Source organism: Onychostoma macrolepis, chromosome 23, assembly GCF_012432095.1.
Source record: "Onychostoma macrolepis isolate SWU-2019 chromosome 23, ASM1243209v1, whole genome shotgun sequence".
Taxonomy (NCBI): Eukaryota; Metazoa; Chordata; class Actinopteri; order Cypriniformes; family Cyprinidae; genus Onychostoma; species Onychostoma macrolepis.
In genome coordinates this window covers 10,303,807-10,583,637 of record NC_081177.1, presented here as the reverse complement: position 1 = coordinate 10,583,637, position 279,831 = coordinate 10,303,807, and the positions used below count along the sequence as shown (strand labels likewise).

Genomic DNA, 279,831 nt, shown 5'->3' with positions numbered 1-279,831 from the left:
CTCTTAAAAGAGCCGTTAAAAGCCATGGCTTATGCCACAGGTTGCCAGGAGACAGCTCCCTCTGTGGAGAAATAGGTCATAAATTTCTCCCAGGCACGGATGGCCTCCCGTGTGGCGTTGTTGCTGCCCACTCAGGTGACCTCCTGTAGGCCAGCAGCTTCTCTGTCTCCAGCTGATGGTATGGGCGTCCTGGTCATTTTTGTGGACCTCCTCAGGATGTTGTGGAGGACACAGGTAGCCTTCACACAGGCATCTACATTGGCAGGGCTGATCTCAATGACTCCTCTGTACATACGCCACTGAGATGTGGCGTATGTACAATCAGCCTTGCCCGTGACAGCCTGTAATTGAAGACCCTTTGCCTGCTGGAGAGATTGTGTCCTGGGAAAGGCCGCATGAGGTCTCGGCGGAGTGGAAAGGCCTCATCAGCCACAAACACGTGTGGCTGTGGTCCCAAATGCTCTGCACCTGGCAGCAGAGCATCCTGTGGCAGGCCAAGGGTCCCATCTCGGAGTGCTTGGCCGAAGGTGGAGTTAGCCAGCGCACCGCCATCGCTCGTCCTCCCGTAGCTGCCCACATCCACTTACAAAACAAAATTTCAACTCCAATTCAAACATAAAGAAAAAAAAAAAATCATGAACTCACCGAAGACAAATTGGGAGGCGTTCAGCCGCATTAATAGCGCGCCGATAGTTGGTGTCCTGCCTCGCAATTCGCAGCCCCACTTTTGACAGCAGGTTGTCAAACTGGTCCCTATCCAGCCTGAAGTATCGCTGGAACCTGCCATCATCCAGACGCAGCTCCTGCACCAGCCGGTGATATTCCCCAAGCTGCTGACGGGCTTGGAGAATGTCATGCACCCACACCGATCTCCGACGTCTTCTCCGCAGGTAGAGCAATGCCACACCAAACGCAACAACTTGATCATCCATCGTGATGTGAATTTGATAAGAAGGCGCGCAACACTATTTATAGGGGACATTTTCCCGCTAGAACGTTTGTTTTTCAGCGGGAATGCAGTTCATTTGCTTAGAACAACACCGATTTGACCAATTGCATTAAGGCTACACTTCAATCTGGACAGTTTGTTATGTAGGCTGCACACAAATTAATGTTAATTAAAGACCAAGGCTAGTAAATGTCTCCTAGAATGTTGAAATTAGACATGCACTTAACCATGAACACAAATCCACACCACACAAAAGGCTTTTAATTGGTTAATTTCGTTAGCAAACATGTAACTACAATAAAGTTCTTTCCATAGATCAATTTCTCAACTTATACCCTACTTGTGGTCAGTCTGCACAAGATCAGCAAGCTTGTTTGCTTTGCGGCCCCTTTAAATACAAGACAAACATACGATCTACGTCAGAGCGTCCACAAATCTTTCTACAGCGTCGTTGGCAGGGCGGCCAGGGCGAATTTTGACGCTCTCGCCGGCGGCGGTGTGAACGCCAGACTTTTAACCTTAGACCGAAAATCATAAAAAAAATCATAAAATATCAATAATATTATGTTGAAAGCTATGATCTGATCAAAGAAATAAAATAACTGTTGCAATGTTTATTGTGTGAAAAGGGTTTGAATACATTTGTATACAGAAATGAACTTTTCCCTCAGTTGTGGTGTCAATATTACTACTAACTTTTTTTTTCAAAAGTAATGTTACATGCTAAAACAAGAGACGTGATGTTATTTGTGTAATTTCCAATCACACAGTAATTTTCTCAAGTTGTGTATATTATTTAACTGTGTGTATATATACCCAGCCGCTGGGTAACTATGGGACAGAACACGTGCTGGGTTGTTTTGACCCAAGTGCTGGGTTGAGCCATTTGACCCAGAATGCTGGGTTGTTTATTTAACCCAACCAGTGGGTCAGGTTAACTATGTTGCTGGGTTAAACATTACCCAAACATGGGGTTATTTGTTGTCTCATTGCCTTGCTACGTTTATATTGACCAATATTACTACTAATAATAATAAATAACAATCACAAAGAAATGTAAAATTATTATTTTTCTGTAATACAATTACACAACACAAAAAAAATGCAACTGTAAATATCAATTTAATGAGTTTTCACATTTCTTTTAAAAAATTTTTTTGAATGGGTGCTATACTGTTACACATTACACCCAGTCCCTACAGACACAAATAAAATGTTTTTTTATGGATCAGTTTCTTTAAAAAACAAAACTTTGTAAACTAGGTACTGTAGATTCCTATTCTTTGTCAACATTGCAGCATCATAACACTATGAAATTGATTATTGCCACATGAGAATCAGTCCAAACATTGTGCCATTAAACCTAAGCCAAACAAAGAGACCTACAACAGACAATACATGTGACAAAAAATTAAAACGTTACAAGTGGCCAGAAAAAACTGGTGCCCTCAAATACTTCACACATGAAGACTCATGTCCATCAATAAGATATACTGCATGCTGGAGAAATTCCCAGGAAGGAAGATGTTAGTGTAGCTAACATCAAGCACAAAAAAAGGACTTGAAAAAGATAAACAACCTCAAGCAACAAGTCCGTTTCAACGGCATGGCCCGAAACAATGGCGAAGGTGTGGGATGTCGCTGTCTCGTCACCAAGGCACAAAATGTACAGGAATGCATCACCGTGTTGGTCCCCACCTGTTAATTACACGACACTTAGTCTTGCAACATAACTTACATTTTTACAAGTTGTAACATTTAAGTTGACTTAAAATAATGTTTAAGTGTATTTTATGGAAATCAGCCAAACCATCTGAGTTTTCCTGTGAACTGGGTCTGGTAAAGGTTGCTCAAACTAAATATTTATTGTGTTACTGATTTAGGTTTCTTTCTGCTTACTGGCACTTCTTGGTTGTCTACCTAAATTTCATCCAACCAACATGGCATAAATTATGGGGTATTTAAAGCCCCAGTATATATATATATATATATATATATATATATGTATGTGTGTGTGTGTGTATATATATATATATGTGTGTGTATATATATATATATATATATATATATGTGTGTGTGTATATATATATATATGTGTGTGTGTGTGTGTGTGTGTATATATATCTATATATATATATATATATGTGTGTGTGTGTGTGTGTGTGTGTGTATATATATATATATGTGTGTGTGTGTGTGTGTATATATATATATAGTACTGTGCAAAAGTTTTAGGCCACTAGTATTTTAGCCAGCTAAATAAAAAAATGGTTTTAAGTCAGTTATTTCTATATTTTGCTGTAATGTGTCTGTAGGAAATATCAGCTTACATTTCCAAACATTCATTTTGCAATTAATTGTAATAATCCAGTGACATTTTTGTTTGATCTGATCTGGTCATCATCCAGTCTGTCTGGATTGGAATGACATGAAGAAACAGAATAAACTGAGACAGACTAAATCCAGAACAACTGTGGCAACATCTCCAAAATGCTTCAAGAAACCTCCTGCAAAGCTCATGAGAAACTGCTCAAGTGCACCGAGGGCAAAAGCTGCTTTAAATTTAAAGGATGATCACACCAAATGTTGATTTAATTTAGTTAATAGAAGTTAATTGATAAAGAAAATATATTTATGACATTATTTTTGACAGCATCCTCATTTTACAGCATTTTTTCACAAGTGTCTAAAACTCTTAACAGTACTGTAGGTTTGCAGGTAGGTTCTTGAAGCGTATTGGAGATGTTGCCACAGTTCTTTTGGATTTAGTTTGTCTCAGTTTCTTCATGTCATTCCAGACAGACTGGATGATGATCAGATCAGATCTGTGTGGAGCACTGGCTGTTGTCAGACATTCACTGGATTATTACAATTAATGACAAAATGAATGTTTGGAAATGTAAACTGATATTTCCTACTGACACACTACAGCAAAAGATAGAAATAACTGACTTAAAACCATTTTTAACTGTTGAAAATACTAGTGGCCTAAAACTTTTGCACAGTAGGGTACAACGGGGCTAAAGGCGCCCCGGGGTAAAAGGCACCTTTGATATTATTTTCATCTAAACCACTAGATGGCAAAAAACCGTGGCGTAGCACTTTGCAAAACATTTGCTTTTCAACATGCACGATTTTATTTGTCTGATCTTTGACGCGATCGTGCACAGCAGTGCAAAGTTGATTCTGTGCTTACTTGATCTTATATTTTATGTTTTTTAAAATGTTGTAGATTTAAGTAGCAAATGAGAATCGCTAAAAATAATGCATATATTTTGAGACAAAGGCTTTCAGTTTTGCTTAAGATAATTAAAGCAACAGTTTTTAAATAAAGAAAGAATATGTAAAAGTATGTATTTGGGGTAAAAAGCGCCCTTGCTGTTGGGGCTAAAGGTGCACAGTAATTAACATGATAATTAATAGATGGCTGACTTTTCCATTTGTTCACACGACATGGTTAGATTTAGATGGTAAATATCATATATTATGTTGTTATAAATATCATATATATTATGTATGTGTCCATATTAAAGATAATCACAATGTTTAAAATTAAACCATCATATTTAAAAACATGATATTTATCATATAATAAAATATCATTTGTTGTTAGCCTACTACTGTAAATATATTTTCAATTATTATTGAATCTCCTTCAATACTTTCAGAATCTTTACTTATTAAAATGACTTTTTTTCTGTATTTTAAAATATATTTTTTATATTAACATATTTTAATGACAGTAGGCCTATATTTATTGAACACCTTTTTTTTTCTTTTTTAAATTAAGCAGAAAACAGAAAAAACTTTGCTAAAGTGATTGTTTTTAACAAGTATTAACTTAGACATTATATATATAAAAAAAAACATTATTTTAGCTGAAGTATTTGTATCAATACTGTGTGCCCGTGTGTGGGGTAAAAGGCACCCTTTGTCACCTCATACATTTATACGATTTTTAAACAAAATAAACAACTTGAATGATTTATTTTCAACAACAAAATCTGTTGCTCCATTAATGTTCAATACAACGTATATATTTTTTTGGCAATTATACATTTTAATTGCGCAGCGCAGTGAATACCACATTTTTTCTTAAGGTGGGAAGAGTAGAAAAAGTAAAAGAAACTTACAGGTTGTACATCAAATGAATTACTTCCAGGATTCTGGTTGTGGGTCTGAAGACCTTTCCTCCATTCTTGAATATTGATTGGGGAAGCAGAGTGGGCAGGACTTTGAAAGCACTCTCCCTTTTAGCATCTAAACCATAAGAATAATACAGTGCAAGCTGTGAAACTGATCTCACAATCAAAGATGTTAGTGATGTTAGTGACGTTCTGGCAGAGGTGCTGCTGCTGTGTACACTCACAGAAAACAATGTGCTCAAATTTTAAAGATGTGGGGCAGTTCCTGTAATATCGCCTTGACTATCGACATCAGCTCTCAGCGATATCTCTGACTATCGTCAATACACTGTATATCGTCTATCTGCACAACCCCACTAACAATTTAACCATTTCAAATTTCTGTAAACTAAACCATAAAATCTAAATTATTTCTTACCATGCCAAGTTTTTCTAGAAGCCTGGGGAACTCCAAGATTTCTAGGATGCTTGTAGACCCATTGCTGCGAATCCACCATTTCTCAAATTATTTTGGGAGGCAAAACAAATTCTGTAAAATAAGGATGAAAAACTGGGTTAAAAGCTAGCAAAACCATACAGTATGCCAGCCTGGAAATCCAGTGATCTGCCTATTATTCATCAATCTCAAATACAAATTGTTATTTCTAACAGTAACATATAAAGAACACATTACATGCCCTACGTCCCAATGTGCATGCTATCCACCCTATCTGCCCTAAATAGTATTGAAAATTACTACTATCACATAGAATTTCGGATGGATAGTATGCACATTGGGACGCAGGCATAGCCTCTCTAACTTACTGTTAACCTGGATAAACTTGTGTTCTGATTAAAGCAACAAAAGCATTCACTAAAACAGAGGAAGAAGGACCTCAAACACCATGAGAGATTGGTGTCTAACTTTAGACAACATTTTAAGTAAAATATTTAAGAATATTACATAGCCTACCATTTAAGAATAATATTACATACCTGCAATATTGTGGTTTAACGTTAAGGGTAGCTAATGCAGCTATCCTTAGCTGAGGAAAAAAGAGCACGAAAATAAGTTATTGTTGGATTCGGTACGTCGCAGACATTTACTTGGGAAAAAAAAGACCTTAAAAGATAAATTTTAGTACAAAAAGATCTAATTATGACAAAACATTACAAAGCCACACAGAAAAGTTACACAACCAGTAAGTTAACTGAACTTACCCCTGTATTTCTGACCTAACGATAGTTCATACCTTTTCCATGAGGCGTTAAAATATAAAACTTTGCGCACGCTCGCAGACTCACACTCTCACACACTCTCTCTCTCTCACACACACACACACACACACACACACAACTAATATATAGCCTATATTTATAACTTTTATATAACGATAAAGAGATTGCTGAGGCCTTTTTTGTCAACAAAAAATGTAACGTTAGGCGGCTACTGCATTCACAGAATAATGCTAACTTTAACCCGCACAGCGACAGATCAAATACCACATTAACCGTGAAATCAGTGTGCTCTCACCACAGCTTATAAAAATAGAGGTAAATAATCATATTATCATATTAATTTACCTTATAATCCTGCTTGCTGCGAGTTGCTTGACCGTCTGACGACGAGACGAGTGAAGAACCCAGAAAATTCGATGAAGAGGAAAAATAAACAGGTAACACTTTATTTTGATGGTCCCTTTTGAACATTCTGTTGACACTAAGTAATGTTGCAACTACATGTCAATAAACTCTCATAAGAGTATTAGTAGACTGTCTGCTTCATATAACTCGTGTTGGTCTCCCAACAGCTATTCTACTGACTATAAGTAACTTTGCAAGAACGTGTCTATTTAATCTAACCCTAACCCTACCAGTCAACACCCTACACTTAACACTCTAATGAGAGTTAGTAGAAATGTAGGTGCAACATTATACTTATAGTCAGTAGAATGTGTTAAAGGGACCATCAAAATAAAGTGAAACCAACAGGCCCGGCTCCAGATACGAGTTGAAGGGTGGCCCAAGTGATGGGGGTGGGGTGGGGTGGGGGGGTAGCCTAATATATAGGCTACTATTTTTATGCCCCCATTTTTTTTAAAGTGAAAGGATGAATGCCTTATAAACAGTGACATTTAAGACTTGCATTTAATTCACCCCAAAATGGGCCATTTGCACATTTTCACGTAACTTCTGCTACTTCACGGAGTAAGGATAATTATGAAATTAATATTAGCCACAACAGAGGTGCAAATTTTGCAATACATATTACATAATACAAATTTTAAAAATTAAATAGACCGCAGCAATTAACATTTTGTCAGAACCTCTAGTAAATTACAAGCTATTTGTTTAGTACTGAGAATCATAGGAGAATATGATCTCTATTTGAAAAAAACAAACAAAAGAGATACATTTTTCCAGAATTGCACATATTCCTATGTTTGACTGACTGTTTCTCCCATGGCAGTGACGGGCAAATGTAATCCCTCCTCCCCTCCCCATACCATTTACAATTTTTATATATAGTGAAAAAGCCTAATATATAGGCTACTATTTTTATGCCCCCATTTTTTTTAAAGTGAAAGGATGAATGCCTTATAAACAGTGACATTTAAGACTTGCATTTAATTCACCCCAAAATGGGCCATTTGCACATTTTCACGTAACTTCTGCTACTTCACGGAGTAAGGATAATTATGAAATTAATATTAGCCACAACAGAGGTGCAAATTTTGCAATACATAATTCAAATTTTAAAAATTAAATAGACCGCAGCAATTAACATTTTGTCAGAACCTCTAGTAAATTACAAGCTATTTGTTTAGTACTGAGAATCATAGGAGAATATGATCTCTATTTGAAAAAAACAAACAAAAGAGATAAATTTTTCCAGAATTGCACATATTCCTATGTTTGACTGACTGTTTCTCCCATGGCAGTGACGGGCAAATGTAATCCCTCCCTCCCCCCTCCCCCATACCATTTACAATTTTTATATATAGTGAAAAAAATCCATTATAAAACACTTGTGCTTTTAAGCCAAATACAAGCTGAAACGACTCTCCGCAATCTCTGCAATCTCCGCAATCTCTGATCTCGGGTTTTCTCTGTATTAGAGCTGTTTTAAACTTGCTGCTTGAACACGTTCGTTTACTGGATCCTTGGACTGAAAAGTTTACAGGAGTTTACCGGTTTAAAAATATCTGATCGCAAAAACCTGGTCCTTTTGATTTTTCTTTTCATATTATAATGTACTGATTCAAATTAGAAATCAATAATTAATTATTATTTTGCCATCTTGTCTGGGGACAAAGCAGGCGCGGCGCAATCATCAATCATATTTAAAGGGAAGCCGGCGTCCTGACCGCATCACTGTCTTTACTGGGTGTTTTAGGAATATTTGCATTTATTCACAGACGATTTGATTAGCAAATCATGTGGTGGACTGTCATTATTTTGGCTAATGCGAGACACCACTGAATGCGCATCAGAGGGTATTTAGAAGTAGGTATAGGCTACGCAAAGCCGACTGATAAGCCTTATACCTGAATATACCCTGCACTACACCACTGAGACTGACGAAACCATAAATCAACAGATTCTTAGCTTATTGACAAATATCTGATCTTGTAAGATGTTCTCCCTTTACACAGAGCACTGTCCCACTAAACATTAGACGTCTGACGGACGTGCAGATTATGTCTATATTGTGTCCGTCGGTCCAAGACCAATTCTGCACGTCTACATGAAGTGCAAACTAGGTCCGCTATTTGGACGTCTAACCAAGACCCCATTTGGACGTCAATATGCAGTTCTACATTTGAACGTCGGACTAGGTAACTTTTTTTGGACGTCGAAGACATGTGCAGAAAATTGACATTATTAATGAATGTAATATTTATTTTATTTAAGACAAATATCAACATTGTTCTTATCAGCATGGTTAATGAATATCAATATAGGTTACTTGTGATGAAACATTATTTGTTATTTAAATATTTATTTATTGAGTACATGATGTCTAAAATGAGTTTAAGTTTGATGTAGAAAAGACGTCCACAAAGACCACATTTGGCCTACAATTAGCCCTTATACAGAGGTCCTGTGGACGTCAATACTGGACGTTCATTAGACGTTGGAAAAAAGACGTCATCTGGCGTCACAGTCTGCACCTTCAGGGGACCAAAATTGGACGTTCAAAAACGAAGTACAAAAGACGTTGTTTGGACGTGTCCAGGCCCACCCTGACCCCCCACCCGTGGAGCCGGGCCTGGGTCAAAATAACCCAACCCAGGTGTTCAGTGGTGAAAGAACCCCTTGCAGTCATTTGACCCAGCACTAACAACCCAACTATGTGTTTACAGTACCGCAAACAACCCAGAATTATGACCCAGCACAATTAACCCAACAATGTGTTTACAGAAATAACCCAGCACTTTTAAGAGTGTAGGCTACTTAGAACAACAAGAAATATTTATGTTTATTAATGACACTGTGGTGGAAATGTCCATGACTTTAAGATTATTGAGAAAAATGTTGGAATTCTCCTGTGGTGCATGTTTATTATACCCTGTTGGACATTGTTAGAGGACAAATTAAACAATTGAGAGTGTTAAATGTGTGTTTTTTTAGGAGAGTTAAAGTGCCCACACCCTTATTTTATGACTCTTTAGCTGATATAGTGACCAATCTGATTGGAATTGTATTCGGCTTTATTGTCTGAATGCCTCTGGCACACACTGAACAACCTACAAACCAGGTTAATCACCGGATAGATTCGATGAAAGCAGTTTATTTTATTGTATTTAAAGTGAAAAAGTGATGTTGAAATCAATTTTGACTGTTTTTTGTTTTTTTTGTGCATACAATTGTGTGATTTTTTGTGTAGCAGAGACAAAGTACCAGCCAAAGATACTGCTATAGGATTTGGTCCCCTTAAAAAGGGGCAAGCTGTCCATTCGATACACTTCCTGCCCAGATCTAGGGACCAGATGTTTTCCTACCTTGCGAGATAAGGACCATGTCACCATACAGCAGTGCTTGCAAAGAAGCAGGAAGTTGGTAAACATTCTTAAGCTCACTTCTTCCTAATAGAAACCTCCTGAGGGTTCAGCTTCCATAATGGGGACATAATGGTCACATGAAATGACTTTCTGTAGATAAGAGCATGTGATCACACAGGACATTTAGCCATGTTTACTTTCAATGGAATGCATTAACTTCTACTTTACCTGCAAACGCTTCTATTAGATGATTGAGATTAACGGATCATTAACCATGGAATGGTATTATGAACCAAACATCTCAAAATATAATATCGTGCATAGTAGTAGAATTAATGCAATTAAATCACCATGCAATGCAAAGTTTGTATATATTATAATCAAAACTATGTAATAAAATAATAAAATAATTTAATATATAAATAATTAATATAAGACTTAAAATTAAAACACTGTGCAATGAAAAATGCGAGGTGGTACAGGAAGTTGTACATTATAAGTAACATGAAGCTGGGATCCCTTGTGTGATATTTATGTTCATTTCAAGTGTTCTAGCCTAAACATATGAGGTAAAAGTGCACTTTGCACCCTTCATTCGACCTCTATCTTTCTCTCCCTTCATCTGCCTTTCTCTCTCGGTGACGGCACCAGACTCTTCTGGGATTCTCCAGCCTCCCCTCCCTTGGCTGGTGTGGTCTGAACCTTGACACAAAACATAGTTGTTCTTCTCTGACTCTATCCCTCAGCAAGGCTATCTAACCATAGGAGTGAGGCGAGGGAAAACTCGACAAACCTCACAGCTGCGACAACACACGCCTGACAAGAGAAAACACCCTGCTGCTTTGGGTGGGAGTGTGGATATATGTGTGTGTGTGTTTAATCTCTGACTCTTCATGTCACACACTCTAACACAAAGAAAAAAACTATATTTTCTACTAGAAAAACAGATAAGCAGAGGATTTCTCTTCTTGGCCAAACACATATTTTGATCAGTGAACAGAGGTCTGGTCAACAAAAAAAAAAAAATAAAATAAAAAATTAAACATTGTATTACCATTTGGTCAACTACTGTATGTTATTGTTGGAAGAAATGCCATCGTATATAACTATGGATGATGGATGCGTGTGCATTCTTCTGATTGAAAACAAGCGCAGATCATTCGGGTTCTACATGCAGAACGCCAGCTTCTGCATACACAGCATCACACACATGAGTCACGTGAACGCATGGCGAAGATTGACATGGAAGAGAAGAAATTGTTGAATAAAGTGGAAAATGTGATAAATCACCATTCAGTCTGGAGTAAGATTAAAAAAAATAAATAAATTCTTTTATTCAACAAGGTTGCATTAAATTTATTTAACTGACTGTAAAGATATACTTATTACAAATTATTTATATATAAAAATACTGTTCTTTAACTTTGTATTCAACAAGTAATCCTGAAAAAGTTAGTCACAGTTTCCACAAAAATATTAAGAGACAAAAACAGTTTTTAGTATTGACTAATCATGTGACACTGAAGACTGGAGTAGGCCTAATGATACTGCAAATTCAGCTTTGATCACAGAAAAAAAATTATATTTAAACTTTAAACCATTAAAACATGTACATTAAAATATCTTATTAAGAACTTTCCTAAGTTTTCCTTTACACTTTCCCTTTCCTTTACAATGTTCTACAGTACTGAGAATTACATTTTCACAGTTTTTTAAAACATTTTCTTAGACACTTGAAATTACAGAAGAAATATAATGATATACAAACATTCACTGTTATCTTATGTCTGCTGAAATCGGCTACATTAATGTTTCCATGTAGGCTACACTGTGGCCAATAATGTAAATGGCATTAAAATCTGATAAATTAGAAAAGGCCAGTAGTTTGCCTGAAAATGAATGTCTGTCGTTTAACATTTTTTGAAAACAGCTGGCAAATATTGCTAAATTTTCTCATCATGTTTTGCTGTTTAGCCTACATCTTACTTCAGCTCGCATTCAAATGCCGCAGCCGCGCAGCGAACGGTAAATCCCAACTTTTTTGATTGATTTGATTTGATTGCCTAAACCATTTTGACATTGATAAGCACTTTTGAGCCGCTGCGGCTGACTCAAGTGAGCAGCGTGGGCCATTTGTCTGGGCTGATGGACAGATATAGGCTAAGTAAATGTACTATAATCCATTCCTTATATTTACACGACGGGCCGGTTCACATTGTACAGCGGCACTCTGGGAAAACTCCCGGTGCTCCATATGGCCAGTTCGTCATAGATTCATAACATTATGGTTGAACCACTGATGTCACATGGACTATTTAAACAATGTCCTTACTACCTTTCTAGGCCTTGAATGTGATAGTTACCTTGCTGTCTATGCAGGATCAGAGAGCTCTCAGATTTAATCAAAAATATCTTAATTTGAGTTCTGAAGATGAAAAAAAGGTCTTACGGGTTTGAAACGACATGAGGGTGAGTAGCCCTACTTAATGACGGAATTTTCATTTTTGGGTGAACTATCCCTTTAATGATGCCCTTTATAAAGTAGGAGTCAGATTTTTGAAGCCCTGTCACTGACACAAACATTTCTTTATTGAAGTCTAGCGAGACTAAGTCTCAGTTAGAGACTATATTCCTGTCTGTAAATACTTTTGCATCACACGTGGTAATCAATACGCCAAAAAAAAACATGGTTACTATACTTTTACTACAATAAAACCATGGTTAATGTACTTGTATTTTTATGTGTCGAACAAACTGTTCCTCGTTCGGTAATGCTGAGTCTCAGTAAAATTTTACTGAAAAATCCTCTGACGAGATTACCATAAACCTTTTTGAAAAACATTTTCTTCTTGACAATTTTTAAAATAAATCAAGTTGTATGTTCATATTTCCTATATGCTGTTTGGAATACTCGATTCGCAAATGAATAACTCATTTGAGTTGGTTCTTTCCAATGAATCGGTCAAAACCGCTTGAATCGGTTCGTGATTCAGTTTGAATCATTCGAACAGCTCACTCACTGAATAGTTTTCAGCGGGTTTCTCGCTTACTGTTGCAAAACAGAAACTGGAGAACAAAACAATTTAGAATACTAAGAACGAAAATACTTTACTTCATAAACTGGACTAAACCTACAAATCCATCCAATCGCCAAAGATGAAGATGGTGTTTGTGAAGATCAACACCTGCACTCGCAGCTTGTGAACAGCTATTGCAGGTAAAAACATTTAATTAATGAAAACTTTCATATAACAAAAAAGTACAATGGCATTACCATGGTTTTTAGATGTATCATGGTGTACACTTGGAGTAGGCCTACCATGTCTATTTTATGGAACTGTAAATGCAGTGGAATGATGTTACATGAAGGGCTATTTTAAGAAACTGTCCTAGTCGTTCTTGTCAGATAAGCCATGATATAAATGGATTTACTTTTGCCTTTAAGGAATGCTGTTCTTCAGTCTGTTGTTTGTTTGTGTCAGACTCATTTGTCCTTGTTCTGTTTATGTTTTGGGTTGTACTGTGAGGTTAGTGGGTGATTCCTGATTTGTAGAACATATTTATCTTGGTTTATGAAGAACAAGAGCATCCTGAGAATATTAAGTGTGACATCATAAGGCTCGCCATTCAAAATATGTGAGATGATATGAATTCGCTCCAGGCAGGAAAATGTCAGTAATGATCTTTTTCATGTTTTCTTACATGTTGGTATGACATAGTGATGTTTTTATCTATATTTGCTAAATATTGATAAAAATATGTTGTGGTGTTTGTCTTGAGACCTTTTAAGACTGCATAAAGACAGATTTGGTCTGGATCTGGGTCTGGTTTATGGTTTCAAACGAGACCGCAGTCTGACTTCCAGCAGAGTGAGGTGATAATTACCTCAACAAATAGTCTGTGTGGTATCTTTTGATGACCCCACAGTTTTTTTCTGTCACCATTTACCCTGTTTAATGCGATATTATTGGCAATGGCAGTTAACACATTGTGGAATGGAGAATGCTGTAAATTTGTTGTTATTTTTAGGAACATTGACAACCATTGACAGAATGGAAAAAAAAACAAAAAACTTAATACATGCCATAAAATGTAATGTAGTATATGTTCTTTCTAAAAATGCATTTCTAGTATATTAAGCTTTTTTTTCAGGGAATGTCTTGAGGCGTTTTTCTTACCCACAGTGTTTTTCTGTTTCTGCAGGTAAGCAGAAATCTTGCAAAAATAGAAACATTTCTTGTCATAAATTATATAGCTGTGTTTTTTATCATTATTTAGAAATATTATATGTAATATATTATTTTGTAGAAATATTGTATTAGAGGTAAAATATTAATAATACTAATTATTATGAATAATAATATTAGTAATAGTAGCAGCCTATAATACATATGCATAATACATATATATACTGTAATAATATAGTATATTATATTATAATATTTCCATGAGATTATATTTGTAATATCATCATTAACCGCTTTGCGTTTTAGGGTGATTAGTGGCAGGACTCAGAGGGCGTGAGACAGCAGTTAGTAACACACAAACGCTGACTTGCTTTCTCTTAAAGTGATGAGGGTCCACTGAACCCCACCCGAATCCCTGCTCTCTGATGTCATCACCCTCTCTTATGCAAACCAGCTGTTTGCTTAAATGGCCTTTAGATGCCAGCCAAATTTCTGCACATGTGTTGAGGAATGAGATGGAGAGAGAACATATGTGTGCATTTCATATCAAACAAAAAATTCTTGAGTAAACAGCCTAGCGGTCAAATAAGTGAAAAATTGGATCATATAGATCCAAGGCACACAAAGACGAGGTCTCACTGGGGTAAAGTAGAAATGAATAGTTTCACATATCAATTTATTTTTCAAAACTTTATTCCTATCACAAACATACATCAGTTTAACACAATGCTAGTACACCGATCCAAAATATGACGGAACATCGGAATGTTAAAACAAAATGTCATAGTTGAAATAAAGGACATGGTATTCATATGTATGTACATAATTTTCTATTGGTTTATTTTAAGAGATACAGTCACTCTAGCACCAAATTTTGACCCCAAGTTTAGTCAGTCTTGTGTCAGAAATTTTGTGAAGAAGTGTAAAGCATTTGAACAAGATATGGGTTTAAAAGTAATGTAGAAATATTTTTTTTGTCTGCACTGTTTTTCACTGTATTGGAGTGAATTGACTAAAACTAAAAACGATGCTCCAGGGTTTCATGGCTGCACCCAATTACATCATTTCTTTGCCTAATGACTTTTGTACAGTGTAGTAGCAAATGCATATACAAAATAAACGCACCCACCCAAGAAACTTCTAGTAATTAAGGCAGGTCATTCAAACGATTAAGTCAGTCACTCAATCCATAAACACTACATCTAAATGTCTAGAATAAAAATATTACAAAAAGAGCATAATACTGGTTTACAAAGTACGGTAAAGCTGTAACACAATCCAGAAATGTCAGATAATAATTAGCTGTCACCCTGAGCACTAACGGGCTTTGCAGCATATCTAATTGGTTGGATTTTACTGTACGTTAAGGGTTGTTTGCAGCAATGAAATGGAGTTGACAGATTGACGCTTGAACTGATTTCTCATGCTCAGCAACTCCAGAAATCATTACGTTGTCATGCAGTGATATTAACAAAATTATACAAGACTATTAACTAGTCAAATCATACTGTACACAAAGACGGACATATAGAACATTTCATACAGTCTAGAATCACACAAACAACCCGTCGCAAACAAAAACACAACTCACGTCCATTGGATTCTGAATGTTTCTCTGTGGTGTGATGTGATTTACTCTCAGCTGGCAGCTGTAGAGCGCTGGGACAGGAGCAAGGATCCTCCCGGCGTTCAGTTCCAGCCCTGGCTGCTCTTATGGAAGCCAGCAATGACTCATGGGAAAGGTCCCCCACCCCACAGCAGTACTGTATTATACTCAAAGGGTGAACCTCTTGGACTAAAATGTTTTTTTTTTTTGCATCATATTTTGATTGAATTTATATAATGTTCTTTGTATAAATCATCACTGTCATAACTGGCACTTACAACTGCTTTCTGAACGGACAACAATCTTTCATATAGCACTGAAACGTGTACATTTATTTCGATAGATCGGGAGGAGGATTACTTGACAAATTTGCCTCAAAAGTTGTTCTGTATGAACTTAAATTGAACATTTAACATTTTGCAGTGGGAATTTGACTCTCAGTGTCTTTGTCTCCCTTGTGCCTTATGGCCAAGGTCAATGCAGTAGATTGAGCTGGGTTTAAGAAGCAGGGACTGAGCGTTACGCCCAGACCCTTGGTGGCAGATCGGCTTGTTCACAACTCGGTGTCTGCTGTTTTGGTGGTAGAGTGGCCGTTGGTGGCAGCAGGAGGAGTTTGGGCCTTAACTGCCTCTTGTGACTCTCCGTTAAGACTGGGCTTCTCCTGGGGCTCGGGTTGGTTTAGAGGGGCCACAGACACCAGAGTGTTACCCTGGTTCTCCTCGTCAGCCATGTAAGACTCCTCAGCCTATGGAAAACAAAATACAAACAAAAATTTTACTTTTTATTTTGCTTTTATTATTATTATTAATTTTTTTTATTATTTTTTATTATATTATTATTATTATTATATTTTTACTATAAATTATGGAGTTCATATCAATATTTTATATCAGACTTTTATCAAATTTGATGCATTGAATGCATTAAACTATTAAAGTTAAGATTTTCATTTTTAGTCAGTATTTTTGTAAATCAGCATTGATGAGCAAGACCCTTGAACTAAAAGGGGAGGATGTTCTTTAAATGGAACATGTAAACTTCCATAAAATCATTTTTGTTTGATGGAATATTTTTCCTGACGCATCTTCAAAGCTAAAGCATTTATTGTGCAGCATATGGCTTATGAAATGCTGCCCTATGAATGTAAGTATTTTTTCATTGTAAGACTCTTTCTGAGGTCTGCCCGAGAGTGCACTTTTTCACTTTCACCATTTCTCATCATTTAACAGAGAAGGAAAACAGCTTAGAACTATTGGCAAGGAGATGAAACAGTTAGTGTTTCACTAGCATGTGTTGTGGTTCTGAACATTCGATGGGGCATGTGCTGGAGGAACTGCACTGCACTGATATGCTGCCAATTGTTTCCCTCTTAATTACAAACTTGGCAACATTTCCCTATCAAATACGCTGAACTTTGCAATTAAAATGCGTGCACAACACATTCAAAATGGGAATTTGATTGGGAACACTTGGTGGTGGAGATACTGTTGGTGAAGTCATCAATTTGAGCGTTTAGACAGCAGGAAGTAAATGAATGTGTACATTTACTTCAAAGATTTGTTTAGTGTTGAGTTAGAACATGCAATCGCATCCTCAAGAGAGGATATTTCAATTAATGGGATGTTTTTCTGGGGTTCAGTAAGTCTGACACTTACCAGTTTCATGCCTTTGCCGTTGGTTCGGCGATGACACTTGAAGTAGTATATGCCGACTATTATGGCAGCAAGCAGTAAGCCGGCCACCAGCACAGACACGAAAACAGCAGGAGAAGACCCTTTCTCTTCTTGCTTTTGATTTGGCTAGAGAAACACATAAACAACAAGTTGAACAAAAACAGGGATTAAATATTGGAGAGCTTCAACAGCAATTTGAGACATATTTTACAGATATCTAATGAAGTAATGTTGATTTAGTTTGGGTGTCCCTTAATAGCATGCAGGAATGTTTTGTCATTGGTCTGTTTTGATAAAAATCAAAATGACAGATTAATCTACCAATATTGGTAGATATTGTATATTTAATTGTGCATGCTCATTTCTCCTATTTTTAATTTTACCTTTCCATCTAATACTCACTTGACGTTAATCTTTAAAAGACTAACAATTTAATGACACTGTGAAATGTAACCTTTATTAAATCTCAAAATGAAAAATCTCCTTTATTATTTTGTTGTGATGCCTAAATTCACTTGTAGCATTTAAAGCCATTGATTTTAGTTTTTACTGTTTTATTTTATAATAAATTATTTTGTTAAAGTCAGTTATTGTTTCGTTAATGTATATAGCATCCCTAAGCTTTCCTAATTTAGACTTTTTCCACTCTTCCTGACACTTATCAATTTGTACAAAGCTTCATATAGCAAACAAAAAGGGGAAGTGAACAGGAAGGAGTCTTTGTAGTTTAGCACCTCTCCCTGCTTTTCACAAAGCATGTGTGGGCACCGTTTCATCCCATGGTGTCATGCCAGAATAACCAACGCCTATCATGATGAAAAAAAAATACAGATCCTGCGTCAGACTGGCCTATCGCTGCCATCACTTTCACCGGTCGCAGATCTGTTCTTGCCAACAATGGACGCTCATCATCTCCCCCCAGTTCTTCTGTCTAACCTCTTTCCTGGGTTCATAACCGCATGGCAGCAGTGAGAGGAAGCCCCTCTTCTCCCACTCATTCATCTTTTGTGTGGAGGGATTATTTATAGCGAATGGCAAAACAGGATCTCCCTAATCTGAGCTCACAGGCATCAACAGCTCAAACTGCCCTGCTAAACTTTATCCTCTCAGACACAAAGCTTCCTTCCTTTCTAATGTACACGGACGCAGATGACAGCAACTGAAAACATCTGAAGTCACTCTGTCCATTGGTTTGTGTTGGCAAAGTAGAGATACTTGAAAAGTCTCGTAGATTGTTTTTCGCTCTTCTGATGACCTTTTGGGGTAAATATGGGATGTGTGCATTGGTATGATGCTGATATGGCCTCACTGTAACATATGGACATGTAAACGAAAATATAAATTCAGTTACACAATGTTACTTTGCCAAAAATGTATTTTATAGGTACAGTGGTACATTGATAGTATCAAATGGTAATATTATGGTACTTTGATTTATACAGATCTACTAAATGATTGGCATATACAGTTGTATTTATATAGTACTTTCCTTACAAAAAAGTACTATGGCATTACCATGGTACAATGATGTTAGTATAATAGTATTATTATGGTACTTTGAAATATACTGTGGTTGTAAATTTCATGTACTTTTCTTTAAAAATATTATTGTACTGATACTGGTTCTTCAGCGGTTCTTTCCCAGCAGGCACCAGACGCCTATGTAATGTCAGGTTGACGTTGGACATGACGTCGGACAGATGTTGCATTTTGGTTAAAAATTAAATTTTCGGTCGCAACTGAAATTTAATCAAATATCAACATCTTATGACGTTGTGTGCCTGTTTTGTGCCTGCTGGGTTGTGTTATTTGAGGTGCTATATAGCACCGCTAAGTGGTTCTTTGGCTCATAATCATAGGGGAACCAATTTAAGTGCTATATAGCACCTATAAAGAACCTGTAACAGTTCTTCAGGTGTTCTTTGGGATGGTTAATTTGCTATATAGCACCATCTCCAAAGATATAGGTGCTATGTAGCACTTAAACTGGTTCCCCTATGATTACGAGCCAAAGAACCACTTTTAGTGCCATTTTTTTTTTAGAGTGTATGGAAAATGTTCACAAATAAAGTACCATGGAATTTTTTCTAAGTAAAGTACCAAAAATACTAAATTGGTCTAAATTGGTCAAATTAACTAAAATGAAAAAATAAAAATCACATTTCTTCTGCATGTTCTTCATTAAAGCTGTTGACCAATGAAATCCATTGATTAATAATAAATTAAAAGACAAGTCTGATAGTTCTTAACTGAACTGTCAAATGTACATTGAATTTGAACCATTGTTTTTTTTCCTCCCAGAATTCTAATCCATGATATTAGTGACCCAAAATGACTTACTGTAATTTGGGAACCTTGATTTGAGAGTGGATTCATCATCAACTTTACATCAGAGTTGATTGTGTCTGTGGTTTCTGATGGTCCTGGTACAGATGTAAGCTGGCTGGCATCAGCAGTGTTGGCAGCTAATCGAGGTGCGAAAACCAAAGAATCAAGGATTAGTAGTATCACCAACTAAAATCAATTAAGAAATTCATTTAGGGACAGTCTTGAGGCCTCATACCCTTGCCAGTAGTGTCAAAAGAACCTAGTTTTCTTGTGTCAGTTGTTTCTAGAATAGCAGGCCCAGAAGTTGGGTCTGCTGCAGGACCTGGTGTTGAATCTGCAGCTGCTGAATTTGCTGTCGTGGCTGCTGTCGGGGCTGCTGTGGGGGTTCCTGTCGGGTTTGTAGCCCCAATTTTTTCCGGGTTTGTTGACGGACCTGTTGACGGACCTGTTGACGGATTTGCTGACTGATCTGCTGGGTCCTGTCCCTGACAACCTGCACGGTTAACACAGAAAATGTTAAAGATGTCAAATACTTTAAGACCACAAGCTTTAGGTTGCACTTCCACCACACCTTGGTGAATTATGTAGTGTCATGTTACATAAATAATGAAGGACATGATACAATTTGCACAAAATTGCCATTAATGTGCCACCCATAACAGCAATTACATTTTGATCTCATTGATTTTGCTTAAAAATAGCTCATTATGTGGTAGATCACTTCCAGATGCAGAACATTCGTCTATTTGCAAACCAGTCAATTTTTGTTGTATTTCCTAGTGAAACAGGAAGTTACGGTTCAAAAGGCCCAATTGCTGGTTTTAGAGAGCAACATCAGTATACTTAATTCTTACTCACAAGCTCTTGATTTGTTTAGTTTTAATTAGATTCTGATTCAATTCCAGTGTTCATTTAGGTTTTATGTCCATTTTGCTGACACATGAAATTCTCACTGATTCAAACTGGTAACTTGTCTTTTTGAACACTTCATTAAAAGAACTGACACATAAGACTATTTGTTTCAGGAATCAGGCTACACTAGTTGTGTCATAAGTTTCTAATTGACTAAAAAGAATCTGCTTATAGGAGTCATTTGTTTATAATGGTTTATAATTGCTTATACTGGTTGTTGTATGTTTTTCATTAACTAAAAATAATTTGTTTATTAGAGACATTTGTATGTGAATCAGACTACACTAGTTGCCCTGTGTTTTTTGATTAACTAAAAAGAATGTATTCATAAAAGCAATTTGTTCATGACTGGGATTGCTCTGGTTGCATTGTATGTTTGTTTTTCTGTATGTTTGCTTTTCTTTTTTCTAAAAAATATATTAATTTAAAACGTTTTGCAAAACGGTACAGTATGGATTTTAGCAAAGATTTCCATGCCACCTGTTCACTTTGTATATCATGCAGTCAATAAGTGTTTGCAGTGTTTGACCAGGCTGTCAGATCCTCCTTATCCAGAGCCTGCCGCTCAGTGTTTGCTAGCATGTGGGTGGTAGGTTGAGAAGAGGTTAAAAAAGCCTTGCCCTTTCTGACCGTTATTTAATGCCCTTCTGTCTCCACCCTCTCCAAAAATGTGCTTTGTTTGCACAGCCACTCTGCATTATTAATAACTTAAGCAGGAGGGTAATGCTCCTGACACCGACTGAGCAAATAAACATCACCCTCGAAAAGTCAAGACCTTTGTCTTTGCTGTACATTACCACACTCCTTAGTAAAGAGTTATGTCTAGAGATCTGGAATGCAGGAAGCGAGTGGTCGGGTGTAAATTACAAATGAATTAATTTGCCCGATTGTTTTAGGTGTTGCATCCTCAACTAACTACGCCATATACGAAAGTCACTGAACTTGAGTTCTTGCTAAAAGTAATTTTATAAGAGAAACCACTATTACTAGTTTTCACTTTTGGCTGACACATTCAAGGTAAATCATTCTAGGTAAATTATTACACATGATAGATAATGATTAATTTTACACTAAAGTCATGTTAACATTTAGGTTCAGTTGAACCTGGAATAGTCTTTTAAATGGTTTTCAGCAAAGAGTTGACAAGGTTTTTTGGCAATGGGGATTGGAGCAGCTGAGCGCTAAATCTAGAACAATTTCTGGTGTCACTTAGGACACCACACGTTTTGCCGTCAAACTTGTCACGGAGGCTTCAGAATGCCATCTGGAGCTCATACTGGGTGGTCTTGAGTTTTCCTAACTAGAAATACTAAGATATCTGCCACAGTCTGATCATAAAGTGATTCATAAAGATGAAGTCTGATTCTACATTTGTCTCAACAGGTGTGACTGTATCGTGCAGAAACAACAATCCTTGATGAATCTTTTTAGTTAAACCACCAAGAAATGACAATCTGTGCTTGGTCAAGTTCAAATCTCCTAGTGATAGCTCATTTTCTGTTTGTGACTCTTAGCGTTTTGTGATTTTAAAGGATGCATGGCCACCGTGATAGCACTCACCCGCACTCACAGCTTGAAGCACCCCTCCCTCGTTACAGAAACATCCTGAGTATCTTGTAAGCATGTCTATCGGGCTAGATACTGTGCGTGGCTAGCCATATATTTTAATTGGCTGAACTGGGCATGCATCCTACAGCTCTTAAAAATGTTAATAAAACTAAGCGCTGACTTACACAAGCCAAAACCTGACATGTTTATTGATATAATAATTGTTAGGAAGAATGTTCCCTCTTCTCCTAACATCATATAAACAAGACCAGTGTACATGAACGCCCTTGTACACTTCTGTATTTGTGCGTTTTCTACAAATGAGAAGCACCACATTCTTTTTCAATGCTCATGAAAATGAACGTCTTTAATTGTGTACAAAACAAAATTCCCCTCCCAGCAGCACGATCACGCACATACTTTCTGTCCCAAGTGTTATGCGAAATTAGAATTAGTGCATCTAAGTTGTGTAATTTTGGATTTTAAGGGAAATTAGGTAAATGTTAATTGCTAAAATACAAATCCAAACAGTACACAAAAGGTGTGTTTTCTTGGTATCTTACAGTACAAGGAAGGAAGGTGTATTATGGTACGATGTCACCATCTATATACCAGGGAACACTGATATTTGTGGTGAATGAGGTCACTCTAGACAATCTGGGAGTAAGTCTTGACTAACCAACGAATTTCTGTGTAAATGTTGTCCCTCATAGTCAGACCTCTGATTAAATATTGTGAACACAATTTTGTTTTCTGGAGGACTGATAAAAACCTTGTGCAGTCAAATTTTGAGTTTGCCAAATCGAGAAAGTACTTTCCAGTTCTTATGTGGGCAGTCGGGAAGTGTGCTGTCTGTTTATGCATACATTTTATCCATAAATGTTATGTAGATTTTATGCATAAAGTTTCTACATACTCTCACAATATGCATTTACCTATGCATAAAATCCATAAGTAGTCATGTAAAACTGCATAAATTGTTTCTTGATATTTTTTTTACAGTTTTAAACAGTTACCAAATGCATTGTGAAATGCCTGGTGTGCTAACATCTGTCTTTATGTCTTACTTCAAAGCTACAAAACTAACTATGATCTTCAGTCATGCCACTTTATAGCTACATTCATCAAACATGTACTTGCATGTACTTTCAAATATGTACACAATCTAAAGCACTATGCGGAAGATGAAAGATCGAAATTATTAATGATGATTTTTAAGGCAGTCACCATGATACAGATTAAAAATGAAAAAGATTTGGGTTCTACTTTGATGAAGTAGGTCAGTTGTCTTGCTGCAGTCTAAACAAGCATAAAACTCAATCCATCAAATTTTCTTCCCAAATGAGATAACCATCTTGACGTATCTGATATTTCACAACTCTGATGTAAAATTTGATATTTTTCATTTGTGCAGTGAAATCTGGTCATCAGGCTGACATCTGGATGCTCCAACAGCAAGCACAAACAGAGTTCTGGAAGAGTGAGAGTACGTGACTCCACCTAACCGCTTCGATGCATGTTTTTCATCTACCAATACAACAGAAATATGACCGGAATCATTGTTTTCCTAAGGAAAGTGACACAACCAGGACCAAATGTGCTCTCCAGATTTCTGAATCACTCTAATCCTTTCCATGGTGTTCTGGCACGTCTGGTCTGATGTAATGAGACAATCTCAGGCAGAGACTCTCAAAATCCCTCATGTTCTCAGCTGTGTCTGAATGGATGTACGGCAGTAAGCTTAGCCAGACACGTCCTAACAGCTCTGATATAAACCTGAGAGCTAAAACCCCCACCTTCTTCCAGAATCCCTGGAAACATGAGAAATGCCCGTAAAATGCTTAGGGTTATTTTAAAGTAAGTACCTCATTAAATGGATAGTTCACCCATGAAATGAAAATTTTGCCATCATTTACCTTTGTCAGACATGTAGATGATGGAATTTTCATTTTCTGGTCAACTGTTCCTTTAAGTCTTGGTTGTAGGATTCAAATTTCAGGAATTGAGCTAGATTTTTTGAGCTTTAGATTGTTTTTATCTGCGTGAACTAGAAATATGGTAGAAGAACTCCAGATAACCTTTTTAAAATAGACTTTAAAGCATTCTAGATCATTTTTTGATCATTTCCTCTATAAATGTCCCATGGGCCTACTCATATGACTAAAAACGATATCACTGTAATTTTCCCAGAGTCATTTATTTCTGGGAATCTAAAGGCATGTCTGCTTTTATTCTGACTCTGGAGGATTTCTGGATGGTATCCTCGACTCAATCCCCAGTGGGAATGCAGTGATAAGCGATCTGCCTTTTCACGGCTCATAAGGGTGTGTCTTTAATCTCTACCCGCATTAATGTTTAAATTACAAGCTTGTTGAACTCTGGGATAGTCTCTGTCTTCCTAACAGAGCCCTCCTCTTGTTCTTCTGTCCTCACACAGATCTGTGGCGTGATTATCTAGCGGGACGGAAGGCCATCTCGAGATCACCTATCTCTGGGTCTGCTTGAAACAGGAGAAACCTAAATAAACAGCTTAGTGAAAGAGTGTGATGATGGATGCAGGCGACTCAAAAGGGTCAGTAATCACTCTAATCAGTCCATCTCTCTCAATCTCCAGATGCTCAGATCTCAAGGGAAGCACTCTCCTCCCAGTGTACTTTGTGCTTTAACATGTGGCTCTGATGTCTGCAGCCAGCTAGGCTGGACAGCAGCCTGGGACTCATTGCTTCTCCACCCAGGCTGTAGAGAGCATGTCTTGGTGATGACAGTCAGCTGCAGCCCAATCCCCTCACTTAAGCAGGCCTGAGCACTATACGTTTACTTACATTGTCCTATCGTTCTATGTGTCTACCATCCATCCATCCATTCATCATTGTATCCATTTCTCTGTTGTTAAGTTTTAAAGCTTTCAAATAAGACGTTGTCAGGCCAACATAGAAAACTTGGCTTTTCTAATTTCACATTTGACTTTTTTGATAGTATTTGTTGTCTTTTTCGTTGGTTTATTTTAAAAATCTTCCTGCGGAAGCCCCTGTGATGCACTGTTGGTGCAATCTCAAAATGTTATTTCTCAAAAGGTCAAAGAACTTTATGGGCACTTTTAACTGACGCACTACAAATCCAGTGGTCACTCTATCCACCCCAACTATGGGAGAACTATTTCCATTTGTGAGCATGCTGATCCTGAGAGTTTACTTAGCAATGAGCCCATGGCCCAGTTGTTTTCTGACAAAACAAAAACGGGGTGAAGGAATTAATCAAATTAGTGTCAGGCGTGGAATGTTCCCCAAGCCAGACAGGATGTAGGTATCTCAGATAGAAACTATAGACGGTGCGTTAACCATTCACATAGTAATTCCATTCTTGAGCCCTTTGGACTCAATTCGAGACGTATATTTAATACACAGACCACCTACTAAGGGGTGTCTTTAGTATTCTTAGACAACAGTCTCATTCACTGTTTTTGCAGTGTTCATTTCCATAAGAACCCTCCAGAATAATACAGTACAGATACTATAAGAGTTTGATTTATGGTTTGCTTAACGAATGTTGCAGATTTTTGTGTTTTTAATGCTTCAAACCTTGTTTTTTTTAAAGAGCACCCCCTACTGTCCAAAATGGGCATCTTCTTGTCACCCCCCTCTAACTGCCAGCTGCCGCCTCCTTTTGCAGCTTACTGTCAGCACCACAAGCATTGCGTGGCTGCAGATGTCCATGGACTATTTCCAAGCTCTTGTTCTTTGACATCATCATGCAGATTGATTCAGACAATGTAATTGGATATCTAAATGTTTGATCCGCTGCCATGCTCAGCTTATACAATGCTTGGAGAAAAGGCCACAACCGAAAGACGAGTGTGGGGGTGTTGGTGCAACTAACTTTTTTCTTTCTGATTTTTTTCTTCTCTTCACACAAAAGAAAAACTGGGGTTGGGTTTTGCCCCCTCTCTCACTTTCTGGCTAACCGTAACAAATCCCCTGGGCTCTGTAACATTGTGGTTAAGGAGGAAAGACTGCCATGAGAAAGTCCTCGTGCTTTTGATGGCAAGCAAAGGATACAATCTTATGTTTTCAATTAGGGAACATTAGGTAGAATTGCCCCAGTGTTGTGCTGCTTGCTGAACATTAATTACCCCGGCAATTACCCCACCGGTTAAAGAGGCTCAGCCAAGCCACATTAACTCTGTTTATTCCTCTGGCAAAATGGCAGAAACCGCCATAGAAGTGCAAACTTCTCTATAAAGTTACATGCATGTAACGAGTATTACAAAAACACAACAATAGTTTAACTCAATCTGTGTATGTATGTAAAAAGCAATTAATGAAAAGGCTCTGTCCACAAATAGGGTGCAGTTTTCTAATAATATATATTTCATCCAATAGTAAATAATGTACATTTTTATATAAAATAATATTTTGTGTGTATATAAAATTAACATTACTTATTTTGATATATTGATATATTTTTATATTTGTTGTACCATTTGATAAGAGTTTATTCTTTTTGTTAAATCTTGTATGTACTTTAAAGGATTAGTTCACTTCCAGAATAAAACATTTCCTGATAATTTACTCGACCGTCATCCAAGATGCATAGGTCTTTCTTTCTTCAGTTGAAAAAAATGTACGTTTTTGAAGAAAACATTCCTGGATTTTTCTCCATATTGTGAACTTCAACAGGGACCAACGGGTTGAAGGTCCAAACTGGAGTTTCAGTGGAGCTTCAAAGGGCTCTACACGATCCCAGCCGAGGAATAAGGGTCTTATTTAGTGGAATAATCTGTCATTTTCCAAAAAAAAAATTCACTAAACAAGACACTTATTCCTAGGCTGGGATTGTGTATCTCGTTAAAGCTGAAAACTGAAGCATTGAAACTGCAATTTGGACCTTCAACCCATTGGCCACCATTGAAGTCCACTATATGGAGAAAAATCCTGGAATGTTTTCCCCAAAAACCTTAATTTCTTTTCGACTGAAGAAAGAAAGATATGAACATCTTGGATGACATGGGGGTGAGTAAATTATCAGGACATTTTTTATTCTGGAACTGAACTAATCCTTTAATCATGGAAAATACACAAATTTATGACTACGTACAGGAAGTTGCACAAGTTCATTATCAATGTGAACACATTAAAACTCAAAGGATACAATTAAAGTTTCAGAGGAACTGAAACTTTGCCATCATTTTCTAAGTTGCTGTTTGACTAATATGATGATTCAACCAGCAGACTGGTCCAAAATGGTGTCTTAAAGTTTCCGCTCGTTACAAATTTTGTTGAACCACAGGCTAATTACACACTAATGTTTGGACTCTGGTTTTTGGATAGTCATATTACCAGAGCGCAGTGTCAAGAGTGAGAGCGGTTGGAAGCTGGATGCCAGCTGTGAGAGACGCAATAACAGTAAAACTACATTGGAGTGCCAGGGGAACTTCAGAATAACAGACTTACAAGAGCGACAACAACAAACCCTGATCTGCATCCAGATTGTCTTGTTTTTCTCATTTAAGATGATGTACTAATTAAACAGGACTGTTAGTTGTTATTTCACATTTGTTCATAATATGATACGTAATAGTTGTTTTGTCCTATTCTTAATTATAAGTGAAGTGATGGACATAAACGTCTAAACATGCAACTTGCCATAATTTCTGTTTCCTCAGATGATCTTTTCACATAATCACAGAATGAACGGCTTATTTTTCCACCCTTTCAGTTTCAATCAATATGCATCTCTGAAAAGCCCAGTGAGACTGAGCACACCCAAATCGGAGTGATGTAAGATATCCTACAGCATTTGTGTATAGGCTGGGTACATTAACCTGGGTACGTTAACCTCACCGGAGTGGCCTGGGACTGCAGGAATGCCAGGCAATAGCTTAAAGCCATGAGAAACTGCCAGCTGCTTGTTTTTGTTGGCCAAAGAGTGCATCATCAACCAAGGAGAATGTTCCAGAACCAAGGTATGCAGATATGAGGTCCACGAGCTTATCATTTCTCTCATTGCCACATAGTGACCCCTGCCATCCATCTTGTTTTTATCACGCGTGATGCACTGGCATGCATGAACTTCCTCTTTCTTTTGTGCCTTGACTATGTCTTTGTGTAGCTAAACCCATGAAAATATGCATCTGCTGTCCACTAAATAGCTTTGCTTGTCCTATCCAATATGATAAAAATACTTTACGCATTTGATAATAGTGCCTTTAAACATTATCTGCTTTGTGCAGTTTGGGAATTCCCATGTGTTGGTTCAGATCAGGGTGGATGAATTGGCTTCTGTTGGTACAGTTGATCTAGGCCTTGGATTTTATCCAGATATCTAACTGTAATAGACCACAGTAGTGGTTTTAGGACCGGGAAAAGACCTGCTCGAGGGACGCAAGGTCTGCCAGGGAACTAAAGACGCGTGAAGGTGTTTTCTCACTCGCCGTTGATCTCAAATCGCAGCCAGATTCAAAAATATTCCATGATGCCTGGGAAGCACCAACCGTCATCCTGGCACCTGTCCACTGAATTGCCACATTGCTACCAGGGTGTATAATGGGTGAACTCACAACATGGGAAAAGGTGGTAACTGAAATTCAGGGTGTTGTTCGAGTGGCTAACCTAACTATGAGGAGAATGTGAGCTCAGCTAAACACATTTGCCAACAGGCTGTCATAGCGAATCATTCTTTCTTGCCCTTTCCATCCATCAGTTGAGGAAGGTTGCACCTCTGAAAGAGCAATACTTACGTTGGGAGGTCACTGTCACATTTGAACCGTGGGTGGCCGGTTGGAATGCAGTTCTTCTGAGTCTTTCCTTGGAGTCCTCATTCAAATAGCATGTAATTTGACCCTTTTTAGCCACTTAGCTTTGGTTAATTTAATTCTGCAGCAACTGTGTGTGGTTGCCTGTCCACATGCTGAAACCACTGATCCGGTTATCATAATCTGAAGGTTTTTCAGTTCACTCTTTCCCATTTTGTAAATTTAAATGTATGTATTTAGCAGATGCTTTTTAGGTATACTGTAAGTTTGATCAGTTCATGTATTTTCTGGGAATTGAACCCATGACCTTATTAGTGTCACATGCTTTTGAACAAGAACAAACTCTGACAACACAAATATGTTATTTAAAACATATAAACAACAATTTTAGCTTCGAGTGAAGTCATAATCCTGTGAAATGAGTTGAATATGGTGCCAAAGTGGTGTTGAAATGAATGTTTCGGTGCTGATGTGTCAGTCACTAGAGTGATGTTTGAATTTGCAGCCAATTAACATGGTCTTAGAGACAGTAGACATTAATTTTATGATCTAAAAACTCTCCATGCTCACATATTTCCATGGTTGTCTGAAAAGTGTTGCTACGCTTTTACCGTCCATTGGCGAAGTCTCACAGGAGTGCCAATTGCACTGAAGTGTCAAGCATTTAACAGACTGGTGGGAATGGAAATGAATAGTGCTTTGCGGTCTCTAAGTGGCTTCATTTGAACAATGTCTTCTTGCAAGTCTTAACAGCAGCATGGCTGTTGCAACCTGATGAATTCAGCTGGTTTACAGTTTCACATTACTCTTATTAAAATCTCTGAGCTGAACATTTGAGGATAACTATAGGAATGTATGGCACATTAACTTCAGATTTCATATTACACACTAGCTTTGGCTAACTACGCAGGGTTCTGTTCGGCTTAGCTTGAAAACTGATTATGTGCTGTTTGAGGGTTTGCATGGTATAGAAGTCTGTTCTTTTGTAGTACTTTTATTATACAAAATCATTGTTTTTTTTGTTTTTTTAAATAATGTTGTTTTTTTTCTATTTTAACAGCACTAGTTTCCTGGTAAAAGTTTGTTCGGTTCAACCACCATACTCTTGACAAGCTGCTCCGTGTTCAAACTTTCCCACCGTTAAACCTACAGCATTACTCTCACCTCTTGGGAAAAGGGATTGGGGCGTACAGCTCTGCCCTGCCCACAAGGGCGTCACTTACAAACCAGCTTTTTTACTCCTTTTTGAAATAACGGACATCCCTGGAAGGCGAGTGCCTTTTACACACAACTGTCTTCAGCCCTGTGGCTGATCATGTAAACATCCATATATTTTCAGAAGAACATGAACCAAACGCTGTGGTCCTACAATGAATCCACACGTACGACTGCTTTTCAAAAAGACAATTTCACCGCTTGTATTCTCAGAAAACAGGATGAAGATGCTTAACAGACTCCTCAGACAGTTTCCAGGCTTTTCCAACCTCTTCAGTCTCTAAACACACACATATACGCCCATGTTTCAGCCAGCTCCACCCAGAAGGAGAGCAGGATATAGCCCGCAATTACAATCAACGGCATGTTTCCACTCCAAACCAGAGCCCTTTGTTTGAGTATTCCCGCTAACTTTAACTCTGTCTCTTCTGAGTAAACACTACAAACTGCCGGCTGTCACATCAATCAAGGTGAGACTTTTTTAGTGTAAAATTGAAAAAAAGCCCCTTAAACCCTAAATATTAGCACTCAAATGCAGCGATGCTTTTATACAACTTTTATCCACAATGTCTCCACTTAATGAATGATTTCCTAACAAATTATGAGGAAAAAAGATATTCGTATAAATCCATACAACAAAGAAGCTTGAAAATGTATGATACAGAATATAAACTAAGAACATAAATAGAGTGTGTAATCATAAAATGCTGCATGTAAGGCACAACACTTAAAGTACAGTTTACAAAAGACTTCAAATAAACTTACTGTGAAGCAAAAGAAAGCCGAACATTAAAGCCAGACCCATTGTTTTCCAGAACTCATTCATTCTTCGTACAGCCATTCTCGTCTCTGAGCACACTGAGGTGTGTGAGAGAGTGTGTGCAGGCTCTGGGGCAAGGCTGAGAGAGTTTAGGGGTTTCCTGTGCCTGAGACAGAAATGAGCGGGTCACAGGATAAAGCATGGCTTGTGCTCCAGGGGTTTTATATGGCCCCTCTCCACTCCCCCCACGTCTTTTTCTCTCTCTCTCTCTTTTTCTCCGTCGCCCTTATCTTCTTGCAGGGAAGGCCACCTCCTTCATGTTGTGTTCATTTGATGGTATAAGAGATATGTGTGGCTGTGGATTTATTTTATTTTTATTTTATTTTAAAAAAATCTTAAGAACTTTTCACTGGTAGTTTTCTGAATATACCAGGTGTGAATTATGTGATTTAATTTAATTTTGTTATTTTTATTAGGCTACTGAAATATAAAAATGGTGTTATTCCAAACTTTATTCCAACTTTATTTTCATCCATTGGTCCACAGAGGGTTTAACAGGGGCTTCACGGCAGATATATAAATCATTTAGGAATTCCTTTTAAAATATTCCATTTCTAATTTTTTTTTAAATTTGTATTATTAGTATGTAAAATTAGTATTTGCTCTTTATATCTCATGATTTGACTTTTTATGTCACAATGTGACCTTCTGATTACAGTCTCACAATAACATTATTTTTTTATGTGGAAATGATCTTCAATAGTTAAAAATGTTTGTTGAAGTGTTACAGAGGAAATCTAGATTTTTCTTTATATTAGGGGTCCCAGGGCTGACTGAGTGTCTGTACCTGGGTCTGAAAAGTTTAAAACCCTGATTAAATGAATTTTGCATGTCTGATTTGCATTTCATAGTTCCCTTTTATTATTTTAACTATGCCAAATGTGTAATGTATTAACCAAACTGTTCTTTCTTCTCTGCAGACTTTATACTGTGTTCATAGCTGATCAGCTTGTGAAAGCACATCACGTCACACACGCTGGATTTGTGTGTCCCTGGACCAATGAGTAATACAGTGAGTCATCTTTAACCCTCAATCGCCCAAAAATGCCAACACACAAGGGAAGTGAAGAACGGAAGGCAAGCTGAACAAGTCAACACGCACATGCACCAGTGTATCTAAACATGCGCACAACCTCATGCAAACCCATTTCCCCAGAACAAACTTTCATTTCTCCTCAGTGTGACTGGGCGGGAATCGTTCACATGTATCTGTGTGTTGGCGCTGCACAGAGAACATCTGGAAACAGTGCTGTGTGAGCAGCTTTGTGTGTTCTTGGGGACTGCTCGCAAAATTACTTGTCAAACATTTCGGCCAGATGGGGGAGAGAGCAGAGAACATGTGTCCCCCTCCCACAAGCCTGATTTTTTTTCCGTTTCCCTCCCTTTTTGAGGTGAGGGGAGTATGGGTGAACCCCACGCTGTAGCCCCTTCCTGACCTCTTAGGGAAGAAACACGCACACCACAACACTGATTTCCTTCTTTCTGTTCTGTCTTTTTGAAAGTGAAACGTTCGATAGGCCCAGGCATACAACATCCACCTGGACTGTTCGGTCTCTGGCCAGCAGCAGTGGGTGGAGTGGGACCTCTTAACACCACGGTGTGAGGAGAGTCCGACGGCATGGCCAAGACTCCACATATGGAGCCACACGTAACCTGAGCTGTTCTGCCTTATGCAAAGAAGCCACTCCAGTTACAAACGGCCAGTATGTCTCTTGAATATATCATTGATGCACTAAATGAAAAGAACAAATCTGGAAATTAATTCCTTTGGCTGTGGTTTAGTAACACAAGACTCTCCAGTCACTTAGCGTGACCATAACTCACAGTTAAACTCATCTTTTTTCTGCTTCATAGTGGGTGACATTTTTTATTATTCTTAAGTGGATAGACAAATGAAAAATGAACAAGCTTGTGCGTTTAATGGCTGTTTACTACGTAAGTAGCCATTTAGTGTGTGCATTTATCAAAAGCAACTTAAAGTACTCATTACAATCCCAAAGAAAAAGTAAAAACACAAATATCTCAATTAAATGAAGGGCAAAGACACTTTTGATGGTTTTTTTCTTCTGTCATCCAAGGCCAAATTAAAATATAGCCACCTTATTTTATGGCTCTATACTTAACAATTTCCTTATTTGTGTCGATTTTTTTCACTACCGGTCAAAAGTTTGGAATAATTATTTTCTTTAAACATTTTTGAAAGTGTAACCAAGGCTGCATTTATTTAATTAAAATGACTGTAAAAACATAATATTGTGAAATATTATTACAATTTCTATTTTAATATATTTGGCTTAGTCTTCAGTGTCACATGATCCTTCAGACATCATTATAATATACTGATTTAGTGCTCAGTTATTATTGGCACTAAATTATTAATAACGGCTCTTATTGATGTGTTCTGAACTGTTTTTCTGTTTGCTGTTTTTTTGTAGAGACTGAGATTTCTTTCAGGATTATTTGAGTAGAAAGAAGAGCATTTATTTGAAAAAGAAATCCTTTATAATTATAAATGTCCTTATTGTCACTTTTGATCATTTTAATGCATTCTTAAGTAAAAAATATATAAACACACACACACACACACACACACACACACACATATATATATATATATATATATATATATATATATATATATAATACTGTATATATAATTTTTTAAATTAATTAATTTACTTAATTTACTTAATTAATTTATTTACCTCACACTTTTGGATGGTTGTATATAATGGTTTCCACAAACAATTTTCAACATTGTTAATAAGGAGAAAAAAGACTGCATATATACAAGGCTGTTTTCCGTGCAGAAACTGTGCCGCATGCCGGAATTTGGTGAAGTGTAAAGAGTTTATGAGTCCAGTAACGCAGAAATGTTTTCAAATTATATCATGTATTACTTGTTCAACTCGTAATGTGATCTAAATGTTAAAATGTCCCTGTCAAAAGGTATACATAGGAAAATCATCGCGTCAGTTGAAATTACGAATAAACGAACATAAATCGAGTATACGACGACAAGATATAACCTCTTCAGTAGCGAGACATTTTAATGAAATGGGACACGACATCAAGCAATTGGAATATATAAGAATAGAAGAGGTTTAGGTCACGTCGAGGAGGTAATATAAATAAAGGACTATTGAACATTTTGGATTCATAAACTTAAATCACTGACGCCAAATGGCATGAATGAAGAACTAGAACTTTCTTGTTTTTCTTTAATGTACTATAATTGGTCGAATTCATCTTTAGATGTTATATAATAAATCTTGAATATTTACAGTGTGAAAACCATAATTGCTTATGACGATGTATTTCTGATGTTTTTAATTATTGAATTTTCCACTGTTATACTATTTAAAGTCAATTGATGGAGTTGTTGATTGATTATTTAAACTGTAGGCTAGAATAATAGTGATAAATGAATAATCCTAGATAATTCTTGCCTTAGTCACGGATGTATAGTGTGATGTACTAGTGAATATGATGTTTTGTGTTGTGAAAATTGTCTAGTAGTTAAAAAGGAAATGTTTTAATGATTGTGGTGATTCAGCATTGGCTGATGAGTGATGACGTTGATATGGTTGGTGATTTGAAATGTGGGTGGAGGGACGTAATTGCTTTACACACTGAGGAAGGCTTGGTAGCCGAAACGTTTGTGTCTATTCCCCAATGGTAATGATTGTAAAATAAAACGAAAAAGAAGATTGTTCTCGTGAGTGCGGATCATAAATTCTTTTACAACATTGTTAATAAAAAATGTTGTTGTTTAAGCAGCAAATCAGCATATTAAAATATTTTTAAAGGATCATGTGACTGGAGTAATATTGAAAATGTAGGTTTGTCAGCACAAAAATAAATTTTAAAATGTATTAAAATAGAAAGGAGTTCTTTTAAACATATTTCACAATGTTACTGCATTTACTGTATTTTTGATCAAATAAATGCAGCTTCGGTGACCTTGAGAGACCCTTTTCAAACACACACACACACACAAATTATTCCAGACTTTTGACCGGTAGTGTATTGTTCATCTGAGAAGAAACATCTGAGACAAAGTTGATAATATAATAAAATATTACTGAGCTATGAAAGGGAAACGTCTGAGCACTAAGTTTGTCCTCTCCTTCATCCTGGAGTAACTTGAGGTTAAGCATCTTAATCAGAGGTACAGTATTTCATAACTCATTCCTGATGGGGCTTGAACCAGCGACCTTATATTCACCAGTCCCTAGCATTCACCACTATGGCGCACCACCCTTACATAAAGCGAGATAAAACTTACAAGTGCGCACATTTCCTGTTTGTGATATTTTCTGCTTCCTGTTATTTCCTGTTTGTGGAATGTCATTTTGGTTTACATAACATGAAACACTAAAACATACAGCATTCGTGCACATTCGCACCACACAAAAGCACACTCAGGCACCTGTTTTGAATTACCATCGAGAAGGCTAATCATCTTTTTCTTCCTCCTTTTCTCTTTCTTTCAGAGTCTCGGGGGTTTTGAGAAGGGATTGCCTCATAGCCTGTATGTTCTGCCTCCTTTCTCAGCCACGCCTGTGAGAGCACAGAAGACAACATGTGAATGTTCCTTCACTCACCATGCTCAATTATTATCAAGAATCATTTCTTGTTATTATCAATGTTGAAAACAGTTGTGCTGCTCTGATCATTTTTTTCACAATTCTTTGATGCAAAGAAAATTCAAAAGAATGTATGTTGTTAATTTACGAATGTTAAGTATTTATATATTTGACCAAACAATCTTTAAATTCAAAAGCATTTAAAGCAGGAAGTAAAATAATGTAAAAATATGATTAAAAATAATAAAAAATGGCATGTTTTGACAAATAAAATTTCACCAAACGAATACAAGGAAAAAAGTTTAATAATTACTTTTATTTTATTTTTATTTTGTTTCCACAAACACGTTTTGGGAAAAATTTTAAGCAATTGATGCAGCCAGATCTTTGAACCAGATTCATCAAAATGAGCAGTTAGAAAATTTGAACTGATTAATGTAAACACAGGGCTGCTGGAAAGTTTGTGAACCCTTTAGAATTTTCCATATTTCTGCATAAATATGACCCAAAACATAATCAGATTTTTACACAAGTCCTGAAAGTAGACAAAGAGAACCCAATCAAACAAATGAGACAAAAATATTTTCTTTATCATTTATTTATTCTGGAAAATGATCCAATATTGCATTTCTGTGAGTGGCAAAAGTATGTGAATCTCTTGGATTAGCAGTTAATTTAAAGGTGAAATTAGAGTCCATCTGTGCAGAGTTGTTTTCAGTCAGTGCAATGACTATCAAATGTCAGTACGTGACCTGTTTTATTCAAAGAACAGGGATCTATCAAAGTCTGATCATGTTTGTGGAAGTGAATCATGTCACGAACAAAGGAGATTACTGAGGACCTTGGAAAAAGAGTTGATGTTGCTCATCAGGCTAGAAAAGGTTACAAAGCTATTTCTAAAGAGTTTGGACTCCACAAATCCACAGGCAGACAGATTGTGTACAAATGGAGGAAATTCAAGACCACTGTTAGCTTCCCAAGAAGTGGTCGACCAACAAAGATCACTCCAAAGCATCATGTGGACAAGCCAGAGGACTATTGGAGAAAGTTTTAATGGATGGATGAAACCAAAATAGAACTTATTGGTTTAAATGAGAAGCTATTATGTTCGGAGAAAAGAACACACTGTATTCCAGCTTAAGAATCTTATCCCATCTGTGAAACATGGTGGTGGTAGTATCATGGCTTGGGCCTGTTTTGCAGCATCTTGGCCAGGACAGCCTGCCATCATTGATGGATCAATGAATTCTGAATTATACCTGCAAATTCTAAAGGAAAACGTCAGGACATCTGTTTAAGAAAAGCGTCTCAAGAGAACGTGGGTCGTGCAGCAAGACAACAACCCCAAGCACACAAGTCATTCTACCAAAGAATGGTTAAAGAAGAACAAAGTTAATGTTTTGGAATGGCTGAGTCAAAGTCCAGACCTCAATCCAATTAAAATGTTGTGGAAGGACCTAAGCAAGCAGTTCATAGGAGGAAACACACCAACAAACAGAGTTTAAGTGGTTCTGCACTAAGGAATGGGCTAAAACTCCTACATGTTATTGTGCAGGACTGATCAGCATTTACAAGAAACTTTACCTTCAGTTACCGCAGCAAAAGGGGGTCACACCAGATACTGAAAGCAAAGATTCACATACTTTTGCAATGCACAGATATCATTTTTCTCAATAAATAAATGACAAAGAAAATATTTTTCTCTCACTTGTTTTATTCGGTTCTCTTTGTCTACTTTCAGGATTTATATGAAAATCTGATGATGATTCGGGTCATATTTATGCAGAAATATAGAAAATTCTAAAGGGTTCACAAACTTTCAAGCAGCACTGTATCAATACTGTTATATCACTGTATGCATTCAATACATCACTCAGTCCTAGTAGCAAATTCTACCATACTGTCAAAAGCCAAAGTATGAACTCAATTAATGAAGCATCTGCATTCTGGACATGTTTTTAGCTTTGTGTGGATGTTTTTCACCTCTAGTTGAAGAGAGTGTTGAGCTTCCCCTGACTCCAGTAAGGAAGTGGGGAAGGGCGGAGAAATTTGCGGCTGTGAGACTGTGGTTTGCATGCAGTGATGCTTCTGTTAAGCTGTTGTGCATCTGTCCAGTGTTCATAATTCACAATTACTTTGTTAGGTGGGGATGAGCGATCTGGTGCAGCGAATAGAACAGGGGCATCCAAACCTGCTTCTGTAAGGCCACTGTTTTGCATTGCTTTTTGACCCGTAATTAAACACACCTGAACCACTTAAGGTCTTCAGACTCACTCGAAAACTTCCAGGAAAGTGTGCTGTTGCTGGATGGAGATAAACTCTGCAAGATGTTGGCCCTCCAGAAGCAGGACTGGACACCCTGCTCAATTTGCGATATCTTTCCTGTTCATAGCACAGATGTTGTGGGATGACTTACATACCGTGGTTTAATACTTTGGATTAAAGGGTTATACAAACTGAAGCATCAATAACAAATAGTGAATGTGAAAGAATAAGACCCTTTAATCTTTAAATGGCTGCAAAATAATTTGTGAAGCTAAATTGCAGATTAATGAGTACAGCTAAGCCCAAAACTCCCGAATTGTTTTTAAATGGCAACATAACTTACACTGGCTCATCTTCTCGACAACTGTCATGACAAAAGCTTCTGAAATCTATAAATACACTAAAACGACACATGCATAATGGCCTCTAAATTCCTTCCTTGTCTGTCCAAACAAAAACGAAGGGCCTGTTCAAACAAGCAGCGAGCGGACTGACCAAGACCAGGCCTATGCTCCCGCCTGATGCCAAATGTGACATTGATATCATCAATGGGTACTTAAAAAAAGAAGAAAACAAACAAATGGCAAGCCAAAAAGATACACAGCGACAAGCAGCTGTTGAGTAATACATGGAATTATGGGAGATTACTGGAGCCGCTGAATGCGTATATCAAGCACATTTAAGAGGTGAGAATTGAGTTCTCATCTGAAAATAGACAGATGCAGAGGAGCTTACAGGAATCTGGATTGCATTCCTGTAGAACGAATGAGACTGGAGTCACTTTGGCCAGGAAAAGCAGGAAACAATACAAGGAGCCCCTGTTCTGCACAGTGTGATGGCCAACACTCCCTACTTCCTTTCCAACTATTGCCTGCTTCCTGTCTTTCATTGACATGTGTGTATTTGTCAGTGTGAGTGTGAGTGTGTGTGGATATCTGACCCCGTCATTGAACTAAATGTGGACATCACTGTGGGAGATGACCCTCAAGATCCTGGTCCAGGTCAGAGAAACTGTCCCACGCTCATTCTGTTGCACTGATGCCGTTATTCTTTTGTCTGGTATTAAAAGGATTGTTCACCCAAAAATTATAATTCTGTCATCACCATCGTTCTAAATAACTTTCTTCTGTGGAACAAATATACACTGAACAAAATTATAAAAGTTAATTTTTTTTTTGCCCCATTTTTCATGAGCTGAACTCAAAGATCTAAGACTTTTTCTAAGTACACAAAAGGCCTATTTCTCTCAAATATTGTTCACAAATCTGTCTAAATCTGTGTTAGTGAGCACTTCTCCTTTGCCAAGATAATCCATCCACCTCACAGGTGTGGCATATCAAGATGCTGATTAGACAGCATGATTATTGCACAGGTGTGCCTTAGGCTGGCCACAATAAAAGGCCACTCTAAAATGTGCAGTTTTATCACACAGTACTACACAGATACTACAGTAATATTTGAGTTTTTAATGCTTCCTTCAGGTTCCCGTTACAGACTACCAAAGATGAAAAGTAACCGATATAAATACTCGTTTGTTCCCTGTGCAATTCGGCTGTTAAATGGTCTTTAAGGAATCTGTTAGGTGAAATTTATTGTACTTACTGTATTTTATTTATATATTTTTATGTATTTATGTTTTGGAATGTATTGTTTGGGTCTGCTGTGCTTCTGATTCTTGCTGCATCTAAATTGCCCGTAAGGATCTTAATAAAGTTTGACTTGACAAAAAAAAAGTACAATGCCACAGATGTCGCAAGTTTTGAGGGAGCGAGCAATTGGCATGCTGACTGCAGGAATGTCCACCAGAGCTGTTGCCCGTGAATTGAATGTTCATTTCTCTACCATAAGCTGTCTCCAAAGGCGAATCAGAGAATTTGGCAGTACATCCAACCGGCCTCACAACCGCAGACCACGTGTAACCACACCAGCCAAGGACCTCCACATCCAGCATCTTCACCTCCAAGATCATCTGAGACCAGCCACCCGAACAGCTGCTGCAACAATCGTTTTGCATAACCAAAGAATTTCTGCATAAACTGTCAGAAACCATCTCAGGGAAGCTCATCTGCATGCTCGTCGTCCTCATCGGGGTCTCGACCTGACTGCAATTCGTCGTCGTAACCGACCTGAGTGGTCAAATGCTCACATTCGATGGTGTCTGGCACTTTGGAGAGGTGTTCTCTTCGAGAATGAATCCTGGTTTTCACTGTACAGGGCAGATGGCAGACAGAGTGTATGGCGTCATGTGGGTGAGCGGTTTGCTGATGTCAACGCTGTGGATCGAGTGGCCCATGGTGGCGGTGGGGTTATGGTATGGGCAGGCGTATGTTATGGACTATGAACACAGGTGCATTTTATTGATGGTATTCTGAATGCACAGAGATACCGTGATGAAATCCTGAGGCCCATTGTTGTGCCATTCATCTACGACCATCACCTCATGTTGCAGCATGATAATGCATGGCCCCATGTTGCAAGGATCTGTACACAATTCCTGGAAGCTGAAAAATTCCCAGTTCTTGCATGGCCAACATACTCACCGGACATGTCACCCATTGAGCATGTTTGGGATGCTCTGGTTCGGCGTATACGACAGCGTGTTCCAGTTCCTGCCAATATCCAGCAACGTTGCACAGCCATTGAAGAGGAGTGACCACAGGAAATGGTGGTCACACCAGATACTGACTGGTTTTCGGACCCCCCCAATACAGTAAAACTGCACATTTTAGAGTGGCCTTTTATTGTGGCCAGCCTAAGGCACACCTGTGCAATAATCATGCTGTCTAATCAGCATCTTGATATGCCACACCTGTGAGGTGGATGGAGTATCTCGGCAAAGGAGAAGTGCTCACTAACACAGATTTAGACAGATTTGTGAACCATATTTGAGAGAAATAGGCCTTTTGTGTACATAGAAAAAGTCTTAGATCTTTGAGTTCAGCTCATGAAAAATGGGGGCAAAAACAAAAGTGTTGTGTTTATAATTTAGTTTAGTGTATATATTTAGTGCTGTCAAACGATTAATCGCGATTAATCATATCCAAAATAAAAGTTTTGTTTATATAGGCTATGTGTGTGCACTGTGTATATTTATTATGTATATATAAATACACACACATGCATGTATATATTTAAGAAAAATATGTTATGTTTATATATTAAATGTATTTATATATGATATAATTTATATGAATATAAATATATACATGTAAATATTTTCAAAATATATGCTTTATGTGTCTTTATATAGATATATATATATAAATATACATGCATGTGTGTGTATTTATAAATACATAATAAATATACACAGTACACACACATATATGCGATTAATCGTGATATAATATAATATTATATATATATTATACCTTTAAAGGGATAGTTCACCCAAAAATGAAAATTCTGTCATTAATCACCCTCATGTTGTTCCAAACCCATAAGACTTTTGTTCATCTTCGGAACACAAATGAAGATATTTTTGATAAAATCTGAGAGCTTCAGAAAGTCGGTTCCTGCATCAGATGCTGAAAACTGTCATAGAAGAGGAGATTTGTTGAATAAAGTTGTTATTTTTGTTTTCTTTGCACACAAAAATATTCTCGTAGCTTCATAAAATTACAGTTCAACCACTGATGTCACATGGGCTATTTTAATGATGTCCTTACTACCTTTCTAGACCTTGAACGTGGTAGTTCCCTTGCTATGTATGGAGGGTCAGAAAGCTCTTGGATTTCATAAAAAATATCTTAATTTGTGTTGCGAAGATGAATGAAGGGTGGGTTTCTTATGGGTTTGCAACAGCATGAGGGTGAGTAATTAATCACAGAATTTTCTTTTTTGTTGAACTATCCCTTTAAGTGAGAATTCTATTAGTGTAACATGTTTTATTAGTGTGTTTTTTTCCTATGGCTAACTTCAAGACACACGGAAAAGGAGGCAGACCCTGAAACAACATATTGCAAACCAGAGATGGACAGACAGAGGGCACTTTTCCAGGTGGAAAAAAATCAGACTGGGAATCATAGAGGAAGCTGATTTTAGTGGAAAGTGCTGTGGCGAATTGAGATACGGTTGTTTTATTTGAACTGCGTTTGTGACGCATCTGTACTGGTTTTATTTCTGGAGTCTGTTAAGATCAATCCAGTGAGATGGCATCCAGATGGAATCCATTATTACTTCCTGCCAGATCCATCCCTGAATTGATTGTATCGTATATTTTGGGAAAGTGGGGCTTTTCATTTGTAGATCATTTACAATGATCTAACCAGTCTGGATTAAACAAACTCTTAAAGGTGAAATATGTTTTTCTTTTTTTTCTCTTTTTTTTTTATCCCTGTCCCAGTGTAAAGTGCAGAGACTATATTCGTAGGCTGATTCCTCAAAAAGTGTATATATTTTGGCTCTGTAGTGCTATCAAATTTTGCTTGAGCACAGCAATGTTGCCTTAACCAATCATGAGTTTGGGGCGGGACTGTTTGTTTAACTGACCAGTGGTAAACGTGGAGCGGGGTTCTAATGTCAGTCATCTTTAATATAAATAATAGTTACATGCTGAAATTTTGAAGCAGTTGAGTTTTGTCTCCCACAATGACCCTATGTTTTTTATATGCTTGTTGATAATAATAATACCTTTATGATGCATGTTGCGTTAACCACGCCACCACAAAACTTGGTGTTAGTAAGAATTTTTTTCAAAGAAAGTAATATTTTTATTTAGAAAGGGTGCTTTAATTTGATCAAAAGTGACAGTAAATGCATTTATAATGCTGTTCATTTAAACTTTCTATTCATCAAAAAATATCAAAAATGTATCACGGTTTCCACAAAACAATTATCATCATATTAACATAATTTCTGGAGGATCACGTGACACCGAAGATTGGAGTAATGGCTGCTGAAAATTCAGTATTGCCATTACAGGATAATAAAGATTGCAATCAAAATGGATATTACAGGATAATACAAAACATATTCAAATAGAAAACATGTATTTCCCAATATTACTGTTTTTACTGTATCTTTAATTATTAATGCAGCATTTGTTAGCAAAATAGACTTTAAGGCAACACAAACATTTTGTCTGCCAGTTAAATCACTTCAGGTCACAGCTGCTCGATGACGAAATGGACAAATGTGCGAAAGCAGAGAGACATGTGCCTTTGCGTAACAACTCATGTACCTTTTCAATCTGATTGTGGTTGAAACTGATAACGTGCTGGTAATTGTCACCAGCAACCAATAGATAACGCAGACCACTTACAGCCGGTTGGTTTGTCTCTAATCACTTTAAAGTTATCAGGCTAAATTGTTCATGAAATGCAGTAAAAACACAAAGCTCTTGTGTTTCTTGCTCTCTTTCCAAATTCCCCTTCATTTGTTCTAAACTCCTCCCTCATTTCTTCTCCTATTTTCTTTCTTTATAGCCTCTTGTCCAAGCTGAGCATGTGCAGATGTTTGACTTTAGCAGTTGTCTCAAGAGGAAAGACTCTCCATGTGCTAATAAAACATCCTCACCACACCCAACAGAAAGTGTAACCTCAACAGTATGGGAAACAAAACATACAACTGACATTCAATAGAGTAAAGAAACAAGAATGTGAAAAAAAACCCTCCCGCACAATTCGCATCTTACAGATGTGTTTGTATATCTGCTTTTGCACTCACACAGAGGTCTACAGTGGCTGTAAACAGCATGAACACTTACACCTAAAAATGCATATAACCAAATATCAGCAAAGTTTTTATTTTGAAGCAAATGAAAAAGGTTAGTTAAAGAACCTAAGATTCGTTTTAAAGAAGAACCATTTGCAACAAACTGTATTTGTTGAAAAAAAAGAAAGAGAGAAAAAAAACAAAAAAACAATTGCCAATTTAACCAATTTAAATAAACAATTTAAAAGTACAATTTGTTAATAAAAATATTAGTTAAAAAAGGATCTGGTGCAAAACAATGATCTAGCCAAAAAAAAAAGCAGTACAAGAGAGTGATTTGTATAGAACTGATCTGATTCAAAATAATGATTTGTTAAGAATAAACAGGAACTATACCAGGAATTAAGGAAAAAAAGAGGTTCAGATGAGTTTTGTTTGATACTGATTCATGTGATGGCATTTTAGTGCCATGTAAAAAAAAAAAAAAGATTACGCGAATAAAGTTGTAATATTTTAAGAATAAAGTCAAAATTATGAGAATTAAGTCGTGACAGATCACTGTATTCACCTCAATTAAAGTGGCATGTGAATCAATCATCTTTTCAATTACAATAAGACATTCGTTTCATTAAAATATAGTTTTTCATGCCTTCTGATGTTCCTTCATGTTTATATTGTGCTATAAGTGGAAAACATTTATAATTTGTATTTTGTGATAAAACTGACAGAATTTGGAAGCTGAGCTGTGTTATATTAAAAGCAACAAAGCACAAAGCTTATTGTGCTACAAATAATGAATGGTTTTGAAGACGTGAAATATTATTTCCAATCATTTATTATACTGTGAATAAAACAGCTTGTGAATAGTCACTTCATGTTATTTACCTCAGAAAAGACAACAATATAACTTAATGAGTTGGAGCCCACTTCAACCTTTAGAATGTTTTATTGCTGTTTTAATTAAATACATGTGAAGAATGAAAGGTTGGACGCCACACGTTTTTTTGTGAAGTATAGGTGGTGAAATTTTCACATTAATTAACATTATTCATGCAATTTGCTGGCCTTGCTATGACTTTATTCTTAAAATATAATGACTTTAATCTCGTATGACTGTGACATTATTCTCAACATATTATGACTTTAATCTCATATCGCTACGACTTTATTCTCAAAAGATTGCAACTTTAATCTCATATTGCCAATTATATACAAAAAAATATTTTTTTCAAAAATGAACAGGTTCAAAAGGACAGTTTGTTAAAATAAAGATGCAATTTAAAATAGCAATTTTAAAAAAGGACCAGATTTGATTGTTAAAAAAATAACCTATTCAAAAGAATGATTTGTTCAAAAATTGGACTGGTTTGGTTTTTAATTTCAACTCACTGATGCGATCCGGTCGTAGCTCAGCAGCTAGTAAATACATAACTATGGCTTCAGAAGACTTTTAATATAGTGCACAAGTCGTATGAACTACTTGTATGATACATTTACACATGAGAGATGGAAAGAAACAAATAAAAATACAAACGCATATTACAAAAGTCTGCAAATTCTCTCATCATCGATGCCAGTTCTCTCTGTACTAATGTGGTTCTGGGAGCCAAAGCAGTCCATTTATCTGTTATGTTCTGGCTCTGATGTGGGTTTAACCACATCCTTCATTTCATCATCTTCTCATCTCTCTCTCTCACTCACTTGCTCTAAGCTCGTTCTGACTTGATTGAAGAGGACAGAACACACCACATGACCAGTCCTAATTGGTGCTGATTGGGCGGCTTGGCAGCTCTTGAAGTGATTTATTGTGGACTTTAATCCTTGTGAAATTCTCAAATCTCCTTCAGACATCAATATAACCCTTAAAGTGAGACCTAGGGGAGATATCAAGAAGAATAAAGCATTTTCCTAACCCTTTAAATGTAGTCATTTCGTAGCTACTTCTCGCCCAAACCCACTTCCCACAATGGCGTTCTCACACATACGGATGTTATTCTTGGTTTTCAGTTCGATCTCTGCCGTTCTCTCTCTCCCCATATGGTCTGATACCATAAATCAGACTGAGGCCTGTCTGCAAAATGAGCAAGAGACAATACTTGGAAGAGAACTGAGAAAAAGCAAACAGGGAGTTTGCATTGTAAATTCGATCATTTTGTGTGAGCCTGAAATGACATGCAGTTGTAAAGCATGTCTGGGTTATGGAGTCTATTTTTACTGTAAATCTTTTGAAGCGTGTTTATGTGTAGTGTTAGTGTTGGAGAAAGCTGGAACAGAGTGAAATGGGTTTTGCCAGCAAAAGCTTGTGAGATCGATCCATAAAGGAGGGCATGCACATGCTTCTCATTATATCTGCTTTCAGAATCATATCTAAACTGAGGTCATGGAGTTGGACTGTCATGTTTTCGTTTGACGGATTTCTCACACAAGCAATTCGCTTGTGATATATACCTTAGAAAGGTTATTCAACACAGCAATCTGATAAATAATAGAGTTCACTATATGTATGAACTCATGAAAATGACTTGTGTTTAGCCTTCTATCTAACATTTTAATCACAGTGTTTGCAAGGCAAGGTAATCCTCAAGCATTATAATTTTCATCTTCTCTACAATTTTCTGCAATTAATTCAGCTTAAACAAACAGACTTTTTGTTTTGCAACTTTACTTTCAAAGAAATAAAGAAATCTCTTGAGTTCACCATTCACCATAAGTATAATCAACAGCAATGAGGTCACTGAAATATTTGCATACTGGATTTGTGATCAGTGTTTCTTCTTGCATTTATTTATATATTAAATTGTGTCTGTTCTTTTTTACTCATATCTATGTGGCAGCGTGCAAAGATGGTGTCAGATTAGTGGGTGTTTTTGCATTCCAAAAAACTTAAACTTTAACATCAGGTGGGTGTGAGTACTGTTTGCCTCTGATGTATTTGCTCTGGGCTTGAGCACAGACTTGCAGGTTCTATGCATCATATTTGTATTATTATTATTATTATTATTATTATTATTATTTTTGTCCAGCCCAGTTATCCTGCTGGTATACAGTATGCTGTAAGTACACCATTTGGGCCTAAAACCATCTGTCTCTATTCAAATGTAGTAGTTGTGTATATCCAAGTTTTTTTTTTGTTGTTTTTTTGCCCAAAAAATAAAAAAGGGAATTATCTTTATTTCTCTTATAGAATCTACTATTTGAAACATGTGAGTTAATTTGGTCATATTTTGAGTATACTTTCTACTTGAGAGTATGGTTTTTACTGTATAAAGTTACATTTTTGGAACAATTTTTTTTCTCAAGCATCTAATTTTGGTATCTAATATATTCATATATAATATATAATAAATATTTTTTAAATTTAGTCTAAAGGTCTAGTGATGGTAAACAGCTTACATTCACTAACATTTTGAGACAATATCATAAAAATATGAGACCATTTCTCTAATCAAAGTCAAACTTTGTGTTGTTCCCAACACAACAGATCCTATTCAGTGAAGAAAAATGGTACAAAAATAATTATTTTTTTATTATTGTCTCATTTATATAACTACTGTATATAACTATGTGTGTGTGTGTATCTGAGGGTGAAAAAATAAAATGAGAAAATTAGTAAATCTCCCATTGACTTATGCACACTGTTCAGAGCATTTATATTTTTCATATGAATTATGATTGATCTTCTTTTTTAGATTTATTTGCATGCTAAGAATTGTGACACTTTAACCATCTATATTGACTTTACAAGCTTTAGAAGCTTCTAATTAACTAAACTTGTCAACTTACTAACTTACTATTGTTTTCCTTGCGAGCCTTGATTTTCCCTTCAGGAAATGCAAATCTGGTTACAGTTTTGTATGATGTGAGTATGGTTTATGTTAGTCTTGTACTAATTCATCTTCTGCCTCTTGATGGCAACATAAGACCAGTTAAATCTACTGTTACAGCAGACAGTAAAGCTGTACCATGTTGCAATGCTGCCCTCTAATGGTCAAACATACAATCTTCTGTGGACATACCAATTATCATGCACCTCGTATTTCATAAAACAGCATAGTCTAGTAAAAGCAAAGGCTGCTGGGAAAACATTAAACAGATTGTTTCTTTGATCCCTCAAACATTCGTCATCTTCAAATGCATCTGCCAATGTGATACGTTCAGTAAAATACAAAAACTTACTCCAAACTATTGTATTCATCTCTATCTCTGTTTCTCACAGTACACAATAGGTGGTCACTTTAAATGTGCTTTAGAAATGCATGAGACCCGTTTGAAAGTGTTGAGCAACACCGAGACACTAAAATCTCGATAGCTAGTGAAATTATGTCTGTCTATATAGGCTACTAAAAGTTTATTTTAGTAGAAATGTACAAAGAGTTTATAGTCTTGTTTCAGGGGTGTGTGTGTGTGAGTATTGTTTGCCTCTGATGTATTTGCTCTGGGCTTGAGCACAGACTCGCAGGTTCTGCATCAAATATTTATCCCACAGTAACTCTTATGCCTTAAATAATTCTCAAAGAACTGCGGCAAAAGCAAGCCCTTACAACCCCAGACACGCTTCAACCTGGACAATGGATTCAAGGGAACACAGAGAGAGAGAAAGAGAGAAAAACTAGGGGAAAACCTAGAACTGACATAAAGCGAGAGACGTATAGGCATTGTTTAGCTAAACTTTAGCATCATGTCTTTAGCTAAACTAAACTGTCCAGGCAGTACAAGCTTTGGCTTCAGCACGTAATGTTTAATGGATTGATCTGAATGATTTTCTGTGGAACACAAAAACAGATTTTGCAAAATGTTCACATTGTGCTTTGAGATAAAGGCAATCACATAATAACAAAGGACTGTTAAACTCCAAAAATGACAAAAAACACTACAAAAGTGCTCCATATAATGTATGTATTATATTCCATGTGTTCTAAATCTAGGCCTATATGATTGCTTTGTGTGAATAAGGTTAAATCATTCCTCTCTCTGCTGTAGATTTCAAATCTCAATTCAGATTTCCAAGGCATGTTACAAATAGCATATTCAAACTTGAAAGTGACACATTTTTATTTTTCGGTGAACTAAACCTTTAACACTTTATTTCCCCCCACAGAACCATATGACCAACAAAAATCATAGTTCTAAAGTTTCTCCATGCCTAAAGAAGGCCTAATTACTTTTGTAATGCAGATTCATTATCAATGAAATTATAGTTTAACAAGACTTTTGCGAAATTTAATTCACTTGATATACGAATACATATCCATCTGTTTGCACGTGACAGCTGAACTAAAGGGCTCGCGCAGTGAACACGTGCTGCTGAGTATATGGCGGCAATGCTTGTGGCAGCAACGGACCAAAGAGAATAACAAACAATATTTTGAATTCGCTGAGGAGGAAAACAAAAGACCGGTTTTTCCGGGGGTGCTAAGCACACTCAAATAAAAGACAGAGCACCCTTAGGTGAAGCTCAATGGTCCGTTCTTCGTACGTAGCTAACTCAGTTAGCTAGATTTGATTGTTGAGATTTCGCTTGATCTTGGATCATTTGGTTCTTCAAAGCTCATCCTAGACTTGCTGTCATAGCAACGGGTCCGTAAATTTAAACCTGCTCTGGAGCAGGTTTATTTCATGTAAACCGGATTAGATTGCATATTTTTAAGCAGAATTGATACTTAAAAGCTGTCCTAGCCACCGCTACTTTATTACAAGAGTACTGGTCCAGGGACAATAATTTAAAATAATAATAATTTAAAAATTAATTTGAAAATAATATAACAATATAATATAACGATGTTGTGTAGTCTATAATACTATAGACACAGCCAGTTTTACTCATTGAAAGATTTATTAGTGATGAAATAATAAATTCTGAATCGTTAATTTGATTGATGACAGGGAGTGGCTTGGTGGAGCGCAGGAGATCTCTAAGAAACTTTAACTAATGCTGTCACATAAGAAATTAGCTTCAAAGATAAAATTAAATGAATTGCTAATTACAACATTGACATAAAAATGTAAAGCCTGTACAAATAGCCTACTAGAAATCATGAATTGGGAATCATGTAAAAAAAAAATACAAATAAATTAAAAACAGTGCACATTTCATTTATCAATGTAGTTGACATTTCATTTAACATGTAGTTTTGTTCGCTTGGCTGTTTCCTTATAAAGGTCCAGAAATTTGTCAAGTTTTTCGTCAGGTGTCTTTTTTTAATGATATGATGTCATTACGTTGCTGTTTTGCCGCCCTTTTCGGGGAATGCAAGAACGCGCAGTAATCTTAGACAATTTAATCCAGATATTTTAATCTAATACGCAAATTCGTTTGAAGAACCAAATTAGCCAGAGATCAGTTATCAGGATTAGAAGATCTGGAATCTTTCAAATCATCTCTGATGCTTAAGCGACGTGCGAAGAACGGGCTTTAAAGGCTTCTATTTACAACGTATTTCCAGCATCGAACAATGTGGCCAATCACAGGCATATCTGTTTTCAAGTTAAAGTAACGTTAGTCAGAATCGATTCAGTTCCGAGTTTTTGTTTAGTGTTGAATATGCATGCTCGCGAGTCATTTCATTATAACAAAATGTAGACGCAATGTAAATAATATTAAACATTCTGCAGAGATAGCTTCATTAATTATTTGAGCTGGGTGAGATCACGATTAACTGAAATGGGTGGCTTTTGACTGATTATTACAAATTCTGAATTTCTAATTGGAGCTTTAAGGACAGCAAAACTAGATTGTCTCGCTTATTATGTTTTTTTTTTTTTTGATGTCTATTAAATTAAAATTGTGCAGGCATATATGTTTGACTTGTGTCTCACTTTTACTGCCATATAAAAGCAACAGTAGGTTAATGAAGAAATCACGTTTTAACTGAACCTTTGTCGTGTCAAATGTTATAAGAGATTTGGACGTCGCCATTTTTGATATTTACTTTAGTCACTGTCACTATGGTTACAGGTTAAATAGAATCCTGACCTGCTTTTAGTTGTGCGTTGTTACGGCTGCTTTTATGATGTCGTGTGTTTGAGGCGAACAAGATGTCTTTTTATGAAGGCAAGTCTCTATAAAAATACATGAATAAATACAGCGAACATTATCGACTTGTTCAAGTTAATACCACAAAAAGATATTTCTGAAAATAATCTCTTTTTCATGTTGTTTGTTTTTTTTTCATCTTCGTGTCACTACCATGGTAAGAGTGGCAAGAAAAGACAGCAATAAAAGGTTAGCTAATTTTGAATTTACAAAAAATCTGAATGTGTTGAATATGGATACATTAAAAACTGTATTAACTTGCGTTAAAGTGCAGCATGAATCTTGGAAAATGTCAGTATTTCTGAACACGTTCTTTGCTGTTTTTTTGTTCACATGATTCTTTCCATCATGTCACGGTTTGAGTCTATGGCAAACTTGCTGAAATGCCATATGACAACATTAAAAGGTAGCCTAACTTAAATCTCAAAGTTTTATATGAATACATAAAAAACAACAACAACAACAACAACAAAAAAAAAAACACTGTATTAGCTTATGTCAAATTCCAGCATGTAGTTTAAATTTTGGAAAATCACCATATTTCTGAAACTTAATCTTTGTTTCTTTCTTTGCATGACTCTTTCCATCTACATGCCTCTTTTTGATTTGCCATGATGGTAAACATAAAGGTAATGTGACAGCAAAAGACAAGTGAAATCTGAATGTCTTGTATATGAATACATCAACAAACTGTATTAACTTGTGCCGCATGAATCTTATGATATAAAAACATAACTGAACATGCTATTCTCTTTTCTTTACTCTTTCTGTCTGTATATGGTTTGAGCTGCCACAATTGTGAATATGGTAAGAAAGGTCATGTGTCAACATGAAAAAAAACCTGTATAAACTTGTGTTAAACTTATTCTTTCTTTGCATGACTCCTTCCAACTACATGCCAAGGTTTGAGCCATCACAATGGCAAACATGGTAATACATAAAAAAACTTAACTTTTGTTAAAGTGCAGCATGAATGTCTAATTCTGGATAATCACTGTGTTTCTGAACATATTCTTCTGTTTTGTACCTTGCATGACTCTTTCCAACTACATGACATGGTTTGAGCCATCAATGGCAAACGTGGTAAGAATATCATGTGTCAATATCAAAAACCTATATTAGCTTGTGTTAAAGTGCAGCAAGAATTACTGTATTTCTGAACATGTTCTTCTCTGCTTCATTCTTTACATAACTTTTTCCAACTACACGCAATGGTTTGATCTGCCACAATGACGTGGTAAGGTAGATCATTTGACAGCAATATAAGGCAAGTCCAGTCTGGACGTTTTGTATATGAATACATCAAAAACTCTATTAACTGAAAACTGTCTTATAGTGCAAATTCACTGTATTTCTGAACATGTTCTTCTGTCTCTTTGCATGACTCTTTCCAACTAACGGTTCGAGCCGTCACGATGGCAAACATGGTAATACATCAAAAAGCTGTTAATTTGTGTTAAAAGTGCAGCATGATTTTTTTTCTATTCTGAAAAATCAATGTATTTCTGAACATGTTCTTCGCTGTTTCTTTCTTTGCATGATTCTTTCCATCTATGTGTTGTGGTTTGAGCCGTCACAATGGCAAACCTATCACAGCAATAAAAGTCACATCTCAAAGTTTTATATGAATGCATTAAAAACTTCATTAACTGATGTTAATTTCCAGCATGAACGTTTAATTCTGGAAAATCACTGTATTTCTGAACTTGTTCTTCTCTGTTCCTATTTTTGCTTGACTTTCAAACTGCATGCCATAGTTTTGACCATCACAATGACAAATGTGGTAAGGAATGTTGTGTAATTTTCAAAAATCTGTATTAGTTTGTGTTAGAATGCAGCAAGAATCACTGTATTTCTGAACATGTTCTTCTCTACTTCTATCTTTGCACGACATTTTCCAACTACATGCCATGGTTTGATCTGCCACAATGATGTGGTAAAGTAGATCATTTGACAGCAATATAAGGCAAGTCCAGTCTGAAGGTTTGTTTATGAATACAGCAAAAACTCTATTAACTTGTTTTATAGTGCAAATTCACTGTATTTCTGAACATATTCTTCTGTTTCTTTGCATGACTCTTTCCAACTACGTGCCTCTGTTTGAGCCGTCACAATGGCAAACATGGTAATACCTTTACATCTCCATGCCTCTGTTCTGAAATAATGGTACACATGATGAGAAAGATCATGTGACAGCAATAAAAGGCAAGTACAATCTGAATGTTTTCTATAGGAATACATTAAAAAAAAACTGTTAACCATGAATCTTATATTCTAGAAAAATCACTATTTCTGAACATGTTCTTCTCTTTTCCTTCTTGACAATGGTGAATATGGTAAGAAATCATGTGACGATATCAAAAAAATCCCCTCTAAATTTTATTTATTTAATTTAATTTTTTTAATTCTGGAAAATCAATGTATTTCTGAACTTGTTTTTCTCTCTTTCTGTTTTCCTGTTTTTGTATGACTTTTCAACTACAAGACTTGGCTTGAGCCGTCACGATGGCAAAAATGGTAAGAAATGTCATGTGACAACATCAAAAATACTTTGAAAATCAGTCTATTTCAGGACATATTCTTTTGTTTCTTTCTTTGCATGACTATTTCCAACTACATGGCATGGTTCGAGTCGTCACATACTGGAATACAGTGGTGAATAATTTAATAAAGATCATGTGATAACATTATAAAAAAAGTGTTAATGTGTTAAACTGCAACATAAATCATTTTTTTTTAATTAATATTCTGGAAATTTACTGTATTTCTGGAAATGTTCCTCTTTTTCTTTTTTTTTTTTTGGTTAGCCCATATAGTTACTATAGTACTTTATTTATTCATAAATCTATTTTTTGTGTTCCATGGAAAAAATATTAGGGTGAGCAAATAATGACGGACTTAGGAGCCAAGCACTGATGAATTATCTAGAAGTTTTAGGGTTGTGCAGAGTTTTAATTAGCAACTGACCCTCTGAGATTCATAAGTAGCAAACATCTGCATATGCTAATAAAACTTCTGCATATGCCAGAAGGACACTCTTGGTATGCATGCCCAGGTGAAAAACAACTGCACTTCCATAATGTACTTAAAAGTGCTCTATTTTCGCGCATTAATTTTGTTCTTAATATACTAAAAATGATTCTTTAGTACTTCTTAAGATAAACTTAAGATCATCTAAGTGTACTCAACTGTGCTATTTTGAGACACCATGAATATGAACTAAAATGCACTTTTAACATATACTATCTCTGTTTAAAACATGTATTTAGTTAACAAGCTCTCAAATTAATGCAACAGCTAGATATGTCCATCAACAATATATATTGACATGAACTATATATGAGAATGAGCACTAATGGACCCATAAGCACATGATCTTACCACATTCAAAGCTTCCATCACTGCCTCTACAGCTCAACCCAGATGGTGTGGGAGCATGAGGGGCCACTGAGGGCCATTGAAGTGCTCTGCATTTGTTTACCCACTCTTCTTGCTGCTGTCAGGGAAAAAAAATGAGACACTCGTAACAGAATGTCAGAACATTTGTGCCTATTGAGTCATGTAGTTCAGTGATACTGGATGAATTACAAGTTTAATGAGACAGGGAGAACATTGGAGGAATGTAGAACCAAGAAAAACTCCTCTGCTTTATTGTGACGCTCAACAGTTCTGACAGAAAACAAGTGTATTCTATGTCGACATTCTGAATAGTGACTCACAAAGTAGCATGATGCCAAGACTAGTGCTTGTACAGAGCCCTATGAAGTCGGTTTAATTTTTTCTCAAATTCCCTGTTTTAATTTTTCCCATTTTCCATAGTTTCGATGGGTTATTTCGATTTAAAAAAAAAAGAAAAAAAAGTCTAATCACTTGAATTCATAAAACTTTAATAATGTAATAATTTATAAAATATGAACACTTATTCCCATATGAAATATAATTTTCATCGAAACTTTTTCAATTTTTGTGGATTTTTGAAAAAATTGGTACTAATAAAATTCAAGCAAACTTCAGCAATGTAATTAATTGTTAAAATTTAAACAATTCCTTTCATTTTTGGCAAAGTGCTGCAGAGGTTTACTATTTAATTAAAACATGGTTGTAAATTTGTGTGATTTTCCTTAAAAATAAAAAAGTTATTGCTATTATTATTATTATTATTACTACTACTACTTCTTTGGGAAATGCATTCTACTGTGCAATAGTACTATAGATAGTGTAAATTTATTTTTATTAATATTTTTGCTATTACATTTGGTGGTGATAGTGGCACTGAAATTACAGCTCCTCTCAACTTACATTGAAGCTTATTTCTTAAACCTGCAAATTTGGCATAGAGAGAGAAAGAGATAGAAAGAGAGGAAAGTGACAGATAGATCAGGTGAACAGGCCATCACTCTATAAATAACTCTACTTTGACGCGCGGAGGGTTTTTTTCTCCCCCACCAATTTTCCTTTAAATCAGTCTTTAGACATGCCACTCTTCCTGCACACCTCTCTCCTCCAATAACACACGGCCGTGCTGCCCTCTGTCTCTTTCTCCTCTTGCTCTGTCATTCAGAACCTCACCTCTGTTTTCACAAAGTCTGATTATTGTGCTCTTTTCTTCCATCCTCTTCCTCTCTCTCGTGTGACATCCCTTCTCAAGTTATTATTTCATCATTAGTTCATTAATCCCTGATTGCCCTCCCGTTCTCATCTGTATTAGCCACACTGCTCGTTCTGCTTTTGTCTCTCCAGCCTTCACACGTTCAGCTCTCACATCCCCTCATCATTTCCTCCCACTCTCTCTCTGACAGGTACCCTGTGTGGACAGCTCTTTGAGGCTTTAGTTCTGTAACTAGCCTCGGGGGATGCGGTGACTAGCCACTGTCAAGAGTAGCCAGGATTAGGCCGTTTGCTAGAGGCCTGTGGATGACAGCGGTGCCCATATCTTCACCCTTGGCATTGCTGGAGGACCGCCATAGAGGTGAAGTGTAGATAAAACCTAATTATTGATCAAAGCTTCTGTATTTTGTTATTGTTACATTACAGCTACTTTAATATAAATGTCATTTTAATGCATATTCTATGCCACGTCTTCTCTGGTGGTCTGTAAAGTCCTCCAAATGGTCTGTACACTGATTTAAAAAAGGTAAATGATTATTAGAGTTAATATAATAATAATAATAAAAAAAAAAGAACCTTTTGAATTAACATTAAAATATTTTTTTTTTTTATATTAATATTATTTACATCATCAAAGCAACTGTAATACACTAATTAGTGTTTTACGTTTTTGTCTTAAATTTATATCTTATTTTATTTCAGCTTTATTTAAAAAAACAAACAAACAAACAAACAAAAAAATTGTTTGAAGTTAACAATACCGGTTTGGCATGAAAGTGATGTAAATAATGACAGAATTGGGTGATATATACAGTACATGTCTCTTTATTTTAAAATGCTAAAAGTATGCCTAAAGTATTTTCTGTTGTATCGCTTTAATAACTGATGTTGCATCAGTATACATGCCGTGAGGGGAAAAAAATGATTTGATCCCCTGCTGATTTTGTACGTTTTCCCACTGACAAAGAAATGATCAGTCTATAAGTTTAATGGTTGGTTTATTTGAACAGTGAGAGACAGAATAGCAACACAAAAATCCAGAAAAACGCATTTCAAAAAAGTTATGAATTGATTTGCATTTTAATGAGTAAAATAAGTATTTGACCCCTTCGCAAAACATGACTTAGTACTTGGTGGCAAAACCCTTGTTGGCAATCACAGAGGTCAGACGTTTCTTGTAGTTGGCCACCAGGTTTGCACACATCTCAGGAGGGATTTTGTCCCACTCCTCTTTGAAGATCCTCTCCATGTCATTAAAGTTTTGAGGCTGACGTTTGGCAACTCGAACCTTCAGCTCCCTCCACAAATTTTCTATGGGATTAAGGTCTGGAGACTGGCTAGGCCATTCCAGGACCTTAATGTGCTTCTTCTTGAGCCACTCCTTGGTTGCCTTGGCTGTGTGTTTTGGGTCATTGTCATGCTGGAATACCCATCCACGACCCATTTTCAGTGCCCTGGCTGGCTTCAATGCCCTGGTCCTGACGGTACATGGCCCCGTCCATCGTCCCTTTGATGCGGTGCAGTTGTCCTGTCTCCTTAGCAGAAAAACACCCCCAAAGCATAATGTTTCCACCTCCATGTCTGACGGTGGGGATGGTGTTCTTGGGGTCATAGGCAGCATTCCTCCTCCTCCAAACACGGCGAGCTGAGTTGATGCCAAAGAGCTTGATTTTGGTCTCATCTGACCACAACACTTTCAGTTCTTCTCTGAATCATTCAGATGTTCATTGGCAAACTTCAGTCGGGTCTGTACATGTGCTTTCTTGAGCAGGGGGACCTTTGAGGCGCTGCAGGATTTCAGTCCTTCACGGCGTAGTGTGTTATCAATTGTTTTCTTGGTGACTATGGTCCTAGCTGCCTTGAGATCATTGACAAGATCCTCCCGTGTAGTTCTGGGCTGATTCCTCACCGTTCTCATGATCATTGAAACTCCACGAGATGAGATCTTGCATGGAGCCCCAGACCGAGGGAGATTGACAGTTATTTTGTGTTTCTTCCATTTGCACCAACTGTTGTCATCTTCTCACCAAGCTGCTTGGCGATGGTCTTGTAGCCCATTCCAGCCTTGTGTAGGTCTACAATCTTGTCCCTGACATCCCTGGACAGCTCTTTGGTCTTGGCCACGGTGGAGAGTTGGGAATCTGATTGATTGATTCATTGTTTCTGTGGACAGGTGTCTTTTATACAGGTAACAAACTGAGATTAGGAGCACTGCCTTTAAGAGAGTGCTCCTAATCTCAGCTCCTTATCTGTATAAAAGACACCTGGGAGCCAGAAATCTTGCTGATTGATAGGGGATCAAATACTTATTTCACTCATTAAAATGCAATTTATGTCAATTAAAATTAATTCATTATCATTAAAATTCATTATATCATTAAAATCAATTTATAACTTTTTTAAAATGCGTTTTTCTGGATATTTTTGTTGTTATTCTGTCTCTCACTGTTAAAATAAACCTACCATTAAAATTATAGACTAATCATTTCTTTGTCAGTGGGCAAACGTACAAAATCAGCAGGGGATCAAATAATTTAATAAAGTATTAGGTTCAACTTGCCCATAGTAAATTCACACTTGCCTAAGTTTTAGTCAGCTAGCTGTGAATAAACGGTCAACTTCACAGTTTCTTTTATCAGCATGAAAAACAACTGTTAATCAAATTGTATTTAAATTACATACAATAGGTATGCAAAGAACACTATCTTTACAATCACTGAAGCTGTCAATCACTTCTGTTCAGTTCATAAGCACTGAGTTCTGCACGCTTGTGAAAAACATGCATTATAATTGGTGAATCTTCAAGTGAGCACAAAATGTTTGAAATGCTTGCAGCGGTACTATACAGTGTGCTGCAGGCATAACATCAGTTTATAGGCCTGGTTCTGTTGACAAAAAACAAACAAACAAACAAAAAAAAAAGTAGAATTTTGGATTACTGTGGAAAATAAGCTCTGTGACCAACAAACGTTTATGATTCTTTCATGTTTTTGTTCAAGATAACATAACAAATTAACATAACTTTTATGAATTTTGAAGCCAAATACAATCACTGCAAATTACCCTGCAAAAATAAAAAAGCTTGATAATGTGATAATGTGAAGATGGTTTATTGACTTTCCAGGCCTAGTCAAACTGGTGTTTCACTGGTCGGGCAGCTGGTCTCCCTGACTGACCTGCTGAAAAATGCCTAAATCCTTCTAAAATCATCAAAGCAGACCAACCTAACTAGCTTGGCCAGACTGGCAGACTACCTGGATAAATATTATGTATGCTCTGAGTGAAATCTATAAACTGCATGGTCATGCACAAAAAAAGTCCTGTAGGCAAGAGTTTGGTAATTTTAGTGAATGAAAGCACACACTGTGCTAAGCTGGTGTAGTTAGCATATAAAAACTCATGTAGTGTGAATTTAGTCCTCCTGATTAGAATTGTATATTTGTGTATATGTTTTATAATAAATCAAGATTAGACAATAACACCGCTGGTCAAAAATCCGTTATTTACATGTACATTAGTCTGCTATAGAATAGCCATTTCAAATTGACATCATTGCCAATTAAGCTTAAACAAGCACCTCTTTTAATGAACATTCTTAACTTGGTATTGAAAGCTTCTCACATTCCCATCAAAACACATCGACAAGCCATCAGCATTCATGGTGAAGCATCACGGCTAATGAAGTTGCACTAAAACCCACTCCACTGCCTTGGGCAGCACCTCAATGGCGATCAGAGGTCTCGGCAGAGCACGCGCTAAAATATTTATAACCAGCTATTACACGCAGCCTCTTTCATTATTGATGGCCGTGGTTGATGGCAGCCCTTTGAGCCGCTCAGACTGTACGGGACCTCTATCTATTTGACCAGCTAATTAGCGACAGGCCTCACCACGCTAGCTAATATTGACTAGGTGCATAAGCGTCAATGACGGATGGTGGTTGAAAAACTAAATCGACCAGCAGCTCTTTTCTCACAGGTCATTTAGCTAGCTGCTGCAGCTGTTGTGGCGATCGTTCCTGCATCCCTGCAGGTAATAAGAAACAGAGCCAAACCACACATCCCCATGTTCTTCAGCAACCCCAGTGAAATCCCCGCTGAAAAACACTGCATAGCTGCTAACCAGCATATGTGGTGTTGTGGTTGCTGGTTTTCTTCTAGCATGGACTGCTGCTATGCTGGGGTGCCCACCAGGCGTCTTAAAGAGACAGTTCACCCAATTCTGTCATCATTTACATCATTTACAACACTTCGATTAGAAAAATAATTTTTCATTTTAATAATTTTTAAATAAAAATGCAATTTTATTATTTCTGCAATTAGCATATTATGGGTTCTTTAGTGATGCAAGTAATATTAACTTAAAACAGGAGTATGTTGCAGCACAAATTTCTTTGTTGCTGAGCCAGAGTTACGCACTTGTTTTTTGTAATTTTTGGAGCTTCAACATCCTGGTTGAGCTAAACCAGCACTAATGCTGGTCTTGTCAGTACTCTGACAGCACACATACATTTCCTAGACATGTATTTGATGTTTTCATCTGAGTGAATTTTGAATGTTTACTCAACCACAGCATGCCACTAAATCACTACCTGTCAGATGTTACGACAACATTCAGCTGTTAATGATGCATCTTATGGGACAGGGTCACCTTAGTGGTCAACAACGTACGTACTGTGTGTTTAAAAACAGTGAATCAAGGTTGCAGTGAATAAAGTTACAAAACACATTGCCTTAGGCTGTATTTGGTGATCTTCTTGCCTGAACCAGACATCTATATTGATTAAAAACCGGCACATCCACCTCAGCCCCTCTGGGGGCATTTTACACGGTCATCCAATCAGAAACCACCGGCCCATTACCATTGTAATGTAATTTGTCTGAGTGTGGTGTGAGAGAAATGTCCAGCTAGGGATAATGGCCACGTGAGAAGACAAACTGCAGCGCTGGGCTGTTTAAGCTCCATTGGTTACCTTGTTACGCAGCGAGTCTGAGTCTGAGTGTGAGTGTTCATTGATGGCAGGGTTTAAATTGCATCCCTAGATTAACCCCAACTAAGTGGGATGAATGTGTGGCCATTTTTCCCCTCGGGCTGACAGAAGTCATTTGGTTTTTCGAGTAATGACAAGGCAGCGTATACCACAGGGACATTTCTGAATGAGTTGAGCAGAACCACCATTTTTAACCAGTAAATTTTATTTATATATAACAACAGTACAAAGTGAATCCTTGGCTTGCAAAATAGGTGTGCTTCATATTTACAATAGGTACACAGTAATATAATATAACAAAACAAAAGCAATTAAAAAAACAAGACCGATTTTTTTCTTTTTAAATACTTTAACTCTCTTACAATTTTCACAACACTTAAAAAACAACAAGAACAGACAACCATAAGTGTTATTATTATCATCATCATCATCATCATCATCATCGAGGTCATTATTATTTCTATGTACTATGTTACAGAACTCCAGTGTCTACAAAGAGAGATTCGTTTAATAATTTTGCGTGATTGAAAATGGAAGGATATTCACCTCTGAGGTGATCAAACCGACTACAAAAGTCTTTCTCGCTCTCATTTTTGTTTCCTACGATCAGTAATATGAAGAGAATATGAACATTTCACTTGTTCGTTGCATGCTATTCCATCACAGAGCAAAACATGAGCTAAAAACAAAAAAAGTGCACAAAATTGATTCCAAGACTGTCGATTCGTGCCAAATATATAAAATTAGCAGCAGTTGTGACCGCCACAGATGACTGCTGATATTTCAGAAAGCTGCCCAGTGCTGTCAAATTTTATTCTGCTCTGCAGAATAGCGCAATAAAAATTATAATTAACTTTCTCTTTTTTTCGAGGGATCAAATGTCTTCTAATAAACATTAATAAGCGTTGAGCTACTGAAATCTCTCTCAACAAAGTGCAATTTCCTGTGCCACATCATTTCAAACAAAATGTTAGGACCAGAATACATTTTGTTCTCTTTTTTTATTATTTTTATTTTTTGCAGAAGCAAGAGAGTAGTCTCTCCTCGACTAATGTGGCAGCAAACAAGGTTCACATTAGAACTGAGCCGCATCCTGGGAAAAGCTCAAGTGCAGCGGGGTCGACGGAAGGTCTCTTGCCCTTATAGAGCTGGGATGAGCTCTGATGAATGGAAAACAGGGAAGACTGTGGATAACCAAAAGTAGGAAGCTTTTTCATGTACCCTAATGTCACTAACATGCGACATGGCTTGTAAATTCACATATGTTGACTATACAGTGTGTGTTTCTTAGAGGAATGTGTAGTTGTTCAGGAAGAGTAGAATTACTATAGGTTGTCCTATAATAGTTCATCCCCCCCCAAAAAATCTGTCGTATTGTAATGGCTTACTTTCTTCCAGTGAACACAACAGGAGAACATCTAAACATTCTTAAATCAATATATAGCCTAATTTATGTAATGTAATAGCTCTGAATCTTTGTTTTCATTCAGGGCTGTGTTTTCCAAAAGCATAGTAAGCCTAAATTGATCGTAGCTCCATTGGTTTCAATGGGTGTATGATGTACTTAAGCTTACAATGCTTTTGGGAAACGCAGCCTGGATCTTTTCAATTGCTATTCATTGCAATTGTATGTGAAAGATCGACCAAAATATCTTGCAAAATTTCTCCCTTTGTGTTTCATGAAAGAAAGTTAGTCAAACAAGGTTTGAATGAGGACGAGTAAACGCTGACAGAATTTTCTGGGTGAACTATTCCTTTAACAGATTAATTCATTCAACTCTATTCTTTCATGCAACTCTTCATTTGTAATCTCCTGCACTGGATCCTATTTTTGATGTGTTTTTTTTTTTTCTCCTGATCACACTGTGCACACGACTAGTTGAGATCAAAGGCGAGCTTCAAAGCAGCAGGAGGAATCTGAAGCTAAAGGGGTCTGTCTCTCTCTCCATCTCATTCCTATGCTTCTCAAACACTCCAGCAGACACCACCCAGCACCCGTCTGGGCGAGGGTATGCCTCTTCCACCCTTCTCCATCATCACGTTGGCTAAATTTATCTGATTAGTCTCAAACACAGCTAACAAAGACAGGGAGAAAAACGACACGTCGCTGATTAAATGAACTAGAAACAACAGATTCAATGTTCTAAGGCCACAGGGGGAAAAAAACAACAAGCGCCATTTGAGCCGTTTCAATCCATTTCTTCACATCCGATACTGCATTTTTACCATATAAACTGAGCTGAGGAGAAGTTGTCTCTCCCTGATACCTCTGTGAACCTAAGATTACTCTGACCTGAACGACCTTGTCTATTTTGGCTCGGACGATCTTCAAAAACAGCTCTACCTGCCATCATGCATTATAAATGAAAGCTATGTTGTCTTTTGTTCATGCGTTCTGTTGACATACTTCATGTCAGGCGGTGGAATAAAAGAGATTGGAAAGAACCCAGTCAAGCTATCAAGATCCCAGACACCTAAAGTATTTTACAAATACTTTATATTTACAAATACCGTTCCAAGCTCATGGTCTTCTCGTACCTGAATTTGCAAGTGAACCTTCTAAACCAGAGATTTTTTTTTTTACAGTATACAGGGTCCATTCCCTTAATAAAGCATCAACCGACAAGTGCGTAAATAAGTGATCTTTTGGCACTTAATCCCGACGGGTGTGTACAGAAAGGAAGTGACATGGTATATTACATCATCGGCATTCCTGTGAGTCATCCACAACTCATGTGACCTCTTGGCACTTGAACATAGGAGTAAATGGGAAAGGAGACTATTTTTTTTCCTTTATATGAGGTACTGTATAATGCATGCAGACTACACACATATTGGACCATACATAATAATTAATACTCTCTGGTAAGATGATCTCAAGCGAGTCCGTTTGTTTGAAAGGGAAGGTGGGGTTTCTCCACGCGTGATTTGAGCTGAAGGTGCTACTCGTCGCCGCTTGCGTATCTGAATCTCAGCAGCGCTATTATGGAGAGGGATTTTCAGTTCTTTAGGACGTCGTGCCGTGGAGATCAGCTCAACTGACTCCTGTTTTAGAAAAGCAACAAAAATGCAAAGACAAAATAGAGTAACGTTTGTACATTCACATACGCTTACATGTAGAAAACAGGACATATGCACATAGAGAGACCGTAGAGCGGAGTTCATCCAGTTTGATACTGGCTTCTGGTCAGTCCAAGAGAATTAGGGACATGCTGGTTGAACTTTGGTCCCCTTTTTGTTGGAGTTTCATTATTTCCCAAACAATGTCGATGCCTTATGGTCGCTCAGGCCAGTTGGACTCAAAAGTCTAAGTATGTACTAGCGTGTCGACATGCACGTGTGTTGGTAGCAGCCACTGCTTTCCAAGGAAAGAAAGAGACTTGGAACTTTTGCCACACCAACAATGAGGAATTATACTAGCTGACTCAACGAAACAAACTCAAAAAGCACTCATGTATAAAAATAAAATTTGGAAGTAAAAGCCATCAACTGGACGGTAATGGCGAGGCAGTAGATGTCCGTTTCCTTCAGTCTAATCCTCCTGAAATGGTTTTAGCAAGCACATTGTTGAGGAAGTATCGGTGTCTTGCATTCATCACGTAAATCAGTGCTAGGCACATTGAACCAGATGAACTAAAGAAAAACAAACAAAAAATAAAACCAGGTAAACAAAAAATGTTCCAGGAAGCTGCTTGTCCCACAGTTTTTTTTCCTTAAAAAAAAGAAAGACAACTAAAAACAGAACTCCTTAGTTTCCACTCCTGATCAGAAAGTCTTGTGACTTGCTTTCATCAAATAGTTGTCTATTGGTCTTAAAGGTGACCTCTTCACAAAATTGTAGAAAAAAAGCACAAGCTATTGTTGGTTTCGAGTCTCTAGCCAGTGTTTCTCTCTTTTGTGTGGAGAGGCTTTGGATGATGGTTTGACTGATTGAAGGTCTTCGTTCCAGCTTTGTGTTTCTCTCAGCTCTCCAGTGACATGGAGGCGATGAGTTGCTCCACTTTGTAGGCCAGTCGCTGTTTCTTCGCCGTTTCGTCCTGTTCTAGTGCAGCAGTGATCTAGGAAAAGAACACAGGAAGGCATTAATCACTGTACGGCATTACGACAGATCTCAGGCGAGGGGGCAGATTTTGTATGCTCTGAAGAACACATTATAACAAACGAAGGATGGAAAAATCTAAAATTTGATAAAGCATTTAATATGATCCCAGGACAGAATGGGAGCAGGGTCACACAATTTAATGCAGCATTTAATGAAATGATTTTATAGCAAAGGGTAAATATATATATATATATAAAATAGAACATTAAAATATATCTTAAATTTGATCTTATTTAAAGGAATCTTAAGGATGCTTAGATGTAATAGATAGAAGAATGTTTGAAATTGACTTCAAATATATAATAAATCAAATAAATATAAAGTAATACAATGTTTAGATTTTTCTAGAACACAAGAGTGACAAATCAGAATTGGGTTCAACGTGAACAAAGCTGATGTTTCAACTAAAACTTAAAACTGTTTCAGGCAACCATTAAACACCAGACACGTTTTTCAGACGGCATACTCCATATCTAATTATTACCGACCAGTTACTGCTCACTGTGATAGGAGACTTGGACTAATTTTCAGTCTCTGAGAGAAAAATGGCTAGAGACTTCATTTCATGAATATTTCATTAAAAAGGAAAGTATAACTTGAGTCTGACCCAAGCTGCAGAGTGCCATCTCTCATTTCCATCTGTGTGTGTTTTTCTGAAAACAGAGCAGTCAAAAATGTCGAGTCATGTTGAGAGGGGACAGGCAGACGGGATCGACCCCTCTCTGTGCTCATGTCATAATCTCTGACTGCGGTGTCAGAGGAACACAGCAGGAAGTGGCATCGTGGCTTCTGTCTGCCATTCATTTGCACATCAAACAGTGAAATAATGGGAAACTAGATCAATATGGGCACATCTAGCGAGCCAAGATGGGGCTTCATTAATGATAGCTTTCAAAGCCTAAAATGGTGGACATGAGAGTGCTGAAGGGTGGGTGTATGTGGAAATCTCCTCTTGTAACTGCGAAAGAACGATTGATTGTAAACAAAGACAATCGGGTTCACTGCTCTAAAACACAGCGATCTAATACTTCCAACTTTCTAAATACTATGTTGCTCAACTGACATGTTTATCCAAACTATAGAGGTACTGTTATGGAGCAACTGAAAGTTAAAATTCTGCGCTTCTGTTAATCCAAACTTCTCCTTCAATGGAACACACAACTGGGGACACTTAATTTCTAGCGATTATCGCCGATTTGATTGCACAGATACTATTTAAACTAAACTGAGCTAGACAATGACATCTCTGAATTCAATAATGAAATGCCTAAATGAAAATTGAGTGTTTAATCTTATCATTATACATTACTGACACTCTATCCTCCAATTTGATACTGTTAAGTGCTTTGACACAATCTGTATTGTAAAAGCGCTATATAAATAAAGGTGACTTGACTTGACAAGGAGATGTTTTGCAGAATGTTCACTTTGCACTAATGTTTAACACATCAAAAGCATAAAAAAGTGACTGCACAAGGACTGTCAAGTAGTATCATTTTAGTATTATATTGATATACTATTGTAGTTTTTATTAATACATTGAATTTTATTTTATTTTTTATTTGAAGCTTTTATTTTATAATTTCAGATTTCATTTTAATTTGGTTTGTTTCCTTTCTTTACTTTCTTTATTTTTATTTCAGTTTTAGTTAAGGTTTAGTGTTTCTTTCCAGTTAGTAATTTTATTAATTCAACTTTAAAATATCTAAAAGTTTAATTAGTTTTAAGTTGTAATAGTTTTAGTTAACGAGAAAAGAGAGAGAAAAAAAAAGTGCATAAAATGGTCAAATACCATGCAAGTCTGTGTAACTATTTGAGGAACAGACCAAAATCTTACTTGTAATTTGTTGTAATATATTAAATAAAATGATCATAAATTATATTTAGTAATATGTAGTTAAGCTCATTTGGATGCCATCTATGCATATTTACAGTAAAATAATAATAATAATAAAAAAACAATAAATGTATAATTATAAACATATAATGTCCTCTGACTCCCATACTAAGGAAACCCCAGTGAATCTTGGCTATTTCCACCACATGTTCTTGTGTGTATCATAACTGATTGTGTTACTCCTAGTACTGTATGTTGTATTTAAAAAAAGCAGTGAGAACATTCTGCAAAATATCTTTTGTGTTTCACAGATTCATGTAGTCATACAGGTTTGGAATGACATGAGTGTGATTTATTTATTTATGTATTTATTTTTAGGTGAACTGGCCCTTTAAATGCCTTGCTCAAGGGCACAATCTCATGAATCTTAAACAAATCTGCAATCTTTTGGGTAAACCTTAGGATCTTTAATACATGCTATATCGCCCCAGACAAAATCCAAACCAAGTTAGGCCCACCCTTGCTCAGCTTCAAGTTTCATCCCACCGACAATAAGGAATTACATTAGTGTCACTTCACCATCAAACTGAGACGCATTCATGCATAAAAGTCAAATTTGGAAGCCATCAACTGGATTGTGAGGCACTAGATGTATTTTTCATCTTCTACCAGCATCCCAGTATTCCCAGTACGCCTGCCATCGGAGCCAAGTTGGGCCCACACCTGCTGGGTTCATCTTGGCGGCTGTAGCTACGGGGCAGGTCAACACTCCTACAGCCGCTGCGAGCTTGCGTTCCAGGTTCACAGCGTGAGCATGTATTCGACGATGAGCGCGTGCACTGAATTTTTCATGCATTTCAGCACAGCTGCAGGAGCACTCTCCACATCATTGTGTCTGATTCAGTCGCCTTCATTTTAAGAAGAGCGCATATTCTCTCTCTCTAGCTCTCTCTCATCAGGTTAAGTGCTCCAGAGTTCTGACAGAGGTAATTATTTTCAGTTGTCCTATTCGCATTGTATAATGAATCTGAATTACTGCATGCAGGTACAGAGTGTCCCGCCACACACATTTGGCTGGGTGAACAAAAGAATGTTCTCCTCTTAGCATTGCCCTTGCTTATTCTTTTTTTTTTTTTGGAGTTCAGGAAAATAAACACAAGCAGGTGGCTTGACAGTCTACACCAGCACTTCCAAACATTGTTTGTCTCCCACACGGCTCAATTCACTGACAGCAAACCAGACATTCTTTCCTTTTCTTTTCATTTCATTTTAACTACTATTATATTGGTTACAGAATACAGTATTTCTGCCTGTGTACATTAGAAAAGTTCATTGGCGGCATCTTGAGCGGTTACTGTTTTAAAAACGGCCTCTGATGACTTCGGTATTGATTTGATGTCTGATGGATGGCTGGACACTCAGGAGTCATCAGTTAAAGCAAGAAGGAAAAAAAGTGGAAAGATGCAAAGAGCTGTATCAGAGGAAACTTAAAATATAAGACAACTTGAATTCCAGTACCGAACAATACAGTATTTATTTATTTTATTATATTTTTTTTCAGGAAATTCAAATAATAAATGGTGTTTTGACAGTCTTTGATGTGGCATGACAGATCTCTGTATAAACGCTTTGGAGAGCCGCTTCTGGGATGGTTCAGAAACGTGCTGGTATAAACCCAACACAAGCATTGACTCGAGGGGCCGCGATCAGCTCTGGTTCCCGTGTCTGAGCCGTGACGCACCGCAGACTTGTGCAGAGCAGAGCGCGAGTGAACACGATCATTCCTTCCTCTGTACTACTAGTTTTAATGCAAATAAACATGACTGAACATCTCATGCCTCATGTAATTGCTCAGTGTTTCAACCGCGGAAAGACATCAACAAAAAAAAGTCTAAAGAGGAGCATTTCGCGAACCATATATTTTACTAAACCTGTTAATGTATGTTTAAATTAATCTGTTATGAAACATGCTATGACAGCCAGTGTGTAATTGAATATATTTTAACAAATAGCCTAGAAATTGTATTATTTATAAGTTAATTTAAAAACTGCATTATGTGCAATTTACATGTTTGCATACATTTTTTAAATAAAAATAAATAGTAATTAAATTTAATTAAAATTTAATTAAAGTTTGGGTAAAGTTGTTAGGCCTAATTGTAACCTTATAATGTTTTAAGCATAAGCTAAGGTAGATTTTTATCACTAAGAAAATGTAAACTATAACTGAATGCATTTAAAGAAAGAGCAACTTGTTCAGTAAACCGCCATTTAAAAAAAAAAAAAAGTGTAGTTTTTCCCCCTGCTGTACCGAAATCATACCGAACCGTGACGTTAAAACTGAGGTACGTACCGAACCGTCATATTTGTGTACCGTTACACCCCTAGCATATATATATATATATATATATATATATATATATGAAGAGTTTATTTGCAAAAACAGATAACTCAGATAACGTTTTTTTAAATTTTCAAAAATCATGTTTTTATTGTGTTAATTAGCTGTTTTTAAAGTAATTTTTTAACATAGTCAAAATAGCCCAACTGCAGTTTGATTGAGATTAATTGGAATGCACAATGAAAAAACATGATTTCTGAGAATTGTTAAAAACGGAGATATCTGTTTTTGCAAATGAACTCTTCATATATATATATGAAACTCGCAAAACTCACATATGATATTTTCTGTCCTTAAAGCAAAAATAAAAATTTCCTCTAAAACTGGTTAAAATTATTAAATGTAAATTTACTGATTTAATCTACAAAGCCCAAGTACCCTCTGGAATCTGAAGTACCCCTGGTATAAACATACTCCTGCATTGGTAATCACTGCTCTATTTGTAGAAAGACAGACCCTGTGTACAAAAGAATAAAAAGGACACACAAAAAAAAGAGAGACTGAGAGTATGCGGGAATGTGAGGACAAGCGAAAACAGACCAGCAACCAAAGAAACGATATTTACATGAGAGCAAGAGAAGAGGCTGCAGGCGGAGCTGTATCTCCGGGCTCTCTGCACTGTCCTAAATGCTGTGTAAAGTAAAGGTCAGACTAATGGGTCCCCTGAGTGGAGCTGCCATTACGGTTGGAACATCTCCATCGTGGGCCCTACTCTAGCGCTCTTTGTGTCGGAGTGGCTGTCAGTGATCTAGCTGTGTGTAATCTTCCTCATCAGAAGCCTATTCATTCTCGCTCTCTGTCTGTCCCCACACCGTGCATAAGTGTGTGTGTGTGTGACTCTGAAGCATGCTGCTGCTGGCTTTAGAGACTGGTTAAAGATGACATCATTCTGTGAAACTCTATTTCACGAGTACCTCTTGTTTCAAAGTGCTAGTTATTCCACAAATATGGCTGTATTGATTTTGGACAAAGTGTTTATGATTGAGTAATTACACCAGTACAATATATATATAAGTACAGACATCAACTTTTGGCAACTTAATTGTGGTTTACTAACCAATCATCTGTCAGCCAGACTTCAGTAAAACAATATAGTACTCTAGATACAAGAAACATTGTCTGGCTTTGACGTAACGTTCTAGTGTATTTTTATCGTGACACGCTTAGCCTAGAACCATCAATAAACAAAATAAATGTTTTACAATTTACTTTTTGTGGCTATATTCAGGCATTTTAGACAGTGGAGCCAGTCGATTTCAGTACAGAGCAGATAAACTGAGTCAAGAAGTCAGTCTGCATTGATATAATGCAAGAAATCAATAAGGATGTTTTGAAAATTAGGGTTGACGGCTTGTTTTGATATTTCACCTCACCTCTTCGCTGTACTTGCTAATGTAGGAGTAAATCTCGTTGAGGGCACTGAGCATGTTAAACTCATTGGAGTGCAGTCGTGCCTGTTCCGCCAAATACGCATTCATGTCCTGATCGGAGATGGCTGGAAGCCTGCTGATGTCAGCATAGTACCTGTGGAGACCACCAGGGGGCGACAGTCAATACTTAAAATCAACGTTGTGTGAGAGCTTGTTTGTAATACTGAATTAACATTGTATGTAGGAAAAGAGAACTATGGGGTTTAGTTTACCTTTCTACCCAGTTCTTGTAGTTGGGGATATCTTTAGCATAAAGCAGCTTGTTAGAGGGCGAGTCTTTGCCCAATCTGTGTTCAGATGTGGAACACGAGTCCATGAAGGTTTGAGCCACCACAGACAGACACGCATCTGTGATGCTGCTCTTATGGATGTCAAAAACAAACTGGGGATTCTTGATCACATTCACCCAGAAACGCAGAGGAAGGCTGCGGGGGATAGACAGACACAAACACAGAAACAGAAAAGTTACATTGGTTTGAATTGCAGATACCGGGTAAAAATCATTTTTTTTGTTCTTGAGGTTGGGTATTGTGTAGAAGTGTGTTCTCTCACCAGTTGCTTTTCCAGGTGTGGCGGACATCAGTGTCATGGATGCTGTGCTTGTCCGCTTGTTCATCCAGGAAGTCAAACATGTATTTAATAGCTAGCGGCAGCGCGCTACCTCTGTGCACCGTACTGAATAGAGTCTCGAACAGGTCATCCACGAATTTCTGCAGTGTACCCTAATTAACAAAAGAAAGACCGACTGTTAAACATGCGTAACATTAGGAACAAATACAAAGGAACCAAACTATACACTTTTCTAGAATTTCATTTGTTTTGCACTTGATGTCCACCCATAATGTCAGTCAAGTTTTTTTTGTACAGTTGTAATTTAGTTCTCCATGATCATTTTCATTGTGAACATTAGAGAATGTCAGTCAAGTAGATCAGACTCTTCAAAATATCAATGACAAGTTTTCTAATCCTAAATCCTCAAAGTTACTTACATAATCAGAAAAATAAAAAAATAAAAAAATATATTTTATATTTTTACGTCAACAATGTAATCAATATTCTATTGATAAACCCAAGTATGAAATTTCATGTTAGTGTTTTTAAGCATTTTACATTTATTCCAAAACAATAACTCAAGGCAGTAACAATTGAAACAATATATTTTATTTGTGAACTTAACTTTTAACTATTTTTTAATTTTTGGATCATCAGTCATCAAAGCTCGGTAAATACTGTCACAGACAGAGATTTAAAATTTCACCAAGCTGATCACTAAAACTCCCACAGATCCTGTTTTCATGCCATTTTAAGTCTTATTTTGATGCAGCAAAGTGGTTATCTAAGTGTTTGAGTTGTTTACTTGCTTTTTTAAATTAATCTTCCCATTAAAGCTATTACACTGTTCATTCAGACTGATTTGCGAACACGCACAAACACAAGAAGTGGGATTGATGATGTGAACCAATCACAACCAGACATAACCAGTCATATCCAATCATATCACAATGGAGACATTGCCTCCTCTCACGTGGCTTTGCCCCATTCATTCTCAATTACCCCACACCAAACTCACCGCACGCTTTAGGGGAACTGTTAAAACTTTATAACTTTACCTCACTGTTGGACAATGTTTCTTTAGAAAAATTTGTGATTTATACACTTTTTAATTTTTTATATTTTGTAATACTGGCGTTGTTTTATTTTTGTACTACAAATTTCTATCTCATCCAATATTTTGAGGCCGCACCACCTCAGAGGAAACGCCCCTGCACCACACACATAATTTGTAGACTGATTTTGTTGAAAACTTTCAAATATAAATACATAAAAAAATGGCAAGTCAAAATTTGAAAATTAAATTTAGTTTAAAATTAACCTCTAAAAGCAGAGGTGTTACCTTAGTAGCTAGCAGGCGGGTGAGGTAGATCTCAGACACCATCTTGCTGCCACGGTCGCCCTCCTTTTGGTCTCCGTGCTCATGGTTCTTCACCAGGTGCCAGACTTTGACTCCGCTCTCCAGGTCCGGGGTGATCATAGGAGCACGGGAGCGCAGGCTGTCTGGACTGCCTGTGTACCGGAATGTCGAGTCTGTGGGAACAGAGAGAGAGACAAAGAAAGAGGATTATGATCTTCTTACACCTCCATTCTTCCACGTTGCCATTCTTTGGGATGAACAGAAAGAGCGTGGCCCTCTCACATTTCATTTACTCTGTCTAACCCTCTATATCTCTTTCCTCCTCTCTCTCTCTCTCTGTAGAGGATTCGTCTCTGTATTGTTCGAGACCGAGCGAGATGAGTCGACGCTCTCTGGCCTCTTCTTCAAAGGCTTCATAATTGGCTCGTCCTGATTCATTGTGCTGCAGACATGCTTTAAACGTCTGCATCACAGGACCTAATCAATGCATCTAAAGATTTCTAATGAGTTAAGCTCCCCGCTCATCCATCTCATCTCCTTTTCCCCTCCATCTTCGCGTGTTAAGTAATCAGGCTCTTGCTCACTTCTCCAATTAGATGTGTGGCTTTTTTCACAGTGGTTGAGTGCTCTCTTGGGAGGTCGGATTGGCTTCTCACAATGGTGCGATATATTCTTTCACGTCCTTTCAAAGTCTCTCTCTCTCCGTTTCTGTCCTCATCACCTGGCTTCAAAGGGCATGTAAAACGGCAAAGCGAGGCAAGTATCCCTGGCTATTTCAAGACAGAAGTGGAATTTTGAGCAGATCAGCATCACAAGGGAGAACCCCAAGAGAAATGGTGGTGTTAGCAGAGTGGGGTACAGGAAGAAGTGGATTGCAGTTTCAATCCAGCTTAATCTACTGCCAATTTACAGCCCTTTTGGCCGTTGCCACAGTATTGGCATTGAGGGATTACTGCTAGTGTATATGTGTGTTCAAATGTGAAGTACTTTTGTAGTGTTTTTCCTAAATTGTCGAATATAAAAAGTCAGGACAAATATGATTTGCGATTTTGCAGTTTGAATTGAATGTGATGAGAGAGAAAGATGCTAAAAAAATGTTTTCTTTTGTTTTTTTTTTTTTTCTTGCTGTCGCATGCAATAATAATCCAGCACATCCAGTTTAGTCTAATTCACAAACACATTATTCTTGTGATTTTGTTCTTTGGTCAAAAAGTATTGTATTCCAGTATAGTAAAGTATTTCAGTACATAAGAAAATAATGCTGGGGTAAATCATAAAAAGTCATAATTATAGCATAAAATGTTGAAATTAAGAGATATCAAGTCATACTTAGCAGATAAAGAGTCAAACATATGACAAGTACTAATTATGAGATAAAAAGTCAAAATTGTCATACTAAGTCACAATTATTAGATACATTGAAATTATGAGGTAAACTGTTGATTTTTGTTATCTCATAAAAAGTTCTCATATTATCTCAATTGTTTTAATCAATAACAGTATGGTATTTTAAAATACCATTAAAGAATCATAATCTAGCAAAACAGAATTCAGAACGGTTAGTGGACTGGATGCTTATACAATTATGTGTAAATACATTGTACATACTTATAAGTTCAATCAAATATTTAAATATAAAAATAAAATAAAAAAATAGTAGGGTGTTTTTTTGTTTAAATATGCAGTAAAAACCAATTATCACATAAGCGCTTGATCACATACCAACATAATCTGGAGTGTACATTTCAACGTGCGTTTTCAATGTTGCTTGCTTTAGCCAGTCAGAGGTGTGTGAGCAGTGTGTTATTTTGGGCTGGGGGTGCTGGCATGCTAAATTGAGCCGAGCTGCTAAGTGTTGAGCATTAAATTGATATGAATCAATCAGCGGGTGCCTGTGCACAGCTGTGCCCGCTGTGCCATGGCGTGATTGATGGGCACCAGGGCTCTGGCAGATGAGATAGCTCCTTTTTATGCACCACACACAAGAGCAGGTTGTAAAAACAGCCAAAAACAGTGCTGTGTTGTGCCATCTCATTCCTATTTGATGAGTTTCCTAAAATATACAACAAGCCTTTTGCAATAAAATAGATCAAAGTGCCAAGCGTGACCCTAAAAACTCTTAACTACCAAATTCAGGGGGAGGATACAAAACGATTGAGGTTTGTTGGTTAACGAGAGCACGGCTGAGAAATAAAGATAGCTTTATAGAGTATTTCTCAGGTTGCTTGTTGTGTCTTTGGCCGTTTGAAGTGTTCCCTGAACTTTAAATGTCATTATGTTTACAAATGATAAGAGACGATAATTACACTCTTTCATTATACCACATATACGTGAGACACATCCTCAAGCTTTGATTAACAGAATCGTGTAATATGCCGATGCGGGCCGCATTTCATGTGGATCTAGTGAATTGAAGCCAGGTGAGATGTTTCTGTGCGTCGTTTGGCAGGGTTGCTAGGTGACAACGCACAAGGGGCTCCATTTCATTGCTGGCCGTGGAATTTGGCTGCGTGTCATTCCGAGTTTTTTCGCCTGTGTGAAGTATCATCGGTGGTGCATAATTAGCAATCAGAGAGTGGCCTGCAGCTCAGTGTGATGGAAAATGAGAACGGGCCAGATGGGGAGCCCTGTGGCACTCCCTCAAAGCAACGCTATGGGGAAGGAGCTAATGTGTCCATTACGGGTGGCATATCCAAACTCAGCGGAGAAATCAGCATTACTGTGCTTCACACTAACTGCTAACACCTCTCTCTCTTCGTCTTACCCTTCCTGACATGGTCTCTCGCTTTTTCTCTCATTCTCTGGTGCCCAGAAGGCTCCCTTGGGCATCCTATGGGCAGCAAAGCAAAACTGCAGCACGTGGCTTGTGCACAAAGTCATCATTTAAAGCCAATCTTCAGCTGTGTATTTACCTCAAAGAACTTTGTACTGTAAAACAATGAACAAACTTCAAACTTCTAATTAGCTAAACAGATAATGCCACCAAATATACTCACCATATCTACTGATAGAAGTTCGAGAGATGCTAGTTGTGGGTGGAATGTTGTAGGAGGACGTCTGCTTGGGCACCAAAGCAACCACACAGCGGTCTGATACCTGTACAAGAAATACAAAGTTCAAGTCAAGCTTCTTTCCTTTCCCTGTAATCCTTATTTCACAGTTTTTGGTTTCACAGCCTCTTATTATCAAGAAACGTTCAAGATAGTGGAGCACAACTAATGCCGTTTTATTCTGCTTTTGAGGAGTTGTTATTATTTCGGAATTAAATATATTTTTGCAGAACAGATTCTCAGTACATATCTATTGCTTTTCAAAAACGGTGTGAAATTGTTCGGTTTCTCTCCAGTGCCGAAATAAAGCTACGTTAAAGTGCTTCAAAAAGATCTGTTCTAGTTATATATGTATAAGGGGTGTTCACGCTGTGTTCTCGGATCAAATGCGCATTAAAGCCTTTTCTCGGGTAAAAGCAGAGTTTCGCCTCTCATGTTTCGCACAGAAGAAGGATTGTGATTAGACAAGAAACCCATATTTACATATGACAGCACATAAGATCTCCTTCACTGGGACACACGTCACTCTACAGCACTCAAAGATGACTGATGGAGTAAAAGAGAGAGAGGGAGGCTCATTGAAATGTAATGGCGTCATTCACTGCCTGTTGTGCCTTGTACATTCAGGAAAGATGAGTACCGAGGTTAAATAGTACAAAATATAGCTGTAAGCTGCAATATGTATGCCCCAAGAAGAAGAGAAAGGAAAAAGGAAATTAAATACACATGTAACACCAAGGTTTGGACATCATGAATGCAATTTTGCGGTAACTCAAACTGACAAAACAGCGCTGAGCTTGCATATTTTTTATATCCCTGTTGCTAAGCAACTACTGATAACCCATCCCATAAATTAGATTATTAAATCAGAGGAGAAAAAAGTGTTGCACAATTTTGCTGCTTTTCACCATAGAGAAAATATGCTAAAAATAATAATAATTCTAAATAAAATATTGTTTTTAATAATAATAAATAAAAATAAATAAAAAGAGTAACCTGAACATAAGCGTTTAAAAAATAAGAAGAAACTGTTATATTAAAAAATTACCTGCACTATAAACTTTTTAATAATATGAATTAGCATAAATAAATAATCCACACTATAATCAACAACAGCTCCAGCTGGATTCATGTACACAGATTGAAAGAACGTATCTAACACATAGAATGGAGGGTAATGGTGAAAATACAAACACAAAGGCAGGTCAACAGGAAAAGTTTGGCAGGCGAGGGAATGTAGTGATTGAGTCATTTAGAGATGAGAAAGCAGAAAGGGATTAGGAAAGATGAGGTTATGGAGTCCAGGACTTTTATACATTGGGGTGAAACTCTCCATTTTTCTCTGTCTGCTCTGTGAGTGCTCGCGCTCCATCTGATCTTCTGTATTAATCTGAACTGTCAAGGGCTGCAGAGGAAATGAGTTCTACCCTCACAAAGACAACTGACTCAACCTTGATTCAGCACAAGAAAGCAACTTCCTGAAAGCAAACTGGCAAATCCTGGCCAATTCTCATACTATCTGGTTTGGAGGTGTTAGCTGTGTAACACAGAGAATATAATAAATGTGTTTCAGAGATTCAGTGAAATGATTCTAATATCCTGATTTGCCGCTCAAGAAATATTTCGTATTATTACTAAAAGATTTTATTCATTTAACAAAAGCTACTGAAAATAGGTCAGCATCCTCATTTATAAGCCAAAGGTCTCTCAGATACTAGTGAACTAGGTCAAGTGTCACAGTCTTGAGATCTCCCGCCAACATAAAACATCACATTTCAAGTCCATTTAATTTCAGAAAACCTCTCTTGTCCACCATAATGGAGACGATAAGCACCTCCTGAGCTCCTGTGAAGGCTGAGGGTAGTTAGGAGTCTTCACTCACCTCCCTACACTCTCACGGCTGATGATGGTGTTACTTTAGCCCCTGTAGGCCCCATAAACTCCAACCCTATTAGTGCAGGTTTCTCCTCCGCCGACCCTCACTGCAGAGCGGCCTAATAGCCTGACTGGAGAGACACTTTAAAGAGTCCAGAACTGTGGACGAATCACCTCAGAGAGGTGGCCGAGTGGGATGACACTCACAAACATCTTTTTTTTATAGCTCACTTTCTCCCTCCAAGGGTTGTGGAACTGGTATGGCTGGTAAGCATCAAATATTAGTCACTGGAGATTATTTTGGGTAATGGGGTTTGTAACTTATATTTTTGGCTCCACAACACCTACAGTAGCCACCCGTGCCGCCACATGTACAATCTACTCTTCTTCTCTCACAGCGGGCCTCTGTGGTGGAGGAGGCGGCCGTACAGAGCCTAAATGATGGAGGGGAGATGCATTCGCCCTTGAGGGATAATCCTCAGCCAGGCAGGCGGGCTGCCGGTGGGTGTGAGAGTGATAAGGGGTGAGCTTTCCTCATGATAACGTTTGCATCAAGCAGACAGCTGACCCCTTTTCCCCATGTATCTCTGATCCTCCTGCCTGTGCTCTATCTGATGGCGATCTGCAAGCTAACGCGCCTTTAACTCAGACGCCGCATCCAGGCGGTGGGGAAGGATGAGGCGATGTGTCCGCCATTCTGCCTCTTCTTTGAAATACGGCAGGCTCGGTCACGCTAGCACAAAGAGCATGAAACGCCTTTGCCACATGATAAACACAGCAAAATGATGGGCGTTTAATAGCTGAAATGGATGAAAGCATCATAATACAGATGGTTAATGTGTTGAGATGTAAAATGTAAGATGCCTAAAAGGGAAATCCAAGGGAATTTAACTCTTAACAGTTAAAATATATAACGTACGTCTGCAATGTATGTCTAGTATAAGTGATGAGTAGTTGACAAACAGGCTTGTTTGTCAGACTGTAAGTCCTTGAGCTTTGTCAGCACTCGAAAAGACAGCTTAACCCCTGGCAGTGATCTATGCCAAGCGTCTTACACAATGATATACAACAGAGGTGTTTATCTATTTTCTTTTGGAGCCAACAATGCTTACTTACACTTATGAGCATCAAGGGCTTGTGCTAAACGCACACACACACGACTGCTTCTGTAAAAGTGCACTGTGAAAGACTCGGTTATCTAGATTTTTTAAATGATCAATTAGAAATAAATTTAAATCCAAAACAAATTCATTCAGAAACAAAAAATGTGACTGTCTTTATGATTGAGTCCAAAGAGGAAACGTTAAATTGATTAAAAGTGACAGTAAAGACATTTATAATATTACGGAAGGTTTCTGTTTCGAATAAATGCTCTTCTTTTGAAATATTCATCAAAGAATCCTGAAAAACAAACATATTAAGCAGCACAACTTTTTATTAATAATAAATATTTCTTGATCGGTGTTACAAAAGATTTGTTTCAAATATATGCTTTGTATATCATCAAAAACAATCTTGAACAAAAAAATACTTAAGAGACTTAAGAGACAAACAAAAGAAAAAGTTTTTTCTATGTTTACAATTTAACTATGTAGTTGGTCTTAAGAAACCTTGGTAAAAACAACTAATATCAGTCAAAACAGGACTGCTGGTGTATCTAACCTTGTCTGTTTTGGTGGGGTTTAGTTAGACCAGCTAAACTCCATCTTAAACCAGTTAAGACAAGGTTAGGTTTAGGTAACTAGTGGAGTTTGGAAATACATCGTTTTGCATCCTAGTTAAAGCACCTTATAGAAAGTAATGTGCTATACAACTACTGCTGCAACATTCCCTGTGAGGAATAATAACGCACACATTAACAGGGGCCTGTTTATTTGAATTGTTAATGCCAGTGTCTCTCATGCTGCTCCAACTATTTAAATTGGAAATTTGAGGAGTACAGTGGCCCCTCAGGGACACGCTGCCAGTCCTCTGTAATGTCACTCAGCCTACGCAAGGTCAAGAGTCTCACTGATTTCAAGTAAGAGTGGAAGAGTAAGAAAGAAGAAAGAGAGCGAGCGAGTGGGAGAAGCAGCAGAGCCTAGAGAAAAATGTTAAAGCTTGCATTCAGACTTTTTTTTTTTACACTAGTGCTCTAATCAGCCCTGTGCAATCAAAATGAGCAATCAGCGAAGAACATGGTGACCACAGGTTTATGAAGCCACAGCACAAAATGTTAGAGACACAGCTGCTGATTATACTGTCTGCTCTCTTAAAATATGCCCTTACTCTATTGAGGAACTCGATGAACGGCGGAGATTAGCATACCCGTAGTATTTCAGGAGAGGTGAGGGTGCTTGCGTGGAGGGCTCAGGAGTCATGCATTTTAATGCAGTGTTCTGTACAGCTCTGCCTTCTGTTTTCTCTTTTCTTTCCCTAAACTCTCTATTTCACCACTCTCTGTGGAAGCAGCAAGAGTTAATATAATACTGCTCTCTAAGCAAGATACCTTGTGATTTACTTTGAATGTGTCACACACTTGACGTACAGTATGCAGAGGAAAACAACAACAGCCATCATAAAAGTTGCTAGGCCTTCAGTCAAAAGTACAAAGGCAGTGCTCTGATATACAGTATTAATGTTACATAAAATATAACGTGATGAGATTTTGCTAAAAAAAAAAAAAAAAAACTCATAAAACTACATTCTATTCTTTGGATTACAGTCATTCTCAATCAATGCTCTGATAGCCAGTAACCATGTTTTTTCTCCCTCTCAGTTGGACAATGTTTTTTTTTAATCTAGTTGTGGCATTAATACATTCCACGATTTATATATTGATGGCACGTTTGCTTCTTTTCAACAGCTTAAAGATAAATTTTCTCTTCCAAAGCAGCATTTTGTCAGATACTTACAAGTGCGTAGTTTTACTTGTTACATTTTCAAATTTTCCTCTCCTACCTAATGATACTCCTTTGAATAGTTTTTTTAAAATCCGATTTGTACATTAAAATGCCTAATCTCACAAATCTACTTTCAAATCCAAAGCCTATGTCCAGAGTCTATAGACTACATTAGGGTTCTTTGGCAAGATGATCTAGAAGAGGAAATATCAGGTGAACTATGGGAAAAGATCCTCAATAGAGTACACAGTTCATCTATATGTGCCAGACATTCACTTATTCAGTGTTAAGTTATGCATCGTGTCTATTTTACAAAAGCTAGATTGGCTAAGATTTATGAAGGTGCTTCTCCAGCTTGTGACAAACACCGTCAAATTCCAGCAAACCTGATCCATATGTTCTGGCTTTACACCTCATTGTATAACTATTGGGCAAACATTTTTGAAACTTTATCGCTTATTATAGGGGGAAGAATTGAACCGAATGCTCTCACTGCTTTGTTTGGAATTTGCCCTTCTGTACCATCCTTGTTAACTTTTAAACAGGATGCTATCGCCTTTGTCACTCTGTTGGCTAGGAGACTAATATTGCTGAACTGGAAATCTAAAATGCCCCCTTCACATTCTCATTGGTTATCAGATGTTCTTTATTTTATTAAGTTAGAAAATATACGATTTTCCCTCAAGAAGTGTTTGAATAAGTTTTGGAAGTTGTGGGGTCCCCTCTTTCAGTATATTAAAGAGAGGGTTTCTGAAGGATGTATTATACACATCTCATAAACAGCTTGGATAACTGATTAATATTTATTTATATATTCATATTTTATTATTATTATTTACTATTCTGAGTCTGACTGTGGTTTGTCTGTTCAAGGGTGTATTGGTACACATTGTGTTTATCATTGCTTTCTGTTTCTGTGTACACTCTTTATTGTGTTTAAAATAAACACAATAAGACATAAGGCAAGCCCAATATCAAATCTTCCTTTCATAGGTAAGTTTATTGAAAAGGTAGTTTTTAATCAGCTGAACAACTACTTAAACTCAAATGGATACCTGGACAATTTTCAATCTGGTTTCCGAGCGCATCACAGCACAGAGACAGCACTCATTAACATAATAAATGATATTCGCTTTAATTCTGATTCTGGCAAAATATCAGTGCTGGTACTACTAGATCTTAGTGCTGCGTTTGACACTGTCAATCATAACATACTTCTAGAGAGACTGGAAAACTGGGTCGGGCTTTCTGGGATGGTACTCGAATGGTTCAGGTCATACTTAGAAGGGAGAGGTTATTATGCGAGTATAGGAGAGCATAAGTCTAAGTGGACGTCCATGACATGCGGAGTCCCACAAGGCTCAATTCTTGCACCGCTCTTGTTTAGCCTGTATATGCTCCCATTAAGTCAAATAATGAGAAAGAACCAAATTGCCTATCTCCAAATGACTACAGCCCCATTGACTCCCTCTGCCAATGCATTGATGAAATTAACAGTTGGATGTGCCAGAACTTTCTTCAGTTAAACAAGGAGAAAACTGAAGTCATTGCATTTGGAAACAAAGATGAATTTCTCAAGGTGAATGCATACCTTGATTCTAGGGGTCAAACAACTAAAAATCAAGTCAAAAATCTTGGGGTGATTCTGGAGACAGACCTTAGTTTCAGTAGTCATATCAAAGCAGTAACTAAATCAGCATACTATCATCTCAAAAACATTGCAAGAATTAGATGTTTTGTGTCCAGTCAAGACTAGAACAACAAGAAACTTGTTCATGACTTTATCACAAGCAGAGTGGATTATTGTAATGGTCTCCTCACCGGCCTTCCAAAGAAGACCATTAGACAGCTGCAGCTCATCCAGAACACTGCTGCCAGGATTCTGACTAGAACCAGAATATCTGAGCATATCACACCAGTCCTCAGGTCCTTACACTGGCTTCCGGTTACATTTAGGATTGATTTTAAAGTACTTTTACTCGTTTATAAATCACTCAATGACCTAGGACCTAAATACATTGCAGATATGCTCACTGAATATAAACCTAACAAACCACTCAGATCATTAGGATCGAGTCAGTTAGAAATACCAAGGGTTCACACAAAACAAGGGGAGTCCGCTTTTAGCTATTATGCCGCCCACAGTTGGAACCAGCTTTCAGAAGAGATCAGATGTGCTAAAACATTAGCCACATTTAAATCCAGACTCAAAACTCATCTGTTTAGCTGTGCATTTGTTTAATGAGCACTGTGCGAACTATTTGCACTGTATTTTATGTATAATCATTTTCTATTCTTAACTGTTTTAAATTAATTTTAAATACATTTTTATATAATTTCCTTGTTTTTACTATTTTTTTAATTCCTTGTTTTTATTGTTGTGATAATTTTTTTTAATGACTATTTCACTTCCTTTTATGTAAAGCACTTTGAATTACCACTGTGTATGAAATGTGCTATATAAATAAACGTGCCTTGCCTAAAATTAATAAAAAAACATGTGGGAAAAAGACTACATTCCATGACACAAAAACAGTATTATTTTTTAAAACTATAGTGGATTTGGGTGTCTGCCATGACACTCATTGTGAGAAATACCGCAAACGGAGTGATATAAACGGTGAAACGGTTGGAGTTCTGTTATCACTATCATACTCTTATCAGCTAATCAGGTTTGAGAACCTGATATTTTCATTATATATATATATATATATATATATATATATATATATATATATATATATAGAAAATAATAAAATCATATAATAATAATAATAATTTATATATAGAAATAAAATTATATAATAAAAATATAATATAATTTAACAATTTGGAATATACACGATGTATGTTTATCTATTTTATATAATATATTATACATATATATTACTATATTATATAACAATATAATATATTTTCTATAAGAATAATAAGAAAGATGAAGCTACTACTAATAAAGGCAGTTTGTGAATGGGATGGCTAATATACAGTTATCACAGTTCCACAGTAGTAACAGCAACTAAGAATGGTATTTTGTGGCAAATGTTTACCATGATAAATTTTTGCAAAGGTAGTTCTCTATGACATGAAAATGATGTTTCCTTTTTTTTTTGTATGATCTCTTTGTATGATCTCATGTCTGTCTCTTCCTCAGATCACATATTATGACAGCACATATGATGAGCTCTTTCAAGAGCTGGACTCTCCTCTGGACACAAAAAGAGGCAAAATGTGCACATACTCTCTCTCTCTCTCTCTCTCTCTCTCTCTCTCTCAATAAGTGCTGTTATCAGAAAGCTGCTCTGACGTGAGCTGTCTCTGTGGTGTCTGAAGTAAAGACAAGGTAAAGGCTGTAATTAATCCACTGAAGGTAAAGGACAAATTCTCTCTCTCTCAGACACACACACACACAAGCACTTTTCCAGCAGCACATTTAAAATTTTCAGTGGCCAAGCTCAGTAATTGTCCTCTATTATATTGTCCTGTGTAGTGAGATCTGCTGTCTGTCTCCCTGGAGCCAAACACTCACAGCGAGACATTTTGGAGCACTGTGAGAGATAATTTTTTTTTTTAACCTAATTATTGTTTCATGTCTGAGGAGTTAAATGGATATACAGAGGCTTTCTTTTTGTAGCGTGTTGTCCTTGTTTTTTTTTTTTGTTTTTATGATTCCTGATGTTTTTAAGATGCTATAATTACAGTTTTATAGTATTATAATTTTTTCATTCCATTTTAAGCTTTAAGGATATTACTATATGTTCACTAGGAAAAATTCTGATTAAGAACATTTTTTTTTTTTTCAAATTTTTTGCACTGGGGAGAGAGCTTTGCATTGAAAATGTATGTCTACACAGTACATGGGATTCTTTTTTCTATCAATAGAGCAAAGAAAATCCATGATACGTCCCCTTTAATGTCTACCCGGTTAGACAGAAGAGGGCACCATGAGATTATGTATGAGCGTGTCTGTCCTCCTTTGTACCTGATAGTGCATGAGAGTGTTGAGCCTCTTCCAATCATTTTCAATCTTAGTGGTGATGTCTTCATCCTGCAGGACCACTCGAGCCATTCGTCCCTGACGCCACTCTGAAAAATCAAACATTTGCCATTAAAACAGACACAGTGAACCTCCCCCAGCTCAAAGCAGATTGATTTGATCCAAAGCTCTGAATGTGTCTTTTCACATGGGTTAGGAATGTGTGTGTGTATGCGCGGTAGGGTATAATTAAATGCTAAAGAGAGAGCTGATAGGATATAGACAGGCTCAGAGTGAGAGTGATCATTGATTTTCTCCTCTGTTGAATGGGGTTTATTAGTTTACGTGGTTGCCAAATGCACAGATGATGCCTGCAGAAACCTACCCCCAACACACGCACACAAGCAATGCCAGTTCTGCAGCTACAGAGACAGAACATCATCATGGAGGAGATTGCTCTGGCCAAGGTGCTGGAAGGATGATTTGCACCGCTGACAGGGGGCTTTTGTGTGGCGTGTGTGTGTGAGATGGGCGTTTGTGTGCCAAAAATGAAATGTGGAGTCAGTATGTCAGTGCCGTCTGTCAGCTTTTACCTGGGTCACACACTCACACACACACCTGCTTGTGTTTGTGCAAAAAGTGTACATTTCTATCACTGTTTATGCATTACAGACATTGTGGAATCAAATCAAAATAAGTTTACATTTCTTTCAAAAAATGTGAGGTCATTATATATTGAAATGTATCAATAAAAAAGCTTTTCTGTGACCCTTTCTGCAGGTTACATTGCCACGGCAATAGGTGGTGATATGACTTTTTTGTTATTAGTGTATCATTGAAAAAAACCACAATCAGAAATTAAACAAGTTACTCTTTTCTGAGCAAATAAATCATTCATCCAACTGATTATTTTAAAACACTGATTTATTAAGGAACTAAACGTGGTTGTTTTTATACTGGGAGTCACTAAATCATTCAATTCATTCAAAATCACTGTTCAATCATTTAGAAATTCAACCATTTTTCTTTATGAGTGAGTAATTGAATCATTCAATTTAACTGATTTGTTCAAAAGAACCAATGTAATCAAGAATATATCACATGACTATCTTTGTGAGTGAGTCAAAGAAATAATTCGCTCAAATGATATGTTCACGAAAAATGATTAATTCAGGAATGAAACAAACAAATATATGACTGAGTAACTGAATCATTCAGTCAACTGATTCCTTCAAAACATTGAACAAAAATCACAATATCACATTCGTGTGCACATGTTAAACTCACCCAGGTCCATGTCCACAGCTTTGGGTCTCTGTGAATACGGCATGTTCTTATACACGGCATCCAGAATCTTTTCTTTGACCTGCGTGATGGTGTCGCAGTTCAGAACCTTGACCGGGATCTCTGGGCTGTTCTCGTTCTCTGGGTTGACGCAGTTTAAGATCTGGAGGGAAAAAAAGAGAATAAGGATGATGAGATGTTGGGTTGTGGTCGGTGAAGCCGTAGGTGTGGAGCGTGGCTCTGGAAAAGGCCATTTCCTGGCCCGAGAAATCTAATTTCACACCCTCTGCAGGACCCCAATCTCAGCCTTAGCAGGGTATGAGAGACTAATGAGCACTACCCTCCCTCGGCCAGACTGTCTGCTTTCAAACACACACACACAATAACAGCACTGACATTCATGAGAGTTTATTAGATACTATATTTATTAGTGTATATGATGCTGACCAGTGTCTTGTAGTCAATCTGTTGCCGGATGAGTTTGTCCTCACTAAGGGAGTATCGGGCTTCTCCAGTGATGGCGTCTATTGGGCCTTTTTCCATCTGCTGTTTTATAGCACAGTACAGCATGAAGAGAGGCTCACCTGCACACTCCTGTAGACACAAACACCAACACACATTGTTATTATTACTTTATCACTTCTTATACGCTGACTGCTCTAATGCTGTTTGAAATATCACACTAGCATACTACTATTTCTGCAATATATATAGTATGTACACTACCATTCATTTTTTGAAAGAAATGAATAGTTCTATTCAGTAAGGATGCATTGAATTGAATTTGTAAAGACATTTGCAGTGTAACAGTGTTCTATTTCAAATTTTACATTAAATATGAACATAATGAAGTCATGTGGCTAATTTATCAAGATCATGTGGCAACAATGTACAGACTACCATTTTAAATGTTTATTATTGCATAATGTGTATAGTTATTATGCAGTATGTATTATATACTGCACATTCATGTTTACTTTGACAAATTTTGACCAACATAAAAAGACCAAAAGCTTTTTCAAAAACTTACTGGTCAGCTTTATGCAATTTCCAATTGCTTTTCTGGGAAACTAATTTGTTTTAAACATTCCCAGATTACTAACATAAGTTTCATCCAAACTACTCACTGACTGGATTCGCCCCATTCATGGCAAGATATGATTTTATATATTTTAGTTCGAGACACTTAGCAGCAGTGTTGGGCAGTAACTAGTTACTAGTAATTAGTTACTGTAATAATATTACTTTTTGCAGTAACTAGTAGTGTAACTAATTACTAATAATATTTCAGTAATAATATTACAGTTACTTTCCATAAAACAGCTTAGTTACTTAGTTACTTTTGATGCCTCAACCCCGCTGATTTAAAATCCAACAATCAAATAATTCCTGGATTTATTTTCATAATTTTCACGACTCGCACATGCATGTGATGTCCCCAGTGCAGCAGGCAAGCTTGGAATATGGAAAAGCAGATAGAAATACTGCATTATCGGCATGTGGTACATTATATTAATATAATATAATTTAAAATATTTTTTGAAAATTAAACAGTTTCTTACAAACTCATGTGATTTGATAAAATACATAACGAAATTTAATCGCATATGGGTAACAGAAAAATTACTTCAAGCTACACATGACAATTAATGAGATTAATACAACACTTGTACTTGAATGCCACTATCAATCACTATTGAGTGTTTGTAATAACTTCTGACTGTGATCCAATGTGGATTTTGGTCAAATGATGAGGCAGAAATATGTTGTTAGTAATATTGTAGAAGAATTTTATCTGGAAGATACACAGTTACAACTTCTGTGGGGCGTGAAGAAAAAGTAATGTAACTAGTAGTGTAACTAATTACTGTTGCCAGAAAGTAATAAGTAAAGTAACAATATTACCTTTGAAAGGAGTAACTAGTAGTGAGTAATATATTACATTCTTTGAGTAACTAACCCAACACTGCTTAGCAGTAGCAAGTAAACATAATATCCTTGAGCACAACTGAATGCTAAAACTCTAAAGTCCGACCATAAAGTCTAAACACATTAATGTCTTTGAAATTTCTCCTACGACTGTTTGCAGAGACTCCAATTATTTGAATGAGCTCCTACAAACATACAAACTGTAGTTGATCGTGACGTGACTGGCGCTTCCTGTCTAATTGGGCGGCTCAGAGTCAGAATAAGCTGCAGAGTGAACCAGACTTCATGCTGAGCGTCAAAAGTCTGTCTAGATGAGACTAGTACTATTACAGGAAGCCAAAGAAGCAAGTTACCTTCAAGAACTTATGAAGCAGGAAAGCAAACCAGTTGGTTAGCATCTTCTCAGCAACAGACTCTGTCCTGAAACACACAAATACACAACCATCAGCAAGTGACGTCACTTATCGTCAAGAATACCTGCGTTATTTCCTTTTTTTTTTTTTGTATAAAAATGGCTGGATTTTGATGGAGGGGAAAACAGAAAGTGTGAAAAGCATTAGTTGCCTTCCCTGTCAGTCACTCCAGACTCTCTTTGTCCATATTTTAATTTTTTTTTCTTTTGACCACCCCTATCTCTTTCTTTCTTTTTTTGCTTTGAGGTATGAGACAGATACACAGACACAAACCCACAAATGACAAACCCACGACTCAAACAGGGATCTCTAGAGTTGTGGTCAATAATTTGCGAAGAGAGAAGAAGAAAGCGCCGAGGGTTTGTTGAAGGTAGAAAACCGAAGAGAGAGAGGGAAAGATAAGGCAGACAGAGGAAGAGAGAACAAACAGCACCCCGACGGGAGTGGTTAACGAGCATGAAAAATACATGAAAGGGTTATTCCCTCGTTCTGACGGCTGAGCGCGCCTGTGGAATACCAATACCTCTCTTTCTCTGCAAAACATTTCTCCTTTCACCCCTGGAAAATACTTTTTCCCCCCCTTGCTCTGTTTGTGGCAGTGAGTATTATGTTCACTTATGGACATTACAAATACACATAAGCATCACAGGACGATGTAATATCAGCTGCGTAATTGTCACGGCGATGTTTGCGACGTTATGTGCTCGCACACACTCTGCTCGGCCGCCGTGGGGACGGTGAGGTAGCACACCGGCAATTTACTCAACAGCGGTGAGAGAAAATGACTCTCTTAATGCATGTGGAAATAACTATGATTACACCGCTGAGACAGCCTGCAAACACCGAGTGTGGAGAGAGTGTGTGTGTGTTTGAGCGTGTCCACATGTGCGTATTGTGTTTGAAGGGGTCATGCTTCAGGGTCACACGTGAGAGTGAGCGCTGATTGGCGAGACAAGATGAGGTGCGTTTATAGAGGTCAGGTCTGGATGGTGATAAACCTTAATCGACGAATATTCATATGACCAAGGTGAGATGACAGACAGTTTTTGAAAGAAATCTCTCATGCTCACCAAGCTGCATTTATTTATTCTATATAAAGTTATAGTGGAAAAATATTACAATTTAAAATAACTAGTTTCTATTCTAATTAGTGCCGTCAAACGATTAATCGTGATTAATCAAATCCAAAATAAATGTTTTTGTTTGCATATTATATGTGTGTGTACTGTGTATATTTATTATTTATTAAATAATATATACATGCATGTTATTATTATATTTTTATATATGTATTTTTTTTTAATATAATATAAATGATATGAATATAAATATAAATACATGTAAATATTTTCAAAATATATGCTGTATGTGTGTGTCTTCATATATACAAAATAAATATACACAGTAGACACACATATATTGTGTAAACTTTTATTTTGGATGCGATTAATCACGATTAATCGTTTGACAGTACTAATTCTAATATATTTTAAATGTCATTTATTCCTGTGACGGCAAAGCTGATTTTTCAGCAGCCATTACTCCAGTCTTCAGCGTCACATGATCCTTCAGAAATCATTCAGTATCATCCATGAGATGTCATTGCATTTTTGAAGAAATAACTGGGATATATTACATTATTGATTTGTCTTATGGAAGTGGGAACTGACATATATCTGCTGAAAAACTAACTAAATCTAGTTTAAAGCCATGTTCTTATATCAAAAATAGATTTATTGCACAAGACACATTGTCTTAAAAAGCTAAAGTCACAAAACCATAAAAAACAAAGTTATGCTGCACATGACAGTAATATATCTAAAATGTACATAAGCTAATCAACAACTTAAAAACAGTGCAGATAAAATTCAAGAACGCATACTGCCCCCTATATAGTTGCCTAGAACAGGTTAGTCCAAGCTGATTTAAGTACTGGTTGGTGAAGGCATGGCCTTTATAATTATGATACCCATTTTGGCATATTTCATTGGCAGAACACACAGATTTGGAGATAGATAGAAGCTACTCTAGAAAACAGTCATGAAGGCCACTGAGTGGATGGACTGCTTTAAAAAACCAAGTTATTAGCGCACTGAGGGGTTTCAGGTTTGTATATTCAGGAGTTAAGAGTCCATTAACATAAAGATGATGTGATTTGCATTATACTGCATTTGTTTTTTTGAGGTATTCACCCATCTGGGTTAATGCATTAGCGGATGATAAATGCTAATTTTACTGAAAGAACAAACATGGCTGTCGAATAACGAGGCCGTTAAATATATTCTCGGCCGTTATGCTTATTTAATAATGGTGCATTTTAGTGAATAAATCAATGGCAGTCTCACACAGAGATGAAATGAGAGAGGCGAGAGGAGGGCAAATAGAAGGAGTGATGCAAGATGGAGTGAAATGAAGGAAAGTCATCATGTTTGTGACGAGAACGTCAGTCATTCTGTGGTTCTTCTAAAGGACAGTGTGTGTTTGTGTGTTTTATTCAGCAGCATGTGTGGTAGGCTATACGAAACATTGTCATGTTTATATATTCTCTTTTAAGCCTGTCAACTTTCCTTTGTATCCTACCTGTTTTCTTCTGGGCCTGTGAGCTGAGGGACTTTGGATGCAGGAGCGAGAGGAACCTGTGTGTATTTGTGCACTGATGCGTGCATTCGTATGTGACACTCAGTGAGTGTGTGTGTGAATCTTAGTGAGTTATGAGCTCTGACGCACACATACACTACAATGACAGAGCGTTTGATGCTGGTTGCATCAGGTCTTGCAAGAGTGTTTCCTGTCTCTTTCCTGTCTCAGTCAATTAGCAATCAATGATGGAAGATGATGGACAAAAAAACCCTACAAACAGGGGCTGAATGACAAGTTACTAAACTAAATTTACTTCCTTTTAAAATGCAGTATCCTTGTGAAACTAGTTTATTAGAAGCATCCGGTTCAGTGCTTCTCATAAACTAGTTTCACAAACGGCTGGAAATTGAGTTCTAACAAATAAAATGAAGTGAAATTGGTCGGGAATTTTCAAATGCACTCGGGAATTGGGCACTCTCCTGGCGCACCGACACATTTCATATTGCAGAAGCTCAGAGTCAATATCTGGCTTCAAACTATAATTCAGACCCACAGAAGTCAATCTCCAAAATCTCTTTATTGCTGATTTGATGCTTTAAAAAACTCTTCCGCCACTGAATCACTATTTTCTTTCATCAGGAAGCTCAAACACATTGCCTGTTTATCCCCCGGTGAGAGAATGTATGAACAGAAAGTTAATAGTAGCTAGGCTATTTGAGCACCTAAATGAGTTTTTGCATCCTCTAAAACTTCATCACACCAGGCTTTTGTGTAATTCTGCCTCCATCTGCTCAGAAAGAGTATGATTTTCCTTCCTCCTTTAGCATTTTTCTGTCTTTTTGCTTGCTCTCTTTTTTAACAGTTTCATTAATGAACATGAGGGTTTTATTAGCTATTAGCGTACTTATGAGTTGTGTATGTGTGTGTGTCTTAAGGCGGGTAAAGGAATGCTTCACTGAAGGGGCGACACATAACACAATGTGTCTCACTAATAGTCCATTCCGAGGCTCTGTGTGCCTGCAAATCTCATTAGGTGAAAACATGTACACACACACAAACAGCAGCAAGAGAGAGCCTGAGGCCATGGAGCCATTCCATTTTTAGCCACAGTCCTCCACAGATATTAACATGAAGGAGTGAAAGACAAATAAGAAAATTCAAAAGTCCCATGAAGAAATAATTTGCTGTTGTGGCCTAGTGGCTAGCGCTGACGAATTGAGTCGTGGTGCTCATGTGGATGACAAAAAAGCTTGAGAAAAAGCCCAAAAATATACTATAATAACCCAGAACAAATATTACCTGGCCAAGAAAATAACTTCAGACAAAAAAAAAAAAATGAGGTAGAACGGCGGAATCAGACGCACCAAACCAAACCAAACCACAACAAAACACAAACAGAAACCATGCATTATACATGCAGAGCTGTGGCTGAGTTGCAGGCGATGCAGGTTCGAATGCACCCAGCCACCAAATCCCCCATCCCTTTTCTTTCTCCCTTGTATGTTTCCTGTCTTTTCTCAAATGTTTCTGTCAATAAAGAATGGCAAAAAGCCACCGAAACCTTTTTACGCACTGCGCGACTGCGATTTGATTCATTGTGGCTTTCCCACTGAAGTGATGAATCGGTCTTCACTGCAAAAATAACATTCCCCTGCTGATGGACATGGAACCAGAAGCCCAGAACAAGTCTGAGTCTTGTCTCTCCATATATTCCATAATCAAATAAAGATTAAAAAAATAATAGACAAGCAAATATTAACGCCAACTAAGCTTTAGGCTATTTGAAATTAAACGTACAGTCACTCTGATGACCACAGAGACCAGACAGACCCTTGTTATTTTTCACAGTCGGTTATCATTAAATGCAAGTGGGTCACTTTATGAAAATAAATTAGTCTCTCTGTTGATATTGTCTGATTCTTAAAAGATGTCTCATTTGCAAGCAACTGCCCTACGGGCATCTTTGACATTCATTATTTTTCTTAACACACATGAACATCCTTTGTTCCTACTTCAAGAATATGTAGAAGGATCGCACACTATCAAAGTAGCTCACTTGGTTATGACTGTCAGCTCAAAGAGTGACGATGAATTTAAGCTGCAATACTTGTGGATCAACACATGTTATTAAAACCACAAAAGGGAGTTGGAGATGTGGCCAAGTAGCTTGTGCTGTATATTGAGCCTTGGTTCTCATGTGGGTAGCATGGTATTTGAAAAAATAAAAATAAAAAAATCTTAAAAATTACATAAAACATGATGTTGTTGATGTTTTGATGCAACAGAAGATACTGGTAAATATTTCAGAGGTGTGTTTTTCAGCCATGTTTTAAATTAATGCTGTCATCAATACAAAAAAAACCCCACAATGACACATTAAGAGGACAGTGAAATTATGGGTAAGGGTCAAAGGTAACCAGTCGTGGTGTTTTGGATGTAACATCTCACCCTGAATGCCTAAATATGGCTTTTAAGAATCAATTTGTGCCATAATTCTTCACTAATTCATCTGTACAACAGGAACTAAGACCTGCTTGATCCAGAAACACCAATGAATGCATTGCTCACTGATGTGGGACAAGCTCCAGATGTATTCCATTATCCGAGAAATGTTAAGATGAGGAGCAGATACAGAAAGAGGTCACAAGAAGGGCAGGGTTTGTTCACACGGATCAATTGAAATCAAAATGCTTGAGACCGAGAGAAAATGAGAGCGAGAGAGACAGAGTAATGCCTTTTATTAAAGGAACAGAGAAGAAAATTAGTGAGATGGAGCCCAATCGATGTGGAGGGAGTGGAGGCCAGCAGTAGTTGCAGAAACGACGGTGTTCGTTTAACCGTAACACCAAAAGGAAACCATGAGGCCGAATGCGATAGTGAAAAAGGAAGGAAACGATAAATGAAAACACAACAGATTTGTTGGGTTTCTAACACAGGCTTCTTGTTCTCCAGATGCTTCCTGGAAAAGTGAAGACACGGATCTGCGAACAAGACCAAAAGGAGCATGTCGAATCGATAATCTCCTAAATTCCCATAGAAAAAAAAAAAAGGAAAAAGTGTCATCTAAAACCACGGGCCCCTGATCCCCACGGCCCAGCCTGCCAGCGCGGGGGGATTAGTGTTTTGTGTTCCTAATGACAGCAGATAATGAGAGAGACGCAGCGTCTGTCACGTTAAATAACGGCGTAATCCACATTTCCCCTGCATCTATTTACTGTGACTACTAATGAGCTGAGTCACGTAACGAAACACCAAAAATCATTCAATAAGATCGAGAGAGAGAGCAAACGAGGAACGGCTGTGGTGTTTGTTTGGCCTGTCTGCTTTGAATATTCAAAGTGTGATGTATAGCTGATGTAGTGCCGTGGTCGGCGGGAACAAATCACCTCCAGCTAAAGCTAAAATACAGTCGGCCTCCATCAAGCGGGGCTGTAATGAAAGCGGCTGTGGACTGCGCTTAGCCCTTGGGCAACTCTTTGTTTAATCATTATTAGTCTAAATCTTCTAGTTGACACGCTGCTTTGGAAAGACTTTGAAAAACCTATACAAATTTGGAGGGAAAGCATAAAGGACAGCCGAGAGCAAGAGAGAGGAAAAAACAAGTGGATTTGAGCTGCTCATGAATGTTTTATGAGTACCTAGTGTACAAATGATAAGTGACACTGACAATGGGGCTGTACTGAGGGACTGCAGAGTTATGGATCATGAATCAATATAGCTATAATGCCCGGCTAAGATAACACAACAAAAATTTGAGTTCAGTTAGTGACGTATTCATTCAAAGTCAATGGAAAAACTAAATGAAAGCAGAAACATAAAGTGAATAGCAAACCTCCTGAGCAGTAGTTTGGGATGGTTCTTGCTCTCCAGGTTCTTGTCGATGAGGTCGGACAGCAGGTGTTTGAGCACATCCGTGGCGTATTCCAGTCGACCCTGGAGAGCTGTCATTATTAGCGACGCCACATTGCCGCGGTCACGCATGGAGAAAGAGCGCTGCATTTCCAGCGTACGGATGAACGTCAACAAAAACACCTTGTTGTTTATCAGCTGGGCAAACAGCTTCAGAGCTTTTTCAACGCACAGCTGCCCATTACCAGAGACCTGGAACACACAACAACATCTTTGCTGTTAAATACAAACATTTTTTATAGACTGTCAATGAACTGATATCAATAATGCATCATTTAAATACAAAACTGCTGGGTGCTGGGTAGGCTCATTGGTCTAAAATCCTGTTCCGTATAATTGTATATTAAATATCTAGTATGACTGCATGTGCAACTTGGTAGAGAAAAGTGTTCATGAAATAAATCCTCTCAATATAGACTGCAGCCCACCTCCAGCTCTCTGAGCACAGGATGGTCCTCGATGCCGGGGAATAACACTCTCATGGCATATGTGCGGTAATCCAGATAGGGAATTCCGGCCCGGTCCAGATCACTCGTCAACTCATTAATATCTGTCTGCAGTTCTGCAAAAGCTGAAAACAAAAAGGAGTTGATAAAAAAAAGAGAAATGATTTTAATACACAGTTCAATGTCCAGGTCATGTTTTGCCACAAAAGAAAAAAAAAAAAAAGATACAAATGATCATTTTATTTGGCTTAGAGAAAATAAAGCACATTCTTATCAAATTCTAAATCTGTAAATGGAAAGTGCATCGTGGTAGTATTTATTGTTATACTAAAATATGCCTTAATTTATGATGATATATTTTCAAGAAATAACAAGAGCACATTAAAATATATGGAACATTTTTATTTTTTTATTAATTTAAATAACAATTATATAAAAAATCACAATTAATATAATAACAATAACATTAATATTATCAAATAATATTTTACCCTCAAAGATCAACAAGTATTATAGTAACAATAATTTAGAGAATTTAAATGTTTTTAACTGTCATCAAAAAATATAATACTATGAACTGGAACAGAAACTTTTACTTTAAATATATGATATATGTGGGTTTTTTAAGTTGTAGTCACATTAAAGGTCCAAACACAACAAAACCTGAACCGCTGAACTGCTAATCAGCGTCTCTGAGGACTTTGTTTTGTCCAGTTTGAGGTTTTTATGAAGTTCCTGAAGGGTGTTGGAGGCAGACAAAGAGAGCAAACCAAAATAACCTCTCAGCTTCTCTCTATTTATGGTTTTCTCACTCACACAAACACACACAGAGAGTAAATTGCAGGCTGCTGAAGTGCTTGTCCCCTGCTGCTGGAGACTGGAGGTGGGATGTCTTTAATTGGGTCCATTCTGACAGAGCCTGGGGCAGCACTCTTCCCTGAGGGAGTTATCTATCTCTCTTTCTCTCTCTCCTCACGTTTCCTTATTCCTCTTTTCTGGAATGTTCCTTCTGCCTTCACTCTATCGTCTCCCCTCACCTGTCCTCCTCTTCATCTTGGCCCGCCGTCTCTCTCTGTGCCTTTTCTCTCATCTTAAACTCACTCTCTCGCAGGCGTTCATGGAGTGCAGAACTCGATCTGCCCCTTTAACACTTCTGCATCTTAAATTCCTTGCGGCTCCAGAATCAGTCAACACAAACCTCATCCTCTCAAACCCGCTAACCGTAGGTCAGGGACGCTTTCTCTTTTGCATTGTGTGTAAGAAACACTTATCTGTCAGCCACCTGAAACCCTCAATTGCTGATGTATGTCGTATCACTCTTTGACTAAAGATTAAATTGGTGCAATCTGATAAATAAGAATATGACATTAGAACAAACACAACTAACAGCATATGTTCTAATATTTAAAACATTTGACACTTCAAATCCATCCTGTGATGTTTTGCAATCCCCAAACAGAATAATTTTCTCTCTCTAACTAAAAGAGTATGTGTATGTTGAATGCAGTGTAAATTTGACTCAGTTTGGCTCACACAGTCATGTTGTGTGGTTTGTTAGAAACATGAGATTATTTTCTCTCAAATGAACACAAATAATCAATAACGCAACATAGTGAAAGGGTGATGGCCGTGTCTTTCTCACCTTCTTTGCACTCCAGAGCGACCCTGGACTCCAGGTTGTCCATTTGCATCTGGAGTCGTTTGAGTGTGAGGTCGTTCTCGCGGGATTTACGCTTGTAGGCAATAAGCACAAGGATGACGATGATGAGAAGGAGGCCGCCACCGGCAGCGATGCTGACAATGGCAGGAAGAGTCAGGAGGCTGTCAGAGAGAATGTTTACTGAGCCGGGGGACACATGCAGACCACCGACCTGCACCTGAGAGAACAACACCACATATATATATATATACACATGAGAATCAATCAAGAATAAATGCACACACATAAATATGCACACACAGAGATACAGAGTGTAAAAATATACCTTACTCCCCTAACCAACAAAAATCTAGAAAAACACATACACATACACATTGTGTTGAGTTTTGGGCAGCACTAACAGTAATTGGTTTCTGTTTCTAGGGAACCTGGTGACAGCAACAAGACTGTGGCATTGCTGAAGGTCTGGTCTGCGTCTCAACAAGCGGTACAACAATAGTAAATAATGAGTGTTTAAACAGAACATTTAACGCCCTCCTCAACAGCACAGGTCTCAAATCTAGTAAACAAGCACTAAAGGGCTTTTCTAGCATGTACAAAACTCAGAAATCAGACTCCTTTTTTCATCAGATTATTAGAGCTGACTGTTTTCTTTTACAAAAACAGCAGAAAGGGGAAAAAGCTATTAACTACATTCAAATGTTTAGGGATGGTTTTTGAAAAAGTCTCTTATGATCATGAAGGCTGCATTTGTTTGATAAAACACTGTCAAATATGATTACAATTTACAATAACTTTTTTTTTTCTATTTTAAAATATAATTTATTCCTATGATGGCAAAGCTGAATTTTAAGCAGCCATTACTCCAGATTTCAGTGTCACAGGATCCTTCCGAAAACATTCTAATATTTGCTGCTCAAGAACTATTTCTTCTTATGATCAGTGTTAAAAACAGCTGTGCTTCTTAATATCTTTGTGAAAACTGATGCATTTTGGGATTCTTTGATGAATAGAATGTTTAAAAGAACAGGATTTATTTGAAATAGCAATCTTCTGTAACATTCTAAATGTCTTTACTGTCTCTTTTGTGTACTGAGACGGGTTTCTGAAATCAGATTTCAAACCACTTATGAAGATGGTTTAGATCTGGGTTGAAAAATATTTCACAGAAAAACTAGACCGATTTGATGTGGATGTGTTCAAAAAAATTGACATATACATGTTTTTGCATATGTCTTACCATGATTTTGTACTGGCCGGTGAGATTTGGTGGTTCGCACAGCAGTTGAGACTCGGATACAGTGACTGAACAGGGAGTCTCTCCTATCAGAACAGTGTAATTAAGCTTCACTCCTCCAGAGGCCGAAGGAACCAGATTTTTACCCTAATACACACACCGCAAACATGATTGACGGTTAGATATGTTTGAAAAGCTTACACTACTTAATATTTCTGTATAAATATTTATAGATAACAGATCTTTCAGGATACATTGCATATGCTTATATAGTAACAGTCTGATTTGCAGCTCTCAGGTCAAAAGGTCGAGCGTGAGGATAAACATACCTTTAAAATGATAGGTGAGCCAGGTTTCTGTTCCAGGATGCCATTGGTGCTGAGAGGCTCAAAGTAAGGGTTTGGGTAGTACATGAAGTTAGTGTTGTTGTACACTAGAAGAGCTTGCACATTATTGAAGATGAAGCCAAACTCGTCTGCGTGCTTGACTGAATCCAAACCTGGCCTATACTCGGCTGTCAGCGAGGGAGCCAAACAGCTCATAGTCGTGATGTTCAGAACCTTACACACCTGGAAATGAGAGAGACAGAGAGAAATATGCTTCATTTTCATCAGCATTTTTCGAGAGTAATTGTTATTCATTGTTTCATCTCACTTCAGTTCTTTCCCATTAAGATCCCTTTGATACCATCTGTTTTCAAGTGTTTTACTGAACTGAAAAGACTGCAGATGCGTTTCCTTTTGTTAGACAACAACGGAGCTGGAGAACAAAGAAAAGAGTACCTTTTAAACTCAAAAATCAGGAATAAACTCAAGAGAGAAAACATTAAAAGTGTAAATTACACTCTTTTGATCGACTCGGCATATCACACATTATTATGAGACTTTGTTCTTCAAGATAGAAATGAGTTGCATATCTAGAGCAGAACCTGTCAAGAACATGCCTGGGTCGTATTATTGGGCAAAAAATCATATTTTGCTGAAAGAAAAAAAAAATACTATACAATTAACATACACTAAAATTGTTACCTGAAATAAAATAAACATTAAAAACATGAACATGAAATAAACTATAAAAATCATAAATTCATTTTATTTCCACTAGTTGCCAAGGCATCATTCTCTTTTTATTTTAGTTTAACTAAGTGCTAAATGAACTAAAAATTAAATAAAAATTAATGAAAACTATAAATACATATATAGTTTAATATGAAACAAAAACAAATAAAAAAAAGAGAAAGAACACAACAAAATTACTAAAACATTATTTCAACTTAATAAAAAAAAAATGAAACAAATTCAAAACAGTAACAAAAATATAATAGTATATCAATGATACTAAAATAACACTTGCAAATACATCATAGTGGTGTTTGTTTTCAGTTAACATTAATTTATTAACAGGTTTAAGAAATACTGTACTACAATAATGAGAATCTAATGAGAAACTATTTAAAAAAAATCAATGATAACAAAAAGTAATGGAAAATGTCATTAATTAGCATGAAAATATTTTCACTATGGACAAAAATAGTACTTAAAGAGGTTTAATTTAATTACAGAAAGATCAAACATGGTCTAGAGTTTGACTGGAACCTGCAACACAAGCAACAAAGCTCAGTGTATCTCTAAGCGCTAGGCCCCGAATCCAATGTGATTACATTGTTAAGCTGAAATGATGCAAACTGCAGCCCTCTCATACCTCAAGTGTGCAACAACTGTGATCTGTACCGCATAAACATCAGCAGTCACACTTGACGGATGCACTCAAGTCTACGTGCACGGGCACTGAACCGTTCCCTCGGAGTAGCAGAGAGCAGCGCTGACGCTCGAACAACAAAATTGATTGCTGTGAAACTCTGACTGTGCCGGGAGGTTTTCATCTCATTTCTTTCTTCTCCCCGACACTCAGGGGAGAAACTTAATTAGAGCTAAATATCTTCAAAGCAAAGCAGGACCAGCAAGCACCACACCTCCTACTCGCATCTCGCCTCCTCGCAGCCAGAGCCGCAATCGATACTAACTCATTTTGACCACACAAACTTGATTTGTGCGAGATCGAGGGTGCATCTCATTCCATAGCTTTTGGTTCCTCATTCCTTCGCTCTTCCTCTTCAGCCGGCTCTTGAGGAGTGTACAATAAGTGATATTTGTCGATTTTGAGATTGAGATGGTTTTCTTGTCAGTGATTAACTGGTATTGGCTTATACTTGCTTGCTAGGTCGGTGCTATTACAAGTAAACACTACGAAGAAAATGTTTTCGTCCTTGAGGCCAGATTCTTGGAACGAACTGAGAGCCTGAAAGAACAATAAGGCACAAACACAAGCAAAACACAGCCTTTTGGATGCATTTAGGTAACATTTTGTACCTTTGAAAGTTTATTTTACAGTACATATTCTTCAAAAACTCGAACTAGGGATTGAACCTGCAACCTTCTGGTTACCAGGCCTGAACATCCCCAAATAGCGCAAAATATCAAGCAGCTATAGAAGGACTAACCTACTACATTTTTCTAAGAAAGTCAAACACAAAAAAGAAAACTTGCTTCCAAAATTACAACTCTGAGGCAGCTGACTGAACAGCATGTAGGTTTGAACAACATTTGACGTTGCCGCCGTGGCCTCAGATCTCTTCTGTAGGCACTTCACATTACGCACAATGTTTGCGTGATAACAGAAGCTCTCTTGCAGCTCAGAGGGACTGGATCTGGTTAAAAATGAATGGGATTCAATAACTCTAAAGTCACACTGTCATCAAAACCTGTAATCCCATTACACACTCCACAGCTCCCCACGTGAGGTAACTGAGAGGGCACGGAGGAAATGCAGATCTAGTCAAATTGTCGAAAAACTAATTCTTAGCGGAGCGAAAAAGAAAGGAGTTTCAATCAGTCACCGAATACAGAAAAATGACAAGATACTTCTGATATAAACATTAAATGATATTAGGGCCTACATGCTAATCATATTAGAGCATTTATTTTAATGAATTGCTTTAATGCATTTTTTTACTTATAAACATAGTAAAAAAAGATCCCTTTTGCAGAGAGTAACAGGTTTTAATATTAATATTTCGTCAGTAAGATTTTTCTTTAAAAAATATTTCTTTTATTTAGTAAGGGTTCTTTTGAACTCTCTATTAATCAAAGAATCATGAAACAAAAAGTATAAAAGTTTCCACAAAAATATTAAGCAGCACAATCGTTTTCAACATTGATAATTATAAGAAATGTTTCTTGAGCACAAAATCAGCATGTTAGAATTATTTCTGAAGTATCAGACTGGAATAATGATGCTGAAAATTCAGCATTGCATCACAGGAATAAATCACATTTTATAATATATTCAAATAAAAAACAGTTCATTTAAATAGTAATATTTTTCCACAATATTTATTGTTTTTACTGTATTTCTGATTATAAAAATTCAGCATTGATGTATAAAATATGTAGGATTAAGTGACTGAAGGTTGCAGGCCCACAAGAGATGATCCATGAACTACCACCACTGTGCCCTTGAGCAAGACACTTAAACCAGTTGGCTTCAGGGATATTGTTGCTGTAGTAAGTGTACTGTTAGTCACTTAGCATAAAAGTGAGCACTAAATTATTACTTACGACAGTGATGACAGCGGAGGGATGTTCCAGCACTTCTCCAGTTCGTGGACAACCCCTACCAAACACTGAACCTACAACCTTTGTGCTATTAAATTAAAAAGCCATTCTAAATGCCGCACAACGCTGCTGGCCAGCTTAGCAGGACAAAACAAGGGTCTAATGCAATTGAACTGTATGTGTGTTTCTCTGTCCGTTAGTGGCAGTGCCATGTCAGAGACAGATGCTGTGGCCATAACCAGCCTGGCACGGCCTGGAAAAGCCTAGCGCTGCCTCTGCATGCCATCTGTTTCAAACTGGCTGGACGCGCACTGGCTGTTGTCACATTTTGTCTTGCTGTACCAGTTTGTTTCTTCACTTCCGCCCACATCAAGCTACCAGTTTTCCAACAGTGGGGAAAAATGTAGCTTTCCACATGGCTGGATTTAATTAGCAGGTTTTAATTGTATTTTAAATAACACCTGCTGTAAGCAGAAGGAAATGCAGATACCGAGTGGGTCAAAACCAAATGTTTTTTTTTATAGCTGTACTTCAGGGCCTGCACCAGACTAATAACATCCGAGTTCCTCTCCTGTCCTTCCATGACCAGACTGCAGTAGCTGCAGGTATTTGGCTGTGGAAATAATTGGGATCCTTTTCTGTCTCTCTGAAATAATTGGATTCAGGTTCTTCCATGGACTGACACATGACTCAGCACAAAGCACAGTCCTACCTGCCTAAACTAATGAATCCAAACATCTCTCTTCGGCTCTAGGACAAAGAGTTGCATAGAGATGGTGCTCCCTGGCTAAAATCTGTCTCAAGTGAAAATGCTTCTAATGCCTCTAAGGGATAGTTCAACCAAAAATGAAAAGTCTGTTATCAGTTGCTCATCCTTATTTGTTCCAAACCTGCATGCCTTTCTTCAACTTTGTGGAACACAAAAGAAGATATATTAAAGAATGCTCCAACTGTTTTGTGTCCATACAAAAAGAATCATTGAGTACAAAAACAACACCATATGACCTCACTGATTTTTATTGTTGGTAAAAACAAGACACAGGTTTGGAATGATTGCTAAAAATAATTTTTTTTTTTAATTAAAAATGTATTGTATAAAATATAATTTGACTCTCTCGCTATATATACACAAATACAGTATTTAAACACTGAAAGTCAATGGGGTCCAAAAACACAAAGGTGAGTCAATGGCAGATTTTACTTTGTTTGGTAACACTTTATTCTAACGTGTCATTGTTACACGTTACATGTACTTTACTATTATGATAACACTTAATTATTCAGAATTACATGCAAGTAAGCCAAACCCTAACCATTTAATAAGTACATGTAGTTAATTAATACTACTCAGTACTTAAATGTATAATTACACTGTAACAAGAACACAAAACAAAGTGTAACTTTTTTTGGCTGAATTAATCCTTTACATTTAAGGTCCACTAAGTGCAAAGTTTTCATATGTGTTTTTTCGTATTCACCATCCTAAAAATTCGTCATGCACAGAAACCTTCCACGCTGAGTCCGATGCGTGTGTAAATGTGACTGACACAATGTTAGGTCGTATTTATTTTTAACGTGCAAAAATTTCGAAGTGCATAGTTTTATATATATAAAATTTATATTTATATATATAAAACTATTCCTTTAAAACATGAGCCTTCTCTGCTCGATTGAAACTCTGGAGGTGATGTACAGTATGAACAGCATGATATCTTCTTCTGAACCCACCACAGCAAACTGACACAGGAGAATAAAACATTTCATGGTAATGACTGAGCAGAGCTGCCCACCAGCTCTGAATTATGCCCTTTGTTTTTCAAGTACATGCGCGTGTAACCATACAATGGCAAAAAAATGAGACGGCTGGAAATAAGAGCGAATGTAGAACAACTATAAGCATCTGCACGACTGTAGAAAAACGCCTGTGGCTCTGTTAAATGCTAAGATGCTTTTATCATCCATAGTTCATGTTCTTCATGTTGGTTTTTTTGCGAGCGTGCTCTTATCTGAGGTATCTGGGGAGGTCTTTGACACTGATTGGTGGGAGTGTCTGATCGCTTCGTTTTAGAAGGAAAAAACTGAAGTGCCTTTGTGATCGGCTCAGATAGCGGTGCGCAACGCTTTAGGAATCCGTCTCCAGACTTCATTACCGAATCTCTCCACCGGTGCACGTGTCAAGTGATTTTTTTTCTTCTTCTCCTCCTCAAGAGAAGACAAAGGTAGAAAAACTAATCTTTTAGCTATAATCAGGAAAATGATTAATGTCTCAATTGCGGGTTGGTGACAGGTACAGCAGGATGCACAAAGGCAATTGTCTGCTATTCGTTCGGCTTCTGAGAACCCCGCCAGGTAACGGGAGGGGAGGAGAGGAGGAAGAGAAGCAATTTGGGGAGGAGGCAAATGACAGTTTGAAGGCTGCCTTGACGGGCGCTCGGCTCTGATTGCCAGACTCCGTGGCTGTTTTGTTCCCCACCTCCCTCCCCAAAAATACAGAGGAAAACGATGGATGAAAAAAAAAACCTCAACGGTTAATAAAAATGCAGGGAATCAAAGCCAGTTGGGTCTTTGGTGATCATGCCTAAAAGGCGAAAGCCAACCTTTCTCTGTCTACCCCAGTTTTATTCACTCTGTTGTAAAAAGTAAGAAAGAGAAAGAAAGAAAGAGACAGCACTAGCACCTGACACATCAGACAGCGCCCACACAACATATTTCAGGAGTCCCTTTAAGAACTCTAAGAGCTCTGGGCTCTGTGAAGCGTGGAGGAACGCGGGGCTTCTGTCACTCCTCATTGCGCAGTCGGTGTCTCTTTTACTAAAAGTGACTTTCAGGAGAACTACTCGCACACGGGTACATCTGTACAGCTGGGGACTGAAGTGCAGTTATGCTATCGGGAACAGAGGAAGGACGACTATAGCAGTTTGCTTTCACCTCAGTGAAGGAAGAGAATGTGTGATTAGTGCTGTTCTGAACACTTCCACACTCGCAAAACGTTATTTATATATATTGTTTAAAGACACGCAAACAGGCAGAGACCTATTGTACATTGAGTCCGATCATATTTTTTGACTCTTAATTTAGTTTCATTATGAGCATTTTCCACCCTCTCTCTTGTTACCTTTAAAGGTAGAGTTCTGTCATTTACTCACATGTTTGTCTATACAATCAAAAGCATATACATACCGTATTGACCCGAATATAAGACAATGTTTTTTTCTTGGAAATGCATCTGAAAAAACGCAGTCGTCTTATATTCAGGGTCTAGACTTTGACATGTCAGTAATACACCCACAACAATAGGTGGCGCCAAAAACGCATAAAACGAGTGTGCCATGAAATATGTATGTAATGTGTGTTGTAAAGATCGCGAGTGAAAACAAAAGAAAAAGAAAAACTTACAGCGGCACGATCGTGACTGTCATGTTAAGCCCAATTTATACTTCTGCGTCGAACCTACGCCGTAGCCTACGCAGAGACACACAGGCCTGCGCCGTAACCTACGCCGTACCTGACGTGCACCTCTCCAAAAATCTTAGTCTGATGTGATGTGACCAAACTTCCTCTGTAAGTGATTTTAAAACATAAGACAGTACCCAGATTTGAGGACTACAATAAGATTTCACTTCTACTGTTGATCAAATTTTGGCAAGCTACTATGAGATGGATAATCTAAATGTTATATACAGTAATTCAGATGGGCTACATGTTATTTTTATGGTATATCAAATATTTTTCAATGTCATAGTTGGTATATTTTAACAGTATTTACTATACTTTCAAAACAAAAATTAAAATAGGAAAAATTATTTAATTTAATTTTAAATGTGTTTTACAGAGAGAGAGAGAGAGAGAGAGAGAGAAAAAAAAAAGATTTGGTTTTCAAAAAGCCTTTTTCCAAAAGGTACATCTGGAAAATGGGGGATTGTCTTGTAATCAGGGTCGTCTTATATTCGGCTCAATACGGTATATATATATACATACTGTATATAGACAGACACATACAGCATCTATTTCGAAAATATTTACATGTATTTATGTGTACATATTTATATTCATATAAATTATATCATATATATATATATATATATATATATATATATATAAAATATAAACGTGACATTTTTCTTAAAAATATAGATGCATGTGTGTGTGTTTTATATATACATAATAGATATACGCAGTACACACATATATTATGTAAACAAAAACGTTCAATCAGGATGCGATTAATCACGATTAATCATTTGACAGCACTATATATGAACACATATGTGTATAAACATGATTGCTAACATACAGTGCTGTATCCTTTACATTTACAAAATAATACAAATAAATCAAAACAGAATAATACAATAGAAGATACAAGACGCCACTGGCTATTCCATCTTTCTGTCTGACCACACTGACCAATCCTATTCCATTAATTAAACTTGGACCCCCTGCAGTGCCAAGCAAATTGAATTTGTACCGACTACTCAGCCCTTGGGCCTTATTAATTTTGGGATGTCTTTATGCTGACCAAGCCATTCTGTCAGCAGTTCATCTTCCTTTAAAACCCATTAACCAATACAACCCTCTTTAACTGGCCACTATCCACCAATACCGCCTCGGATGAAACTGGTTTTATACTGAATTCTGCAAATAATGGCCAAAAATTCCAGTTCGACAAAGGTGGTATGAGCCAAGTAAAATGCTCACATTAAATGCCTCATCCGCACTACTTTACGCAGACTGAATAATTCAGCAGGGTACTTAGTCGAAATTACAGATACACAGCTTGAAAAAGAGGTCACACAGAGGCTTGTGGGTAGGAGATATATGAGATTTCTGGAGCTGTGGCAGTGAGTCACGATGGATCCCGCCTCCATGGGTCAACAGAAAAGACAGAAATTAGTCTAATGCATCCCAAAAAAGGCAGTGCGCAGATTCTGTGATCCTCTCTTCTGAAAGTCACCGATAATTAACTGAAACTGCAGACAAAGCATCCCACTTCCCAAGGTCGTGCATCTCCGAGGTCGAACTGATACGATTCGGTTTCATCGCGTCGGCCCCCGTGAGATATCAGCTCACACGAGAGAGCCGTTCTCTCAGAAGCCCCTGAGCTCAGGTAACTAAGGTCATTTCAAAAGTGAGGGCGGATAATTGAGGAAGCACCGATAACACAAATGAAGCTACTCACGTTTACAGATTCTCGCCCGCCGTACTTGATCCGAATCCTCGGCTCCTGTATGACATCCAAGTTAGTCCCAGTCACCACCAGAGGCGTGTGTCCGCTAAAAAAACACACAAGATGGCATGAATGTGAATAGGGTGAACGTAAAAACTTTGACACAGAAGTAACTCATCTCCACTTGAATCAAACACTGCCCTTAAAACTTGTTTCTTTGTGATGTGGTGCTTAGAAGATAATAAGCTTTTGAGAAGGTCCTGATTAAAGATGCTTTTAACCGGCTTCAGTAGATTTAATCAAACATACTAGATGCGTCTTTGAAAACACTAAAGGAACAGAAGCAGCGGTGATCCTGCTTAGCATTCTGGGAATGTCCATGGCTTGATAAAGCACAACAAAAGAGCCGAGCGTCTGGGAGTGGAATGGGTGAGGAGCTCTAGCTCTAGGTGTTTCAGTTGTTTACTCTTGAGCACTTCATTAGCCAGGCGCTGCTCGTACGCTGTTTTGTTCACTGTGGCAACGCTCTGGTACAACAGATACAGCATCGTGACCCCATCCACTGATGCCCTGGCATGGGGCACTCGCCCACAAGAATGAAAAATCACATAGGAGATTCATTCAGTATCTCAACTGTTGCTCCTAGATGATCAAACAAGAAAGATAAAAACAGTCAGAACTGTTTCTGTCTCATCTTTCATTTTTCTGAAAATATTTTACTGTAAACACCTGAGACTGTTCATGCTTTCATGTTGAATATTAATGTGAACTCTGTTATAGTTGGCCAAAATTTTTACAAATTCTGTCATCATTTACTTCCCTGCATCTGTTTTAAACCTATATGACCTGTATATTTATGTATGCAACATCAAATATTTTGAGAACTGTTTTTTTTTGTCCATTCAAAGGAAGTCAATGGTATCCAATGTGTTTTGGTTCCAAAAAATTATACTCCGCTGTATAATTTTACATACAATGTCCTCTAAAGTATCTTCTTTTGTGCTCTTTAGAAGAAAAAAAGTCATACAGGTTAACAACATGAGGGTGTTAAAGATGAAAATCTACATTTTTGGGTAAACCATCCCTTTAAATCTTTGGAGCCATGGAAGAGCAACCTTTGCGCAATGCAATGTTTATTTGGTGGGCATGATAATATGTACTTGTGTATCTATGTGTTAGATCTGGTGAAAGAGATTTTCTTTCTGCTTTTCTCTCTCTAACAGCTTGCAATGGACCTGTAACTCAGCACCACTTATATAATCATTCACAGCACATTCTATTTCTGTCTCATTTTTTATTACTGTATATAATCATGTGCAGCACTTTGATATTAATGTTGAGGCTCTGTATAATCAGTCCAGTTCTGTACAGTGAAATACTCAAAAATCATTCCAAGGGATAGTTTACCCAAATTATGTATTTTTTTCTTTTTTTGTCCATTAAATAGTTATAGTCAGACATGAGACATACTCTACAGACTGTGAAAATGTATTTTAAGGCTTCAGCAGCAAGAAATACTTCCTATTTTGGGTCTCAGAAGTGGCTTATAAAAGCTTTACTTTCATAAAACCATCCACATGATCACCCCTACATGGTGTAAATCCTTTTTTTTTTTTTTTAAATGAAAGGATCTAACTGAAAACAAAAGTCAGACATTTATTCATTTTCATTAATAACCAGTGTTGGGCAAGTAACTATTAGTTATATTTGCTTCTCACAAATAGTAACTGAGTTACATCATTACAAAAGTAACTAATTACCAGGGAAAGTAACTTTTGCGTTACTTTAAAAAGTAACAAAGTAAAAAAGTTCAAATATGTCAAATAACTTGGATGCCCACAATATTAAATATGTTAAATGAATGAAATGACACTAAATAGAATAAATTATTATTACAAAACATTGTACACTAATCTAGACTATTTTAATGTTTCTGTGGGACAATGTGAGACACCTATCAAATTCAATATATTATTGTAAATATTATCAACCCTCTATGGACACCTAGAGATTGTCGTTTGTGCATTAGTTCCACCCACTACCAGAGAACTCGGCAGTTCTTAAAAGCTGAAGAATTCCAAAGGAACTCCATTATTTTGACAGGAAAATACAACAAAGAATATCGTTTACATATAGCGTGTCAATTCTGCATGTTATGAAAGACTCTCTCGCTCTGTATCTTTCTTTGTGTGTGTGAGACAAAGCGACGGCGAGCCATGCGCCTTTACACTAGAGTTTACGGTACGTCAAATACAGCTACACTGCGCATCCATTCAGATGAACTGAAAAATACAATTATAGTAATATTATAATAAATTATAGTAACGCCACATTTTATTGTCAGTAACGGTAACAGCGCTGTAACGGGGGAAACAGTAATTCGTTTGATTACTCGTTACTGAAAAAAATAATGCCGTTTATTTATAACGCCGTTATTCCCATCACTGTGAATAACACAACAGCACACAGCCTTGAACAAAGCTGTTGAACTGCATTCAGTTAATTAGATCAATTTCTTGCAGGAATGAGTCTGATATCCATTCAAACGGTGTGAATATCAACAGCCTCAAAAGTCACAAGTGTTTGCTATTAGTGATTTAAATGCAAGCTATTTGGCCAAACTAGCTGATATGCATAATCCAGTACTAAAACACTGCATCATATATGTACATTTACCTCGCAATGCTCCATTCCGGTTCGATGCGTTGAACAGTGGGGTCGTCTATATACTCAAAAGTCAGGCTCTCTCGGACCTGTGCACGATCCACGCTCACGCTGATCTGAACCGGCCCCACACCCGTCAGAGAAGGGGCAGAGTAACACACGATCTCTGTCATAGTCCGTCTGAGGACAAAGCAAACAGATACAAACCAATCAGATTCTGAGAAAGGACAAAGCACGACACAAAGTTTTAACTTAATAACAGATGGCTAGACATATTGTTCAGACGCACTATATATGAATGACGCTAGTGGGCGGCTCTCTGCTCTTTTTCAATTGCAGTCTTTTCTTACAGCTCTCACTGAAAGTGCTACCTGTGCAAAGTGAGCATTAGTCATTCCCTCTGCAGCATATTAGAGCGCATTAAGCCATTACTTATTGCACCCTCACACACACTTGCAACGGCGCCTTCCACAGGAACACAGGGCAAAATAGAAATCTGCAATTAGCTGATATCGCATTAAAGTTGTCGCTCTCATGCACCTTAAAGCACTACAATCAGCCTCATCTTTAAATTGAGATCCTGGAGAGAGAGTGAGAGGAAAAGGAGGAGATATAGGAAGACACCTGACAGGGGGTATGATATTTACATACAGAAGTATGCTAGCAAAATTAGAGAGAGAGTTAAAAAGGGGGAAATCTAGAGGGAGTGTATTTTAAAGGAAGTTCAAACAGGAAATAATCAGAAACTCTCTTTGATTGATATAAGGCATGTAGAAAGTGAAGAGTACAGTAAATGAAGATATAAAACGGGGATTTCAAACAGTATTCAAAAAGGCTAATTCTTACTCATAAAACTCGCAGGTTTGGTTCCCAAAAAGCACACTGACGCTGCTGCCTGCTCCCAGGTTTTCCCCCATTATGGTCACTTTAGTTCCTCCAGACTCTGGACCCCGACTGGGGGACAATCCTGTGACCGATGGCATCTGCAAAGACAGAAAGAGAAGATGGGTAGGAAACAAGCAAGAGATGGAGACAAAACAGCCTTTACCTCAAGTTCAAGATGCAGTGTTTTTTTTTTTTATTTCATCCTCCATTCCAACTGTGCGGCTCAGTACTGAGTATTATATATATCACTATTATTTAATTTGTATTTACATACACTACCTAAAGTTTAGGTTTGGTAAAATGTTTTACGTTTTTTTGACAAAAATCTTTCATGCTCACCAAATCTGCATTTATTTGATCAAAAATACAGTACAAAACTGATATATACTAATATTGTGAAATATTGTTATAATTTAAAATAACAGTTTTCTATTTCAATAAAATGTCATTTTAGCATCATTACTCCAGTCTTCGATGCCACAAGAAACATTTATTATTATGATCAATGTTGAAAACAGTTGTGCTGCGTAATCTTTTAAGCCTTAAAATGTCTTTACTGTCAATTATAAGTATTATAATAGTATTATATTATATACAAGCACATACTATAATATAAATATAATAAAACATTTAATTACTGTATATAATTAATTCCATTAAGTGTCACTAAAAACACAGAAATGACAGCGCGGCTTTCTGAATCAGCTGAAGACATGCATGTTTTTAATCTGAAGCTGCCTAGATGTGGGTGGCTGTTCCACAAAAGACAGCGACGTCTGTAAATAACAACTGTCCTTCATAAGTCTCATACGCCGCTTGCTCAGCTCACAAATAAAGAGCGAACGCTACAAAAGACATGCCATTTCCAGTCTTGTCTAAGTAATGCAAGCTCATGAAAAACACGTCTGAGGATAAATAAAAGGCTTTTAAAATGTTGTACATAAACTCTCTAGTTCCCAATTCTCTTCCTTTATTGTATACAGGGACTGAAAAGAGCAGATGGAGAGAAACACAGAAACAGACAGCTCTGTGTCTTAAGAAAGCACACGAAATGGCTTGTGGCCGACTTCACACGTGCATTGACTAAAAATGAATTAACACCAATTTTGGTCTCGCCTCGTATTATTCTACAACTGGTGGGCCGCTCGGGGACCCCGTGTTGTCCGACAACATTTGGCGGAGCTTTTGAGATAACATGCTGCTTTTATATTTGACTGCGATATGAAAGGCGTGGAGGAAAATCACACGCACGCTCACACAAACATGCATAAACGCATACAGGAAGGGGCTGAGGCGCATATTGTAAAATAAACAGCTCCCCTAATTAGCAGAGGCTGTTAATTGTGGTGGTATGGATAATTGTTTGCCTTAGTGTGCGTGTGAATGCTGCTGTTGATTATCTATTAACCCCAGGCCGGCGGATGGGTGTTTGAGACAGGTGCGCAAGAGTTCCCACAGGTGCTTCTCTGCAAAGAGACAACATGGCAACCATCCTTCCTTTGATTCGCTTAATGGCTTTTATTGTCTCCATGTTCAATGTGCGCTCCCCGTGGTGCTTCGTGTTCATAATCACTCAATATTTTAATAACCGAGAACAAGTTCTATTATGCTGACGAGAGCTTCGCTTCTTAACGGAGGAAGCAGGGCTGCTGTTTTACCAATAATAATGACAAACGCAGCGGCAATCTGTAAATTAGCAAGTTTTTATGGCACATCTCGAGTCTTTTGTGCTTGATGAGTGCATTAGTTCAATAAACACGCTTTTCTTTTAATGTCTTGGCATATACACATGTAAATAACAATATTAACCACTAATCCGTGGCATCATTTAAGAATCTACTGAAAGTGCACAAAAATACTACTTTAAAAAGGGCTAAATAGAACAATTAGCTGATAAAAATACCATGCGAGCCATAAAAAGGTTAATTTATTGACCTTATGGCTTTTAATAACTGTTCCAACACATTAATGGAGTGATTTCTATATAACTGGACAGATACAAACAATCCTGCAACTAAAATGTAAATATATTATAAATATAGTACTGGTTTGCATCAAATTTGCTTACACAAACAAAAAAAAAATATAAAGAGTATGAGGTTGTATATAGTCTATAGTCTTTAAGGACATGTTCTATTAAAGTATAATGTTATTATTTGAGAAAAGGAGGAGTTATCAAACTAGAAAAGGGAGAACAATATTACAATGTATTTTAGTGCTGTCAAACTCAACTTCAGTAAAGTATATTTAAAATGAATGACTAATGAAGATATGGACTTGATGCCATATGAATTGGTACAGAAGGAAGTCTTTGTTCCTTAAGAGTAGCTATTTGAACAGTTGAGGTACAGTATGTTGAGCTCTGAGTCACTTCCCGTGATTTGACATTTTCGCTGTTAAAGTGCTTCTGAGAACAAAGCAACCTCAGCAAGGTTCACCTGTCCAAAGGCATAACATCACAGTGACCCGTAAGTTCTCTTCAATGGACCAAGTAAAACCCAGTTTAATAAAACCAAAACAATGGCCAGGTTCACCACTACCTCACTGCATTATTCAGATGTAGCAGAGCTTAAGGTCTTACCACAAAGGAATAGAGTTGAGAAGAGCGCGTCTGGAGCTCTGGCTTACACTCCCCTACACACAAATGAACCGGGCCGGGTTTACTGTCAGTGGGAGCTGGATCCATCTCACATACAATCCTGAAAAAGAAGAAATACACAAAGATAAGTTACATTTTTAACCTCGGTTTAAATGAAAGTTGCCTAAATGGATGGATATCACCGCCTCATAACTTCTGTACAAAGAGATCCAGGTTCACTCAGTCCCCATGATCTGGTTTACAAAGCATAACGCTTCTGGACTGACTCCAGAGTGAGGAACCAAAGCATTGGAAGTCGACTCCAGTCCTGCTGAGTGATCAGTATGCGACTCTTCCTCTCTCTCCATTGATTTCCTCTTGATCTCAATGTAGTTTTTGCTTTGGTTCCCTGATTGCTTTAGCGCACACATTCCATTAGCTGAATTGACAAGATCACCCTACGGGAATGCCGATGCATAGACACGCCACGCTTTTGTAGGTATACGCATATGTTCCTGCAGGTTCTATGAGTGTTCTTTTGGGAAATAACTTCTCTTAAAACACATTTTCCATACTGGTTTATTTAATTTGTCCACTAACCTAGTAGTCCAATAGTGGACATTTATACAGTACATCTCAATATAAATCTGTCATCTTTATCATTTTCCTTTTCTTAAATTGTAATTTCCACCATGGAATAAAATGGCAAGACTTGTTTGGCTTGTTACTGTATGGCTAATTTTATAGCTAGTATTTTATGCATCCTAAATATACAAATAACATTTTCACATGATTTCCCACTTGCATACTTATATTTGCAACTTTTGGAAAGTTTTACACATACACATACACATACACATACACACACACACACACACACACACACACACACACACACACACACACATACACATACACATACACATATATATATATATACATATATATATATATATATATATATATATATATATATATATACACACACACATATAAAATAATGTAAAAACTTTCCAAAAGTTGCAAATTTAGAAGATGTTTTAATTTTAAAACAAATTATAATAAAAAAATAATCAACCCCTGGGATATTTAAGTGCCTGAAGTTGAAGAAACATGCATATATGGCAAGCCAGTGACGCCCAGCACAAATCAATACGGCGTTATCGTGCACTCTGATCAGGAGGAAGCAGGTCGATGTTGCTACATCATATGGACTGATCAGGTATCGGCTTTACGGACGGGTGGCCAGATCAAATGACATAATAAAAACACTGACTGTCCACTGACTGGCCATCAAATGAAGTAAATATGAAACTAACATGAGAATTCAAATCTGAGTTGAAAGCACGCGGGGGCGGGGGCGGGCTCACTGCAATCGATGTTTGGTTGATATCGAGTGTTCGCATCATCAGGGATAACTGTCGGAACACATGCGGCGCAGACTACGTGATTGTGGGCGTGATGTGGCTTCCTGCGGTGAGTCTGACAGACTCGGCAGACAGCGTTCACAGCTGTTCACAGCGCACATTATGCCCTCTCAATCACACTGAGTGGAGGACTTTCACTTCTAAGGCAATTAAAGTTGGGAAGCAAGTTTGGATGCTCAATCATTGCTGCTGTGTGGTGCAAGTTTGGCTGGTGGGCTTCGGAAATTAGCAGGCAGATGCTATTATTACACCATTTTGTGGACAAAAAAACACCTTTCTCCACTGATAGCCATTCAAAAGTAGCCATGTAAAGGTGCAGTCAGATTTACCTTGAAAATCCAGTCACTAATTGGGAATTTTGTGAGAGAATCCTAAATTTCGTAACAGGTTATATTTGGTCACATGAATTTGAAAGTGACTTCTGTGCGAGCTGTGCTTCATCCATTGCTGCAACATTGACAATAAACAATGGACCTTTTTGCTTAATTTGACCGCAACCTAGTACAAGATTGTGCACATACTTTGACATAAGCTATGATACTCATATAAAATATTGGCAAAAGATAATCTACAGCAAGCTTGGGTGTCTTAATGTGTACATATTTTGTACAAAACGACCAGACAGAACTGTTAAAACACAGATACATGGCTTTCCGTTTCCGTTTGTGGGTTTGATGGGGTCCAATGGCGCATTCTCCATTTCCTCATGACACCCCTTCGCCGAGCCATACAAATGAATCCACTCCCACTCGGCTCGGCTTCGTCCCGCTCGGATTAAACTGCTGTCAGAAGAGAGAAGGGCTGACAAATCTCCCTCCTACAGCCGGCAGCACGCCGCGCATTTCAATTACCACGCGTTTCCCCCCTCGCGCCGTCTGTCCCCACTTCAGAGGCAAAGAGAGGCGCTGTGGAGACATACTCCACCTGAACGCAGACGCTACATGCTATTTATACACCCTTACAAAATAATGGTATATAGTAAATGCTTGAAAGCCAAACGTTCAGAATGCCTGTGTACAATAAGTTCAGGGTGAGTTTTAATGCAACGTAGAACCGCATATCACATTCCGTTGAAATGGACATGGTTACTGCTGACGTCTGTTTCTCTCAAGAATAAAGATGGCTGGATACAGTGTCCTACTAACCCAGTGCTTGCAGCAGGGTTATTATAGTCTAAATTTAAACAAAATTTAAAACCATTAAAAAAAATTGTTACTTAATCTATAACTGAAATAAAATAAAATGAATTATACAGTATTAATTAAAAAACCTTAAACTTATTTTTATTTCTTCTAGTTCCCATTTTCATATAGTTTCAATTAATTTTATTTAGGCATTTAAAAAAAAAAAAAATTACTAAACCGTTATTAATAAAAACTATAATAGTATCTTAAAGATCCCATGGCATGAAAATTTCACTTTATGAGGTTTTTTAACATTAATATGAGTTGCCCTAGCCTGCCTATGGTCCCCCAGTGGCTAGAAATGGCGATAGGTGTAAACAGAGCCCTGGGTATCCCGCCTCGCCTTTGAGAAAATGAAAGCTCAGATGGCCCAATCTGGAATCGTCCCTTTATGTCGTCATACGGGGGAAAGGTTACCTCCCCTTTCTCTGCTTTGCCCGCCCATGAGAAAATGAGCTACTACCGTGCGAGGCGAGCGCAATATTTTTTTTCCCTCGAGAGACATCATGGCTTGCAAACGAGCGAAGCATGACAGTTGCTCAGTGTTTGGATGTACAAATGAACACCGTAGTATATTTTTTTAGTTCCTTCATCCGAGCCTATGGCTAGCATTAGCTACATGATAATAACTGTAACAGCATACATAAACAAACCAACTAAAGTACCGTATCCGGACACAATATTTTAAACTAACCATTCGGAGATGTCCTGCTGTAGCCGCTGAATTGCAACTTCTCCATCCGGATCAGACTCTGAACGACTGCATGTCTACGAGCCACTGCGATACATCCACTGTCAACATTAGCGCATGGTAGCGCAAGCTGGTTAAGGCCACACACCCACCCTCCACCTTGCCCCGCCTCTCTCCTCCTCATTAGCATTTAAAGCTACAGACACAGAAATGGCACGTCCTAAGGAAAGCTCATTGTGGGACTGGCTTGTAGTGGCTGAAATTCTGCACCAAGGCTGAATTTCGGGAAAGAGACTTCAGATACAGTACTAGGGAACACTTAGGCTTATATAAAAGCATCCAAAAAGCAGCATGTCATGGGACCTTTAATAACATGCAGCTAGCTGTCAGTTCTGAGACGTACCATTAATTTTTCTTGAGCAAAAGACAGTAATGTGAGGACAAAGAGCGATGGATCATGAGGAGAGTAGGCTCAACCAATGACGGAAATTTGGGGCTGTTTGTCAGGCCAATCAAAGATGAGGGGAGTGTTTAAAGGAAACCTTAAAACAAACATTATTTTTGCAATTCTGTAATGCTAGTGTGCAGAAATGACTCATTTCACCTTTTAACCCAATTTCTTTTTAATCAAATGGCTGGTCAAAAAAATGGAGACAAAAAAGCTGAGTGCAGCCATTTTTCTGGGTGTTCTAGCAAAAACTACTACTACTACAAATCATCACGTTTTAGTTCCTCAAGCTGAATTCTCCCCCAGGAGGTTTAATATTAATGATGAAATCCTGGCTAAAGGATGACACAATCGCAGGAATAAACACAAACAGATGTTGAAAAATGGGACTGACTGCAGACAGAGACCAACCCAGGTCTGTCTGGACTCTAATTAGGGCTTGTTTCTGCTTCACAAGAGCCCTGGTCACTGCTGACAACCAGCCCTTCAGATAGAAATGTTTCCCTGCCATTGTTAAGATGTTTCTGTCAGATAAGACAGACTCAATAGAGCATAAAGGAGAAGGCCATGACCAACCCTGCCTTTCATACTTAGCCCTGATTGGTCGCTTTACGCTTGTGACATCAAAGCCGTGTTCATTGGATCATGTGTGTTTAATGGACTCAATCCTGCTGTGCTTTAAAGTGAACTGGATGAAAACCCGAGGTGTTTTTTTTCCCCATGAAACAGCTTTTCAGTATGTGTAATGTAGGACATTATCTTTTCCAGCTCTTGCTATTTTGAGAAAGATTAAAGATAAGCTAAACCAGTTTTTTCCATTTTAATCTCAGACACACTTGCACAGCATGAATTCATCGAGTTTTACAGCACTACAGTCACTCACTGTTCAGCGATGATGTAGCCGTTCTCCTGTGGGGTGCACTGGACTCCTGCTACCTGAACATTGTTGACCATGTCTGAGAAGGACAAGCCCAGGTTCACACCACGGATGGTCACTCTGGTGCCCCCTTCTGGTGGTCCGGCCACTGGGGTCACCTGAAACAAGAGAGGAAGAGTCATTCAGTAATTGATTCATTTAGTGAATCATTCAGTTATTCAACTGATCTTATTCTACTTTAAAATAACGGTATCACTTTATATTAAGGTGTCCTTATTACACATTTTACATGTACTTACTATTATAATAACAATTAATTATGCATCCTAATCCTACCCATATAGTAAGTACATGTAGTTAATTAATATTACTCAGTAATTAAATGTATAATTACATTTTAACAAGGACACCTTAAAATAAAGTATAACCAAAATAACTTTTCTATCTTAATATATTTGAAAATGTATTTTTTTTTTCTGTAATAGCAAAGCTGAATATTCAGTAGCCATTATACTAGTTTTCAGTGTCACATGATACTTCAGAAATCTTTTGAATTGTTATTAAAAAAAAATATTTTTAGTATAAATGTATTTTTTTTTTTTTTTGTAGAAACTGTGATACTTTTTTCAGTATCCTGAATAGAAAGTTCAAAATAACAGCATTTATTTAAAATAAAAATCTTTTTCTATGTTATAAATGTATGTACTGTCACTTTTAATCAATTTAATGCATCTGGGGTAAATAAAAGTATTGATTTTCATACTTTCTTACTTTTTTGAATGCTCTAGTGTAAATATAAATCATACAAGTTTGGAATGACATGAGGGTGAGTAAATGATGGCAGAAGTTTAATTTTTGTGTGAACTATCCCTTTAAAGACTGAACACTTGAAATGTTTTAATACAAAAACATCAGGAAAGACACAAATGCATATCTGCATAACACAGAGACATAATTAAGAAATTTAACACGCATAAGCCTTAACTAGTTAAAGGTCTCCAAATGGACCTTTTAAAAGGAAGCCTTTTAACGATAATTGCTCCTTGCATTGTGTTTCACTTTAATAGCACCGAATTAGATATCAGTAAAACTCATTGTGGCAACTTCCTATCCTATTAAAGTTGCATAGTACATTAAAATTCTCCAGTCAAGACTGCAGCAGATCTGCATGCTGTTGCCACAGGCAATAAATCTAACACGAGGCCATTTTAGCCCTCGGAGCAGCCCACCCTCTCATAAAATACAATATGGCCACTCAGCGTGACCTTGGCTCTGGGTGCCAAAAAGCCTTCTGTGCTGTTAAAGCCCAAGAGAAGCTCAGCCCTGGACCCTCTCCAGATCCAAATATCACTGAGAGAGAGGCAGAGAGAGAGAGAGACGGGGCGACGGACAGAAGGCCACATGCACAGTACAGCCACAATCAATAAACCATTTGTGTGCAGTCATGTGGAAGTAAAACCAACATGATCAAAGTAAGAGCATCTTCTAAGTGTGTCTGTTTACTGATCTGGGAAGTGCAGTCGCTCAACGAGAGGAGCGTATCGGTGAGAGTTTAGTGGACATTAATCGGTTAGGATGTAAAGTAAGTGTGTCACTAGTGAACCTCAGGGTGGAAGTATATGCATCTTTTATTGCTTCTTGGGAACACAGGACTGGAACAATAAGAGGAGGAATGGAATGCTAAATATATCCATATCGCTACGAGTCAGCATCAGACTTACTATATCTAAGTCAAACTAACCACAGAAAACTAAATAAACTGCTGAAATAATACAGACCTGCTGCTAGAACACAATGTAGGAATGATCAGAATGGGAAATAAAAATAAAAGTCACAAAACCAGTCATAAGTAGCACAGGTATATTTTGTAGAAATAGCCAACAATATATTGTATGGGTCAAAATGATAAGATTTTTTTAAAGCCAAAAATCATTAGGATATTAAGTGAAGATCATGTTCCATGAAGATATTTTGTAAATTTTCTACTGTAAATATATCAAAACTTAATTTTTGATTAGTAATATGCATTGCTAAGAACTTCATTTGGACAACTTTAAATGCGATTTTCTCAGTATTTAGATTTTTTTGCACCCTCAGATTCTAGATTTTAAAATAGTTGTATCTCGGCCAAATATTGTCCGATCCTAACAAAGCATACATCAATGGAAAGCTAATTTATGACCCTTATGGCTGGTATATATATATATATATATATACAGGTGCATCTCAATAAATTAGAATGTCGTGGAAAAGTTCATTTATTTCAGTAATTCAGCTCAAATTGTGAAACTCGTGTATTAAATAAATTCAATGCACACAGACTGAAGTAGTTTAAGTCTTTGGTTCTTTTAATTGTGATGATTTTGGCTTACATTTAACAAAAACCCACCAATTCACTATCTCAACAAATTAGAATACTTCATAAGACCAATAAAAAAAACATTTTTAGTGACTTGTTGGCCTTCTGGAAAGTTTGTTAATTTACTGTATATGTACTCAATACTTGGTAGGGGCTCCTTTTGCTTTAATTACTGCCTCAATTCGGCGTGGCATGGAGGTGATCAGTTTGTGGCACTGCTGAGGTGGTATGGAAGCCCAGGTTTCTTTGACTGTGGCCTTCAGCTCATCTGCATTTTTTGGTCTCTTGCTTCTCATTTTCCTCTTGACAATACCCCATATATTCTCTATGGGGTTCAGGTCTGGTGAGTTTGCTGGCCAGTCAAGCACACCAACACCATGGTCATTTAACCAACTTTTGGTGCTTTTGGCAGTGTGGGCAGGTGCCAAATCCTGCTGGAAAATTAAATCAGCATCTTTAAAAAGCTGGTCAGCAGAAGGAAGCATGAAGTGCTCCAAAATGTCTTGGTAAACGGGTGCAGTGACTTTGGTTTTCAAAAAAACACAATGGACCAACACCAGCAGATGACATTGCACCTCAAATCATCACAGACTGTGGAAACTTAACACTGGACTTCAAACAAATTGGGCTATGAGCTTCTCCACCCTTCCTCCAGACTCTAGGACCTTGGTTTCCAAATGAAATACAAAACTTGCTCTCATCTGAAAAGAGGACTTTGGACCACTGGGCAACAGTCCAGTTCTTCTTCTCTTTAGCCCAGGTAAGACGCCTCTGACGTTGTCTGTGGTTCAGGAGAGGACAGCTGTAGCCAAATTCCTTGACACGTCTGTGTGTGGTTGCTCTTGATGTCTTGACCCCAGCCTCAGTCCATTCTTTGTGAAGTTCACCCAAATTCTTGAATCGATTTTGCTTGACAATCCTCATAAGGCTGCGGTTCTCTCGGTTGGTTGTGCCTCTTTTTCTTCCACACTTTTTCCTTCCACTTAACTTTCTGTTAACATGCTTGGATACAGCATGCGTTTTTGTTAAATGTGAGCCAAAATCATCACAATTAAAAGAACCAAAGACTTAAACTACTTCAGTCTGTGTGCATTGAATTTATTTAATACACGAGTTTCACAATTTGAGTTGAATTACTGAAAGTTGAGTTGAACTTTTCCACGACATTCTAATTTATTGAGATGCACCTGTATATATGTATGCAATATATAGTAAACCAGTTTTCTTTCTGCATGTGCATACTGTATACTACTTAAAAAACATAAATGTTACAAATACTTAACTTCATAATAGAGTAAAACATTTACTCAGTATTTTTAATATAGTGTTATGTAAAAGACTTCAGCCAAGTCCAAGTTTTATATTACTTCTGTTGTATACTGCATATTTCGCTTGTGTTTCTTCTTGAAATGCAAAAATAAAATAAAAGGACATCTTTCTTTCTTTATTATAAAATTACATTATAATATTTTTAAATAAAACATTACAAAATACTTTTAAAATAATGATATAAATCTGATAATAAAAATATAATAAAACATAATTTAATATAAAAAAATATACAACTAGGACATCATCTACACAAAACATTGTGAGGTTATGTATTTGAAACATTTATGCACATTGCATAGTATTAATATTTAAAACTAATATGCGTTAAATACTGTTTACCATAGAAAGCAGTACCACTATTCAACTTCAAACAGACTCACATCTTCTTTACAGATTACATAGATATATCCTTACAGATGTATCCTTGTTATTTATGCTCTAAATAATAAAACAATCAAGTAAATAAATGAAAGCATAGTGGTGTATACACTGGCGGCAGTGCTTTCATCTGTAGATTAAATCTCATCAGCTCATGTGATAATAGTTCAGGCGTCAGATTCCAGCTTTACCCCGAGCGCGGTGCTGTTCTGACTAGCCATTACAGACATCAAATGGGCTTTATTCATAGAGCATAAATATCTCTCGCACTGACTCAATACTTCAAAGTCTCATCCGCCCACTCGGAGGTGAAAGCGCTGCCTTGTTTGACCCAGCAGAAGGCCTCCTCCGCCACACAGCTACTGGTTCCAGAGCTACAATTTGTGCCTGACTGTAATTTCACCATCATTACAAAAGTGTCTGGATTCCGGCCCCCGAATGAGAATGTGAACTTCTTGAGAATATCTTCAGAGTTCTCACGGGTTGTTTGGCTTTGAGTTATATGGACACATGCACACAGACATACTCCCAGCCACGGGCCAGTGTCATGTCTTAAGAGTGGCTCAGGGACAAACAGGAAGTCTCTTCATTCTTAATGCATGCTTTTTTTTTTTTTAAAGCTGTAGCCCTGCCTGGATGCTCCTTACCCAAAATGCACCTGGGCATCATGTCCTCTTGCAGGTTATTGTGAGCTTCTTTCGTTAAGTAATGCAGAAAAGCTAATGCTTAACAACAGCATGTTCAAGTCTTAGTGGGGATATATTTCCTGTCCTCAGAGGGTTTTCACGCACTCAATTGCTGCGTATAATTAGGAAGCTGTAATGAAAGTGTGCAGCAGGAGGACGAAAGGTGTGATTTGTTACCAGGATTGGAGTCTTTTCAGCTGATTCAAGCACGTCCCAGATTCACACCGAGATGCAATTTATGGGCTTGATAAAACTCAGCTTATGACTTGTTTCTTGCTGCATAAACTGCACACTAAACATTTTATTTGCTCTTAAATGTCCCCATGGTTGGCTGCGATAAAGCCTGAAAAGAGGGGAAAAAAAGAAAAGAGCGCCTTGGTTTTGAACTTCGGCCAAGCAAGCGAGTGTTTAAGCAAGGAAAGAAAGGAACGAGGCACTTGAAAGTGGTGCATCCGGTTTAAAATTGGAGTTTGTGGTTGAGTGAGTCGAGCTGAATGCTCTTCTGTAAATAGACATGTGACTTTGTGGAAAGGCTGTGTTGTACTAGACAAGCGTTGTAGCTCTGATGGGAGAGAAGGTTCTATCAGGCTCAGTATCATTTATTCATGATGATTTTCATCGTGGACGGTCTGTCTCGCTGTCAGTGTCGGGGTGTGTGTACCTGTGTGTGTGTGTGTATTTAGGCCATATTTCCTGAGGCTTTGGTCCATGTTTTGAAACAAACTCATGGTTGCAACTGCATTTCTAAGTGGCCCGTCACATTCGCTGACCCCAAACCCACCAAAAAAAAAAAAAAAAGAAGTAATTTAATAAAATATAAAAAATACCAAATATAAATATTTTCAATATAGTCCAGTCTGTATATTATGCTACATTGTGTGTATTTAAATTTTTACATGTTGTATTTTTAAAAAGAAATAATCAGTAATAGTCAATTACTCAAAACCACCACATCAATACTGATATGAAAGTTCACAAAGTTCTTCATGGCTGATCCAAGATCAGTTCTGTGAAGCACGAACTGACACCATCCTTTTCCGTGACTGAGCTACTAAGGAGAGGCTCAGAGACCATCTGAAGCAAAGAGCCACATCAAGACCAGCTTCAAGTGCCTGACTTTCCTCCACATTCATTTGATGCCGAACCCTTGGCTTTCACTGAGGACTTAAGCCTCATTAATATTAATAAGTCTTTAGAGGAGGGATAGAGTGCTGCTTAATAGAAGCGTTAATCATTCATGACTGTCATTTTCTTGTAGGCAGATCTTGCTAATGTCTATGTATTTGCACAAATCAGCTTACGAATGTCTATATTCAGACAAAAACACAGAAAATAACATAACTAAATTAAGAACAAAAGACAATCGTGGAAACGACTGCTCTAAAGGACATTTTTATATTTATGTGCGTTAGTGAGACTGAGAGAAGAAAAAATGGAAATGAACAACTTGGAAAGAACAGATTAAAAATGGATGAATTAAAAATATTCATACTAATTTGCTTTGAAGGAACTGCTCCACTGCTTTGTAATGTGGTCTTGGCAATTGCATGTGTCTGAAACACAAAATGCAGGGCTCGTTTTTCATTGGTGGGTGTAAAAATGTTTTGGGTCTTCAACCATTAATCAGGGTCACTATATATTATATAAATACTACATATTTCATAAAATTGAGTGCTGTGTTTTAAGACTGGCCTATAAGAGCATGCACATACAGTAGTAGCATATTAATGTCTTCACATACTTTGTTATGATACTTGCATTGCAAAGCCATTAAAATAATCAATATTGATGTAGAAAGCCATATCCTGTAAGTGTAGTACTATTATATTTTAATTTGACATTTTTATGTCAGAGGGATGATTAAACATTTAGCATTTAAGTTAATTTCTTAAATTCAGTTTTAGTAAACAAAATGTAATATTTTTAGACATATAAAGACATATTTTGAACTTTTTCACAAAAAAAAAGGTCAAATAAACAAGTATTTAAAATAAAAAAATTAACTTAAAAAATAAAACAAAATAAAATACAAAACAGTGATATTTAACAAAATAAACGACAAAGCTAGAATTAATTAAATAAAAGCCTTCAGTTAAAGGTATAAGTTAAACTGTGAAACACACACACACACACACACACACACACACACACACACACACAAAGAACAGGATGTGTATGTTTCAATACACCAATAAATAATGCTATTTTTAACACTCTCCATCAACAAAAAACAGAAGCTGTTCTTAACCTTAATTCGCCCATTCATCCTAAATGAAAACAGACAACAGGAAGTCATAACCCTTATTTTTTAATTGGTTGGTGTGCACATGGGGCAACAGCTTGTGATATGCAGACTGCAAACAGCCACATGAATCAATGAATTCCATGAATCAGGTAGTTTAAACACAGAGCACTGGTGCGTTACCTAAACTAATTAAACACCATGTCTTCCCTCAGTCTCCCAGCAGACACACACACACACACACACACACACACCTCTCACAGTATGCCCTCAACGTCCCAACATTGTGTTAATTACAAGAAAACGTGAGATATTGGCAGCATTGGCAGTATGATTGACGATGAAAATGGCAGAGAAGCCAAGAGAGAGAGATATTACTCACGATACACATTGCTCACCTTTCTCTGAGAGTCTATGAATAGCAGCATCAATAACGAGCTCAGTCAGACTACAGAGTAGAAATATGAGCTGATGGAGACTCTTCCACACAACACTTGTGTATGTGTGTTCATTTGTCTGAATTATGAATGATGTTAAATACATATTTGTATTGTATACTTTAATCAGAAAAGCATTTTTATATAAAATTTGTACATAAAAAAGTTGATTTTATAGGTTTATACATTAAAAAAAGTTTGGGGTCAAAATGCTCACCAAGGCTGCATTTATTTGATTAAAAATACAGTAAAAATATAAATATTTAGATTTTTTTTTTTTTTACCATTTAAAATAACGGTTTCTATTTTAATACATTTAAATGTGTAATTTATTCACATGACAACAAAGCTGAATTTTCAGCAATCATTACTCAGTCTTTTGTGTCACATGATCCTTCAGAAATCATTCTAATATACTGACTTGTGCTCAAGAAACATTTTTTCATTATTATCAATGTTGAAAACAGCGGCTAAATATTTTAGAGGAAATTGTTTTTCCTTTTTTATAGGATTTTTGATGAATAGGAAGTTCAAAAGAACAGCATTCATTGGTATAGAAACATTTTATAATAAATGGCTTCACTGCTACGTTTGATTAATTTGTTGATTAAAATATTAACTTCTTTAAAAAAAAGTTTTTTTTTACAACTGTAGTACATATATAGATGATATATACAGTAAATGTACAAAAAAAAATCGTGGCGTGAATCATTTTGATAAGAAAAATGTATGCAATGTAAAAGAAACAGAATTTTTGTATAAATAAAAATACTTATATATATATATATATATATACTTACAGTATATATAAAATACTTATATATATATATATATATATATATATATATATATATATATATACACACACATCCCTGGAACACTTTACTCTGATTGGTCAGTTGTGGCATTCAGCATTCAAATATTTTTGAAAAATAGCCACCTGACTGTACATGATCTCTTCGATATATTTCTGCCATATGTGCCCTAAATGAAATCAAGTATCACAGAAAAACAGAATGAGTCCTGTATAGCACGTGACCCACCTCAGTGATTCGAGGGTTGGTGCACTTGACGTTTGTGCTGGCGAGGTGAAGCCAGCGACTGGTGTAGGGGTTGGACATGGGACAGTGCTGGCGTAGGGAACAGCGGCCCTCCATACTGCACCAACCACACTGAAACTTCCTCTCAGCCTTCAAACACACGCCGCAGCTGTCCCTCTGAGCGCCACACTTGTACAGGTGCACTGTGGGATACATGCAGAAATTACTGAAGTGTTTTTAAATGAATGCTATTTGGTGGAAAAGTTTTTATAAAGTATTCTGACTTAGGTTGACCTATCTGACAGTTTAGCAGAGCTATTGATCATAAATGTATCAAGACTGATGAAATCATGAAGCTCAGCACAACCGTGATGCTTAAGAGGTTTTGCTGAAGCATGAGAAAAGTCGTTTTTTTTTTTTTTTTAAATAAAAACATGGAATGAATAATAATCAGTCCAATCAATCACCTCAAATTTTATTTAGGGCAGAATCATTCTGGGAGGATTAGATAGGTTATAGAGTTTTGGTTTAAAAACACATTATTTTGGTTTAGAACACATTATTACCTTTGATGTTCTCAGGATTGTCAATGATGAAGTTTCCATTCCACACCACTGAGAAATCCACCGGCAGCTCACTGATTCTCATCCCTTCATACAGATACTGCAGAGAGACGGAGAGATCGAAAAAGCTTACAACATTTTCCTGACAGTGCAAATGCTGAGATAATGTAAAGTTTATTAAATTTTTTATTGGATTTAGTCTTTGCCTGTGTCAATTATTGATTACAACTTGCAGCCAAAAAGGGAAGGAATAAACGGCAAAGTACACAAGCAAATAACATGAGAGAGAAAAAGAGAAAAAGAGAGGGAAAGAGAGGCGGTTTGACTGCATTAGTGCTCTCATTGAGTTACTCCAGACTTGCATCATCAGTCTGAGGAATAAGGAAGACTTTCAACACTCCTATTTTCTACAGCTTGGACACTGAGCTCTAATCGCCTTCATCTCATTATGTGTGTGTGTTCGTTTGAAAGATTATGACTGAAAGAGAGTGAAAGGTGGAGGTAGAAAGGTAAAATATACCTTGGCTGTGTTCTTTTCACGATTCTGTTCAATATAACACCATACACAGGTAACCAGTGCTTAATTAGCTAAAATCTGTGCTTTTCTGGAACTAGGTTAAGATCAAATTGAGGCATTAATTGCTGTCTTTCATAGCTTAGATTATCGTAGATACATTTAATGCACTGTAAGTATCATTTTTGTTTTTCCTTAGGAGAAACAAACGAGGCAACTGCTGATGTACAGTACGAGTACAGTGTTTCAAAATAATGCGAATAGTGTAGCTCAGATCGTTTAGGTTTAGAAAGAATCTGATGTCTTATTATCGTTGCAAATATGTGCTCAATTTGAGACTTTTGAGATCTCTTCTGAAACTCAGGATTTTTTCTAACAGCATGGAGCTACAAAACCAATCTGGTAAGTATAGCTCAGATAATTTGGTTTTGGAAGACTTTTATGAGAAATGATTAAGGTAATACAGAGATCTTGCACTTTTGATTATTCACTAGATGCTGTATCCTAACAAATCTGAGCACAGTTTGAGACACTGTTGAGATCTCTTATGAAACTCTGGACTCTTTCTTATGAGAGAAAAGCAGAGGCCTGTACCATGAAGCCGGATTAGCTGGCTAGCCAGGTAAATTTCAGTTTAGTTTGCACCAATCCTGGGTTTTGGGTACCATGAAAGTAGCTTGGCATTTAGCTGCATTCAATACCATAGTAACTTACACTGCATAGCTAACCTGCTCCGGGGCAGGTTATGTTCTGGATTAGAGATCTCAAACTGAATTTGGACCAATCAGATGTGAACAAACTGACACATGTCTAACACAAAAAAGTCACTCCCCCAGTTTATCTTGCTCCAAATTAAAGGTCACTAGTACTAAAAAAAAAAAAAAGGTCTGGCTTTAATGATAATTACTTAGAGTTATTTTCTACACTGTAAAAAGTGAAAGTTGACTTAACTTAAAAAAAATGTAGGAAACCCTACATTATTACATTATTTTTATTAATAATGTAATAATAAAAAAAAAAGTTAAGTGAACTTGACAATTTAAATAACTTATTTTTTTAATTATCATTTACTTAAAAATTTGAGTCAGCTTATCACTTTTTACAGTGTATGATTTATTTAATTATATGATTTATATTATTATTAATCCATTACACACGAGCAATTTTAGTTTAACAGTTATTATAAATGAATGTTAATATATTGAATATAATATAAATAAGTTGTAGAATCAATAGATAACGCTTTAAAAATGACTGTGACCTTACATGTTCGAGTCTCTATCACTATATTTCCAACTATATAAACTAACTTAAGTTTCACTTGTGACTGCACTGATAAAGCAAGATCATTTCTTTTATTTGTCCTCTTTCATGAACAAGTACTTTTTCATTGTAAATGCATTTAAATTCATCATATTCTTCAATCTCTTAACCTTTAGCAAAACCTTTCACTTTTAACCAAGTCTTGTGATTGGCTGTTCGCCACTGATGTTGCACATTCATGTGCACGTGCTCCACAAACTCAGGATCAAAGCCTGAGTTGACAAAGAAAGTTGATGATCAGAATCATGGTACCAAGAAAGCCGGATTGGAGTGGTTTGGTTTTGTCAACTCAAAACTAATCCCGTAGCTCTGAATTTGTTAATCTACCATCATGGTACAGGCTCCAGGAGACTTAAAGATAAGTCTCAGTTTGTTTTCAATAAAATCTTATTGATGTCTAAGAGAAATAACTGAGATTTCATTATGATCTTTGCCATGCAAACCCAAACACATACCGAGCTGTTCTGGCACTGCACACTGGAGCTGTTGAATCTGAGCGCCGTGACTCTGTGACTGACTCCTTGTATGTGTAAAACACACTCGTAGCCGCGCTGACCCGACTGAGGTTGTGGAAGGTTCCGGGCTTTCAGTGTGATGGGCTTCACCTCCCCTGCCGGTATCAGGATCTCCTCAGAGCGGACCAGTTGAGGACAGTCCTAAAGGAGTGAAGGGAGCGAGAGGTGAACGGGTAGTCAAAACAAACACATGCAAACACATAAAATCCTAAACCACCCGAGTGTACTCAGTAGAGAACATGAAAGCTAAATTGATAGAGCCTTATAGAAACATATAGTGCACAAAGAAATGAACACACTTCAGCTTCACACATGCTCCCTATGCTCACACACACACACACAGCAAAACCTTAGGTGCTCTTTAAAAGCATGTTGACGTGTTACTCTCTAAAAGCTGTGTGTGGAGATGTACGCTAGTAGGTCAGCCTGTGAGAGGCATCCCTAGTGTCTCTCTAATACCTAATATCTCTTACACACACACAAACACACACGTTTGTTTTTGTGAAAAGTGGGGACATCCCATAGGCGTAATGGTTTTTATACTGTACAAACTGTATGTGCTATTGCTCTACACCAACCCTACACCTAACCACACCCCTTACAGGAAACTTTGTGCTATTTCAGATTTTCAATACACTCCATTCTGTGTGATTCATAAGCGTTTTGAAAAGTGGGGACATGGTATCATCTATCTAAAGAAATAAATTACGAAGGCAACATTAATTAAAAATGTTGCGCCTTTCACTTAAAAGAATAATTTGTGCAACAAACGAAAAGAATTATTTGTGCAAACACAAACATGTTGTTTCATTTATATACTTAAAGTTGTTAATGAAAATATTTTTTAATTAAAATGAATAAAAATAAATGTTTAGTTTAGTTTTAATTATATATTAAAATTGTATTAATTTTAAAGTTAAAATAAAAAAATAAATAACATTATTTTATTTATGAACCACTATTGCCCTTGAAGATACCCACATAACCTTTTGTTATATTTAGCTAACTTCTAGGACAGCAATTTCCTCCCTAAAGTATAAGTTTAAAAACACACAAAGATACACAAACATACACTTATACACATATAAGCCTGCACATAGGAAAATGCAAATGCACATGCACACACACACACACACACACACACACACACACCATGAGTGATGGTGCACCGTAAGGAGTTTTTGCCTGTGTAAGTATAAGTATGTGTGTTTATTTTGTGCATATGGCTGTGTGTGAATAAGTGGGAAGTCTGTGTGTGCCGTGAGGGAGAATATTCCGGATATCGACTGCTAATTGCTCGCTGTGAGAGGGTGAGCAAGTGTGTTTACCACCTGACAGGGTGTAATGTAGCACATTGATCAGCTGAACACCTGCAAACACACACACACACACACACACACACACACGCGCACGCTCTCTAGTGAGGCGACCGTCGACTTCACACACACTTTTCAGCAGCTATTATTGGAAGCTCTTCCCCAGAGGTTTGTGATCCTGTAGATTTTCTACTGAGAGACTCTAACCTCAACACACTGTGTGTTTGTGTGTGTACCTCTGAAGCGTTGACGCGTCCCTCCTGGAAAGAGCAGCTGGAGGGGTCGTGGGTGCAGAGGTTTCTGTACTTGCACCAGTGGCAGCGGAAGGAACTGGTCACACAGGAAAGACACCTAAACAGATGGAAAGAGCGTGCGAGAGAGAGAGAAAGACAGAATAAAGTATTATTACCACTCTCATGATGTCCCTGATTTATGATCCAAAGCCCTTTTTTGAGGGTACTGGGAAAGTAGTCAGCATAAAACGTAGCTCTGGGTTTTAGATTAGCAATGGGGAGCAGGTTGTGCCTTTTGAGACCAGCACTGCTGTGTCCTTGACCTTTGCGGCTTAATGCTGAATAAATTAAAAGTGTGCTGCGGAAATTTGCATGTGCTGTTGGATAGCGCTGTGCCACTGAAACCCACATACAGACGTACTGCGGCTCTGCAAAGGTTAAAACTCAGAGGTAAAATTATCACTTTAGAACTGAGACAGACTTTATTAAGACATAGTCATGCCACGACATATGATTTGCATTAGGACTATATTGTCTGTGAGTGAGACAGTGGAGTGCCTGCGTAAATATGGAATGATCTTGGCAATCTAATTCTAATCGCAATAATTGTGATGCTAAGTATTATAATAGTTAACAAAAGTAATTGTGTTTTATTGTCCTTCTAAAAAGAAAAGTCTAGTCCATAGGTTAAATGTACATTTAGCAGAGAGTCATTAAGAGCAGTGCAAGTCCGGTGCTGCTAAACAAAGAAACTAGTTTTGCCTTTGATGATAGCAATATACTTGTGTTAACTGTAGCCCAAAATGGTACAGAAAACTGTTAAATAAAAAATAAGGTGTTCTTGTTACAGTGTAATTATACATTTAAGTACTGGTAAATATTAATCAACTACATGTACTTACAATATAGTTATGTAGGTTTATATAGTTATAAACCTATATATAGGTTTGGTTTAGCGTTACTTGCGTATTATTATGCATAATTTATTGTTATTAAAATAGTAAGCACATGTAACATGTATAACAAGGATACCTTAAAATAAAGTGTTACCAAAAATAAAATAAATAATGAAATAAAATAAAAATATATTTACAGAAAAGTATAATATTATATATTATTTGTAATATTTATATCCTGTAAGTATAATGCTATATTTATATTATTCTAAATACTAGAATATGTTGAATATCTGAGACAACTGTTGAAGATTAATATATACACATCTTATATAAAATATAAGAATACAATCACAATTACACCCAATACAGAACTTATGACTCTGATTTCAACATCTGAATAACAACAAAAAGCCAAGACAGTATAAAATTATCTGAAATGGTTTTTCACACCAAAACTGGTTTAGAACAATCAAATTCATTTTTAATTAAACGTGGATCATCACATGGTATTTGAAACTCATGTAAAGGCGTAAACAGTCAACTTAAGGGAAATTGGCAATTATTTAATTTACCGGTACAGACAAGTGTTTGAACGCACAGCTGTTTTTTTTTGGTTGTTATTCAGCAATTCACGGTGCGTTAATTGCGAGCACCATCTCACGGGAGCAACATGAGGTTAAGTGTTTCATTTAAGGCCAAAATTGAGATAAACCAGGGTTGTGATCCCTGTATCGCTTCACTTCCTGTGTGCCATCTCTACTTAGCTGTATAATCAGTATTCCAATATGCAGCAGGCAAACCACGTGAGAATACGGCCATACATTACGAGAATGTGTGTTTGCATGTATCTGTGTGCATGACTGCAGCGGAAAGCTTTCTATTCATCATTTATATGCAGATGAGCACAGCTTACGAGAAAAAAAACACGTGCAGAATCCATAATACCAACACATTCCAATAACACACTTACATCAGTCCCTCCGATTCAGAAGTAAAGCCATGACAGAGCGAGCAGGCCTTGTTCTATTTGTAGAGGAACATGTCATATATTTGATGTTGAGGAATCTTGGAGACGCTTCCAGAGCTATAAACCTCTATAGCACTTTGGCGTCCAATAGTTTGTGTTTTCTGCTTGATGGCTAAATTATGCAGTAGGATTATGCTAAAATATTCATCAGAGCCGGCTTGCCATTGGGCCACTGGGCTCAGATGGGCCAACCCGATTGGAGGGGCGAGATTCGTATATAAATCACGCGATATACCACGGTGTACTTAATCACTATATTGGGAACTCAAGATAAATTAGAGCATTTTACAACATTTGAAATGAAAAGGAGTGTGGGAGGAAAACAGTGCCAAAAACTGAGCCAGGTTGAACACACAAGGAGGGGCCATTCTGCCTCAGACTACCCATAATCCCCTGTGGCACTGGCACAGAATGCCAACAGAGCTCGGTGTGAGGTCTTTCACACGCGAGGGGTGCGTGTTCAGAGGGATTGGATACAGAGAGTTTGTTTGATTAGTTCCAGATCTGTCAGATGCTCGGGCGACACGGCCGTGAGAGAGCAAGGAAGCGACGGAAACGGGGAGGGGGCGAGTCTTTCGGCGCCAGCCAATCAGCGCCCTCGGAAGCTACCTCTTCCTGAGCCTTTTAGAAAGCTTCCAGCTACTGGAGGGCTCTGTGATCTCCTGCATCGAGCAGCATCTGTTCTCCGCAGAAGGCATGCTTATGAGATGTGGTTACGAACGCACACGAGAGGCTACGAATATACGCTAAAACACACATAAACACGCACACGAGGGGAGTTTGGAGGCGCGGCGTGAACAAAGACACAAAGATTGCTCAGACACAAGCGGTTGTTTATCAGCGGGCCTCCTGGAGAGTCGAGATGCAGTCAAAGTTGCTCCTCTCTGATCAGCCATCACAGCAGATGAAGTGGAATTGAACTGTGACAGACAGTGATGCCTCCAGCCGGAGCGCCAAACCCACAGCACACTTAGATTCAGCAATTCAGACATCTCAGCCTCGACACTTGAGAAATGTCAAGCAATCAGCCGGCATTTGCCATAATGGATGCTTTTTATAGCCACGAGGCCCTCGCCAGTCACGGAAAAGTGCAGCCTGGGAGGGATGTGACACTGGCGTCCTGCAAAAAACGATTTGGAGAGTTCAAATTCACTGCGAGAATCTGGTGCGGCGCCAGACGCAGCCTTGAGAAACTCTTTGAATATTATCAAACGCCCGTGGGCCCGAAACATTCACAGTTTTTCCATGTTACGTAACACTTTTGAAACATTCACAGCGTGCGGAGTGAGCTGGCTGAGCGCTGTGACACAACGCTGATACTCTACGACACAGGAAGTGAGAGAAATATCAGCAGGGCTGCGTATGTGGGACGAATACATCATAAAGACAAATATCACAGCAATGCGCCCCTGGGTAGATGGTATGACACATCGTATATCTCATGATGTATCAGAAAAAGAATTCCGATTGAGTCGTAAAGCTGAACAACATTCGCTAAACAACAGTTATGCAATCGAAAACAACAATGGTGGCAAACAATTCAATCAGATACTATTTGTTTTCTAATGACTTTTTGTCACAGATTCTTTTGTGAATGCTATTCCAAGAATCTTGAAAATCTTTAATAAAAATTATTATTAATCCTAATTATTATTTTGGATAAAAACTACTTGCGCTTCCCCTCTGAAAAAACATTCCCTTTCTGCTGGTGTTACAGACTGTATGGTCTCTATCAGATAACGTTACCCAGGAGCCCAAACTTGCATTTAATGTTGTGTTTAAATATCAACTCCTCAATGTCCTCAAACATTTTTTCCAATAATTCCTTAAGTTATGACTTAAGAGAGCTTAAAAAAAGCTATACTACCATTCAGAAGTTTGGGTAAGAAAAGGGAATCCAGGATGCACTAAATTGATTTAAAATAGAATTAGATACATTTACAGTGTTACAAAAGATCTTCTATTCTATTCTTTTAAACTTTCCATTCATCAAAGGATTCTGAAAAAAATGTATCATGGTTTTTACTGTATTTTGATCAAATAAATGCCACTGTAGAGAGCATAAGACTTTTGAACGGTACTGTATCAAAAAGAGCTATAAAAATAGAGCCATAAAATCATTAAATGACCAGAAATGTTCTAAGGCTCTGAAATCTGAGCTTTATCAGAGACATGAGAGATTCCTGATGTATTTTCTCAAAAGAGAAACCTGTAAAGATGGACATTTGAGCCTTTTTTGCTTAATTTAACCCATCAAGGGGAAATGATTGAGAAATTAACGAGTTCTCACATGCAGTTTTTCTTAGCTCTGGAAATGAGTTAAATGAAGTGTGTGTATACTCACAGCTGGTGCACGCTGCAGTTGTAGAACTTCACCTCTGTGCTAATTAGCATCTGACCCGTTTCCTTCGAGTTCAGTCTGAGCTCGACACCCGACCAGTCTGAAAAGAGAGCAAGAGAGTAAAAGATGAGAACATTTCTGTCACATTGCATTCTGTTGTGTTTGGTTTGCCACCCTTTTTTCAGCTTGCTTCATGCTCAAGCTGTCTTCTGATTAATACTTGGCATTCCTCGCATCGTATTCTCACAGTCAAGCGGAGCCTCGAGCAGCTCTGCAGTGCGTGGCATCCAAACCAATATGAGCATATTTGGTGCTTTTTTTTGTGGAGACATGCTATTGTCACACAGAACACAGCTGAGCCCTGCTGTTAATGTGAAACAGGCCTGCGGGCGGCAGCGTCGATGTAATGGCGGAGGAGCGGCTGGCAGCGCCGCAGAACACCAGCCAGGCCAATCCCGTTTGGCAGGGTGGCTGCGTGGAGAATGCCGATCGGCGTTCAGACCAAACGCTCACGCTCGATAAGCGGCCAGCTCCTTCATACTCAAATAAGCTCGAGCGCCGTCCCAAACAGGCAGCGATTCAGCTAGCATACAGTGTGTGGGAGTCAGCCGTGACCCGAAAGCACCACTTCCTTTCCTCTTCCCTCCTTCGCACCTGTTTCCGTGCCTCGTAACAGGGATGAACGGACTGAAGGGTAAAAGTTGGCTTTTTAAACATGTTTTTGGCACATATGCCAAGGAAAATAACTGGCACGCAATTCCCAAACGCCCAACCGTCTCATGCCTTGCAGCTATTGGAAATAAACTAAGAATAGAATTGGTCACACCCACCACTCAATGAGCGGGTATTTCCACACATGATCGATGCTCATATGTTCCTATCGAGTACCGATTCAGTCAAGAGAGACACGGCAAATATGAGGCACCGGGGGATTAGATGACATTTACCTGAGGGAGGCCACTGATTGGATAACGCTCCCCCCAACAAGAGCACGGGGGTTGTGGGTAAACAGAGCTGTCATTTACTGTGAGCTGGGAGGGGATTATTGTGATTCAGATAATCACAACCAACTTCTGCCGCATATGCGGCCATCTGCTTCCCAACAGAGGTTAGACGGAAAGCACATGTAGGAATTTGCCCGCAGACGAATCTTAGCTTTTGAAAAAATCAGTGTAATCTTGCTGTATAAGCGTCGCCAACAAAGTGAATACTTAAATGATACCTCTGTTGCCACGTATACAGTTACACCATGCGGTTTTTCACGGAACTGGATCCTCTACTTTTGGTTTCCTACACTGCGAACCGATCCCCGATTAAATTCATAACCACAGATGACTCTAAACCCGATTGTTGATCAGCGTTCGGGAAGAACTCCCTCCCTGGAGCTATTATGGGTAGGGAGAGGGCAAAAGGCTCGTCACCTGTAATGGGCGTAAGTGTATCAGAGAGCATGCCTGTAGCCCTGAGGCCGACCCGGGGTCGGTGTAGGCTCATTAGAGCCACGGTTGTACGTGGCCGGTGGGATCGATGGTGCGGCTCGAGTGTGAGAGCAGGCGGCACCGCTGAATGAAGCCCTCATTAGGAAGAGAGGCTGCTGGGTACGCTAGGGAGGGTCTATTAATAGAGCATCTATACAAGAGAATAGAGATCACCTCCCTGAGGGGAACAGGTAGACGGATGGATAAAGAAAAAACAAAAGAGATGTCAATTGATAGGGAAAGTTGAGTACATGGAGAGCAGGAGATATCAGGAGTAAATCTATGGGGGTATAAAATAGTGCGGCAATATGGAGTTTTAGTTTGAATAGTCTAGTTTGAATAAATACCTTGATCTGTGGGGATGATGGGAACATCTTTAGCAGCAGGAGAAGTGCAGAGAATCTGATTCCCATCCACTCTGCCCTCAACCTCCGTCAGGTTCCCGAAGGAGCATGTGATTCCAGCAGAAAGATCCGGAACATCTGTCACTTTCACCAGCAGCTAGATGGAGGAAAGAGATCAGATTAGAACAGGAGGTTTCAAAACAAAACAAAACAAAAAACACAAACAAAATAGTAAGAATCACTTTATTCTGAGAGCCATATTTTTGTTTCTCTTCAGGTTTCCCTATGGTGGATAGAATAAAATACAGTCTGGGCTTAAAAAAAAAAAAAGTATCTAGATATAGATATAAAATACAGATATTAGTTCACATAAACAATATATTTATTATGAAAACTCCTGGATGTGGGGTCACAGCAATGTTGACAAATTTATTTCAATAATTTTATTTTGAATTAATTTATAATATTTTATATTTATATTAGCATTATAGATACTTTATTTAGCATTATAGATACTTTAGTTTCACAACAAATTCCTTGTGTGTTTGCGTACACTTGGCGAATAAATATTCTGAAATAAATTATTTATATTCTGATAAATAATTATAAAAATATATAGTAATAAGTACTTTACAATACATTCAATTTTAATAATACTTTATTTTAATTAACTGACATTAATATTTAATTTTATTATGCTAATATTATTGGTATATTAAAATTACTTTATGATTTATAATTATTTTATTGTAATTGTAACAATTATTCTCTATTCATATTAATACGGCTTTGTACATTATTTTTTGTAAGAATTTATTTTATAATGTATATAAACATATATAAAAATATAGAGAGTGGGTAGGATGATACTCGAACGAAAATCAGGTCAGAACCACGAGTGCTATCCACCAAGCTATGGCTCCGAAATAAGCTATTTATTTCTGATCAAATAACCTCAGTCTTCTCACATGGGCAAAGTTCATTCTGCAGCACGCACCAGATGGTCTCACACAGCATAAACTCCAGCCATCATTACAGACTTAACCTTATAAAGACTCCTGCTCAAAGAGGGCATTTAACAATCCATCCATTCCTTCTCTATCTTTGAACTACATCTCCTGCATTTCACACGAATGCTCTCGCACATCTTCTCAAAGCACACATGGCCCTCTGAAGTCATTCTCTGGGGGACCGGTGACACACAGGACGGAGCTCACAGGCTATAAATACACACATTTCACATGCAGGCTGGTCTTCTCACCACTGAAGAAGAGGACAATTATTGCTGTGACATTTGTTAAGATTGCATGGACAACTTTTTTGCTTTTACCACATCGTTTTCAATAGTTCTGAGGTTACGATCAGACCATCTCATTGACTTTTGCCCTCTCTTTTGAAATTTCCAATGTCTATATGCCATCTAATTACTTCAAAACCACACGGATGCTCAATTCTGCACTCTTTATGCTAGTTCGCTGAGAGCGATAGCTACAGAATTGCTAATTAGCTGTCTTGTTATTTGTTGTAGATACACAAGCTGTACTCAAACATCGAGACAAGGCATTGTTTTGCTATAAAGAATTGTCTGACCATAACAACACTGACGAGGCGTGATTGGTGTCTCTATGTTTTGCCTTTGCTCCTTTCATTGCGCTTTTTTTCATTTCTCGTCACGGCTGCCGATGTGCAGGGAGGGCTAATTGTTGCTAGCATTTCTAATAAAGGTAATTTGATTGTTTTTGCTGCTTTTCATGCTCCTCCGGCGCCCGTGTGGATGGGTTTTGTTGTCATGGTGATGGTTTCCCTTCATCGTACGACACGCCGAACAGCGGTGACCCTGTTGTCATGTTGTCGAGCGCTACGGCAAGACAGAAACATCTAATTTAGAGCCGGACGCCTCATTATCTTAATCAGGTAGCTGTGATACAGTGACTCTATCTATTATCTGGACATCACAATTTTTTTTCCCTGGCTTCCTAGGGAAGTTTAACCAAGATGAATACCTTCAAACTTCCTGGTATGCCTGAGATAGTACTTTTTTGCACGAATAAGACGCATCTAGCAGGTTAAAACTAAAAATAATGTTCAAAACAAGAGTCTTAGCCCTGAATCGATGTCTCTGTCTTCTTGAACGCAACTCCTACTCCGGCCCACGTGCTTATTTGGCATCTCACCCACACATATACCTTTCCCAAAGGCCTCCGTTTCCAGATATCTCGCTGTTCAAGCCCTCCCACACAGCGCACGCTTTCCAAAACCCAAAACTGTTTATCTAGACATCGCACTGAAAACTAATTCATGCTAATTTTCTTGCTAGAAGGAATTCATGCTCCTGTATTTCAGTCAACATAACCTCGAGGTTGTTAAGGTGTTTATGTTCTTGTGAGTAAAGGTTATAAATGGTCTCACCGGTACGCTGGGTTCAGACACGGCGATGCTGTCCGGGTACACTGTGGCTTTCACACACTGGTTCAGTGTGGCGGCGAAACGGTACGGCTCGTTTGCCCGCTCGCAACGGTCCCTTTGAGAACATCTAGAAGAGAAAGACAGTGCATAGCAGTTAGTGGGGAAAATATTGGGACAAGCACAAAGATTGATGTTTATTAATTTGGCAGAAACTCAGTAGAAGATAACCCTTCTCTGAGCACATATCAATACTTAACAAACCAATAAACAAAAATAAAAATGAATTTATGAGGAATATTCACTAATTGTATTCTTTCATCACTTTCTCTCCCTCATGTCAAATCAAAATAGGAGTTAAAACACATTAAAAAACAACGGGTTGATGCAAAGTCCTGTACAATTACATAACACATACGAAAACATATACAGCATAATAATAACTCCAAAAATGAGGAAAAAGAATTTAAAAGTGATAAAAAGGAGCCTGAAGCCATACAGTAAAACTGAAGCAAAACTTTGCATAAAAAGAGTTTTCAAATCTCATTCAATTCACAAACGTTGCATTAAAATGTATGTTTGATACCATGAAGTTAAATCTGCCACAAAAAAATTGCATAAATGAGATTTCAGAACTATAGAAGAGGGGAATATTTCACATTTTTGCAGTTTGACAGTCCTCATTATGAAAAAGAGAACACTGGACATTCTTCAATAGATCTTCTTCTGTGTTCCTTGGAGGAAAGAAAAACGCATGGATTTGGAACGAAACAATGGTGAATTAATGATCTGTAATTTCCATAACTTTCTTTTCATTTTTTTTTTTTAATTTCCCAGTGAACTACATTTAAAAGTGTGGGTTGGTATGGTTTTTCAAATGCTTTTACAAGAAGTCCCTCATGCTCATTTGAGCAAAAATGCAGTGAAAACAGTAATAATGTGCAATATTATAACAATTTAAAACAACTGTTTTTTAAAATGTAATTTATACCATGCTCCAAGTTGAAATTTCAGTAGCCATGACTCTAGTCTTTAGTATTGGATATGGTAGTGTATCCCTTTGACTTTTAAGTGTGTTTCATTTTCACACAGGCTGCATGAGCATCACTGCTGACTTTAGCTGCTGTCCTTGGTGCTGAACACTTTCATATCACCACTCTCCCTGAAAGAGCCATCAGTGTCTTCTAATTCCAGACATCACGCGACTAAAGCTGTCATTACTGTCTCAAGCCAACAATGTTCATACCTTATACATGTATAATTCCAGAAAAAGTCCTCTTATTCCTCTCAAAGTGTTTTTTACTTAGCACAAAGCATTGATGGACAAGAAAATGCCTTTTTTTTCATGCTAAATTACCATTTTTTTTGTTGCATTTACACATAGACTAGCATAAACTACTATGGCTGATCCATCCTACAGTTATAAATCTCACTGTACTTCTGCAAATCTGAGGATTGTTATTTTTACTTTTCACACCACACTCATTCAGCCTGTCACTTGGTTTTGACTCAGCCTCCCTCTCTCTTTGCTCCTCTATCTTTGACAAAGAGAGTGTAGGCTTGCAATTTGCCGTGTCTTTTTAACATGCCTAATGCTCTGGGGGGGAAGAAATGACACTTAATGTGCTTTCAGATGTCCGGGACGGCTTGTGCATACTTCACTGTCTGAAAACGTGGGTGTGGGTTTGTCTGCGCGAGTGTGTGTATCTCTCCGAGCCACCAAATCCAGGCGCCGGGTTTGATTTTGGAGGAGGAGGTGGGTGTACTTGGGATGCTGCGTTGCCATGGCACCAGGAGACGGCCATTATAATGTGTGTGTACATGTAAGTGTGTGTACTTAGTGGGTAACCTCTTCTCTCTCTTTCATTAAATGAAGAGTGTGTGTTCCCAGTACACATCGTTTTGTCTCCAGAGGGGTTTATTCTGCCTCTCGACAACCCTGGTCCTCTAAAGACCTGAATGAAATGCTTAGAGAGCTGTATACGCGTCAAAGAAAATGCCTTAACACACAAGCACACACATACAATATGATTCATATTTACTTACAAGGTTTGTTGCACCAAAATGTGTGGGTTTCTTTTTAATATTTTTAGTTTGACTACTCTCTGGGCCTGAATTAAACAGGTTGTTTTAGCTTTAATATCAGCAACCTTTAATATGCAGATGAGCTGTTGTGACTGACTAAACTCTTTGCATTGACATACTGAAAACCGAAAGCTATTGACATACAGCTGTTAATTATGAATAAGCGTTGATATTTTAAATGTGGTAGTAATATGTTACAGATTGTATGTGACAAGCTTTAAGATTTATGAATGACCTGTTTTCAGTGTGTGTGTAAGAGAGAGAGAGCAAGAAAAAGAGGAGGGTAATGGTAGTGGTGGGTTAACCTTTGAGTTTTTCTCTACCGTCTGCTTTTAGCCCCATGCACCAGACAGGCAATTACAGTGTCTTTCCTTCTCCTTACACACTCAACACACACACCTCAGCCCTGATGAGCAGAGACAGACGACAGGAGAAGATTTTCCCTTGTTTCTTTCCTGCGTTCTTACCAGCATCCCCAAAACATCCCACGAGGTGTGTGGCGAGACATCTGATTGAGCAAAGCTCTGAGGGAGGAGAAGACGGGACGTTTTATAGATGAAGAAATGTCTCTCTTTTAAAATAAAGCTGAGAAGAAAGCTGTGGGAGTGTTGTGAACTCCTCCCCAGGAGGGTTCAGATGAGATGGAGAAGAGAACAGAGGAGTCACGATGAGATGAGTAAAGTTGGGACAAGAGGAGAAGAAAGGGAGCGAGAGAAAAAAGAGAACAAATGAGAAGGGGAGACCAAAATGAGATGTGAAAAACGAGATGAAAAGAGAAGAGAAGTACAGGAAGAGGCAAAATGAGACAAGATATAGACAAGGCAAAAAGAAGAGACGAGTGAAGAGGCAACACAACAATATATGAGAAGAGGAGACATTAGACGAGAAAGAGCCAAAAAAAGATGAGATGAGACGCAAAGACAAAGCTGAAAATTGAAAATGAGTGAAGATGAGAAAAGAAAAGAAAACAGATGAAAAGAGAAAGGTCCAGTTGAGAAGACGAAAAAAAGAAGTGACAAGAATTGGAGATAAGAGAAAGCTGAGATGAAATAAAAGAGTCAAAATGAGAAGAGACAAAGGGCTAAAATGAAATTTGATGAAAAGAGAAAAGATGAGATAAGACAAAAAGAGAAGGGTTGAGATGAGATGAAAAGAGAAAAGAGGAGATGAGACAAAGAAGAGAGGGATCGAGATGAGACAAATACAGATAAGAAGAGGAGACGAGAAGAGGACACGAGTAAAGATGAACAGAGAAGTGTCAAGAAGAGATGAAAATTTAAAACAAGAGTGAAGATGAGATGAGAAGAAAAGAGAAGAGAAGAGTTGAGATGAGACAAAAGAGAAGAGTTGAGATAAGACAAAAATGAGAGGAATCGAGATGAGATGAGACAAAAAGAGAAGTAAAGCAAACAGAAAAGGTCAGATGAGATGAAAAGACTAGTTTTTGTCAAGACTAGTTGAGTGTAGATGAGACAAAAAGAAAAGAGAGGAGGTGAGGCGAGACAACTAGAGAGACGAGATGAAACAATACAATAAGAGTGAAAAACCCAGCACCAGTGTAAATCGATCTCTCATCTCCATACTGCCCCAGTATTTGTCCAACAGGTGAAATAATTCACTCATAAACAGCCTGTGAGGGTGAATCTGCTTCCATTCCTCCAAATCAATTAGGAATTCATTTAGCTGAGCACCAATCCCATATCACCTGAACACAGACCAGCACCACCTAAGTTCATTACAGAGACAGAGGAGTAAATGGTGAGGCCATGTAATGAGCAGCGTTTGATTGTTATAACCATAATCGCTGTTTGAATGAACGTTTAAGCATCTATACAGCAATCCTTCTGAACGTGTGCAAATATCAATGACATTTAACTTATGAACTGATGAAGTGATGAGTTGTTGTTGTTTGCCAAAGAATTTTGTTGTGACTATACTTATATCAGTTTAAAGAAAAGACACCATCATGTCACTGCTTTGTGAGATGAGATCATGATCCTTTATACTGCCACTTTATACGGTTTTGATAGTAGTAAGAAAAGTAATGACTCAAGATAACAAAAGCCATGTTGTTCAGTCATACACAAGGTTGTTGCCACCTATCTTTTGCAAAAACTATGGCTATATAATTGGAATGATATACTAGAGTACTGCATACTATAGTATGCAAAAAATACTCAATATGCAATGATAAATGCTGCATGACAAACATACAGTATGCTATATTATTATCACATGATATCCCTGTGTTTGATGCATGACATGATTAAACGTTTAATAAATAATGAAATAATTAATACAAATATTAAATAAATAAAAAGTATTATTTATTAAATTAGATGAGTGTAACACTTTATTTAATAAATTAATATATACATTACACTGAATTATAATTTAATTGAATTATAAAATTGAATTATAAAATTGTAAAATGTATGTATTAATACATTTCTAAATTAAACAAATTAAGAAATGATTTAAGAAATGAATGTATACATTAATTATAAATTATTTTTAAGTAAATATAATTGATTCTAGAATTACTATGGAAGCCCGTTTCCACCACTGAATAAAAAATTAAAAAGGTAATTGTGACATTTTATCTCACAATTCAGACTTTTTTTCTCATAACTGCGTGCTACAAACTCGCAATTCTGACTTTTTTTTCTCATAATTGCATGATATTAACTCACAATCGCGAGTTAAAAAGTCGTAATTGTGAGATATAAACTTGTAATTCTGAGAAATAAAGTCAGAAATGCGTGATATAAACTCGCAAATGCGAGACAAAGTCGCAATTCTGAGAAATAAAGTCAGAACTTTGAGATATAAACTCACAATTCTGAGAACATGTCATTCCCACCCTCCCCCAAAACTGGATTTGAACTTTTTGCCAGTTTATATCACACAATTCTGACTTTATAACTCGCAATTGCGAGTTTATATCTCTCAATTCTGAGAAAAAAAGTCAGAATTGCGAGATATATACTCGCAATTGCGAGATATATACTCGCAATTGCGAGAAAAAAAGTCTGAATTGCGAGTTTTTATCTCGCAATTGTGACTTTATAAATCGTAATTCTGACTTCATTACTTACAATTGTGAGTTTATATCACACAATTCTGAAAAGTCATTTGTGAGATAAAATGTCACAATATAACCTTTTTTTTTTTTTTTTTTTAATTTCAGTGGTGGAAACGGGCTTCCATAAATTACTTCCATCCAATTAAATAATAAAATTAAAACGTATTTTACTCTATGTTTTTGAAAACTGTACTAATTTCCATAACCTTTTCAGGCCTGAAAATCTAAATATTATCATTTCTGTTAAAATTGCAGTTGATCTTTTTTTTTCTGGTTCATTTGTCACATGGAAGGTCAAGTCAAGTGCACTGCATTATGGGACACAACATCTCACACATTGTGCTCAGTACATTCAATGCATAAGAAAATTTCCATACGGTGCACAGTACACAGTATACGTGGCAGAAAAAGTGTGCTAGCCCAACATAATCAAGAATGTCCATGTGGGTACATCAGAGAGAGAGAGCGAGCGAATGCTTCCTCACAGCACGGATCAAACGCTGAATCCTGCTGTGAAGATCGTCTCCCTCCTGGAACGACCGCCACAGCCATGCAAACAAGACCCAAGCCGAGAGCTTACACACCCACCCACACACACACACACACACACACACACACACACACACTTTCCAAACACTCATGTATTGCATAATGTTAAATGTGCTTACACACTGCCCTTAAACACTGATCAGTGCTAAGATTCCCCACCTCCCTCTTTCTCTCTATAATGAGCTAAATCCTAAAAGCGATTATGGATCCGTTGGAATGATCTCTGCTGAGCAACTGCTGGATCACTGATATTAAACCAGCCTTTGACCTCAAAGGAGTTCAGCCAATCAGATCATCTCCAGGATTAGTGTTCTCTACGGGCCAAGGAGATTAGTCCTCCTAAATCTGACAGCAAACTTCATGCTTTCCTCCTTTTTGTGTCTCCTCCCAGTCTCAGGGTCACACCTAACTGGCCAATGAGAGATGTCGTCTAATGCCAGACAGATGCTTTTTGCCTTCATAGTCTAAACACCAGCAGATTTAGTGCTAACTCATATGCTCCAACACTATCTTGCTTTGTCTCTTCTCACTCATTTTTTTCTCCTTTCAATCACATGGTGCACAACAGCTGCTGGTAATTAGAGGAACTTTGGCAAATCACACTATTCTGAACTGAGGTAAGAATAAAGAGAGAGACATCTCGCATACTAAGAGCAGAATAATGTTGCTCTACAAAAAAAGTCTCCAGGGTAAAAAAAAAAAAAAATTCTTCAAACAAGGCAAGTGCAATAAATAAATACACTACCATTCAAAAGTTTGGCCTCAGTCTTTTTTTTTTTTTAATTTCAGTGGTGGAAACGGCTTCCATAAATTACTTCCATCCAATTAAATAATAAAATTAAAACGTATTTTACTCTATGTTTTTGAAAACTGTACTAATTTCCATAACCTTTTCAGGCCTGAAAATCTAAATATTATCATTTCTGTTAAAATTGCAGTTGATCTTTTTTTTCTGGTTCATTTGTCACATGGAAGGTCAAGTCAAGTGCACTGCATTATGGGACACAACATCTCACACATTGTGCTCAGTACATTCAATGCATAAGAAAATTTCCATACGGTGCACAGTACACAGTATACGTGGCAGAAAAAGTGTGCTAGCCCAACATAATCAAGAATGTCCATGTGGGTACATCAGAGAGAGAGAGCGAGCGAATGCTTCCTCACAGCACGGATCAAACGCTGAATCCTGCTGTGAAGATCGTCTCCCTCCTGGAACGACCGCCACAGCCATGCAAACAAGACCCAAGCCGAGAGCTTACACACCCACCCACACACACACACACACACACACACACACACTTTCCAAACACTCATGTATTGCATAATGTTAAATGTGCTTACACACTGCCCTTAAACACTGATCAGTGCTAAGATTCCCCACCTCCTCTTTCTCTCTATAATGAGCTAAATCCTAAAAGCGATTATGGATCCGTTGGAATGATCTCTGCTGAGCAACTGCTGGATCACTGATATTAAACCAGCCTTTGACCTCAAAGGAGTTCAGCCAATCAGATCATCTCCAGGATTAGTGTTCTCTACGGGCCAAGGAGATTAGTCCTCCTAAATCTGACAGCAAACTTCATGCTTTCCTCCTTTTTGTGTCTCCTCCCAGTCTCAGGGTCACACCTAACTGGCCAATGAGAGATGTCGTCTAATGCCAGACAGATGCTTTTTGCCTTCATAGTCTAAACACCAGCAGATTTAGTGCTAACTCATATGCTCCAACACTATCTTGCTTTGTCTCTTCTCACTCATTTTTTTCTCCTTTCAATCACATGGTGCACAACAGCTGCTGGTAATTAGAGGAACTTTGGCAAATCACACTATTCTGAACTGAGGTAAGAATAAAGAGAGAGACATCTCGCATACTAAGAGCAGAATAATGTTGCTCTACAAAAAAAGTCTCCAGGGTAAAAAAAAAAAAAAATTCTTCAAACAAGGCAAGTGCAATAAATAAATACACTACCATTCAAAAGTTTGGCCTCAGTCTTTTTTTTTTTTTTTAAGAAATTAATTTATATATTTATTCAGCAAGGCCACATTAATTGATTAATTGCTGTACTTTTGAACTTTTATAAAAAATAAAATAAAATAAAAAAAATGCACCACTGTTTCTACAAACATATTAAGCAGTACAACTGTTTTCAACATTGATAATAATAAGAAAAGTTTAAGCACCAAATCCGCATATCAGAATGATTTCTGAGGGATCATGTGACACTGGAGACTGAAGAAATGGCTGCTGGAAATAATTATAATAAAGGAATAATTTACATTTTAAAACATATTAACCCAGAACACAGCTATTTTAACTAGTAATAATATTTCACAATATTACTGTTTTTATTGTATTTTTGATCAAATAAATGCAGCTTTGGCGAACATAAGAAACTTCTTTCAAAAATCTTACCGATACCAAACTTTTGAACAGTAGTGAAAACATATAATGACTAAAATGAGACTGGACCATCTTTCAGTACTAAAAACTTCTTCTATAAATCTAGTTTTTCCTACAAATTTGAAACTTACAACTTCATCAAATGAATTTTAATTAAAAAAAAAATGCAGTGCTTCTTTCAAAAAATGACTTATTATGGTTATGTAACATATTCACATAAGTCTGTGATATTTGCCCGATGTGTTGTTTTAAAGACATTTTAAGGAATTCATTTTCCTTAAACCATCTGCTTTGGTGCTTTAATGATCCCAGAAAAACGATTTAAAAACATTTATTCTAAAGTATGAGCAAAAAAATACAAAAACAGTGCAGTGAAGGCTTAAAGACTAATGAAACCATTGTAGCAATCTCTCTCTCTCTCTGTCTATCGCTCTATCAGATGTGGAAGGACTGACTCCATAGGGGCCATGAAGAGTGAGAAATGAGCAAATATGAGTGTGGAGCTGGAATTAGAACGAGTGAGAGATGTTAATTTCATTAAGAGAACACTGACTGTGAAAAAGCACTTGCCATGGGGAGGGAGGAATACTAGCACACATGGAGCGAAAGAGAAAATGAGAGAATCTGATATATAGCATGGTACTGAGTGATTACCATATTGATATGCCATGATATTTACGGTATATGTTCCTTCAAAAAAATATGTAGCTTAAAATAAGTACAGCATACAGTATATAGTTATATGTCATATATATACCATTGAGTACTATTCCATTTTATATATACATATATATAATAAAAATATTAATAAATTAATTAATTTCAAAGAATACCATGTCACATTAAAAAACAAAAGTAGTGGCATGCTACTTTTAGTTCTTTTTGCTAGTGATTTAATAAATACATAAGCTTGTCTGCACAGCACAGCATGATATGTTTGAGATTCGAATGGCATCTGCATTACATGAGCTTTAATACAGCAGAAAGCCCTGGAGGACTGATGGAGGAATGTAATCCTGCCGCGCTAACGGCATGCCGACGAAAAAAACAGCCCCATGCTGAACAGAGACGCACAAATACCGCTCACTTCGCCAATTATTTGTCCCTGTCCTGTCGGGAGTCATGTAAATTACTTTAAGTGCACTTTTCCAAGGGAGGTACCCCCGCCATTACTGTAATGATGGCAGCGGAGGGTTTACACACCCCTACAGAGTCAGGACGCGAGAGAGAAGACAACAGCACAAAACCACTAAAAGATGATGAACGCTGTAATGTCAGTTGCCTGTTGTTCTGGAAACGTTAGATTCAATATTTAAAAGCATACAAGCATCTGAGGATTTAGCATTGAGTGTGAGATTAACATCCGGATGCGGTTGCACTAGTCCACCACCAGAGGGCAAACAACCTCTGTGCCATCCGAGCACCACTGGGCTTTTACATATGATCATTCCTAGACTTTTCACTACATGATTTAAGATTTGGAGATTCTGGTCTTCAAATACAAAAACTTACACGTTATGCAGCACACACCAGCCACAGTGTGGATCTCCGGAGCTCAGACACTCTCCACACGTGCCATACTGCTCACAGGACTCGATCGGCACCCGCGTGACCTGCAGAACAAAGAAAGAACAGACTGAGCATATTCAATCAACACAAGCTCTATTAATCCATTTGATGGATATATAATACTAAAGTAACATTGAAAATCATAGATTCCTAAGCCACTTCGTTTTGAGACTATGATGGACCAAAAGGAGGAGAGAGAAAGGTGAACAAAGTGACACGAGATGAATCCCAGTATTTAGGAAAAATAATACTAGTCAAAAGTAAAATGATGATTTCCACTTTTATAGTGATATATAGTAAAAATAGTGGTAGTGATATATAGAAAAAATGATGAGATGATATGGCAAATGAGAGAACAGTTTGAGACATTGAGGTCAATTTCTTCCTGAAAGCAGGATAATACACCCCAAAATGAAAATTCAGTCATCATTTACTTAAGAAGATGAGACAGTTTCAGTTCCCACTGACTTTAATCGTCTGGACAAAAATACAATGGAAGTCAACTGGAATGGTTTAGTTACCGGCATTCCTCAAAATACCGTTATTTTGCCTTCCACTGAAAAAAGAAAGTCATACAGGTATGTAACAACATTAACGCGAGTATATAACGACAGACTTTTTTCTGAACTGTCCTTATAAGTAGAAATGGAGACACAATGCCCTTGAGAAATAATTTCCATTTTATCTCCATTTCATCTCATTGCTGTCTCTGAGAAACAGCTGAGATCTTATTTTCAATGTTTTTTTGTCTCTGGCTATCCAAATGTGTATTGTGTATTGTGAATGTGCATAGGAACATCTGTGTGTTCATGTGCACTCGTATTTCCTTTGAAATGCATAAGTCAAAGACAAACATGAGAGTGTTCAGTGGTAAAACCTGTACTGTGTATGTGTGTGCTAACAGAAACAGACAGAACAGAGGAAACAGGACACAAGCAGCTGTGCTACTGCCACTAAGAGGAATAGCATCGACACAGTGTTCTTTTGTGTCGCCCAGTGCACCTGTCTAACTAGGTATGAACACACACACACACATTTGTTTTTGTGAATTGTGGGGACATTCCATAGGCGTAATGGTTTTTATACTGTACAAACCGTATTTTCTATCGCCCTACACCTAAACCTACCCCTTACAGGAAACTATGTGCATTTTTCAAAAAAACTCATTCTGTATGATTTATAAGCCTTTTGAAATATGGGGACATGGGGAAATGTCCTCATAAATCACCTTCTCCTTGTAATACCTATGTCATACCCATGTCATTATATAAATTTATGTCCTCATATGTCACAAAAACACGCACGCACGTACACACACACACACACACACACACAAATAATGGTGATTGTGTCAAGTTCGTTTCCAGAGTGAGACTCAATTCACTGACCATTATAAAAAGCAAACATGTCACTCCTCAAAACTCAACAAGCAGCGTGTCTCTGGCAAACAGTTTGAACATATGCTCTCACACACACACACACACACCTAGACAATCAAACACTCCTGTAATACCTCAGAGATGAGTGCTAACCAGATACACACTCACAAAGGATCGCTACAACAGACTAGAGATTTGCTTTGCCCGCTGACCCACAAAGCCCCTATCCACTCCACTCGCACAGCCTTCTGCTGCCCACTTGGCATGCTGGGATAGCGTCGCTGTGATGACCGGGCCACAGCTCTGTGATTTGTGCCTGCGCTTGTAATATCTCTTTTATCTATTCATGTATTTTCAGGGGTTTGCTTTCATTGCCAGCGCTGGAGTCTGTGATGTCCTCCCTTGTCGCTGAGGGGATTTTTTGGGTGCACCTGCATCCTATTAACACACACAAGCAGAACAGGATAGTGTGAAGTCATTGAGGATTTGGGGAAAATAACTTTTTCCCCTGCATATTGACTGAAATGAACGGCTGGTTAAATTTGGTCAGGTGTGTTACAGAAAAATAACTATGTATATGTATATGTATATGTGTGTATATGTATATGTATATGTATATATATATATATATATATATATATATATATATATATATATATATATATGCGTGTGTGTGTGTGTGTGTCTGTGTGTATGTATATTATATATAATTAAATAAAATGTGACTTTACCTCAAGTACATGTGAGTAAATTTATTTTAAAAAATATATGTTGGACTACTTTTATTATAAAGCATCTCAAAATGTTACGCCTTGTCATTAAAATGAATTATGAACGATGACTTATTTAGGGTTATGTTTGTATCAGATACAAATAAAAGAACAAAATTGTAAGAAAGTTTGACCAATAGGACCAGTGTGCCAGTTAGTATTCAGAATTTGGGCACAGCATCAAGCTTTTTGAGGGTTACCGGCATTGTGTTTTCTTTATTCTGACATTCGTGACGGTGTCAAAGGGTAGGATGAAGTGAGAGACAGTTTTAAGATGGATGAGTGGGCACACAGTGTGCGTTTAGTGAGAGGGGTGGAGAAACACACAGGGTTCCCACTGTGCGTGTGTGTGTGTGCTGTATGGCCGTGTTAAATGTCATTAGTGTGTGAGCGGCGGGGTCTGACGGGGGTGGCCATCCACCTGTCCCTGCGACACACAGCCGCGGTGGCTCCAAAACAAAGACACACATTCAACTTCCCGCTACCAGCGTTGTTTCTACTGATACACGGCTGTGATCGCAAATGCATGCACAGTTGTGTTTATACATACGTTGTGACTTCATGGCTAAACCGAGAGGTGTCCCACAAGGATCCGTCCTGTTCCCTTTTTCATTTTCACCCAGCTTCCCCTCCCTCGTTTCTCTTTATTTTTCGCTCACTCATTGCCCCAGGACAAACAGGTGGTCAAAAGTAATGAGTCCAGCACATCAGCGCTGCCGCCCAGCCTGATGACAAACAAGCCCACCAGGGGCTCCGCTCACAAAGCAACACCGGTCATACGACGCTGGTTCAACATGGCAATAAGTCTCAATGTTACACAACACTGACTTAGAGCCAGACCAACAATCCAACAACATTAGATTCACAGATACCAGATGATGCCGTCTAGACGCCAACGGTCACCAAATGCTGGTTCTGGAGTAACATTAACTAGATTTGTTATATGTTATGAAGAAAATGTAAGCCCGTACAAAATGCAAGGGTGTTTTGATAGTTGCCAGGGCATTACTATGCGGTTGCTAAGGTGTTCTGAGTGGTTGCTGGGGCATTTTGGGTATTTTTAAGTATTTAAAAGAGCCTACTGCCAAGTCTCTTTTTGATATTCTGGCCCCTAGATATGGCTCGGGTTTCTTCTTGAATTCATTTTTTCAATTAAAAAAAAAACCCCTATATAGACATTTTTAAAAACAAAACAAAATGACTAAGACTTAAATTAAAATGAATAAAATAAAAAAAATAAAATAAAAACTAATTCAAAATATTAAAAATATATTATCTATCTTATACTAAAATAACACTGGTTTTTAACCTGTCAACTTTGTCCAACTTTTGAACCCAAACCCCAAAAAATTGCAAACCAGACTAAAGTAGATACTGTTCATGAAGTGTAATTGTTGTCTAATTTGAAATAATAACCCTCCACACCACAATAACCCTAGTGTAAGCAATAGTACTAGTGACACTAACTACATTACGAAGATCTGCAGCAGTGTCAAACGCTGATGGAGCAGATCAGAGAGGGGACAGCTGCACTGCAGGGTGACACAGCTGCCGCAGGTGCACGTCCACGTCTGCACACTTGGCAGGAAGATGTCAAAGGAGAAGATGGAGACAGAGAGATTGATATAGAGACTTCCAGACAGAAAAAGTGAGATGGATAAAGGTGTTATGGGGGTTGTGGGCAGGCAACTGGAGCAGCTGTTGACCAGCACATGCTTTAGTCAGTCAACACAGTGGGAAGCACAATGAGGCCTGTTCTCCCACTGAGAGCAGCTTGTGATTGTGTGTGTGCGTTTTCTCATTAAAATTTGAGTTTAACCGCAGAACAGAGAAACATGGTTTTCATTTGAACCAATTTTTTGATTAGTTTACAACAGAACCAGATATAAGGTAATAAGCAAGATCATATTCTACAGATTTTATTACAGTTGTTAGGCATGATGCAAGCTGCAGCAACAGCAATATGATAAAAGACAGCAATGTTCAATAAATGATTACACTTATTAATATTAATAATTGCAAATTATTTTTCTAAAAACTACCATACAAGTTGACAACTAATATGTGGTGGTGTTTAATTTATGCTGCAGTTTCTGGGTGTTTACTCGGAACTCAGAAAAAGTGGCCCCTGGGCAAATCTTAGCATTGGATTGTTTATACATTTATACAGTTTAGACAGAAATATGTGCCTACTAGTCACTAATGTTGCCATATAAAAGTTGTCCCAAAAAAAAAAAAAAAAAAAATTGACAGAATTCTACTTATGTTTGTATAGCTAATTTAAAACTGATTTTAAAACGAAAAAAAGAATTATATATACACACATACACCAATATTTTTTCTATATTTATATAGTTCTTTAAAAACAAAATAAACAATTAATTTATATAACAATTATATAAAAAAATAAAATATATAAAATGAATAACTATATGTTTAACTATATCACATGAAAAAAGTCAGCAACTACACTGATTATTCAGTTTTGTGTTTGATTCAAAAAGAACTGGTTCATAGGAGTCATTTGTTTGGGAACCATACTACACTTGTCATGCTGTCTGTTTTGGATTTTTTATTTTTTTTGTATTAAAGAAATATTGAAAGTATTTTCCTATAAGTGGTCTGACAGTCTAAAAAACATTCCTCCAAAAAACATCTGAATGCACCACAAACGCCATTAATCTTCACTTGCACTTGTGAACTTAAAGTATTAATAACAGCCAATTGGCTTAAAAGACAACTGTAGTTAGATTAGCGAGGAATTCTGGGTTCAGCCCAAACTCATGGTAGGACAGGGTGCTCGCCAACTCCTAATTTCCTCTTGAGCTCGGTAATTCTTCCACAGCTTAAAATGCTTCCAGGATGCTATCTGCTAATCTCTATCTGGCTTGAATTCGATATTTTCCACTCGCTCTGATGCTGGCCAAGAATTGCCTGGAGACAGGACATTTAGAAGAAAAGAAGACGGAGTTGGCACCGAATTCTCATCTTATTCACAAACAACACTCCTCAAATCAAGCTTGTAACCTCCAAAGAACCTCTGCTGCTGTAATCCAGACCCAAGACGTTATAATTACAACGAACGGATGATCTTAGACCTGTGCTTGGGATCAGCATGGAGAGTACAGTATGCTAGGGGAGCTGGGAGCTGGACGACGAGAATAAATGCTCACATTAGCTCTCTTTTCCATAGTCCTCAGAACACCCTTGCTGTCCCATGCACCTGTCTGATGAATGGAGAACCATTAGAGAGAAAACAAGAGCAAGAATGAGAGCAAAAATTATACAGAATGAAAGAAAGCTGCAGGTCTGAGGTAAATGATTAAGAGCAGAAACATATGGAGAGAAGGATGTAGAGCGATATATCCAAGGGGTTAGAAGGAGAATGAAAAATATGAGGGCAAACCGAGGGTAAGGGAAATCCTGTTCTTGTGTAGCTAGACTTGACTATCAGCATACACTCTGATCAACATTACAGTTTGTTCTGGCCAAGAACTTCTGACTTAGACAGGAAAAAAACTGTCTGAACAATATGCAAATTGTTCAATTTTTGGCATGGTGTTACAGTTTACAATATGATGGATTTCGGATTAAGAATTCATTAAAAATGTCTTGCAACTCAGACTAACATGGAAGAGAGTGTGTTGAAGAGAGTATTGTTGTTGAGGAACATCAGAAAATATAATGGATGTATCTAGGATATCTTATTTATTGGAAAATAAGTAGATTACTGTCCCATAAACCTTCAAATTAGGCTAACTTTACAGTTGGACTCCAAAATCTGCTGCTTTCTCATTGCAATGGTAACAATCGCACTGGACAACACATTTCGTATGCAATGGATAGACTACATTTATCTGTTTTGTCAAAAATACGACCATCTACAACTGAACACAAATCAGCATTTTAGAATGATTTCTGAAGGATCATGTGACACTGAAGACTGGAGTGATGATGGCTGAAAATTCAGCTTAACTGTCAGAAATAAAATGACATTTTAACATTTATTATAAAAGAAAACAGTTTTTAAATGGTAATTTTTCACAAAATTACAACTTTTACTGTACTTTTGAAATAAATGCAGACTAAAAAAAACATACCCCACACTTCTGAACAGTGGTGTATACAGATAATGACTATGTGGGATATCTGTCAGTACTGAAAACTGAAAAGTCCAGCAGCTTATTCCTCCAAAATAAAAATAAAAATCTGTGCACACTGACTCCCTAAAAAAGCTTTTTTTTTTTGAGGAAAGTTGTAAGAGATTAAGAGCGGGCTTATCGTCTGAGCTGAAACTCAAGAAATCCAGAAGCCTCTCATGTACAAATACTGTATCCAGATGTTCACGCACACTAAAACGTTCACCAAATCCTCATCGTGGTTGCCATAGCGACCAGTTAAGGCATTGACCCCCTACCCCTCTCTTGGAGTGAGCCGTAAACAGCTGGAACCTCTGGGACACACTGCCACCTACACACACAAGACACACACACACTCACACATTCATTTTTAATGTGAGATACTGAACGCTGCACCAACAGCAATGAGAACCATCGATCATGTCCCTTCAGACACACACACACAGAGAGAGAGAGTGCAATAATCTAACTGACACATAAATCCATCGGCACTCACCGAAAATCTGAGGAAAACAGCATGTTTGTGTGATTCATTACCCACCAACAATTACAAATCATACATATTGGTCAAATATGTACATGGAATGAGCAAAAACACTTTCACAATTATTTGAAGACCATGAATTGACTAGATGAGTATTTATTTATATTTTTTTGATATATTTCCTTTTGAAAAAACAAGTTTGGTTGGGACAGATCACATCTGAAGGATTTCTGAAGGATCATGTGACACTGACGACTGGAGCAATGGCTACTGAATGTTCAGTTTTGGCATCACAAGAATATATTGCATTTTAAAAAATATTAAAATATAAATTATTTATTTTTTATATTTCAGAATATTACTGTTTTACTGTATTTTTAATCAAATAAATGAAGCCTTTTTGAACATGAGACTTCTTTTAGAAACATATAAAAAAAAATGCTGTATGATAAAAGTGAATTTTATTAATTGTATTAGTCTTTAGGAGTACAGTAGCATATAGCGAGTTTTAAAGCTAACACACATGGAATAAAAGCTATAAACTCTAATTTAGATTTCTTCATGGGGTCTTTTTACATTTAAACAGTCAGTTTACCCAAGCCAAGTCTCTCTCTCACTCACACACACACACACACACACACACACCTCAGTCCTAAGGACAAATTCTCTGGTGATAAGTTCATGCTTGGGTAAGCTGAGGGCAACAATTGACTGACTCTTATCCGTTCAGTGCAGTGTCTCTGTGGAGCCAAGCGGCCCACAAACTCCCAGACATGAGGCTAATCTGACCCCTCGAATCCCAGCAGAGATACAGGACAACACAGTCATTTACACACATATCTGCACAGATATACACATTCCAATCAATGAAGAAAGACGTTTCTCGCAGCCAAATTGCGTATACGGAGGCTAACGGGGTCGTGCTAACCAGCCAAACCTTGACCCTTTGATTCCGAAGCACAGATCGTCTCTATGGTGGTCGCTCTCAGAAATCCACATCACGTATTCAGCAAACCCACTCAAACTGGAGCGCAATAAAACATTCACACATGTGAAGTGTAAGTTACTACACACACATACACAATCGCTCTGTTTACACAACTCTCCCAGCCCTATTCACTCGCATCTCGCTAACGCTCACAAATGCATGAGTATGTGTGTGTGTGGGTTGAAAACTCAATCAAAGCATTCTTGATTGCGTGAGGAGGCCTCTCAGCAAGACTCCAACGTACTGTAGGAGAATGATGGCATGATAGAGTGAGCGAGAGAGTTGATGCGCTTCTCAAAGTACATGAAGTCAACGGCTAAAACAAGCATCATTATTTTGACTGCTTATTTTTAGTGTTAGCAATTTTAACAAACCTCTAATACTAAAATATTAAACTTCCATGTGTAAGTTGTCACCTGCACTGTGCTATGAACATGAATGATACTGTACCTTAGGGAGTAGTTCACTTCCAGAACAAAAATTTACATATAATGCACTCACCCCTTTGTCATCCAATCAAAATCGTCCTACATCACTGCAGAAGTAGCGACCCAGTGTTTACAAAGTGAACATGCAAAGAAGATCAAACACCCTTTACAAAAAACTGTAAAACAGCGATGTAGGACGATTTTGAAGTTGGAGGAGAAAATTAGATCTGAGTTTTTCGACATACACTAAGCTAGACAAGACGAACGTTTGAGGTTAAAAAGTATATAAATTGTAATTTTTTTTTTTTTAAATAACTGATCGTTTCGCTAGATAAGACCCTTCTTCCCCTTTAGAGCCCTTTGATGCTGCATTTAAACTGCATTTTGAAAGTTCAAACTCGGGGGCACCATATAAGTCCATTATATGGAGAGAAATCCTGAAATGTTTTACTCAAAAAACATAATTTCTTTACAACTGAAGAAAGAAAGACATGAACATCTTCGATGACAAGGGGGTGAGTACATTATCTGTAAATATTTGTTCTGGAAGTGAACTACTATTTGAGAATCAAACCCATAATATTGACATTGCTAGCACTATGCACCACCAACTAATCTACCAGCTAATTTACATTAATAGAGGATTTAAGCCATATTAAGGCCATATTAAAGTACCAGTATATTAGTGCAAATCCAGTGTTTTTCCTATTAATTTAATCTCATGATTAAAACAAAAAGTCTTCGTATAAGAGTTATAAGCAATGAACCAAACCAATTAGCTATGAGGTGAATCACAACATGCAAACTTTGATTTGAAGAAAAAAGTATTTGAAAATTGGACAAAAAGACAAAAGGTACAAGACTGTGACAGCTTTAACAAGAAAAAGACTTCAAATCCCATAAGGAATTGTGATCGACAATCAAATTTAAAACAACAGCTAAATATACACTGATTTAGAGAAACAATATACTTGACGTTTTTTGTTTTTTTTCCAAAAAAATGATATTATGGATACAAACACTTTTGTTTGAGAGCATAAGGAAACTGACTGTGATCGGTGGAGATTTATTTGTGGAATCATGGGGTATGTAGTATTTTACCAAGAATTCTGCTGTCGAACACAATTATTTCAAAAATAAGTTTAAATAATGCGGATTGATGGCTTCAAAAAAGCCATCAGAAACATATAACCATCATATACCATCAATTATCAACTTCATAGCTCAAAGTAGGTCTGTATTTAAATTTAAATTTTATTTTAAAAGTTATTTGTCAAAATCAATTCCCAGAAAATGCAGAAAAACAATCAGATTTTTAATTCCGGATCCCAAGTGTTGTACTTCATAGTCCTCTACCACATAGCAATCACCTAAAAACACGCTAATTCAGATTATCAAAGCAATGAGCTAACAAGCACCCTAGCATCATGCTGGAGATCAGCACAGAAAGGCAATACCATTTTCATCAGAAAAACATGAAACATGTTTTACGAATAAAATCTAGACACAGCAGAATAGCACAAGCGCAGCATGTGTGCTCATGAGGTGACCTTTGAAATCCCTCTCCACTCCGAACCTAAATGTCATGTGGAGTTTTTACTGTCCGACAGAAAAATACACATAAATCAAAATGAGACAACCTCCTAGCTAGCTTGCTAACAATATTACATTGCAATAAAACAACTAACCGCCTGATCAAAGGAAGCATTAGCTTAGCCTTAGACTGTTTCCGGATTTCAAAACGCATTAGATAGTTGTTAGCCGAAAATCGATGGTCATTTCTGAGTGAGGCATCCAGTCTGATTGTGTTTTAGATGAAATGTGAGGGCTCTTAACCTTCATGTTTGAACAGAGCTCTGAGCCTCCTCACCGAACCGTTTCTTTCCCATCAGAGCTATTTGTGTAACGGATTTGGCCTGAACGTGTAGATTTAGCTCGACTGAAGCATCTCGATGCTTTGGTACCAGAGGGGCTATGCAAGACTGCTATAAAAGGCTTCTGAAAGCGTCACAAAACTCATGCTAAGTTGGAAACGCACAGTATACACACCTAGAAAAGTAGTCCTACCTCAAAAACATGATTCAGTCAGCTTTACAACTCAGGTAACAAATGTTTTAATTGAATTTCTGTGCTTAAAATGCTTAAAGGGCTCATATGATATGATTTCAAGTTTTCCTTTGTCTTTGGATTGTTACAAGCTGTTTGTGCATATATAAGATCAGTAAAGTTGCAAAGACTAAAGTCTCAAACCCAAAAAGATACTCTTTATAAAAGTTAAGACTCGTCCACGCCTTCCTAAAACGCCTCATTTAAACACGGCCCCACATATCTACGTCACTGTGTTCGAAGATTTGCTTAACACTGCCCAAATGTTTATGCAAAGAAAGAAGGAACTTTTATTCTCGCTGTAGTATTGTTGCCGCCAACACCATGTCGTGTGTTTCCAAATATGATAATGGCTGTAACATTTCCATTACACGTTTGAAGTATTTGGCCAATCACAATGCACTGGATAGCTGGCCAATCAGAGCACACAGTGCTTTTCAGAACGATGAGCTTTGTAAAAATCAACGCGTTTTAGAAAGGCGGGGCAGAGAGAAGCAACAATAATGTACGGTATGTGGAAAATAATGTGTTTTTTGAACCTTAAACCACGTAAACATTGCATTACACCAAATACACAAAATAATGTTATTTTTAGCATCGTCATATGACCCCTTTAAGGTTTAGCTAGCTAGCATTTGGCTTACTACAGTCACAACTTCCTATTTAAACAAAATTTATAGAGACAGAAACACCTTTATTAAACAGATGGCTCACTGAAAAATGAATATTCTATCACCATTTACTCACACTTGTGTTATTTCAAACCTATATGACTTACTTTCTTCTATGAAACACACAAACAAATAAAGATATTTTGAAGAGATTTTGTCCATACAATGAAAGTCAATGGGGTCTAAACCAACACCACTGACTTTCATAGTATAAAATAAAATAAAAAATGAATAAAAAAAAAATAAAAAATAAAAAAATAAAAACAATATAAAATAAAATAAACTTTAAAAATATATTTTTTATATTTTCAAAATAGCAGCTTATTTGGAACAACTTGAGGGTGAGTAAATGATGATATTATTTTCATTTTTGGTTGAATTATTCTGTTTAATGCATTTTGTTAACAGTTGTAGAAAGTCAGATTTCACACAAAAAACACACATGCTTTCAGGGAACGGGGCAGAGTTTACAGGAAACGCACGTGGGCTGTAAAAGGGTTAGCGAGACAGAGAGCGATAGAGACAAAGGACGATTGAAATAATAGAGAGGTAGACTGGACCTGAGATACGGAGCTGGAAACTGCAGCCAGTCGATAGAGAGTGAGTACATCAATAATGTATGACTGAAATCCTCTCACAGGGGCCGATGAGGAGAGGGCCGTATGTGTGTGTGTGTGTGTGTGTGTGTGTGTGTGTTTTTGCCACATTATTCAACCATACTTCATGACTCGCATGGGCATATGTACAAAATCTCTGTCAGAGCTGACAAAATAGTGATCCACACTGCCTCACCTGACAACAGTGGTATCCGCATACTGTGACACTAATGAGAGGAAGATGCACAGGCGGCCCACGTTTGCCTCTTTCGTGGAGCACAGCACCCGGGCGCAGCTGCTGGGCGCGCTCGGAGCCCCCTCGGGGAGATGCCAGTAAAGCCCTGTAACCTGTCTGTCCGTCAGCCTGTCAATTAGCCCCTGACACCTCCTCTACAATGTGCAAGGCGGGCACAGGTCTTGAACTTCTTCTATCAGTCTCTAGGTAGGGGGCTTTAGCTCATGGTCCCGGTCAAAACCCAACTGTCAGATAAGCTAACTGATGAGACCTACAAATGTGATTAGCAGCATATGCCTCCTGCTCCATCTAACACCACATTCACTCACAGAACAATACTTTAGGAATCAAATAGAATATTGTTAGTGCACACTGAAAAGCAGATGAATTCTTAAAAATGTTTAGTTTTAGTTTTAAATTTAAATTTATTAAATTTTTTAAATTAACATTTTATAAAGTAATTATCTGTAGCACATTCAGACACAATACTGTAAACATATCATTAGCACACTTTCAAAAATACCAGATACACTGTTAAGAAATGTTTTGCCTTTTTCTAGTATTTTTAAATCTATATTATGTATTATCCATTTTTTGTGTAGATCAATCAATGGATCTATGTATCTATGTATCTATGTATCTATCTAGACTTTATATAATGTTGTATTATATAAAGTAATACTTGAAATACCACTCACACACACACACACACACACTCATATATCATTATTATTAAATCATACATAACATTAAATATAAAATCTATTTATACTCAATGACACAAAACTACATTTTAAACATAATATTAGTGCATTTTAAAAAAGGGCTTTTTTTCCTTATTTATTTTTATTAAATTATTTTGTTATTCGTTTGCTTTAGTTTGTATGGTATTTTTTGTTGTTGTTTTTGATAGTAATTAAAAATTATATATTTAACCATATGTGGTCAAATCCTGACTATTACATTTTAATTACTTTACAAATAATAATTAAATATCATAGAGATTAATTTCAAATACAGAGAAATTGATTCAGAATAAAAAAACATTCTTAGTTTTATTAAAATCAATTTTAATTTGCATCTAAAAAAAAAAATAAATAAATAAAAATCAGAATGAAAATGTTAACTAACATTTTCACCTGCAATTTTGCTGATGAGATTACCATTGATTGTGCTGGACAAAAGATGGAGAGGTTTTAATATAACACAATAGCAGCTAGTATTAAAGCCAGATCCCAGAGCAGCAGTCTAAACTGATAATTCAGTTCGAACTGACAGCAGGCAGAGGCTGAGCTACTGTCTGAGGAGTGAATAATTCAGCTGTCAAAGCTCAGAGCAACAGGCTGAGGGCTGCGTCTCCCTCACACACACACACACACGTGTGCAAGCAGTGGTGTATATCAGCAGGGGAGATGATAGGGCCTTATTGATTTCAAGAAAGCAGCCAGACAGTGGGTCGCTCTGACCCCGGGGCTGCATAATAATCCAGGTTTGATTATGTGAAATTAGAGAGTGAGAATGTCAAAGTGAGAGTGTGACTGCATGAGGGCTTCTTTTGTTTGTGGAAGACAAAAGGCATCAAAATTCCACTCCTGATTTCAGCACAAACCGTGTGTTTGTTGTGTGTGTGTCGTGGTTTATGCCCCTTCTCCTGGCTCTTTGTTTACCAATTGCCCCCCTCCACATTTGTGGAAATCTCTAGCGTGTGTGTTTGTGTGTTGCATGCGTGTGTATATACAGATGGCGGGTTTGGCTGCACCCCACTGCTCTCTTGGCTGCTCTGCAGGCGTACGCTCAGCGTGATTGGCTGGCCGAGGTTTGGGGAGAAGGGGGGAAACACCGTGATGGCTCAGGTGGCCCAGTCTGGTACCAGTCGTATCATAAACAAGCCTCTTCCACTCAGCCGTGAGCTCACTGTGGACCTGCGAAAAAACCAATTTAGCAGAACCGCATGGACGCAACTGATGCCCCCATCCTCCGATTCACTCAACAGATCATGAGATGGTGATATGATAGAGACATGTCCCAATTTCTTTCCCTCCTCCAGGACAGCAAAGGAGGAGGTAGATGAGCTCTAGTGAAGGAACCCTAAAACACTACCGCAAGAAATAATGGGAAAAAAACGTGAAAGCAAACACACGCTGTTCCATTCGCCTCATTTAATCCAGCCGCTCTGACAGTACCCTTCTGTGACACTGTCGAAGAGGAAGTCATGGAAATATTCCGGTAATGAGCCTCGGCTGTCTTTGGGTCTCATTTTGTACATCCAGTCAGCACAGCGAGAGGCAAATGTGGCTCTTTTTTTTTTTTGACTGGATGGATCTGCACCAATCACTTTAAGCTTATTTGAGCTTCGGGCTTATAGCTAATACGAAACGTATTTCTTTATCTTATGGTTTTAGCATACAGTTTGCTTGTATTAGGTGCTTACTGCCTGTCATTCTCTATGCCTGTTCCTTCAGAGACGAATCTCATTCAATTATTTTGGTGCCCATCAAAATCGCCACTAAATATTCAAGATTTGGGAGAACCAAATGTAAAAAATTGGAATTTAAAAAGCACAAAATAATCGACTTAAACCTTATTATTATTATTATTATTATTAATTTCCCACTGGAAATTTTTGTTATATAATTTTTGTTAAATAATCGACTTAAACCTTATTATTATTATTATTATTATTAATTTCCCACTGGAAATTTTTGTTTCAAGGTTTATGTTTTAATCATAAACCTTGCTAAATTGTGCTAGAAAAGATAAGAAAAGAAAAAGAAAGTTGTAAATGAGGTAAAAAAAAAAGAAAAAAGTAAAATGAAAAATGTTACTAGTAAAAATACATATTCTAAATAAATAAATAATCATGTATTCATTAATTTTATTTATTATTATTAACAATAAATAAAATGAATACATAAAATACATTAATAATAATATTAATAATAATAATAATACGAACAACAGCAATTATTATTATTATTGATTTTCTTGATTATTAATAATAATACATTATAAATAATTGAATAAATATTATATATTTGATTTATTATTATTATTATTGCCAAAAATATGGAGGGCCCAGGGCCTTAAACACCACCCCAGGATCTAAAATTATAAATTACTAAACCAGTCTTGTGTCTGGTGCACACCTGCAACGAAAAATAATACTTCATAAGCCTCAGAAATCCTTCCAGGTCTGGGGGCAATCTTCATTCAATCCTTTATGATATTTCCTTCCCAACATTCATCACTGTCTCTGGCGTGTATCGCCCACCGGTGTGCCTCCTGCTCCCTGTTGAGTTCTGTCAGCATCGAGCCAGCGCACCATTCGAGACTGACATCCATCACTCGCTCGGCGGAGGCAGCATACGCTTGCTGCATTAGTATTATAAGCGTGATGCTAATGCACAGCGCATCACACACACTAAACAGATATAATTGAAGACAGCGCTTCTGTCAATAACCTACACATCTAACTCTGGAGAGCAGGTCATGGAGCGGAGATGGGAAACCTGACGATGCGAAACCCGGCCTTATTAAGTGAGTCCGAGAGCATAGGAGTATTATTAACATATCAAAGACCGCTAACGGGAGGTGTGTGGTGGCATTAGCTCATAAGAAACCGAGCGCATGTCTCCCTAAAGACTAAATGACACAAACACGAAACGCGCAAGATGCATCCATCAGTTCGGCTAGCGCTGACAGCTCTCTCAAAATGATCTTCACAGGAGGACAGATGCAGGGCCGCTAGATTGATTCTTTTCACTGTTGGCCGGCAACGCCGTGGTTGGACAGACAGCAGAGCCGCTCTTCCGACACATGCGGTACCCCGAAAAGGCAGAACCTGCCACTACCGCTGTGTAACCCAGGAAAACAATCACCTCACGCCGTGCAGGGTGTTTACGGTTGCATCTGAGCCATTAGCAACCCAGACAAAGAGCATATGCAGCTCTGGCAGGGACCACATTGGTGGGATGGCAGGCGGGGGTGGGCTTCACCCCAGACTTGCCCGGGACTGGCAGCTAAACCTGCAGAGGTGCTCGGAGGGGGGGGGAACGCTCGATCTACAGGGGGCTTCATCTACAGCCTCTCACCACAAAACAAGAGGGGGAGCGCTGGGCCCATTGCGACATTCAGCAGGGATACATTGACAGGATCTGTCTGGAAGCACGCAGACACAGTGGGAGAGGTACACTCATCTCCATTATGGGCTGGCACAGCCTGAGACTCCACTCAAATTCGGGCAGATGTAATCGATAAAAGAAGGACAGGGGTTTTGTTATTCCGGTATCTGCGAAGCCAAGGCTTTAAAAAGCTTGGACTCGATTAATGAGAAGTATCTTGGAATCGCTGCCAGGCACCAGATCAAGCCAAATGAGGACGGAAATACAAAGAACCTGTTTTGAAAGAGAGATGGAAATGGTGAAGTCAACAGCTTCTGTACCAGGACGAGTCCATTATGAGTTAGCCAAGATGCTAACAATCATATTATCTTGGTAGCTGAGAACAAATTTACTTTACTCTATAAATATATATTTATAGATGTACTAGAAATGCGTTAGCAAATCAAAAAGGGACGTATAAAAAAACAAAAAAATTAGTCATAATTTTTATATTGGGCCAGTTTTATTAGCAGCTTGCGCCAGCGCAAACTGTCGTTTGGCGTTAAAATAGTACTGTCAGGCTTTACTAAAGATGTCCAGTGATGAATTAGCGCTGAAAAGGCATGGACACAGTTATTTTTGCACCTAGTCTCACGTAGCCAGACTGACGACTGAAGGTCTGAAATCTATGGTAGCTTTCATTGGCCAAGGCCCGCCCATGAGGCCATTTGACCGAGATGTCAAACAACCAATCACAGTTAATTTCGTTCAGCGTCACGTTTTCGGTCGTGGAAATGTCGTCACAATAACAAACTGGTGTGTAAAACTCTCGAATGTATTTTAAAGATTCTATGCTGCGAAATTTAAATATTTCACATAGTTTTGAAAATCCAGTGTTTATTTGATACTGATAAGCGTTTGTCGAACAGTTGTAAACACGACGGCTTTCTTCTTTCGTGAGGGAAACTCTTTCTTCTTTTTTCTTTTTGGTGTCACGGCCTCTTTGTTTCTAGGCGGAACATTAAAAAACACGACACACACGTCTCCCAGAAATGCTGTATAAGTCAACCAATCCAACGACGACTTTGAAACTCCTGGAGTGTTTCCACTTTTGTGTGCCATATGCATCATACGTTTAGCAAATGTTCCTTGGGAATGAGTCTATTTTGCACCTGACCTTATTGAATATGCATTTGTAGGAGTTTCCTTTTCAGACGCAAAATTTATGGGAGAAGAGTATTTAAATGAATCACACAACAAGATTTACTAATGTTTGCGCTCATCAAATTACTGGTATTTGCACCATTATTTTTACGTCCAAAAAAAGTATGTCTTAAACTATTTTGCACTTGAAATGGCTGCGATTGTTGTTGATAGGAGGAGGCACCGCAGAGAACAGAAGTGCGTAGTAGAAAGGAGATGATTTTTTCCACACGTATTAATTTATTTGGAATGCTAGAAGAACACATTATCCGAACATATCGTTTGACAAGCCATGTTATTTTTAATTTGCTTCAGGAAATAAAAGACGCCTTGGAACCCTCAACTAGGAGTCACGCAATACCAGGTCTATCAAAACTTCTAGAAAGCCTTCATTTTTTAGCTTTCGGTTTTTTTCAACGTACTGTGGCTTCTTTATTTCTTTATTCTTTATTTGTGACTACGCTAATTTGTGCTGCACTTGGTATATTGCGTTGGTCAATAAGTAAATTATATGTTGCGTTTGTGTTCTTTATTTTACATTTTGTTAGTAAATCACCAGCAGAAATGTCCACTGGACAATGTCCAATGGAATTGCGCTCTCACGCTAATTTGCTCTGTTTAGTAAAACTGGCCCTAGAGCTTTTAAAATAAGGCAATAGTTGTACACAAATCAAGAATTAGCATTTAGACATACAGTAATGTAAAACATGAAATGAAAATGATCAACCTGTAAACGTAAAATGAAAAAACAAAAACGTAAAACGAAAATATATCAACCTGTTTCTAATAAGAGATGGATGCTGTAGTAAATAGCTACAATCATCAGTTAGCCAAGAAGCTAACAATCGTATTGGTGGCCGACAACAAATTTATTATACTCTATAAATATAGATGTACTACAATAGCATTAGCGAAACAAAGTGGGATTTACACAGAAATCAGCCATAAAATATTTTTTTTAAATAAATCAAAAATTAGCATAGTGTAAAATGTAAACAGTGACAGTCTGCTCTAAGTTCAATCCCAACACTCAATATGGTGGCTCTAGAAACTGAAGTTCTGCCTTGAAGAAAAAAATAAAAACAAATAAGGATGGAAATATAACAACCTGTTTTTAAAGAGAGATGGAAATGTCGTAGTAAATAGCTACAATTATCAGTTAGCCAAGAAGCTAACAATCGTATTATCTTGATATCCAACAACACATTTATTATCCTCTCAGAGAGAAGTTTGGCTAAAAGTTATATACTGTAGTGGCACTTGAAATGCATTAGCAAAACAAAGATACAGACAAATAATAATCATAATCTTGTTTACCATCTTACTCTACAGCAAGCAGACTTTGCAAACAGGACAAAACTAGTTATCCAACAACAATAGCCAACAACAAACTTAACTTCTCTAAGAGATACCTAGAATGCATTAGCAAAACAAAGAGGAGCATACAGAGACATTACACTCATTATCTTCAATATCATCTTCTAGAATAGCCCAAAGTTGCATGCAAATAAACATTAGCATAATAAACCCTCATAAAACCCTACAAATGTGCATCTAAACAACAAAACTACCCCTAAAAGCATCAACTAATGTTATTTGCCTTCAAGTTGCCTCAAATCCCTCGGGGAAAAAGATGCCTTGAGATATTTAGAGAAAGATACAGTTGTTGTGTTCCGCCACGCCGACAGGGAACGAAGTCATTTCTGCATGTTCTGTCTCTTAGACAGTGAGAGAAAAAGACAAAGAGAGACACACAACACTGTCTTCGTCAATTAGACAGCTAGCGCTAATGATAACATGCTAGCAGCATTTCTTGACAGAACTGAGCCTGATTACTTGAACTGGAAGTCACTTCTCAATGAGACTCCTTTTTGTTTAATTAGGCTTGTAAATAATTATTGCAATTAAAGCCTGCAATTAGGAGACTGAAGCGGCACTATTAGTGATGTGACGGATGCTAGGGAGACCCCTTGGTGTGGTGGGGTGTGCACAAAAGCTACGACATTATGCAGTCATGCGCTGACAGCTAGAATGAGTGTTGATATGCTAGAACATTTTAATTGCAGATGGTATTATCTTGCCATCTTCACGTCTGATCCCTGAGACAACAGCACAGTCACTTGAAAGTCGCAGAAAAGTTCCTGTACACAACTGTGTAAGTTTCAGCGACTCTGGGGGAAAATAACAAGCTGGTTTCAGTCGTCTCTCCTAAAGTTCCTTCAAAGAAATAAAAACAGACACAAGTGATACAGTACATGATGTCTTTCTGGGATATAAGAAATTTAGAATTTTAAGACGCATGGAAGATCACTTTCTTGGCTTGCTTTAATTGCTCTTTCAAGCTCTGGAAAATTGAATGTGATCCTTATGTTTAGTGTAAGTATTAACTGCCTCAGATGCTTCTAAAACTCAAAAAAATCAAATACAAATGAAATAATTTTGAGATCTCTAGACAGATGTTTTGCTTAGAAATTTCTCTTTCAGTACTTCTAAAACTCCTTAAGAAAGAAAAAAAGACAGAAATGTGATAATTCTGAGATGTAAGGACTTAAAACTGAGAAAGTAGTGAGAGATGCATGAGAGATCTCATGTGTTGCTTTAAACTCTAGGAAGATTTATTTCTCAGAAGTCACTTTTTGAAAGCTATAGTGACTCAATTGTTGACAAAGTTGACATTTAAATAAAACATTGCAGGCAATCACAATTGACCTATCAGTTTTGATACATTTGTATCTGATCTCGTTTCATTTGACTAATTTTTTCACTTCTCCTAAGTTGCTACTTAAATGAAACATTGCTGAAAATCAGAATTAATCATTGAGCTATGAAAAAGAAAACAACAAAAATTGTCCTTTAGAGCTGAAGACAAGACAAAACCAAATTAACAGTTTTGACTCCTTATATCCGAGAAGCTCTTAAAAATCTGGCAATAAAACAGAAATAAATTAGACACTCCTGAAATAGGAGTCAAAACAGTTTGCTTTAATTTCAATCGATCGCTGAGGTTGCTCTTTCATAGATCATTTGAACTTTTCCAGCACTCTTTTGACCATGTTTTTCACAAAGCAGCAGGGAACGTGTTCAGCCACTCATCACCGCTAATGCTTGTCAAGCCGTTTTACGCTATCGACATTTCTCATTGGGTGGTCCGACTCGAGATTGATGCACAACAGAAAGATTGCAAAGTCGAATGTACCTTCTTACCTCTGCTGCTCTCTGCTTACTAGCCGTGTTATCCTGCGCCCCCGCAGAGCCACCGCTCTCTTAACAAGGCACCCAACGGCCCCTAAACAAGCCACGCAAGCAGATCTCAGGTATCCACCACCTCATTTGAGACTATTAAATCAACACCGCACTGAAAGCCCCCTAGAGGCCTGTGAGACAGTGACAAGCATTCAGCAGGTACAACCAGCGCCGCTAGCGCCTACCCTCTACTAATAACACCCATCGTGACACTGGCTTGTCTCCGTACGCTGTACTAAATCTAGCACTAGCCTGACGGGTCAGAGGCCGGCGTAGGGTGCAACCAGGTTGTTTACTAACAAGAACAAAGACCTTTCACCTAAAGAGCCCAAATTCTCGGCTGAACAACAGGCAGCGATAGTTCACTGTGCCGCGGAGCAAATTATTTATTGACAGCACAGCTGCCGCTGGGGGCAGAAAGGAGGAGGGATGGAGAGCAAGAGAAAGCACCTTCAAGGCGATGCGTATTTTAATTAAACACTTGATGGGGGCTGACAACAGTTTTGCTATCAAATAATGAGGTTAGGACTGGCCAATGGTTCCTGTGCACCAAACCTGATTAGTGCAAATCCTCGCTTAAGTCAATTAGCGATGCATTAATGCGAGAGGAAAGGATGCATTTCGTGCTCCACCCCAAGGTTTCGTTCTAGTCTCAAAGGTGTATCTTGCAATGGTGACCATATACAATTGACCTTTAGGTTGACCCTGGCAGTTTGATACACTGTGCCAGGTCAGCCGCTGACCCAAAGACCGCAATATACGCAGCATTCAGGCGTAAAGCCTTCAGGTGTCCGGAGAGAGTGTGAGATTGGAACCAGCTTTCACTGAATGAGTCCGCTAAATAGCTTCATCAATAACGCTGGACGCAGGATGTATCGACAGGGGCATTTATCCTGATCTGTCCCTCTGTCAATAGCAAGTGAAGCCATCAGGCTGACACTCAAACGTGCACCCTATCATTGGAATTGATTCTCCCCACCTGTACTTTCTCTCGTGCAAGCAGTGACCCCCTAAAAATCTGAAATAACAAGCAATATCGTATCAATCAGCTCTGCCATTGTGCTAGGAAGATAGTATACTAGCAAGCTGTGATGGTTAATCAAGAAGAATGATCGACTTAAGCAAAATGCACATGCTAGCAGCTCATCACTGTTCGTTTAATGGCCTGCAGATGTCAGGCAGTCGTAAAGGCCTCTATGTGGCGTCAACGACCTTTTGTTATCAGGTGTCACAGACTAGCATTGTCCAAGCCCTGTCGTCCATATAAACACAAGGGCTGATTTCATGAAGTGGAAAGTGTAAATCACCAGTAAAATATATTTTAGAGAGAGAGAATTTGAATTTGTATAAAAGTAAAACTATATATATATATATATATATATATATATATATATATATAAACAGTGAGATTAGCAGTCTTTTAATTTTTTATTTAACTTTGAGGTGAATGTCTATCATGGCGAAACAACGATAAACTAAAATTTTTAGAGCATTAATTAATCTAGGCTAATCTATCATATTTCATACACAGTGGTAATTCAAAATGCTTTAATGAAGTGAAAGAAAACTACAAGACATATAAAACATTTTAAAATCATTAAACAGAAAATACAAATGAAAATATACATTTTGGAAAATATTAGTGCTGTCACATTTAACGTCAACGATTAATCGCAATTATTTGCATCCAAAATAAAAGTTTACATTTACATAATATATGCGTGTGTACTGTGTATATTTATTACGTACATATAAACACACACACATACATGTATATATTTTAAAAATATCTACATGTATATATATTTCAATATTTATATCTAATTTATAATATATGTAAATAAAATATTTTACATATAAATACGACATATTTTTAAAAATATATACATGTGTGTGTGCATTTATATATACATAAATATACACAGTACACACACATATTATGTAAACAATCTTTTATTTTGGATGCGATTAATTGCTAGACAACACAAGAAAATATACATGTTCATGATTAATTCAGGTTTCTACATAATACATTGTTTATTTATATAACTTGACATGTTATTATATGTCTACTGTGATGTAAACAGAGATATGTGATACCTACTTTGGATAAGCTGGACTGCTCCAATTTCTTATGAATACAATGGATCTCATTTCTCATTCGTTATGCTTAAAAGAAGGAAGATTTTCATTCTTCCCCGTCAATTACCATGGCAGCTACAGTTAATCTAAGTCTTTGTCCAGGGCAGCATGAATGACAGTGATTGGTGGATAGAGGGGAGACGGAGGTCGCTGGTCAAGACACTCTCCTTGTTCCCATTTTTTAGCAAGAGCAGCTGCACTTTCACAGGGTGACCAGAGGTCATGAAAATGCTAGGGGCATCTGAGGCCGAGAAGGCACTTTTTTATTTTCAAATTTGCCCGAACTTTGGGCATAATTCCTCAGTTTATCTCATTGTTAGGTCAAGCTTGTTATACAGACTAAAGTAAAACAGAATTCCAGGCTCCAGGTCTCTTCCTGTGCATTGTGTATGAGAATCAAGAGCTGAGTGCGCGCACTTCTGTTAAGTGAATATTAATGCTGCTTTGTTCTCATTAATCACATCCTCTGCTCTGTTGATTTCCTGTTAGCCCTTTCATCATATACACCCCCATCCCCCTAACCACGCTACAGTCACCCAAACGCTGACATCCAGACACATGCGCACACATTTACAGAGCACCACACACACAGAGAAACCAGTGGCTGTCGGCCAACTCAATCTGCATGCAGTATGAGGGGCAGTTCAAACCAAACAAAGACAAACAAAAGACTCCAAAGGCACTGAGCGTAAATCAGAGGATAGATATGATTTCTGGGGGGCACTATCTGCACAGACAGGACTTCAGTTAGTTGACATTTGAACATTTGCATAAATGAAGCAAAATCAAAAATGTTAATAGGACTGGTTGATACTATTTTTTCTCAATTTTTTCCCCCTCAGTTTAATATAAAGTACTATCATAAATAAATGTCTTTTAACAACTTTTAATTTAAATAAATTTATTTTACCTTTAGTACCTTTTTTTTTTTTTTTGCATTTCTGCACATTAAGATGAACCTGGAGGCTCAGAAGTATTTGCTAACAGTATATTTTTTTCACTTCGAAGCTAGGGATACACATTCAATAAGATTTTTAATCACTAATGTATACAATGAATTTTTTTTTATTTAAAGCTAGTGATTTGCATGAATTCAATCTACATCAAAATATTAATAGTTTAAAAAAAACAGTACTGGACATTAGGGATGTAACCATATCAAAATCTCACGATATGATAATATCCCGATATGAAATCCAAGATACAATATTTATTGCGATATTTAAAAAAGACAAATGAAGAATTGGAAAAAAAGACAATTTTGTTCAGTTTAAAGTTAAATTATTCTATCTAATGCACTTTGAGAGTTCAAAATTAAGAGCTCCAACCCATGTTCTTAACTAAGAAAACATAAGTAAATTTAACAAGTCAAAACAAAGTCAGTAAATTGACTTGTACCTGAACTTTAAAGGGGACTCAACCCTCTTTTTATTTGTGGTATACTGTCTCAGTCTAAATTACATTCCCACTGGTGTTTTAGGAAGCCAAACAAATTAAAATATAATAGTAATACTGACAACAGTGACAGTAATTGTAAAACAATTGCACTGTAAAATAAATGAAAATGATTATTTCATAGGTATATTATTTTTGCTTTACACTACAGTAGGGAAATTACTAGTGAAATGCTGTAATCATCTGTTGCGAAAATAAAGCCTAACTGGTGGCTGTTGCATTCCCAAACGCGCGCTAAACTCACAGCATGTGCAATAAATGAGTTCACTGCATTCATTCACTGTGAATGGAGCCATTTTGAGGCGCGGAAAACACCGGATCAAGAGCTGATCGCCTGAACTAAGTTTGCGCTTTGCTTTAAAACGCGCAGCGATATGGGGTTAGATCTCTACCACAATTCTGAGCGTGAAAGCTCATATTTTGAGCATGCAAAAGTGCATTTTGCACGTTCGCAAACTGAGTTTTGTGACCTATTATGACCACGATAATAACTAGACAGTTTTGCTATCGTGATACCACGATATTGATAATATTGTTACATCCCCACTGGACATTGGAATTATCAATGCTTCAAGATCAATACGCCATCCCCTAAATGTCAAACTACATTTTTTTTTCGGAATAGAAATGTAACATTCAATCATAAATGCCTCCATTTGCGATGGCTCTAATTTTAGTTATGCCAGTGCCGAACGCGGAAATGATTTCTGAGTCGACAATCTTCAGCTGGATAATGGAAGGAGAGTGTTATTTTAGGAGCCAGCTGGAATGGACTGTGGAAGAGAGGAGAGAGGCTCTAAACAATCTCACTCCGGGTGAAAAATCCCATTTCCCTGCGTTTGATAACCACACAGTTCATTTCCTACATTTCCTGAACAAAGGTAGCACAGGCCCAGAATGTCCTTCTGTGCGAGCGTGTGTGTGTGAGTGAGTGAGAGATCAAAATGGTAAATACATGCATATGATTCGAGGTACAGTATGTGTGTGCGCCAAAGGAGGCTAAGGCTATGCAAAAAGACAGAGCAAATAATCTGGTTCTTCAAGATGGGGAAAAGGGAAGCCATGCATGGATTTTAAATTTCACAGCTGAGCACTTGGGAGAGAAATTGCCAGGGCAGAAATACGGAGGCTCCTTTATTTGGTTGATGATCTCGGTTGCGTTGCTTTTATGAGCAGGGGTGGGGAGGCGAGAGTAGGGGTCGAGGGGAAGAAGCAGATCTTGGATTCTCAAGTTCAACCTAAACGTTTCTCACTATATGACTGACAGCAGCATATGCAGAGAATCGGGTTTGGTTGTGAAAGTCGACACTTCACATTTACAAGCTTCTCCACATTAGTCACACCAACGTAAATTTCACGCCACTCTTAATAGTTGGTGTGGGATAGACAATGAAAAATCTTGAGCTGGGTTTTTAAGGCCAATTCATGAAATCAAACTACTGTGCAAAGCTTTACATCTCTTCTGGATGCCATTGATGACTCATAACGCATGTTCAGAAAATAAAAATATTTCAACAGACATGTTCACATCATATTACGTGTTTTTGAAGCGATGCTTTCAGTGCTGTGAACGAGTGCTTGCCGATTTTGACCCATGGCCTTAGCGGCACTGATAATTAAATGAATAAATGATTAATTGTGATTTGCTCACCACTAATGTGGTGGGAGTTAATAACAATTTTATTGTGCAACTGATTAAACGACCAATCAAAACACTGCCAATCTATTCTCAAGCCCTCTCCAGCCTGATTGAACAATAACTGGCACATTGTTATGACATTTTAGTTATCCGCATCAGATCTTTCAATTAAATTTAGAGCAAAATGTGCTATTTATAGATTTGTAGTGGATAGAAACAGAAAACAGAAAGCGCTGAACACCACATAAAAAAAGTCTCACCACACCAAAAAGTCTTTGTTTTGGAGTTTCGTGTGCTGATATGCAAAAAGGTAAGTCAAATAAACTTGCAAGGCAATATGTCTTTCCTCCTCACAGTTTGCATAAGGGTTTGGTTTACACGCTTCGATGAGAGTGAGCGGAGTTGGTTACATGTGTTGGATTTGCATATGGCAGCAGGTGTGGCTTTGCTTGTCCCAAGTGCTCAGGCCTCATTTGATTGTGTGAGGTCGCACAGATGACACACAAGCACTGTTCCAAACCCTAGTGAGCTCACGCCACAAGTTCGTCCAAAATGGCAGATATATTTCACATGCATTGTATTTTCTTCAATACTGAACAATGTGAATAAAATGTACAACAATTTTACCAAATATATCTGTATATACTATGCACATTGTAATATTTACATGATAGTTTTATTTATAGTTCACTTTATGTAATATCTAAAATACATTATAATAACACAAAAAAACAACACTATACTACATTGCACACATATTATACATCTATCCAGATAAAATCTATCTAATTTATCTATCTATTATGTGTATATACAATAAATATTATACTTAGACTACTTAAGGATAGATAGATAGATAGATAGATAGATAGATAGATAGATAGATAGATAGATAGATAGAAAGACAGACAGACAGACAGACAGACCGATAGATAGACAGAACGATCGATAGAACGATAGATAGAACGATAGATAGAACGATAGAACGATAGATAGATAGATATATACTGTAGATAGATAGATAGATAGATAGATAGATAGAACTACAGATCTGTTGTAGAGCACAGCGAGCACAGTCTGGCCGTAGAGACGGGCCGGTGCAGACAGATATGGCTCTCCCGTGAGGAGAGAATCTGCTCCCACTGCAGTCTGGGAGAGATCGAAAGAGAGCTGCACTTCCTCACAGAGTTCCCTAAAACATCAGAAACCACTACTATCCCAAAATAAACAAAATATTTCCCCAATTTAATAATTGCAGCCCAACTGAAAAACTCTCCTTCATTCTTGGTGAAAAATCTGAATGCGCAAATATAGCGGCAAGATTTATAGCAGCCTGCCAACTCCTGAGGGACAGCCACAGCCAAGAAACCAATATCCAGTAAATATATGGCTAACTCAGTTAAATAATACATAAATAATCTTGTTACACAACCTTTACTATATCATACATGTATCATATGTTTTAATGTCATCCTTTTAATATTACTTGTTCAAACGTTATTTCAATTGCTATATTGTTCCAAATAGAGTGGTGGAACTATGATGTCACTTTGTAGGCAAAAACCCGGAAGCGAGTGCATTTTAGCACTTCCGGTTCCATCTTCCCAGAGTCAATGGGTTTTTTGAATGGGATTTTGGAAAGGTCCGTGGTTCACACAGGCTCAAGATACTTTCACGTTTTATTCTACGACATAAAACACACCAGTTACACCCACTCGCGATTTTTTTTAAACCGTTACGTTTCTTAAAAAAGACGGTTGCTAACAAGTTGCTAAATGGGACTACAGGCGCTGTCGGAAACATTTAACGTCATCATGCTGAACAGTTTATCAGTTTACAGTATTTTCCAGTTGTAGTATAATTTGTAATCCAATTAATTGTAGAATAACCAATGAATAGTTTCCCACATTTTATATTTTTGTTCGACAATGTTTTTTTGCTTTGCCCCGAAATGCAACACACGTTTTCGAATGGAAGATGCTCGTTTTATTGCTTTCCTACTGACATGGAGACTCTGGGTTTGTACCATAAGGTAAACTCGTACGATTATTTCATGTAAACACCACATTTACCGGCTTTACGTGGTTAAAGTTAAACTTTAATGATGCATAGTGCTTAAAGCCACGTTAAAATTAAATGTTTACGGCCACATGAAGCTATTAGAAAGCATATAGATTGATGATTTCCTAGAAGCAAGGATAAAATAACATTTTGTGTGCAAAATGATAGCTGAAATGTGGTAATTTATTCACAAAAATAAGTTTAATCTTACCATATCCAAAAACTCGCTCACTCTGCTGTTATTTAATAGATTAAATGCACTAGAATTTTATTGAATAGTACGTGGGGATACGTTTTTAATTGAAATATTCATATTAATCAAGGATTTATTGACTTTTAATGCACCTTATTTCGAAATGTACAGAAATACGTGCTTTCTAATGTCCTTTAGTTATGATTATTTCATTTATTCACTATACTATTTATTACTAATATCTCATTTCAGTTTTAGTTAGTTTATATGAAATGGTTCGTGTAGCGTGGAATAAAATTCATATATAGAGTAAATACTTTTCACTGAACACGTAAAAAATAAGTTTGAAACAGTTGTTGGGAGCGCGGTGGTGGTGACGTTGAAGGCGAGCGACCGTGGTGCTGTAGTTCGTTTATAGCCTAAGTTTAGCTTTTAAGTTCTGGCACTTTTATTTAGACTTCAAAATTTTGTGAAGATTATCTTGATGGTGTAAGTTTCATGAACTATGATTGAACACAGAGCTTATTTTTTACGATAATCCAAAAGCCTATGGAAAAATCCTATTGGCTTTTTGTCGTGGAACCAGTTTCATGCTAACAGCCGATCCACATACAAAGTGACATCATATGTGTGCTTTTGTCATGCCAATAAAGCAAACTGAATTGAATTGAACTGAATTAAAACAATAGATAGATTGCCTATAAGTGCAGCAGTTCAGTCCTTTATGAGGTTTTCTTCTGGTTAGGATGCTGTCTATGCAGCTCACAGATCGTCAGACTCCCACTCGTGTGCCATCAGTTTGGCAGAGAGGTGACAAGTAAAGACTGTTTGCAGTCGGCAGGAATGTAAAACCTAGATGAGATATTTTTGAAGCTGTCTTTGACACACATTTTGCAAATGTGCATGACATTGCTAAGTCTCCATGTCTCTTTCAACGACTCCCTTTTTGTTTCCCTCGCCCGCCGCTCTCTCCCTCTGTCTCTGTAAAGCTGTTATCAGCTGAAACAGCTCTGACCTTTCGTAGCTGTTAGCCTCTGGCTCCCTTTCCCAGCCAAACAGCCAAAGCACTTTATCACAAGACTATGAATTACCACAGAAAGGACACCATCTCACCGCCTGCGTGATCTAAGACTGCAGACGCTCCTGCTCTGCTCTGAAAGCTCTTTCTTTCAAGCCCTTCACAGACGTTCGGTAAACACGACTGACATAACCTGTGTTTTTGACTGCTCTGGTTGTGGACACATCTTGTCTGGAGCTCATTTGTCTTTCAGTTCCACTGTGTTGCTCTAACCAATAACTACGGACCATTAACATGGCATTCGCACATATAGACTGAGACAATGGGCCCCGAAGTCTATGAATGTGCGTATGTGTGTATTTCTCTATGTCAGTGAGAGGCAATCCGTTTGAAATCTATTTGTGTTCTAGTGAGGGATGGCTATGCATTTGGAATGAGCTGTATTTATGTGAGTCTTTGAGGAAACGCACGATATACGGCATCATAGAGAAGAATTATAGATGCCGAATGGGAAATGAGGTGGCGTGAAGCGTTTGTGGGTAAAAATGGAATGTGTTTGTGCGTGTCTTTCTGCATAAAGCAAGATTACATGCTGGTTTGAGCATGCTTGAATGCTAAATGCAAATCCATCGGCGTCTGATGCATGTGTGCATGTATGTAAATTTGTAATCTGTGTATCTGTACCCACACATCCATCTGTACAGTACTCTTCACATCAATCGCACACAGATACACTCACAAGCGCAAATGACCATAGACCTTATAACCCTTGTTATGACAACATAGAACAACATTTGCAACACATTTGAGTTCCATAATACGATACATTTACATATTCCAGAATAATTCGAAGGAAATAAGACAGGATGGGACTGGATTTTATCCATCACCAGACTGACTGAATCATGGCAAAGTATATATATATATATATATATATATATATATATATACAAAAATATAACTTTATATCTAAATGATGTCAGTGAAGACAGTGAAATAAATTTGTTTAAAAATGACCATCATCAGTTGTTTCACGTATTTTTACATTTTAGACAGAAAGATTATGGAAATTAGTTTATATACTTAAAATGTAGTTTTTAATATTTTTTTGGCAAATTAAAAAAAAAAAAGGTATATAAATAATAAATTTCTATATTTTACACTATACATTACAAAGCTGTGATTCTAAGTCCACTTCAGCATCCAAACAGATTTTTTTATTTTTACTTTTATTTATTTATTTTATTTGACAAATTAGTAGATTTTCTGGCCATTTAATGGTTATTGGCCATAACATGAAAATAACTATTGGCTTTTTGTTATCTCCCAGAATTTCAATATTGGGCATCCAAAATAATTGGTCAAAATTTTAGGTATATTAAATATTATATTATAAAGTTATATTATATTGGTACATTTTTTAAACATTTTATTAAATTGGTCCATCGTTTAGTACCAATCATTTCTGCTTATTTGAACATTTTAGACATTTTTGCTGTGATTTAGTGCTAACTTAAATGCATATATAATTGTTTTTTTTTTCTTTCTTTCTTTTGCAAATATTATTGTTCAATACTTCAGCTATATAAAATGTGATGTTATTACATATTATGGTCAATGACCATAATAGTATATATCAAACCGTTTGAAACCATCACTGTCCTTGTCCTTTTTTCTGAATGATAGCATGACAGAGCCTTCACTCTGCTATTTTGACTCCTCTTAGCCAGTGAACATACAGACAATACCACACACCCCCATGGAACTGCAAAAACTGCCCTAGTTCAGCCATTTTGGCTCTGTTTTCATTAAATTACACCCAATACGTGACCACGGTGAGCTCCACTCCGCCATGGCGGCTCTGTTTCCTGCTAGCATAAGAGCTTGTGCTGAAAGGTGAATGGTAATCCTGCTGCTCTGTGAAGTGTGAAGCGTGGCTACGCCAACTGATTCCTCAAACAGCAGTGCGCTGGGGTGACTGAGGCCATCCGGTCTTTAGCACCATTTTTTGTTCCTCTCAGCCCAACAAGTGAACGTCTCACACCTGCATCCTGAATATTAACACTACTCACAGAAGATACGGCAGGCATTATGAAGAGAAATACCTCAGAGAGCAATTGAGCCCGAGTCAGATTGAAAGAGCCCAGCGATGCCTCTCAACACAGCTGTTTAATAAGCTGTAATATTGAATTAATCACCTGAAACACTTAAAACAGGACAAAAGAGGGTGAAGAAATGATGGAACATGCTGATGGCTCTTTTACAGCGGGATCGGTCTAAATTACTGTGTGAGAGAGACGAATCTTTTGAGGTTTCAGTGAATACTATTCCCTAAAGACTGTTAAATGCAAGTGAAGAGATTCTCTCTCTCACACACACACACACACACCTAACCCTAACTATGTATAGCTATCTTTGTGAGGACATACATTGACACAATGCAATCTCTAGCTCCTTACCCTAACCCTACCCATCAGAACTAAGTGCCTCACCCAAACCCTTACCCTAAACCTACCCTTTACCCAATTATAACCTGACCCCTAAAACCAAGTCTTGACCCTCAAACAGGCCTTTAAAGGGGTCCCAGAAAGTGAGGACCGGCCAAAATGTCCTCACTTTACAAGATTGTCCTCACACCGATGGTCTAAAACTCATATTTAATAAATAAAATAACTTTAACTTAACCCCCCGCCCCCCACCCTAATTACAAGTACATTTGGACTTGTCCCTCAGTTTGCAAAGAACTGCATTTACAATGAAAGTACATGGAATAAGGATAAATGCATAAACTACAGTATATTCAGTTTTTGTTTGCTGCTTTTGCAAAATGAGGTACGAGTCAAAAATTTATTTTGTGATAAATGACAGCATTCCACATATTCTGTCAGAGTTTACCTTATTTAAATAAAAAATAAATTGGATCTTAAAGTGTTTTTACAGTGAGTAAGTGTATGAGTGAGAAAGAAAGAGAAAAAGCAGAGTCTTTGTGAGTCTATCCCCGCTGTTAATTCATTGCCACCAGGTCTGGGTGATGCAAGGGCCTGGGACTCAAGTCACAAAGTTGATAAAATGCTAGGCTCACTTCTACATCCCTGGTGAGGGTGACAGGATGTGTGCGTAGACACAATGCGCTGACTCAACAAGTCTCCTTCTCCTTTCTCCTGATCTGCCACTACACGTGCTGCCCAGAGGGGCTGACCCAGCGGGCCGTGCGTGTAGCGATATGATGTGAACCTGTCAGCCCGCTGTGCATTAAACCACCGCTCTCATTACCAGCTCTTCCCTCCTGCCACACCCGACTCCATCCCGCTGCCCACGCGGCACCCAGAGGGGATATCAAACCTCTAGAATGGATGCTAAAAAAAGCCTGTAGAAGTAAGCAACCAGCCTGGTCATCCATCTCAGAGCAGAGACAGTATTTTCTCATTCTTTTCTCCTTTAGAGGTTCTCTCTCTATTTTTCTTTCTTTCACTTTATTTTATAGTCTAAAATAGGGCTGGGCGGTATGATAGTATATTGTTCAGAGCAAGAAATTAAAAAAAAATTATTGCACTTACAATTATTCAAATAATTATATATTAAGCTATTTAACAAACTCAAAATGAACTTTTAATGTAAGTTGGTGCATTAAACTGATTTTCTTTATTAAGTGATTATTTTGTTATTAATAGTTTTTTGTACAACAGCTTCAGCTTATCCAATAACACCATTTTGAGACTTTTAGACTATTTTGCTACATAATGTGAAGCAGCATTCCTGCTTTATTATGTGAAATATGTTTGGTATGAATTTCCAGTAAAAAACAAACAAAAAAAGAAATTATTTTAACCCAAAAAGCAAAAAAAAAAACAAAACAAAAAAAAAAAACAAACAAACAAAAAAACTACAACCTCTGGAGCTACAACCTATTTTCATATCCGAAATAAAAAAAAGGTAATTGTGAGATAAAGTTTAAAATAAGAGCTAATATCACACTTAGAGATATATAGTCATATTGTGAGATAAAAACTCAAACTGTCCTAAATTAAGTCACAGTGTGATATATAAAGCTGCAATTGTGAGAAATAAAGTTGCAAAAACAAGAACTTTTATTCCACAATTATGAAATTCAAGTCATGAGATTTAAAGCCGCAATTATAAGAACGCTATTGAGAAATAGTCACAATTACCGTTTTTACTCTGAGGCAAAAAGCGGGTTTTCCATAATACCGTGATGTATAGGGTTACTGTGATATAAAATGACTCATACTGCCCACCTCTAATCTGCAATGCATCCCATGGGAAGTGTTGTGGGTATTGATATTATATGAGCAGGGTCTCTCTCCATCTCTCTCGCTCTCTTCATTATGCTGTCGAGAGAGAGAGTGACCTTGTTCTCACTCCATCTCTCCTCCTTCAGCTGTCCCTCAATCACTCTCTCCTTCACTGACACAGCTACTCTACTCTCTTCCCATTGCTCTTTCATTAGTGGATGCTGTCACGTTCTCTCCGTCCTACAGCTGTTATGGATGGAAGAAAGACGACGGGAGGGGAAAGCATATACATGTATATATTCAGACCTGTCTCTCCGACATGACGTAGATGAAGCTGTTGTCTAGGGAAAAGGCCATGTCTCTGAGAATAGGGCTTCCGTCTTTGATGACTGGCAGAGTTTCATACTGGACGCCACCTTGAGGAGGACCGTCAACACGAATCTGAAAGAGAAAGAAGAAAACATACGATCATGAGCAGAATTGTATATATATATATTAACATATATTAAAATAAACATCTTACATTGCTACAAATATACCCGTGCTACTTATAACTGGTTTTGTGGTCCAGGGTCACGCACACACACACACACACACACACACACACACACACACACACATATACATATATTATACATTATAGATTAAAATACAAAAAGCAAAGGCAAAAAATTCGCACACCAATCCAAATGCAAAGTTTAAGGTCCTTTGAACAAAAATTTATTCCTGAAGATTTACATGAGGGTGACAACAAAAAGTGCACAAACAAAAAAGTGACTATGCACACACACACACACACACACACACACACACACACACACACACACACACAGTGTGTGTGCCCACTGATTGAATAATCTACACCATTTTAGATAGATTTTTTAGACTTTAAACATTATTACAGTAACTAAAGGGGTTTTGATCAGGTCAAAGGTAGTCTCAGAGCAATAAAATTAGATGAAATACTAATAGACGTCACAGGTTTCACATTAAACCGTCTCCACACACTGTTTTCACCCACCCCAAAAGACAATTAAAAGCCCAGGACACATTGTGGCTGTCCTGCATGGACTGTGTATGTCTGACTGAGGTCAGTCCTAGGTCATGTGTCTGTCTAGTAGTGCTTAACAATAGAGAACGAGGATGACTGAGGACGACCCTAATAGAGATCCAAAAGAGCAAAGATCATTCAACTAAACCAACCAGAGTTCAAAGACAAAAACAAATAACAACTTGTCATTCAACACAATTCTGGCCCAATGCACAGGAGAGGGAAAAAAGAAAAAGTGTTTTCAAGCATTAGTCCACTCTACTGAATGTAAAAACCATCTGTGAACGGCAGACTCCAAATCCACTAAACTGACATTTACAGCGCACTGACGTCCTGCCGTAACGGTAAATGTGTTCATACATAAAACATGTCAACCAGTCAACAAGACCCGCCTCCTCTTGTTCGGCCGAGCGTGACCCTGATACGACCTGCTGCGCGCACCGCAGGGACCTTATGTCACGGAGAACTGTGTGTCCAGTCATCCACAGAGGGCACTTTGAAGAACATACTTCATTTGCAGGCAGGAAGTGGGTCTGGCATGCTGGTTGTTGAGTTAAATGTTGTGTTCACTGGTCCTACAGGGGACTATAAAGCAATCAGACATGGATACTGCAGTAGGTTCTGTGGATGGAATTGTAAAGGTGATGGAAGCATGCACAGCTTTAAAGGCCAAGGATCCCTTGGTGGATAAAGAAATGAAGCAGTTAGATACTGTAGATACCACTGTAAGATACTGTATACTTTACACACTGTAAAAGGTCATGTAGACATATTAGTAATCATTTATTTATTTATAATTTTTATTTTATTTTATAATTTATTTCATTTATAAATGTTATTTATTTTAATGTTTTTAATAACTATTCTTTATTATTAATATATTTCAAAATGGGAAGAACAACGATTATACACACATTTACCAATAATATATATATATATATATATATATATATATATATATGAAGAGTTTGATTCCAAAACGTCATTTAAAAAAAAAAAAAAGAAAAAGAACAGTTTTGTATCTACCAAAATCAGTATTGTATCTGGTCGGTATTGAAAAGTTATTTTTTATTTTACTCAAAATGCGATATCTGCCGTGTTATTCTCTTATGTTGTCCTCATCTACTTTGTACTTTGTGATCAACAAACAAACAACAATTAGGGCTGCACGATAAATCGCATGTGATTGTCATGCGCATCTCATCAGTAAAGCCGGTTCTGTGATCTCCATCACGTGCTTTCAGATGGAGCGTCATTTAATACACAGAGCTGTAGATCACTGACAAGCTACGCAATATCATAATCGCAGATGAATCACATTCGATTATGAACGTGATATTATTATATATTATTATTATATAATTTAAAGCATTAACAAGATAACCTGTTGAATTAATTTTGGGGGTGATGACTGATTGAATGTAGGCTATTTGTAGGCCAGTGCCTGAATAAGATTAGTATTGACCAAGTTCAGAGGCTGTCATATGTGGATCAACTTAGTTTGTTGTGTATTTTCAACAGTTTCAATATGAAAAATAACTTTTATATTGATTCAATGGATTTATTGCATTTTGGAAAAAACAAAAACAAAAACATCATGGATTTATTGCATTTTGGGGGAAAATTACCAGTTTTTATAATAAATCTTTGAAAATAAAAATTGGATTTTAATTTTTAATGTTATTATAACCTAAAGATGCTATGTGAAAGTTTGAAATTAATCAAAATGGATTTATAGCGTTTTGGAACCAAACTCTTCATATATACACACACACACACACACACACACAAGGGCGTAGTTTTGGTTTGAACATTGGGGGGTTGAAGTGGACAACCTCTTAAGATTTATTTATTTGTTTGTTTGCTTAAATGTTTATTTTTGTAAAATGGTCTTTTGTGCTATGCACCACACATGCAAAGTTGGTTGATTTTGTAACTGCAATAAAGTAATAGGCTAGTTAACAATTACTTGTTTACATAGGATATATAATGTATTTTATATTATTTAGACACTTAGGCTATAGTTGGACAGAATGTTCTAATTCAACACGCTATGGGAAGTCAATCTAACTTAACATTTTCTTATATTGATATTGTTTATTTCTTACTCCTGAATAGTTCATCAGGCTCTTAATGATTTAATCTATGCCATGCATCATTGGAATATCTGAAGGCCAGGTTTTTCCATCACTCATCATTAGAACCCATTGGCTCTCGATTCTGACTTGTACTTTCTCTTATGAAAAAGTACCATAGTTCTTAACTGTAGCATTTATTATAATAAGGCTAGCCTATTAATCATTACCAGGCCAATAATTACTTTTTTATTAATCTAGATTGCATTTGTTATGAGAAACAACAGCCTAGAAACAATAGCTACAACATGCCACAGTTGTAATATAAATCTATAGGGAAAAATCTATTCCCTTAACAGATTATCTATTATAAAAGTTAGACAAAATTTACCACAATAAATAAGCCTACAGTAAAACGTGATAAATTATAGTAAAGGTGGTCATGAGTAGTTAGTGCTGGTGCAAGATTATGTTTTCTCCTCTTTTCATCAGTCTTTTTAGTTTGTGCCTTTTTTTTTAGATAATGTTCGAATTCCTCCATAGCATTTTAAAGTGGCAGTTTCTCAATAGAATTCAAATAGATCATACATTTTACCATTAGCTTTATATAATAATTATGTACAAAGTCATTTGCACACATTTATAAGTAATGCAGTTTTTTGTAATTATGTTTTATCACTTTTTTTTTTAATTAATACATTTTATTATGGGTGAACGATATACTCTGACATTTTCCCCACAATTTTTTTTTTTTTTTTTAAATCTATAATAAGCAGAGCCCCTGCTCTAAGTGGTATATGTACAATGTCTTCAGCTACACTGATCCATTAATTTCCCAGAATGCCTTTGGAAATGGATTATTTCTTATAGTTTCTCTTACTCCCGACCTCTGATCTGTCAATCACTGGCTTGAGTCTTGCTCTGTCATCGTTGTTCTGTCTTTCAAAGACTTGTCTTCTTACAAGCTTCTGCAACATTTTCTCATTACTTTTTCATTATTGGCACATTCTCTCTCTCTCTCTTTTCCTTTTTTCGGTCCCATATGTACATTATAGATGGCTGCCGTCCCTTTGGCTGCAGTGTAAGTGCAGCTGTCTTTCTCATTCAGAGATGCTCCGACAGCAGAGCCCACGCTGAACTACACCCAACAATCACATAGCATTCTGTGTGCTTCATCCATTTTAAATAAGGATTTACATTTTATATGTGCTTATGTTTTCATGTCAATCAGCACTGAGATCATGTCAATATAACGCAATACTAGTTTATTATATATATATATATATATATATATATATATATATATATATAGTTCATATAGTTTACTTTTATATGCATGCTATGCTGTCTCTTTCTCCATTTCTTTCAAATATTTCATTTTGCATATTCATTCGTTGGCACTCTACAGTATATATGAGTAGCTCTTTGTATACATATTGTTTTATGTGCAGTTGTGTGTGTTTGTATTTGTATGAGGGACTTCTGAGACCGCCGGTCCCTTCCAGCTACACGCTCATGCCAAGAGGACGCTTTTGATGTGAGAATGTAAGCGTGCTACAAAAAAGTGCTTGAAGAGAAACCAGACTCGCATTGAAATTCTCTCACTGTTTAACATGATAACATACTGCAAAACACTCGCTCCCACACTGTGCATGAGCACTTTATACGTGAATCTGCACACCCACATCTAAAAGAACCTTTAGGGTACCTCGCTTTGAATAGATCCCATTTCAGATTATTCATGTTAACAAACTCTTCTCATGCTAGAAACGTACTGAATACAAATCAAACATCTTGAATGCTCACATCCACATAACCATCCCACAACCAGAGGGATACGTAACTCTGTTTACCTCTAAAAGTATTATTAAAGCACAATTCAATCTTCCTTTAAAGCAATTACATGACAGAGATGTCAGGCGTAAGAGAAGAACAGTAAGAGGGTAATTTAATTCCGACACAAAGCACTGAAACATAAACCTGCTCAAAGATATTCAGCAACAATATTTACTCTCGTCTATTTTTAGCCATAACCTCTAAACCACATTAAGCATGAACGTTCAAAGCAGAAAGAGGACCAGAAAAATCTGAATGCGTTTCCCATATGTATTTTTCTTCTTTCTTTTTTTCACTATAAAAAGGCTATGAAAAGCACAGACCTCAAGAATATCGTTTCCAATCGCTGTGGGACTCGTACACAATGGATGTCCTTGTTTAAATGTGTGTGCATGGGAGCGCGAGGGAGTCAGAGACAGAACTCAGACTGACAGAGCAATCTGTCCCGTGGCCTATCTCAGATCTTCCGTAATCCATTTTAAATGTGTAGGCTCATGCAGTATGTCGAGACACACAGAAAGAGAGAGAGACTCTGCCACCTGAACACACTGAATCCAATTACACTAAAGGGGATTCCTCAAAATTGTCTGCTCTCATAGGTCAAAAGTCAGTGCTTATCCAGTAAGCGAGAGGGTAATGCTAACTGAAAGGGTTAACTGTCAAAAAAAGGCCAACCTGGCCCTCAACTTTTTCCACATTCGACTCACTAGTAGCAGACAGAAGGATTCAAACACAATGGCTCTGCTCTATAACCTAGATAGATAGATAGATAGATAGATAGATAGATAGATAGATAGATAGATAGATAGATAGATAGATAGATAGATAGATAGATAGATAGATAGATAGATAGATAGATAGATAGATAGATAGATAGATAGATAGATAGATAGAATGATAGAACGACAGATAGATAGATAGATAGATAGATAGATAGATAGATAGATAGATAGATAGATAGATAGATAGATAGATAGATAGATAGATAGATAGATAGATAGATAGATAGATAGATAGAATGATAGAACGACAGACAGATAGATAGATAGATAGATAGATAGATAGATAGATAGATAGATAGATAGATAGATAGATAGATAGATAGATAGATAGATAGATAGATAGATAGATAGATGATAGATAGATAGATAGATAGATAGATAGAATGATAGATAGATAGATAGACAGACAGACAGACAGACAGACAGACAGATAGATAGATAGATAGATAGATAGATAGATAGATAGATAGATAGATAGATAGATAGATAGATAGATAGATAGATAGATAGATAGATAGATAGATAGAACAACAGATGGACAGATAGATAGATAGATAGATAGATAGATAGATAGATATAGATAGATAGATAGATAGATAGATAGATAGATAGATAGATAGATAGATAGATAGATAGACAGACAGACAGATAGATAGACAGATAGACAGATAGACAGATAGATAGATAGATAGATAGATAGATAGATAGATAGATAGATAGATAGATAGATAGATAGATAGATAGATAGAGCAGCAGGAGTAGTCTATACGGATAGTCGGTTATTTCTCTTCCTGTGTATGTGGTGAGATGTGGAGGGATATTTCAGGTCTGTTGGACGCAGCAGTATTTCTCTCTCACTCTCTCTCTCTTTCTGCTCTTGGAGAGATTTTTCTGAGCCCCAGTCCGCCTGGATAACACATCTAATCCATCACCTGTGTCAGCTTGAAGAATTCTGGTGTCAGCAAGCCCTCTCTCCCTTTCTCTCGCGCTCTCTCTCTCTGTCTTCTGATGGCTTCTATCAGTGGAAAACAGGCTCTTTTGTTCTCGCTGCTGTAGTACAACACTATCTCCCATAACGCATGTGTTACAGCAACAGACTGCTCGGCCCGTGTGTCACTTTCCATCCAGATGCATTTGAGCACTTAAGCAGATCTCAACCTCTCAGGGACAGAGAGAGAAAGCAAGAGAGCGGGAGTGGGTGGACACTTTCGTTCTGACTTTGATGCTAAACTATTTGCAGGGCTTAAAATTTATTTAATTTAAATAAATAATAAAAAAAAAAAAGTTTAATCATTTTGTCCGTTTTCCAGTAAAACATCCCCAAAGAGTTGTGTGGAATTAAACACAAGGAACATCGGGGAAAGTTTCATTAGTCTGTTTAACATACTCTTGAGCCTATGTGAAGTTCATTATGCAAATAAAGCCATCATAAACTAAACATATGCATTCACGTGCTATGCTATATATACACACAAAACAAATGCATAATCAGCACCTAATCATAATGACTTATTAAAACTAGACTTTGCTTCACAATGTGCGAATATTTCTTTAATGAGTTCCCAACCAACTTCTTGAGTCCCATTCCTTCTGTCGCCAAATTCTAACTTATGGTTTTCATTAAAAACACTCCAATAAAGCACAAAAAGAAAGTTATACTCAAATAAAAGTTACCAAGAATGTGCCATTAAAACATAATATTAACCACTATTCTGAATATATATTTATGTCTATGGTGGTTACAGCCCTGCTCATGTTTCCAATAACGATGGTAGGTCACAAACATATTCAAAGATAAAATAAATAAATAAATAAAGTAATAATAATAAATAAAACATGAATTCCTCCAAAGATTAAATGATTGGTATTTTCCTTTTCCCAATTCTGTCAGATTGTATAGCTAATCCAACCACAAGCAATTAAAGACTACCAGTATCCAACAAGCTGAGGAAAAACTAGTTATGCATGTCATCATAAATCCCTCGGCAGTTACCTATGGTCACATGAGTACCATACAAATGACTAGGTCAGTCTAATTACATGAGATGAAACAAAAGTGCCTGGAGGACTTCATGTCTAGATAAACTTCCTAAGAATCTCCCTGCTTTGATATTACCTGACCTAAGTTTAAAACCCACACAACTTAGAGTCAGCTTTTTTCTTGCTGGTTACAGAAACCAGATCTGAATAAAAAGGGGTTGTGGTGAAACACGATCAAAAATATCCCTAATTATCCAAAAATGCCAACACGCAGCCTCGCTGCTACGGTCAGCCGGCTATATTTAGAGAAGTCTTAAAACGACAGAACCACCGCCAGACTGGTGGATTGTGTCCAAGTGAGCTCACTGAAAATGAGTTTGAGGTAAAACTAATGTTGAACCAGCGGTTATATGGTGTTTTTCTGCACTTAATTGGCCTGAACTGTTTTGCATTAGGATTTATTATGCAGTTGAATTCCTTGCTGAGGTTTCCTCTCTCTCACAAGAGTTTCGTAGACACAATGTTGTACCTTTCTGGACCTTACGAGATTAACGAGAATCTTTGCTCATGACAAAAATTAGTTTAGAATGAGACTAATTTTGGTTTCAGCCTCTATTATGGATTTTGCCGTACTCTCAATGGCTTTATCCATGTTTACAGGACCTGTAGAGAAGCTACGGTACTTTTTCAGAGGAAAAAAACAGTGTTCTGCTCTGGAGAGCTGGCAGAGTATTCACTATAAGATTGGGTGTCCTATTAATTGTGTGCGGAGGAGAACAATAATGTAAACATGAATTACACAGCCCGTCTCATTTGCACCACGAGAGCAAGACCCATAAAAGGAGTATCAAAGCAACATAAAAACGGCATGTTAAAACAAACCACAGACAAATTAGTATGCACCATTAAAAGACTCAACACTGATTGAGAACACACTGTCTGCTTTAAAGTTTTAAAGTATAAAGGGTAGCCATTCATAAGATTATGTAAATATTAATAGTATACAACAGATTTTACAAGATAAGTATTAGGCATCAAAACGAGTGTGACAAATCTCAAATCTCAGTTGGGATCCAGAAAAAAAAGAAAGTCAAATCTCAGTGGGGTGAGAACTGATCAGAGGAACCAAAACGACCTTAAGCGACAACACAATTATTAGTGACAGCCGAGCTGCTCAGAACCGCTGCGGTGAATTTAGTATCTATAGGTGCATAATTACACACACTCTATCAAAGCAACTTCAAAAACGTTTGTTGTGTCGCCAAATCATTCGCGTTAGTATAATGCATCTCTCCGTCTCACTCTCTTATCATTTAAGTGCTGAAAGTGGAAGTGAATGATATCTAAAGTTGCAGTTTGAAAGGAAAAAAGAAAAGGGAAGGAAATGCTAAACAGTTCAAATTTCTCCCCTAGAAAACAATCATACTGTATTGCAAGTTAGCAGGCTGTAATTTGACAAAGTAAACAAAGAGTACACTGAAACCGAACTGAGTGCATGCTCTTTTAAAAAAATATATATAATAATGATAAAGAAACGCATGTCAGCCGCTTGTGGAAACAGATCATCATTCAGATCAGTCAGAATCAAAGCCTCATTTATCCTCCTAGTAGTCTCAGCCTAAAATGACACGACCAACGCAATGGTCAGATGGTCTCTTCCTGTCTAAGTGGGCGGATCTTGGCCGGAATAAGCTGCAATGAGAACGAGACTTTATGGCGTATATCAAAAGTCTGGCCAGGCGAGACTATCACCCTAGTAATTAAACATTTCTGCCTCTAGAGGCCAGAAATACAACTCGTCTGAGGTTGTTAGATGATGTGTGTTGCTTTATCAACTTCATACTAACTTCATCAAAGATGCATTAGAAAAATACTTACAATGCTACACCTTATTAACCAGAAAAAAACCTCATGTAGATCTTATTTACATTTCTAGGAATTGTTTTTTTATGCATTATTCTTCTTCCTTTTGTTTCTACACAAATGCAGTTCATTGTCTTACATCGCCTTGGGAGTAATATTCTTTCAGTCTTTGTCCTTTGATAAGGTCAGTCTATTTTTCACTCTATCTCTCTTTCGATACAATACAAGTATATCCAGGGACCTTATCTGTTCTTTCTTTTCTTTCTCATGATGCGTGGTTCACAATGGCCATCCATTTGTCTCTCTAGGGACCTCCAGATGTTTACAGATGCCTGATTGCTGTCGGAACCCCAGAATGGACGACAGTAGGTTGGATTCTGCTTGCAAGTATAAAAATCATCCTTTTAACAAATAAAATAAACAAATCATTTTCTAAAGAAAAAAAAGCATGTTCCTTGAAGTGTCATTTGTATGCTTTTGATAAAAAATAAAATAAAATAAAAATAAATAAAATAAAATGGTTATTTATAAAAAACTCAGAATCGAGTATTGTAAAAAGCTGCATGACAATTTACCATATTTAAGTTATTTTGCACTGCTTTGGTAGTTTAATTGAAGTGAATTCTAAATAATTCAACTGAGAGAGCGGAAGAGAGAGAAAGCTGTGATGATAATAAATCAACTTCTGGTCCACCTGCGAGGCAATTGTATAAAGGGTTTTGATTAAAGCTCACACTAATCACTCGACAGCGCCATTCTACATCTATACACAGACATGAAATGGAGGCATAAAGCGTGTAAAGAAAGCAGGACAGAGGAAATGAGGAAAGCAGAAAAAGAGAAAACGACTAACAAAGTGTTGGGAGACAGAGCACAGCTTTGTTTTTGCTGGAAGCTGTGTATGAGGAAAAGTTGTGTGTGTGTGTGTGTGAGAGACAGGGTTCCTCTTATCAGATGACCTGTTCGGCTTTCCCTACGGACCTGCTGTAGCTTATCTGGCCCCTCACGCCTCAAATACGCTGTTTTCATTCAAAGCAATATCTGCTTTCTACTGTCCTACCAGGACTGACCATTCGTTCGATGGCCCTCCTGGGCGTAGAGAGCGATAAGGGTCACGTGACCTGCTGTAGTCGGAGATGAGGGCCATGTGACCTGCTGAGCATGCTTGTTTTCATGGCCGTAGCAAAGCTGGCCACAACCCTAATGCCCAGGATGGGCCGCCACCATCACGGTAACCACGGCAACACGTCCCGCGGGATGCAGGGGGTATTAAAGTGGTAAGCCCTAGCGCTGACCCGCTCAGAGAACACGTACACGCAACCTCTCAAATCATGCACAATTTAGCACATATTCTTGTTTTGCGCAGTGCATACGTCCTGTGAACAGGTTTATGGTGAGTCTCGTGAGATGTGTGCTAATTGATCACATGTGCATATATGACAGCTTTCCACAACATATGTGCACAAACAAATGCACATATGTCTGACACACTTTCAGAAAGAAAAAAAGGTTTGGGTGTGGGCATTTGTTAGAGGGACACTGGACTAATCTACATATACTGTATTGTGTTGTGTTAAATGATATATTTTCATAAATGTAATGTAATATATGGACTTTGCTGCATCACTTTTCAGCACCAAACACATACTATGTAAGATTCACATACGAATGACTCTTATGGGAATGCTCTTTTTGGTAAATCAAAAACATACCACTGCCAGTGTAGCCATATTCATGAGCAAATGACTCCTATGAACTGGCTCTTTTTAGTGAATCAAAAAACAGTGCAAACAGTGCAGTTTGATTCACAAGCAATTATCAATTATCTTATAAGTCAGTTTAAGTGAATCAAAAACATATCACACCAGCAGTGTGTCAATTTATGATCAAATGAGTCTCACAAACTGCTTCTTTTAAATTACAATTAATGTTAAAATATGAAAGCTAAAATATTATTTAAAATATATAATATTATATTTAATATAATATTATTATATTGAATAATAATATTAAAATAATATCATTATTATCTCCCATTAAGTTGATACTAAAACTATTAAATAATTTTTATATATAAACATCAAAACTAAAAAAGCTAAAATTTTATAAAAAGCTATCCCCACACACAAATACAGTAGTTATAATTATAATATTAAGATATTAGTATTAATATATATATATATATTTTTTATATACATATATACATATTATATTTTTATATTTATTTTAGAATTTGTAGTATCAACAACTTTATGGGAGGCTGTTTTAATTTTTAAAAATGTAAACATTTTCTTTAATATTGTAGCATCTTTAATCCATATATATACACACATACACACACATACATACATATATATATATATATATATATATATATATATATATATATATATATATATGAAATGGTTCAAATGTAACTGCTGTAATTAATCAGTTGGTGATGAATATTAAAGCTAAAAAAAAAAAAAAAAAAAACTGAACTAGTCTACTGATCCATTCATAATGTATACACACACACTTACACAAAACAGACAAAAGCGCACAAATAAGCTTGAAGAATCATTGAGATTTTTGCTAGCAGGTCCCATTGTCCTAAACTGAGAAGAGACAGCACATCATGCAGCCACACTAAATTGACAGTGCACACACATACACACACCTAATACCCCCTTAGCAGATCAATAATTGAACAAAACCTGGAGGTCTTGTTACAAAGACAAGATCACCACTAAATCAACCTCTATGCATTGTGGGTAAAGAGGGGGGGTCATAACAGCAAAGCTCTCCTCTCTCATGGGTGACTGCAACTATAAATTCAGTTGAGGTCCTTCGCTTCCTGCTGTCGTCAATGTACACCTCCATCACCCCTTAATGACATGCTGCCGTGCCCTCGTATACAGAAGACGCACACATATGGGGGGCTGGAGTAGCAGTGGACGACTATACTCCATGCTGGCTCTAAGCACTCCCCGGTCGCAGCAAATCATGTTGACAGAACCATAGGGAGGTGGAAACCAGATGTGTGCTATTGTCTCGGCCGTTCAATATATTATAAGAACAGAGGTGCGGCGAGGGCTGGAGGGGGATTTTAGACTTGCCTTCCACAAATGACCCTCCCTAAGAAACACAGGAAAGCTGATATATATTTCCACTTATTACTGTTTCTTTCAGCACTTCTGTAAGGTTGTCCGATAGAGACGGATCTAAAGGAAGGGTGAGAGGTGAAACAGGAAGGAAATGCCTGAGCTATGACTGTTAAGCTCTTAGGCCAGAAACATAATGTATGCAAGTGGTCAAACATAAATGCTTGTCTTGTAAAAACTGCAATATTGTGAAATACGATCACAACTTAAAATGTTTTCTATTTTAATATGTTTTAAAATGGAATTTATTCCTGTGATGGCAAAGCTGAATTTTCAGCATCATTACTCCAGTCTTCAGTGTCACACGATCCTTCAGAAATCATTCTAATATGCTGATAATATTCTTGTATACATATTTTTCAAAATTATTTAAAAACTTACCTAGCTATAGCTAACTTTCTAAGCAAGTTTGGCTTCAAACTTTTGCTAGGCCACAACATTAATCCACCTGAAAGACAGGAAAAGTATTTTTTTTATGCTAAAATCAATCTGTTTACATTGACGGTTCATGCTAATGACTGCTATAGCATCTCTTATAACACATGCCTTTGAAAAGCAGCATTTAGATTATGTAGCTAAAAGTTTTTACGTTCATTTACATGCATACATGCATATTTCGGGCCCTTAGTCAAATAAGCATGAACAAATATGTCAGTAATCTATAATTCTATTGAGACATAACATTTAGCTTACATAGCTAGCAATATCTGTTTACGTACTTGAGTATGTTTTGGGCCTTACAGTCATGTATCTCTAACAAGTATATGAGTATGGTACAGATTTTTTAGCACCAAATCTTAAATAAAAACATAACTTGAAGGTTAAAATTCCACAGTGTTAAACGTATCTCAGGTAAATGTGTTTGACTGATCTCACAGAGACAGACCACTGAACGAAAAAAAAGACAGACAAATTCCCAGTGTGTGTGTAAAAGAAGATCAGAAGACAAAGGAAAACAGCATTTGATAAACTGAAGGAGACCATCAGTGGCACTGAAGAGAATAAGGGTGACAACAAGAAAGAGAGCAAAAGAAAAGAGAAGAAAACAACTAGGTAGTAAAGGCCACCAAAAAAAAAAAAAAAACGATCAGCACAAAAATTCTGCCCAATTATTCCTACGTGATCTGTCCATTCAGACCAATGCATTAAAAAAAAAAAAAAAACAGCAGACGGGCTGAATAAACACAGTTGGATACACTTCAGCAGTTCAGCTACTTCAGCTCTGGTCATGTGACCAAAAGCATGACTCTTATTGGCTGGCCAGATTTACTGCCAGCATGATGGAAAGGAGTTTAAAAGCTCATCTTCGTTATAAAAAAAAAATCTGTTGTATTGGCAGCAAGTGAATGTTTGTGTTGGTCTGAACAGACAGAATTTCACACCAAATATCTTGATGTCACACTAGGAAGCAGACTAATAAAATGAACACAAAATATGTGTACAATTATGCTTCTTTCTCTAATTTATAGTAAGTAAAAATGTAGTACATCAGGGTATTTTGATTTAACAAATACCTTCCTCTAAAAAAATTGTAAAAACAGTGATTTTGCATCAGCCAGACGGTATTTTCCTGTCCAAGTGGGTGCTTCTTGGCTGCAAGAAATGGCAAAATAGACCAGACTTCATGGTCTCTGTTTGAAAAACATGTTATTTTAAACACTATCTAACATCAGTATCATTGTTCAGCCGCCACATGTTTTGAGATTGGGTTCAGTCATTATGTATGCAAATCTAACCTTTCCTTCTCTCGTCTGGCTCTGTGTCCTGTGCACTCCACACACACACACACACAAGCCTAGAAGACACTGTATGTAGGCCAGAACCATTAATGCCATTACTGCCGGTCAGTGCCCAACCACTGTGTGTGTGTGTGTCTGCATCTAATTTGAGTGTGCTAACTGTATGCAGAAACACGGCATGATAACGTTCATCTACGAGGAGGAAACCACGAATGGCAGGACGAAAGTTGCGCTATAGACAATTGAGGAAAAGGGCCTCGGGTGAGTGTGTGTGACCCCCCCTGAATGTCCATAGCTAAGGCCCTAGGGTGCGCTCAGAGAGCCTCATTATGGAAAAGAATGACAGCTTGCTGTCCAATGTGGGTCAAATGTGAATCAAATTATTTCAAATTCTGACAGCCCATTCAGGTACAGCTGCTTAGACACTGGAAATTAATGTTCTAGGCGACAGGATGCACAAATATTAGACTATCTGTTTAAAATAGGACATCTAGCATGTGTCATATACTCCAATTATGGTTTATTACCGAGAGTGAGAGTTGAAGAGCAGGTCTTGTCCTGACTGGCACTGAGAAGCCACTGGATGTCTATGTCTGCCCGTCCGTCTCTGTGGAGTGATGCTGCGCTGCATTACCTGCACCATAAAGTATTTCCTCACTCTAAACTGCCTTTGTGAGGTAACGTCTGGCTTTGGCAGCCTGATCGAGACGCTGTGTCCATGACTGAGCGAATGGCAAATCAAACACAGTTGCTGTTGATTTAATGCGCTCTATTGTTTTCGCGAGAGGCAGACGTTTGTTATAATGAGATGGAAAGCGAATGTTTTGCATTTTGTGTCGGCTGTTTAAGATTTAGTGAGCTGGACAGCATCTGCGTGTTGCTAAATAACATATTCTAAAGGAATGAAAGCAGAAATCAATTAAAAAATGGTCGTTTGAATGAGATGGCCAGGAAAGGACAGACTCTCAGCCTCCATCTGTCTTGCTGTCTCTATCTGCACCAGACAAAATATTAAGAGTTTATTTGCAAAAACAGATAATCATGTTTTTTATTACGTTATCATGTTTTTATTGTGTTTTATTGTGTTGGTTAGCTGTATTTTTTAACCTAATCAAAATAACCCAACTGCAGTTTGATTGAGATTAACTGGAATGCACAATGAAAAAACACGATTTTTGAAAGCTGTTAAAATAGGAGTTATCTGTTTTTGCAAATGAACTCTTCATATGAAGAGTTCAGATGCAAAAGCCTCTAAGTGCCGTTTGAAAGTTTCTTCTAACATGGGCATTTTTATTAGGCTCCTATGTGTAGGTTCAGTAATTTCACTTTAATGGCAATGAATAGGTTCTTTTCATTGCCATTAAAGTGAAATAACTGAACAGAAAATTAAGAGCGTGAGAAAAAATGCTAATTTTAGAAGAAAATTTCAGATGGCACTTAGAGGCTTTTGCACAGAGTTGGGCATGCTACTTTAAAAAAGTAATTAGTTATAGTTACTAGTTACTTCTCACAAATAGTAACTGATTAAGTAACTGAGTTACATCATTATAAAAGTAACTAATTACCAGGGAAAGTAACTATTGCGTTACTTTAAAAAAACAAAAATCAAATATGTCAAATAACTTGGATGCCCCCAATATTAAATATGTTAAATGAAGGAAATGGACATGAAATAGAATAAATTATTATAATAATACATTGTACACTAATCTACACTATTCTAATGTTACTGTGTTACTGTGGGACAATGTGAGACACCTATCAAATTCAATATATTATTGTAAATATTATCAACCCTATATGGGCACCTTGGCAATAGAATCCATTACTAGCCATTGGCTAGTAAATTTTTACCATTGGCTAGTTTACTCACCAGACTAATATTGATTATCTGATATACTATTTTATATCATATACAGTGTAGCTTATGTTTGTAAAATGGCACAGTTTTTTTTAAGTATCTGACACTTAGCATCAGTCAGTCAAGCATTATAATATGATATTATGATAGTTTAGCATTAACTAAAAATAATAGGCTAATGATAAGATAACAAAACTACTACGAATTCTACTACTAATAACAATATAAAACGCACTAAGGATTAATGAGCTGCTGGGTTCATGAATATTAATCATGTTGTGTGTGTGTTAGCTCAAATTGATTTGCTGAAATCAATTGATTGTCATTTGCGCATTAGTTCCGCCCACTACAAGAGAACCCGGCAGTTCTTAAAAGCTGGAGAATTCCAAAGGAACTCCGTTATTTTGACAGGAAAATACAACAAAAAATATAGTTTACATGTAGCGTGTCAATTTTGCATGTTATGAAAGACTCTCTCGCTCTGTATATTTCTTTGCGCGTGTGAGACAAAGCGACGGCGAGCCATGCGCCTTCACACTAGAGTTTACGGTACGTCAAATATAGCTACACTGCGCATCCATTCAGATGAACTGAAAAATTGAATTATAGTAATATTATAATAAATTACAGTAACGCCGCATTTTATTGTCAGTAACGGTAACAGCGTTGTTTGTAATTTGTTTACAAAACAGTAATTTGTTTGATTACTCGTTACTGCAAAAAATGACGCCGTTTATTTATAACGCCGTTATTCCCATCACTGCTTTTGCATCTGAACTCTTCATATATTCTCAGATGTTTCTATTCTTAACGAGAAATAAAAAGTAGTGAGATGATTGTTGAGGTACACTTGTACGTCTTGATTTCAAGTAAAGTAAAATTACTACACACACGTTATTTTAGTTCTTATTTTAGTTATTTCATAAATGGGGTAAGAAAAAATATTTACACAAATTATGTTAATTATATTATTTTATGTAAAAAAATACAATTTAGTACAACCAAATAATTTTTATAAGGAATGTTTGATTTCATTTTCATTAATTCTCTCTATGAGAAACAATTCAGATACTTGTTGTTTTTCTCTCCTCTAAGAACAGGTAGAGTTACGTTCCCACTCTTTATTTGGAGACCTAAGAGCCAAAAATGAAAGAACACACCAAATTCTTTCCCTCGCTCATTCTTCCTCTCTTTTATCCTCTCACCACAGACTCCGTCCAGTCGGCTCTGTGTTTGTCCAGATTCAGGCCAGAAACACTCGGGTTTCCTGTTGGTCAATTTCAGTAACTGAACTTGTGTGCTTTCTAAAAATTTCTGTCCTCTCTCTTATTTGGTGGTTAGAATATGAAGAAATAGGTCTTAACACCTAGACTATTTTGTCTGCAAATCAGTCTTGGTCCTGTCAAGTATTTACAACCTCTCCTTGTCTCATTTCCTCCTTTTCTTTCTCTCAGTCCAAAGATATTTTGTTTATGAGAGCAAGAAAAAGGCTCTTGTTAAAATAAATAAATTTGGGTCATATTGTAAAAGTTCTTCTTTTACAATATTAAAATGGTAATATTTGGCTATAAAAGATAATCTTTAAAACATCTATCCTTTTTAATCATCTCAGACATTGCTATTTGTTATTGATAAATATACTGGTAACCAGAATAATTCATAAAATACATACAAATTTAACAGAGAGAAGCCTAATGTACTTAACTCAGAACAAAAATAATAAAAATAACTACTTAAAACATTTTCACCGTAAAATGTTAGGTGACTAATTATGTTTACTTGCAAAAAACATGCAAGCAATTTTTTTTACTGTAAAAGCACATGCATTGTGTTGTCAAATATAGAATTTTACTAATTCATACTTTTTACTTCCAAAAATCATGATATTTACAATATTTCAGAGAAAATTATAACACTGCCTAGAGAAACCTATAATTTTCACCATATTTGGTTAGATAACTTACAGTTACTCATTAACAGGTTTTTCCGGTACCTTTCCTACATTCTTTTTCTGTTGAAATGACTAACATTCTGGACAGTGGACATAAACAGTCTGCTCATCTTTCCCTTTGTTTCTCTCTCAGTCTTTCCCTCACTTTATGGTTGGTTGGACCCCCACCTTTTGTGTGAATAAATAAAGCCTGAATAATGGGCTCCATATGTAAGAGGCATCGAAAACAGCCTCTGTCTTAGTGGGGATACACAAAACTATGCTTTGATGAGGTAAATGAGTTTGTGTTTGGGAGAGTCAGAAAGAGTAAAAAATGCGTGAATGTGAACACACAGTCCCGAGGGCTCTTAAACAGGAAGTGTTGATGCTGCTCTGTGGAACAGAGAGCTCAAAAGGAGGCGTGAAGACCAACAAAAGCATAAAACACGTTGTGTATTTGTGTATGAGTGTGTCATTTGACCTCAGTCTTGTGCCTGAGCCATGGGGCGTCCGAGAGGGGGGTGTAGATGGATGTGTGGCCATTTTAGTATGTTGTTTTTGCTACATTATATTTAAAACAAATACTGTGGCTCCTTAGATGGTAATGGACATGCAATACTTACAAAAATGCTTATAAATTCCAGGAGTCCGCTTAGCAAGCCCTGTATTTAACCGCCTAGCAGTTTTGGTTAGTGAGCAAGCGGTGCTTAACGTTGGCGAGATTCTTGCTGACTTCCGATGGTGCTCATGAAGATCTGGAATTAAAGGACCTTTTGCTTAAGTATGGAGAATGCTATGATACAGACAGACCAAGGTGAAGGGTTTAGTCACTCATGTGTGCAGGCAGCCGTGTGGAAAGACAGACATCTCCCCTGGCGTCTGCCAGGCTGCAAGCTTTGTCTCTTGCCCCTTGCCCCTTTCCATTTTGCTGTACTTCTCACATTATATCCGTTCCTCCCTTTCAGTCCTGAGCAGGTCCAGATAGAACTGGCAGACTTTTTCTGCTTTGATTTGGAAGGACGGAATACACGGAACGATGTGTTGAACGAAGTAAGTAAGTAAATAAATAAATAATTTGCTAGACTTTCTTAACAGACAGGCTACTCAAGGCCTCCAATAATGTAAGTGACCACTATACAAAAAAATAAATACATTTTTTAGCATTTTATTTACCATCTTTTTAAAATATTTCTTAATTAAACTTTTTTTATTTAATATGTAAAAATATTATATAACTAAATGTTTTTAAAAAGATGCATAAAATGATTATTTTTTCTCATCATTTCAAACATCCATCGGTGAGTCTCCATCAGTGGTAATTCAGTAACCATTGTGATTTATTCAAAGCGTGTCTTTTTGATTGATTTCTTAAACGAGCTGGCTCAAATGAGTCATTTGTTTGAAGAATGAATTTCAATGTGTTAAAAGCATCTGAGAATACTACATTCTTAATGGTTGCTGAAATCAGGCCTGTAACCAATAGACATTAAAAGGGATGCATTCCCCGAAATCTCAACTGCCAATCAATATTGACCAATACTGGATACTAAATCATAAAATTTTACATTTCGTCTATCCCAACCATGAATATTTTAATATATCTTGGCTGAAAATATGAATTAAAATAACTAAACTATTAACTAAATTAATGGGTGAAAACGAAACTGACGTGTTTCTACAGGCACAGATTCCATGTGGTCCTGCTCATGATGTGTTAAACATTAAAGATGGAATCAAACGATCCCCCGCATCCATCAAGCGAGCAGCTTGTCACTTCTTTGGTGCTCAATGGCACTCATCCCAGGTAGAGGAAGTCACGCTTCACGGGCCTGCACTTCCTCTCACCCTCAGCCGTGTGTCGGGGGGCCTGACCCCGGACAGACGCCCTCCCATGCGTAGCCCCTACAGAGACGATAGGAGGGGGTAAAACTGTGATCTAGGGAGAGTGACAGGGCTGTAGCATAATTTAATAACACTAATCCCCAATGAATGGACAAAGAGGCTAGAAAAAGGGGGGGCGGATGAACTGAGCGTACCCTGACAGACCCAGAGGCACGGGGATGCCTGGGGAACGGGTGCAGCTGACACATGCCTAAAAGGAGGGGTAAAGGGGTGGAAGGGGGATCTGCTGTGCCCCCCATCCTGTGGAGAAGAAAGGGGGGTGAGGGTTGGCAGTTTTGGGGTCCAGCTGGCTTGCAGTCAGCTTAGTGAATTATTGCCCATGACTGCTGAGTCTGTCTGCATGAATGTGCATCCATCTATCTGTGTGTGCAAGGCATTCGTATCAATCGATCATCGTTTGAACTGATCAATCTCCCGTCCTCTAACTCACAGTAACTCATTGACCTTTGATCCCAGTGCCGGAACCGATATCATTATTGCCTACGAAGTCTCTTCCTATTTCCTGCACACACATTTTGTATGGAAATGAAGGTATGACATATGTGCAAACACACATAGGTGATCAACCCTCTCAATTCCTGTTTTGTTCATTTTGACTGATGTGAGATCAAAACAACGCATGGTTTGTGCAGCCATTAAATTGGTCGGTCACACAAACATGGGCTGCAAACGTTCTGGCTTCGCTTGACTGCTCAGTGATTAATCAGAGCAGACCGTCTGACCGCTCAATCTAATCTGCACACAAATACACACAAAATCAACATATGACACAAACAAAAGCTAAAACAGTGATACACCTGTGAGCCATGACCGAAAAAAATTATAATTTATTGAAAATAAATACGCATTCAAATTAATCACAATTAATTCACAGCCTTGCAGTTTTTATGTTAATTCATTAACAAAAAAAAAAATCAACACCCATGGTACATATGTCATCCAATTTGCTGAAAAATTCAACAATCTCTTTGGTAAAAATACTACTAACTCTATGTCTATGATGAGAGCTAATAAGCTCATAGTCATAAGACATGGTAGAGACAGACACATCAGACAATCTCTCTGTCTCTCCGCTTCAGCCTAGAGAAAACAAAATGAATTTATCAGACTTCATCCACGGACAAGCTCCCCGGGGCTTCCACTCACATGGCTGATGTGATTTTATGTGGAGTGTGTGTATGTGCGTCAATGTTTCCTGCAGTAATTTGTCCTAAACAAAATATACTTACAATACTATTTTACTGACATATTTTATCATTTTCAAATAAATATGCAGCCAGCGTGTCAGATCTTAGTTCATTTACCTCTCTGACTGATTCAGACACAAATCTTACAAGTTTGTGAGTCACATTGATTGATTTGTTAACAAAACTGGCTCATCAGAGTCCTTAGTGAATCAGACGAGTCTTTTCACAGTATTCTAATCTCTAATCTATTTGTTTTATTATTATACTATATTACATTTTTTTAAAAATAGATTCCTTTTGGTTCTGTACAGATTCAAAATAGCAGTGCAGAAAACACTGGTGTGTGTTAATGCAAACTAGCAAAGAACTACAACTGCAAATATGTTTTCTGCGCCCTTGAGAGCGAACTGACTCTGAGCCACATACACAATGAGACTGTGCCATCTTTACAGTTTAAATAAAATTGTGAAACGGTAAGCAATCCACAATTGATACACCACAAAAATTCACACAGTGGACAGCAAAAGCTGTTATTAACAGTGGAGACTGGAAGACTATTCGAACGCCATTGCGGCTTTACTCAGAAACACTGTGCCAGTGTGAAGTATGCGCAAAACACTGCTAATGCAATCACAACTCCATTTATAGCTTTGTTGAGTGATTAACAACATCTTTAACAATTTATTAACAGGGTACTGAAAAAAAAACATTCAACCCGACTGTTGAACTGTTTTCTTGTTTATATCGCTAAACGATACTTGCCCACTAGCGTGAGTGTTATGCATATGAGGACAGGAAAGAAAACCACATTTTAGAGGGCCGACAGCTGCAAAATCTCAACGGCAGCTCCTCTGGCTTCAGTAACGGCTATGAAGTTGATATCGTATATGAGGGAGAGGGAGTCATGGACCCTGCCGCTGGCCAGACCTTACATACTTCAGCCATGAGAGAACTTCCTCTTTCAGAAAGAAAGATCAACAGAGAGGGAAGAAACAAAGAGGGATGGTTTACAAAAACAGCGCTTTACCACATAATTACAGCTGCGAGAACAATTTCATCCAGGAGGCCGTCTGACAGCTCTTTAGCTGAGCAAGCACTCTTTATAACCTTAGACACATCCGAGATGAAAACCAACCAAATTTCACAACATTTGGGCTGCATTTAATGTATAATGTCAACCAGTTCAGAATTTTCTGGTACAGAGTTGATCTTGTTGCACGCATGTCAAAAATAAAACACAAGAAATCCACATCTGAGTTGAGTTGCTTTCAAAAAACGCACTAAACTCTTCCATTTAGTAAAGGCAATTTTTCTTAATTTACATTTAAAATATGTTAATATAACATCATAATTTATAAAAAATGAATTGATGTCTATAGATGATGAATGACTATTGTGTAAAAAAAGATTACATGATCCAGCATAAAAAACAAACAGCTATATCTTAAATTATTAAAAAAAATAGATATCGGATCTGCGCATTGTGAGTATACATACAGTCTTGGATGCTGCTTCTATTGAAGTCCGTGTTTCATTAAAGCCTTCCTAATACAGCACTAGTTTCTGAGCAAGGTCATTTCAGGGACTCGTGGATCAAGCGAGCACTTTTAACACATTCTCTTTGAGTGAACGCAGCCGTACAAGATTTCTCAGCCTAATCTCTGAGGCATGTCTGACTGATGCTTGAGCAGTCAGGTCTATTGCTTTAACACTGACAGCAGTCCAAATTGTTGCAGATGTTGACTTTGAGGGCTATGATATTCCGTAAGTAATCTCTTTCCTGTGGGAACCTGTAAGTCTGTTTGCGTCTTGTTAAAAGACAAAAACTCTCTCAGGTACACGCATCTATGTGAGTCATGGTTTCGTGCACATACAAAGTCCTGACTGTCAAGAAGTCTACTTGTTACCTGCACCGTGAACAAACAGGTAAAGCCGTAGCATAACCTCCAGGTCTGTCCTCATGGAACCCAGCAGTAATGAGTCAGTCTGAGGCTTACGGTGGAGCTGGGAAATGAGTCGAACCATGACCCCACAAGGCCTGAAACCAGACAGTGGATCTGAAGGTGGCTGCCCAAGTCAGAAAGAAGTGGGCAGAAAAAAAAAACATCATCAGTTTTCTGGGTTTTCCCGCCTATTCAAACATTCCCAGAATAATTGGCGCATGTGGAAACATGGCCATGACTGTGCTTTTAGGTTTTATCAATCAAAAACGCATATCTGGAAGTGAAAAGACTGACAGGCATGTGGAGGCAACGCACAGCAATGCCTTCTAAACAAACACCCTCATGACTGGTACAACAGCTAAGCACATGTCAGTCAAGAGGAGACTTCAAAAGAACTACTGTGTATCAGAAAATATATGCAATATAATATAACATAACATAATATATAACGATGCATTATATTTTTAATATTGAATTTTAACATCAATTTTTTCAATATATTGGATTTTTAAAATAATCACAATTTATTTTAAGTCTGGTTGCGGCAGATATAATACAATTACATTACATTGCATTACATTATATTATATGAATCATTTTGGAAACGAAGTAATTCAAATCTGCATGTCAATGCAACAGCTATGCTTTCTAAGCAAACCCCTTCATGACTGGTAGGGAAAAAGTGTGCAATATGCAATATAATATAACATATTAATGTATATTTAAAAAGATAATTAGAACTACTGTGTATCAGAAAAAAAATTATAATATAATATATAATATGTATAATGATGTATTGTATTTTAATATAAATTTTATTTAATGTATTTATTTTATTTAACACATTTAATGTTTACAATAATTATAGTAACTTATTTTAAGTTTGGTGGTGCAGATATTATATTATATCATATTATTATTACAGTAAACTAATCATTTTGGAAATGAAGTAATTTGCATCTGCATGTCAATGCAACAGCTATACTTTGTAAGCAAACACATTCATGACTGGCAGTGAACAAACTGTGCAATACGCATTATGCAATATAATATAGGATATGAATGTATTTTTGAAAATAATTATAATAATTTATTAAGTGTGGTCAGCAGCAGAAATACAATATTATAGTAAATTATTATAAAATAAAATAAAAATAAAATAAAATAAAAATCACATCTATGCAGCTATGCTTTCTAAACAAACACCGTCATGACTGGTACAACCGCTAAGCACAAGTCAGTCATGAGGGGAGTTAAAGAGATTTGCTGTGATGTGTCTCGGAAAAAGTGTGCAATGCTAATAACTGTGCCTGAATTGATGTCTTAATTAGACCTTGACTGTTTTTCCCGCTCCTTTTTAATGAAGAGCAGCAAAATGTCAGGTGCCTGAAGAGGCCTCTCTGTTTCTTCATCTCTCTCTCTCTCTCTCCATCTGCAAATCAACAGTCTCTTAACGGAGAAGAAAATAAATAACCAAAATTGTCATAACGAAACCCTAAGTGCAAAGCCATTCAATTGAAGTATGGAATGAAAATATAATTACCTGAGAAACAATTGCATGGAAAATTTCTTGCACAGAGGGGGGTATGAGGGCAGTGGAGACAATGAAACCAAGCACAGGCCTGGGAACGCAGGGGGCTATGGAATGGATTGGGCTATGGATTGAACGGCGGAAGCTGAAAAAGCAAACTTGAGAAATACTTACTCAACAATCCTGAAGTTACAAAAAGCACTTTTTCTATTGTTCTGAGCAGTATGAGCCAAAAAAGAAAAAAATGGGAAGGATAAAATTGCACTACATGTACAATATGAAATTCCCTTATGGATAGACGAATGGATGGATTCGCACTTGTTTGAGTCTAAATCAGGCTAATTAGCCCATTAATGAGGTGGCAAATGTCAAGCCCTGCTGGGCAGCCGGGTTATGAGGACAGTGCTGGAGGCCATTTTAGGAACTCAAACCTCAGCATTTTCTGTTTCAGCCTGTCAAGGGATTCGAAAGAAATCCAGCCTGCACATACCTGAAACACTTAACTACATTTCAACACAAGTCTCACAGAAAACAAACCAGAAACAAATGGAAGACAAAGTCTTTTCGTACTTGTATAACATGTAATAAGTAAAGAGGTTTTTTGGCTCCTCTCCACAGAAGACTTGAACATGTTAAATTAGCTGAATTAGAACTCTAACATAAGAGTATCTGCTCTCATTTTTCCAAAATACATTCATTTGTATTGGATTTTTAGCAGGATACTATACCCAGCACTTCTACAGTAGCCATCAAGGATCATCTAACACATCTAAAAGCTTCAGTTTCCCATTTATAAAGTCATAACTTGGATTCGGTTTCATGTCTTTGTTATAAAGGAAGCTTAGCTTTAGCAAATACCGCTTGACTCTGACACAAGAACATAAACGGCAAACAAATCCAAGCAAATAAGTTCAGTACTTAAAGTACGTACGGGCCCAAGAGACTGACAGAGAGGTTGACACTGGAACCTCAGCTTATTTGCACATTACAGGCGCTGTCAGGAGTCGTTGTTTTCCTGTCACTAATCTGAAGGCCAGCAGCTTTCCTTCAGCTGTTCGGGGTGTTTTGAAGGGTCCAGCGACAGCTCGTCGACCCCTTTCACCTTTACAGAAACTCTAACCCGCAATGACACCCAATCCTGACTCAATGCTTTTCTCGGTGGATTAGGCTCCTGCCAAGTTCAGACAAATAAACTTTCCACGACTTCAAAATAATGCTTTGCAGACCCCCTCTGCATGGGGTCTGGCCATCGTCCATATGGTCCCCCCTCGTGGCTTACATTAAGAAGGGGAGCCGTATAATGTGACGGCCTGTAGAGCCATTAATTGCAAAGTTGAAGCCTGTGGTGGCAACGGTATGCTAATATTCTAAAGTGCACAGAAGAACAGTTGGGGAGAGAAAAATTCAACAGGACAGTTGGACAAAGAGACAGTACAGGAAAGAGGTGTAATAAAAGGACTACAGAACTCGGCGGGTAGCCTCAGGACGCTGGGACACCACAGTGCAGAACACACAAACACACACACTCAGTTGAAGAGAAAGATGCTTCAGGCATCAGGAAACAAAAGGATCAGTGTTGTGGAAAACATGGAGTCTGAAATTAAAGTGATGTGCTATAGCTCCATCCCCAATCGCAATCGAAAATATGAGAAAAAGTACTATTTGTCGTCGCCATTCTCTATATGGTGCTTTCACACTACAACTTCTGATGCAGAACTCAGGTTTGGTAGCAATCGAATCAAATGCAAAGCATTTATTTGTCCTGTTGGTAAGTTGTTCTAAGGTTTTCTCCATTTCAGATGGGGCTCAGGACAAATCAAAGGGGCTAAGCTCAGTACAAGCAGCTTATCCAAATGCAGCCTAACCAGGGATTTGTGCTGTTTCATTCAAACAAGATTTATGCTTTTCACTGGCAATTACTACGCACATACACGCTCAGCACAGAAGTTGAAGCAAATCAGTCGGTGACTTAGACGGACAGATGTACACGTGCCATCCCATGTGCGGAAAAAACACAATCGGATCGGCTTAAGAGACCATCAGCCATCAATCAAACGGCTGAGCAAACATGGGCTTGTGATGCATGATTGTGCAGTTAAACATTTTGTTCTGCATTCTGATGCCATAAATCACAGAGAGAAGTAACCATTTTCTGATTTTGCACTGTCTGTGATGCTGACACAATAGCGTAAAACCAAAACTCAGTAGAACTGCATTGGCATTATGCAGTGAGGGCAATGCAATCTCTTTCGGGTCAAGTGCATTGTGGGACTAGTAGTCACTATACCACTGGATCAGCAATGTGACTTAATGAGGTTCCTAGTGGACTGAAAGTTGTACTTTTTGTATGACTTAAAGGGATAATGTAAATTCTGTCATCATTTACTCAACCTCATGGCTTAGTTTCTCCTTCAAAACACAAATGAAGATATTTTGAAAAATGTTTCAACTGGTTTGGACATGGGTTTGGAACAGAATAAAGAATAAGTAAATGATGACAGAATTTTCCTTTAACAAGTCTTGGCACTCTCAAAACAAGAAGCCAAGAAAATGCATTCTGTGTGAGGAAGAGGATGGAAAACAGACTATTCAAGACTCTTAAAAAGTTAATGGACCCGTTAGACAAAAAGCTGCTGCGTTTACTGTCTATTTTATGGTTTCTTTATTAGGTCTTTGTGGCTGGCGTGTATGAGCCGAATCAGTTGTTTTGTTCTCAGATATAGTGAAGCCGTTTCTGTTTAGCTGTCTGCGGCTTGTGTGGAGGATGTCGAACAAGAGGAGAGTAGAAATATTTACAAATGCATCCTATAATGATCTCTTGAGGCCCATTTCAGGGTAAAAAGTGCAAAATAGCTCAAGAAAAAAAAAAACTAAAAAACAGAAAGCATGGAGCAGAGAAAATGACTAAATTCCTCAGTTCATCCTTTAAAACCCACACTGTCTACTTTAAATCTGATATGAGATGGCGGGACTGATGCAAAATCCAAATCCTTTCTAAAGCCGAGTAGAAAGAGCATGCTGGAAACACAGAAGAGCGAGAGAGGGAAGTAAAAACACAGGCAGACAACAGATGCCTGCAGAGTAAATATATTATTTTCCTCCTCTGACAGTCGATGATGATTCTTTTATGGGGGAAGTCATTGTGGTCTGAAAGGAGAAACAATTTCCTCTACATCTCACAAGGCAACAATAGCAGCCTGTGTAAAAGCTCTACAGCTGAAGCCATCGCTGCCATTGTTGGTTACATGATCCCAGCAGTCTGCATTTTTTTCCCTTTAGACGTTATTGTTGGGCCTCGTCCTCTTGCTTATAAAACAACCGTCCGAGGCCAACAGACTGTCCACTATAAACTTTCCATGAGCTTGAATAAAGATACAATATTACAAAACAGAAGAGGATTTTTTTCTATACTTTTAAAAATATTTTTTATCAATTAAAACTATCAGCATGTCTGAGCAATACACACATTCAGCCATACATACATAGTTCTGAAATGCATTTATATATTAGGATTTTTATATTCAGGATTAGCACTTTTAGATTTGGATTATACATTTATATCATAGTATAACTTATACTACATTATATTCACTTGTCTAGTTATTTTTTTAATTTGTTTGGCCCACCATAATATACACAATACTATATTTAACAAATAAAAGAAAAATAATAAATAAACAATTAAAGAACTAAAAATGTTATTACTAAACGAAATAAACTAAAAGTAAATCCAAAATAAAGTAAATAAATAAACAAGTCAATAAATAAATTCAGAATGTATTTATTTTAGTGCTGGGCAACGATTAATCACGTCCAAAATAAAAGTTTTGTGTACATAATATGTGTATGTACTGTGTATATTTATTAAGTATATATAAATGCACACACATGCATGTATATATTTAAGAAAAAATATATATTATGTATTTTTGTACAGTGTTTTCCTTTGTTTAGCCCAGAATAATGTATATTAAATCCAATTAATTTCTTGTATTGGACGACAGGCAGGGTAATGTATCTTAAATGTTAAATAAAATTATGAGACAGACATTATGAGATAGGGAATCAGAACAACTTATATAGCCCTTAATCATTATCAGATAGTCAACATAAAGACAGCAGAAAGACAACCGAAAGAGAAGGTGGGGGACAAAAAAGAAAGAAAGAGAAAGTCAGCATTTGAGTACTTGAAACCTGATCTTGTGCAACACAGTTAATCTTATCTCTGTCACGCCGCTCAGTGTGACCCTGTCTAAAGCAGACAGCGCTCTGGAGAGAGAGTAGCCCAAACATCAGACAGATCTCATTACACGGGGGCAACCCAGGAAGCCAAGACTGTCACCCGATCCACCGCACACCTTTCAGCTCTCACACTCAGCGTCAAAACACCACATACCTGCAGGGAAGGAGAGGACGGGACGATTTTTGCTGCTAGTTAGACAATTTACACAATGCTGATTTGATGCTACTGCATAATGAAAGTATAGCTGAAATGTGTTCTATCTTAATTGGCTCTGTGGGGGAAATTGCAAAGAGAAAACATCTCTAAAAGTCCTCACAGAAGATCAGGGAGATATTGGGGTCAGTGCGGCTTCATTGACGCCCAGGGAGTGTACAGACAGCGACTGAACTCATGATGGAGCATTCTCTGGGTTTACTCAGCCCGAGGGGCAGCTGTTTACTAGCTCTCCATGAGGGCGACAGAAAAACAAACTACGGGTCAGGGTCCAAATCTACCCCCCCCCCCCCCCAACACACACAGCCCGTGGGTCTGGACCCCCTGCAGGACAAGCAGCTGCTTCGAGCCTAGCCAAACTGTGTGTGCCAAACACACCAACAACAACGATCCAACAATCTTTGCATAAACTTACACAAAAGGTGTTACCATGTTTTTGGTACATTAATAATTTGCTTTTTAGAGACAGAATCATGGTATACCTTGGAATAACTTGCAAAACCATATAAACGCCAAAGCACATGAATACAGTAACTACAGCATACATTAAAAGTACCATGGTATTAACATCTGACACCATCACTGTACCACTATACTTTCCTAAAAAGGCCCATCTTTAAGTCCACAGAACCAATCACAAGCAACATATCTTCTGTTTATGCTCTGAATTCACATAGTCGACGCTCGACTGTGACCGCATGGCTGCCCTTGTTTGGCCTCTTGAGAAATCGCTGTGATGGCGTTGCACCGGAGGTGATTATCGTTTAATGGATGACATCAGTGCCAGCAATGTTAGCCATGTTAGTGTAGAAAACGTTTCCAAAACCACCCTTGCACTGGGACGGGACATTAACCTCACATGCCACTCCTTATTAGATATTATACACCACACTCACAAATACATACACAGACCTGCCCGGGTTGTAGCCCAGTGCTTGGCATTTCCTGTCTCTTTCTCTGATTGTGTAATGGGATTACATGGCCCTGACCTTGCTCCGTGCACTAGCACTCCTGTTGCCCTCTGGACTGACTCACCGGAAAAACATAATGAAAAAGCCCAAAGCCGGCAGTGTTGAGAAAGAGCTACTCACACAGGATTCCAAATGAGAACCACAAAGAAAAATATCTCATCTGGGCTCTGCTGCCTGTAGTGGAACTCGCTCAGTATTCTGGGTGAGCTTGAACATGAGCTTTTTGCTTCAGTAATACATTTGCGAGTGAATAAAAACAGGATTGGACTTAATTTTAACCAACAGGTTTGATCGCATCTTCCTTGAAGGCTGAAGAACAAGTTCATCCTAGCATTCAATAAAAAGTTATTAGTTCTGAGCCACTTTCACAGTAACATCCCATTTGTTAGAAATAAGTAAATAAATACATCATTAAGTAAATAAATAAAAACATGAAACAATTATTAATAAAAAATGTTAATTTACAACTATTAGAAATAAAATAAAAAATCTTAATGTATACCATTTAATGTTAAGCAAGTTAAGTAAGCAATTATCAAAAAATAAACAAAAATAAATAAATGTTAATTTTATTAATTTATTAATTATTATTAATGTTAATTTACATTATTATTAATTACAGAAATTATTAATAAAAAATAGAAAAAAAATATGAATTCACACAAATTTAGTTTAACATAGCTTGAATGTTAAGTTAAAGCAATTACTAATTAAAATGTAAAAAAAACCAAAAAAAACAAAAATGATATAACTTAAATGTTAAACAAGTTAAAGTTAAGTAGTTATGACTAAACAAACAAATAAATACAATCATTCAAACTTGGTTAAAACTGTAGTACTATATGTAAAAATTAACCTTAAAGGGGACCTATTATGAAAAATCACTTATATGAGGTGTTTGAACACAGTTGTGTGGCCTCAGTGTGTGAAAACAACCAGCCTATGATGTTAAAAATCCACCAACTCATTTTTTTATAAAACCAATAAATCATGAACAGTCTCTCCAAACGAGCTGTTTGAGATTCTTCCTCTGTTCACGTCACCGAGGGGAAGAAGTCCCGCCCGTTTGTGACGCTCTCTGCCCTATTAGCATAAACACAGCTGAGTGAGAAGCTGCGGTCCGCCATTACTGGAGATATAATGAACAGCACCAAAGAGTCTTTACAAGTGTTGTGTTTTGGGATGTGCTAATGAACAGAGGAGTCGCCATAATCTCCCCTCATCTGAGCCAAGGACACTGTGGTTAAATTTCATTTTCGAAGGAAATATCCTAGGAAAAATCTGTAACGTCCCCTATATGTTTAGGAATCAATACCAACACTTCGTGCACGAACGTCAACTCCAGACAAAGTAAGTATCATGCATTTGTTTTCCAAATTGCCTTTCTGAAAGAGCTTCTTGGCACTCTGTAAGGCTAATTGCTAAAGCTATCATTGTCTCTGCCTGTTTCCACTGCTGCTGCCTTCACGTGCTGCCAGAATGATCGTGAATAGGAATGTGGTAGTTAAAAGTTGCATATGAAAGCAAGTCGATCGCTTGAAGTTGTCGAGCTCATGATCAGAAGTGGGACTTATAAAGTTTGTGATGGCATGAGACCAGCTATGTCGTTATTTTTATCCTGCTGTGCTCCCCTTCTGTGTAATTCATAAACGCGAATTTATTATGCACAGTACAATCAGATGACAGACTTGTACTAATAGTGGAATGTTGATTTGCAAAGGCTAGCACTGCTCAGTGTTGCCAGAAAGGATGGACGATTTCCAGCCCAAAAGCTCACAAAAACCCGCCCAAAAACCGCCCAACACTTTAACGGTCAAAATAATGTGATTTTTTAATGACCACAAAATAATATAAATATAATGCTAGATAAATTTCCCATGGATCAAATCGGGGGGCGCAAATACATTAAAGAGAACTACCAAATATGATTAGAATATGCAAGCAGACACTGACAAAATGGCAATCAAGAAATTAACCGATACCCTCGAAAAGCACATGCATCATTTTCAATGTCAACAATCAGAATTTAAATGCAAAAAAGTGCCCAATATAAGTGATCAGAATAAGCAACGTAATTATAGGTATTTCACACTGGCTCATGCACACACCATGACAGTCAAAACTGTGTCATTCTGTATGATAATCCGACAATAATTTTTTTTTAAAAAATTAACAACAACAATAATGCTCTTACCTTCGTGTCACTCTATAATTTCACACAGAACTAATCTTTCGTGAAGTTCATACTGAACATAATATAGAACTTTGCACAGTCAAAACTAACAAGTCCAGTATCTTTAAAGGATATCCTACCAATATGGACCGTTTAAAAGATAAAAGACAGGATTGTATAGAATAGATTTTGATTAAATAATTTAACTGTGCTCTGATTTCGGAGTTGCAGTGATATAGCCTTCATGTCATCTCCCTCAACAGGTGTAATTCATGTTTTGAGAGTTAAAACACTCTCCACTCTTAACCATCAAATTTATATTTAGGCATTATGATCACTTACAGTTCAAAATCAGATCCGTTATCGTGCTAAAAACCAGTCACCCAGGAATCATCACGTCTGTCTGCTGATCTCTAGTGATTGGCTGAAAGTGCGGCCGCGACGTCAACATCAGCTCCAGATATTGTGCGTGTGTGTTTAGTAACGTTGTGATGACTGATTGAATGCATGCAGTATCTATATGCACACTTGGGCTTGTTTGTTAACCAATTAACATATAATATTATATATAAGTATCGCTTTTTATTTTTCCTCTTTCCTACTACTTGTTACTACGGAGCCCGGGAAGTCATCTGTAGGAGAAAAAAAACAATCCGTGCCGATGGTTTTGCAATCCGTCCCCTCAGTTTATAAACCGTACTCATGAATTCTTAAACTGTTCCCACGGTTTAACAAATCGTTAGTTATTTTAGTACTTCAACATACTAAATAGAAATGAAATAATATATATATATATATATATATATATATATTGAATTAATTTATATGTCAAGTCAAGTCAAGTCACCTTTATTTATATAGCGCTTTTACAATACAAATTGTGTCAAAGCACTTAACAGTATCAAATTGGAGGATAGAGTGTCAGTAATGTATACTGGTATACAGTAGTCGTGGCCTAATGGTTAGGGAGTCGGGCTTGTAACCTGAAGGTTGCTGGTTCGATTCTCGCGCCGGCAGGAATTGAAGGTGGGGATTGTGAATGAACAGCACTCTCTAATTGCTAATTGCTCCCCGGGTGCTGGAGCAAGGCTGCCCACTGCTCCGGGTGTGTGTTCACTGTGTGTGTGTGTTCACTACTCACTGCTGTGTGTGTGCACTTGGATGGGTTAAATGCAGAGCACCATTTTGAGTATGGGTCACCATACTTGACAATACGTCACGACTTAACTTAATTTTTTTAAGATTAAACACTCAATTTTCAGTTAAAGGCATTTCATTATTGAATTCAGAGATGTCATTGTCTAGCTCAGTTTAGTTTAAATAGTATCTGTGCAATCAAATCGGCGATAATCGCTAGAAATTAAGTGTCCCCAACTGAGCAAGCCAGAGGCGACAGCGGCAAGGAACCAAAACTCCCTCTGTGACAGAATGGAGAAAAAAAAAAAAACTTGGGAGAAACCAGGCTCAGTCAGGGGGCCAGTTCTCCTCTGACCAGACGAAACCCGCAGTTCAAAAGTGTGTGTGTGTGTGTGGCTGTACATACACATATGTAGTTGTTTTTTTTGGTGTTTGGCTTAGTGTTATGTTAGAATCATTAATATACTCATACCTTTTGTTGTTTTAGTATTTTGAATTGTTTTTAGCTTTATTTTTTGTTTTAATTTAAATGTGTAGTTTTGAAATGTTGTTGTATGCATTTGTCATTTTTATTTAATTTCTTTATTTTCTTAAATGTGTGTGTATATATAGTATTTATAGAATTTTTAACTTTTAGTTTTAGTTACTTTTTCTTATTTGTAAGTCGCTTTGGATAAAAGCGTCTGCTAAATGACTTAAAGTAAAAGTAACTAAACGTAACATTGTAGTGTGTAATTTTAATTTTACTGGAATAACATGTACTGATGAATCGTGCACAGTCAGAAATATGTTGAAATATGTGTTAGGAAAGCGAACCAGGTCAATTTTGATGTTTCCATGTAACATCCCAGGTACCCTGAGTAAATAAAAAAGGAGTTATTAAGTTGCAAAGCAGAGCATTATTAGGGAATTTGCAGGCAAGTAAGCATTTCCTTTTTCTGCTAGTCTAAATGACTGGAAGTGCATTTGGGATGCATGAACGAGGTGAGGCTGTCAGTTCGCATTAGGCGCATGGAAGTGTGACGTCACAGGGAAGTCTGCCACGAGCCAGCCGGCTGAACAGGAGGATGGGGGGGGGTGTCTGCGCTCTATGCCAAGATGGGATGAAAGGTGGACGCGGAAGGGGTGAGGGCCCGGTAATGACTTAGTGAAGGAGACATTATTACCTGACGTTTGAAACATTATCGCACGCTATTAGATAAGTATCAGAATTCATTAGAGATGATTGTGTCTGAATGCTGTCTCTTAGGCGATAAAGACAGAGAAAGAGGTGGACAGGCCAAGAGAAGACAGGAAATTAGCAATAACGCTCTGATAGCAGCTGAAAAAAAACCCTTCCAAAACACCACAGAAATCTCTGAGAGAACGTATACGTTTCATGTACAGGCCAGATGGGGCAGCTAAACTAAGCCTAGTCACATGGTGTTTCTTTCTAGATGCTTCAGGAAAGTGTTAATGATCTACAATGAAGTTCTCAGTAGAACACATCACCACACTGCCGCTATAAACACTTTTAACGCTAATAATGGCACCAGTGAACACAATAGATCTTGTCAGCTGAAATGAGTTCATAAGTAAGACGTGTAAGATACAAAGCTGCTTCAATTGTTGACACGGTCCAAACAAGATGAAAGTTTTTGAAGGTGTTATTTAAAGTGACAGGGAAAGAAAAGAAGGTAAAATGCTCACACAAGCACAAACAATGTGTTTTTTTGTGTTAAAAAAAAATCATCATTCAGGCTTTTAGCCAGAGAGCCTCACTTGAAAGCAACCTGATAAAGCCGGCTCTTCAGAGACCTGCTTCCCTTGAGTGGAAACCAAAAGCACCCGTCGTCAGTCGTTTGTGTGGCGTTGTGATTTGTTGAGGTAACATGGTAGCAAAATTTTTCATTTTTAGTTGTGTAGCCCTCATAGAAGTCGCTTTCAAATGATTCAGTTCTTTGTTGGTCAGTGCGGTGAAGCCATGTGACCAATTTGAACTTGTTGAGAAAAATGCGAGGGTAAATCTCTCGTCCTCGCACGAAAATCCCAATCGCTTGTATTCCTATTAAAACGAGTAGATTTCAACCATAAAATAAATCCCAAACTACAAAATGTGACCACAGCCTTAATGGAGTTTAGCATCACTGATATCAAACCTAATACAACACGTCCTTGTGCGATACGCATTCATGAAACATATAAGGAATTCGTTTTGTTCTTTTGTCAAATTAAAAGATTTCTTTCAAAATGATGCAAATTGTACAAAGGAATTGTTTTACAAACAATTCAGAAGAAATTCCAAAATTATAGAAGAAATGAGCCTGACATGTTTGAATAAGCTATGGTGGAAGGCATTTTTTCTCTTTCTCACACAAAGCTATCAAATGCCATCAGAAGAGCCATATGTATTCATTTTATGGTGCTCCAGCACCCTTTCACTTTCCATGTATAGGAAGTGAGAAGCCGGGACATTCTACAAAACGTCTTAATTTATTTTTTACTAAATAGAGACATGGGCTTAGAAAGACATGAGTTTGAGTAAATAATGACAGAATTTAATTTTTTACTATTGATTTAACAACAGTTATTCCTAAATTAATTGCCCCATTTTTTAACAATGTAATGGGTGGTCAGGCGCACACCAGTGTTTGCTGTAGTGAAAGCCAAGCAGGTTTTAATTGGTTTAAAGTGCACTCCACCTACCCAGACATGCACATGCAGGACAATTTGAGGTTTTCCCATCTCTAGGCTTAGCTTTTATCTAATTTCCTCTCCGCTCTAAGAGACTACACTAATGAATTGGGTAATCACAGATATCTGGCCCATTCAAGTGCTTTGTAAAGTAAATCAATATGGTCTGGCGACGGGCCAGTTGTCCACTTTGACGGACAGTAGAAATCTATTTGTGGAACCACAGCCAAAAAAATGCTTTTACTCTCTCTCTCTCTCTCGATCACATTATCTATTCCTGTGCCCTCCCCTCTTCATCCTCATGGCCTCATTGTTTTCCATGCTAAAGGTGGGTTATAATTTTATGTAAGGAGCTTATGGAACTTTGTTTCATTTCCGCAGTAGTGGATCAATAAGGCCAACACGATTGGCAGGAATTTCTATGAATTTCAAATGCTTTCCCTGCAGTGATTATGTGAGCTGGGCCTTCTGGTTGAATATCAATATACTGATGACTGGCCACGCTATGCTAATGCTCTGGGCTTCAACCAAACCTCAGTGAACATCACAGCCCTGCTAATACAAAACGTATGTTTCTGTGTCATTACAGAGGTTTTCCTTTTCTAAACATGCTGGAACGAGGTCCCGCAAGGACATCTGTTTGCAATGAGCGCAACTCTAATCTTTAGAATGCTTTAGTAGGAAGACTTTGAGATGGTTTACCAGTTCTGATCATATTGTCAAACGTTAGTGGAAACCACCACCCAAATCGCTAGTTCACACGATTACATTTAGACCTCAAGTGCCAGAGAGAAAGACTGGATTACAGCGATTTTGACGCTCTGTATTCATTCAAACAAACACACTGGAAGAACGTGTAGTATAATACAGCAGAAATGACAGATTACCAAAATGGAGGTGCTGAACATTACCCGATGTTAACCGCAGTATAAAACGCTGTCAAATGCAATCAGATGCAATCTGTATTTGATGAAACAGCACCAGTTTCACTTCAGGAACTGGCTAAGATAATATAGCCAACAAAAACTATTATTTTCAGCCCAATTTGCCATATTACCTCACACATTTACATGCTTTATCCAAAGCAACTTAATACATGTATTCCCTGGCAATCGAACTTTCTCCAGAGATTCCGTTGTGAAAGAGGTTGTGGGTAATGGTTTGAAAACCATTCACGGATGCACACTTTGAAGAAGAAAATAAAAACACCTAAAAAAAAAAGCATAATCTAGGCATCTTTGGCTTACTAACTGTCAGTATACCATGACCTGGGATGCTCTGGGAAGTCAAATCTTGTATACTATTTAGGACAGAAAGCATGAGAACTGGTATGCAAAGTCTGAGGTATTCTAAACTTATTCTACACACGTTCCTTCAAACTGTCCTCCTCTTACACACGTCTCAGGAAACAGAGCTTATAACATGAACCGAATCTTGAATTTAGTCAAGAGGGAAATAAAGTTATAAGAACCATGGATGCAGGTCTCTGGTGAGGACTGACACTAATCACAAGGTTAATTCACCAACCTCATGACGTTAAGACCAATTACGGCTGGCAGTCAACAGGGTAATGTACCGCTCTCCTGAAAAGCGATAAGAAGTATATTAAATGAAGAGGTAGAAGTTTATAGTAAGGAGATAATAAAGTAGAAGAGTAGGAATAAACAGATGCTGCGCAAGAGTGCAGCACATGGGATCCTGAGAGAGCGCATTAGCATAAACTTCCTAATCAACTCTCATGGTCTGAATGCAATCAGTCTACAAAACAAGACAATGGCTATGTTTAGACAAGCATACAACTTACATGAAAACACAAAATGAGGATTTTGCAGAATGTGCTAGTCAGTCTTTTCCAATTACCTTGAATGGCGACTGAAGCATTGAAGTTTCAAAAAGGATAGAAATGCAAGATGAAAGTATCATTAAAGTGGTCCACGTGTGGACTAGTGTACTATATTCCAAGTCTTCAGATCAAAATTTCATTCATTTATTATTAATTGATACTTGTACTCCTCCAGTGAGCTAAGTGAGTTGAACTCAAGAATCATAAGTGAGATGAAATAAAGAATCAAATTCATAAACAAATTATTCACTGGTTCATTGAAAAGATTCATTAAAAAACTGAACATTGCCACTTTTCTTACAAACATACCAGTCAAGATTTTCAGCTAACAACTACTTTAGTTTGAATCTGTTTCTCATACGAAACTTCAAAAGGACTATTTTTAGCATACTTTTATTTCCTTTTTTTCAGCTTAAAAGCCTTCATTTATTGTAATTCAGTGGAAAAGGCGACTAGTACAATTCTTTAAAACCCCCTATTTAAGTTCCATGGGCAAAAGAAAGTCATAAGGGTTTGAAACAACACAAAGTAGAGAAAATGATGACAGTATTTCATTTTTTAGAAAAATATTACTTTAGGAGAGCATCCACAGAGATTTTAAAATGCCTCTTTAACAGCTCAAAGTATAAAAACATGGTTTGAAAACAAACTTAAAGCAGTGGCAAAAAGAGCGCATGGAGAAACAAAGAACCAAGTGACTACAAAAGAGCAATAATTCACAGAGAAAAAAGCAGAATCTCAGGAAAAAGAGCGAGGGAGAGAATCGAAAGACGGCTAGGAAGAAAAGTAGACTGGAAAAGGAGAGAGTGTGTGTGTGTGTGTCAGTAATGAGATCACTGCAGGGTGGGCTGTCTAATGGTAATGTAATGGACTAGCTAGAAAGACAGCGTGAGAGAGACAAAAACACAGAGACGCAGAAAAGAGAGAAGACGAAGCATTGAGCTCACAGAAGCACAAAAAGCGAAAGGAAGACAGCTGGCCGGTACTCAACTCTCACACACATAAGGCTCGGACACACGACTGTACGCGGACAGAAGGCCGACTGAACACCGTGCCAAGAAGATAAGTGGAAGAGGTCTGGGGGCAGAAGTGTGTGTGTGTGTGTGTGTGTGTCTTTGTGTGGACGTGTGTTTGATGAGTGAAAGGAACAGCAGGGTCCCTCTATCTCTCAGCCTTTGGCTCTTTAGCTGCGCTTCAGTCCTGAGCCAGCCCAGGAAAGCTTGAGAAGATCCCTCCTAAAGAACTGCGAGGCTCGGTTTGAATAGCAGAATGAAGTCACTTGTTCTCTTTTTGTCTTTGCTGCTTTAGTTGGATGGGTCAACCTGGGGTCAAGGCACCAAAAACATGAAAGGCACCAAAAAAAGAGCACTACTATATCAAGCATCACTACTATCATGATTTAAGACTATAAATGACAGAATCTTCAACATTCAAATTCTAAAAAGTAATTGAAAATAATTGAAAAGTCAAACTTGACTGCCTATAAAGTGGTTGCAACTACTTGAAGAACTGGGTTCTTCCCTGTCTAATCCAAGAACAGACTCCCATTGGAAAATCAGGGCAAGCCAATCTTCAATATGTGCTCTTGCAGCTCCTAATTTCAACAGCCAATCAGAGACTCCCACTATTGGTAGGAGGCAAATTGAAGTTGAATTGCCCAGTGTACAGTAACATGATTAGGAAGATTGCTCGCAATCTTGCTGAGAGCCAGCAAGGTGGCACTGAGGGCGCAACACCATCTGCAATCACAGCAGACAATAATGATTACTGTAATCACCTGATCATGCTATCAGAACACATCTGCTGATAAAACTGCTTTCACGACTTCAAAATGTCTGAAAACAATACACTTGTACTTAGACAATACATGTTTAAAATGTGATGAAACAACTACTTTTCACAAATAGGCTACAACACAGCAAAATTGTAATATATAATACATGATTTATTATATTTTTAGTATGTGTATGTATGTGTGTGTGTATATTATATGCACGCACACGCACACACACACACACACACACACTATATTGCCAAAAGTATTGGGTCACCCCCTTCTAATGAATAGGTTTGACTACTTTAGTAATTTCCATTAGTACAAATCTTAATGTTTAAGTATGTAATGATATTCTAGGGAATTGTGTGCTTCTAATTTTAAAGCAAGAGTTTGGACAGGACCCTTTTCTATTCTAACATGACAATGCCTCTGTGTATAAGGCAAGGTTCAAAAAGAAATGGTTGATTTAGTCAGTGTGGAAGAACTCGACTGGTCTGCAGAAAGCTAAATCCTAATCCAAGCTGAACACCTCTGGTGTGACTTTAAATGCGGATCTTGAGCCAAAAACTCTTTACCAAACACCAATGACTTGGGTACAGTCATTTTAGACACTTCAAAAACTGTTGCAACAGAGATGGAAATACAACCAGAGGTGTTTAGCTTGGATTAGGACTTTGTTTTCTGCAGACCAGTCAAGTTCTTCCACATTGACTAAATCAATCATTTCTTTTTGAACCTTGCCTTATACACAGAGACATTGCCATGTTAGAATAGAAAAGGGTCCTGTCCTAACTGTTGCTTTAAAGTTAGAAGCACACAATTCCCTAGAATATCATTATATGCTTAAACATTAAGATTTGTACTCATGGAAATTACTAAAGTAGTCAAACCTGTTCATTAGAAGGGGGTGACCCAATACATTTGGCTATATATACAGTATATATATATATATATATATATATATATATATATGAAAAAAATACTTTTTGAAGTAATCAAACATTAAACTGTATCGTATTTGTGGAGAGTGGCTACAGTGACATGAGACATGAAAAAAGACGAAGCATTCAATTTACAGGCAGACTGATGCTAATTCAACATGAAATTGACGGAGGAGTGAGAAATTGTTATGATGATTGAAACGCATGTTGTATTGTTTTGCTCATTTGTGTTCAATATAATTGAAGCTTCCTTACAATGCTGAAACCAAGAGGAACATCTCCCGGCTGTTTGTATCTGGCAACAGATACTGTATTGTCCTCAAAGGCTGACACTTTTTTTAAAATCTAAAATACTCTGGAACCAGAAAATCAAGGATAATAACAGACCACACTAAATATGGAATTAAAACAAGAAAAGCTTGGCTTTTACAAAAAGCACTCAATTCAAGTAATTATGAAACTGCAGGAGGAAAGTATAGCCTCAGCCAACAACACTGCAGATACACCAATTTGTGTTGCCACACAACAGCAGAATTTGTTGTAGTGTTGCAGTATGTCGAGAAAATGCCACCAGTACGAAAACTGATGTGCCGGATGCTCCCCTGACCTTGAAAAAACAAATTAATACATAACTGCTGGGCAAGTTTTGCTTAGCGGGGCAAACTCTAGTGAGGGTTTTTGCCGCTGACAGCCTGTTTCTAAATGACTCATTAAGTTTCTGCTAAAGTAAAAATCATCTCTGCCAATCTCTGAGGAGAGAGCGGTACAGACATCTGGAGAGAGCTAAGACTCCAAAAAAAAGATTTATGTGGTTTTAAAGTAGTTGTGGGCCTTTAATTCCATTTTTGTTAAGATACAGTTACAATGGCGAAATTTCGTCGAAACAAAAGGTTGCCAATAGTGTAGAGAAGTATGAAACGCAGACGTCACTTTCAAACCAAGCAGCTTTCCTGTTGGTCAGCGTGACAAATCGGTGTAAACAACAGTAAGTGTAAATGCACTTTTAGTTTAGAGAAATCTATATGATAGCGTCCTCCAAATACTATCTTTAAACAGATATGCACAATTCGAAGCAACGGGAAGTAGATGGTCTAAAGATTTTAGCTATGAAAAAATGAAATATGTCAGCATAGAAAAGAAAACTGTGTCAAGCCATTTCATGGGATCTTTAAAAATGCATACCGCTACATTTCAGTGAGCATACGTGCATGTTTTGTGTGTATTCTCATGAGACAGAGATAGTTTTGAAGTTCCTGTAAAGCTAAGCCACAGAAGTGCTGGAGAACATGTTACATGTTCGAGCATTTCTTCTCCCCCTTCAACATTTCCAACTCTCTATCCTGCTGTGCATCCCAGACAATAAAGCACGTCTTCGGGCCACGGCTCATTACGGACCAAATACAAGGGACGACCTGGTGGAATCTGGAGGCTACAAACTGGGAAAACTAAACATGCTAAACCCAGCTGTTTCCCAGCTCATCAAAGACTATAGCGACTAGCACATCAGACACAATTTTACACCACAAGGGATGCTCGGAACAAAATAAAAGGTGTTTCTGAGACAGAAGCAATGGAGGTTGAACTAACTAGCGGACACAGCTGCGTGTTGATCCACTAAACTGCCATTGCTTTCATGTGCGGCAGTCAGCTGCAGATCACCGCTGCGTCTCTGCTCCAGTCCTGAACACATCCACCATGTCAGCGATGATGTCAGTGTCGAGGAGAGTGGGATGGGTGCCCAGAAACTCACTTAACCAGTTCAATGAGACATTTGTCCAATTAGGGCCTCAACTGCCTGCCAGAAGGAAGCCACCTGAACCGTTCTTCCTAGCCCTGTCGGAACACAGTCCAAACCAAATACTGATTAACTAACGAAGCAAGATGACAGAAATCGGTTTGGTCATGCGTGCCCACTGCGCTGTTTATGAGATGTTAATACCGGCATAAACAACAACATAGAAAAACCGTATTGGGAAGAAGCTAGAAGTCATGCAAACCACAGAAGTAATCAAAAGCACTTATCTAAACTCTACTGTTTTACTCATATGCAGAGTTTTAAATTCTGATTTAAAATTCTGATTCATTCATTCATTCATGTAAAACGATTCACCAATTCATTTTAGTGATTTTTGTAGAGAAATACACAACTATTAATTGGGGTCAATTATAATTTTTTTTTTAGTTTTTGCTTTCTGAAAGAAATTCATACAGTACTTTTATAAGTAACAGTAAAGACATTTATAATGTTACAAAATATTTCTATTCTTTTAAACTCTATTTAAGAACTGTAAGAAAATGATCACTGTTTCCACAATTTTTTTTAGAAGCACAACTATTTTCAACATTGATAATAAAAATAATAATAAAAACATTTTTAGAACATCTTACTGAACCCAAACTTTTGATCAGTAGTGCTTTTGTCACTAATGGGTGTTTTCTAGTTTTATTAGATGGATTTACTGTAAATTTGTTGTAATTTGATGCTGACACTCTGATTGAGATAATATACTTTTGTGCCTGATAAATCCTGCTCTGATTGTAAAAATAAATAGCATTATCGGATATGGTTAAATACTTTATGCTTTATCGTATTTAACTATATTGTTAGGATTGAGTTGTGTTGGTTTGGGTGTTTTGGTTTCTTTTCTCTGTTGCAGGTTCTGTGATTGGGGCGTGACTTGAGCGCACCTGATGCTTGTCATAGCTCTTATTTAAACATGGTACGAGAGTTCGTCAGGGCCACTGCTCCCCATGTTGCTCGAGCAGTTTGCCAGAGCCACGCTCCAATTTTGTGGCATGTTTTGTTTCACATCCACTCACTAGCGCTGAGCACACTTCACTTTGTGCATCCCTTCACCTGCATTTCATACTGATTGATATTACTGAGACTGTCTTTGCGATTGTTATTTTGGCTAATTTGTTGTTGTAATAAATATTATGCTTGAAGTTATTCCACCATAATGTTACATCTCTGAGCCAGGTGTAACAAAATTTTCTGTAATTTTCAAGAACAGTCTGACTTGTTTATCTATTTTAAAGTATCAGTAGCTTGTGGCTTGGAAAACTAAGTTTTTAAGCAGCTTCCCCAACACTACATACCGTAACACAGACGTAGAATAGTTTCCCTTTGGGGGTTTTTACATGAGTGGAATTACCATGTAGGTCATGCAAACTACTCCTCGCATCACAGTACTTATTATACCACCAATTAGAAATAGAAGGATATCTAATGGGGGCGCGTATAATTAGCACAGGTGCTCTTTTCAATTGACTTTTTTTTTTTTTTTTTTTAGTAAACCTGAGTCACACCGTTTCCTGCAGTCCCACAGTTCACGATGCCTGTGCTCTGATTGGATTAATGTAGTACAGATCGTGTGACCATCTCAAATCAGCGCTAATCTCCCAGTGGGATAACTTTAAAGATCTAATTTTAGCATGCAGTCTTTTCCTCTCTAACAATATCAAAGAGAAAAGCAACCCTCTGGGGCCGATCGCTCCTAACGTATTCCCCCTCCTCTCAGGAAGCCCACACTCTCCCCTGAGATTTGCACTTAAAGCACAATATAAACTTAACTTCACGCCCTATAATTAATCTGACGCAATACTGCTAACAGAGGCTGTATTTTCAATAGCAAATATGGCCCATCTTGTTCAGCTTACAAGAAAGATGTAATTTGAATATAAATGTTAAGTTTTAGAACGGTAGAACTGCATTTTTTTCCTCTGAATGTAAATTCACACGCCAACTAAAATCAGATGCTATTGTGACCTCTAAACAAAATGGCTGAATGGGACGTTGAATGCCACAGATTTTTTTATTCTGCTGTCCTTGCCACCCTTATCTGCCAAAATCCTGCTGAGGTGAACAGTATCAGTGCTCTGCCACCCATCAGCTCAGAGGGCAATGCCACTGGGGTAAGGTTAGCCTATAACACACACGCTTACATTTTCTGACAGTATAAAGAACACCACCACAATATAGCGGTGAAATAAAAACAAATAAAATGAAATCTAAAAAAATAATTAAAATAAAAGTATTATCATAATACATGTCCAAATTAAATATAATTAAAAATACCAGTAGATACGACAGCATATCAAGACAGTAATGTCTATCACATATGAATAATTTCCATATATCAATGTACATCTGAAAATATAATAATAATTATTATTATTAGTATTATTATTTATGTCCAAAAAATAAAATGGAAAAAAGTAAATAATAATAAATAAAAGCCAATAAACAAAAAATTGTTTTTACTGTAATACCGCTTACAAAAAAATATGGTAATACCATATTTTTTGGCTGCAAGTTTCCAATCAGGCTGACACTTTAGGCCATATTTTAAAAGAACAGATCTGTTATCTTTGTTTTTCTACTTTACACTTATATAATTTTGATGCTCAATTTCACTTCAAGCATGTACAGTTGGTGCTTTAGTACGAATGCAAATCAGTATACATTTACAATACTGACCATCATACTTTATCATTCATCAGTCATTACATTTAAATATTCAATGTTATCTGCATTGACCAAAATGTATTTGCCGTTACATTCTTAGTACAAATGGTTATGGTGTTTTCAGAATCCTGCATGCTATTAATCAATCTTCAGTGTCCAGTGGATGGAAGTTAATGTTGCTTACATTCAACACACTCCAATATTTCATTCACCCTAAAACAGTTACAAAAAAGGAGTGTGAAAGTGACTAATGCTAGAACTGTTTAACCTACAGCAGCTTGATGGAATCTAGACAATAGCACCCCAGATCTACTTTCATTAATTCGTTCAAAGGGTTTTTTTCCTCAACTTGTGTGTCCAGCTACTAGTCCAGCTACAAGAGCCAATGCTGCAAGAGTCGCCTGTATCTGCTTTACCAGGATACAGAGAGAGAGAAAGAGAAAGAGAGCTCAACCAGCATGGAACTTCTGCTTGGAGCGAGGGAGAGTACGGCAGGGGACTGTGTCGATTGAATGGGGAATTGGTGTATGTGTGTGAGAGCGAGCAAGAGGGAGGGAGAGAAAAAGAGAAAGTGGCGATAGAGAGTGGTGGGTTTGCTCTTTGGGAAAGGAGCCAATCCAATTACAGGCAGCAGTGCAAGCCCGGTTTCTTCAGCTGAGCTAAATTTCACATTTCATCAGTCTCTTCCCTTCTTTCGCTGCTGCTGTGCTACGCTTTCTCCCTCTTTCTCTCGTTCCCTCCCCCTCCTGTTACAGGTGGAGGGCAGGAATAGGCAGATCGTGCAACTGACTCCATTCTTCAAAGGATGAGGTGCAACCACTCACCCCTGTACAACAGTATATTGCCTATAGAGCATCAAAATCCTGTAACATCAACATGGCTGCAACTAGGGTTAGGTCATATAGCTAATAGCGGAAATGATACTTTTAAAATTAATTAAAGTTATATATTGATATTAGTGATGTCAAATCGAGAAATCAAGATTAAAGGGATACTCCACCCCAAAATGGAAATTTTGTCATTAATCACTTACCCTCATGTCGTTCCAAACCCGTAAAAGCTTCATTCGCCTTTGGAACACAATTTAATATATTTTAGATGAAAACCAGGAGGCTTGTGACTGTCCCATTGACTGCATAGTAAATTGCACTGTCAAGGTCCATAAAAGTATGAAAGACGTCGTCAAAACGGTCCATCTGCCATCAGATGTGCAATCTGAATTTTATGATGCGACTAGAACAGTTTTTGTGCGAAAAAAATCGACTTTATTCAACTTTATTCATGAGTTCACTAGCAGAGCATGACGCAAGCACGCCTCAGATGACGCAGCACGTAAACGCCGTTTACGCTGTACGCTGGCCTCGACGTCAGTAGGTCACGGCGTTTACGTCCTACGTCATCTGAGGCGTGCTTGCGTTATGCTCTGCTAGTGAACTCATGAACGTGCTTGCAGGAAGTGTCACTGAAGTTGAATAAAGTCAATTTTATTTTATTTTTTTTGCGCACAAAAAGTGTTCTAGTCGCATCATAAAATTCAGATTGCATGTCTGATGGCAGATGGACTGTTTTGACGACATCTTTCATACTTTTATGGACCTTGACAGTGCAATTTACAATGCAGTCAATGGGACAGTCACAAGCCTCCCGGTTTTCATCTAAAATATATTAAATTGTGTTCTGAAGACGAACAAAGCTTTAATAATATATTATATATCTTAAATAAACATGTATGTGTGTATTTTTATATAAATATAACCTAAATATGCACAGTACACACACATATATGTAAAACACCTTATTCGATTAATCGATTTGACAGCACTATTTCATATTAAAATCTTTGTTGTTATTATTAACTTGTTATATATACAGTGAAAATCTGTATTTAAAAATACATATTACTTCTTCTTCTTCTTATTATTATTATTATTATCATCATTATTAATAGATTTATAAATGATGTTATAGAAATTCTATATAAATGTCTTGATTGTAGTACACAAGTAAAATACAGTAAAAATCCAGTTAAAACTAAAAATGTTTTTCATTTATATATACACACACATAGTATATTTACTATGTGCATATTTAATACACAGAGTAATTAAATGTTTCAATATTTACTTACAATAGATTAATATTTACCTAAATAATATATTTTAATTAGACATTTTATATATATATAAAAAAATACCACGCAAGCGAATCATTGAATCAGTGCTTTGTTTGATTAAATGGACAGTTGATTCATTGGAATGAAATGAACTAACAAGCTCCAGTGTGAGTTTTGCTTCTGAAATCTGTATATTAAAACATCCTTCTAAAAATGTTCATACTGGCCAAGAGAGAGACAAGAGAGGATCACAAAACTACATGGTCATTAGGAAACTTCTTGGCCAAATAAAAAGTTTTGATGCTTCAAATGATTTAAATCATTGTAATATCCATGATACTGCTTAATTTAATAACACTGGCGAACTCTCAAAGAATATATGGTGAATGTTCAATAAACATCCAAATTATCATCCAGCCCTAGCTGGAACACAGAAGCCAGATTCTCAGAGTCGCACAGCAGGGAAAAAGGCTCATGGACACAAAACAAAGCATCTCACAAATCCCAGCTTCCTAAGCTCTCTAGGCTCGTCTGTGTATTCTCCAAGAGGCACACTTTTTGGGGCTGCGATAGGAACCTAACCTTTCCAAAACACACAAGCTCTCATAAGGCCATCTCATCCTCTTCCTCGACACTGTTACGCCTTGTGCAGATGTGACCGAATTCTCAGGGTTTGCAGAGACGCTCAGTATTTCCATCTAGGGTAATACCTCCCTAATTCTACCATATCGGTATTTTTCATGATCCTTTCTGGCCACTAGGGCGGCGATATGCACCAGCTGAGAATCTAAGCAAGCTTGAGGCAAGACAAACCTGCCACGGCAGCACTTCTACGAGCATGGCGCTGTTGGCCTAATTTAATTTCACCAACCGCGAGGAGAAAAATAACATTAATTAATAAGCCACTAAAACAAGAGGATTACAGCGAGCGAATGCCTCTGATGCCACTTCCTGATTGCAGTGCTGATTCAATTATAAATTAATTAATCAAGGCGCAAAACACAATTTGGACGTTGCTGTGCTACCGGCATGAAACAAACACTCGGTTTGACACTTTGACATTGTCCGTTCTCCCTTGCGTCTGAGAAGGCAGCTGTTATTTGTGTGTGTTTGTAGGGGGGCAGGTGGGAACGAGGGACAAAACCAATGTTTGTAAAGCAGGTCTCTCTCTGTCTTCATCCCTTTGGTCTCTCCTGCAGCTGCTGTGGGGTGAGGACATGCCTGTTCCTGCTCGTCTAACAGGGTCTGGCCTGTCACTCAACACTGTCATGCCCCAAAGGGGGTACGAGTCCCAAAAGCAGCTGACGGACCCCTTGTCATTTTCATAATTGCCTACTACAGGTAGTCTCATCTTGCTATGAACCACAGCAGTTCTATTAGCCACATGCTAACATGTCAACACTTACTGAACTGGCTGCTCAATAAAGGGCAAACATTTTGAGCCACACAAATAGATCTGTAAAGTCAACATGAAATCAAAATAGAGGCCAAATATTTTCTCTAAAAACACTTATTGGATTAACCGTGCACATTTCAGTTCATGTTTTTGTTGGTATTGTTAAGTAATTTAAAAAAAAATTCAGTTTCAGTAATTGAAATAAAGATTAAATAAACTCTAAAAAAATGTATAAAAGTGGATAGAAATAGAATGGAAATATTAGAAATGTTGCTTTGGCAACAACAACAACAATGAAATTAGTAAGTGTAAGCACTGAAAATACTAAAATTGAAACTGAAATAAATTTAAAACATTTTAGAAATATATTTTAAAAATGCCAAAAAACATAAAATTACTAAAACTTAAACTAAAATGAAAATCAAAATATAAAGATAAAATATAATTAAAAATTGTAATAAATACTATAATAATATAAATAATGCTAAAATAAAACTGGTTTATGTAGAAAAAAACTATTTGTCTAATCTCTAATCAAAAAGGATCAGAAACTATTTTTCTTTTTGGCTGGTGACATCTAGAGAAGGAATAAATCTATCCAATTAGCTAAAAATGTATTTATTTATTGTTTTAGGCTTATGTTGTACTGTAGGTAACAAACTTGTGTCAATAGTAAGCACAACGAAGATCAATTTTAGATAAATAAATTTAAGACCCAACTACATCTGTTTCTTGTTAAATACATAAAATCTAATGGAGAGTGAAAGGCATTTCATGTTTACTTAATGAATAGAAGTTGAGCGATGGTTTCTTGTCTATCTCTGCTATTACCAACCAAAAAGGTGCGTTTAACACCACATTTTCTCTTTATGCCCTTTATCTGAAAGAGATTATAATTACGCATATGATAGCCCTAACAGTGTCTGGCCTCTTGTGTCTTACATCCTTTCCATGGGTTTGGCTGAGAAGACATTCTATTAAAATTAATATACTAGGGAGGCAGACAGGAACCCCTGAGGTCGCTTTAAGCTGCCCATTATGGTCGGGAAAGTGAACAGAACCAGAAGAATCCTACAAAAAGGTATTAAATATTTAGTCAAAAAGTTTCTGGTTCCCTCTTTTCCATCCATACTTTTAAATGAGGCCAGTAGAGCAGTTCAAAGCAGTGCTCTAGAAGACACCATTAATAACTAACGTGACACACTGTTTGCGAACAAAAACGTTTGCCTGTATCTGAGGTGAAAGGTCTACAACTTCTCCACTTAACTCAAACATGTTCAATTCTGTACACATCTCAGCTTTTCAGAGCCACGTTTCACAAAACAACAACAACAACAAAAAAAAAACTGCACTCAAGACTCACCTTCTTCAGCCGTCCACTCTTTGTGCCGACGAAAGCCACACAGTAGCCATTATAGACGTAGGAGGTCACCGAGGTCATGCGATCATGGCTTTCCGTATAAAGCGTGTGTCCGGTCACCAGCTGAGAGCCGCCAAGGGGCTGGTTGATGTCCAAACCGCAGAAGGAGTCATCAATTGGGACAGGCTACAGGAGGAGAAAGGTCAACCGAGAGTCAGCAGTTTGCTTTGAATCAAAAAGTCAAGGTCAGTTTGGTTGTTTATACAGACATCAGTAGGAGGGTGAAAAGGTTGCACTGATTTTAATACAGCGAAGCACTTTTGTAAGCAAATCACATTAACCGATACAACATCAGCTGGTTGTTTTGTTGTCAAGTGAAGTGGAATTAGGGAACACTAAAGGTCGATTTGCACCATTTTTGGTACAAAAAAAGGTACAGTTAGACAAAACTGTATATTTTTACAAACTATCACACAAAATTACTGAAATTATATACTGTAAAGATTTGTCTTTTTTTAATTTTCTTTTTTTACACACTGTGTACACACTGTTGACATTTTTTTAATGTCTACAAAAAATTTTTAAATAAATAAATGTAGGTATTTGGTAGGTATTAATTTTAAAAGATCAAGCCTACAGTATAAACACACAACGCTTTTTCAGCAAAGACACATTTCTGTCAGATGATTTCTGAAGGATCATGTGACACTGAAGACAGGAGGAATGGCCACTGAAAATTCAGATTTGCCATTACAGGAATAAATTACATTTTAAGACATTAAAATAGAAAAAGTTAAAGTAAATTGTCATAATATTTCACTATATTAGTTCTTTTTTGTTTTTGTTTGTTTGTTTACTCTATATTTAATCAAATAATTGCAGTCTTAGTGAGCATAAGAGACTCCTTTCAAAAGCATTTAAAAAATCTTACCGACCCCAAACTTATTTTTGAACAGTATTTTACATTCACTATGAATTTTTCCAAGACTTTTTAAAGCATGGAAATCACTATTTAAATATTCTCTGACATTTACAGGTTTTACGGTTAGTGTGGGATTCAGTTTTACTAGCGTATCACACTATCAAGTGACGCCCAACCAGCTGGTAGTTTGGGTTTGCAGAGCAGACCCGAAAATACTGACTCTAGTTCAGTTTCTGAGGGGAGACAGTAACCGGACCATTGAGTGTGGTTTCCCCAGCCAGACGCTTGGTTTTCTGTTCAGCTGGGCAGACATGTTCCCGCTCTGCTCTGGTGAGTCCTGCCGGGCTCCCTGACTGCCTCATTACCCTGTGCTATGAGAATAGTGTAGCTCATCCCGACTGGGGACGAAAGCACATTCACACACACTTACACACCACACCAGCCGAAAACAACACCTATACAGATGATTTAAATGATCTAGTCATCTAGTGTTTCTATTCAAGTTCAGGCACATTTATGTTGCTGGGGTTTTTATTAATACTTGCAAACTATAATATTTTTAGTGTGCAATTTCAATTGGTATTATTTTGTCAATTTAAGCAGCAAGTAAAAAATATTATTTATTGGTTGTATTTGTGACACATACTGTATAATGCTAGCTATTAGTCTTAGCAAGACAAAAACAGTCAAAAAATGTATCCCAAATTTGGAAACAACACTACTGGAAATGAATGGAAATGTACAGAATCCTCTGGTTCTCCGTGTATATCAATTTTTGGATACCGTTAGTAGACAAATAAACTAGTCGGAGTGTAAAATGTGTGTTCACAGGGCCAAAACAAACCCATATTTTTCCCCTCACTCGATCTCTATTGCTCTCCCCCTGCATCTCCTCCTCTCTCTCAGACACACAGATACACACCAACTTAAACTGAAGAGATTGAAGCTTGTAAACATTTACAATGTAATGGGAGGGTCTATGGCCCATTTTTCATGTCACATGCATGCATGGTCCACTATCAATCCCCATTTGAGTTTGGGCGGCGAGTTACAACACTCGGCGGCGTTTAGATTCAGGTCATCGGAGTTTGTGACTGACACTGGCCTCAAAGTGCCATGTAGAGTAAGAGGGATGGATACTGTGCACTCGGTCATGATGCTGAACGCAGCACTGCTCGTCCCCAACACTCCGCAGCCCTTTAATATCAGCCTGCTCCACTACAGGCTCACGCTATAAAATCTTTACTGCCTCCCAGCCCTTCACAAGCTGGGGGACGGCAATAAAGCAGGGATGTAAATGCCTCGAACTCTGCAGATCTCGTTCCAGCCCTTCTTCATCGTGTTTTCTTTTATTTTCCAGTCCAAAAATAACTGCCTTAGAGATTTTCAGATCTGTTCCTCAAAAACAGTTGGCCTTTGACTACATTACTTCAATGTTTGTATGCAAAGTCCTTTTTAAGTCAGTCCACTCTGCATTCATCTTGTTAACACCCTAGGGCAGCTATGTTCTAGTCTTGCAAGTATTATGCTAATTTAGAGAAAATGATTCATTCTACCTATATACTTGAATGGGGAAAGACCAAAATTTTGAAAATTGTTTGCCAGTCTTATATTTCAATAGCATCAATCACATATGAAATCTGGCAAAGATGGCATCATAAATTTTGCTACTTTAAATATATCAGTTTGATTTGAGCTAATGTAGCAGAAGTTATATTTCTACATGCATAGAATTGAATATCAGTATGATAAATATGATTAATTTTTATTGATTACTACATTCTATAAACGTTGGTCAGTTAGAGGGAAAACAGTAATCGGACCATGTAAAAACATTCAAAACAAAGCAAAAAAACAAAACACAAAAAAAAATAAAAGCACAAAAAAAAAAAAAAAAAAATACAAAACAAAACAAAAACATTGTTTTTGAACATTCAGAATATATATATTTTTTTGATGTGCCCTTTGTTTGGAACCTATCTAAAGTGCCTGATTCGATATTCAAATGGCAAAACTTATGTTTATCACTGGAACCCATTTCCCATGACTGCTGTTTCAGGTAGGGGCTTATTGTCCCATACACAAAACAGGATAAGGGTTGTCCCTTTGGAAGCCACCTGATCAATAGGATGTCCTCCTTAGATCACTGTTGAAACTGGCACTGTGATAGGCTTGATCAGGCAGCCTGATGAAACGTTACACCGGCTGAATGAGTGAATAGCATCAAAGGGCTGGATGTGAAGCAGCGAGCAGGTTGGCCAAGCAGGAAGACAGTTGCAAGCTGGGCTCTGTGATAAATCTTTCATTCGGCCTTCTTAGCTTTTGACTTCTCTTCCTCCTTCTATCACCCCGTGTGTCTCTAAGAATTCTCTGTAATTCAGCAGAGACACTGGAGCCAAAGGAACTAGACTGAAGTCTGCGCAGAGGCCATGTTTCCAGTGATCAAAAATAGCTTAAAATAACTGACAGGAAATTAAACAAAAACATCACGATAGGGGATTTCTAGCAGTATTTTTTTAGGTAAAACGAGCTTGAATAGCAAACGAAAAAGTCTGAGAAGGATTATTTCACTGTAAAAATATTTTCATACTCCTACTGGTCATGAAAAGGGAGTTAAAAAAAAGTTTTGTTGCAGCAAGAGGGTGGTGAGTTGTGGCGATTTGTGTGGGATCACAGACTTCGCTATGCTAAACGCTAAAAATCTACCTGCATAATACCGTGGATTTATTGAACGGCATCGACTGAGGAGTTTTTATAGAACATATATCTTCATGTCTTTATATCTCAGACCTCCTCCTCAGTCAATCCTGACATTCCTCTAGTACCAGGAGAGAAGACGCAGGAGGTTTCTAGTGCAATGTTTTTAATGAGGCCTAGAAAAACATGGAGGAGGGCTGGCTGACATCATAAGCCACTGACGGTCCCCCTGGGGTCAGACAGGGGATCCTCTAGGGCCCTTAATGGGGCCAGAGTGGAGTCTGCTACTATGAAGACCACCCTGCTCAGACACTCAATAATGTTTTCCTCAGAGTGACAATCACCTCTGACATCATGCTAATGGCGAATTTACTGAAGCTAATAAAGGATGCCCTGGAGAAAACCACGTAGCAATAGTTTGTCATTAAAGACTTACTCTTAAACCTCATGCACACACATTGCAAGACAATCACTGACAGTCATAAAAATATACACACATTCATATATTTATATTAGCATCGACACATCAATTGTCAGTGTGGTAACCTTTTAAATAAACATACGCACAGAGAATTATTAGTGCCTCTAATTCAGTTTGTTTACACCCCCGGTTAAACCAGCAAATACTTAGAGGACTGTGGTCTTTTGGGAGCAAGACTAGTAAAGAACAAAGAAAACGCTTGAGTAATTTCATGTGGTCTTCTATGTGATTCCTGTCACATTCTCCTTTTTTAGAAGAATTTAGGGATGTTTAAAACTACATATTTTTAAAACTGACTGGTAAGTAAACCCTGAACAATTAATTTGTTTCTAGATTTATTTGCATTTCAGCACGTTTTTAAGGAGTGTCTACATAGGGTAAGAACATTGAAAAAATTAGACTGGAAATCATTTTATGCGATTTGTTGGGGTGTGCTTTCATGCTTAGACTAACCCCTAACTATTTCTGACATTCAATCCTGTAGGTTGCGGGGTCAACAGGATTGCTTGGATAGTATCCCGTTACACTCTGAAGAATGAAATATGGATATGCAAGAACACCAACCAGCAACATAAACATTATGATGCAGATCCTATCTTCATTCCAAAGAAAATATAAAATTAGTTTTGATCTACTGAGGTTTTCTACTGAGCAGAAGCAGGCATGGGAACTGTCAGTTTCTTAGAGGGCAAAAATGTATATTGCGCCAAGAGAACAGCATTCAAAGACAGAGAACTCATAATAAAGCTCTTAAATAAGCCATGCACACAACAAGCTCAATTAAAGTAGTACAATTTGGAAAGAGCTTCCATGATTAGGGTTTCAGATACTACATCTAACAATGCTTCACATTCAAAACTGGTTTAACAAGCTAATTAGTAAGCTAGCTGCTGTGGCTAGTAATAACAAAATAGGTTTCTTACCGCTTTGGTACAAGGTACATCCTTTCCCAACAGCCAGTTGAGCTCCAAGTTCCCCTCTCCCTGATAGCAGGACTGCATACGTTCCTTGATCCGTGCATTGATGTCCCGGATGCTGAAGACGCAGAGGGCAGAGTCATCAGGTGGATGGTGGTACTGTTTTTGACCTTTGGAAAAGACAGCAAAGAGCACATCGTCTTGAGCGCTAATGTTGAGGGATGCTGCAAGCACTCGTCCAGGCTTGCCCAGGTAGGCTGCTTGTAGAAGGCGGTACTCAATTCTGTTCCGGACACAACCAATAGGCAATGACACATAGGAGTGGAATTTGTGGTCATCTTTGCAGAGTCGGACGATTCGCGAGGTATAAAATAGGTCATTTGAGGGCCCGCTGGAAGACATGCTGTTCTCAGGCGTCTCTGGTTGCACGGTCAGGAAGTAGACGAAATTGCCACTGGCAAAACCATAGATGTAGTAGATGTCGAAATGAGAGACCAATGCCAAGGTGTCGGAGGGAATCTTGATGAGTGATGAAACAAAGTCAGTGTGTAGCTCGTAGTCCAGCATAGCTGAAGACTCGGGGTCACGAGGAAGCTTCCGACTTGAGATGGTTGGAAAGTAGTCTTGCTTCCCATCCACAGCTGTACCAATGAAGAGGGTCCCATCCTTGCCCTGTGAGGGCACGATGACTCCATACATGGTGCCCGTCTGGTTGACACTGGAGAGGTAGTGCTCCTTTTTATGAGAGGGCTCCACCAGGATGAAGAGGTCGTCCAACCGTAGCAGTTTGCAGACACCTTGGTAGAGGCTTCCACAGGCAAGTAGTCGGTTCTGAGAGTAGTCGATGAGTAAGAGTTTGTTGATGTTGTTGGTAGAAACCAGAGGTTCAGTGCAAGGCTGAACGATAAGTGGAGGGTAGCAGGCCTTGTTGTCATCTTCTGGACCAGTACCATGGGATACTAGGAGTGTCAGGTTGCCTGATAACTTGTAGACGCGGTTGACAGCACCAATGTAGAGTGCGCCTGTCGTCTTGTGAACTGTCATATGGTTGAAGGCCCATTCTCGTCGCTCAGGGTGAAACGTTGTAAAGGACTGTTCACAGGACACTACAGGCAAGATTAAGATTAACAACCAGCACGTAAAGGACCATTTGGAACCACATCCAGGGCTTTGCTTCAAAGTCCTCTTTGAATCCTGCTGTCCCTCCATGGCCCGAGGGACCCGACAGGTTAGAAAATGAAGAGTTTAAAGAAGTATCAGAAGGCTTAACCTTCGTCCTTGTAGTCTAAAGGCTAACTCTATGGTCCAGCGCCTCACCAGGGTCTTCACATTTTTCTGGAAGAGAGAAGAGCAAGAGTAATGAGTACATAAATCAGCATCAGAACATCTAGACTCGCAAAAGGAAACATACAATGGAAATTGCACCTCATTCACTAAACCAAGGCCCTCCTTTGAAGGAATGTGTCTACTAACCCAAGAGGGGGGCGGCTTCTCTAAGGGACAATGGCAGGAAAGGTTTATCTTCACATTCCAAAGGAGTTGTTGGGCAGGATTACACAAAGCAGGAAGGTGAAGCACATCGTAGCAACGGAAATTAGCATGACCTGAGTCACGCTGTTTGCTGGTTCTCTGAGACAGCAGTTTCTAAGAACGGCATTCAGTCAGAGGTCTCTAGAGTAGCGTCTGTTTTGTCAATTACAAGATCTAACATCAAAAAAAGAGAAAGGAACTGTAGCAAGAGCATGTCTGAATAGGTCTGACAAATCGTTTTAGAAGTATTCTTCTTTTAGCTGCGGAACCATTTCATTTTTTGAGTAATGCATTTATGTCAAGAAAAGTGCGCTTAAGAGCTTTCCTTCATGACAAATATTAACATCACCCTCTCATTTCTTGACATTTAGCTTCTTTCTTATTATCTACACTTCCCAACCTAGTTTGTCAGTGAGAAAAGTACAATGAGAAAAAAAGCAATTTATGTAATAACAGTTTGCAAAGGCCGGTATAGCGTCATCTCCCCCATATGATAAATCAAAAAGGGGGCTCCCTTTCTTCTGCATTTATCCCAGGGAGTTAATTATCCAATCCACTGCACGAGGGAGGCCTGGATCTTATTACTACAACAAAGTGTGAACAAATTGGGTGCCGGTTCCATGCACCCTGTTTTTACTATCTGCTCTGTAAGGGGGCTGTTTAACAGGATCTGAATCCATTAATTATGCTTTCTCATTCTGTTCGTCTGTTTTTCTCTCTTTCCTTTTTTGTATCCCTTTGACACCATTAAGTCCTGGAGGGATTAATCATTGGCACCAGAGCAATCATCCCTAAACGAATAAGGCAGCCATTAGAGATATACAATCTACACTGTCCGAACACATTCACCATATTTCCGCTCCTATTTTTTCCTTCCATTTGATTTGCATGCATTATCAGTGCTAGGTGGTCCAAGAGGGTTAACAAATGTAGGCAATGCCTGCACATCAGAGAATCACATATGATTAAGCAAATCAGTCCAACAATTGTAATTAGCGGAAACATGGTGATGAGTTTAAGTGAACAGGGCTTTGCTAGTGTGCTCGAACATGTCAAGATATAGAAGCTATTGTTTGTCGCTTCGTGACTTGAATGTAGAGGCTAAAGGGACAAAGTGATCAAAGGTAAACGGCATGTGCAGAATTATAAACAGTACTTCGCTTACATCTAACAGAGTGCTAATTTCCTAGCTTAGCTGTCCTCCTAGCTCAGTTCTGAGGTGCAGAATATTAGCATGGAGTTGTAAAACCCAGTCCCAGGGTTGGTTTTGTCCTTCATGCTGCTCTTTTGTGTGACTTCGCACATGCTGGAGGTGCAAAGCACATTCCCCTTGAGGTGTTATCTGGCATCTGCAGAGCAAGCAACTTTCTGCAGCCTTCTGGCTTTTAGGCCTCACCTTCACGAGCACAATTACCTCTTCTCTCCAACTGTAAACCATCACCTGTTTTATCTTGTGTAATTTTACGTGCTTAACTACCACCACCCCTCTATTTTCTTCCATTTCCCTAACCCCTTTTCCCCCTGTTCCCTGCTGACTGCTGGCTCAGAGCGAGTGCGCTTCTCTCTTTTTATGTCGTAGCGACAGCTGCACTGAAGAGGGGACCGAATGGTGTAAATAACGACTGTTCAAAGTTTAGCAGCAGCGCTGTCAGGAACAGAAGCAATAGGGGCTTTGTTTATTATGCTTTGTGTCTTTTCCCCTCTTTTCTGCAACGCCTGACAGGACTCTGCTTATTATGCAGCCTGGCCAAAGAATTGAATAGATGAGACTGATTCGCCTCTTAGCTTCCTTTTATTGTTTGAAGTCAGTCCTTTACACTTGGCTCTCGGAAGAGATTACCATGTCAATGTTTGCACCTGTGAATCACGGGTTCGTCACACCAGAGCCTATAGCGATAATGGCGCGATTTAGGCAGGTTTGTCAGAACAGGCATCTGTATTGTGGAGACAACAGCACGGGCATTTTGGCAAGAGCTGTATTTCACCATGACAGTGATTCACAACCGTACAGTGCACCAATGGAAAGGTAACAGTTGTCTCATTAGCATATCCATTATGACCTCACAAGCACAAGAGACTGAGCTTTTATTCCAATGTCCTGCCTCTGTCTCTGGTTTGATTTGTAGCAGAGTTGCACCTGCATTAGTCCCATAAAAAGACAGTTACTTCACTCTAGGGAATACTATTTTAATAATTTAATTAAAATATTAAAAACAAAATATAAATTACAATAAATACAATAATAATAACTATATATATATATATATATATATATATATATATATATATATATATATATTTATTTTTATTTTTTTTTTTTGTACATTTTACCATGATTTGGCAGATTTTGCCCCAAAAAACCTGCACAGAGCTTACTACAATTTGGAAATCCAGTATACTTTACCACAGGTACAATTTGGATTTAAAGCACTTGATTTCTTATGAAGAAACCATCACTAGTACTCCACCGAGCCCCTGACTGTTATTTCAGTTCCATCTGACTGAGCATCAGCACATGGTCCCACCGAGTGTCATTTTATCATGTGAAAATCCATCCCTGGGTTATAATCCTCTCATCACATTTACATTAAACTGACCTTCGGGATACAATGCTGTTCAGATGGGATCCAAATTTAGCACCACTAATCTCTCGTGAACCATGGCGAATTCGAGGCTATGCTTCTAAAAGATTCCTCTGCTGAAATGTGCACAGGCACAGAGCTGATTTTTCAGGCCACATTGGTATCTTTTACACTGCGGTATCCGACTGGATAAAGCTCCGAAAAGGGGGTCATGGAATTTTCTAGTGCGTTATATCCGAATACATGGCCTTGGATTTCAATGCGGGGCTAAATGTGAGCGTACAGACTGAACGAACAGGAAAACCGCTACATTCCAGTCAGCGCTGAGGCTGTGATTATTGTACACGGAAACTGTTGTTTTCCTTAATGAACACTAAGGCAAAACAAACCACATGTTAGTGCTGTATAAACTCACAGTGGCCTTGACTAACTCTGTGCAGTTCTCTCATCTATAGAGTATGTGCTAATATAATGATCAGATTTCTGCCAGGCATATTGCGGTCGCTTCCTAATCTCTGGAAGTACGAGCCATACTTTATATTAGCGTTGGCATAGGGACATTAGAAGTGGTTTAGGGATGAAAGAGTAATGCTATGTTGTGATTCATTGCGGACTCTACCCACAATTCAAAGCACAGGCGAACCGTTTCAATGGACAGAAGGGTAATTTTAAGCTCTGAGGGCTGATCTCTGTATAGAGAGCCCGGCTCAAGGGCTCAAGCTATGGATACGAGTGCAAAGCGAACCCCCTCCCGCCTCCCCGTGTGCTGTGACATATTTTCCCTCCTTTTATAAGCTACTTAACAATAGAACCAAAGTTGTTTGATCTTTTAAATTCATATTTACAGCTATTGTACTGCTTCAGATAAAGAACCTAAACCACAATCGCGTTATGGCGGAAAATCCTATTAATTGTTGTGCAATAGGGAAAAAAAATGACACTTTGGAATTTCATGCCTGGGATTAATCCATCATTCCTAATAACGACTAATCTTTGAGCATGTAATCTAAATGGTTAAATAAATACCAATAGTCATACCGGCACAGAAAAGAAAGTTATTTAAGCAGACAAAATCAAGCAACGAGGAAAAAGAAACCGAAGTCTGAAAAGTTGCTGCATTTGAAAAGGCCGATCACTTGGCAGCAAAGAGTCTTATCTCTGTTGCCATTTTTTTTTTAGCAGGTTAAAAATAGAAAGTCTAATTTTCCTTGAGGGAAGCAGCACTTTGTGGGAGTGCGTCTAAAAAACGATTAGTAGGAGAGGTTAGTCCATTAGTCTTTATTTCTTCCCTGACATTCTCTGGTGGTGATAATGAGAGGCTTTGTGAGAGCAGGGTGTCGTGGCAGTGTAGTGATATTTATAATTTCTTTTGTCTCTGCGGGAGCTCCGGCTGCGCCAGTAATGGCTGCTTCTCTCTCTGTGCCAGCTCCCACTGCCGAGCGCATCCATTCCCCCCATAGGGAAATGACACAGTGTGAAGTAGGGACAGATTACACTCTCACTGACCACATGGCTTCCTGTTGATCTTCTCTCGCCTACTCAGGCACTTTTGTACTCTTCTTCCATGAAACTATTGGCCAGGCATTGGAAAAATGTGTTTATTTACTTTTACTCTTAAGGTCAACATGAAATCAAAATGGACCTTATTAATTTCCTAAATACACGTTTCTGGTCTTATTGTGAACGATTTGTTGGTGCATGCTATTATGAAGTTATAATGAAGTTATAAAAGTTGTATTTTGCAATCTTTTATCCAAATGTAAATACTTGCTTTACCTCTGAAGTAACTCTCCTTTTCAGCAGTCCCTCCAAATTTCAAACAAAACAAAATAAAACAATAAACTAAACTAAACACAACAAAATGAAATAAAATAAAACGCATAACATAAAACACAACAAAGCAAACCAATACACAAAACAAACAAAAAAATCAAATATATAAAATAAAAATAAAATGTATTTATTTATTTTAAAAGAAAATAAACAAAAAAAGCAACAGAGACCACTTTTGACAATGAAATCCATTCCTTGTGGATTAAAGTATTTTTTTCCCCCTCTAACTAATGGTGTGTGCATTATTCGAATCGTGTTATCGCTCTAGATTACTCATGGGATGTTTTTCATGTCACTCGTGAATAAAAACACTGAGTAATGCTCTCCTCCATTTTCTGATTCAACTGGACATGTCAAACTGGACATTTTCCACTCGAGCTGAAATTTTTCAACTTGTGTGGAAGACGTGATTGAGGCATATATCGTGCATTCGTAGCAATCGAATCACACAATTTGCGTCATTCGCATCACTCTGCGCATCTGTGCATTGACTATGTAATACGCGAATAATTAATTACACATTTAGTGCACACACGATAAGTATCTTGTTAAATAGGAAAAATGTCATATTACTGAAGCAAAATTGGTTGTAAATCCCGTATCATGTTGACTTTAAGAGCCTAAACGGCTTTAAACTGATGATGTCACATTTACCTGGCCAATCAGCCAGCTTCTTATTACCGTATGAACTCCAAAAGTAGAGGAAGCCTAGGTCTCATTCTAAATGGCCAGTATTTAAAAACCACCAGGACAGTTTTAAAGGTAGAGTATGTATTTTTCCAAAAAAGCTTTAGAAAACTGAGTCGGGCCGAGTAACAAAACAAACTTGTAGACAATCAGCAGTAAGGGGCGTGTCTACTCATGATGCAGAGGAGAGAGAGCTCACCAGTGCACATGACGGACATTAGCCGAGCCGAGCGACGACAGAAAGATAGAGATGGTGGATAAAAAACAAAAGATGAAAGCGTGTGCGGAACAAAAGAAGGTGTCTACATCGGTGTCGTGTCACAAAGTCTGTCTACACTGGATGCGACAAAGCGACCATTGAAAATCATCTGAAATTTGTGTCAATATAAATAGAACGCGGCAGCAGTTTACTGTCAGGGTTTTTCGTGTAAATATCGGATCAGCTATCCAGCACTGAAGAGAACTCAAGGGGCAGGAAAGCCTGTGATTGGATGCCGAGGTTGCTTTGTTTAGGTGAGTAACATAGGTTTTGCTTTGTTTCACAGAACTAATTGTTGCCTGGGTTGCGTACATATGCGTGGGGCGGAGCTATCAAAATAGGGGTGAGACCCTTTTGGGGTAGGGACGTGTTTGTTTTGGTGATTTTAAATATCAACATTGGCTACCAGAAATCACTTACCCCACCTTTAAGGGAGAAATTGCATCAGGATGCCCATTAGTAAACTGTGTATTCACTATGCAAATGTCAAAACCACTAAAAGGCACAGTCCTAATTAGCATGACTCTAGCGTTGAACTTTTGTACAGTGCGGTCAGCTACACAATGTGCATGCTAGACAATTTGATCCTCAGGCAACTTTTTAGAGACCAGTTTCCCGCTATTATCTCGGTCTGTCTCTCACCAGGACACTGAATGATACAGTCTGACTGAAGCATATCAAAGTCTATTAAATCCCTCACACATTGTGATTTCCCACAGAAAAAGCCATGTCAACATGACATCAGAATTAGCAGCCGTCAGCAGGCGCTCTTATCCCCGAATGCAAACAAGGGTGTGCGGATCTAATCTCTGCCTTTCACCCGCAACCTGCTGCGACATCCCTGCATCCTCCACACTTCCACTCTGTGAAAATAAACTCCCTCTTTTGCTCCCGACACAGTCCCGCGACTCAGTTGAGGGGAGATTATAATATTATTGTTATTCTAATGCATTTTGTTCTCCCTCCCACAGTCGCCACCTCCTTGGCTAACAAACACAGACATGCACACAAACAGGAGCTTGTTCGATATCACACACTTCTTTACACACACTCCAACAGTGTCTCGGCCTCACACCTATTACCACAACTGGCAATCTGCTTAAGGATTTACACACACATACACATACAGGAAGTACTTCTCATCAGAGCTGTCTGTCAAGCTTGGCACAGGTTTCTATTAAGGCTTATTTCCATAAATCTGAATTGTAAAGGGCGGCAGTGGGAGACGGGGAGCCCTTGGAAAGACACGAGGCACAAACGGAAAATGTCACCAGAGGCCACGGGATTCAGATCTACCTCCCTCGGCTTTGCGGTTTTGAATTTAATTAAGCGCTTTGATTGACGCAATGCTCGTTTATCAATCAGGAAGTTCAGTGTACGCTTTTCAGCCTGCGAGTACTGAAAGTCAACATTACACCGAAGAGTTGCACATGAAAGAGCAAGTGAAATCTGCTGCTGTCTGTTCAGAATTTTCTTCTTTCAGCTCAATTGTTTCCATCAGAAGTTGTTTATTTGCAGGATGGTTGATGCGAGTTTTTGAAAACTGTAACCAGATTTATTCAAGATGTGACTGACACCAGATCCTAAAAAAAATCCACATAAAAAAGAAACGTCCCACAAATGCAACAAGCAGCGAAAAGTTTCATTGCTCGCATTGTTTCTATTTCTGTCATATTTAGTTGCCCCGCCCACTGTAAAAGCTCATTGGTCCAAAGCCCTGGGTCAAATATTTCTAGGCTGTGAGATTTCACTGCAGAGCATTTTTGTTTTAAGGAAGGGGAAAAAAACATGGGCACATTACAGTCTGCAAAACTGAAAACAGTCTACAAAACAAGTTCACAAGCTCTGTTTAGCCCTGTTAAAATAAGTATGAATGAATGAAAAAAAAATACAATAAAATTAAACAATATTAATAAACTATAAAATTAAAAATAGTATTTAAAATAATTATTAAAATTGAATTCAAACAAACATAAATACTAAATTAATAAATAATGTATAATTAAATATAAAAATAATAAATAAAACACAAATATAATAACAAAAAAGAAAAATGTTAAACAAAGAATCAAAAAGAAATCATACAAGAAAAAACATTAAATATCAATTCTAAAACAAACAAATAAATAAATAAATACAAACTTCCAACTTTAACATCCTTTAACTTTTATGGAGGTAGTGTCATTGCTGATTCAACATCACATTGTATTAATAATGAACAAAGCATCATGGTGGTTTAGTACTTCATAAACTACTGTAAAAGCATTGGTCTCTGATCTCTCTCCACAATAATCTCTAATCTTCAAAAATATATTTGCCCTGAAATTCTTTTTAAATCACTATAATCAAAGTCTCTCTATCCAACTGTTACTTGCCCCTTCTTATCCATCTCTCACATTCCAGGGTCAAGTCGCGGGTGTTAGGACAGAGTGAAAGCAGTATTAGGTGTCCTGCAGCAGAAAGGAGGACGGGAGAGATTTGCCGGGTCCTGGATTCCGTAAACAGCAGCGCTACCCAGCTGTGAGAAGGGAGCGTTAAGCTCTCTCAGGCCCACATCCTAACACCCCAGACTGGGGTCAGTGTTAAACCAAAGCCTCACTCTGCCAAAAGTCAGTCACAGATTTAGCCAATGAGCTAAATCACATCTCAACACACAGCCAATCAGATCAGGCACAGCGAAACAGAGCCGCTATCTAATAATCAGTCTGAATCATTCTCAGACGCCACTGAAGCTAGCTGCTTAACACAAATACACCCCTACTTATCTCCTATTTAGAAAACACAATGAAATCTGATCAAATCCTCAGAACAGACTCAAAGAAGTCGAAGAACGAATTTAACCTTCATGTGGATTATGCCACGGAGTGGATTTCTCCCAAAGGAGTTCCTCAGCTTTGGATCAGTGTATAAATGTGTGTGTGTGTGTCTCCGGGTTTTGGCTGGCAGGGAGATGGGGCCGTATGAGGCTCTGGCACCCAAGAGAGAGGGAGAGGCAGCAGAGGCCCAGCTATTCATTACTCCAGCTGGGCAACAACCCGTTACAACAGCAGTCACAACTCCAAAAACTGGCACCCACACATAGACTATTATCTGGGGCAGATTTACACGGCCTGGCACGGAGAACTGAAAAAAAGAAAGTCAGTGAGATAGAGAAAGAGGAAGCGAGGATGATTTACAATGTTTGTGGAAAAAGACGGCATAAATAGACGGACAGCAATGTTACGGAGACGACCGAACTGCATAATATTACTTCAGTCTGCTGCCGTGATACGTGGCTCTCAAATCCGACGCATTACATAAGATATTCAGTGAAATGAGAGGGCACCTGTCAGAATAATCCACTCCATTCTGCTCCCACTGTTTCAAATAAGAGCTCGCCAACGGGATCCAGCTTGCTAATCACACAGCGACTGTATGCACAGCCACTCAGAGCTACCACCTGGCTACTCCACACACAGCGGGAGGCACAGTTAGCGCCGGCGAGGTTTAAAAACGCACTCATCCCGCAGTGACGGCAGGGCGACAGGGATGCCACATGCAGAAAATGACACTAGTGTTTATGTGTGTGTGTGTGTGTGTGTGTGTGTGTGTGTGAAATTCAAGCAAGTGTGACAGTCTTCAGTAAGTAGCGGTCAAGTGATACCATTGTCCAACTTATTGATAACTATTCAACAAATAAATAAATGGGCATAAATTAACTGGTAGAGTGCCATGTAATTATTATTATTTTTAGATTATCTATCCACTCCAGCCTAGATTCAAACCACTGTCCAACCCACAACCTTGGAACTGAAGGTTCAACTAATGAACACAGGTACAAGAAGAAGTTTCAGTTATGGAGTCCGATGGCAGGTAGTAGGCCAGCGTCCATTTTACCTACTCTGCTTCACTCACTATTGTCTAATCAATCAGATGCCAATCCAATTAATGCAGCTGCTGTGCAGTAGAGCGTCCCATAATGGCCAGTAGCAAAGGGGGCCACAGTGTTCCAGGTTAATCTGCGACAGCGGAGCTAAAGTATACTCTTTCATAATCCTTTTTGTGATAACTCACTGCCACGTAGCTTAACAAACAATAAGGACAGCAGACGGCCTTTAAAATGTCATTCAGAAATATTACAGACTCCTCCAGTCTATGCAAAACCACAATGTACTTCCTGACCACTAATACATGCGTGGGACCATTAACTACAGAAGTTTACGGTATAGACAGGGACAGATTTGCAGCAGTTGATGTATTTTATGCCATCATTGTTGTCGAGCACTTGAATAAATCATGTAAATGCTGCTGAAATAACTGCTTTGGTGTCATAAATCTGTCTGTTAATTATAGTCTTATGGGGCCGTTACTGTGTATTGCTTTCTGTGCTCAGGCATGGAATGTTAGGAAGCCACACTGAAATGCTTCACTGTCTACACAGGGAATGACAACTGTATGCAGTGTCACGGGCCACGGCAGGCCGCACTGGCCGGATCATCCGTCACGCTCTCCCCAGGCGTATAGGACATCCTCTCTGTTGAGTATATACTGTCACTGAGCAGCATTTATTAATAAACAGAGGGCTGGAGGGAGCGCTATCTCTTACCAGCGCTCTCGATCCAGTGGCCCACTGATGTCTCTCAGTCAATGTCCATCCACCCAGCCGCATCCACAGCATATCAGCTGATTTATCGCACAGGAAGCACAGGCATGGAGATATGCCAATGAACCCCCATGATAGTCGCTTCTTATCCCAGCTCAGTAAGTCAGGGACACTCTTTAAATCACACAAGTCAATCGACGAACCAGTGTGTGGGTCATGAAAAGGTTTGACTGCACAAAAGGCAAGGTTGTGAACAATGTAAGGTTTGGCTTTATATCTGAATCCCATCAAAAACATGTCCAGGCAATAATTTAACCCAAAATCAAAAGCAGTATTGTTGTCCATGTTCTAAAAAAGGCCTTCATTTTCTTTAAGACCAAAATCTCATTCTCATGGAAGAAACTCGCAGTTCTGACTTTTTTTCTCAGAATTGTGAGATATAAACTCACAATTGCGAGTTGTAAAGTCAGAATTGCTAGATGTAAACTCTCAATTCTGAAAAAAAAGAAGAATTGTGAAAAATATAAACTCGCAATTCTGACTTTTTTCTCAGTATTGCATGATATAAACTAAATAGAAAATAAAGTCAGAATTGCAGGAAAAAAAACCTTTAATTTCTCAGAATTGCGAGTTTATATCTCGCAATTCAGACTTTATAACTCACAATTGCAAGTTTTTATCTCACAATCCTGAGAAAAAAATGTAGGAATTGTGTGTTTGCATCATGCAATTCTGAGAAAAAGTCAGAATTGTGAGATGTAAACTCGCAATTGCGAAAAAAAAAAAAAAAAAAAAAGGATTGAGATAAAGTGGCAATTTTTAATTTTTCATTCAGTGGCAGAAACGGAAATGAGGATATTATATTATATTATATTATATTATATTATATTATATTATATTATATTATATTATATTATATTATATTATATTATATTATCTATCTATCTATATACAGAGAGAGAAGGAGGGCGAGGATTAGCATAATTATCACAAAAATATCATAATGCCAAAAAATGCTAATGATCCTAAAACAGTCTCTTTTTTTCTTTTTCTTTTTTTTTTCTTGTGATTTTGGAGTGAAATAAGACCTTTTAAATGTTTTCTTGAGATTGGCCCTTAAACGTATTTACAACAACGATGGCTGAGGGAAAAAAAGATCTTATCACAATGCATAAAATCTAGTTTTTCCTGTGCCAAAGATTGCAAACTACAGCACTCAGGGGTGCAAGATTAAAAACAAATGTGATCAAGCTTACAGATTACAGCCTCAACATTTATTTTTATAGGCGATGTTTGAACTTATGCCCATTCAGCTCTTATTTGTTCACATTTACATGTAATTAAGAGTTTCTGCATGACAACTACATCTGTGAAACAGGCATAAAATACATAAACACATTTCTGAGTTATCCATCAGTAAACAGAGCTCAAATCTATATTGATCAAAACTAAGGCATTATTAGGCCCGCTGAGAGAGCGACTGTAATACAGGGTCACACCATAAGCGTCCAGCTGCTCGTTTGCTATTTATTTATGCATTTATATGGATTTAATACACCAGTCTGCTCCAGGCCCTCTCCACACGCTCGCTGTGTTACACAAAGAAAGGAAGCTGCTGTGATTTAAGAACCGATCTCTCCCAGAGCTCATAGAGCGAGTTAACGCTACCGCAAATGCAATCAAATGTAAGTGAAAAGCCTCTCGTGCCGCAAGCTACAGTACAATAAGCACGTAACTTTGAGGCAGAAAGATTGAGAGGCTTTGCAATGAGTGGACAGATACCTTTTCTCTCTGCCATCTCATCCACTTTATCTTGATACACACCGAATAAGTGTTAAATGCGTCCTAGATTCTATTTCTCTGCTTTACGGTTACCATCCAGCACACAGACGCCTTAAAATCTCATTTAGAACATACAGGACCCATTTCTTCAGTCTATTACATTAGACAAGGCCTGAGCTTCTCCAAAGTGCTATTGCTCTCTCTCCGTCATCCTCTTGTACTCTTCCAGCAACCACAGTTTCCACAACAAAGGCCATAATTTCATCAGGGGTGATAAAAACTGAGCGAATCAAGTTGGCGGCTTGTTACTTAGCTTAATATCTGCCTGCATCGTGGCAATAAGGGAACAGCACTGCCTGTATTAGCTAGTGAAGACTTACAGGCCTTTTAAAGAAGCACAGAGAGTGTCTGCCGTGACTTTATCTCTCTAAATATATCTCCTTTTCCTCTTGCCCTTCAGACAGACATCCTTTCCGAGGATGTACACCGTGAAGCCCAGCCTGACGTGATCGCTTTTAGGTTGGCTGCAGAGACAGACACGCTGCTGCTCCGAATGAATTCATTCAGATGACAGGCAGATGACTGGGACGGCTAAACTTCACATGGATATGAATAAATGAAAGCAATTAGTGGATTGGTTAAGTACCACATGGCGACAGAAGTAGGTCAAAAGCTACTGGATCGGAAGGAAAATGCGCTGTCTGAGCGACCATCGGGTCGTACATGAATCTTACTCCTTGCATTTAACGGCTATTGTTACTTTCATCCAGGTGGGTTTTCACATATCATGGAAAACAGGATTTTTAAATATATTTATATTCAAAGCTCAGTCCAACAAAATTCCTAATAGCAACTAAGCCTCAAAAACGTGTCATTTGGAAATGACATACATAGTGTTAAGGTCTGCCCACATTTATATAATCACTTTCTATTTATTCATTTCAAATACTAAGAGGTTACATATAAATAAATACATATAGAAAATCTTAAGATACAATAGGGAGAAAGGGGAGAAGATGAAAAATGGGCACTCAGTATCGTTTTGTTTGAGATGTGCTTGATGATATAGCAGTTCTGCTGGTCATGTCATCTAAACTTGGCATTCACTGTGAGGAGACCCTCTCCATGTAGAATAAAACAGTTTTTATTATGTTGCTGACATCAAGGCTGGCTCTTTTAACTTGAGAACACCCTAGCAACCAGTTTTTATTATCACTAACAAAAAACTAAATGAAAACATTTGACTTAACTGAAAAAACACTAACGTAACTGAGAAAATAAATTGATGATGTGCTAGTCAATAAATATAATAATCATAAATATGATACTTCTTTTCTTTTAAAGAGGAATGTCTGAAGAACAAATAATGTTGAAAGCAGAAATGTATCTTGTTTCCTTCTTTCAAAAGAACAGCATTGAACATAACTCAAAAAGTATTGCATTATATTGCAATATAGTTCGTAAAAAAACTTTTCTTTTGGAATCATCATTTTTTAAGGCCCTACATCATTCAGTCCCAGAGATATGGGGACCTCAATGAGGCTCCATATTCAGATTGTTGAATATTACTCATTTTCAGTGGTTGAAAATCAAATGTTGGTCACTTTGTATTGGTCAGCTGAAACTTATTGTATTTAAAGCTGCAGACCATACGTTTTGCCTCTTTGTCGCCATCTATGTTTGAAAACCTGGAATTGCAAGCTGCTTGCGGAATTATCTGGCTTGCATGGGTTGTGAGTTGGCACGGCTCCAGCGAGGATGAATCTAATGTTTTGAGGTGAATGTGTGGCTGTCAGTCACCGCACTGGTGTGGATGTTTACTGTACTTCGCAATCACAGATTCTAACCTATGTCTTAGAATATATGACCCAAATAAGAATTTTCACTGTATATTGCCATCTGAACAAGTAAGTAACAAGTCTGCCACATTTGTTCTGACCAACTGAGGAAAAAAGCATTATAAATCGCGCTACCAATGGTGATTTAATCTAATGATCAGTTAGCTCATATCACATCAAACTGTGCAAAGTATTATTATTGTTATACTTTATTCTCAAATTATTAATGTTAACAACATCAGCATTGTGTGACTATGAGTATAGTGTGTATTAGCGTGTAGATTTCAAATTTTGTACAGTCTAATATCTAATTGTCATGCCATTCGAATTTCATATTAAGCAATTATTTTAACCCAAAAAGCTAATTATTCTCCCTTTGAACTGGTTTTCTTTAAAATACAAATCCTGTGTAATCCCAGGCTATCTGTAATCAGAAGCACATTTAAAACTGAAATATAATTTAATTTCATTCACATGTGTTTCATAAACACATAATCCTTTCTGGATTACAATCCGCCATCAAAATGATACATTTAATTATTCTAGCTGCTGTGAGAAAAGGCTATAAACAATGCGCCACCTGCAGGATCCTCGCATGCGATAGCCTACTAGCCGGGACCACTTCTTCATGTTTATAGACGTGACATAATGCCGCAGTGCCATGCTCGAAATTCCAGCGAAAACCTACCCGTACCACTCAAATTAGAAAACATTATTATAAGCTGATAATTGTGAATCGGGCTAAAGTAAGGTGATAGTTTTGAACATTGTCTGGTTATGTACTTGCTCAAATATTGATTTCGGATCATTTTTAACCAAAAAAAGTTACAGAATGCAGCTTTATATATATTAATTTAGAACTCCTGGTAAATAGGGATGTCTTCTGCTCTTATGCATGATTGAGGTGTCCAAACTATTTCTAAAAGTAATTAGTGATTAGCCAAATCAAATTCTAATACTTGACAGCTTTATAGCTGGTGAGGCAAGAAGTGGTCTGCTGCCAACAGCACGAGGAGCATGTCCATCTTCCGGCCTGACTGAAAGGGAAAGGTCAGTAATATTTTGAGCGCTTGGAAGTGCCAACTTATTCATCCTGAACCCTGACAACCATGGTATCTAGCCAGCGGAAATGCTGAGTCACTGCTCTCCAGACCGCTCAGAGTTCAATGCCCAGAGGAAGGAGTGTGAAGTGGAAAATAAGAAGCCTGCTTCCTGTAGGCCAAACACCTCGTGAGCTCTGGCATCATGTGACCCTTGATCTTTGACGAGGTCACTTCCTTTTGCACAGACTACCAGCAAGACCCATTCAATGTCACAGAGTTTCAAGACAAATTAACATTTAATATGTAGACTGCAACTTTCATGGGCCACTAAATCCCAAAAAGACAAATTTTACATTTTAAGAAAATACAAGTCAATTCTCTCAGCCGTTCTTTGGTGTGCTCACCGAGAGCAGCGGAGAACCATGCTGATATTCCATTCTTCACAAATGTGAAACTGAAAATCGAGCTGCAGAGTTGCTGTGGAGAGTAGTGAATGTCACACTGACCTACAACAACGGATGAAGAATTTTGTGTCACGATACTAACACCAAAGCACTTTTTCCACTGAGGCATGAATCTAGCACACCAGGCCAGGTGTGAGAGATCAGGCTTTATAACAAATGCATCAGATGAAACATGAATAGGTACAGCACTGAACAATGGAGGAGAGGAAGCCAGTACTGATGCCCAGAAAAGAGCAGGGAGAGATGCTAAAAGGCTAAAGCCATGGGACTTTGATTTCATGCCCTTGGTTTCAAAGGCATTGCCCATCACGCTAAGTGCCAAAAAGGAGTTGCTAGCTTCCATCTCATCCACTCTCTCTCATCTTTTATTAGCAATTCCTCTCTTCCTGTGCTTCTTTCTATGTGAGCATCTTGGACAGAGTGGTGGGTGACTCGTGGTTGGGGGTTGGGGGAATTTTACAGTATCAGTCCATGCATTCCCTGAGAATCAAGCCCATGACCTTGATACTGCTAGCCCAGTGCTTTACTGTTTGAAGAACCATATGAATGCTATTGTATGGTACTTTTACATTTACATTTAGTCATTTAACAGACGCTTTTATCACCACATAGTACCACTTAGTTTTACTATTGTGAACAAATACATAAAACAAAAACATATCTGAAATAATAATAAAATTGAACATAACTGAGAAGAATTGCAACTGAACTAAAATTTAAATATTTTCATTAAAAAAAATAATGAATTGAATTTTAGCTTTAGGTTTTGACACGTGGTTTATTATAAACTTAAAAACTATATTATAAAGCTTTTACAAATCAGACCCATTAAAACTTTAATTGATACCAGTTACCTGATACCTGCACAAACTTTGCCAGTTCTAAAATAACTAATTAACGCTTTAATAATAAACCAAATAAATAGTTAAATGGTTAGATATAAATAAATTAAAATAAATACATAAAACTAGATAACTCAAAATCTACAACTACACTAAATCTACTAATCATAAAATGAAAACAAAACAAGTATATACATAAACAAATGAATAAATAAATGTATACAAAAATAAGCATGTACATAAATAAGATAAACAATAAATAGATTTTATTTAAAGTTAATTTACACAACTGAAAGGGTTAAATAAATAAAAAACTAGTTTGAAAAATCAAACTAAAACTAGTAATCATAACGTGAAAACAAAACAAGTATATAGATTAACAAATGCATAAATACATGTATAAACAAAGAAATATATAAACAATAGTGTTTAATTATTTTAGGCAATTTATAGACGGTTTCATCGGGCGCACGCGCCTGGACCGAAGTTAACTTCCGGTCTGTGTTTGTTTATCGGTCTTGTTAGTGCACGGCGCCGGCTACAAACACAGTTAAAGTTAAAGTGACGAGTAATGAAGTTGGGCTCAGGTTGTTGTGCTGTGGGATGTGTTTCACATACATTTATTTATGTGTGGCGACCTGCCACGATATCGAACCGGACCGATTTTCCAAATGGCTTCGTTGAATAAACATGAGCACGTAATGCACGTTTAAAAATCAAAACGAGGCGCGGGTGTTTTTATATCACTGTATTTCTGAAGGACAACTGTCTTTAGAAAATGTTCGATGTCATTTTCATTTCATCTAGCAAGTTATATGCCTGATAAAGCAGCGTTTGTAAGCTCAGCGCTGCTTTGTGTAAAGTACAGCCGTTTCCGGGGAAACCTCTAGTTCTCCCGCTTTAAAGCGCCTCCTGCTGGCAGAGAATGAATTTGCATTTTTGATAAGTCCGTCCAAGTAGTTATCGCTGCATCTCAGGCCGTCTGATTTACGCAGCAAATCAAGCCATTCCTTGCTTGTTTATCAAAACATAATCTACTCTAGAGGGATTTAGCTGTTGTTACTGATTGTATTTGGATGTCTACCGGAAGTTAAGTTAGGGCCACAAAAGCGCGCATGCGCAGTAATGTTTGTTTATGTTGTTGCCGTTGAAACCGTCTATACAACCTAAAATGTTAAGCAATTATTTAAATAAATAAAACACTAGAACAGTCTGAAAAATGTAAAACTAAACTAAAAATAATAAGAGAAAAATTTGATATTTTATCTTTTCCTATTTTGTTCTATAGGTCTAACCCCACCATAGCTCTACATTAATGAACATATGTTAATGAAACGAAACATACATACTGGCAGCATCACATGCTCATACACAGGCATACATCAGAAGAGCAGGCATTGAAATTCAGAGCAGGGACTTACTACACCCAGCCCCAATGTGAACAGAATAGTAATAGAATTATACTACTGACTAAGTAGACCATATGCAACACACACAGATCCTTTGGGACTAGCATTGAGGTGTGAGCCTCAGGGTCATGCTGTTTGTAAGCGGTTCAGGCACCATTTCTGGACAATCCGCATTGGTCATGGTCTCAAACCTGAATGGCTACAGCCATCTAAAATGCTTCTTTCGCTCATCTGCGCCTCTGACTCTTTCCCTCGCAGAGTTGATTCGGAACACATGAAAGGGTGTTTTTTTTTCTCCTCTCAAATGCAACAGACGCTCCTTGGGCATTAAGTTTGATCAAAGACTAATCTGTGTGTGAATGATGATTCAAATTAGCATCTGTTTCAGCTGGGCAAGAGGGAGAGGCTGAACCCAAAGCTATTTGAGGAAATAAGAGAAAAGAGAGAGAAATACAGAAAGAGATGGAAATAGAGAAGGATCTGACACTAAATGGGACCAGAAACTTTTGCAAATATGTAATGATTTATGATGTGCCGTCCCTGCCAATCACACCAAGTTCAAACAGAGATACTGCAGACTGATTTACATAGCTGAAGTTGAAGATGAATTGGAATGGCAAGAAAAAGAATTTACTGAATGGCAATGCATTCTGGGAAATTAAGTGCTCTTTCACCCTGGTCCATAAAAGCTGTGCATCTATCTATCTATCTATCCCTTTCTCTCTTCATCCATCCATCTAGGCTATATATCCATTCATATATCTCTACCCATCCATCCATCCATCCATCATCCATCTCTCTTTCCCATTCTCTCTCTATGAATCCATCCACTTATCCATCCATTTCTCTCTGTCTATCCATCCATCCATCCATCCACCCATCCATCCACATATCCATCCATCATCCCTCTCTTTTCATCCATTCATCCATTCATCTATATATCCATCCATATCTCTCTACCCATCCACATATTCATGCATCCATCTCTTTCTCTAACTCTCTCCATCCATCCATCCATCCATCATACCCCTTTCTCTCTTCATCAATCCATCTAGGCTATATATACATCCATATCTCGCTACCCATCCACATATCTATCCATCCATCCATCCATCCATCTCTCTTTCTCTCACTCTCTATCCATCCATCCATCCATCCATCCATCCATCCATCTCTCTTTCTCTCACTCTCTCTATCTATCCATCCACATATCTATCTATATATCCATCCTTCCATCTAACTTTTCTTGTTAAAAGTGAACAGTTACAGCAATTTATTTGAATTTCACTCATTTAAATGAAACCTACATCATGTTTGCTACCTTAATTTAAATTCAATTCAAATTCAAATTGGAACTTAAAAGGCATCCTCAACTCAATTCCAAATGGAATTCTCAATGGAGATTCTGAATGGACTCCTTCCTTGAAACCTATACTGATGCAGGCTATGTGAGTCAGCGGACAGCTAATACATCCAACCAGGATTTAACAAGTTACTTCATGGAGACGAGAGGTTTACTGATTTGTGAGTCATTAGCAAATGCGAAAACAGAGCAGGAACTTCACTTCACTTAAAAAAAAAAAAAAAAAAAAAAAATTATCTTTACTTATTCCTTCCTTTGGTAGTTTGTATTTATTTGAACAATGTCTGAGACTTGGTGTTGCAAGCACTTCGTATGTCTGATTGCCTCTTCAAGATTAATCGCTCGATGTATTCCCCAATTGTAAGTCGCTTTGGATAAAAGCGTCTGCTAAATGACTAAATGTAAATGTAAATGTCATGGAATCTAGCTTTTGATATGCAGTAGAGGGTGGAGGTTAAAGGTGCGTGATGTTTGAAACTACATCAGGCAAAACAAAACAGGTCAATGTTAGAGCATGAGCAATGCATTCAAAAACAAAGGATGTGATTGCTAACATCAAGCTACATTAATCAGGGAGGGAGGGAAGGAAGTAAAATTGCTGATCCTTGCTTTTTTATACCAGGTGTTGACAGAAATAATTTGGGCGGAGAACCGGAAATGACTTTTAGTGCAAGAATATACTTGAGTTTCTGACTAGGCGTCTCTCCAGAGAGGGTGACTTATCTTGCCTGATCTTAGCATGGCAGTGTGCCAGTCATCCTCGGTGACCGGCATGTGAAACAGTAAGCCACTTCTTCCGTCCTGTGAGAACGGTCATGCCAATGCCGTGCCCCGTCCGTCAAACTTCCCCTGAGCACGACTAATATAATGCCCAGTTCCTTTTTGCTCCCTTCCTCTTCCCGTCTGACTCACTTTCGCCAGGAACAATCAGAGAGGTCTTATTCACATTCCTCCTTTCTTGTTTCCCGATTCAAGTCATATTGTGTACTGCCAATGGATACTGTCAGTCAATGAGTCACCACTGACTTAAAAAAAAAAAACATAGAAAGTAACCAGAGCCCAGCTACTATAACTATAATTTGCTGAGAAATTTGCACAACTTTCACATTTCGTCATTATAAACCGCACCAAGAATTTCTTACCGGGACAATTCCCCCGGAGTAACTGGGATTAGGTGACTTGCTAAATGGCACAAAAGTGAAGATGGCTCTTTCTTGAGGAAACCAGACCAGCAACCTTGTAGCCATCAGTTCTGAGTTCTAATATCCAAAATAATGATATCTAAATGAGTAACACAGATGAGGTTGTGTTGAAATTGAAAAGCATCCAGAGAATCCAGACAAAACTACAATCAGGAATGTTTTACAATCACTACAATCATTTTCCAGCAAAACGGTTTATGATTATATGGATATATTTACTTATAATGAAAATAAATCAGCGTGTTGCTTACTTTTAGTAAACAAAAATGTAGTTAAAAATAAAATTGTGGGTCAGTAAAACTTTTAAATGTTTTTGAAAGAGATCCCATATGCTCAGCAAAGCTGCATTTATTTGATTAAAAATACAGTAAAAATTGTAATACTGGGAAACATTACTACAAATTAAAATAACTTTTTTTTTACATATTTTAACATTTCAAAGCTGAAATTTTAACAGTTATTACTTCAGTCTATAGTGTCACATGATCCTTCAGAAATCATTCTAATATGCTGATTTTGATGCTCAAGCCGCATTTCTTATTTTTGATCAATTTAATGTGTTCTTGCCAAATAAAAGTATAAATTGCTTTCAAATTACATATATGCATACATATATAGGCCTATATGCTATTATTAATATACTATTAACAAATAATATTTATGTAGCTATTCTGTATGTATCGCATGTATTTATTAATATACTATTAACAAATGCATGCGATACATACAGAATAGCTACATAAATATTTCTAGCAATTAAAAAAATGCATTGCTTAAAAATACAAATTAATCTTTCTGGAGGGCCAGGAAAAAAATCCTTTTAGTTTTCAATCCACATTGTTGCTTCACAGTCATTTACATCCTACATACAAGATGAGACACAAAGACCTCACAATGAAGCACTGACTCAGAGGAAGATCTCCCACTCTGCACTAAGAAAGTATGCTAGAAAGTACAAAACAAATCAAAAGTTTTAGTTGATGAAAAATGTCACTGTTACACGTAGGAGGACAAGAAAGCATCAGAGAAGGATTTGAATGTGGAGCGACATGTTGAAGACGCGAGGGGGATTGATAGGCTGTGACCCGCAATATGTCGGACAGCGTACATCACCGCCAAGCTTACCATGATCTCTACATTCATTTAATTCATCCACTTATCACAGCGTGCAACAGCGATGATGGACACAAACATGATCTGTAGTCACCACTAGATTCCCTTTAACCACCGTTAGAACATCAAGGAGATTGAGGCTGATAGCAGGTCATGGTATACTGATGAGGTCTTCGGACGGAGTTATGCCGTATCCTGAGGTGTTTCTGCAAGGACCTTATCTAGGTGAAGATCTTTTGTTCTGAGAGAGAGCAAAGCAGAGTAGCCACATGATTTGAAGCGTATTGACTTGGTGTGGAAAGCCTGAGGCCAGTTGGCTAGACAGAAGCACAAATTCACAAGAAGAACCCAGTCACGGCCGCGCACTTGGGCTTCGTTTTACTGATCCAACATCAATGGAAAGACAATCAGAGGCCTGCTTTTCGTTCTAAGAAGGACAGGTGTGTGTGTCTCTGGCCATTAATGTAGAGACGCTGGGCATCTGCCAAAGTCCTGCAAAGATCATTAGGTGATGCAACAAGCCAGATAAAGCTTGACAGAAGAGGGCATGGTTGTATCGACACCGCAGCACCAACATCCACGCGCAACTCCACCCAACAACACGTACACATGCACACATATGCTTGCTTGCAGCCACAATCACTTCTTTCCTCCACCCCACTGAGCAAACAAAAGGAGGAACAGAGGAACGAAGGAGGGACAGTGTTTAGGAGGGGTGGAAAGCTGTCTGCTACAAGCTGTTAATTGTCAGGCAGAAACTAAATGAGTAAACAAACAAACAATATAAAGCGCATTAATTTTTAATTCGGGCTCTCTCAAACCGTACTGTTTTGCGGCATGCTTGCTATCGACAAAATTCTTCAACAAAGCCTTTAATTGACAGATTCGTTCTGATGCATAATAATGACAGGCAGAGATAATGAAATATTTATCGCCTCCAGGAACAGCAGCTCTGCCTTTTTCAAGTCCGTTACATAACTGGAGTATTTCCAAAACAGTTGACGTGGGACCAATGCAATGAGCATATGAGGTGGGTGGTTGAGCTCAGTTCACCTCTGAACTCTTGCCCGTGGCACTGAGCGCCGTCTTCAACTCAGCTGAAGGTTAGAAACTTCATCTCGAATGTGTTCGCAAGCAGTTAAGACGCCTCGGGTTACTGCCAAAAACTCACTAAACAATTCAACCTAAAAGCCTCTAAAACGCTTGTGGTAATGAGAATGTTTCTACAAACTTGTATGTTTTCAGAGTTCATCAGGCTGTTTTATCTGAAACGTTCATGGAAAATATGATTCCTCACTAGATGACCACCAGGCTTGTGTGCCCTGGTGAAAATATGAATTCTAAATTTAAACTGAATTTGAATTAACATCAGCAAAACAGCATGATTCAAATTTGAACACAGAAGTAGAACAGAAATAAGTTGAAGAGCACTAATTTTTGACGTCGATTTTCAGTGCTGTATTCTGCCTATCAACTCATCAAACACTTCAGCAACCCCCTAACAACCACACAGGACACCCTAGCAACAGTTTGATGTCATAGGAACATCCTAGCAACCACAAAATCAACATAAAATGGCACTCAACCCATTATGCGTCATTGATGCATACAAAATTACATATTACAGAATATAGTACAATGAAACAGGATAACCAATGAGAAAAAAATAGGACAGGATTTGGTTTTATTTATCAGGAATGGTTTATCTATCAGGAATTTTTACAACAACAACAACAACAAAAAAATAAAGTAAAAACCTGTTTACTACCTTATCATATACAGTAAAAAAAACTATAAATGGTTTATCATTGGATGATTGTACTATAAAATACTGTAAAATCTGTTTTTTGAAGTGCAAACTAGAAATTACCATATTACTTGTGGAGAAAAATGGGCAAAAGGACATTGACATAAGATTATTTCATATAAATGACTTTGTTTTAAGTAGTAATGTACTTTAGGGTTTTGTGTGTTACATTTTGCTCATGTTCACTGCATTATTTAGGGACTTGCGTCTCTATGAGTACTTACCCTGTCGCTTGGTATATAATACAATTATTTCACGTTTTAAGTTGTAAAATATACAGGAACCAATATGCCATCCTGTAATACTGGAACATTACATTATAATATTTACAGTGTAATTTCAGAGGCAGAGCAAATTTCCTTGGAATAACATGCACCAATTAGTGGACAATCAGATCAAGAAGGTGTATTAAGAAAGTAACCATTTTGGTTCATGTCGACTTCAAAGTTGAGGAAGGCCCCAGGAAATGGCCAACAGCTAGATAACCTGCGATCTGCTGAGCTTACACAAGTCCTGATATGAACCGTTCATAAAAGCTGGACTCAGATCAGTGCAAGAGCACCGCGCTGAGTAAACACCCAGCTGACACCATTACATCACAGTGACAGAGTGTCACAGATTCCACGCTTTCACTTCTTGTGTGGCAGGCATTAAACAGCATTAACCCATAATCCTAAACTGCTACAGATGCAGACTTGAGCCGCTATTCATTCACAGCAGAGATCCTGCCCAAACCCCCCTTCCGTTATCCCTCCTCTCTCTCTCTCTCTCGCCCCGTCCCTCCCCAACCCCCATCGGCAGGCAGTAGCTTCAGTGCAGTCATATTTAATCAACATCTCGGCGGACAACACAGGGATCTGCCGTCCTCTGTTGAGACTCTCTGTGCTGTCACACTTGGGATAATTGTCTTAGATACCCTAATTCGACAGTCGCTCCCCTTAAATGCTCAAGAAAAGAAGCGTGGTTGACCTACATTGCTGTTGATCTGTGAATTATACATGATGTCATCATTTGATTATTTATTTCCTGTAGTGTAATTCAAAAGACGAGCACTTACGTTCGTAATTGTGCTGCCTCAAACATGGAAAGCCGAAATGTTAAGGTTTAGCACGGCAGGAATCACGCTATGACATCTCTGTTGTACGTTAGCAAGCCAAAAAGACAGGGAAACTGTTAGAAAGCATGCTACTAGATTTTTATGTACGACACACAAACAAATGATTCATTTGACAGGAGAGCCGACAAACTGAGAAAGGAAAACAGTGATTGTTCATTGTTATCATGATTCCGGACAGATTTGTACAAGCTCAAACAATCATGCTTCCCCCAAAGGTCAGATTTGTGGTCTAATCAATTGCTAGTGCACCCAGTGACCTTGATGTTTTGAAATGACTCGATATTTTCCAGTTTCATTGTGACTATCGCCTTTAAAGTACAAGCTATCAAACAACAATAATAGCTAACTGCTATAGAAAGGTAACCCGTAAGCATCCATCAAATATTCAAAATGAAAAAAAAGGAACACTGCCCATAATGGGTGTTCCAATTCTGTGGAAATCCACAGTGCTTTCTGTGTGGGTTTTATCAACGTTACTTCTCAATGTGAAGCTACTAGCAAGAACTCAAGGAACCTTTGAATTCAATGTGGCTGCTAGTGCTACCCAAGCCAGAGATTCCAAACAGAATTCTGAGCATAAGGGAGAACTTCTCAGTCCAGAATTCTTTTCCCACTCCGAGTCGCTCCTTCGGTATGACCCTCTGTTCTCGTTCTAAGTATGGATACTTCTTGTTTTCAAAGGAGCGTGTCCAATACTCCTGGCACCAGCCGGGCCTTCTGTGAATGTGCTTGCAGAAACCAGTTATGATCATGGGTACACAAAGATGGCATGTGTCATATTTTTAACTTTGGAAGTTGAGAGTTTCATCAACTTTCATCATCACTTTCAGTTTGTTTTGCTCTGTGCTGTGGAAAGTGTTTATCTTCTTGAGTTCCCTTCTCTCCTGCCTCTGTCTGTCTCTCTCTCTTTCCGAGGAGCCCTGTTTGCTATCAGGCTCAGGAATGAATTTGGGAGGCTTATCGGAGCTCTTTTCCCAGCTGAGGCGGAGAGGATGTGTTAAGGCGTCTGCCTCCTGACAGGAAAGAGGAGCTATCTCTCCTGATAAGGCCATGGCTGACTTGAGAATTGTAACAAAGCAGACAGCATGGATGCAGGTGGGTACACGTCAGCGTACGTGCATAAGCCTGCAGCCAAAAATCCCAGACAGGTAAAAGGAGGTTAAAAGCAATTATATTCCCACAACAAAGGAATTATTCCCACCAGTGCACCACTGAGAGGCTGGAAAAGGTGTGATTTGAATGCGTACTGCTCTTGAATCAAGCAGAAAAAAAGAGAACTAGAAAGAATGTCGATGCAACACTGAAAACGACAACTTCAGAGTAAATGACAAAACCAAGGACTACAGCTTCCAGGCAACAGGGGGCAGTGTGGATATCCAAAGCACATGAACCTTGGGTAACCCTTGTACCTCCCCTTGGCTTTCTTCTGAGGGACATAAAAAATGTCTCAGCATTTTCAATTAGTTTGGACCCCATTGACTTTCATTCTATATACAAAAACAATTCTGCAAGGGAAGGAAATTCGCAACTTTGGAAAGACGTAAGGAAGAGAAAACTGCCCTTTAAAATGCAAATTATTATTACATTGTCATTTAACAGACACTTGTCAATCAAAAGGATTCACTGCATACACGGCCAGTGACCATTCCAATAAACAGAACTTCATCCTATCAGTGTTGGAATAATTGCTTACTTGTCTTATCACACACAAATTACGGACTGTAAAAAAACCCAACTTGTTTAGCACATCATTCTTTTTGTCTAGCATGTCTGTGGTGGAATCTCAAGTACGGGTTTAGCAAACACAACATGAGGGGTTGTGGTTAAGGGAGGGAAATCATTAGCGGTTTGTGGAAGGCGCAAAAGGCTTGCGTAAGCATACCGTGTCTCCTTTTAGACGCTGTGTAGAAAATCAGCATTAGCATTTTCAAGGTTTAACATACTGATCTGATGTTTCCATACAATCAGCCTACAATTCACTGACAAACAAACAGAAGCACTACAGTCCATAGATTATTACTGTTATCGCTGAAATGGGCGGTCTTCGCATGCTGTGAAATATGCCATGCATGTGGCGGGAAGGATTATATACACCGAAGAATTATAGAGTCTTAGAGTTGTACCACAAAGAGCAAACCTCGAATGCGCAAGGAACCTGTTGTGTGTAAGCTGCTAATGTGTTCTGCGCAGAAGACAGATTGAGGCATTGAAGAATGGCTGTCCTATAGAAGTGTGTCATGAAGGCAATTCCATTAACATCTTAATAAAAGCAGCCTGGGCCCAAGAGAGCCTGGAGGCTCTGACTAATGCTTTCAGTCAATGGCTTGGGATGAAAAAGTAACAGAGGGCCGCACAGTGCAGGAACTTCGTAGCAGCATTTTTCAGGGACCGTTACTCTTCCCAAAGGACCGGCCTCTGAGTTTGTATGCTCCCCATCATGGTCCACTTGCTCCATTCCCTTTGCTGTTTTCATTTACTGTCCTTCTTCCCATCTGCTGGATTGAAGATCTAAACAAAAGCTTTTGTTTTCCGCAAGCTGGCGGCGGCTACAGGGGGAGAGAAGGAGAAGGGGAGTGCTGGGTTTAACTGGAGAACTCTTGCCTCTTATGACCAGGCACACGGCAACATGGGTCTTGCTCTCTCGGTCGCTCTCTCTCCCACTCCACACACACACACAAAGTCTTTTCTCTGCCTTCTTCAAGTAGTTTCTTTCTGACCAAAGTCTCAAGAGGCAAAACTCCATCATGAAGACCAGATAAAACTTAGCACAGACACGGCCCAAACATCCAAAAAGCCCCAGCCATCCCAAACCAAAGCATCTCACATAATAACAACTTTCCATAAAACCACCCTCACCCCGTTACCCTCAAAAAGTTATTTCTCCGAACAGCATGCATTATCAGCCCACTCATTAAAAGGCAGCTGAGGGTCTGAGTTCGTATTGGAGAGATGGGAGGCAATTGATTTTTGTTTCTGTGTTTTGAGTTGCTCATACGAAAGCACTGTTTCAGATAGTCGAAAGCAAAAATGGTCTCAACAAGCTACTAGTAGCGATACCAGTATTTCAGATGATCAAAGTGCAAAAAAAAAAAAAAACTACAACAAGTGCCTTAAGAATAGTTCACCCAAACATGAAAATTCTATCATCATTTATTCACCCTCATGTTGTTCCAATTCTGTGGAAAACAAAAGCTGTTGTTTCTGAATAATATCCCAGTGCTTGTATTGGCCATTACATGAAAGTTAAGAGTCCCCGTTGCTTTAGTCCCCACAGAAACAAAGTAATACAGGTTTGGAATGACTCAAAGATGAATCATTTTGTAGTGAAAATGCCCCTTTTTGCTTAGGGAGAGTGCCATAGACAACAAATCTTTCAGAGAACATGTGTTTCCATTCTTAATAAAATGTTGCATAAAACTGGCAGCGTTCTCAGAATCTCCGGCACCTGTGCGTGATTGACTCGTATGATTCTCTTGCCCACACTCTGGAGCTGTAAATGCATCAACACCCACAATTCTCTGTGACCAATCTGGACACTGGTACCTTCCAAGCGAGAGTCTGTCCACCAACTGTTCAAGGGTAATTAGCTGCAGCAGAAAACACAGGCCTAATTACAGTGTAGCCGAACGTCAGGTCACCGTATCAACCCCATGCATAATCCACCAATGCTGAAGACAAATTATCGCGCCAGGTTGTTTACATCTTGATAAAAGATGTACGGAGATAGACAGAGAAGCCGGGCAGCCGGGCAGCCAGGCAGCCGGAACTACGTATTTGGTAGACCAGTGCACACCATTTTTTACGTCCACTGAATCTGTATCCTGCTTCCAAATGTCAATGTCACAGGATAATTGTAATCGGCACTACATCTGGCTTCAATTTGTACTCTTGGACGCATGTACACGTACACCTAAATCACGCTTTAAGCAAGCAAGATGGGTCAAGAGTGATGGTGATCTTTGTTATGACAGTTGGACAGTAGATAGCCCTAGATAAACAGCCGAGCGGCAACGCTGCAAAAGAGAATGCAAGATCAATGCGTGAAGGCAAACAAACGTTGTATACACACACTAACACATGAGACTAGCATAGAGGAAGCAGATGAACTCTCTCGACAAGAGCCCATCCTGCAGGGCATAAGCGTGCAAGAGTCTGTCTGTGTGCATGAGGGGTGGGGGGACGGTGGAATGGCTTGCATTGCAAACACAGCCCTCTGAATGCATTTGTACTGTTCACTCATTAAGAAATAGGTCAAGGATTCTGCATGCATGCATCGCGACTTGTCAAAATCTCTTAAGCTAAACGGGGCAAGCCCGTATGCCACCATAAGCGAAGAAAAGAGGGGGTTCTCTCGAGGTGTAGTGCACGCTGGTGACACAGCATGCAACTAAAACGAGCACAGGCTTATGTATGACCCACCAACCTCAAATGCCCCTCTGCCTGTGGTTAAACCACTCTGGAACCCTGGGTAGGTTCGGACATTGTGGTTTGTTGCGGCAATGTATTCATCAATAGGTGGAGCTACTGAGCTGCATGGTCCTACTCAAAGGTTTCTGGGGGGTTTGTTTGTGACTATCCATCAAGCATTCATCCCAACGTTCGGTCAAAGCAAGAGACAGAGGAGGAGCTCTTCTGCAAACACTAGATGCCTGGTGGACAATAGGAGAGATGAGTGATGAGATAGCACATACTTTAAGATCTTTACATTGCCGTTTTCACAGCTGCAGAGTCTCCTCTGAACGGACTGATAAGGTAATCTCGCTGACCTCAAAATCCGAGCCAAGAAGATACAAGCATGTATCCAAATTGGCCCCTAAACTAACACACTCGAGCATAGCATTTAACTGGGGCAAGGAGGATAAGCACTCAGCATGGGTCTCTTGTGGCCACCCCATTCGGATTCGACCCTCAGCTTTTCCTCAAACGTATACATCTATCTGAGAGCCAACGGCTATAGAGAGAGGAACAAACCCCCTTTAAGCACATAATACCCTCCAATTACCCTTTAGGAAATGCTTAATGCACCTGACTGACATAATCAAATCAATAGCATGTGACCCTACGTAAGAATGCTAGAGGCTTTTTGACAATCAGGATGAACATGCAAATCCAACTTAGGAAACTCATGCTGTGAGGAAGGGAAAAGACGGCCCTTTATTCACTTTACGACTCCGATCAAACCGCATGGAGCTGGTGAGGTAAGCAGGTAAAGTTGATGGGTGTGCACCCAGTGGAGACTTGTCCTCTTGGCTTTGTGTAGTTAACCTTATTGATTAAAGAGCCTGTGATCTAGAGATGCTCTACAGCTTTCTCTGTCTCTCAGCGCCTCATCAAAGAGAACAAACTACAAAGCTTCATAGTAAGCAGAAAAAAATGTATAAAATGTAATCATACCATACATAGGGGAGTCAAACCTACATAAGTGACATTTAATGCTTTCAGATGAGCAATGTTTAAACCACTGGCGTACGGGACGCTGTGTGGGGGGCCCTTAATGGCAGTATAAACCAATTATACAAAGGTTAAATATGCCAATAAAACATTGTAAATTTGCATAGAATAAGCATAACGACACTGGAATCATAATCACAGAAAAAAATTACCAAACTTGTTTATTGTTATAAATTGCATACCGGACCAAATACACAATGCATGCTGATTAACATGAAGAAGCAGCACTAAAAAAGTTGAAAATGTACAGTCTTTTTGAAAAATGACTAAATTGGCAAAAGTAACATAACTTGTGCATGACATCACCACGGGAGCCCAAGGCTTGAAGAAAGCCAAACATGCAGTCCCACTGAAAGGGTCATAAAACAAAAGCTGAGTGAAGAGTGATTTACTTACATCAAATATAAAACACTGAAACGTTTGAACTATGGTAATAACATATAAATGCATAACCATAGAAAATTAATATTCATCATTGTTCTCTTTGCAGGTGTGTCATGACAACTTTTCAGGTCAGAAAGACAAAAGTGTCATTTAATGAATTTTAAATGCCAGGAATTTTTAGAAATTCAGCTTTTTAAAGCTGATTTTCTGCCTAATACTTTGGTATAGCTATCCAACAGTCAGCTCTATGAAATATCTTTAAAAAAAAACACTTTTGTAGCCTAATTGTATTCGTGATATGTTCATCTATAAAGTGTTGATAATGACCGTTCTTATATTTAGTCGACGTACCGTCCGATACTGATCTTAAAGGAACGCGCTCCAGCAGCCTCCTGTTGCTATGGTTACATCCTCGAACGCAATTTCTGCGAGCGTCTATTTAACGCACTGACGAACTTGTAACCTAACTTTTGGGGTTACTAAAAGGTTACTTGCAAATGCAACCGAAACAGATAAATACAAACTTTTAAGACTTCCTTTGGGGTTTATCTGCTTAATTTTTCATCTCAAATGAAATATGGATCTAAATGACCTCTAAAATTCGTTAAATTTCGTTGTTCTCTACTAGCAACGCGCTCTTTCAGTTCGTGAATGAACCGTTTTCACCCTGCCGACACGCCGTCTCAGGTCAAACCGCTGTTTCGCTTCAAGACGGAGATAAAAACGATGATGTGAAGAGGTCACGCTCGAGATGAATTCACCTCATCTTCCTCACTGAAAGCACGGTTTGATTGTGTTAGTCAGACCGATTAATATCACCCCTGTCCTTCATAGCAGATGCCAGTGATTCTCATGCAAATGCTGGCCGATTTTCTACTTAAAGAAACATTTATTTTCTTTAGAGCCGATGTCAGAGCCGTGTGTGAGGGGAAATGAAGATTTGTGAGTGCATCTGCTGTCCTAGTCCAGATGAACGGAGCCGAGTTTGAGGTAGAAGAGCTGAATTATGACCTCTCGGCAACAACCAGTTTCACATTCTGAACGTGTATCAATTTCTTTGACAGAGTCCCACAAAACTGAATATGTGACGGGGTCAGTCGTCCATTGAAGTCAGAGTCTATTTAAACGGACAGTGAGGAAGATTCAGAAGACGAGGTAAGATAAGATCGCAAGGAGAGCGCAAAGTGAAGAGAATGAGGCATTAACTTTAAATTAGCGTAAATTAAATAGATGAAATAAGGTTAATGGATTATGAACGCGCGTATAGCCTACAGGAGGAAGATTCATGACCAACATTCTTATTTGCATGTCTTCTCGCTTACACGATAATAATTTACAAACATTTTACTTTCATTTCTTATTCTGATACCTTGTGTGGGGAAAATACAAGGAACGCAAAATCAAAATTCAGTCAAATAATAGGCTATAGCCTACGGCTTGTCTATTAAACAAAAAAGTTGAAACGTGACATTGAGGATCAGGTTATCCTGTTTTTAAAGTGAATACGATATTTGGACTGGCCAGCATCAGCAGCAGCAAATATTTCTACATTAAGCAAAACCACCAATTTAAATGCCATTATCCTAATCAGACTGCTCGTAAAGCACAACTTCTTTGCGATTCATTAGTAATTTCATCCCGATAACATGAATGGTCTGATTTCTCAATGCTTTGCTCTAACACACCGCACGGAACACATTAGTATTCGTGGCCACATCTCGCACGTAAAGCATCTCTGGGCTGAAATGAATTCATGATGCACGTTTGTCCACTCACCTACAATCCAGAAGAAAGCTGAGGATGGTGTCTAATGTTCAGTTTAAAGATGTCTCTGCGTTCAGCTCAGTTTTGACAGATAGATCCACATCCGAACGAACGCCGAAGCCTCAAAGGTAGCACCTTCAAAAAAACAATTCTCACAATTCCTCGAAGATTTCTTGCATGCGAGACGATGAATGAACAGTCGCCGCGCGGCTTCAGGTAACTGATCTATGCAGCAAAATTCAACGCTTCGTCTGTTGATGCCGGAGGATGGTCATTCACAAGCGCATATGCCAAGTGCACGGCACATTCCCCCAGTCCTCTGACACTGACAGCGGCTTGACATCACGCCTTTTCATCAGCAGCTCTCCGTTAGACCGTCATGCACGCGCTCATTGCTCTACTGTGAAGGTTTTACGCGAGACTGGCACAGGCATCGAAGCCCAGCAGCGTTACAGTAGCAGCGCGTTTAAACCCAGCCCCCTGTGCTAGCACTCACTTACTGCCGGCTCTATTTGCATGTCGCATGTTTTAACTGTTTCATGCACTCAACAATGGTCATTTTACAAATGCACAACTTAAGTGGTTAGAAATGTACATTTGCATATTTAGGTTTTGGATAATTAAATAACATTGCAACTGTGCTCGCTGAATAGTGCATTACATGTCTCAAGAGTCTGTGTAGACAATATCTGGCACTACAATCTTTTTAATCTAATCTTTGATCTATCTAGCTGCAACTGCACTAATGAGATTAATTATTTAATCAAAAACGTTGTTCATGATAAACGTTTGCATTTGTGTGCAATCACTTTTTGTTGCTACTGCAAAAATAGTGCAAATGCCAAAGAATTCTGTGGCTCAATTACTTAAAAATGACATACAGATAGATTTTCCAAATAAAGCATTAAAGCATGTTCAAAAACAGCATGGATAAAAATCTTAGGATAAGATGTTCTAGTGATTAACTATGACCTTTCTATGCAAATAATTTGCTTTTTTTTTTGCAGTGAATACAAGAATCCCTCACAATATATAAAATTCATTTACAGGTAAATCTGTTTTTATTGTCCCTTATTTTACAACCAGCTGCAAGTGTGAGGGAAGTGCTAGTCCAGTAGTAATTTTGCTAGACAGTGCCATCTTTGGACAGAAGTATGCAATTACCTAATCTAAACCTAATCAACAGGGACTTTGTAGCCTTTCAAACAGTGTATAATTTCATTTTATTGGAACAATTATGGGTCCACAAAATATTATTACCTTTCGAAGTAATGAAAAAATGATGCTGAGTATTAAATAAACAATTATTTAAAAATGTAAGATTACACAATATTGTATTGCTTATTAAAATAACACAAGTGTATTAAATCTCTTAATGAATTTTAAAGTAAACAGTCAGAATCCGCATTTTTCTTCCTAGAATAAAAAAAGAGGAGCTTAACATTATAAAAACTTACACACAACTTTCTCCATCTTTGGAAAAAAAAAAGAAAAGAAAAAAAAGAAAAGAAAAAAACTGATAGGTACAGTAATAATCTTTAAAATGGCCTTTTGCCGTTTTGCACAGAAGGAATATTGCCATGCTGAATTTTACATGGATGTTTGTTTAGTCACAATGATCATGCTTGTCCTTTATTTTGTGGATCATTTCAACAGAACGCTATAATTAATAATATATTTAGAACTGCATAGTCACAAATCACTGTTAGCTATTCCTGTCTGTGCTGATGCTCATTTCAGATACAGTGTGAATGAGGAAAATTCATTCCGATAGGCGCTATGAGGCAAATTTTGCTTTATAATGATCGGTGCTGCTTCTTTCCATAAAGAAACCTGCATCTATATATAATCACAAGAGTTTTCCTAGAGCATTTCCTTCCAGGGGAATTTAAAGCTGAAACTTGTGTTTCATCGAATATGAAATATTTCCCAGCATCACAGAGCCATATAAACCCGACAAATGATATTTGGCTGTCAGAGAGGATTAGTGGGCCATTAATAGCCTCTTTCTACAGTAAACGAGATATTGCATCATCAATTCCTTTTTACAGGCTACATCAATCTTTTCCTCATTCTTTTTAGTTTATGGAGGGAAAAAAATTTTCTCAGATCTGACAGCAGGAAAAGTTGCTCGAGGTAATAGAATAACCACAGCGAGACGCAGCAGAATTTTGTCACATCTCCCAGCTGCACATCTGTCGCCGAATCTTTTAAAGTGGCATTCTACAATCGATAGTTTGATCGGTTCGCTCAAACAGAAATGGATTACACATTGGCCTGTCTTCTGCATCTTTGTACTTAAAAGGGGACATTGCGGGAGCACTTATTCTATGATCCATCAATAATTTAGAGTGGGAAAAGAACCGGTGGCAGCCATCAAAAGTATTGCAAAACTGCCAGAGGAGAAGAGCGCATCTACCAAGTCTTGTGTAAGTATAGCCTACTAAAAGCTGTGTGTACTCTTAAGAGAGGCAGGGTCAATATCTGGAGGGCATCCATATTGAAGTTCCACTACACTAACTCTCAAATGCATCTTAGTCATCCACTGGTAATCAAATATAGTTTTTTTTTCAATACATTATTCAACTGTTCTGTTGAGAATAAGTAGTATGTTTAAATAAAAGGGAATTGGATTTGAATTGTAAAGATAAAGCTCAATCCAGTTAGGCTGAGCTGAACTCTCATCTGCATAAAATGAGAAAAACATGGTTTTATCTGTATGCCATTAGTGGTGCCAAAAAGTTCTGTAGAAAGTTTACTATACAAATCTTTTATTTATCAATGCATTAATCTGCCGGAGCCATTGTTTAGTGGTTATTGCACAATCTCTCTCTCTCTCTCTTGGCATAATTATATGGATTCTCTCAACTAGAGACAAATAAATAAATAATTGTGTTTTTATGGGTCTGTAAACATGGCATTTAAACATGCACCAGTATCAGGCCAGATTCTCTCACATTCCTGAGGCTGCAATTACTCAAGCTCAAGCCGATGAAAAGGAAACATTTGACTTTGGCCATTTGAAGTCAGCAGTGACAGATGTGTGTGAATGGAGACTGCAGCTGTGTACCGGAGAACACATGTCCCGCGTTAAAACCATTGCGCCGCTTGACTCAAGGTTGAGCTCAAGTGCCAGCCTTGGAACGAATGCTATAATTGGTACAATCCATGAAACATTATCCCTGTCTGACCTTGGCCGTGGTCGTACAATCTGAGCCTAATTACTGATGATTGCTGGACTCCGAGGGGCAGTGAACGCGCCCAAACTGGGTCCAACTTCCAGATGGTGAAAAAGTGAAATGGATCTGAAATATTACAGAAGACTGTAATATTCAAATATGTCAATTATGTTTGGTAGATATCATTAGGGTAATGACAAGTGGAAGTACTTCAAAAAAGATCAATGCTTATTATTAATATCAGTCACTTCTCATTTCATCTGCTGTGTAACAAAATCATCTGTTCATAAAAAAAAAAAAAAAATTATATATATATATATATATATATATATATATATATATATATATACACATTTCCAGATTCTTACTAAATGCACATATTCACATACTGCATACACATTACCTTAAAAGTTCAGGGTCAGTCATTTTTTTAAAGAAATGAATTCTCTTATTTCACTACAGTACAGTACAGTTTGTTTATTGACAGTACAGACAACTGTAATGTTGCGAAAGATTTATATTTCAAATAAATGCTGTTCAAAATTTGAAAATTCAATCTTTGCCATCACAGAAACAAAATACATTGTAAAAATGTATTAAGGTAGAACAGTTATTTTAAATTCTAATAATATTTCACAATAATTGATCATATAAATACAGCCTTGATGAAATAAACATAAGGATAATAATCAATACCTATAAATTTAGAAATGTCAATATCAGTAATCAATTTGGTATGAAAATATTGTGCCTCTTCAGTATTATTACATCAAATTTACATAAATTTTACATCAATTACATCAATATTACATCAAAGATAATGGCTTAAGGTTAAAAAAAAATTTAATTATGTGCAACAAATTTACACAAAAGCTCTATTTCTCATTGTCAGTTTCTATACTGATGGATAGTGTTTCCTTGGTATCTAAATGCTGTTCCTCTACAGCAATGTCCACTGAACCCTCCTTCTATCCTCCCTCTCCTCTTTATCCTCTCTGGCCATTTAATCCTATGCGGTGGATGTAAATCGATTAGCCCATAACTCACACACACCTCTCCCGTCAAGGATCTCCATTAAACCCCTGGGATTCTGACACATGTGTGTGAGTTTGTATATGTACAGTGCCACGCCAGCTGCCCAGCTCAACATGCTCAGCGCCACACAGAACAGGCAAACAAAAGTGTTAGTCATTGCTCACTCTGGTGATAGCTTTCCGCTGCCATGATGTGCCGCCGCGTCTCGCCAGCCGTCCGCCGAGAAGAAAGCTGACAGATAGCGTCCAAAATGAGCCTCCCTCCACCTTAATGTCAGTCTGTGCAACGTATTTGCAATCCAAATGCATTTCGAGGCCAAGGTGAAGGAACTAATTGCAGGAATTAGACGGCATAAAGCGACTATTGTAATGTTTATCCGTCAGAGAGGATGTGGCAAGACAAGAGCATGGGTTTTGGGGGTTAAACTGCATTGTATTATGAAACGGTGTGATTCCACGCCATGCGCTGAGCCGATTTCGATTTGTTGGGTGATCAGCTCAGTGGGTGAGTCAGACGCAGGGGCGAGCGGGAAGCGTGCTGAGAGTAATGCAGGGCGATGGCCCGCTGCAAGACCGCTGCTCATCCGTTTGCGGATCAAAGTGCTCACATTCCGTAATTTTGTAGCGAGCTGAAAGGTTTCAAAGCGGCTCTAGCTTTGACGCTCCATGGCGTCTCATCTCCCCCCTTCTCTTGAGGCGTCTGAAAGCGTCACAAGGGCAAGCGTGACTCCGTCGGCTCAGTGGGAGACCCATTCCTCCTCTAAGCTCAGCCGTGGCACTAAGCTCACACAACACACACCAGCCATAACAACAGCTGATTCTTATACACACATAGAGCACTTTAGAACATTGACTCAATCTGTGATTATGACTGCGTGCTATTGATGCGAAAAGTAGTGCTGAGTTTCTTGCCTCTTTTGGAGTAAACGCACCCAGTCGACACTCTTCAGGAGATACTGAGTATTTTCACCTGCATGACATAACAGACAGTTCAACTAAAACTATCATGGGTTTAGGAAATTCTTATGACAAAATGAAGCATGAAAAATAAGCCATGAGAGGATGTGTGAAGCTCAGAGTTTAAACCTCTAACTGTGGTAAAATCACTGTAATGCACATTCAATTTACTTATTGCTTTAATACAAAAGTGCCAGCAGCACTGTGGTGTTTAATTTACAGTGAAATTAATATGAATTAAGCATAAACCATCTAATTAAGCATCCACCAACTAATATTGTTCAACATCCCAAATGGCAAAATAGCAGCATGGTGCATTAATATAGAATGTGGCATCAGTGTATGTTTAAATAGTAAATTTACACCAGTTTCAAACACAGCTTGTCCAATGAGAATGAATTGGAACCAGAGTAATTAGGCTTAATAAAATAGTTACAAGAATATGTACATAATGGTTCAAAAGTTTGCGGGTATTAATATTTAAAAAAAAGAAATTAACACTTATATTCAGCAAGGATGCATTAAACTGATAATAATAATAAAAAAGTTTCTTCAGCACCATTTCAGCATTATAGAGCATAAGACACCAAACTTTTCGTATAACTAAAAGGAATAATTCACCACAAAAATCAATAATCATTTACTCCCCTTATGTTGTTCCTTTTTTAATTTATTTGTTCATGCTCTCTAATATTTAAGCTTGGCTCATTAAGGCCTTCGCTGTCACTTATTTGAGATTTAAGAGCTTCAGTGACTTTCGGTCTGATCCTTACACATAGCTATTCTGAAGACACAAGTCATATAGACTACTTTTTATAGTTTCGTCATGTTTTCCTTTAATCACACTCAAAACATGTCTTTGTTGCACTGTGCAAATTTCTTTCAATTTTCTCGTTTGGTGTTCTATGGAAGAAATAAAGTCATGCAGGTTTGGAACGACATGAGAGTAAATGACAGAATTTTTCATTTTGGGTGAACCATCTCTTCATAGATCAGGATTTTCTTTAATTCTGTATGTCATTGTGTCTGGGTGGTATTGGGTTTCTCGATTACACTGTCTCTTTTGACAGAGAAGGCAACTGCCATGTCCTAACACATGCACGCACAGACTATGATCCGTGTGTGTGGCAAAGTGGCTGGGGCAGAACCTTTGCTCACTGAATGGATCATCTTTGTGTAGCGACAGTTGTTTTTTGTGGTAGCATGGATGCATGGACACACACAGGCCTGTCAGAGCAGTCAGTGGCTGCAGGGCTGACATACATTTACTACACACACACACACACACACACACACACGTGTTTGTCCTCCTCTAATGGCCCACTCAAGGAGGAAGCCTGTGGGTCACTTCATCATACACTACACTAACGACTAGCTTTTCGGTTAGTCTTGTCAGTCTGTACAGGTAGAGAGAAAGAATGGGTCTATCTAAGCAATGTCTAAAAACATCATGGTTTCTCCATTTGTTAAAAAGTATGTCGGAATCTGAATTAAAAGGAATAATTCACACAAAAATTTAAATCATTCATTCTCATGTTAGTCCAAACTGTATGACTTTCTTCAACACAAAAGAAGATATTTTAAACAAAAAGATGCATGAACAACATATCAAGCAGGGTTTCGGGCTGCCAAGCTTCAAAAAGATTTATTTATTTATTGATTGATTTATATCAAAGTGATACTAAATATTTGTGCATGCATTTTTTTTTGCATTTAGATTATCTTTGCTGTTATGCACCACACATTTATGGTTAATTTTTAAAAACACTAAAAATTTTATGACATTGTTAAATTGCGAATCTCTTTTAAAAATTGCACATTATGTTTTGATGCACACTGTTTTTATTTTTATTTATAAATGTACAAAATAGTGTAGAATTTCTAATTTGACAATTAAAAGTGGGTTTGGGTTTTTAAAGTGCAGAGCATTCAATAAATTGTATAATCTGAAGGTATCACACATCTACATTTCTTAATCCATGTTTGTTTTTTGGAAACAAGCATTTCAGTTTCCATCAGCTGAACAATCAACACAAGGACAATGCACCAACAATAAAATCTATTGAATCGATTATACTTCTATCTCAAACTTATTTTCATTTCCATGAAGTAAAATATTGCATCAACCCTGAATCTGAGAATAAAAGTCTTTATTCTATTAAATACCCATAAATGAAAATTCTGCAGAAAATTCTTTAATCACCCTCATTTACTTCTAAACCTGCGTGCCTGACTTTCTTCTAAGAAACAAAAAAGAAGATACAGGTATTTTGAAGAAAGCTGGAAACTAAACAACATTAGAGCCCATTGATTTGTATTACATGAACAAAAGAAAAAAAAGAAAAAAAAGAAGACATTTCTTGAAATATGTTTTCATAGAAGAAAGTCAGTCATACAGGTTTGGAACTACATCTGTAAATTATGACGGAATTTAGGTGAGCTGTGCCTTTAAGAGATGGGAGGAGTTTGAGCTTCATGGACCCTGGTCACTTCTACTAGAAGAGCACACCTTGAACATTCTTCAGAATTTCTCCACCTGTATCAATGACAGAAAGTCACATGTATTTGTAACAACATGACAGTGAGTAACAGCATGTCAGAATTTGTATGGCAACTCTTCCTTTAAGTGGACATTTAGCATCGATCAATGTGTTTTGAAGAAACGTCTTGCGTCTACTCAGTCTCCTTTCTGCAACTGTCAGGGGCCCGTCTGAACTGTTCACCTCCGCTTCGTCATTTCTGAGCCTCTAACTTGTTTCCATGGCTAAATCATCTTTCTCTACCCATCTGATCAGGAATGAAAGACCCTCACGCTCAACAGAGAACAAACATCATTCGATGTGATGCCCTCTGGAGACCTTCAGTTACTTGTTCAGAAGACAAAATGCAGTTCTCTGTCTCTGTTGTGTTCTCACAAACACAAGAGAGTCTGTAATTGCCAGCAGGGTGTGAGTTCATGCGCGCCTTTGCGTGTGTACGTCGTGATACATATCGCTCTGAAGTGTTTATTATTGTTTTTGCCCTTGCTTGAAGGCGTCTGACTGACAGGGGGCGGAGGGAACTCGCAGCAGCGCCGCGTTCTCGCACATCCAGTGCGTGGGAGAGAGTGGCGGGCCTCGTCAGCTAGTGGTGCTAGCAGAAACAACGACGACAACGGAGAGACTGAACCACACAGATGGCCGAGCCTTCAACACAGCGCTGCCATCCGTATCACATAAACATCATCCACACTCCTACCAGAGAATATCATGATGGAAAAAACTATTAAGCACGCCACTTTCACAGCAGAGTCATTTACACATTTCAGAATTTGCGATGACTCATTTTCACAAAGGATTCCTAGGGCTCCAGACAAAAATGAAACATTTAGGAGTCAAATGACTTTTTTAGTTGACAAATTAGAGCATCCTCAACTGCTCAGAAGTACTATAGTTCACCAAGTACATAGCTTATTACTTTAGCTTTTAATAAGTACCAGTAGTCAAACAAACAACTCCGTAAATAGACTAATATATGTACATCACGATCCTTAAAAAAAGTCACAGTAGCCTAATAGTTGTCGGTTCATTTTGAATCATAAATAACTGATCAAGGACTCGGGGTTCACTAAGAAAACTCATTACTCATTTTGTTTTGTTTTATGTATACTGTATGTTTGTTGTCTATATTGTGTCATGTTGGTAATACTAAATGTTGAATTATTTCAAGACCTGTAAAGAAATGCAATTTCACTCTCCTATACTGAAAAAAAAAAAAGTTGTAGAAACTGTTTTCACTCAGACATCTGTAAATTTCAAGCAAAAACAGCAAGTAACATTAAAATAAACATGGAATTTAAAAAGCAGAAAGACTGAAATAGTAATTTCTTGTAAAATACTCTAAAAACCTAATTCTTCTGTCTGGGTTGAACTTGAACTTTAATGACTCATTCAAACCGATTAAAAAAGGTGAATATTTTTTATTGACTTGGTTCATAGGAGTCATTTTTCATGAATCAGATGTGATGACTCTTGCTGCGTTCATTGTTTACAGCATGAAACCATGGCACACACAAGACAATGTTTGACAAAACTGCATATGAGTGCACAAAAATATTTGAATAAGATTGTCGCGCATTTATATTTTTTGTCGCATTTGCAACCATTTAAGTTTAAGTCTGCGTCCTGCAATGGCACACAAACATGCCTAGATACACACAGTCATATATTCAAAGATATGATCTCTAAAGACAATAGATAAACTTGCCTCACCAATTCTGATAAACACGCAACACAAGCGCTTGCAAAAATTACACACACAATAAATTGGCCTCCATTTTAATAAGATGCTTATCAGAACGTGAATCTCTGGGAAATTACTATGTGTTTGCCTGGCTCTCTTGTCCTGGATTTTGATAATGTATTTGATTTTAATTAGAGGTATTTCCACACCCTGCTACGCCAAACACCTCTCAATGTAGCGGTGTCTAGCGTATAGCGCACGGAGACAGGCGTGAACACGTCCCAGCGATTCTGCACGGCTCCGGCCAAATCAGACTCACGGCTATTAAGCAGAACCACAACGCTTAATAGGGTAATCTCCTGTTGATTTTGTCATTATGTCCCCCACAATCAGTAATGAGGCGTAGTGTGCATACTAATAAACTACTTTGCATATTAGCGAGGAGTTGTGAATTTCTGCCATTCAAAAGGCTCTTTTTAAAATATATTCCTCTATAAAAAAACGATTTCACATCAGTGACACACAGGTCACATCTGAACATCTCTATAAGGGCACAAAGTCATCCCTTGACTGGTACTTTTTCTGCTAAGTCACTTAAAAAAGCATCTGCCGACAACATGAATGTAAATGTACATGACATCCAGGCCTTCCTCTACAAACATTGCCATCTTGTTGTTTTGCCTGGGGTTCAGTTGTTGATTTCCATTTCCCAGATGGACTAACTTAAGAACAAAATTTGTTTTCTTGGAAGCTTAGAAGAAAGAAGAAAACATACAGAGCATGCAGACACAGTCTTGACATCTCTCTGCTCTAAAGATAAAGAAGTGGGGGGAGAAAAACATTCTTTCAGGGATAATTCTGCAAAAAAAAAATATAAATAAATAAAATAAATAAACTTTTGTCATCACTCATACTCATTTGTTCAGAACCTTTACTGTTCAAAGTTGGGTCTGTATGATTTTTTTAATGTTTTTGAAAGCAGTCTTTTAGCAGTCTCTAGGCTGAATTTATTTGATTAAAAATGCATAAAAATAATAAAATATATATTTTTTATATTGTGAAATATTATAATTAAAAAAATGGTTTTCTATTTTAACATATTTTAAAATGTAATTTATTCTGGTGACGGCAAAGCTAAATGTTGCTATTATAGCCTAAATGTTGACAACAGTTGCTGCTTAATATTTTTGTGGCAACATGATACATGTTTTTTTCCAAAAATCTTTGAAGAAAATAAAGTTTTAAAAATCTTTTGTATTATTATTAATAACTTTACTTTCACTTTTCATCAATTTAATGTG

General features: G+C 37.7%; 2 protein-coding genes and 3 long non-coding RNA genes across 13 annotated transcripts; 2 read left to right on the top strand and 3 right to left on the bottom strand.

Moving 5' to 3' along the window:
- Positions 1 to 2,138: 2,138 nt before the first annotated feature.
- LOC131532648 (uncharacterized) lies at positions 2,139 to 6,963 on the bottom strand. The gene is made up of 5 exons (XR_009268938.1): positions 6,658 to 6,963; positions 6,070 to 6,119; positions 5,513 to 5,623; positions 5,083 to 5,209; positions 2,139 to 2,647 (listed from the first exon to the last, which is right to left on the bottom strand). It is a non-coding gene; the product is annotated as an uncharacterized LOC131532648 (long non-coding RNA).
- Positions 6,964 to 14,910: 7,947 nt separating this feature from the next.
- Positions 14,911 to 31,278, bottom strand: cd34 (CD34 molecule). Its single transcript, XM_058764482.1, has 5 exons — positions 31,065 to 31,278; positions 20,109 to 20,366; positions 19,886 to 20,010; positions 17,528 to 17,671; positions 14,911 to 16,617 (listed from the first exon to the last, which is right to left on the bottom strand). The coding sequence occupies exons 1-5, from the start codon at positions 31,138 to 31,140 to the stop codon at positions 16,426 to 16,428; spliced, it is 795 nt and encodes a 264-aa protein (XP_058620465.1). The 5' UTR covers positions 31,141 to 31,278; the 3' UTR covers positions 14,911 to 16,425.
- A 19,645-nt stretch (positions 31,279 to 50,923) lies between these two features.
- On the top strand, positions 50,924 to 84,968 carry LOC131531623 (uncharacterized). Of its 4 annotated transcripts, XR_009268741.1 has the most exons (8): positions 50,924 to 51,067; positions 51,291 to 52,088; positions 52,419 to 52,997; positions 53,147 to 53,178; positions 55,461 to 55,630; positions 61,283 to 62,268; positions 82,903 to 83,118; positions 83,803 to 84,968. It is a non-coding gene; the product is annotated as an uncharacterized LOC131531623 (long non-coding RNA). The 4 variants fall into 4 exon arrangements; XR_009268740.1 differs by lacking the exon at positions 83,803 to 84,968 and having other exon boundaries at positions 82,903 to 83,668; XR_009268742.1 differs by lacking the exons at positions 82,903 to 83,118; positions 83,803 to 84,968 and adding an exon at positions 67,760 to 68,524.
- plxna2 (plexin A2) lies at positions 60,447 to 269,623 on the bottom strand. 6 transcript variants are annotated; one of them, XM_058762507.1, is made up of 33 exons: positions 269,152 to 269,623; positions 236,094 to 237,422; positions 231,074 to 231,256; positions 181,246 to 181,380; positions 147,780 to 147,880; positions 138,154 to 138,277; positions 135,748 to 135,901; positions 133,926 to 134,022; positions 129,659 to 129,773; positions 128,047 to 128,247; positions 125,758 to 125,854; positions 125,195 to 125,394; positions 116,724 to 116,875; positions 112,094 to 112,211; positions 109,474 to 109,610; positions 108,640 to 108,807; positions 105,976 to 106,069; positions 97,897 to 97,941; positions 97,512 to 97,751; positions 97,186 to 97,329; positions 95,928 to 96,162; positions 94,268 to 94,410; positions 93,763 to 94,031; positions 87,291 to 87,357; positions 85,456 to 85,602; positions 85,012 to 85,171; positions 83,731 to 83,834; positions 74,938 to 75,037; positions 71,924 to 72,114; positions 70,582 to 70,751; positions 70,242 to 70,454; positions 69,973 to 70,123; positions 60,447 to 64,317 (listed from the first exon to the last, which is right to left on the bottom strand). In XM_058762507.1, exons 2-33 carry the CDS (start codon positions 237,294 to 237,296, stop codon positions 64,222 to 64,224), a joined length of 5,754 nt encoding a protein of 1,917 aa, XP_058618490.1. In that variant the 5' UTR covers positions 237,297 to 237,422; positions 269,152 to 269,623; the 3' UTR covers positions 60,447 to 64,221. The 6 variants fall into 6 exon arrangements, 5 of the variants coding, with proteins under 5 accessions (XP_058618490.1, XP_058618491.1, XP_058618492.1 ...); XM_058762508.1 differs by lacking the exon at positions 97,897 to 97,941; XR_009268738.1 differs by lacking the exons at positions 60,447 to 64,317; positions 69,973 to 70,123; positions 70,242 to 70,454; ... (9 more) ...; positions 95,928 to 96,162; positions 97,186 to 97,329 and having other exon boundaries at positions 97,613 to 97,751; positions 97,837 to 97,941.
- LOC131531624 (uncharacterized) lies at positions 267,819 to 278,146 on the top strand. The gene is made up of 4 exons (XR_009268743.1): positions 267,819 to 268,170; positions 268,278 to 268,365; positions 268,440 to 268,530; positions 277,343 to 278,146. It is a non-coding gene; the product is annotated as an uncharacterized LOC131531624 (long non-coding RNA).
- The last annotated feature ends 1,685 nt before the right edge of the window (positions 278,147 to 279,831 follow it).

Coding starts and splice junctions, on each gene's coding strand:
- cd34 (XM_058764482.1), bottom strand. CDS start 31,140: ATGGCTGTACGAAGAATGAATGAGTTCTGGAAAACAATGGGTCTGGCT. Junction 20,011..20,108: donor TTTTGACACTACTGGCAAGG/GTATGAGGCCTC, acceptor CACCTCGATTAG/CTGCCAACACTGCTGATGCC. Junction 17,672..19,885: donor ATCAAGGTTCCCAAATTACA/GTAAGTCATTTT, acceptor GTGTTTCTCTAG/CCAAATCAAAAGCAAGAAGA.
- plxna2 (XM_058762507.1), bottom strand. CDS start 237,296: ATGGAGGGACAGCAGGATTCAAAGAGGACTTTGAAGCAAAGCCCTGGA. Junction 138,278..147,779: donor TGGTGTGTGCTGCATAACGT/GTAAGTTTTTGT, acceptor TTTCTCTTCTAG/ATGTTCTCAAAGGGACCGTT. Junction 106,070..108,639: donor CCGGAATGGAGCATTGCGAG/GTAAATGTACAT, acceptor GTGTTTTTTTAG/CGGACACACGCCTCTGGTGG.